Source organism: Aptenodytes patagonicus, chromosome 2 (assembly GCF_965638725.1).
Source record: "Aptenodytes patagonicus chromosome 2, bAptPat1.pri.cur, whole genome shotgun sequence".
Classification (NCBI taxonomy): domain Eukaryota; kingdom Metazoa; phylum Chordata; class Aves; order Sphenisciformes; family Spheniscidae; genus Aptenodytes; species Aptenodytes patagonicus.
Genome location: NC_134950.1, coordinates 117,062,294 through 117,292,865, shown reverse-complemented (window position 1 = coordinate 117,292,865; position 230,572 = coordinate 117,062,294). Strand labels below are relative to the sequence as shown.

General features: G+C 42.1%; 2 protein-coding genes across 4 annotated transcripts; one reads left to right on the top strand and one right to left on the bottom strand.

Annotated features, from left to right (window-relative positions):
• Nucleotides 1-65,787: 65,787 nt before the first annotated feature.
• On the top strand, nucleotides 65,788-66,404 carry FANCD2OS (FANCD2 opposite strand). The gene is given in 3 exon segments (XM_076332105.1): nucleotides 65,788-65,868; nucleotides 65,870-66,063; nucleotides 66,065-66,404. Coding segments are annotated over 3 exon segments (615 nt in total).
• Nucleotides 66,405-75,231: 8,827 nt separating this feature from the next.
• BMPER (BMP binding endothelial regulator) lies at nucleotides 75,232-229,526 on the bottom strand. 3 transcript variants are annotated; one of them, XM_076330850.1, is made up of 15 exons: nucleotides 229,412-229,526; nucleotides 228,450-228,535; nucleotides 204,807-204,906; nucleotides 193,480-193,562; nucleotides 191,862-191,952; nucleotides 190,968-191,050; nucleotides 154,433-154,532; nucleotides 150,985-151,094; nucleotides 150,209-150,349; nucleotides 147,838-147,942; nucleotides 142,266-142,311; nucleotides 133,040-133,369; nucleotides 126,854-127,190; nucleotides 89,019-89,149; nucleotides 75,232-82,766 (listed from the first exon to the last, which is right to left on the bottom strand). In XM_076330850.1, exons 1-15 carry the CDS (start codon nucleotides 229,524-229,526, stop codon nucleotides 82,585-82,587), a joined length of 2,040 nt encoding a protein of 679 aa, XP_076186965.1. In that variant the 3' UTR covers nucleotides 75,232-82,584. The 3 variants fall into 3 exon arrangements, with proteins under 3 accessions (XP_076186965.1, XP_076186967.1, XP_076186966.1); XM_076330852.1 differs by lacking the exons at nucleotides 142,266-142,311; nucleotides 229,412-229,526 and having other exon boundaries at nucleotides 133,040-133,241; nucleotides 228,450-228,518; XM_076330851.1 differs by lacking the exons at nucleotides 204,807-204,906; nucleotides 228,450-228,535; nucleotides 229,412-229,526 and adding an exon at nucleotides 197,475-197,504.
• Nucleotides 229,527-230,572: the final 1,046 nt, after the last annotated feature.

Sequence of the window (230,572 nt, the reverse complement as noted above, 5' to 3'; positions counted from 1 at the left end):
TGTGCTTACGCATGTGCAAGCACGGATGGCCATGTGGGAGCTCAGGAGGCATTCAGCTCCTCGCTTGGGCCAGCACAGCACAACCTCTACCCAGCTGCTGGAGCAGGGGTCTCCACAACGTGCCCACAGCATCCACGCCCGCAGTCCAGGTGGGGCTGTGCCCACCCCCGCCTACATGAGCAGCAAGAGAGGGGTGGCTGCAGGGCCCTCCGGCTCCCAGAGCCAGTAATAGCAGTGGATGGGGACACAAGCAGTGAAATTCAGGACTAGGTTTTGACTCTGAACCCTCCCGAGCTGGGACATGTCTGGATCTGGGGTTTTGGACCAGGCTGTTCTAGGGACTGGAGAAACCTCTGAGTGTCTGAGCAATATTCAGATCTCTCCAGGAGATGCTGGAGTCATTCAGAGGAGGGAATCGGTCCAGGCCCATACAGACAATTAGTACCAGTCATGATGAGAAAGGATCAACACTGATCCATATGCACTGGTGATCAATATTTAACAGCAGCGAATGATGCATAGGTTGGAATGCGATCAGTTAAAAAGAAATGTCCCAGAACCACTATGTTTTGCTGAAAACCATTGGAAAAATGCTCATTAATATATTACCCAAAAAAGAGGAGGAAATATTTTTGAAATTTTTTCCGACTGATCGTACAGGTTGACTCTGAACCTCTGCTATGAAGTATTTAGGTAGCATCCAAGCTTCCTGAAAGCATCCTAACAGTTTTTTTTTTTCTCTTCTTCCTTCTTCTTACCTCGCTTTCTTATATTTACAGAATTTTCTTTCTTAGAGTTAAAAATTATTACACTGAATGGGTTGGGTTTTTTTTTGGCACTCTCATTCCTACAGAGCTGTTATGCTCGAGCATATTACAGGCACTAAGAGGCTTTTCAGCAGTTAAATCGCACTCCAGATCATGCACAGCTCTCAGGACTAACCAAGAGTGAGTTCCCTTGTGGCTTTGCCAGCTACTTGCTCTAATTAGTGCTTATGGTGCTATAAAAGGCTATACCGTGCCCTGCTCCAGCACTTTCCAGTCTACAGAGGGCTAATTCACGTCTTCCATTACTATTAGCTTTTCTGTCTTTGAGTACTTCTCAGCCACTCTCACTGCCCTGGTTTGTTGATGGCTGGTTTTGCTGAAATGCTGTTTTCTTTCCACTTAGTCACAGAACTTGAAGCCACGGGCTGCCTATGGTACCACATCTAGAATTAACCGAATTCTCTAGGATACAACACTTTGTTTTCAAACCTCTACAAAGTCATGCCAGCTCTCTGAAATTTGGCGTTTGGGGTTTGTTCCCCTCCAACCCCACCACTCCTCACTCTGAGGTTAAGCAAACTGTTTGAATACCTCTGCAATGAATGGAGAAATAAAAGACTTCAATGATTGAATCTCAAAAGCCTATAAAAGGCAAGATCAAATCCTAGCAATTCCTGTGTGGAGAAGGAATAGCTGACTGATTCCTACAACTGACTTTGTTGTTTTCCTCAGCCGGGACACTGAAAAGTCTCTGAGAACTTTCAGTGCTTGAAGAGATTTAGACAGTTTTACAGAGAGAGAAATGGAGTCTTCCCTCTGTTTTAATATAAAATGCTCTCAAATTATTATTCAAAACCAAAATTTTTCTAATGTATAAAAAAATGTGATACTGCTTTCTTAACCTTTTTGAATGGCTTTTTTTTAAGTCATACTTTAGCATTATACCACAGGAAAGATTAAGCAATTTTGAAAATAATCTTCAAAGAGAGTGGATTATTTGGAAGAAGAATAGAGAGGACTTGTCTCAGAGGCCAATTCATAGGCCATTCTTATCTTGATCTCAAAAGCTACACAAATTCACTTTTCTTAAATATAGCCGTGAACCAAAGGATCGGAAAACCTAAGAGCATAAATGGCTCCCGTGAAAGCTGAAGTGAATACTCTGCAGTTGCAGTGTATAACAACACTGATATCCTCCATGTGCAGACACATGGGGGGACGCTTGCAACACATATCTTGTATCTCCCCCACAGTGGCATGATTTTCCTTACTGGCAAGAGAAGGAAACCTTGCACAACTGCAGAAAGTGAAATCCAGAGATGGATACGATGGGACAAAGGCAGGTGCCTCTCGAAAAAAAAGACACAATGAGTCAAAGTTTTTAAAGACCAGTTACAAAATAGTGATTTTGATTATTTAAGCCAGAAATTCCTCATGCAGAGACTCTGGTCTCTTCTGCACAGCAGCTGTGAAACACATAATGGAGATTGGTCATTTTGTGCACCACAGTGTGGGCACTCCATGCCAGGCAGAGGTGCTGCCGCAGCCACAATGGACATTGCTCTCCAAAACCCAGCAGCAGTAGGAGGGGGAGGGGACTATGCAGGAATATGTAGTTCCTCCTATGCTATGCATTTCCCTATTTTGTCTTCCCTGACAGAAACTGTTGTGTGGCAGTATTTGTTGTGCATGGTGTTGATAATTTGCCAAAAGTCAGCCAATCTAACTGTTCCGATGTGTCCAATTGTTTAAAAAATTAGGCATGTCTGAAGTGGACAGAAAATAACATCTGCTCAAGTCTGTATTACTTTTTACATAGAATTTATAGTAGATTTCTCTATGCTGTATTTAGGCAGTATTGGGAGTAAATTGAAAAAATATTTGGATTTTTGCTGTTTGGAGTTTCCTGCACCCTGCAGTAGTTGGACGTAATAATATTAAATGCAAAGAAGAAATAATGCTATCAGACTGCAGGAAGAAACAGAATGAGATATTTCTTGCTTCTGAAAGAACAGCGAGTTAATTGCTTTTCTGTAAAAAAACCATGCTTATCCAAATCTGTATGTGCTGGCCTTGGAAGAGGAAGGTCAGCCTGCTCTTCCCAATGCACAGCCCTTCTCTCCAGCAGCCAAACATCCAGGGCAGCACAGAGGGGCTCAGCTGCCGACTCTGGCAGCGTAGAACCACTGGAGAGCTGTGTTCCCACATCCCCGCTGCACAGGAGAGGAGCAGAAATTACGTGTTAGTGACACAATTCCTGTTGTCTGACATAAGCTCATTTTCCTTTGGCTTACAAGCTGCTTAGCATGTACGTTATTTTCTGTTGGCGCTGGGCCTCCAGAGGAGTGCAGATCTGTTCCTCGTGGGTAGGAGATACCCAAACAGGCTGAAGTGCTGCCCTCAGAGCCTGGACTGACCAAGGCTGCAAGTGTCCCCGCAGCCTGGGCTGTGGCTGGGAAGGGATGCCTGTGTTTCTGGACTCTTGGAGGTCAGTGCTGTGTGCGAAGCAAGGGAGCTCCATATGTGCCTTAGCTAGGATGTAGCTATTCCCTTTGCATTTGCACTCACATTTTTACACTTGTTTTAGCCCCTCCAGGTGTAGATGACATCAAGTTTCTAAATCTTCAAAGGCTTGAAATAGTCTTTTATGATCTTTTATGAGTTAAATATACAGTTACTGGGTTTTCTTGATGGACACCTCTAACTCCCATTCTCCACGCTTCTGAATGAAACAGCTGTACCTTAGGATTTGAAGATTCTGGGGACACAGCAAGATTTCAGAAGCTGGTTTCAACCTCACTCCCAAGCATTTTATTTCGGGATCCGTGATGCCTGGGAGCCTGGCAGCAGCATGCTGACATTGCCAATCTATCTCAGCCATTCCCAAGCTGCCCGTTGCAAGCGTGTGAATCTCAGCTACCAACCGCAGACACTCCTGAGTTGTGACTCTGTCCCAGCTGCACCACACGGGTCATCTCAGGCCATGGGGCCGACAGCCCGCTGTGTTCACCGGTTCCCCACATTTCTGAGTTCTGGAGTTAGAGGCTGGCAGCTGGAGCTGAAGAGCCTTTCCCTTTTATGGAGAAGTTTGTGTTTGATTTTCATCCAGAATCTGAACAAATTCAATTTTGAAATATTAAAAGCCTTCACAGAATGAGATGACTGCTCTCTGCTGGGCTCCAGCCTGGTCTCTGACCTGTCGGTGTCTATCCAGCTTTGAATCAGATGCCCAAACTGCCAGCAAGTGGATTCTTCCTATTGATTTAAGTTTTGGATCAGATCTTTTGCAAAAGTCTAGATTTTACCCGTAGTAAAGTACTGGAGTCATAGCAATCACAGAGCATTTTTAGAATACTAATGATAAAATATGAGCACAGTTTATCTTCCATAGATAACTTAAATTTAAAAGGGAGGAGGTTTTTTCACACCTTCATTACCATTTGTAGTCTTAATTCAGATTGGTGCATTTTACAAAAAGAATACACAGCCATTTATCTGTTTTTGCTAAGAAACTCTTGCAGAAGAATAAGCAATCCTTAAGGAATGATCTTTGAAAAGAAGCAAGCAGATGAAGAAAACATCTAGAAGAATGCCATTAAATATGAATATCGTGTTAGTGGAACTGTCAGACACCCTGAAATGTCAAGTCCCTTTGCTCTGTTCCCCTCAATATAACCATCAAGAAAATCATATCTTTCGCAAGGGCCTGATTCTCCATTCATTCAGTCTGCTGTAGAGCAGGATTGCTTCCTGTTCAGTGACTGGAATTGCAAGTAGCTTTAGTGAAAAATGAGCCAAGCCCCACGAACTGAAACAGAACGCCTGATAAATGCGCATTCCTATAAAATATTAAGGCAGTCAACACAGTCACTTGGAGTATTCCTACTTCTAAGGAGCTAAGCAGGTAGCCAACATGTATTGCATCCATCAGGTCCTGGCAAGTAGTTATGCGTAGGGATGCCGGTAGGTCGGTAGAATAAATTCACAACTCACGTTGTCACCAGAAAGATTTTTCCTTCAAAATCTTCTGCTTCCAATTGCCAAGGCACTGTCTGCCCTTCTCAAAGCGCTGGCGTGCCTGCTGCAGCTGGAAATGGAAAGCAGCTCAGAAATAAAACTGCGCTGCCAAACGGAAAAGGCGGCTTCAGGTGAGCCCTGGCCGGCTCCCAGCACGCCCGGCAGGCGCGCAGCCAGCCTGCCCGACCGCATCGCCCGGCAGACCGTATGCTCATTAACAGGGCGACCGCAGAGAACAAAACGCCAGCCATATGGATGTCGTGTCCTCCTCCTCCCTCCGCTTAAGGTCCCAGTTAACTACAGTGAGCAGTAATGCGCATTGAGAGGGGGGCAGAGAGGCTGTGCAGACACAGGTGCTAGCTCCCATTTTGTCTAAAACTGGCATTAGCAGCTCGTTGTGCATTTATAGTCTTCTGAGCTACGAGCCAGAGCCTCAGCAGGGCCAGAGCTCTGTTTCATGCAGTACAGGAAGGCCATTGGAAGAAAATGAAGTTCAAGGTTTCCACAAGCCAACTTCTGGCAGTGTTTTAAACAGCCACAACAGACACCTATTGCCTTTAACATATATAAACAGGAATTATTTTCAATACAGTTTCCATATTGTTGCTTAAAAGCATTTTTTTTCCCTTTGCCCATGTTTAATTGAACTAAAACCAATTTAACAGGCAGTTGGACTAGATGATCATTGCAGGTCCCTTCCAACTGAAAATTATTCTATTCTATTCTATGCGATTCGATTCGATTCGATTAGATTCTAACCAATTCTTAGTCCATCTTAGACTGCAGCATACGGATATCACATCATATCTGCTTTGGGAGAGAAATGCTTCTCTCCTCCCACTCCTTACCCACCCTGTCTGCTACCTCTGCTGGTTGCACACCAGATGATGTTTCCATTATTTCCATTCAAGCCTGCACTGATTTAGGAGTTGCTCCCACGTTAGAGTGCAGAGGATGCCTGGAGCTGATAAACCTCTCTTTTCCTCTGCAGCGGATAAAGAATAATCCAACAGCTAAGACACAGGCTTGGAGTTCAGGGAAGATATAAGTTCCTTGCTCCTCTGCAAATTCCCATTCTGACCTTGGCCAAGCGACCTCCTTTCCCGTAGGCAAGAGCTTTGTAAAGTGAAGGTGTGACACAAAATCACACCCTTCTGGCTGCCACTCCTCATCCACCTGGACTCTGCTGTCTGTGTAGTTATCCCCGACTCTGTGGGGACACAGAGCACTTGGAGTATCCACCTGCGTGTGCAACTATAATTTTTGACAGAGCCTCTATAAACAGGGATCTAATCCTCTGTTTAAAGAAGGGTGCACCCTTGCAGTGCCATGGTCCTTGAGTGCCAAATGGGAACCAATGAAATCAGCAGTGAGCTAAAATTGTGCTGAGCCTCCTTTGCAAAGCAGGGGCAGGCAAACCCACGCAGTAAGTGAGCTGTTCGTTTCAGTGCAAACTGAACTTTTGCTATGAATTTCTGTTGGGCAGGAGATTTTAAAAAATACAATTCTAGGAAAAGTTTAAAATTAAAGTTCAAAACATGGCAAAAAGCAGTAATTAATACATTAGAACATGCTTTAAGACTATATTGCCAGCATTAGTCTCCAATCAAATAGCACTACAGATGCTAGAGAGAGAGAGAATAGGGTGATCTTGAGAAATTAGTCTAATCCATCAACACTAAAAGCTTGGGAAAAGACCAGCACAAACCATAACGTAGGTCAAAAAAATGGAGGAACTTTGTGCCCACAGGGAGGTAGGAGAATAAAAGAAAGTGTGGGAAGAAAGAATTTAAAATGCCTGCATCACAGTTCTCCTTTCTGTGGAAGAAGTTGCATCTGAAATAATGAATACACTCTGTCTTTTGGCGATGAGCAGCAGAGTGGAAGTACAGATTTACGATGGAGGTGGAAAGCTGTTAGATGAATTGCAGGACTTTTTATTGCCAATTACAATTTCATGGCAGGGTTATTATTTATTAAATATAGAAGCAGCCAGTTGAATTCTAACAGCTCTTAGGCTTAATTCCACTTATAAAAAGGTTGAAGAAATTATACAGAGCTAGAGGAAAAATCCTTTGCAGTAGCAGACATGCATCTGACTGCCTGCACAGGAACAAACACACACACACACAGAGAAATAAAAAAAGCCACTGTATGGAAGGGGAACAAGTTACTCCCTTTAATAAAGCCTAAGGTAGAGTAAAATAAATGTATCGCACTGCTACCACTAACAGGCACCTGAAGAACAGTTTGAACAGTGTAACTTCCTCAATTATTAAAGATCAGTTTTTGAGGATCTCCAGAAAAAGATACACTTCATCCACTGCTCTCCCCTCCAAAAGCAGTCAGAAAAAAATGTGTTAGCAGGTGAAATCTGTCCCAGGTCAGAACTGGTATGTGGGGGGTCAGAAGATAATATTGGCAACATATTGCCAATAATAATATGGCAATAGAATAATATTACAATATATGCAATTGCGTCCCAAGTCATTTCCCTAAAGGAGGATGATGTGTATTTTCAGGCAGCAAGAGGGATGAGTTATTCAAATCCCCCTAGCTTTGTGCCAGCACTTGTTTTGAATTCACTAGATTGCAGAGCAGGGGAAAGGGAGAGGGACCAGACAGAAGTGAAGGAATACTCACCAAAGAAACTGTCTCGGCTTCATCAGAGAGCTCGTGTGCATAAAGTCTTTATTCCTTTGTTCTTGCTGATATGTCACTGCATATTGCCATGAGCAGTGTGTTTAGTAACATACATTGGCCAGAACAGCAATCCAGATCTGGTTAACACTATACAACATTTTTTTTAGTGTAAGACAAATAACACAGAAAAAAGTCTTCTGCAAGCCAGCTCTTCCTAGACTGGAATATAGATCTAAATTACTCAGTCTTTTGTGATTCAAAATTTCATTTCCAAAATACCACAGTCTTTTGCTAATACATTTTTCAGGCATACTTCTTTGGATATTGTCTGGAATGTTTAGAATATCAAAGGCAGTACCTTAATGTTCCCGATCACATTATGAAACATAGTTTCATTAAAAAATGGGGAAATGGACTGCTATCATTTCCATTTCTGAACAAAGAAAACCATTTGATTACACTTCCGATCCAATGAAGAAAGAGGAGTAAAACAGGACTGCTCCACGCGCTGACTTGGAAGCAGAAAGGACAGTTCAAAGAAACAAAGCCGTCTAAAGAATATTCAAAATTTAGCAACCGACATAAGGTTTTGGATATACTTGATGTAAGTATTCACATCACCTACTCACCGAACATGCAGCAAGTTGTAACTAGGCAAATCGACTCAGTCCAGTATTTTTACGTCCTCACATTTGAATAGACTTTTGTAGCTCTTAGACCACCGGCATTTCAATAAGATGTGCACAGTGACTTGGGTATCTTATGCTAATGATTCTTTGTTCACCATTGTGAATGTCAGTATTATGATACAAATGCTCAGAGAAATGTAAAACTGTTGTTTTCAGAATGGGTATAATTACGCAACCGATCACATTACACCTAGGCAGCCTTTGCTAGCCAGGGACGACCGCTCTATTTGCAGTAAGTGACGGACAGGTGGTGCCAGACCTTCATGGAAATTAATGGGCTCAAATCTCTGCAGCTCACAGGTTGTGCCCACGTATGTGAGCTGACGACCTGGCTTGCTGACTCCGCCTGGGAGTAGGTTATTGATTGCTTCATATGTATAAGTAGAGCTGATTTACTGTTTATACAGACAAAACAACATCTCCATTACTTACGCAAGAAATTTCCAGTCCTTGCCCAAACATACCTCTGAAACAAGTCATATTGTTCTTGTAATAAAGCTATACAGGATAAAATAGTAAGTATCATCTAGGAAACAGGAGTGCAAAATGTTTCCAGTGCATAACAGTGGTGTGGGCGGAATACATAAAATAGCAAATACAATACCTAATTTGTTAAAGTCATTAGAAACAAACCTGAAATCAATGTGGGAGATATTTGGTGCTCCTTCTGCCCAGAGCCAAGTTTTCAGAACTTTTAAAAAGACCAAAATTGTTGAAGAGTTCCTTAGTTTTTCTCTTTGGAACAGAAAGAAAATTTGAAGGAAAAAAAATTATTGTTATGCATCCACGTGTGTATCAAATCAGGGAGAGATTAAACGAAGGAAAAACAAAACATCTCCGCACTTGAAGCATTCATAGTTTTTGTAGCACAATTTGCTTTAGGAGAAAACAACGTTTTCTGTGGTTATGAACATGCAAAATGACTCTAGACTTTATATGAACTGCTGCTTGGGGATTAGATGAGGATTTAATATCTTTCTCAGAGAAAGGATTAATTAAAGTTTCTCTTCTCTGTGAAGGTGATGAGCAAAACAAATTCATATGTATAGAGCTTTTAATTTATTTCTCTACAGAAATAAAACTTGTATGATGATTTCCCATTTCCTATCTTTTTCTTTAAAAAAAGCAGTAATTTTAGAATTTTTTCATAGAAGATGCTGAAGGGATTTTAACATGCTTTCGAAATGTCAAAAGAAACTGAATCACAGGAGTCTCCTTTAGAAAACTTTGAAAATCTACTGTTAGGAGCTAAGCAAATACTGCTTAAACGTCACTAAGAATCTGTCCTTTTGTTTCATTTTTTCCCGTGATTAACAGTGAAATTGGTTAGGAAGTCTACTGGCTAGTTGACAGACCTAAGTGCATTTCCCATTTCCATGATTGTCTCGTGAAAAGTTTTGTTACTCTTTCATGAAAAGCCTCGATTGTCATCAAAAAGCTGAAGAGTGCACACACACAATCTTTTTTTGTTGGTAAAAACTTCCAGGTTTGACTTTTGTGATGTAATTTTTTTCCAATGTAAGTAGACATTTACCATGAAAAATATGTGTTTTAAAAAAAATTCCAGTGCTACATCAAAGTAATTTTCAGTAGGTTTTTTCTTTTGCCCATCTTTACTTGCTAATTCTAGGAATCTGCTGTTGGATTCTTTCAGACTCAAGTGCAATTTGGATTGTTTCATCGTTAATGCACAGCTGTTATCACCAGATCAGATTATTTAGCGAATCGGATAAGAATGATGATATAAGAACAATGTGATGGTTTTGGACGTGGCTGTGATTTCATTTCACCTGTAATAATGTGTGGGATGAACAATGTCCTATATTTAATAAAGTCTGGAACAAGATTAGTGCCTAATTTTATTTAACTCATTTATGTGCCCTGCATCTTTATTGTCTCTTCAGCAAACTGAAGACAACAGAAGCTCCTTGATATTTGAACTGTAACATTTGCCAAAAAAATAATGAAACTTTTATGCAAATGCAGGTACATTATTAGTGTCTGCTTTAAAGCATGTCTCACAGGTGAATTGTTATCTCCCTTGTTTGACAGTTCAAGTTTTTGTGCTTATTTTTTAAGCAAACACCCTGGAAGGATCATTCAAAGTCAGACATTCTAGGTAGCCAGAGCTCATTTTCTGATGCTCAGATTTGGTCCATGTATTGATATTCAACTGTGATGACAACGTTATTTACCATCAGTCAAAGCCCTGAGCAATTACAAGAAGCGTACCCACCTCTCATTTTCACAGTAGGATTTGCCTTAGCAAAGTACTGTTTACACACTCTCTCTAGCTGAATTACATCCCCATTTGCAGGTTAACTGGAACATTTTTATATGAATTGCTGTGGCTGCTCTGAATGCACAGCTGCAATGTGCAAGTGTCCAATATGTTTCAGTTAACCGAAGGCACGTGCAAAGGATGCTTATCCTGAAATACTTACAGTTTAAGGGAACGCAAAAAGTAGGGATAGGCTACTGAGAGGAGGTGCTTACTAATTTGCACTGATTTCTAGCATTTGGTGACTGTTCTTGTGGCACTCATGGAAGAAAAAAGCAAGACTTTATTTCTGTGTCTACTCGTTGCCCCTCTGTGCAGAGTTTCAGCTGCCCACACTGCTGCTGTTTAAATGACTGAATGAAAGAAAATCAGTCTTTTTAGTAATAATAGGGAAATAATATGGAAAAACTTCTTTCCTTAACCTGCTTTTTCCATTCCAAAAATCTTAATACATGGTTTTCTAAGATGCATTTCCTGTTATCAGTCATCTTTCTATCAATCATCTGTCACCACAGCTAGCAGCAGGCACTACAAATAGTGTCTGAACTTTAGTGAAATCTGTTCAGGTAAAATGCCTTTCACCAACTTCTGTTTAATTTACACAAAGATGTGAATCTGAGAATCTATGCTAAGACACAGAAGAGTATGAAATTACATTTGCAGACCTTAGCAGCTGATGTTTTAGAGAACTCAGATGAAAATCCAGCTAATTTGGCCCTGCCACAGGGTCTGAAAGTCTGGAAATGGCTTTCACCACCTTGTGTCAGGAATGACACAAATTAGAGCATCTCATGGGAAACCTGCGGGTGCCTGGCTCCCTCCATTCTCTCTCTCCACAAAGCAGCAATCCCTGACAGTTGCTGTGGGGAAAAAAAAAAGAAAGAATTAAAAATCATCCATTATTTGTTTCATGATAAAAATGCCAGCAGACATGTCTGAATTCCCTCCAGCACTGATATGAAAGTCTAAAAGAAATAGATATTTTACTGAACAAATGGCATTTTAAAAAAACCTTAAAATATCCGTTTTAAACCATCGAGACAAAAAATTCCAATTCTTAACCTTTTTGTCAAAATTATTTGACCTCAAACTAATTATTTTACTCAAACCAAACAAGCATTTTTGTGAAAGCTATTTTACAGGAATAATTTTTTATTATGCTTGTAAATATTATTCTTTTTTATTACTCTTGTAACATCTTCCCTTTTATGAGGAGTTCAACACCAGCAATCCTTAAACTGTACCCATTTTTTTGATGAAATATCTGGCAAATTTTATACATAAATTTATATTATGCATATATATATATATAAAATGAGTAGATATTTAAATGGCTCAGGCCAAATTTCAGAGCTTCCTGCATATTCATTTGACACCCAAGAAATGGATATGGGAAAGCAGAGTTAGTTTACAAAAAAAAAAAAGTCTGTGCAATCGATGCATATCCCGTACCAGAAGGGTAAGAAGTGATGAATAGCAAACTGAGAGTAAGATCTAAAGAAGCAACCAAGAACGAAGGCTCTAATGAAGCACTTTACAAACTTTCCTGTACAGCTTCTCCCTGTAAAAGCCCGGGACCTCAGTTGGATCTTCATGCCTTGCATCTGGCTCATTTCTTCAATCCCAAAATGCAAGATGTCTAAGGCAAAGGCTTGTCAACTTCTGCTACCCTTTTTGATGAGCATCTCTGTCCCTTGCTCAGGTGGCCGAGATCTCTGTCCTGCAGCATAGCACAGGTAAGAACAAAAAAAGCAGTCAATATTCCTGCTGATGAGCACACCCGAGGAATTACCAAATAGTCAGCACACCAGGGACCAACATCTCTTAGACGGAGTGGAGCACAGTATTGGATGATCTGGTCTGCTGATTGAAACACCGCTCAACTTCGAGGAGCATTTATAAGGCAATCTTAGCCCATAATTTTATTATAGATCTTTTCCAAGGAGTTCAAGAAAGGATCGATGGCCTGCAATTTTACAGTCACTGCCATGGTCCTGTAAGATAAATATGGATTAACTGTCCCGGATTAAATATTTAATGTAATGAAATGCTTTTTTACAGGTATGGAAGTGTGACTCGGTCATGCATTTTAATTATACTTAAAAAAAGTCATGTCAGCATCTAACTTGTTCTATTCAAATCCTAACATGCTCCAAAGATAAATCTCTTCTGTTTTAAGAAGGTTAAGATAGTCAAGGGAGCAGATCAAATAATTAGGAATAGGTGAATTTAAAATCACTGTTCCAGGCTGTCAAATAGATTAGAGTTCAAAGACTGAACAGTAAATTATATATATGTATAATATATTTGTACAATTTCTCATTCCATTTTTGTAATTGGAAAAAAAAAAAAGCATGTATGTTTTATTAATTCATCCCAGACTCTCTAGATACTCAGTCTTAGGTCAGCAATTACATTAAATAAGTTACAGTGAAATCTTTGGAGTACCTGTACAAAATTAACATGAGACTGTATCACATCATAGTGTACCCATAGCTTAGCCTAGCTGAGACTGGGTACGCGTATCACCTTTTATACCTCTTCTCCTACACTACTTTTTGGAACTATGCTAATAAACGATGAGGAGAGGAGGTGTGAGCTCCCCTTTCAGTGAAATGAAAATTGAAAATGTCAGCTTTGTTGCTTCAGGTCAGGTAACTGTTTTTTTAGATTAATTAAGCGTAGATGAAGCTATGTTTGAAGAATTGCAAAAGGAAGAAAATGAAATATTCCATGGGGAAAGTGCTGAAGTTGTAATTTCTCTGAACTTTTATTTTAGCTGAAACTCTCTGCTAAGTTGAATGCTACTTGTGAAGGCAAAAAGCCATAAGGCTCCACCGCGCTGGCCTCTTACTCATTCTTAGTCATTTGCCTGCAGTCGAACCCAGATCTTAGCTGCGTGACACCGTTTAGGAGCACCACCCTTCAGCTCAGGACAGGGGCAGACTGTTTTTCCTCCTCCCCTCTGTTCCTGGTATCATCCGAGCTGGTGGGTAAGAAGAGCTGGGTAACGGAGAGGGGAGCATCCTCCCGCCTTCCTCCCCTGGGCTCGGCTCCTTTGCTCACAGTGTAAAAGGGCTCACCTCCAGTCCTGGGTGTCCCCCGACAGGTTCAAGTTTTCCAGCTTAAGGGACACAGTTGTGTAGGGTTAGGGACGTGGTTTGAGTGGCAGGTAGGTGAAGGCTTTGACCACCACCTGCGGCGTAAACATAGTGCCTGGGTTTTTAAATGCTTTTTTACAGCAGAGGCCATTAAACCACATTGGAATGTCCCTCCTGAATGCTATAAAGTGGATAAATAATGTGTTGGGCTATCTGTGGTTTCTGCACCTTTATCGCTGCCTTTCAAATGGAAGAGTTAACCCGACAATTTAGCACCAATTAAAATGAAAGAGGTGAGCAACGGTTAATTTCACAGCATGGAGCACCCTGAAGGCCACCCAAGGTAATATGTGCTAGAGCAGCCAGCTTACGAAGTGACAGGACTGCCCGAGAGGCTATGTGCTGATGATGTACTTACCTCCATAACGACACCTCATTAATGAACGCATTGCGTTTGATTGCTGCTGACAGGGTTTCAGCTGCAGCAGGGCAGACTCTCTGGGGAGGGGGAACTTGCTTGTGGGTCCGAGCAAACCAAATCCGCTTGTGGAGGTGAATTGCCAGGCTCGCCCTGGTGTATCCCGTGTATCTGTGCAGTGGGGAAAAGGCAGCACTGTGTGACTTTAAAATGAAGCATCGCACCCCTTGACACCTAGCCTTCTTCTGGATGCCAAAGCGAATGTGAATTTTTTCCCAGCTCACAGTGAAAGCTCAGTTTGATTCCCCAGCCTGAAGAGACAAGACTAAATTTCATTTGCACGCAATCGTTGTCTCATAACTATATTAAAAAAACCAATAGCACAGCTGTTCTGTTGCGTGCCTTTTTCATAAGGTACATTGATGCTACCAAAACCAGTGACCTTCCCAGGAGCATACGGCCACAGTCAGGTGTAAGAAACCTTGAAATGGCAGCTTGCAAGCGGCTGATCAGATTCTAGCCTTTTGCAGTATCGTGACACTTTTTTTCCCCAAATAGCTTTTCAAAGACCACTTTAACTCCACGTGTTCTCTAAAAATAAAGCACACAGTACAGGGCCTAGACTTTAAAAGGCAGGAATCAGCTGCTGCCTATGTGTGAGGCATCATGCTTGTTTCCAAACTCAGGTGGAAGTTTGAGGACAAAGTCAGCATTTAAAACACAGCTAAACTTTTATGGCTTGCCTTGCAAAGTTAATAGGGGCTTGACAGAGCACCAGTGACAGTAGGGAGGATCTTGAGGAAGAGCTAGTACTCCATGACTCTTACCGCAGGAACCCGTGAAAAAGAGAAATGAAAACTAACTATGCTGATGTTTAAAAGTCAGCAGCAGCACTCATCTAGCCAGACCCCAGCATCCCCAGCAGGAGCTCCACGCGCTGCCCATTGGAACCAGCAGAAAACTCCTTATAGATGCAGGAGGCAGCAGGAGGGGTTTCTCAAGGTGATTACAGGTGACTGCCACACCAGTCCTGCACACACGGTTCCAGCAAGAAGTTGGAGGAAGGACACAACTGACAAATTACATAAAGATCACCAGAGTATTAGTCACACTACTGCACAGTTCTCCCATATCACTGAATTTCCTGCTGTCTCATATCCATGAACATACCTACACCTTCAAGTATTCCCAGCTGCTGCACAAACACATTTTGTTATCCTACCTTGAAATGGAGTAAGTTAAAAAGCAGGCTTTCTAGCTCATGGAAAGTTTCTTCCCTTCACTCCCACAATCCCTATTCTTCCACTTTGCTCTTCCAAACTTTTGTACAAATTGACAAGGCAAAGGTCTGAAAGGGCTCTTCTCTGAGTGGCTGGCTGTTGAGAGCCAAAAAATTCATGAGCTTTCAGTTTCCTAAACTCAGAGACTCTGCAAGCTCTGGTGTGGTTCTGCAGGAACTGCCTGGGATTCAGAAAAAAACACACCGAGCCTGATGTGTGTGAGATCCAGTACTTCAAATAAATCACTGCCTTTTGATAAAAGAAAATCCTGCCTCCTACTTTACCAGCAGCTGTTTTATCAAGTTCTGCCTCTCAGTCAGTAATGATTCTTTTTACTGTCCATAATATGTCAATGCCATACAAGGCAATGTCTCCTAAATCAGGGGTTCACTGGTAACATCTGCTTATCTATAGATCCTACTCAGTGCAGCGATAAACCAACTTTGTGGGTGCAATTATGAATTCACAAGAGGACTTAAGCTTTGCACCTCTATTCTCCACCACCCTGTATGACACCCAGGCAGGTAGGCTCCACATATAGCCAGAAGAGTTAGGTGCTTAGAGCAAAGATGCTAAAAGTCAACAAGCAGAATGAGGGAACACTTGAGCTAACTAAGAGGAAACACAGTGTTGCTTAAACCCTAGCTACATTTACAAATTCAGTATTCGCAGCTGCAAGAAACTTAAAATTTATAGCCCCTCCTTTAGCTGTAGGTAGCCGTCACAGCATTTCCACATAGCAAGATGAGTTCTCCATCCAGTGAAGCTATGTAATAGACAGGAGCAAAGCAAGACAAGCCCATCATCTCTTCAGTAAAAGATCCAAACTTTAAAAGTCTGAAGCGTTTGCAGCTATAAAGCAACTGCCCTCTTCAGTGTTTTCAAATAGCTGTTGCAGCCATTCTTATTCAATAACACCTCTTCCCTCAGCAAAAGAGGAAAAAATAATGCCAGTGAATAGAAGATATATGATATATAATGTGAACATTATTAAGTACCTTATTTAAGCATTAATCTTTAACCTTCACAAACGTAGTGACAACATACAATGATATTTGCTGGAGGCAACTGTTCTTTCATACTCATACAAAGGCATTATTTATAGCAGCAGTGAGCATCTGAACAACAAAGGACCATGAAAGGTACCGATGAAAGATGCATTGTAACAAGCAATAAATCAGACAGCACTGACTTGTTGAATGCTAAAGAAAAGGAAGCTACCTGAAAATAACATCGTGATTTAGCAAAAAACCTTTAAAATGTGCTTAAGCATTAAGCACGTACTTGTTTCTTACTGAAGCCAGTGAAATTTAAGCTTTTATTCAGAATTTAGTATGTTCTTAACTGCTCTGCTTAGTCAGGATCTAAAAGAGGATGAAATTTATGATGATTTCCATCCAAGCCTACAGGACAAACAATGTTTTCAGGGAAATTCATAAAGCCATCAAACACATAGGCGCATCTCAGTTGATAACAACAAATATCACTGACAGAATAAACTCTATTAGCCTTCATTTCAGATTGAATTAGTGGCATTCCTGTAAGTGTTCATTTTTCACCTTCCACTAAAGTGCTTTTGCTCATGAAAAACTGCTTCAGGCGGCGTAAATACATCTAGGAGTCGTTACAGGTAAACGTTTCTCCTTTACCCATCATTTTTATGCAGCACTAGGGCAACAATTCAAGAAACTCAGAAACAAAACAATGAATTCTTATCTTTGTCCTCTATCCTTACAGACTGCCTATGATTTTCATACATGTAAAAATGATCTGTGCTTGGCAGTCCTAACAGGATTGAAATTATCAGTGAAGTGACACTGTGCTCAGGATTGACCTTCCTGGAAGTAGGGCATGCCTGATGCATCCTGATTTTAATTTAAGAAACAGTGTTTTCTTTTCAGTAGGAAAAATGTTATAATAATTTTCTCCAGCTATATCTCAGGATACATTTTATATGTGGTGCCATTTTATTTAAATGTCACAACCTATGTACGTATTTGAGTTTTGTCACCCAGAAGCTGCACAGAAATATTAGAGATTGTTATAGAAGTATTTCACTTTTAGAGGGAATGTTGTTGATAGCAAAAATATGATGGGCTACTAATCCTTATTTATTGAATTGCTCTGTCTTGCACTGAAGGGGATGTGCTTTCCTAACCCCTCTTCCCTCTTTAGGGATTCACTTCAAATTTACTCAATTTAGAGCTTTTTCATTCACATATTGGGTTGGAATCTAAATGGAACAAACCTCCTGGTTCATATCCAAGCCATAAATTCTACTTTTAAATCCCCCGTCTTTCAATCTGTGTTTTATGCTACAGCAAGTCACCTTAATAACCACTTCCTTTCCTCCTTTTCAAAAAAAGCTATTTTAATCCGTGGCACCATCTAGGTCTTTTCTGTTTAAGTAAACTGCCCTATCCTTCTTCTGCGTCTTTTCATGGGTAGGGTTTGGGCTTTTTCTTGCTCTTCCTTATCTACACCTTGTGGGATATCTAGAATAAAAACATGAATTATCTTCTAACAACAAAAAAATTTAAAGGGCCTGCTGAAATCTATGGAAAATCTCCCACCAAATTGTAGGGTGACAATTTCATCCTCCAAAGAACAGCAGTTTTTCTAGTACTGGTTGGTATCCATGAACAGTCCAGGTTTTAGACATACATATCCTTCTTCATGTCACCATGTTGTTGTGGTTTAACCCCAGCCGGCAACTAAGTCCCACACAGCCGCTCACTCACTCCCCCCCAGTGGGATGGGGGAGAGAATCGGAAGGCTAAAAGTGAGAAAACTCATGGGTTGAGATAGAGGCAGTTTAATAGGTAAAGCAAAAGCTGCGCACACAAGCAAAGCAAAACAAGGAATTCATTCACTACTTCCCATCGGCAGGCAGGTGTTCAGCCATCTCCAGGAAAGCAGGGCTCCATCACGCGTAACGGTTACTTGGGAAGACAAACGCCATCACTCTGAACGTCCCCCCCCCTTCCTTCTTCTTCCCCCAGCTTTATATGCTGAGCATGATGTCACATGGTATGGAATGTCCCTTTGGCCAGTTTGGCTGTGCCTCCTCCCAACTTCTTGTGCACCTCCAGCCTTCTCAGTCGGTAGAGCATGGGAAGCTGAAAAGTCCTTGACTAGTGTAAGCATTACCTAGCAACAACTAAAACATCGTGGTTATCAACTTTGTTCTCATCCTAAATCCAAAACACAGCACTGTACCAGCTGCTAGGAAGGAAATTAACTCTATCCCTGCCGAAACCAGGACACATGTACATATTATTTTAACTTAAAACAGTAACAGGCGCTGGTCAGAGAAATATTAAATTCCCAGAATTTGCCAGAAACCAAACAAAATCCACCATTAAAATATTTGGAAGCACCATTTAATAGTAGTTAATGTACTGTTTACAGCAACGACTGTGTATGTCACAGCTTCCCTCTTCTACCTCCACCTGGTACAGTTACTGCACAGTAATAACATAACGCCTTCTCTGATGATACAGGGAATCCCTTCTTTCTGTACTTGGACAGCTGTAAAAGGCATCCTTATTGACTGACCTGCTACCTCACCTTTTTTTTGTAAAGGTGATCACGTACTCTGGAGCCCCTTAAAGACCTTTATACACTGCTGCACTGGCATCCATTATCCGTAGTGTGGGCACATCCCACACTGAAACATCTTGGCATAGACATCAGAAAGTCCTAAATTCTAACCCTTGCCCTGCCATAATGCCATTATTATACAGTTGCCAGTGGCCAAAGACAGTTTTCCACAAGCGCAGTACAAGTAGGCCGGTACAGGTTTTTGACTGGGGAAAGACAACTTCGGTAGCATTTTGGTTTCCCCAGAACTCACATCAATTGTATAAGCTGCAGAGCCCTTCATCAAAGACCTTTCATTTGCCATGAAACCCAGTAACAACGCTGTTACATCACCAGTATATTGTGCAGTCTTCTCTTGGTGTGCAATAGTAAGCAATCATCCAATTGCAAAGTATCACATACCGGCAATTAAAAAAAAAAAAAAAGAAAAAAGTTTGAGTATTTTTATAGCATTTCTTAAATTGTTTTTATTTTGCAATAGATTTTTGCACATTCCTGACAATTTTTCTCTGCCTATCTTTGTAGCCAATGTATAACTTTTCACACTTACCTTTCCCAAAGAACAATATGTACTGTTTTTCAGCTTCCATTTTCCTATTTTGTTCTCCTTTCCTTTCTGAAAAGTCAGAAAGTAAGAAAGAGCACAACGAAAACAGTATTGACAGAAAAAGGCACTGTATTTTTAAAATAGAACTGCATTTCTGCCATTAATTTAAAAGCTACCTAGTCATAATTTTAAAATTGAATCTAAATCTAACAACACGAAGCACCATCTTTTCAGTATTCTTCCTGACCAGTTAATGAGTTTTAATGAGTTTCTTCAGAAGTTTGGAACTGGAAAGCAATTTTAAGGGAAACCTATATAACAATACCCTCCTGCAGCAAAGAAACAAAAAATACCCACATGGATTCTGTCTAATCACATTATATTGTCAGTATTTTTTCAAACAAAGGCTTGTTCCACCAGCTGTGTTGGGTTAAGAACATATTCAAGAAGCACCTTTTACTGTCAGGTTTTTACTGTTACATTAGTTTTGGAGGCATTTTATTTTCCCATTCTTTTCTCTTTCTCACTATATTCCTGGTTCACTTAGAGGGGGAAAACCCATGGGTTTTTTTAACTAGTGTTTCACAGGAATTGTCCTATTCCTACTATTTTATTTACTGACCATCTTCATAAAGTCAAGCACCCAGAAGTTAATTGCAAATATTTATTCTTTGTTTAAAAAAAAAAAGTCAATTTTCTAAGTTAAACTGACATACCCAACTTACCTTGGGGTAAACCAAGCAAAACTCAGGAAATTCTGAGACTTCAGTCCCTCAGATTGAATCATCAGATTTCTGGTTTCTTAAGTGCTTTGCTCAGTCCTGCTTCTAATGAAAGGCAATGCTTTTTAATGAATGAGTAACAGGAATGCCATTCAGAAAACTTCAACTGAGTAGCCTTGGCATTGTAACTTTGGCTCAGTGTAACTGTAGAGCTTTAAACCTTAGCTGCTTAAAAGTTGATCTTCTCATGAAATGTTTAAGGCATACACAGAGCATTCAAGTTGCACTTTGTATTGTCATGCAAATTTAGCTTAGTTAATTATAACTGAAACAATGTTTTATTAAACTGTTACATAGTTTTCTCGTTTTGTAAACCAAATGCTAAATAAATGTTCTGTCATTATTCTCTCCTTTTCCATTTCCTCTAATTTCACTGATATAAGCTAATCAGTCAGTAGGTAGTTTATTTATATGTTCATGCAATGGCACGAGAGAGAGAAATGTTAACGCTCTGCACTCCTTGCTACATTTCAACTTCAGTTCTCCTCGTCTTTTAGCTTGCAAGTCTACTGAATAGTTTTCAAATGTTTTCAAATGAGGATTGCTTGAGAGGCAAGGTACCCCTTCTCTTGCCCTCGTGGAAGCTTTTTGGGTATTTATTTCCTCTGCCCACTTGTTTTATACTTCTGACATGGACACCATCAGCCGCTGAAACTGTCACTGCTTAAAGTTCCTGAATTTTATTTCCTATTTGTTCAAGGGGACATGTTTTAATACAGCTCTAAATGCCACACTGAACCAATCTGAAGTGACAGATGTAACTCATTTGTCCTTTCAAGCAGCACATTCCCACCAACAGGAGAGAGAGACAGAAGGGCGCATCGTTCCAACAGCTTTCCCAGGACTGTTTCTAAATACTTTGCTCAGAGAGTATTCTGGCAGGACTTGCAGCCCATGGAGGACCCACCACACTGGAGCAGTCCATTCCTGAAGAACTGGACCCTGTGGAAAGGATCCATGCTGGAGCAGTTCTTGAAGAACTGCAGCTCCTACATTGGAGCAGTTTGTGAAGGACTGTCTCCTGTGGGTGGGACCCCACGCTGGAGCAGAGGAAACATGTGAGGAGAAAGGAGCAGCAGAGAGAAGGGTTATTAACTGACCACAACCCCATTCCCCATCCCCATGTGCCGCCTGGGGAGTTGTGGGGAGGTGGAAGAGTCAGGAGTGATGTTGACCCTGGGAAGAATGGGGTGGGGAGGGGGGGAAGGTGGTTGTAGTTTATTTCTCACTATCCTCCTCTGTCATTAACTGGCAATAAATTAAATTACTATTCCCCAAGCCGAGTCTGTTTTACCCGTGACAGTGATTGGTAAATGATCTCCTTGTCCTTATCTCAACCCATGAGAAAATACAACCCATTGTATTTTCTCCTGTTCTGCTGAGGATGGGGAATAAGCAAGCGGCTTGGTGGGCATCTGGCAGCCAGCCAAGGTCAACCCACCCCAGGTAGAGAGAGGAGTGGAGGGGTGGTGGAGGTGTCCTGCTTTACCTGGAGAGTCATCTAGAGACGCATGGGGCTCCTTTTCTCCTTTTTGCTTTGAGCAGTCCCTGGTAGAGCTGCAAATGTGCCGGTGGGTCTTTTAAAACATAGCTTGCTTGCTTGCTGTTCGTTTCTTTAGACAGCAAATTAAAAAGATATAATCTAAGCAAATTGGTCTGAAACAAAAATGGGCACGTTCATTGAACAAACCTGTTGAACAAACTGGTAAAGATCAGCTATTCCTAGTTAGCATTCTTTATTTTTCTTTTTTGTGACTTTCTTTATACATACACGAGTGTCCCTTAACACTAAGAGAAACAGTTGGCTCCCCACCTGAGATAGAAAGGACAAATTCCTGGAAGGCAGCAAAGGCACATCAAACCCCAGCTCCATCCTGAGAGAGTCTGTGTAACACAGTGCCTTGTGCCCTGCAGAGAGGCATAATAAAAACAGACGTGCTAAACATTTCATGGCCTTGAAAGAGAAGCAAGGGTCCTCCCTGTGTTATGACAAGTATTTTTGGAAAAGAAATATAGTTAAAACAACTTTTCATTTTGTGAGAAGCAGCTGCACTTAAATTTTACAAGGAATTTGGTAGAGGCCACAGATACGACCTCTGCCTTGCACATTCGTCTGCATGATTGAAGAGATGCAGGCTGGACCAGCCGGGAGGTGTGCTGCACTCTTAATGTGTGTTACCATTGCCAAGTAACATAAATTCAGTGCAATAGTCAAATACTTCCATAAGTCAACAGCTCCCCTCCAGCTAGCCATCAATCTTGAAATAAGTTACTGAGATGCAAACACAACCTTTTCATCATTTCTCTACAATGGAATATTGCTTTACTCCTATTTTCCTCTATTTCTTTCTTCTCCCACCCTACTATGGGCAAAAGAGTGTGACAAAAATGTTTGCTGGTCTGTCACCATTTCTTTAACACCAAGTGGTCTGTCATCGTTTCTTTAACACTAAGCCAACAGCTACTACGCTCAGTCCAATGTTTTGGCATGTTGCTCCCTAATCAGCTGGAAGAACCTGGAGTCAGGCCTTCCAAGAGTTCCCTTCCCTCTCCTGCCACAGTCTACTAAACTAGTTGTGCTTACATGATCCCGGGCTGTGCAAGTTTTGAGTCACTCGTCTCAGGTGTTCAGAGGGAAAATGTCTCTATGCTCCCTAATGTACAATGAAGTTGGAAGGAAGAGGACAGGATGTCCTCCTGGACTGCAGAGCTCTGCAGCTTTCCAACATAAGGGCCATAAGGAAGCCCAGATTTAAAAAAATAAAAATTAAAAAATGGAAAAACAAAACCCTTCCACACACAGGGGTTTTGGATACGATCGAGCAAAGAACTTACATGCATGGAATCTCAAAATACACAAAGTCCCATTGGCTTCAATGAAAATGCAAAGACATGTTTATGCACCCCGACAGGTCAAGGCCTTTGTGAAAGTTATACTTATGCACTACGTAAGTGCAGGCCGCAGGAGACGTCTTACCCCTACTGAAGTCAATGACGCAAACAGTTTCCACTAGAAAGCGACAGATGTCAGGATGTCTTGAGCCAGGATATCCAGAGGCTGGGCTTATAAAATATAGCTTAGCCTCTCAGAAGGGGGGAAAGAGTTCAATCATTATTTATTTAGGTCCACTCAGGCTTTAGTTCATTCATATTTAATGGATTCAGGTTCAGTCCCCATTCAACCCACCAACAAAGAGAGACAGAATTTAAAATGGAAATATTAGAGGTCTTTTGACTATTTTTAAATTTCACAAGTTACAAGACTTTTGCAACTAAAAATGTATTTGAGAAATTCATAATTAAGTAGCCTGACACAACACATTTTTTTATTTGCTCAGTTGTTTGAGACCTCAGAAAGACTGATAACACTAGACACCAGCAACATGTACTTACATAGCTGGACTAGACAGAACAATTTTTGCTAGTTGATAAAGGTGAGTCATGTCATTTCAGTGATGGCCCCAGAGAATTACTGTGGTTTCTTGTTTATTGAGACTTGGTCCATCTGCAATGCATCGGTCGTATTCTTCTTCAGAGCGTTCCTCCATCCAGATCTCTGTAGAGTTCATGAAATCTTAAAATTTGAAGAAAGAAATTCCAGTTCTTCATCTGTACTTTCAAGGTCAGGTATGTTTAACATTGATTCTGTGATGTCATTATTTTTGTTTTCTGAGCAAAGGATGTCTCTCTTCATTTATGTGTGTGTTAGACAAAACTTTATGCTACCATTGCCCAAATTTGAGAGTAGGACTACTATCTGTGACCACTAAACACATCTGATGAAATGCGTATGTTCATACAGTGTTTGCTCTTCATCTTTTTTTCAATGACATTTATAAAGCTTCAGGAGAAGAAACAACCCAATGGTTATAGCTAAACTTTTAATAAAATATCATGAGGTTCCCCATAGCACTGTTCACATTGGAGAGTCTTTGTTGTTGTCTTAGCAGGTTTCAGCACTATCATCATTCCTTCAGTGACATCCCATGCTCATTTCTGTTTCAGGATAAGTACTTCAGGTCATTTTATGCGGCAGTCAGGTGTTTTATATGGCAGCAGAAATCCACGGGCTCAAAGAGTTGCTTAAACATACTTTAATTTGAATGTCATTTGGTAGGACAAACTAAGAGGGCTTTTAGCCTGCTTTTCTAAAAAACCAAAACCTATGTAATCACACTGGCTATCTTTACAATTCCCCTTAACTTTTGAGTCTGCTGGCAACCTGCAGTCACACGTGGCAGAGCACTGGATGCGTCCAAGACAGTAAGATCCTACAACTTCATGAACATCAGCTGTAGAATGCACTGGTGTCACTACAGAGGACCCACAAAGGAGAATGCTTTTTTTCTGCTGGAATGATTTTCCATTTTCCTGGGCAACAACAGGCCACCCAATATATACAGGCATGCACACACAGAAGCCACCAAAATGCATGGTACAGCCACCAAAATGCATGAACAATCTATCGCACATGGTTGCTTCTGCCCAGCCAAAGGTGCACAAAGACAGAAGGGAACATAGGATGCCACTGTAGCGAGTACAGTATGGTATTTCACAATTATTTTTTTAAGGATGCATACATATCATGCCTTAAGAATTATAGGAGGGATTGCACTAATTTTAACTTTGAAAAATAAAGGAAAAACAACTCCATCTTATTTTAAATGCATCATTTTTAATGCCCAGAGAACATTCTGTCCTGCAACAACACATTTATTCCTTCTGGTCTTAAGGCAAAATGCTCAGTCAGTAAAATTTGTCCTCCCTTAATTTTGGTTGATGGTAATGACCCTTGTCACTATTCTTATACACCTCAAGTCTTAGTAATTTTCAGCATTTAAAGTTTCAAGTCCTAACAGTATAGGGTCAATTATTTTGCAGGATACTGATCTGTAAACAGAGTGACTGAATCTAGGAGAGGACACAGGAGGACATTTGCTGCACATTTTGTAGTAGTGACTATGAAAAACAAAGAAGCAACCATGAAATACAAAGCTTGTGTTGCCTCCTTGGATATGGATTTAACCAAGAATGTGTTGATGAAGGAAGAAGTTTATTGCTGAAGAATTTGAAAGAAAGACAAGTGCAGCAGATTTCTCAGGTTGATGTATTTGAGCGAGTCTTCATACTGGCAGACTGCGGCTCTGGTTCCCTCAGTTGACCACTGAATTTGTTTCTTGACTTTAGCACTGTCATATCTCAAAGAACATTCCTGGGGAATTTTTTTTTCCATTCTCTCCCTGACTGCAGCTCAACTGTTGCTGTAACATACGCTGCAAGTATCATTTTATGAATTAACCAGAGGCAGGAGAGATGTCTGCTTACATTTTCACAGAATTGAATTAAGGATAGCAATGTGTTTTTTGAAAAGTAACAGTAAGAGGTCTGAGATGCTGCACAGTGGTCTTGATCTGCGTGTGGTCCTTCCACTTCAAAATCCAGTGCTGTACACAAGATTTCTCCTACCCTTGCATGGCCAAGGAAGTGGATTGAGTGAAAAATGCCCTCCCCGCTGTCCCCAAATGGCAAAGGGTGGCCATGTGCTTTTCTACATCACCTCCATTCCATTTGTCACTCCTAGCATAGCTGTATAAAGCACTCTTTACTAGATGTTATTAAAGAAAACAAACAAACAACAACAAAAAACCCACTAAAAACCACTTTCAAGCATAAAGTTTTGAGGGGTTTTTTTTAATGTATCTGAGAGGTTCTTCCCTACACACACACACACTGTTTCTTTCTGGTTTGGGTTTGGTAGACCTGCCGTGGTTCAAACAAAAGCATGCGTTCCCACTGATTTTCTGCTTTAACCCCTTGCTGGATAGTAAGCTCAAGAGCATTTGATAATGACTTCTAATGCCATGACTCACTGAGCCCTGGATAAAGGGTTGGTCTTTAATTTCAGCAGCCTTACCAAGGTTATCTCAGGTGAGCAATTGCCTCCTCCCCAGGCATGTGGGAGCCCTGCAGGCAACTTGCTCAGTGCCACATTAAACTGCGGCACTCCAAACTCACCACTTACTAAGCCATGCAGCATCCTACCTGCTATGCTGATAGTATATATGGAGGTTTGCTGCCTAAACAGCCCTCATTTTCACCTTCCTCAAAGGACAGCCTAGAATCACTCCAGCAGCCTGCTCACAGGCGTGTCTGTAGCTCTACAGCACAGCAATTCCCAAAGGGACCTGGGGTCCCATGAACACACAGGATGGCAAGAGAGGGAGCACTCCACTTTTGCCCTGCTGAGGACCCACAAACACTCACCCTCATCTGTCCCCGTGTCCTTGGCAAGCCTGCACGCCCTTTGCAGTTGGGGCAGCTCGCAGAAGCCTCCCCAGCCAATGCACTTGACAGCTCTGCTGCAATGTTCCTTGTGGCCCAGAGGCTCTTGGCACAGCCCGACCTGTTCCCAGCTGGATTTTTCTCCAGCTGTTCTCTCCTCTCTCCGGCTCCTCCAGCAACCTTCTGGGAATACACGCCCTCAGGGGACTTCTGCCCCCCTGCCTCAGGGAACGTCCCCCAGACACAAGACCACTGCAATATAATACTAATATTGTCAAAGTCCAACAGCTGCATTGGCCCTACTGGGACAATGCCAGCACATTCAAACTTGTACCTGTTGAGGTCCTGCACTACATTCATCTGAAACCAATACTGGATAAAAGCTTTGCATCTTTTTGTTTGCTTTTTACAAGCCATGCTGCCCATTAAAATTTCCACATGATCACTTTACTGAGCAATTTTAATCAAAGGAGTGCTTTCATTAACAAGTTTACTGAGTTGGTTTGTGCTGTGCTTAAATCATTCAAATCTCATCTGTGAGCTATGTAACATGCTAGACTGTATTTCCTCTAGTGTCAGATGTAAAGGCTATTATCCTGCTTCAAATAGTTACTTTTTAACTCTTTCCATGGTACTGATCATGGAAAGACCTCTCCAATATAGATTAATATTGTACAACCTTCTCTGCACTGTACATGTGTTTTGAGTTACTCTTCCCTTAAGACACTAAGAGCGCAAGACACTGCAGATATCTTGGGGGCAAGGAAAGCCATCTTTTACAGTAATCTACTCTTATTAAACTAAATGTGTATTAAGTTCTCCTTTGTAATGTATATGTCTCTTCCACAGTGTCTCTTGGTGCTCTGGAGTCCCTGGAGCCACAGAAGCTGCATAACAGGGGCTGTTCCACAAGTGCTTACCCACTAGCCACAATTAGTAGACTAATTATCTGTCTCTCTCTCACTGACAAGGGATCCTACATCCTCAGTCCCTTTTAACCACAGTTTTCCCTCAAGACCATCTTCACCTGTAAGACCTTGTCTGAACAACATCTAGCCTGTTTGGTTGATCAAACAGCATCTAGGAGGGTCCAGCTGCAGCTACCCAGGAGAGAAGCCAGATCATAGCTGCTGTCTGCGCATATTTAATCAAATCTTCAAACACTGCATCCTGTACTTTCCTGTTAGTTAAAATGCTTCATTTCATTAAGCACACAGTCGAGTCTCAGTCATTACCAGCAGCATGTGTTCAACTTAAACCATGTGTCTTCAATTGCTGTATTTAGCCATTTCCAGCCTTCACATCCCGAGCACACAACACTGCAGGCATCTCACGTAGAACTCTTGGTTTTCTGACAGGCTACAAAATCTCGGTTGTTAGTCTGTTATCTGCCTGTTCACCAGTCGCACCCCTGACAGTCATGCTCCATTACCTCATCCATATTGCTATAATAATTAGCCTTCCTGTTTACAGGCACGCGTAGCATTGCTACAGCATGTACATATCTCAAGCAAAATTCCAGGCAAGTAAAAATGGGTGCAATATATCCAAACGTAATGCACAGGCAAGAACATAATCATCATTTGACCTCTGGATTGGATAATGCACTTCTATCAGTAAAGAATACAACACTGCCTTTACTTTGATGGTATTTGACATTTAGAACATGATCCTAAGGAAGAAATAAAACGTGTTTACTTACTTATAAAAATATCTGCTTTTACATAGTTGAATTTTTCCTTTTATATTTATTAGTGTCTTCCAACAGCTCTGTATCAGAACACAGAAGTTGAAGGGTCATTAAATCCTGTCCTCTCCTCTTGCAGGCACATCATACTATTCCTTTCACAAAACATTGTCCAGCTCTGTCTTAGACATGGGTTTTTTTGCCCCCACTACCGTCAGAAAGCCAGTTGAGAACCTCACACTTCTGATGGTTGGGAATCCAATTTGCATGTTAAGTTTATTCATGGCTTTTTACTACCCATTTGTTCTTGTGCCACTGTTGTCATTTCACTTAGATTTGTCCTTCTGACTGGCAAGTTAGCGCTGTCGAGTATTTACAGCCATCATGGTCCACCAAGTTTTTATTTCATTTGGCTAACCAAACCATGCTCTTTTAATGTCCTCTACAAGGACATTAGGCTCCCTGCTCCCCTCATCACCGCTCTGTGACTGTCCCAGTCTGACTTTGTCTTTCAAGAGGAAAGACTGGAGGTTTACACAGTTGTCCAGATAAGGTCTTACAGCGTATCGTCCCATGACCCAAGCTACTTCCCTGTCTTTGTTGAAAAGCCATTCCTGAAACTAGGTTAATTATCTCAGTTGCTTTTTTTCCCAGCTACCTTCACCTTTTTCAAGTCACCACAGGGTGACTGAACCATCCAAATTTTCCACATGAGATCCTGGCTTTACAGATGTCATTAGCAAAACCCTGCTAAACTTCCAGCAAGGAAACAATGTCACATTCTGAATCCTGATCGGTGGCTTCAGCTTCCTCCCACCATCCCGACCATAACACACAAGGAACACAACTTCTGTAATCATGCACAAAACTCCAGCAAGCTCAGCACAAAAACATTCATTCTCCCTTGCATCCCATTCACCTCCCCCAGCTCTTACACATTTGAAAGACTGTTCTTCACATCTATTCACCTTCAGCTGGGGGAAAAAAAAAACAGTATAAAACAGATGAAAGCTTCAGTCAAGAAATGCTGGTAGGTTTTGAGCTTGTGCTTCTCCTCCACAGGAAAACACAATTAAAGCTGATCCATTTGCTTCTGGATCACAGTTCTATAAGACCCCGTTGGCAATTTCATTGCAGAAACAGCACCACAGAAAACATAAGCCATAATTTCTTCCTCTGGCAAATTTCATTAAATGCAGATTCTCTTCCCTGTGTGTATTAAGAAATTCCTTCAGTTTTCACATGCCCTTAATGATACCTGAATAAAACCAGTAAGTTTGCTTTCAAGCAACCCATCTGTGTGGGCTGCTAGACTGCAGCAAATTGGCCTTTTTAAAAACCCCAACACACACAATGGGTTTTATCACCAGTCCAATAAACTACTTAAGCCATAACTGGACGTTTAGCTTCAGAAAAATATTACCTTTGCCAGCACCGTGATAAGAAATAAATGTGAGACCTCTGTAGAGCTTTCAGATTTATGGAGAAGCTTCCTAAACTACTTACTAGAAATCCAGGACAGACTGGGAAAGATTACAGGTGCGTCTATGTTAGCCTTTTAGTTCAGATCAAGACTGCCCTTGTGAAGTGAACGTCCCGATTGTCCCCACTTACCATGTTTTGGTTCACATGGCTGAGCAGTCTTGCAGAACACAAACTGGATGTCTTTTAAATGAAACTTATCTGGAAGCAGCTTTCCATGACTGCCCCTATGGCACTCCAGTCACTGACGGACGTGCACTCCACAGGACCAGACTAGACTAATCCAAAGTAAATGTCCCTGAAATGTGTGTATCTTGGATGTCAGGTTTTCCGTGCCGGCTGTTTTGCTCTACAGATCCACTCCTACTGGTCCACTGTACTTACTGACGCAGGCGGACAACCCAGGTCAACCCAAACGCTGGGCTTCTCAGGCACCTCCTTCTACTGCTTAGTTTCATTGCTGTGAAATTTCAGAAGTTTCAGGGCTGGAATTCAGCTATGCCTCGAAACATTAGGATATTTCTTCAAACGCATCTGTGCCTCTTAAGGCAGCAAAACACAGCTAAAAATAATGTATGTATTTACTCACTTGCCAGAAATGTAACATAATGCAGACTCTTCTGCAGTTTGAGCAATTCTTCTTCTTCCACGCCTGGCTGGAAACCTGTGAGGAAAAGGAATAAACACAAAGCAATAAAACAGAAATAACTAAACTAACATCCCTCAATCAACTAAAACGTGACTCTCTGGCTAGAATGAATCATAATACACAGTGAAGTTAGAGATGCATAAGCCTGCTCGTGTTCTGGCCCCAGCTGAAAAACACATGGCCATGAACTACTAAAGATCAGCCTGAAGTCTTCAAACGCTGAGAATACTGTCTGTGTAAGTCAGCCAATTCACTTATGGACAACTCTGAGCATCCTTTTGGGTTGTGCTGTGTCACTTTTTGGACCACAAGGCTCAGAGGGATGAATGTACAGTCTGGCGGGTGTAACACCGTGGCAGGGACACTTCTATCAGAGATCGACGTGCAGCAGTTTCCGGGGTGAAGCAGTACAGCAGCTCGGTAGTGTACAGCAAAAAGCAACAGCTGGAAGCAAGCAGTACAGCCTGATAATCCTTAGAAGAAAGACTCAGAAAGGCAGCTTTATAAGGCACTTTTAATATCACCAATGTGCCAAATTCAAAGCAAAAGTAAGGGCTTATTCATTTAAGCAAGGGAATACAAATATAACCACATATAAGCAGCTCACTGCTATTATTTCATCCTGTCCTGTCATACACACAGACTACGGCTACATGCATCTATCCCCTGCCAAGAATGGTCTCCAAGGAGAGATTACCATGTGCAATCATCCTGAAATGCATTAATTTGATCAAGGGTAGTTACTAATAGTGGCCAACTTCTTCAGCAAATTTCAACCTTGTTTACTGCCACTATGTTACCCACAAACATCCATAAATCCAAAACTATTGATGGCTCTGTGAGTCTTGCTAACATTAGAGCTGCTGCCAGGGCCTTGAGGGCAAGAACAGCCCTTTGTGTCCCTGCCTGACCTCTCCTGGGGACACCTCTACCCCTGCCTAAGGCCCAGGACCCCATTTTACCCCATGTTCCAGTGTGCAGCAGTGCCAGTCTCCAGCTCCCCGCAGCCCTGCCCTGCCTGGCCATGGGACCTGCTGATCCTGTCCCCCACCCGTGGGCTGATGTCGCAGCCTGGCCTCAGCCCATCCCCATCCCCACGGAGGTGCCCGATGCCCCAGGCTGGAGCCCACCGTGATCCCCCAGCCCCCGCCACAGCCAGCAGCTGCCCTGGCAGCACATTGGGACCACTGCTGCATCCAGCATTCGTCACTCACAGTCAGGGACTCGCTCCAGATGGTTCATACGGATGACTTCTGCTCCCTGGCACAGCTCTCAGGGTCCTCCATGAATACTGCTGGTATAAATGCATTTGCTAGTACATCTTTGCAAGATTACTTGCACAGCGGGGCCATGTGTCCCTTTGTGCAGCATGTGATAAACTTACTTAAAAGAGCTGCGCTAAAAATAAATGCATAGATTGATTTACAAAACGTTGAAATTGCAAATAAAAACACAACAAGTCAAATTCAAGGCACTGGGTCCAACCAAGTATCATCCAGCTGAAAACAAGTATCCAAAAGACTGAAAAAATAAAAACGTCTCTTTCACATCTCAGAAGCCACTGTATAAGGACAAGGGAGAGAGGAAAGCTTTCCACAAACGAAATTTGGATGTCAGTCTGAGAAACCTGTAGGAAACTGGATACTTCTGTTTTCCCTGATCAGCCTGAGCTACCTGGGAACAGTCTAATTCTCCAAGAAGCGCTGCCAAATGTTGAGAATTAGGTCCTTTTAAAATGTCATCCTAAATGCAACCCACATCATTCAGAAAGCACTCATCAGTTCTGAAAATCCTCATTTTTATCTGTGAACTTAACAACAGTAACACATAGGGGACACAAGCAAAGTTACCCTCTGGATGGCAGAACCATTAATTTAGTGAATTTTTTTTATGGATGCCTAATCTTTTTTCAACTAATAACATGAGAGTGGCCATGCGTAATTCCAGGACTTGGTGAGACACAGGTAGGGTCACTGAGTAACACTACTAAAATGGTGGCTCAGTAGAGGTTGTCCATTTGTATTTATTTTGAATAAAAGGAAGGTCTGCCAGAATGCTGCACATGAGCTTTGCCACAAACCAAAGCTTTCTACAAAGTCTGCAGTAGGATGCGCTCCAAGAAAACATATAGCTTAGGATCAAATTATGATGTTCGGTAAGTGGTGAAACAGATGAACACATTAAAAGACTTTTTGGGAATCAAAGTCCAGCTAACCTGTATTTAATTCTCTCTCAAAATTTATATTTAGTCAATGCTCTTCACAATTCTGCTGTCATAATTAGTGTATGTAATCAGGAAAAAAAATATTATAGGTAGGTCTTTACAAGAAGACATTTCTAAACTGCTGAGTATCAAAGCAATGGTGGTTGGGTGAAAGAAACAAGGGGACTTTTCACATGCCAAGTCTGCAACCTCGGTGCAGAGATAGCCAAATGCCCATGGACAGCTAGGATCTGTTGGAGGCACCGCCTTTGACATGTCACATGGCTTTCTCCTCCACCCCCCCCAAGCCCCCCTGCTTTTCTCAGGGAGTTTGTAGCAGTATCCCCAAAGGATATATCCATCAGCCTGTTCTGAAGGCAAGAAAATAAGCTGTCCTTTGAACTGCCAGTATCTGGCAGGATTATAGTAGCTGAAAAGAAGTCTTTAAATGGAAAGAGGAGAAACATTTAATGAAAGAGTTGTCTCCAAATTAATAATGTCTGCACTAAAAAGCATACAAGAAAGAGAGAAAGTCAGCTTAAACCAGAACCATATCCTGGGGAAAGCATGCCAGTCTCTGCTTTAACAACCCCGTGCAGCTCCCATGAAGCCATTCCCAACTGGATAATGACCAGACAGGCGACTGGAGAAAAATTTCTTTTCCCACATCCCTCTTCATCCCTGTCCAACCTCCAAGCCAACCCACAGGAGTGCAGTACAGTACCCACCAGACTGGCCCTCTCCCATCCTGGGGATGAGGAGGGAACAGGGTCGCACCAGTGCCCTCTTCCCCTTGCCTTCTCTTTGGCAGCGAGTACCGATGCTCTCGTGCTCTCGAGACGTGGGAGGCAAGAGGCTCCCGAAGCGCAGTGCCAGACAGCACTGCCCTTCCTATGGGGCCTGTTCTGCAGGCTCTAGGTGCTGGCAAGGTGTGCAAACGTGCTCGGGGAGGAGTACATCAGTCCAGCAAGAAGAATACTGTCCCTATGGCATTCAGTGCATTCACATTCACATCAAATTTTACAAATAATTCAGAGTTTACAGAAGGTGAAACCACTCAGCCAAAGTAGGATACCACAGACTCCATACCTAAGCTTTGGATCAAGTAGTGGAAAGAAACAGTTTCTCAGGGATTACCAATCAGACTCTCTCTGTGTTTTGTTCATTATTTTTTAAACCCACTTTGAGGAGAGCTTTTAAAAGTATATATCTCGGTCTTTGTCACAAGCCCCTGCGATGAACATGACAAGAGAGTATTTCCTCTTCCTATACAAAGTGGCATTAACAGTGAAGTAAAATCTGCAAAGGTTTAGTGTGCCAAACACAACATACTCTGTCCAAGAACAGACTTGTGTAAGAATCTAAAAATTAACCATGATGTTACCTTGGGCAACAATTGTAACTAAGATACTTTATAGAGAGCGATACAATCGTCCAGTTTATGTTCTCTGCATGCAAGGATGAATTACGTTTGCAGAAGTTACATGAACAGGGGTATACATGGAAGTATACAACTTCCTTGTTCATATTTTCCATAATCACTCGTTCCCCTCTCATAACTAAGTCCATAAAGTTAATAAACTGAAAGAAAGGAGGACTGATTTAGCATAATATAATTTTGCAATCAACCAACAATGTACTGCACTCAGGATTCATTTTCATTGGAAGTGGCGGTCCTTCCACAATGAAGCTAGATTAAGCAAAATATAAAATGTTATTCCTTCAGGCTTGTCTTCACTGTTGTATTAACACCAGGAACAATCCTGCCATTAAGAAACTCTAACTCCTGCCCATGCACCAAGATCTCAAATCTCCATTTAAACCCTGCCTCGCAAATCCTTCAGACAGGTGGAGGAAAAGCACGCTGATAAACTTGCAGGGCTAGAGGCACAGGCCATGGCTTGTGTTAGACTAATTAATCAGCTGCTAATACAAGTATTCTGTCTTTCAAATATTCCTTCAAAACGTAGCCCTTCTTTCTCAAGTCAGAGCACCTCAAGTACAGTAAGTGCAGGATCAGGTCCTGATCACCGCAGTCAGACGAGCCCTGTTCTGCACCTCTCCAAATGTAGGGACTGCAACCAAAACTCACCTTGAATGAGATGAACAACCATCAAAAAGGTTACCCATTCCTAGTCCAAGCTCTGGTAAATGTACCCAACTAGAAGGCAGATAATCAGTTTCTATGTTAGTCTTTCTGTTAAAAGACAGCATTTCTAAGCTAATAAGCAAGATTTAAAGACAAATCTTTAGGCTTACAGCACCAAGGAAAGAAAAGTCAATATATGCAAATGCAGGATTTAAATCTGCCATATTAACTCAAGCCTTTAAGTATTAATCTACCTATCTCAGTGTAGGTTTCACTAGTACAATAGTCGTCTTTATCCCCAAATCAGTATTTATGAGTCAGTAGGTAACCAAGGGATACCATCCAAAGGAATCTGTTTCAAGGAGGTGAATGCATTGTTGGTTCCTAATCTTGATTACCAGTGATGTGCTTCTGCGAGACTGCATTCATACACGGGAGCAACCGCTGGTTTGCTCTCCTCTGGGTAGTTTCGCCTGTTTGCCTAAAGGTAGGTTAAACACTCTGTAGAAGATTAAAAGTGATACAGATGAATGCAAAGATATTATAAGGGTAAAGGAAAGCTTCATGCAGGGATGATCTTCCTATACCACCCCCTCAGCCAGCCAGGAAACAGGGACAGAAGGCTAAGCCTACATCTGCAATAGCAAGTAATGTGAACCGTGGGGGCGGACCTGTAGAGTGAAACACTTGGTGCTGAGGACCTAATTTCCAGACTGTACTGTGCTTGTTTTTATTTTCAGACTATTCCTAGTCTGGCCTCCAGTCTGGACGCCCATTTGCGGCTGAAGTGCTGCACTCCAGCACATCTTCCACCTTAATTTCCTCTTAAAACAACGCAGCTCTGAGACCACTCCATGGTACAAACCAAAGCGCAGTAAGTGTGGGCAACCAGGAGGTTCACTTCAAACCTGCACTCTGATCCAAACAAAAACATTAATCTAAGCGCACCCTCAGTGTTTAACTGATGTTACCAAAATGCAGTCCATGCATTTAGTCCATGATAGACAGCATGACGGGGGAGAAATGGTAGAGGAGAGAGAGGATGGAAAAGAGGAATCCACTTAGAAGTCTGGCCAACTTGAAAATCTTTCTGCCAAGAAATGAAGAACTAATCAAACAGGTTGTAATGGTACCATATATCTTTTCTTCCACTGAGCTGTCCAACATTTTTTTCTTGTCATTTATTACATTGACTATTGGTTGTGCTTTATATAGAAACATCACACCTGATGTCAAGCATTTGAAGACTGTCGGAGCACAACTGGGAGGGAATAAGATTACTTTCAGTAATCGCACTGGAGGAAAGGGGGATCTAATTCTCCACCAGAAAGAAGAGCTTTTAAAGTAAAAGATGACATTGGAACAGGAGCAAAAGGACACAAAATGGCAGCAAGTAAACAGAGTCTGGAAAAACAAGAGATCTACAATCATCGGGGAATTGGAAATGTGGAACTAGTTTCCAGCAGAAGCCAGGAGACAGATTTTCAGGTGAAATTCAATCATTTTCTAGAGGAAATTGCTAGACGTCACTGCCTACAATGCTGGACTACCACCAGAGAGTCCCTCCCAGTTCCATAAGGACCACATCAAATCCCAAAGTCGGTAAAGGCCACAAGGGACCATTCACCCCCGTGCAGAAGGAAGCGAACTTTCTGCTCTCACAGCAGAAAGGTGGTGGGTTTGCATCCTGTCTGGATGAGCATTAAGGACACTCAAAGCAGCAGCATTAGACAGAAGTAAGGCTCCACATCTCAAAAGTCATTGCCTGCACCCTCCTTTGGCAAATAGACAGATGATCATGGGCTCAACTCTAATTTTGGATATACATCTCTTACTACGCAGTTTATTGCTCCGGCTTGTCAAGCAGCAGAGATTACTGTGTTTGAGAATGACTTCATTATCCTGTGAACATGCAAATGCATTTCCTTATAAACTGTAAACTACCACATATCTGTTAAGTTTTAGACCAGCCTCCCGGTAATATAAGTACATACCAGATCAGTGATCTGCACTATCTCACAGTGTGTTCAAGCAATACTGCCTGAAGATTGACTCATCTCCAGTGTCCTACTTGTTTTCAAATGCCCAGATTCTCAGATTTTAACTATATGGAAAGCTACTATCCACTGCATATGTATATGTAAGAAAAACAACTTTTCATTAATGATTTGTTGCAGTGTTCCTTTGGAAATGGAAAGACATCTGCCCTTGTTTTTGGAGTTAAAGAGATGCACCGGACCGTTGTTACGGAAATGTTTTGCACTTCTTGTAAATGGCAATTATATGAAAACAAAAAGCAAGTTGAAAAAGTAGAAAATTATTTGCTGCATTGTAGTATTTCAAAGGGATATATTGACAGCCCCTGTGAGATAACAGACAAAAAGAGCAAACCAGGAATAGCTAATTGCTAGGTTTGGTCTGTAGTAAATGTCAAAAAGGAATCAAAACACAAAAGGCATCAGCTAAAACATCACAAGCTTCTACTCTTGCTATCTTCCTTTTCAAAACTGCTCCTCTTTATTACCTTGGTTTAATTCAGCTATTGCATATACACACACACTGGCACACAGAGCCCCGATTTCTGAGCTTTGGTCAAGACAGAAAATTGTAAAAAATTTATTAATATTAGTTATATTTTGTTTTATACAAAACCGAAATGTTTCACTAATGACGGGGGGATCTGGTTTTGGGGGGAGGACGTTGGACCGTCAAAGAGGAGTAGGGTACCTGCGGTCTTGTGCCAGCTCAGGTGCTCGGGCAGAAGCCTGGTTCTCCTCGTGCCAAGCCCCATGCTCCGTGTGCTGGGCCACGTTACCCAGTGTTACCTTCAGGCCACTGAGAGGACACTCTTCAAACCCGAAGTCCACTTCTCCTCTGACAGTAGCACGAAAGCACAGGCGCTCCCTGCAGCAGTCTCAGAACAAACTCTGGTGTTTTAAGCTACGATATGCACGTCCCTTCCTCCTCCCTCACACTTTTGCAGTTGCACAATTCCAGCCCATATCTGTAACATATAATTATTCTTCTGATGAACTAGAAAACGCTTTTTTTTCCAGATTGGCTACTCAATGTTGAATGCCATAAGCCCATAAAAGGTCAAAGGCATCAATACAATCTACGGATCATTTTAGTGTCAAATCAGTCTTGTAATGCTTAAATAATGAAGTCTCATTTTCAATAGTGACAACGTAGCAGATTTGTAAAGGCCCTCCAATGCTTTAGCCCTCGCATATGTTCCTATCAGGCATCTTTGAAATAAGGAGGCACATAAGTCTCATTAAAAATAATTGGAGCTGAGCATATAGCTAGTTTGGAAAAATCTTCCAAGTACCTACCTGTATCTTTAACCACCTAAATACCTTTAAAATCTGGGCTGAAGTGAACACAAGTCATTCACATTTCCTGCCAAGCACTGGTTTTATTTTTTAATTAAAGTGATGCTATTTCTGTTGATCCCGTCAGTCCTTTCAGTGATCAAATGTCAGGAACAGCAAATTCTAAATTAGTGCTGTGAAGGTGGGATGGAGCAGCACCAAAACTTGCCTAATGAAAGCTGCCCCAGCCCAACGCCCTCGAGGCACGCTGCACTCAGCAAAGAAGGCAGAGAGATCAGTCCGTTCCCCCTGCCTCATTATCCTACCCATCGCAGCCCTGCAATACTCTGAGGTGTCATCTGAACCCTAACCCATGGTCCAGAGTTTTATTACCTGCTGGTGGTCTACTTCTAATGTTTGAAGTGGAGCAGATTGCCTGGACTCCACTGATAGTCTTATTAATTGTGCCTGTGTATCTAATTATCAGCACTAACACATACCTTCAGGTTTTTGGATGAAGTTACAGACGGATGATTTGAGAAAGGCAGTTTACTTCTAATTTGCCTATGCTCAATTAAACCAGCATATAGCCTTGACAAAGGAAGAGGAAAATCTTTTTCGGTGGGCAGAATTGCATTTATTTCTAATGAACAACAAACACCTTGCTGCAAGAAGGTTTCAGAGGGGTTGCTTGTAACACCTAAGTGTTGGTAACACACCTTGTCCACAGGGCTATACTGATTTCTAGAGGCTCGTCTTTCCAGGTTGACCCAGAAGCACACAAATAGTGCACAATGCTCATACTACCTCATTTTAAAAGACCCTGAGTACAAATTCATTAAGAGAAAGAAATACTAATAGGTTGTTTGAAGCTGATAGGCTAATCACATTGTTCAGGAAGGAAAGAGAAGAAAGTTTTAATCTTTAAGAAAGAGCTGACAGCTCAGCTTGCAGATGTCTGCTGCCCATAGCAGCTACTGCTCTGAGAGCACGCTGTACTGCTTCTGCACAGCAACTCCAGCTATACCATAATGACCTATAAGCAACTGTAATTTTTTTAGGCAGTTGGTCTTGGAAAACATCAGCTTACCTTCCTGAGCTGTTGCCAAAAAGTCATTACTCTCCTCCCTGCTCCTGACATCAAGAGAACACTACCATTTATCATAAGCAAAGAGTTCAGCACTAAACAATTCCTTGTGGCTCAAAAACTTGGCAAATGCAAGAACAGCTCACACAAATGGCCACAATATTCTTACTTCAGAACAGTTACCAACAATATACTGCTATGGTGGTTAGATGCACATATCCAGGTTAAAGCTTAGCTTTCTCACTGCAGAACTGTTGAGGATAGTCTAGCTGGGAAGGGATCAGCCCAGTGAGTCCTGCCTAGAAGAATTAAGTGTCCCCAATGTTTGCACAGCTCTACTAGCTAACAAAGATCTTTGAGGACGGACTCTTAAAAGAAACACTTATTTCAGCCTTTAGAAGTGGATTTGCTAATAAGTAGGTTCAGATTTGTTCTCTGAACTTCCTGATCAACTTAATCTTCTTGCAGTGAGATAAATTTAAAACTAACCTGGTTTTAAATCCCCTTCATCCTAGTTTTCTTACCTTTGCTGCAAATATCCTTCCCTGGTTAGGTAATGAATTTTGCAGGCTCAGCTTCCTGTAATCAGTAAAGCACATGCCACAGTGTAAGCTGCAATGCAAAACAAAGCATGAATTCACCATATTCAGAAAAACAAATACATAAAGTGAACATATGTTTCCTATCAGAGACTTAGCAGCTTACTTGACTACCTCTGCATTTACCTTGGCTTTTCAAAACCATCCATCCGAGACATTCCAGTGCACATAGCTCACAGCCTTTAGCGAGTCCAAACTCACACCTCTTGGAGGGATGTATAAACTATCTCCCTTTCACAAGTGGGAGACCAACATATAGACAGATTAAGTATTCTTGTGCTGCACAATAGAAATGTGCAGCGTATCGGAACCAAATGAAAACCTTCATTGTGCCATGCAGCTACTCGTTACATTATGGCACATCTGCACCTCTGCTTGTACAGATCTCCTGCTTGTACAGATCTATGCTTAAAAACTCTTAGCCTCTTCTTTTACCCCACTGGCCTCGAGACTTCCCCTCTTCCACTGCTAACGCTCCTGCTTTACACCAGTGCCATGTATGTCTGCAGCTCTCCTGCCATAAGTAAATTATTCCCAAAGCAACTTCTCATATAATACTTTAGCTTGAAATTTGTGGCTTTGAGAGTAAAAGAAAGGCTTGTGTGCCCAAAAGTCCCTTCCACTTTTATTTCTCTTCACCTATTCATACAAACCTTTCTTAGGACCTTCATGACTGCAATGCAACCACTAATCGCTACAGTGTCTTCTACTGGGAGAAAAAGTTTGACCTGAAACCAAATGTTGAGATCCAAAAAGTGAACCGCAGAAAGAAAACTAAGTATAGAGTTGAACTCGGCATTTGTCCCTTCACCTCTGAGGCGGCCTGGACCCAAACCTCCACTATGAAAGCACATGGGGAGAGCACCATTTAGCTGCCAGAGACATGAGGGCTAAATAAGCACTCTTTCCATGTTAGTTCTGTATTTTAAATCCATCCCTGTTTTCCGGTCTCATAGCCCTGCATCATCATGTGGAAGTCTGCTGATTTGACTGAACTACTCATTTTTGTGTCTTCACAGCCAAGGCCTTCGTGTGTCAGGATGAAATTATCTCCAGAGTTCTGTAAAGCAGCCTATCTGATTTACTATTTTCAGTTTTTATGTATTGTTGTTTAATATTTTCTCAGCCTCAAACAATCTACTTTCTTGCAGGTATCCCAGTCAGGAAATCCAATCCTTACACCATACTGAAGTAGCACTTTAACGTATCAATATTGCCTGAAACTGTTTTTATTGTACAGTAAGAAAACTTCTGGAAAAAAAGAAAATCTTGCCCAGCGGATTTCTCATCTCTAGTAGTCTGTGTTTGAAAGTACAAGTGTTGTTGAAGTGTATCAACGCCAAAAAATAGTGGTAATAATTGAATACCAATACCTCCATTTAGATAAGGAGAGGGCAAGGCTAAGAGCATTGAGCTGCAGGGATTTTTGTGATGCTGATGAGTTTACACAAACTTCTATTTTGATTGCACTGATGAAGGTGGTGGTGCAAGTTCAAGAGAAACCTAAACTGAAAATCATAGACATTCCTTAGTTCTATCACTCTTTGATGTAATACTTGTTTTTCCACTAATGAGGTAAATGAATTAGTTTCACTTGTTTCTCTTTTGGTTTCGGCTAGGACAGATCTAGCCTAACAAGGCTTCACTTGAGGACTGAAGGAACTGAACATTTCCATTTCCAGGATATGCTGGCTCCTGAGCAGAACTAACATTTATCCTGCTTAATTCTAGCCTGATAAGAAATGAAACCTCTAGACTAAGAAAACCAGTCATTCAACTGGTTTTCAGTAAAGAGAAAGAAAGTTTTATAGAAAATTTTTCCCCCTCTTCTAGGATGTATTTGATCACCCTTGAAATTGCCTTTCTCTGCCTAGCCAAGGGAGAGAGTCTAGATGACAACTCCAACTGGACATCTAGCTTTTAAATGCTAAGCTGAAGAAGATTAGTCTGTTCCTTGGATTCACAGCAACTCGTTCTTGCCAGGACAGCTAAAGAAAGGAATAGCTACTGGGCATATCTCCGAGCTGCAGTGCTGGAAAAAACAGGAGTGAAACTACCTACTAGAAGGAAGGCCACTTGACAGCTTGGCTACTTTCTTCTTTCCTGTTTATTCCATGACAATATTGATAGAAGGAGAGGAAAGAAAAATACTGTGGTCTGCTAAGCCAGAGAAAGAGCAGATACTTCACTGTTGTCAAAAGGAGAGCATGAAATAAAAAGAGAGAGTGCTGAAATAAAGAGGGGAATCTGATGACAGACACCATGCAAGGAGGGTTCATAAAAAAATACACATGTTAAAAACTTTAAAATTAAATCTAAACATTAAATATGTGCACATTGCTGTTAATCTTTTCTTTTGCCTGCAACGATGCAGCTGTACCACTGAAGCAAATCATCTGCCAAAGGAAACGGGCTGTGAAAACCCTCTCCAAAAAGGCAGATTTAAAATCAGAAAAAAAGAGCTGATGTCTAGCTGAAGTCTCTGATTAGGGGTCCGCTTCCCCAGTCTGAAGCAGCCATGGAGATCCAAGCGCTAAGCCCAGACACTACGGGTGCCCATGAAGGCTGTCGGCATCCCCTAACTGCTTTAACAGCACGACTCCTTTCCTTCCACACATACAGCAAGAACAACTGCCACCAGAGGAGAGCTCTGCCAAAAAAATACTGGGCTGTCTGGCTCGCTTACCTCCTCCTGTGATTTTAATCTCACGTTTTTGCAAATTAAGCAGAATCAATCCTCTTGATTTCAGCAGGGACCAGATGAACCCCATTCGAGAGAACAGTATCTGAGTGTAAAACATCTGCCTTTCCCAAGTTAGCTTGATAAAATATAAAAGAGCGTATGGGCCATTTATTCAAGTAAAGAGTGTTTCTTTGGTTATAGATGTTGCAGCTGCCTCGAGACTACCTAGAAATTAACTGTTCAGAATTTGGATGACCTTAATTAGCTCTCCAGAAAGGAAATGTGTAATCTACCACCATGACCATGAATGGGAAACTTCAAGAAACAGCAATTTACACAGGGCTGCAGCTGCAAACATAAAAGCATGAGCGTATGTACAACACATGAATTCTTCCTACAACAAACATTTGGGGTTTATATTTTAAGCCTTTGAACCTTGTGAAGACACACAAGAAGCAGAGAGAGACATCAAAACACCTTAGATAGCTCAAATTGTTGCAGCTACTTAAATTGATTTCAAGTGTCTGTTAAATTTGTTCTGAAATTACCTAATAATACACTGCATACTTAAAAATCACAGCTGAAGATGGGTCATCTCCTTCTCCTGATGTACATGGAGCCACTCAGGGGCACTGAGCTATTTTTAAAAGCCCCCATGGACTTTCAGAAGAGCCTTGTGGCAGGCAGAGACAGGGGAGAGAAGAACAGGAGTTCCCAGGGACCATGACACAGGCGGGCCATGGACAGGCTTGTTCCACAGTTTTGTTTCCTTTTGGATGTTCAGTGTTTCTGAGCTTTTTGTCAGGCGGACATTTTAGTGAAATTATCTTTGTACCATAATAAACAGAGCAAGGGTGGGGAGCACGACCCTACATATGTTTGGGAGCCAGAACTCTGCCCACTGTGATTTGGGTGAGATAAAATCAGTAGTACCACTAAACTCTCATTATTTTTCAAGACTCATCATGACTTTTTTTGACATAAAATTTCATAGAGCTCTGGAAAGTGGGAACATTTGGAAACGGTAAAATCTAGGAAAGGAGTGCAGTTGTTAGTCTCTGGTTCAGTGAATGATTTTAGGTCCTGGTCTCATTTTCAGACTTGAAACTTTATGATAATTTTAAAAATTGGCATTTGACTTAATCTATAATGGTAATTTTCATGTAATAACATGAATCCAGCTGCTAGAACTTTAAAAATAACATCAAGAAATACTACACCCAATACCATAAGACTAAAGATTTTAAAAAAGAGACCCAAGTCAGTTCGTCATACGCCACATTGGTTGGGTTCCTGAGGCAGCACTGTACACAGCACTGCTACTGTATCAGGAGACCCCTCTGCCCTTCAGTCCCCAATCCTGGCCAAGAGGAGAGGTTTCTTGGTAATAATGTGCCAGATGAAATTTCCTCTTCAAAAGAGATGTCTCTGCTGGATATGAGCAACTTTTTCATGACATTCACCAGGAAAATCTGTTTAATTAAGTTCCTGTGCCAAATTCTGACTTGTTATCTAGTTCAGGAAGGACATTAAGATTACGTTATAATGAGCTGTCACAAAATCCTTTTTTCTGAACTCAGAAACTCCTGGCAGTTCTAGATCTTAAATCTAGTTTTAAAAAAGAGTTTCAGAACATCTATATTTGAGTTAGACTGTTCAACACACAAAATCCCTACCACGGGCATTTCAAACAAATTTAATGTAAAAATTAATGAAATGTGGCACCTTTATCTCGTTCATATAGCAACCAAGTCAAGGAAGGTATTTAAATCAGCATGAATACAAGTCAGTTTAGGACTGATCCTTCCCATTATGTTATTATTGCATCTATGCACTGTTGGACTTCAGCAGAGTTAAATTAGTCTGTGACTGATAACGCAGATTCCTTTCCAGAAGCTCCTAACATAAACAGTCTGGTGTCTGCCTTCCTATTCTCTACAGGTCTGGGTCATTCCTTACCAAGGATTGCTACCCTGAATTGCTTTACTGCAAGGATTCAAGGTCCAAAGCAGTTAACGCTGAGCACAGGCAGATATTCAAAGCAGGTAAAATCCACCTGGGAGCTGAGCGTTCAACTCCTGTTAGTTCTTTTGCTTCCTCAAACATTCAGGGCTGCATTTCCTTCTTTTCAGAGTTCCAAGGCAGAAGTTAACTTAGTAAGAAATCAAGGCATCACATTATCTACCTGCTACAAGCTAGAGTGGTCCCAGGGCGCTCTGATTTGCACCAGGGGCAAGGGCCGCCAGCCATCCCTAGCAGCAGGGAGCTTGTCGAAGGTGCCGAGAGCCGCTTCTGCATCGCTGCCCATCACGTGCAACATGTGCGTGCTGGCGTGTCTCGTCACACTCCCCCGGGTGATCCTCCAGTGATTATTGCTCACTCAGATGCTAAAGTTTCTCATGCCACGTTTTCAGTTGAAGATCATTCAGGAGGAGGGGGCCTCATTCCTGCAGTGTATTTCCCTGCGAGGTAGCAAAGGCTGTCTGCACTTTCGTGCCATCTGGAAAAGGCTTCTGGAGACTGAGCATGACCTCGTACACTAATGATGGTTTGTAAGAACACTGAGCTGTGAAGTGTAAAAAGCAAACACACACATGCATGCAAAACCATGCCTGCACTTCAGGCTTCAAAAAGATGGAGAGCATTTAACGATTAATAGAGGAAACTTCTAAGATTAAACTGCATTTCTTTAAAGAATTACCAAAAGAAGGAAATAACAGATAATAAGTAGTGAAATAATTCCAACTGTCCGATTGGTCTCCAGCATCCTCTCCTTGCACGACATTGTACAACCCGATATTTGCAAGCACTTCCAAAAACCTGGAGACACAGTCTCTTTGGGGCAGCAAACCTGGAAATACTAACAAACACTGTTTACCTCCTCCTTTCCCCCTAGTTCATTCTGATCAATTTTCTGATTACCAAACCCATATTTGGGGTTTGATGCATTTTGCATGCACAGAAAGTCTCGCTGGACGTTGAAGCATGTTCACTTAATTGAATCTGCCTGACAGTGAGATAATGAATATGCAGTTGACAGACGTCTATGCTATGTACATACACATATTAGGAACCAGGGACACAGATTTCCTGCTACAGAAAACAGAGAGAGTTGGAGTTGAGCTCAGAGTTGTTGCAGATCTGTTATATTTAAAATAATGACATAGTCTGAGCCTAGGGAGAATTTCCAAAGTTCCAGAGCACCAGCTGAATGAATTAACGCCGTTAGATACTCACTGCCACTGGAAAGGGCTTTCGTTTCCCACTTGGGCCACACAGCCCTCCTATCTGCCTTGCAGGGGGCTCAGGCACTTGCTGCACCCCTCCACGCCAAGGCTCAGCAGGCAGCGGAGCCAGGGCAGGGGCTCCCTGCTGCCAAAAGGGAACGATGCTGTGTCCCCTTTACTGCGCTCTGGCTCATCACCTCCTGTGCCTGCCCATACGGTCCTGCTTCCTCCCCAGCCTCAGCTCTGCCACTCCTCAGGCCCTTCCAGGAGCAAAGTCAGGTCTTTACAACGGTATGCTTTACAATGGAAAAGGAATTGAATACGCCAGTCTGGCTGCAAACAGCAGCGATCATTTTATCACTCTTATTCTGTGCCAGTGAGCACTCATGGGGTGTTCCGCAATTAACACCAGAGACAACAGAACAGCACAAAGAGGGACTGACATGGGTTGTCATTACAGGTGATGGTGGCAATGGGATTTTGACTGGCAAGTGTTGCAAACCCAGCAATCCAGTGCCACATATCGTTGCGCAAACTCAAGTGCCATAGGAACCAGGCTCAGGCAAGGACTGCAGATGAAGGTAGTATTTTAAACATCACCTACAACATGGTAGGGCCCCCACTAATTTCATACAAATTTAAAAGCTTAGATGAAAACCGCCAAAGGGAGTATAATTATCACCGTACCTGGTAATGACTTCCCCACCTGATTTCTAAACAGTGGCATTTTGATTCTTGCTGTGCAAAAATTATGTCCACAGACTGGCAGTCCATACATCCTTTGGCTGTGTGCCAGTCCAGAATTTCCTCTGGGACTCTTCGCAGGATTCAGAGCCTACACCAGTTTATTGTGCCAATGCCAAAGGCATGAGAAACTTGGAGCTTCCCCTGAAGCGCTGATTTTCAACTGAAATTGGAAACTAGTAGGAAATTCAAAGTGGAAAAAAAAATTCAGGTCTGCATCTGCAGCAATCAAAGCTGAAGATTATGTGAACAGAGGCTGTGATGGGCTGGTCTCTTTCCCATATGCTTCATGAAGTGGATCTGACTTGATGCCACCCATATCTCAGTACTCCCAAGTGCTCACAGTGTCCATCAGCCTCATGAGGATCAGAAGGCGCTCGGCACCTTGCAGGACTGCACAGCCCCTGTCTGAGAAGAGACTGGAGAAAATGGGTGACATGTTTCCTTTCATCCCAGATTGGATGCTTGCCATGTGCCTTGCAGAAGCCACGCAGAAAGCACGGGAGATTCTGGGGCCATCTGCCATGTGGTTGGAAGTCCCCTGGCAGTGAAGGCAGTGAGGTGTAATGCAGTCATGGAATAGCAAAACTGGGACTTCAGGGACTTCTTGTGAGTCATATAACCGACTCTACCACATGCAGGGAGGTAGCTGTGTTTCTCAAATAATAAAAACCAGGCACATAGTTCCGTGAGGATATATAAATCCCCCTAAACCAAGCAAATAAACAAAAGAGCAAAAGCAAGAGAAGAACATAATCTCCTTTTTTTAAGATGGGAAACTGCAGCAGAGAAGTATTAGACCTGTACCAGGCCTTTTCATGTTCAAAACTAAATCCGTATCTCAGCCTCCTGCACAATCCAATCCTTCCTCACACCTGTCTGTTTTGGAAGCCGTGAATCCCAAGGAAAACCAACACTAACCAAAGAAGAGAGCTGTCAGTGGGTGAGCAAAAGGTACAGCAGGAGTCCATGGATTTTACTGCTTTCCCCATGTGGAGTGCAAATGGAGGTTGCTATTACATGGACCCATGAGACGCAGGTGAGAAAAGCAACCTGTCCCTGATAACCTTGCTTCCACCTGGTGTCTATGTCTTTTTGTCCTTTTGCATCTGTGGGTTAGAGGGAGACATTGCTTTGTGGGTTTATGGTCTTAGAAGATCCCGCTCTGTGGAACATTCCTGCGGGACTTCATGTTATCTGAAGGACCCACGCTAACTAGGCATGGAGAAGTGTGCACTTACTTCATGGTACCATAATAGGAACACAAGAGTTAACATCAGGACAAGGTACTGAGATACCTATATCTGTACCTGTATCTACACTTATACACAGGCATATACATACATGTATACCTACACAGACAGACATATTTCTATTACAAAATTGGCCTAAACCCTTAATGTTTGTAAATTAATTCTGAATCTCGGTCATAATTTGAATCATGGATTATCAATTATTCAGTCATTAACACCTTCAGCTGCCAACTTTTTTCTACAGTTTTCTAGTTGAAGCCAATACAAAAAGCTAATACAAAAGATCGATCAAAGTTTAGTCATGTTTGATAAAAATGGTTCTGTGTCAAGTTCAAGCTTTGTCAAGCCTATGCAAGACACGGTTCTGATGCATGTTTCTGTCCAGAATGTTAGAATCATAGAATCATAGAATCATTGAGGTTGGAAAAGACCTCTAAGATCATCGAGTCCAACCGTCGACCCAACACCACCATGTCCATTAAACCATGTCCCTAAGCGCCTCATCTACTCGTCTTTTAAATACCTCCAGGGATGGGGACTCAACCACTTCCCTGGGCAGACTGTTCCAATGTTTAACCACTCTTTCAGTAAAGAAATTTTTCCTTACATCCAATCTAAACCTCCCCTGCCGCAACTTGAGGCCATTTCCTCTCGTCCTATCGCTTGTTACTTGGGAGAAGAGACCGACACCCATCTCGCTACAACCTCCTTTCAGGGAGTTGTAGAGAGCGATGAGGTCTCCCCTCAGCCTCCTTTTCTCCAGGCTAAACAACCCCAGTTCCCTCAGCCGCTCCTCGTAAGACTTGTTCTCCAGACCCCTCACCAGCCTCGTTGCCCTTCTCTGCACACACTCCAGCACCTCAACATCCTTCTTGTAGTGAGGGGCCCAAAACTGAACACAGTATTCGAGGTGCGGCCTCACCAGTGCTGAGTACAGGGGCACCATCACTTCCCTACTCCTGCTGGCCACACTATTTCTGATACAGGCCAGGATGCCATTGGCCTTCTTGGCCACCTGGGCACACTGCTGGCTCATGTTCAGCCGGCTGTCGACCAACACCCCCAGGTCCTTCTCTGCTGGGCAGCTTTCCAGCCACTCTTCCCCAAGCCTGTAGCGCTGCATGGGGTTGTTGTGGCCGAAGTGCAGGACCCGGCACTTGGCCTTGTTGAACCTCATACAGTTGGCCTGGGCCCATCGATCCAGCCTGTCCAGGTCCCTCTGCAGAGCCTTCCTACCCTCGAGCAGATCAACACTCCCACCCAACTTGGTGTCGTCTGCAAACTTACTGAGGGTGCACTCAATCCCCTCATCCAGATCATCGATAAAGATATTAAACAAGACCGGCCCCAGTACTGAGCCCTGGGGAACACCGCTCGTGACCGGCCGCCAACTGGATGTAACTCCATTCACCACAACTCTCTGGGCCCGGCCGTCCAGCCAGTTTTTGACCCAGCGCAGAGTACACCTGTCTAAGCCGTGAGCCGCCAGCTTCTCTAGGAGAATGCTGTGGGAGACAGTGTCAAAGGCCTTACTGAAGTCCAGGTAGACCACATCCACAGCCTTTCCCTCATCCACTAGGCGGGTCACCTGGTCATAGAAGGAGATCAGGTTGGTCAAGCAGGACCTGCCTCTCATGAATCCGTGCTGGCTGGGCCGGATCCCCTGGTTGTCTTGCACATGCCTTGTGAGCGCCCTCAAGATGAACCGCTCCATAATCTTCCCCGGCACTGAGGTCAGGCTGACAGGCCTGTAGTTCCCCGGATCCTCCTTCCGGCCCTTCTTGTAGATGGGCGTCACATTGGCAAGCCTAATGTTGTACTGGACCATTAAGGAAATTAAAATGGTACAGCTACATAAAATGAAATAGAAGCTCAAGCAAACTGGCACACTCAGTTCAAATCAAAGAAATGCTGAATTACACAAGCCCAGATCTACTTATCGAATGGCTGCACAGCATCACTTTGTGTTGTTTAATGATAGCATCACAGAGTGATTTCATGAAGGTCAAGGAGTTCCCCATCCATCCCCAAAAATCTCAGTTTGGCATGTCGGGCACTTGAACACTGTAAATACGAGTAAGGCAATAATGACAGTAAAATGCACAGACCCTGACTGTAGTAGTTAAGCAACGTTTGCATACATAACTGTCATCTAAAATGTTTTTGGATGTGTTCTGAGATTAGTAGGATGGAAAGATATAAACTTGCACTTCATGTAATTGTTTTCAAAGCTTGGTAGCATCAGGAATTAACGTTCTGCAAAACTGCATGTTATTAACAGTTTCTCAAGTTAAAATTTGATGGTGAAACAATACTACATGTTAAAATGTAGATACCATAAAAAAACCATACATGGGCCTTCCTTGTTGCATTTCTAGAAGGGACTTCAATCATGTTGCTGTATTTGCAGTATGTAGGGTTTTTTTAATTTGCCAAGGACCATAAGAATAATTTTTATGAACAAAGGATTTGCACAAAACAGTTCTAATTAAATGTTTGGTGAATGTGTGCACTGTTAGAATAGTCACTGAGTATTAATAGCCCTATAATTAGGATTTTGCAGGTGATAAGCAGACATGCCTTGGGGCTTTCTGGAAAAGTCAAATGATAGCAAAGTATAGATAGACTACATTTTCTCTCTCAGAACTGACCCATTCCGACAAGAACCTGAGTCTTAAAAAGGGTTAGCCTAACTCATCTCCTGTTGAATTTGACAGGCAATAGGCAATCAAGACACCACCACAGAGAAGAAAAAAGTGAAATGGGCAGTAGCCAGACTTGCAAACAGCGAGATGCCACCCAGAAGTTGCTTGTAGTGGCTAGCAGTAAATAATGAGTGGGCTCAGAGACATTTGTTTCCAAAAGCGCATGTGCTCATCTGTTTTTGCACATGCAGCACTGTAACAGCAGGTACCTTCCAGCTGCATTTCTTGGCAACCATTCAACTTGTCAACTGGAGGCTGTCACCTGGTGATAGAAGATCAATTAAAAATGCCGGCATGCTGTCAACTGCCAAATTTCTGTTGTCAGTTGTGAAAAATCCACCCAACGCAATTGTTTTTTTCTATTTACAATTCTATACATTTTTAAAAAAACTACAGTAGCAGCGGATGGAAGGGAAGGAAATGTAGTTCAACAGCTACAGCATCCTTCCTCCGCTCCCAATGACTGCCTCTCCAATAGGCACAGACTTTCTACAGTTTAGGGTTTCTTATATTTCAGATGAAATATCCAATTACAAAAATCACAGATCTACGAAAGCAATAATTATCGTTACAGTTTTGCTACTCAGAGTACACGTTTATATGCGCTGATCATCCACTTCATAGATAATAATATAAAGCACTCAAGTAGTTGATTGAAGGACACTACTTCTATATGAGCCAGATGCTGCTGGGCTTGCTGCTCCCACAGCCTGGGAGATGCTTCGAAGCAGCTGCCTATTTCATCTACACTGAATGGCCTCATGTATTTGTGGACACACAGTGAAATGACCTTGCTAATCATCTTTGGCACAGTACCCTTTCAGTACCCTGTGTTAGACCTTTGGCATGTAACACCACAGGTATGACAGATCTCATTTCTATGTCCCAGAACCAACAGAGGAAGGAATATACGCATTTTTGGTGATGGCATGAGAGTTTAGCCAAGATTATGGATGAGAGGAAAAGCCAGAAAAAGGAATTTTATACAAAGTTCTCACAATAAGGAGAGCAGTAAGTAGAAATGCTCTTGCTGTAAAAATGCTACAGCTCTGAGAAGCAGTATTTTCTCACCTAAAAAGATCACAGTATCTATTCATTCAATGCATACGTCCTTTTTGCCTGGATATTATTGTTTCTTTCTTTCTCTCAGATAACTTCCAGGTTGCACAAAAACAAGAAGACATGGAAAATACGTAGACAAACTTTCACATCATACATTGCTCCAAAGAACATCAGTCAGGCATACGAGTCTATGCCTGACTTGTATAGGCAGACTAGAAGTAATTCTAGGCAGACTAGAAGTAATTACCACCTTAACTGCCAATTAATAATCATCCACATGGTATTTTCATCATGAAGACACCCTACAATCTATTTAATCCTCGCAAATACCAGAAAAGATAAAACACACACAAAAAAAGTTTGCTTGAAGAGTGAGGAAATTGCAGGAACAATAAAGAATTCACTCAAAAGTCAGAAGGAAATCCATGTAAAGTTTCTTGTAAGTGCCCTCTATTAAATTGATTTCTGGATATGGGATCTGAAAGAGGCTTAAACAGATCAGTATTTCAGAACATTTATATTTCCCCTTTCAACAAATCTCTTTTAGCTGGTGAATGAAAACCAGAAATAAAAAGTATATGCTACAATGATTCGCAAGGGTACAAGAAGGTCACCTGATTCACATCTCTTGTCTGCAGAAGCACCAAATGAAGCCTTGGCACCAAATTCAAGGACAAAAATAGTGAAAAAGATCGAGGGCAAAAGCAGCCAGTCTTCACTTTTCTTCAGAATTTTTATGTGTCAAATCACGTGCATAATCTCTATTAATAAAAAAAAAAAATTCAACATCTGTTCATGAAGAGAAATGTTAATGCTTAACCCTGCGAAACCAGCTGTCAGTGAATGGGACAACAAACCCCTGCAACTCACTGGTAGCAAAACTATTTCCTGATAAGATATATCTTTTACCCAAATACTGCAATATTTTGGAAGCCACAACACAGCATTTCAATAAGCTACTTGAGGGGAGGAAGCAATTCCCTAAAGACTGCAGTGCAGGTATAATGTCAGAACAAAGAAATGAGCAACAGAACATGGACTGGTTTGTGGTTAGAAATAGCATGTCTTGAAGCATTTCTTATGTGTAAGAGAAAAAAACTTAATGGATTATAATGTCATGAAAATTTACGTTATGGTTTATTCATATTGCTTAATAATAATAATAATAATAACCGTTGTTCTTATTCTTATTATCCAAGAAAAAAGTGAACACACATTTGGCTCCAACATCTTGTCAGAAGAGATGCTTGCCTCTTCCCAGAAGGTCTGCAAAATCCAGTGAAGCCTGTGGTGTTGCACAAGGAAAACCGGCAGAAAGTCAGCTCTTTTCTCTTTTCAAATATTATTAGATCAAATGTGCACAGGAGCACCCTCTGGCAATAAGGTCAAATAACGCAGAGCAGTCTGCGTTTATACTCCTGATCTCTCCTACCCTCCAAAGCAAGGTAGCCCCATCTAACCTGCCTACTGAGAGTGGCTCCTGGCCCAAGCTAGCCTCTGGGCCTTGCTCAGGAATTGTTTGGGAGAGCACCACTTGCCACCAATAGCTGTCAAGGACCTTCCTAAGAATTTAACAGTACCGCAGTCAACCTACAGTGCCCAGGACTAATCCCTGGCGCTATGCACTGGTAACCATCCTCCTTCCTGCGTAATCAGTGTCTGATTATGAAATATATCTGCAACTTCTGGGTTAGACGGTATTTATCTTAGAAGAGATGACCAGTTTTAGAAGTATTAGTATAGACTCTACCACAGCTTTAAATAAAAGTCTCTTTCAGTTAATTTATGTCTCCAAAAATCATGTTCATGATGCCTTTGAATAGAGGGTAAAAAGTCTTCTGTGGGCATTTTATCAATGTTTTATAAAATAGACTTTACCTTATTTTTTCAATAAGATTTGATAATATAGATCAAGTTTCAGCCCCTCTCCTTAGAGCAAGTTTTCCTGATCTGCTTTGTTAATAAGGAATCAGCTAAGTTGACAGGAAATTCATACCTTGCTCTGGAGAGGCGTTCTCCTATGGTTTGATGGCCAAGTTGAGCCCCTCCGATGGAGGGGGCTATCCAACCTGTCAACGCCTTTAAAAGTCCCCATCACAATACCATTTACTCCTTCCTAATGTAAATCTCGGATGTTAGTAGCTACAAAGCCCTTAGATAGTAGATGGCTCTCACACTGAGAACTCTCTTTCCATGTTCAGCAGGTCTCATCCTCTCTGATACCCATCCAATTTTCTACAGCTGTGTTCCCATACAGCAGGACACAGTGCCTCTTCCATATGCCATTTAACAGACATGTAACAGGAACCCCAACTTCAGCGCACAGGGGAGAGAGGAGTAAGTCTGGGGCATGTCTTCACCTTCTATGAAAGGAGGTATGTCACTCCTTTAATTGCTAAAGGTCCATATTAAAATAAATCATCCTCTGATCTACTTAACTGTTAACATCTCCTCAAACGTGTCTTAACAGAAAACAGGAGATATAGTACTGTAATCTTTTTTTTTTTCCTCCTTTAATAGTGATTTCTTTTATTCAAGATACTATTAGGGGAAGATGACAATAATGGATGACTTCAGTGAACACAGACAAGATTTTTATGTTTCCAATCAGTATATGGCAATACCCCAGTTTAACTGTAGGTAGCCTATTTAGTCTCTGGTAAGCCATTTAGTGTTCTGGACACACTCCAGCATTCCTCTGCACTTAACGTCTAAAACTGCATAAATAAAAAACCCCTTCATTTTCTGTCCCCTCTTAGTCTGAGCTCATTAACAACCTTGTAGGATCGAGCTATCTCTGATCCCGTGCTGAACCAGTGCAGTCCTAACAAAATGATAAACTACGCACGCTCCACATCTGGAATAAGCTGATCCAGCCCCAAGTACAGCCAGCAAACTCCTCCTAGGTAACTGAATTTGGTTTTGCAGCCAAGTTATCAATCATAAACTAAACGTACGAGCTGGGGGAGGTGTTGTGCAGCACAATTCAATAGTGCTTTCTTATGCTCTCTGTGCTAACTGTACCACAAGTCCTCACAAGCGGTGAGCTTGAGCCAGACATGCTGGTGCTATGGACAAAACCCTTTCCAAGTGCAATGCAGAAAGCCAGACAGTCTGCTTCCACTTACTTCTACTTGCATACAAGTTTATACTACTAGCTCATAGAAACTCTTGAGCAAGAACTATTGTATTAGCTATCCTCTAATTAACACTCACACATGTCAAGAGTAACCACCGAAACCACTTAAGTTGCAACTGCACAAACTTTGCGTTAGGCAAAGGTAAGTGTTCTTGTTCAGCTTTTGAAATTGTGTGGTGATACCAAGTTGTGGAGCATGTGGCCTGCAACATCCTCTATTAAAATCCTATTTGTACACGTAAAAAAGTCAAGTGACCTTTTTCCTTTCAGCCTGGTTATTTATACTGCCTTTCAGGTGCTTTGCCGGCCTACTACTCTCCCCAAAAGAAAAAAAAACCCAAACATCTAGACCTGGTCAGATAGACATCCAGTTTATAAGGCACTTCCTTTATTCTGGTAATGTTCTACAAAGCAGCAGGGACTGAGCTATAGCCAGTAAACACAAGAGGAAAGCTGCATGTCTCCCCTGTGTCAGATATTATTCTCATTGCAAGAGTATCAGGCAGTAAAGAAAGACTGTAGTACACCTAATCTTCATCTCATTGGTGTTAAATCTACATGAGTAAAGAAAAAAAGAAAATTGCAATTACAAATGACATTATTACCTCTTGCGATTGGGAATTTGAGAATATAAATGCATGATCATTAAAGCCTTTCTGGTAGAAAAAACATTCTTCTGCATAAACATTTTCTTTATATTAGGGCTGAGAGATTAGACTACTTTTTCTCTCGTTGTGCAAGAATACCCTTCCCAGTGTTGCTCAGGACATGCCAGTCACCTGTGAAAGTTGCAGTACTGTGCAAGACTTACAAACCCAGCGCAGGCAACCCTGCCATCACCCTCTTCCTCCACCAGAAACAGGGGAAAACAACCCAAAACTGCTTGAAAAGCAGCGTGAATGTGCGCTTGAGAAGCGTGCTCTTTCAGCATACCTGTTCATATCCTTCAGGGTTATCTTCTTAGAGCCGAAGTCAGACAGGAAATGTTATTCAGAAGCAACATAAATCGGGAGTCTTAAGCCTGAGATTTCTCCTTTCAGTATGAAAGGCAATGGTAATTTGACAGATCTGTAGATTTTTTTAGTACTCCTCTGGGAAAATTCATTTTTGTCACTTTGTTACCATTATTTAAAGTACTGTTGGAGACAAAAGGAGATAGAGAAAAAGATCTAATATGTATCTAAGATATATTCACCGCCCCGTCTCATCACCACACACAGCACAGTTTATGCCTTTCACTACTGCCTATGGGGTATTTTACTATGCCTTAAAAAATGGTCTATTCTTAAATTAAGACAGCTGATAAATGTCAGCTGGTATTTGGCAGAATTTTACTGTTGCATTCTATAAACGCAGAACTCCAGTCTCATGGCATAACAGATAGATATCAGTGGCCTTAAGAGGTTTATTTTAAACGTATTAGCTCATATGAGGTGCGAAGCAGGCCTCTCGGGTTCCTCTAGAAAGAAACTGCAGCATCAGGGAAGACATATTTTTGTGCTAAAGACAAACACGTTATGCTCGTTCCCAAGCGGAGATGCCACAGTGCACCTGTGCTGCATAGGTCCTCCGGCTGGGCAGGAGGCTGCCCGGGCAGGAAGGCTTTGGAAAGTCTTTACAAAAATCCAGCCAAGGGAGAGAAGCATTATCAAGGGCTAGAGAGAAATCTGGGGGGAGAAAAAAGAGCAGTCACTTGCGTGCCTATGAGGATGAAAGAAGAAAATTTTGCAAGCTGCTGGACTATTCGAACATTCACTAATACACTCAATAATTCAGACTGCATTTTTTCTTCATCATTACATTTAGCAAGAGTTTTTCATCCCATACCAGCTTCAAATCCATTTTTATTCAAAAGCATTCAAAACCTCAAGGAGACCATGACTAACAAATTATTGTTAGAACAGCAAGCCTCTCAAAGCAACCAAAAACCTTTAAAACATTCCTCCAGAAGGAGAAGTGGAAAACAGCAATGAAATCTGCCGGGAAAGAAGAAAGCAACAACAGCAGGAATTTTTAGTTTAAGCACAAAGCATCAGTGTCAAACATTTGATAAGTCTCATGGTTTTGTTCTGAAAATAGATGAGAGGGAGTGTTTTCGTGCATGACTAGTCCCACAGCAAATAAATTCATGCTTTAAAATATAGCTTATGCACAGATGGCTGCAGAACAATTACTACATATTAGTGTTTCTCATTCCGTATTAAACTTCTGACGTACTAGGAACTCCTCCTTCTCCTACTCCGAAGATTTCTCAGAGAGATTTTACTGCATCATTAGTTCAATAATTATGCCATGGTTGTACTGTACTTAACCTTGTTTTATTTCTCCAAATACATAATAATTCTCTTTCTTTTTAACCAGTTTCTTTCATCTAACAAAGTTACACTCTTCTTGTACTGATAAGAAACTAGGGAGTCGGATGCCATCTGGCAATACAACAGCCTGCTTGCTGTCCACACACATCATCCAGACTAAAAAAAAAAATAAATTGAGAATAGCCAGGCTATTTATCTGCAATTTAAACGGTAGATATTTCAAGATGCCGTACATTAACAGCAGCCTGTGTTTTTGGTACATGTACCATTCATTCAGCTTGACAAGGTATGCTCAGCCTGTAATGAGGACACACCAGATACGCTCCAAAAAGAATTCCACTTCTGAAAACAGATCCAGTAATTCTGACAAAACACAGAGCTGACACTCAGATTACAGTCCCTTCAGCTCAGATTGGGTTTACAATCAGGGAACAATTACTGACACAAGCAGGCTTGAATATGTAGACTCATTTTCTCTTGCTCCCTTCTAGAACTGTGTGAAAAGTAACACTTTTAATGCTATTATGCCATTTAATTCTAGAATGCTTCACTTTTAGTGTCAAAATTTAGATTTAGTTGCAAAAACATATGTTCAGTTATGGGATCCTTTTTTAAATTCAGTTTTCACTTATCAGGACTGTTCTGGGCACACAATCAATTTATGTCAGTGACTTTTTTCCCACGTCTTCAAATTATAACTATGCCTAAGCGCTGGTTTCCCCACCTATCATGGTCTTACCTTTTATAAGTCTTTCACATAGCAATGATGTTATGTACATTTACAAAGGCACCTGGAAAAGGCATACATTCGTACTTTTTTTGAAAGCTACACTAATACAGTTTATTCTCCATGACAGCATTATCAAATAGTGTTTTGGTTTTGTAAAATTGAGCCATTTTAGATCAGATTTGAAAATAAAATATCTATTTGGCTACTTATACCTCCATCACAATGCTGTCTTCCTTCTCCCATTTCTCATGGAAGTTGAGCATTAAACTCACACTTGAGTACCATCTGATACAGCTCGTTTGACCCAACTGAGTATTGCCTGTTCACTCAGGCAAATGAACCTTTACCTGTGAGCAACCCAGACACTCTCCTGCCAGGGTATATATTCATATACCAGACTATGACATGCAACGCGTACATTGCAAAGTGCACAAACGACACCACGCTGGGAGAGGAGGCAGATCTGCCGGAGGAAAGAGCCACCTCATAGAGACACCTCGACAGCCTGAAAGAGCAGGCCAACAAGACCTGCGCGAGGTTTAACAAAGATAAATGTTAAAACCTGCACCTGGGATGCACTAATCCCACACAGCAATAGAGGGGATGTCTGATTGCCCAGGGCGCAGCCTGGGGGGTCCTGATGGATGGCAACCTGAATGCGTTCCAGCAGTGCGCCCTTGCAGCAATGAAGGCAAACCTTGTCATGAGCTGCATCAACAAGAGTACAGCCAGCTCACCAAGGGCTGTGATTATTCCAGTCCATTTAGCACTTGTTAGGGCATACCTCTAATACCGGGTCTAGGTTTGGTCTCCCCAGTTCAAGGGAGACACTATAAAATTGGAGAGGGTCCACTGAAGGGCCACCAAGATGATGAGAGGGTTGGAGAACTTGACAGATGAAGAAAGATTGAAGGAACTGGGTGTGTTCAGCCTAGAGAAGGCTCGGGGGGAATCTAATCACGCTTCTCCAATACCGAAAATGTAATTACAGAGGAGAGGCAGGAACTCCCTTTGCAAGGATGCACAGTGACAGAAAAGAAGCAATGGGTGCAAACGGCTTTAGAAGAAATTCCATCTGGATAAGGAAAAAATCTGCACCATGAGAAAAATAACATTGGAATAGGTTGCCATATGGGATCTCCCTTGCTGGAAATACCAAGACTTGACAGGGACCTGGAAAACTCAATTTAAGGCCCTGCTTTCAACAAAAGGTTAGACCATACAATCTCCAGAGGTCCCTGCCAACCTGGACTTTTATATGGTTCTGCAATGCTATGCAGATCTGCTGACTGGTCCATGTTCAACCCTGACAGAAGTAAACCTGAGGGATTAAAATTCTGCAAAGAAACCAGTGTCAAAAGCAAGATATTGCTGCTCCCATCTCTAACCAGGAAGGTGAAGCTCCCCGGTATGAAGAAATACTTATTGTTGCTATGTACAGCATTCAGTACCAGTAACTTGTGATACAGGGTTAGAAATAGACCAGTAACTATGTAAAAGTTGCCCCATATCTTAGAATAAAACATTTTATGAATTTAGGTACAAAAAATGTTAGGACAAGCACTTTCGCACTTTCCCCCTTTCACTGCCTGTGAAAAACTGCGTCATGTCTACTTCTACTTTCGTGACTGCCATCTTCAAATTTCAGGGGTGAAACCAGTGTGGGGTAGAGCGTTTGGGGCCCCATCTCCAAGTGCGACAGAATGGCCACCCTGTCTGCCAGGCTGAGCATTGCGTGAGTAGCACCACATCCCCTTCACCCTGCCTGCACGCCGCCAGAGACAGAAATCCTAAGAGAGAAAGAGAAGCTGGGGAGAGGGGAAGGGAAATCACTTAAACAGGTTAAAGAGAGAGTTCCGTACTGGTAAATCGCTACTTACACAGTTCCCCCTGTCTGCTAGCTGTAGAAGAGCGGCCAAAAAAAGTATAAAAGTCTGTCCTGTGAAATCATTTATTGCTATTACTCAGGCTCAGCATTATACTAATAAAATCATATTTCAGAGGGTTGGGATTATAAAAAGAGAGAAAAAGAACAGAAAACACTCAAATTGGCATTATAGCTGTGGGTATGTAAGATTCACACTTCACACAACTACCAAAAGATGGAGGGAGGCGAAAGAAGCGGAGGAGTGAAATAAAAATTGGTTCGCAAAAATAACTCTTCCCAAAGATGTTTACTAAGAGGTTTTCGACCAAGTGAAAAAAGAAGTATCGTGACAGCTACTCACATGCCTTCCCACCAGCACTGCCCAGATGACTACCTGTACTAAGCGGTTCCTATTCAGTGCCCGAATTTTTACAGATCCTGTTTGGATGCGTCACTTCTTCCCCTAACTGTATATAGAGTGTAGGTACCCCACACGGGATTTTCAGTTTTACCACAGGGCTGGATGCACACATAACCATTGCAAATACTCAGGCATTGCAACGCCTAAGTCCCCTCATCAGTCTAGGCACTCTTCGGAAGCTGCCTAGCTTTTTCATCAACAGCATAGTAATATTTAGCTGTTTGCTAAAAAAAAAATAAATAAATTCAAAAGAAAAGAAATATTTCACCTGAGATATTTTCTCCCTTCCAACTACAAATTATTTCAACCATGGAAAGAAAAAATAAATATCTAACTGCCAACATAATTTTTAATTTTAAGTTCAGCTTAAAAAAAAAACTGCTTGTGAAGATCAGAAGGACACTTTTACATATGAATCTTACCCATGAAGAAAAAAACCCCTTACATTCCATCCCTAAGTCATTCCTGAGAGCAACTAAAGCTCATTTTGTCATTGAAAACGCTCTTCAGTACAGTCTTTCAACAATGCAGTTATGTAAGTTAGAAAGGAAACATCAGTCTTTCTTCAAAGCCATTTTATCCAGTATTTCCAGAGCACTGAGAAACCCTCTGATTCCTCATTTAGTACGTAATAGGGCTTTCAGGAGAGGCAGGAACCCAAATCTTTCCTCAGTGCCCCAGATTTACATGAATGCTACTAATGCAATTTGTTTAGCGTCTTCAACGTTGAAACATTATCTCTACTCCCTCTAGTGGGTGTCCTAAATGAAGCAAATATTCCCTGCTGACTTCCGAAGAAAGTATTTTAGTATCAATAAAGTTACTCTGAAATTAAGCATGTAAGCTTTTGCAGCTGTCGGAAAACAGGGTGTTACCGAGTATCTCGGGACTTTTCGTTTCCTTAGAAGTTGCAGGGGGCCAGCAACAACCAGTACTAGACTTTTCCTGGAACTGGTAGGAGCAAGCCAGATACAGAAAAACATTGTTCCACAAGAAGCAGAACTCGCAGAGGCCAGTTTCCTTTGGATGTGCATCCTGCAGCCCTGCAGAGCCCTTCACAAAGCCACCAGTGCTCCCCTCCCTCATGCGCGCGTGCGCGCACACACGCTCCTCCCTGCCCTGGTCCCTCCCAAACACCGGAGGCTGGGCCGGAGGAAGCACGTGCTTCGGCTTGCCTTTTGGTTTATTTTCTGGCATAACGTGAAAAACAAAGAGAAGGATGGAAAACATTAGAAGATCCCCAGTGTCAAAATCTGAAGGTGGGAGATTTTAGGGGAAAAAAAGAAAAATCACCTTCTCCCACCCCCCCAGATGAGTAGCAGGCACTATTCTTTGTCCAGATTTACTGCCCGTGGATGAAATTCTGACTGGTTTAACTGACCAAAGTAAGTAACAAAACTCTTGCTGAAATCTTTATTTTCTCATTAAGAGCAAAAGATGAGGAAAGTGATGCACAATTAGAACCGCTAATTGGACACACAGTATTGATTTGTGTGATCATTTTATACACTTCCCGAGTCAAAATTTAGCTTCTTTTTCCTCCGTTAATAGGAAAAGAATTAGAAAAGCACACCACAGAGAGAGGCCTTCTGCATGTACATCACTACCAGATGAAGCAATGGCAGCAGTTATTTATGAATACATTGCATTGTTCCCATGTTTCGTAAAACTATGGCTTAGACCAATGTTCTGCTGAAAATATCTTTCCAGCTGATTGAATAGTTTGAAATGTCATCCCTAGAAGATGCTCAGTTTAAGAGGGTTTAATACATGCTTTTAGAATAGGAAAAATTATAGGCTACTTTTAAAAAATAGCTGTATGAAGAACATACTCATGTTCTTCTACATTTCAGGGCTAGCACGGCATTATCTCATCATAGAAAAGCCACTTAAAACTAAAGCAGCGTGTTCAAGAAGCTTACATTGTTTGTGTGATCTTAGTATCTTCAGACCCCTTTCAAAATTTTGGGGAAAAAAATCTCTCTAAATTTATTGATCAGTGAACAGTCTTGTTTTCTCTGGGCTGCTACTAGTCTCTTTTTTGCTTACCTTGCACCCATCCGCTCACCTTTAAGAACTCTGTATTTAACAGTATTGTTTGCACAGCCATAGGCCCATTACAGATAAGACCCTAGGCGGGCACTGATACTGGAACCTCCCTCAAACTTCCTTTTTCTAAAAATGAGATTGCAAAACTCCAAATACAGATATTATCTTCATTCCAGGTGAGCTGCTAACGCGGCTGCCTCAGCCACAGTTTCAAATATAAATGTAATCTCTCTCTCTTCCGGTGATCCCTAAGGAAAAAACAGCAGTTTATCTGACCATGTAAAATGGGAGGACACCAAAATTGAAAGGTAAAACCAAAAAACTTTGCTTTAGAAAGCTGATGAGCCTACACAGCAAATAGTCAGGCATACAAGAGGAAGGAAGATCTACCATGAATTGTTGAAGAAAACTGCTGTTTGTTTATATTATATATAAACTGTAGGTAAAACAGCAAAACAGGAGATTAAAACCTTTAAGAGAGAAACTGAGTAAGTAAACAGAAGAAAAAAAAATCATAGGAATAAATTATTTTGAATGTGAATGATTTCTAAAATCAAATCCAGAGTCTTTCACTCTTTAATTATCCTAATTATCTATGCATTTATCCTTCATTAGCCATCAGACCATTACCATAATACCTAGATCTTTTTTTTTTATTACTTTTCAAGAACTACAGTTTGATACTGAAAGACATGAAAACTATTACCCTTTTGTACTGGTGCTTCTCAAATTCTGCTAAACAGGTACCTGCGTATGTTGAGCTAGGAACAAGAAAATTGATGGTTTTGAAAACCAGACTTTTTAATTCTGGCGTGGTTCTCCCTCCCCAGAGGCTACAGGGCCTGCTGCACCTCTCACCTGCAAGAAGGCACTGCTGTGTCCATGTCCAAAACTGGAGAGAAGAATTGATCTGATCGCTGTCATGGAGTTCCGGCAACTGCGACACCAGAAGAGGGATACATTTAAACTTCCGATCAAAGTGACTAAAAAAGCCCCAGTAACCTAATAACAAAGAAAATGTTATAGAACATTGAGAATCTTTTTCTAAACCGCGTTTGTCCAAGCTATGAAAAGGTATTTGCCATTTAGGCTGCACAGTCGAGATGTTAAGTTAGTGAAATATTGTAAAACACATGTCAGCACGCTAACAAGTCTGAATGTCAAGAATCAAGTAAAAATAGAACCATTTCACAAGCAAAGCGGCGACATTTATAGCACATCTCATTAATTACAGGCCATGGGACTCTTTCATGAAGCTAAGTGTGGGAAATGCTAAGATGAATTTGAGGCCTTCAGTCAGGGAAAACAAACTAAACAATCAGAAAGATGTAAAGAAAAGTGATACAGCCTTAAATATAGCTTTTTACCTTTCCAAATGGCCATTTTCTGACCTTTTTAAAGACACCTATGCAGTTAAGACAGATTCAAGACTGAAAAAAATAATTAAACAGACAAAACAGAAACAGGGCACGGTCTCCATCAGGTCTTTGAATTATTTTTCTTTATTCTTCTTCATGATCCAGGAATTCACAGCGAGGTACAATTTGACTATATGCTGACATCTGAAAAAAGATGACCTGGAAGGGTTTCCCAGCAAACAGGACAAAAGGACTGCTGGAGATCAAGAACTGTGAGACAATGTGTGGGTATCCAGGTCTCTGAAGCCCACAAGAAACAAATCACAGTCACTCAGAATTAACTGCACCAAAATGTGAAGACACCATTAATTTCCTATTCCGACTGTAACTGAGCAAAACTCTCAGTGAAATCAGTAGGAAATTGTCCTAAATGGAAGGGCTATGTAGTAAACGCAGGATTGAAAACCTGATTCACTAAAGGAAAGAATATTATGATCTGCCACTTACACAGACTAGGTAGAAAATACATATGTATATATATGCATACATACATGTATATACACTCACTTATACTTTTAGCACTGGATGGAGACACTCCGGTGTAACCAGCATATATGCATGTATTGTGAAGGAATTATCCAGTTTAATAACAGGCAAAATTAAACCCTTTAAACTGGTATTTCTAAATACTTTGTGCATTTTGCTGTAAAAGCTAGACTACTGTGGGTTAAAAAAAAAGTTTCACGATTAGGGATTTTTTTTAAAATAAAAGATAATTCCCTTTATCAAAACAGAGCATTTAATTTTGAAGAGATCTGCTTTTGGGAAGAGTATGCCGTTACAATGCTTTGCGTATATTAATGCAAATCACAGATGACAGAGAATTAAAAAACCTATTCCCAGAGAGATTAACCCAAAATGAAAATTTATTCTGCACTAAGTTAAATAGGCCATATTGGGTCCTTCTTTGCTGATTGCAAATAAAATAAACTGTAATTCCAGATTGTGAATTTCTTGCGTTCTTTTAACAGCAACGAATGGTTTAATATTTAGGCGCTCTAGTACTAATTTCTAGGGAACACTTTTTATGCTTTCCTATGTACTACATATGTACACACCCACTGTACATATTCCAACAGCCTTCTATCAAACAGGAGCAATTTATAAGGAATGTTTTGTTTAAAATGGTGAGCACGCCAGCCAAGACTTGAAAGACCAAGCTAACTACATACAGCAAAGTTTAGCTCGTTACTACTGACAAGTTCTTTTAGTTATTCTTCATGAGCTTAGTTGCCACTTAAGGCTGTAGTTTCTGTGATACCACTTTTCTCCACTGGTGGGGAGGGTCGTCATGCTGCTAAACTAGAGAAAACCTAAGCTAGCTTTGTAGGAGACTTTGGCGCAAGCATCATTACAGCTGAAGAAAAAAATGTGTAGCAAGGCGGTAAGAAATCATTACTGGAACATGGTTTAGAGAAGCCATCCTTAACACAGTCCCTTGACACTATCTTTATGCACATGCATTTGCCAAAATAAATAAAATACATAAAAATAAATGCATACATGGTAACCGTTTCATTCTGGAAACCATTTTTTTCTTCTACTTCAGTCATTTTGCTGTTCATAGTAGCCCACCCTGCTGGAGGCTTTTGACTGAAAATAAAATCGGTCACATTAAATGCTGTAACATCCCTCCACCTCTACGGAAGCACTTGCGCAAAAGTTGTTCATCTGTGTAACACCACCTTTCCTTTTCCCCCTTAAGGAGAAGAACATTCAGCAACTCACATCATGATATGTATTCACAGTGACCCCGAGCTGAAAGAAAATGAACATGTGCTGTAGCTGGTAGATTTACAACCGCTGGTCAAAACACTCCAGAACTAAAATTGCAAGTATATTGTCTGTCTAGAACGAGGCTCAGTCTTCTCCCCTGTGAGGTGTCTGCTCAAGCTCCAAACTTCCAAACCTTACCAGCAGCAGAAACCTGCAAAGACAGCTGGAAAAGCAGACCGTGAGGCCTCTGAATACATGGGGAAATAAAATCTTATCGACCAAGAGAGAAGACTGAGTTTTATTCAGCATAATCAGAATTTTTAAAATCTTCACTCCAGCTGAAAATTTGGGTACAGGAGGCTTTGCTAATTTCTTGCCAGGGCCTTCAAATAAAAACGGTTGAGCCCCATATGACAGAGGAATCCTAAGCAAGCTGGGAGAAACCGCTTGTATTTTCAGACCAGCAGGTGAAGATGAGGCCGGTAATTGTTTTGCACACCCTGATGGAAATCGCAGCAAAGCAGATCGCAGTAATCAAGAGAAAAGATGATGAATTTTCGCTCCGAGGACAGGTGGGGAGAAAAAAGAACAGCGTTAGCACAGCAGGAAGAAGCAGTTCTGTATGAGGAGACAGTGGAAACGCAAACTGCTTTGTATGGAGATGCCGGCAAAAGCAGCCCCCTTTGTTTCTCTGGGTGGATGTTTCTGCCCGCCTCGCTGGCTGCCGCCCCAGAGCCCCCCGCGCACCCCGCCCGCGCCGCCGCCCGCTGAGGCGAAGGGAGGCCGCCGCCTCCCTGGCGCAACCAGCAGTCCCCCGACGGCCGCGGCCTGGCGGGCCCCGACCGCCGCGGCCCCGCGGGCGGCGTGAGGGCTCGTTGCCCGACACCCCGCGCTGGGAAGATGCCCCGTCCCGTCCCGCGCCGCGGCCGCCGGCCGCCATGGCGGACGGTGACCAGCTGCGGGCGCCCCGCTCGCCCCTCGACGAGTCGGCGTGGTGGCTGCGGGGCGCGGCGCCGCCGGCCGCCGCCTCCGCCCGCTCCTTCCGCGGCGGCGGCGCTCCCCGCGCGCCAGGCGGCGCTGAGCCGGCCGGAGGCCGTCAGGCTGCGCGGCCTCGACGCCGTCTTCGGGCGGCTGGTGGCGCCGCAGCCGCCGCGCCGGAGCGGCTCCCGGCGGGTGTCGGAGCACTCGGCCTTCTGCCGGGTGGTGGGGCCGCGGCAGCGGCGGGCTGCGGGAGGCGCAGGCTCGCCTGGCCGCCGCCATGTGCCGGCAGATGCTGCGCGGCGCCCTGCTGCTCTGTGCCACCTACAAGTGCGCCTTCGCCCTGCAGCACTCCCGCCGAGCCGGCGCCCTCCCTGAGGCGGGCCCGGGCCTCGCACCGCCGTGGAGGGAAGGCCGTGCCCGGAAGGCCGTGCCCGTGGCGTGCGGCTGGACGTCGCCACCGGTTACATCTAACCGGGGAGACGCGGACGCCTCGGCTGGCATCGCGGGGATGCAAACGCCCCGGTCCACAACAGGCGCCTCCGCTGACAACCCCTACCTTAAAGAGCACGGATGAGGAGGGCGTTTCTGACTTACTGTGCTGCCTGTAGCATCCAGCATCCCTTCAGCAGGCTTGGCATGCTGCGTGCAGCATCCCTTCGTCTGCTGGAAGAAATCCCTGAAGGGAAATGCGCGCCGAACTGAGAGCTGCTGCTTCTTGAGCCCTGGCCATCTTTGCCCAACAGTCCTCAAAAAAATAAAACTTACAGACTTGGTGTATAGCTGAGGATACAAACTTCGAAACAGATTCCCTCAGCTTACTACCTTCAAAGCAAAATCCTTTTATGTATTCATCTCTTGTGAATGAAGACATTCACCAAAAAAACCCACAAGAGTTAGGCCTTAATCTGTTAGTAGGTATTACAGTTTTCCCCCTGGACCGTTACAACTTGTTGAGAACTAATTGGTTTAGGAAGAATTTAAATTGCCTTTTAGTATTCAGAGCAAAATCTCTGGTCGTTTACAGCTAATAAAGGCAGTTTGCATTGATACAGTCTTAAAAGTTACCCATCTAAAATTTTATTTCTGTTGTTTTTTTTATCTAATGAGCAGAGGAATCCTTAAAACCAAATTAATGTAGGAACTGTGTTCTAAAAATGCACTTTCACCCTACTCTAGTCAAACTTTCTGTACAATTAAATGCATGGGTATGAAATTCTATGTGGCTTGTTTATAGCTAATGAAAACAATTTGCAAAGACTAATTTGCAAAGTTGTTACTTGTCTTCAAAATAAGCAAAAAAAAATTAATTTTTTGTTTTAAATGCCATAAACAATGTATATAGCTTTTTAGAAATGCAGTATTGGTGTCTTATGGTCCAACTAAAAATTGTTCTAGTTTATTTCTTGCTGGTATAGGCAATTTATTAAAAGTTCCATAGAGCATGGTTACAAATTCTTATGAAAAATGTAGTTGCTGTGTAGAGTTTCAGTTAAATTTGCCCATGCGACTACAGGAGGAAATACATTTATAAGGTGTTTATAGTCAATATTTCACATCACTCTGATAACAAATTATTCATTCCACTATGGAGATGAACATTCAGCGTTGTCTTAGTTTTTAGTCATTGCTTGTAATAAACCTCAGAAATCTCTTCTCATGGATTTACCCCAAATTGTGAAAAGCCTTTTGTCCCTTCTTTCAGTAGGGGCTGATTTTCTAGACCATCTAGAACTAGACTTTCTAGACTATGGAACAGGCTCAAGAGTTACAATAGCCGAGTGTGGCTGCTGCAATACTGTGTACTGCAATACAAGAATGAACGAACTTGCTGTAGAATATATTTTTTATGGCAGTAAGTTAATATTTTTAATAAAGAGCTCAGCTTTAAGAAGAATCCGAGGTTTATGCTTTGCTTGTCTGTGGTATAGCAGCAGGTATTAAAAAGCAAATGGACGCATTAAGAGAGTGGCTTTGGAGCTGGGTCTAAACTTCCTGATTCTGATTCAGAGCTGCCTATAGAAACTGTATGGAGTCAGTCCCACAGCAGCGTAAGCTGGATTTTTCCATTCAGTTCTCATCAGAACAGTGTCCAGATCTGGCTCAGTTGTTTGAGCTACTTTAAAGACAAATTCGTATCTGCTTTCCATCCGAATGGAATGCTGCTCCTTAAACTAGGAAATGTCAGGAGTAGTCAATACTGCTTCAAGACTAGTCAATACTGCTTTACAGAAGTTATACTGATTTATGCAAATAGATTATTTGACTAATACGCTGATTTTTCCAAAAACTGGAGGCCTTTTCTTTTTGAAAAGTAGAGATTTTCGTTTCTATCCTGTTGATTGCCCTGCTGATAAATAATCACGAAGGAAGGGTCTGGAAAAGTTTCTTCACAGTCTTTTCAGAAAGTACTGATACAAAGCTGTCATGTCTACCTCACAGTGGATGCTACCATAGCATTGATGTGAGGCAGAACTGTGAGCTAGCTAGCTAATCTTCCATCTTCCTCCTCTCAAACTGAGTCACAGCCAGTAAACCCAAAACAAAGTCACAGCCGTGGGAGTGGATGAGAGACTGTGCAAAAGAAGGTGACGGGTTAGGGCCTGTGAAAGGAAACCCTGTGCTTGGGAGGGTTGCAGGAGACACATGCGGAACATCAGAGCTCTGAAACTGTTGTTCTTCTAATGATTCCTCATCATAATATACCCCTTGCAGGGAGATGATCAGTGTTTTGACAGGTCAGGTGTATTTATGAGATGCAGACAAGGGCCCTAGATGGTTTGCTGGTCAATAATGAAAGGAGCTGAAGGACTACGTCAGCTGATAGAGGCTGGTCGGGTTTCTAGTATTTCACTGGAGCTATGCTAGAAATAGATTATGTGAACTTATGCTACTAAGCATCTAGTCTAAACACCTGCTTTTTTTTATTTTAAGTATAAGTCCTTAAACAGTTAGCTGCAACAAGAAGCTTTGCTTCTTAGAAATTGGTTGTGTAGGTCACATTTGGCTGGAGTGAGGAGTTACTGTTTTCAATACTGTAGTCTTGATTACACAAAAAGACAGCAGAAAGTAGTTTTTCTAAACACAATTCAGCATGGATAAAGTCTTCCAAGAAGTCCTTGAGCACCACAAGCTTTTCTTAACCCCTCTTCAGTCTCACTCTCACACTGCTTTCGCTTGCTGTTCACTCACTTTTGGATTCCTGTCGCACACAACCGCAATGAAACCAGCTGCCAGTTTGCAAGGACCCACGGCAGAGTTCCTGCTCGGACCTTAATTGTGCCGCTCCATGCCTTGGGATGGTGGTTTCTGTTGATCCAATTGACATTAAACAAGGACGAGTAATTGCCTTTCCGTTTCCTCCAAATGAGAAGTACGTGGCGCACCCATTAGTGTCAGTGAGAGCCGAGCTTGGATGCAGATTGAATGGCAACCACCCACAGCCTTACAGGACACCTCAAGAGCCAGTTCAGTGTTCAAAGTAGTAGATGTAAGAATTTATTTCTGTATTATGTCTCAAAGCCAGCTGGAGCTTACACTTGCTTAACTTCACTGATGTAAGTAAGTCGCTTTCTTTCAGTTTGATTGGTGCAGTTCACAGTGGTAGAGTTAAACCCAAAGATAAGAAACAGCAACTCTCAAGTCTTTAAATGATACAGCACAATACCTTCTGCTCCTAGGGACACCCTTATTGTACCCAACTCCAAGTTACCATTTTCACTTTTGAGAAAGTAGGGTAAACTTGTGAAGTCTAGCTCTATTTAGGGAAGCATAATAGAGACCTACCTTCTAAATAACAAAACTCCTTTTATACCTCCTTTCTAAATTTCACCTGCAGCCAAGCGGTTTCCCCTCTCACAGTGTCTGAACATACCTTTCCCTGGCTAAGGGGACAAGTTTTAGACTAGAAGTGACACTGCAATCTAGCTTGGTTTAATTTTCAATTTTTCATTTTTTTCACTGGAAACTGTGGCACTGAATACACCTCCCTTTAGATGGGTGGCAGCTTTGAAATTTCCTAAATGAAATTTTAGAGCAGAAGTTCTGATCAGGTACTGGTAGATACAGCAGTAAAATTTGCTCCTTTCAGCTTCATCAGGGATTTGCTCAGTGTTTCTTCTAATGTTATTTTTGTCTTAACCATCCCCTGAAGCAGGTCTGTGGAAGGCCAGGTCTACATTTCTGTCCAGCTCGCAGTAAGACATTACTGACTGTGGTAGGGACAGAAGTAGGCAGGAGGACTTTGGCTCAAGGTGCGACTCTCTCCTGATTACCTTGGGAAGACTCAGGGTGAAGAAACACCGTCATTCGCCATACCAGAAAGGGATATTCTGATTTTGGAAGGAAAGGAGAAATTGCCTTCACCATTAAAATGGACAATGCATTCTGCATCATATGATAACAGTCACAGCGATCCTACTCCTTCTGTGCCTTCCCCCCATCACACCCGCATACACACATGCAACACACATGCCACACACATGCACGCACACACTTGGGCTGATCTGATGCCATGCCCGAGAGCACACCCTTTTCAGGACTGGGTAAATCGTGCTTTCTTACTGCAGCCCATAAAAGGTTTTTTTGCAGTCTGCTTTGGCGTTTGCCCAGTACTCTGCAAAATGGGGCGGTTGAAAGGGGAGTAGATGCTATACATTTGTGACAGATTAATATATCAGTGAATCTTTTTCCTACATCGTTATAATTGTAATGAAGTTGCAACTTAAAAAACACAGTCTATTGCCCAAGTTTGTTTTAAAATACTTCGAGATTAAACTTGGCGTTCTCAGTGGCGAGCGAGTTAAAATGAGAGCAGTATTGATTATTGCCTCAGCAGCGCTGTGATCTGCTCGCAGAGGCCTGTGGAGAATAGAAATTTAAACAAAGGGAGAAGGTGGGCCAACAGCTGCAGATGGTGGTTAAACAGACACTCAGTTGCACACAAGCTTGTAATGATCTTGGCTGTAATCGCTTACTCCTCAAAATGTTCTCAGGATCATTAAACAGAGGCTCCTTTAATTGTCTGTTGTTATAATGGTTTCAGAGAGAATTCGGCCATTTCTGTTTGGCTACACCTCAGATAAATTCACATCATTTCCCATTGCCCGTAAACAATCATGCCGTCATATGCCAGAGAGATGCGTTCTCATTCCCTCTTCAGCTCCAGAGCAAGGAACAAGGGCCTCTTCACACAGCTTGCACATGTCAGGTCCTGGTAGCTCTTCAGCCTCTTTTCTGAATTGGTGGCGGTTTTTCCACTCAGGTCTCGGGGGCTCTGTATCATTAATGGACCGCTCACCTTTGCTCTAAAACCTGGACTCTGGCTTGATTTAACCAGCAAAGCCGATGTTTTTTTTTCCCTCTCTGGACTAGTAGGTATGATTCATAACATCTCATGGCACTATGTATTTTCAAAGTTAATCTGGTCAGGCCCATATTTGAAATCACTCTGTTTTTGAATCCTAGTAAATCTACTGCAGATGTGAGACTTCTATATCCAAGTCCAACTGGCAGGTCATCATGTGTATCCCTATGCAGATGTGGTGGAAAAGCATCCAATTCATGTGTTCAAGCTCTTAAAGGAGTCCTAACACCGGCACTAGGCCCGCAGCTGGATTAACTTGACTTAAAGGCTGGCTTGCCTTTAAAACTGCTGCAGGCAGGGATGAGGGCTGCATCCCCCACAGCTGCCCATAAGATGTATGGGCTCCCCATCCCATTCCATGGGTGGCCAATTTTCTCAGTTCTCATAGGGAATCGAGTTTTGACTCTAAATTAGAGAAATTGGGGCAGCACTGTGGCATGACTGGCTACTTAGCAGGCAAGCAGAGCATCTAAAAATGCTCCATTCTTTTACATCAGTGCAACTCCAGAGATTTTAGGCCAATTATGTGGGCATGAACGGTCTTAATGGGTTTTGCATGGCCGTTGCTACAGCTTACAGTCTGCAGCTAAGTACCCATCAGGGTTAAGATCCAACAAGGTTGGGGTTAATGCACCACCACTGAAGACTGGTGTAAATGTTTGTATTCCTGCTGTTTCTACCTTATCAAAGTTTGTGCAGGAGGAATTTCCCTCTCTGAGATGTTCACTGTGAGCCCTTTCATCAGTAATGAAAAAAATGCACTTTTATGTAAAAAGGAATGATGCTTTTTGGAAGAAAACAGGCCTCAAAAAGAGTAAAGCTTAGTTAAAACTTTACTAAGCATGCCAGTAAACTCTCTTTAGCTTTCTGACTCATCACCCCCCTTCGTATTATTCCCTTGGCTCACAGTAGCTTATGCTTCTATATAATGACAGCTGCCTTATTAGAGATAAATCTTGAGTTTTTGACACTGCAGAATGTAAATAGCACCTCGGAGTCACAGCACCTTTCTTATCTTGCTAATAAGATACCAAGAGGGAAACAGTGACGCAAGTTCTGGTTTAGTCCTGAGACAGGTCCCACTCACGCTGGGAAAGGGTCGCCCGGAGCCACAGCACAGGCTCATTTGTTGGTGCCAGCGGAAAAAAAAAAAATCTTCTTTCACTGACAGGTATACGAATGGGAGTTCAGGAACATCAGACTAGGTGTCATCACATCATTTTCTTCATATTCTTTTGTCCATGTGGAAAGTAGTACTTGGGACCTTGGACCTTTCCCATTAGTTATGTAAACTGTGATGAGGCTGGAGGGAAAGGGCAACAATCAAGAGAGAAACAATCGAGCTATTGCCTAACTGCTTTCCAAATGTATAGTTCCTTATAGCACTCAAGAGGCTGTTTTGGAAGAACTGTTGTATCCCCATCCTTCACACATTGTGCACATTGTGTATATTGAAGTAAGTCCATCCTGTTGGGCGCCTTCCATTCAAATTGCTGTTTTTTCAATTAGAAAAGACGAGGAAGCATGATTAAAATTCAAATTGCCAGGCTTCGCTGTTTTCAGACATTGGTTGTAAAGCATATTTGTTAAGCACCATCTGCTGTACGTTCAGAAAACAGCAACCAAAACTGCTATTCTCTTTCCAGCTTTTAAATCAAATTAAAATTATTTAAATTCTGCCTACTATCAAATACATTATTTCAGCTCTGGAATGTTAAAACTGTATATAGTCCTCCGATTGCATTATCTGTCTATGTACAGTTACATATAGACCGCAGACTGGGACAGACACTTGGGGGAGAAACTGCGTTACAAAACACCATGTCCTAGAACAGGACAGTGGAAGGAGATGGGGAAATAATAGCGATGTTGAGCCTGATTTCCAGATGTACTAAATAAAACAAGATGAATACAACTGAAGACAAAGCATTGTCTTTCAAGGGCAAATGTGATGTGTGGTAACCACAGGACGCAATGATAAAAACAGAAGCTATGCATCAGTTGAAGCTCCTAAATGGGCATTATTAGCTTTTCAGTATGGTTTAATTAGCAGAACAATTATTACCAATACTCCGAAACATCACAACTCTATTGATGGTGAACTGTAAGTGATGAAGAAAAGTACTCCAATTATTAGCCTGAATTAAGTGAATAGGCTGAAAGGCGTAAATAAACCTGGAGATTGTTTAAATGAAAAACAGCCACCAGACTTTTTTCTCAGCCTCCCTGTAAGGCCTTTCTGCCATATGTTTCTTAAAGATTTTTCTCTTTGAGCATTTTAATGAAAAAAAAGTGTCAGAAGCTGTCCAGCTCAGAACGGGTCACACAGGAGCAGGGAGGGAAGGATTGCTGCTGTGATGTGCAAGGCACAGGCTGCCCAGACAAACAGAGGCAGCAGAGGTGGAGGAGCCTGAGCCTCAGAGGTGCTCTGCTGGAGCTCCTTGTCCTCTTTTCCTACCCTTCCTGTCCCCTTCCTCATTGCCCTTGCAGCTGGTCTGCCCGTCATGCCTTAAGAGAGTTTCTCATTTTGTACCTCTGCTTCCATCTGAGGGCATTTATTGCCCAGCTGGATCTACCCAGCAGTGAATGTGAGCCTCGTAGGTCGGAGGCTGTCATTGGCAGGACCCATAAACCACATGTTGGAGAGGGCAGTGGGTGAGGCAGGGACGGCAGGAGGTGGCGTCTCGGTGGTCGAGGCTGAACGCCATCTTGAAGCTGTGGATTGTAGCCTGGTCTTTTCTAGGGGTTTCCTATGTAAAGCTGGACATCTTTGGTACTGTGTCATAGACAGTGGGGGTCAGACCACTTGTAGCTGTGAGAGGTGCCCATGGGACCTCTACTCTGCCCCCACGGACAGTGCAAGCGCTCTGAAAAAGGTCAGTCTGTAAGGCCCTCATGTTGGGCAGACAAAACGTTGACTGTTTTTGAGCTTAATTACACCAAGGGCCAAGTTAAGTCTGGCAAGAGAGAAGTGAGGATAAAGTCTGTGACTGCACACCACTTGGGAGGAAAATTAGTATCGCAGCATTCTTGGTGAGGAGGCTGCATCCAAAATGGGTAGGAAGAATAATACGGAGTAACCGTTACCACTGAGTGGTAATTTGGGGTAAAAGTTACATGTGACCATGTAAGTAGTCATCTGGTACGCTAGCATGCAGGGCCAGATCACCCAGCCTTTGAACTACAGACCTTGCCACCTCTGCCATGCCCTCACATCCCAGTAATGGAACAAAGACTGGTGAGACGAGCCTGCCCTCCCCAGGATGAACGTTCAGTGTCTCACGATACTGAAGCAGCCTGTCACTGAGGACTTCACATCAATATACTTAGTACAGACCAAGCAAGGAGTCCCACAGCTACAGAACATGCGGCACCAGTAGTCCTATGAATTTAAAGCAATCCAAGACGCGAATCTCTTACCTTCTATGCTCTCCTCATCTCAGTCCAGGAGGGAGAAATCCACCAAAGAAGGTCCTCTTCTCGCTCAGCGCAGAGCAAAGCCTGCTCTCGGCCCTGGCCTTTTGGGTTCATGATCTAATTACCCTTTCAGAAGTAGGGCAGGTTCCTCTTTGAAGAAAAAATAAAAATACTTGGCAATTGTGACACCTGATCTGGAGCCCAACGGACATTAACAGGAGCCTTGCCCAAACACAGATCAGTGGATTTATAACAAATTCATTCTTCCTAAAGTTTCTGGTTTTTTTGTAAAGCATTACCATTTCTGTTCCACCAGTGGGAAAACTAAGTCAAATAGCAGTGAAGTAAATTGGCCAAGTGATACCACATAAACGAGTCACCAGCTGAACAAAGTATCCCAAAATCCCAGCTCCCACATCACAGGTAAAAGTCAAGGAAAACAGTCTGCATGGCTCCTCCCTCCCCTCTCAAGAAATAACAGTATTTAACATCAGTTCTTAGGAGGACACAGTATCAATCACGGTGTGGGAGACATTGCTTTTCTGAGTCAGACCTTGCAAATCAGAACAGCAGTTTTCGCTGGTAGGTATGAAATAATCAGGCATCAATATTTATCTGCATAAAGATAATAAATATTAAGTTTATAAGGGAATAAATAATGTCTTTACAAACATACTCATCACAATCCTACTTTTACAAAATTATATTAGTACAGTATTCTTGCAAAAACTGTATAGACACTCAAAGACAAGCCATGTCAAAGTTACTGCACAGTTTTGCAGTTTTGTAAGTTACATTAAACTACATAATCATTTTAAATTCAACAAAGGTATAAACTGAGACATACTGAAGACAGAAATTTAGTAAAATTTTAAATAGATTTCATATTTACATGAATGCATCTCAGGTGAAATCTGGTAAAAATTTAGCATGAGTAAGCAAAGCAGTTCTAAATACTAAAATGTAAACATTCTGCAGTGATGCTCTTGACACTACAGAGCATTCGCCACAAATTGCATATAAAATATTTCAAGTAACCCATCCATACATTAATGGCTTCAAACATCTAATGTATGTGATATACACTGTAATTTTCCCTGCAGCTTCTCTTCCCCTTGATCATTTGCAAGGTAACAGTTAATTATAATGAACAAGAAATGAAGGAAAAAAAAAAAAGTACATCTTGTCTTTAAAATAAGTATTATTCTATGGGTTCCTCTAGAGTTATTCTTGATGCACACCGATATGAAGAAAGTCAGGGCTGTACATCAGGGGTTCAAACACCTGCATATTTATATCCCAAACTAGCAAACATTCAGGTGCCTAAGATAGGAGAAATAATTTCCTCCAAACTCTACTCATTTATTTCACCCCCTTGAAGACACGGTGCCATTTTAACTGGAGAACTGCATCAGTACATATCCACTTCTGGGTTTTGATCCATATTCTGTAGAACCCGATCAAGTTTTTTTAATGGGTTTGAATGCCACTCAACGATACTCATTGAAGAAGTTGAATACTTGAACTAAATATTAAAAAAACCCTTTCGTTTCAAAATTCTCTTTTCTTCATCAGTTTCTATAGTCACTCTTCCTTTTTCCTTATCAATACTGTTTATCAAAGTTTTTATGAAAGTAAAAGTACAACAAATTACTTTTCCCCCCCCTTCATTTATAAACTGTGATCTCTTGTAGCAAATTATTTATACTGATTTGGGCTGCAGACGCTTTTATTCTAATACAGTGTTACCAGAGATTTATATTGAACTATAGCTAGAAGCAATCAGAAGCAATTAGAAGTCTAATAATTGAGGGCAGCCACACCAGGATTGTGGATTACTTCCACACCTATAAAGCCAGGATGGTGCTAGTATGAGCTCAAACCAGTTGAAAACTAGTGTAGCTAGCAACAGTTAACTCACTGAAATTGCTTCCTGCTTTTACCAGTGCAAAAGAAAAAATCAAGTCCAGTATGTCCCTTTCTTTTAACAATAACAAGAAATAAAATAGGGTAGGAAATTACAATGTAATGTAAGAAATTGCTATGTTGACATCAAAAATCAATAGGAAAAAAAAGTCTCCAATCTTCTTAAGTCTTATAAAAAAGGCTTCAAAAAGCCTTGACTTCTATGATGTTCTAGCAGTAGATAGCAGCATGATCATAAAATAGATCTATGTATAGAAATCATGAAGAAATAAGAAATACCATGCTATGAGGTTTATACGTGATCCTGCCAGATGCTGAAGTCTCTGGCCCTGACCCAGCAAACCATTTAAGCATGTGGTTAGAAGTCAGCATGCATGGTGCCCCACTGAAGCAAACGAGGTTATTCAAAGTTTGAGCACATAGTTAAGTGCTTTGAACGATTGGGTCATTAAAGTACCAACCACTTACTGCCAGAGTATAAGGCTAAATTACCGCTATGAACAGGTTGTTGCATAGCTGTCCATTATGAGGCTTACATACTGCTCTTTGAAGCATTTCTTCACCACTGGATAAGAAAAAAATACGGGTCTGTCTGGGCAGGAAATTCCTACATTCCCATCATTTCTCTTCCATGTGCAAAACTAAATTATATTGATGCCCAGGTATAAGCATCACTTAGGGAAATACAAAGCGCTATCGATGATAATGGTAATTATACAATGCCACCCCTCTCCCACCACACATACACACTCCATTAGAGCCAACTTCCTCCTGTATGCAGGGCTAGCGTTAACTCGTAACTCGCAATGAAAAGGGTAAAGTCATGCAAATAGCAGATGCTATGTGTCACATTTAACATTGCTTAGAGTTTCTAAGATGCTGCTTGATGCTGAGCAACGTTGCTGCCTGGTAAAAGCAGTGTTGTCAAGAAGAAAACTTGTGCCCTCTGCGTAGTAAGTAGAACTTGCAATTTTATCTCAAAGCCAGGAACAAGACTAGGTAGAAAAGGGCATTTGTAGCCTTTGTTCTGACAGTTGTAGATTGGGAAATGATGTGTGTTCACTAAAACACGTATCCTGGAGGAAACCAAAACAGGTTTGTTGTGCTAGTGGAAGCACAAGGACCGAATTCTGCAGATGTTTGCCTCATGTCAGCTCAGGAAATAAGATCCTTTTCCTTAACTTTGGTGACGACTTCTACTGTGATTTAAGGGTTGTGAGAAAAGTAGGAATAGAAGCTCATAACTTTATTTTAATTATGGATTTCTATACCTACCAATATACACCTGTTCTATTCAGATCTCAGCATATGATTCCGCTGTGGTTGGTTTGGGTTTTCTGGGTGGGTGGTGGGGTTTTTTTGCTCAGGGCGTATGGATGTACTTTGCCTTTGTCAGAAAACACTTTCAGTTTAGTTCTTACCACTTAGAGGGAAAATACCCACGTAGAAAAAAAATCCTATTACCGCTTTCTCCTTTCTCATTTGCCTCTTACCCTTATTCTGCCATCCTGCCTCTTTATTGCCTCACATTATTGTACCATCTTAATTCAAACACAATGCCATGGCCATCTGAGGGATCAAGAGCTACCTCGTGTTCATAGGAGAACCTTATTTTGTTGTTACAGACTCTGTTTGGTGTTCAGGTGTCATGGTGATTATTGCAGTAGAAATACTAATCTGTGCAACAACCTTTACACAGAGAGAGAAGGAATTCTGCAATGGTAGCACAGTTGGGTCTTTGTCCTGAAAAATTTGCAGTCATAGACTAGACATGTTTCTGTAAGGAAGCAGAAACATCTCTCTCGCCACAGGGCTTTCTAAAATGGTAGTATCAGGGATAGCAGAACAAGCATTTGATCAGTGTTATGTAATGTAAAGTTCCTGTTTGTCAAATACTGAGACCTTGGCATAATGCCCCCTTCGTCAGGACTGTTCCTGAAATACCTGAAACATCTCACCACTTCAGTGCTAAATGCTGTTGACTGCCTCTCTTTCCAGCCTGTCCAGCTGCAAATGCATGGGCTGTTATTCTCATATCTGTTAGCTCTGATATAACCTTGTCCACTTCGGATGAAGGCAAAAAAAAAAGTACCCCTGTACAGTCACTCAAGATCAGTCCAGCTATGGCAAATGTCAGGTTCCGTCAGTGGGAAGCCAAGCCGTGTCAAACTGTATTTGAATCCTGTGTTCAAAAAAAGCAGGAAAGCCTCTGATGAGAAGAACTTACTTTTAGGTTATCTACTGGAAACCACTTACGTGTTGCAAGGATGGGGTCATATTTGGGTAGGATATTAAGACTCCCTTCATTTTTTGCTCCAAGTGCATACCTTACTCTATAGAAGAAAGGTGTTCTTGGAAGATGTGGGAGTACCTACAGAGTCTTGGGCTACAACTCAAATTGCTCTGCTCAGCTATGGCTTGTCTCCATGGTTTATAAAACTCAATATATATGACAAAAATAGACACAACTGAGAGTAAATGAGGGGGAAGTAAATGTATTTGACCTCCACACATGCCAACTAAAAGCTGACTTTGAAGGGATGACGATATGGGAGATACGGGACAATCTGATGCAAAGCAGACCTGAGTAGATTGGTAAAATACCAGCTGACATTCCCTTGGTGACGTATGGCTTTTTAGAACATTTTCTATCCATAAACTTAAAAAAGATGCATAAACCCGGAGCCTAATTTCCCCAATGAAGTACAGAATATTAAATGACTTGCCAGGGAACACATAGCAGGTTAATGGCGAAGCTATCGATCCAAGTCTTTCCTTGATTCCATCCATTGGATTACAGAGCTGTTTCTCAGACTTTCCTTTTGGATCATTCTTTGGTTTGAACCTCTGCTCCTTCAAATATATTTCACCTTACAAATTGGCACAAAGTTATATGCACAGATTGACATAAGCATAATCAAGACCAAAACTTACACAACCATCAGTTTTGCATGGTGAATATACCACACGGATTATCAACCTTATGCTATTATTAAAAACACATTATTGCATACTAAACACATTTAGCATACTAAAATTGGATTATCAGTGAATTTTGTCAAAAATAAATCCCCAGCAATACGCAGGAAGTTTCCAGCTCTAGTATCCTAGGGGTAATATTTCATGAGCCCTAGCATCCTACGGGTAATATTTCATGAGCCAAGACAGCAGAATTAGAAAGAATGCTGCACTAAGGAGGAAGATGGGCTGCAACCCAAACTCTATGAGGCCAGTTGGTAATGCTGTTACTGATGTTATTGGGCTAGACTTTCAACTTTTGAAAAGCCTGGAAGAAGAGAGGCAAACAGGAGAGCGGAGTGAGACAGCCCCAGCTGGGACTGATCTGGTCTGAATAGCTCAGTTGGGCACAGGGTAGCTACAGATATGGATATAAAACCTCTGCCAGGTTGAAACTTGGGGGCAATTTCTAGAAAAGCAGAACTCCTTTACCTTAGGCTGTACATGTGAACTGAGCAGATGATAGCCCTTACTGTTGCCTTGCAAACTGCCGAGTTTGGAGGACAAAGCTCTACAGCACCATAAGGGCACAATCAGACAGCTTAGAGGTAAAACCACATTCCTGTCTTCCTCAGTATACATCACTAAAGCAAAAAGCAGGGGGCTACCCTTAATTAGGCAGATGTGAAAAAGCTAAACCGAGGAATGAGTCCTCGTTTTGAGGGGACCTGTAGGTCAGGTTTTGAACTGAACCATTTTAAGATTTAAAAATAGAGTTCATCCTACAGATAGACTGAGTCACCTCTTCACCTGGCGTCAATTAAGTGTTGCTTGAATGCGATCAGTGGACTGAGAGAGCTGGAGGGCTCTCCCTTCACCTTTCACTCACCTTCATCAGTCAGGAGAAGAAAAGGGAAGGACAGTTCTATACACCGTTCATGTATGCAATTCACTTTGTGTGTATTTTTATTTTGGAAACACTGAGCAGTAAGTAATGAAAATCTATCCTAAACTACAGCTGGGCAAATAACCTTTTTAATGGCTTAGACTCCATATCTCAGCATCGAAAGCTCACAAGCTGAAATATTCTTCAGTCTAACTGATGCTTTAAATTATTTTAATGACTGCCATTTTATGTTTTAACTCCTTGGACCAATTGCAGTTGTTCTAAATTTCAGCTTTGCCATTCAATTATCACATGAGCCACATAAAACTCTTCTAGTTTCCTGCTCTGATGGGATCTGCCCATTTGCAATTCTGCTTCCCAGTATGTGGCTTCAAAACCCTCTCTGCCAGTACAACCAAATTATTTGATTGTTCCGAGAAAACGAATACAAAGGGGACATAAAAAGATGAAGCTGAGTTTATTTAAGATTTGGATAAACATCCATGGAACGATCCTGGCATGATTTACCCAGCTCTTTTTAACACTGGTGGTGCAGCATTTTGGATAGTGTGGTGCCTAAGCTCAGGCTCACTGAGCATCTTCCTCCCGGATGGGATCGCAGACAGGTTGTATAACCCAAGTGTGTTGCACCCACTCACTCACTGTAAACTCAGACCCTGCGAAACTTCCTGGAGAGTGAAGAATTAAAGGAGAAAATTGTTCAAAGCATTACAATGTGCCATTTCAATGCAAGGCATAATGGAAGTAGCTGTGTGGGAGGATATTACTTCATTATAAACCTAAATCAGATGCCCAAAGATTTCTGTCATCTCCAGAGACTGTTCCATCAGGCTCTACAAGAGGTTTTCCAGTGGAAGAAAAATAGCCCCCCCCTCCCTTTGGGCTTGAGAAAGTTGTATGGCTTTTTTAACAGTTTCTAATGAAATCCCATATTATTGCTTCTCCCCTGGGAGACTTCAAAAGTCATGCAAACTTCACAGAGCCCACATGTTCGTAAACCTCAAGCAAAAGACCAGTAAGGAAATAAATTCCAGTTCTCCAATTAGCATTTGACATTCTCTACTGTTTTTTTGGTGGCGGGAATTTATCTTTCTTCTAAACCATGCTGATAAATTAAATGAGTTACTAAACCCGGCATTATTTCATGTTTGAAGGCACACTGAAATCAAACACTCCAATTCACAGTGGGATTTGCTTTCTGCATAATATTTGGGGGAAATATGAAACAAACCCAGCAGTTTCAAACATGTTAAAGGGGCTAATATGTACATGAATATTTTCTTGAAGCTCCTTATTGTGTATTCACAGCTACTGCCAAACACAACAACAGAGACGGGGCATTAGGATATGAAATGGGAAGTGGTCGAATTTTCAAAGCGAGCTGCTGGGTGCTGAACACTTTTGAAAATCTGGCCCCTGACTCTTTGGTGCCGTTCCAGAAAGAAATATCTCTATGCTGGCAGTTGGCCAACCAGCTTTGGAAATCCTTTTGCACAGTTATTTCAGTAAAGCATAAAAGCCGATCCCCAGCTTTCTCTGCCTGATTAAGCACTGTCACCAATCACTATGCAGCTCTAAGGTACGCATGAAATATTCCTAGATAAATCCTCCATCTCCAGAGAAATGTGTTTCCTGTACAACTGTAAATCCAGGTTCTGTGCTGAAGCTAATCCAGTCTGGCAGTGCTATGGCCCTAGAAAAGTTTCCCTGGAAACGACAAACTTATGCAATGGCAAGGTCATCCAATCTTTTCATGCCACTATATTATATTAAAAACACCTGGTTTATTTATACAATGACTTACAGATCAGGGTCCTAGAAATAATAATACATAAACTTTATAGCAAAAAATATACATATAATAATTCATCCTCTAGGATATATAGAAATGATGTATATTGGTGTGTGGACATATATAAATATATGGGTTGTACTTACGTTTAGGGCACTTGTGTATAGATACGTGTATCTACATACACACAGTATACATTTATATATCTTTCTAGGTGCCATGTGTGTATACATAAATACACATAAATACACACACAGGAGCATATTTACACTCTGTGAGTAGACATGTACTTTGCAGAATCTGCACACAAATAGCTGGAGTCCTTCACTGGCTGTGAGCATCAAAGGGATCAGTGACCACCCGCATTAGTGTCCACAGAAAGAGAAGCGATGTCATCGCTGTGGGCACAGGACTGGCTTGATGCATCTTCCTTTGTGAAGAACTAAATTTGCCGGACAGTGGCACCCTGCAACGCAGGGCTTGTTGCATGGGCCAATCTCGTTCCAGTTGTCACATGTTTTGACACATCCCGGACCACAGGTATCATAAACTGCACCGTGTTTACACTGGGTTGCTGAAAGACAGTTAAATGGAATAAAATACGCGTATTCAACAGAGTCCCACAAGGAAAGTTACATATCTGTTTGCTTGGTTTCTACTGCAAGAATCAAAAAGCACATTTTGGTATGACAATCATCTAGAGGAAAAAATTACTTGTAAAGAGATTCCACTATATTAAATGCAACACTACTTTACATCACAAATATAAAGGTAGCAAAATTCCTAATCAAAAAGGTATCAAGTTCCTAGCAGTCTTGAACTGTCTGAGAATTTTAACACAGCTGACGGTATATAAAGCTTTGGCAAGGTTTCCATCTATAAGCAGATCTATGCTTTATATTTAAGGCTTAACATTGTTTATTTATTTGTTACAATGCCTTTTATCAAGGATTCCTGAAACAATTACAAGGACAGTTATTATCAGTCCCACTCCTACAGAAAGAAGAAGAGAAGGGAGAGTCATTCACCACATCAGACTTTCTATTCCTAAGATTATACTTTCAATATTGCATATTGCAGCAATGCAAAACAATGCTGTTAATTCAGCAGCACCACTTCTAAAACAAAAAAAATTTAAAAAAAATGTATTATTTCCATGCTTTATGCTATTTTACCAAGGGATCACTGAGAATTAGGATTCTTGTACTTAATGATTCCAGTATCTATTCATTGATTTATGTAGTTGACAGTTCAATGCATTTCCAACATAAGAGACCACTGAGGGCTCAGCTAAAAGCACTATACCCCCTCCAGATCAATATTTAAACTCTTAACATTTTATATCCTGCCTTTTTACTATGGAGAATAATACATGGTTCAATAGCGAATAAAAGCCTGTTATTCTTTTCTAACAACGGCTGTGCTGATGGCAAAAACAAGTACTGATAAAATAGCTTATAGATGATAAGGGACTCTCAAGCATCCAGAATCATCTCTTGCTATTTACAGAGCGGTGGTTGCATTAAGAAGGTTTCTTCCATTTTGAGAGAGCTTGAAGGTCCAGATTTTTTAAAGAACAGTTCTGTTATGGACAGAAAAATGCTGTTTTATTGTGAGAATTGGCCTTAGAGTGCCATTACAGTACTGTTAGTATTCATAAAGAGAAAATAGGCAGAAATAAATTGATTAAATATGTATGAGTGTATCACAGACGATGGAAGTCTTAGCACTAAGCCATCATAAATTTAAGGGGTTCCCCTTCACCAGTAACAAAGTGATCTTCAAAACAGCATCAGCTTCTTGCAAGTCTTACTTCTTATGCATTTTATGGCATTTACACATATGTGAAAAGCAGAAGAAGGAATTTTGGCAAGAATGCATACAAATTTCTCAGGGCATAGATATTAAATAAGCAAACAAAAAATTGGTAAAATGTGATAGTACAGCAGAAGATGACCCTGGAGTTACAGAGAATCAACAGCTGAATATTAGATAGATATTAGATACTAGGTAGATATTAGGAAAAAAAAGCTTTCTAGCTTTAAGCATGAGAAAGCACTGGAGCAAGCTACCTAAAAACTCTGTGAGACATCTTTTATTGAACATCATTTTAGAATAGGTTGGAAAAAACAATTTTCAGCAATGTTCAAGATAGGCTTATTCTGCTTGTGGGCATAGATCTTTGAGAACTTTTTTCCAGCTTTACATTTCCATCTTGCGCTGCATGATAACTTTCATGCACATTGAAGAAGGAACAAACAAAAGGAATAACTAAAATGAAATTTAAAGGAAACAGGAAATTTAGAAGGTGCGAAAAACATGCAAGCAATACTGAGAGTACAGTAAAATGTTAGATTCACAACAATCTCTGCATTTACATAGTGTGTTAAGAATAGAGACTGAATCTCTATAAGAGGGGAAACGAAAATGTGCGGAGCTCCCAGGAGCTTTGCAAACAATGTATTAACTGTCTAGAAAAGTAGACCAAGATGTACAAAGACAGATAGCGATTGTCCACATACAACGTGAATTATCTTAAGGGGGCTGTTTACTAGAAGCTTTTGTCCCTCCTCTCTGAAAATGAGTTTCCCTTCAAAGGATCTGTAATTGACCAACCACAAACTGAAACATTTGGCTTCGGTACATGCAGTTTCCATACAGAAAGGTCTGTGAGCTTCAGTTTTTAGGCTGCAAAGGTTTCATCCCACAAAGCTTTACCACAGTAACAGCTGGCCTGTTTGTTCCAACCTGAGCCGTTTGGTGCCTCAGCTGGTGGATTTGAGGAAAGTTAGCCAAGGTCTCCTTTCCACTTCCTCATCTCTGCCCCAGAGCAAATGAGAATATATTACAGGCTGCCCTCAGCAGCTGTGGCATCTGTAAGTACTCCCCAGCTCTGTTCTGCCACATGGATGTGGTATGTCAAAACACCTCCTTCTCCTTCAGATGATGCCATGTAGAAGATATGACGACTTTATTTTCTGCTGTTGGCAGTCTATAATGGCATTATTAACTTGCTGTCAAGGGAAAAATCAGAAAAGTACAATGGCTGCTGTTTAAGTTCCCTGGATGGCTTTTATTGTTGAGTGCTTCAGTTGTTAACATGTGGTGTGATTGATCCAGAACATTCCACTTCATCAACAGTTTAAAAAATAAAAATAAAGACATTCTGCAGTAGGCTTCCCAGGGACTGCTGAAATGAATCAGTACCATGTAAACATGGAAAACAGAAGTGATGCCTTTGCACCCGTCTTTCAAGGCAAATTCCTCTCTTAAAGAACTGAGCTCTGTTAGTAATAACTTCCTTAGTGCACTAGCAAAAAAAATCAAAAACCCAACCCCAAAGTACAAAAGTTACTAATAATACTGCATTTTGCAACATTACCAGTCCCAACAGGATTTTTCCACTCTTCTTCTAGAACATGTGTTTGGCATGACAGATGTGAGCTTCCTCAGACCGCTTTCTGAACTGGCGGGATGATAGCCAGCTCCAGTCCAGAAGCCATATAGTCACATAAATACAGCGCTGTGCCTGAGCTAATAAACCCTGCCTAATAAGGCTAAACAGTTTTCAGACCAGAGCTGGTTTATTCCAGCCAGTTTGGCAGTTTCACAGAGAAGGCTTGTATCTGTCTGCGCCTGTCTTTGTAGACATGGCCATAATTATTTAGGAGGAATTCTTGTTACCCAACACAAAAGCCAAAATACCTAGCATGGAACTGCTGAAGGATTCCCTTGGTGGATGATATCTGGTAAATCTGATTCCACAGAAATTTCTGAGCTAATATTTCTGCATCAATGAATCATCCTGCTTCTTCTGCTGGTGTTGCACAGTTTGGGCTTTTGAGGTGTTTTGTAGGACTTTGAAATTGAATGTCACTCGTGGTGCTTGCAATTCACAACATCTCCTAACATAGTAGAAGGCAATAGATCTGGGCACTGACCTTCTAATGATACACTTGTGTTAATCTTTTCAACTTTCAGTTTTTAATGAGTTTCCACTGGAGTCAGAATAGCCTTCTGATACATATTCACATGGAATAAAGCGATTAAAGGAAAGCAACATATAACAGGCAAAAAGAGTGACTTTGGCCAGAAAATTCCACAGCAGAGAGGACGGGACCCGGGAGAGAAGAGTCAAAAATCAGATATACACTCATCCTCCTCTACTTCAACCAATCACATAGGAAAAAGAGAAAATTGTTCCGTTTTTATGAGGCTGTTGGAGCATGTCAGCACATCATTGCTACCATGTGCACTTTGCACTTTATTATAGTCCATATCTGCTTTTTTCTTCTTGCTTGTGTAGTCATGCCCATGGCAGGGAGTTATTGCCACCTGCCATTCTTGGAGTCTTCTTTCTCTCAGTGCCCTCAGAAATTCAGTGTTAAATTACTCTGGCCCAAGGCCTTTCACCACTTCAGTTTACTTAATTGCACTTTATAAACTGCTTGCTTAGCCTTTCTTGGGCTAAAAAAAAATCTTTTTTCTATCTCCTTTCCTTTTTAAACCTCTTCCTTCCGTTTGTAGCCTTTCTTTTCCCTCACGCATGTATCGCTTTCTCTTATTTCTTCTTTCCCTCATGCTGGCTCTCCTGGTTTTTTTTCTTCTCCTTCACACATCGTATTTCTTCCTGTGCCCATCCTAACAGGTCTCACTCCCCACTACTTCACATGGAAACCCATATTCCTTTCCAAACCCTCTCAGTTCCTGTGCTGATCTCACCAACCCTTTCCTACCCTAACCATTTTCCTTACTCATTAGCTTCTTCTCTTCACCCCTCCGGTTAAATGACAGCTGTCATTCCCCTTACCAAGCCAACCTCAAAGGACAGCAAACCTTGAGCAGCAGTATTTCGTGGAGGACTTAGAGGAGGATATGCTGCTGCACTGGGGGAGGAGGAAGAGCATGTAGGGAACAGGACAGGTAATTCAGCCTCCTGAGCATCCTGTTTGGCTGGCCCTCCAGACAACACAAACTTTCTAAAGATTATAAAAATGAGCTAAGAGTACAGCAGTCAGGGTAGAGGAACTGGCAACCACACAAGATCTGGTTTTATAACACAGAAAAGAATAATTAAAACCTGACTTTACTAATAAGTATACTCCATTTTCATCAGAACACAGCTCTTCCAAGTATCCCACCAGCTATGAAATGTCAAGCAGGAAATGAAAGTCAGAATGCTAAAGTTTTATTATGGATATATTGTTTCATACCCAGGAACGTTTATCCATAATTAGGACACAATAATTGTAACTACAAGCTTTGGGGAGAAAAAAGTAAGTTAAAGATTAAAATCTTGATGTTGGCCACTGGTAACATATGGAGTGCACTGGATGCACTTTAATGCTTACCGTATGATTTACTGTAGAAGATGGTGCTCCTTGTTTGACATTGGATGCTTAAGTAAGTGTCTTGAGGGTACTTGACCACATACAGCTTATCTATATTTTCTGCTTAACAAGATTTCCCCTTTCCCTCTAGAAGTCTGCGCTGAGATTAAAAAACTCTGGTGGATTTAAACACTTCTTTCATTAGGTTTAATGGAATATGTGTGTTTAAATTCCTTCATAATGTTCTCTCAATAACTGTTTTTGCCTTAGAAACTTTTCTTGTCTTTGGTAAAATGCCAGAAAAACTGTGAAAAGAAGCCTCAATTAGTTAAGTTGTGATATGCTAACACTTGTATAAACTCCTTAAGGCAGGGACTGGAGTTTTTATTCTTTTTACGGCATCTGCCCTAGTGAGGTCTTGGTCTGAAGTGCTTTGGTCAAAAAAAAAAAAAAAAAAAAAGTCAGAATGCTTGTTTCAGGTTCTGCCTGGATCTGCTACCAGATCAACAGATTAAAATTACATACCTTATTAGTGCTGTCTGAGACCACATCCTTGAACAGGGCTTTCACTTAGTGATACCCTGTTTGGATTGTTCTGTTCCTTTGTAAGAAAAAAAAAACCCGAGCCTTTCAGGAACAGTCAATCAAATGTAATTTGCTCTGTCACTCACCCATCCCTGCTATCGTGCCTTCAACAGAAAAGGAAATTGCAGTTGAGAGAGTAGACCCTGAGCCACACACAATTACCAAAATGGACCACAGAGTAATAGCTCTTTGACCAGCACTGAGTATCCTTCTCTCATTTTTTTTCCAACTACTGTCAATTGCTTTACATAAATCTGAATACATTTCCAGACAATCCAATGCCATTATAGAATGTCCTAAATTAATGAGACCATCATCAGGGGAAATACTCATCTACAACATTGCGTTTTACTCCAAATGCCCATGACCACAGGCCACCACTTCTCATGGAAACAATTACTCACAATTACTTGCAATTAATGCAGTCCTAATCACACAGGGAATCTGGTCCAAGTACCAAAAGTAATGCAGGTTTGCATTTTAATATTCCCATTAAATACATTCTCTCTTCTTCCCTTGTTGAACCTACTGTAATCATAGATGCATGTTGTCTCTGGAAATATAACTATGCTTTAACAGGAGGTCAAAGGAGTTTAAACATTATCTGTAATCAACTGTTTACAAGTTATCCTGAAAGAAAAAGGCATGTACTTCTTCCTGAAAGTACATAAAATTAAGATAGGAGGCATTAGAGGTGAAAAGTTTTGGAGCGAAATAAACATTTCTAATATTTGATGGTTGAAGATCTTTCCTGGTAAGGTCTTTCTCTGTAACTCAGAATGCAGCTTCGCTGCTGGTGCAATCCCAGTCCTTTCTAGCCGGTTCATTTTTGATCCTCCTCCACCAGTAAAAGGATAGTAGCCTATTAGCCTATATAGTGGCTTACAAAGAAGAAGTCCCAAAATGCTTACCTGCACAGTTCTGCTCCGGTACCCACTGGACTTTCAACCCTTCCCTCTGACAGGCTCGGGTGTATGCCAGGAATGACTCGCAGTAGCAGTTTTTATGGACAGGACACTCGCACATGTCTGTCACACAGGACCTGCAGAACAAAGCCCCAGAACAAATAAGCAAGGAAAGCTTTGGCAGATATCTGTCTGAGGTTTGGAGTTGTTTACTTTCCAGTCACATGGAGTTCAATGCCACAGCAACTTGTGCTAAACGGCAAGAAAGTTAAACGCATCTCTGCTGTTACATCCCGAGGGCTCATCTCTTTTTTGATGTGCTGCTCTGATGCAGAGAAGTCTCAAGAGCACCAGGGAGAGAATGACACAGAAACAGGGAGTTGAGAAGAAGACCCAAGAAATGTCAGGCAGAGATGACCGAGACCACAGTGGGAGAAGGCAAACTCCATTTTTACAATGATTTTATGTCAACACAAGATAAAGACCTCTTTCTTATTCCCTGGAAAGTAGTAATTTAATAATTTTACCAATAATAATAGCAGCAGTGTTAAGTGGATGACTTCTGCAGGTAATGAGCACATGCCCTTCCATGCAAAGGATGAGAAATGGTCCCTTCTCTCTAGGTTACCTCCAGCCTCTCCCTGCTTTGAAGGCCCCAAAATAGCTATATGCCTGTTTTCTCAGCAGCATCACTACTAAATGCCAGACTTTAAGAGACTCCAAAGGAGCAGCGGTGATGCAGCATAACTGAGCAGTTCTCATGCTAGGAAATCCCCCAGGCACTTGTTAATACCACTATCTTCTTCCATTGCATAAGATGGAATCACCACAAAACATGGCAGGGAGCAAAGCTGCTAACATGGCCCTAAGTGAAACTGCTACTGCATATGTCACCACTATATTTCAAGTTAGCTCATCCAGAATGTGTGCCCATTTGGCACAGGCCTAAAATATAACTGGCAAGAGCAAGTGGATTTGCAGTCGGCAGTTTCTGCATAAGCAAAATGCTTAGATGCTTCTGCAAATGCAGCAATGCAAATTCAGAAATGCCAAGCATCTACTGCTTCGAGTGGAATCATTAGAAGGCAGGGACAAGGTGCGGGGAAGACCTACTCGGCCCCCTGAAAATCATGCACTCAGTTCCTCTGTTTTCCACTGAGGGTGCTCTGTGCATGGGAGTCAATGGGCAAGAGCCCCTTGCTCCATGCACGTTCAGGGACTTCTCCGTTCCTGAGAGGACAAGGCAACGTTTGTGAGAGGCACAAATCCTCCAGAAAGACCAAGGGCTGAAGTAAAAAACAAACTCTCCATGTTAATTGCTCTTACTGTGGACCAAAAATTCAATTGTCTATAGGAAAAGGATGGCTATAGGCTTAATTTTCCAGAAACTTTCCCCATAGCTGAATAGGTAATAGCTGGGAAAAGGTGCAAGCACCTCAGTCAAAGTAATCAGGAGCCCTAATGCCCATACAATGCTTTAGAAACCCCTTATTCAAAACTAGGAGAGAGGATTGGTGGTCTTTCGAACACAGACAAGCTTGTTTCTGCATATCCAGCAGTGCCCCTTGAAGAGGAATATTTCCCCTTGCCAAAGTAGCTGGCTATTTCAGTGACCATTCATATGGTTAAACCTGACAGTTCTGCTTGACATTTCCATGAGATTTTAATTATCTTACTCTCAGTGGACCCCCAACATGGAATTACTTAAAAATTCACTGTGACAAATAAGCAACATAAGTGCTAATGTAAAAAGGTTACCTGTCCTGCATTTACCAATACATACATGCTGCGGGTAAACAGAATTGCTTTGGATCAAATATATAGACTCATAGAATCACAGAATTGTTTAGGTTGTAAAAGACCTTTAAGATCAAGTCCAACCATTAACCTAGCACTGCCAAGTCCACCATTAAACCATGTCCCTAAGCACCACATCTACAGGTCTTTTAAATACCTCCAGGGATGGGGACTCAGCCACTTCCCTGGGCAGCCTGTTCCAATGCTTGACAACCCTTTCGGTGAAGAATTTTTTCCTAATATCCAATCTAAACCTGAACTGGCACAACCTGAGGCCATTTCCTCTCGTCCTATCACTTGTTACTTGGGAGAAGAGACCGACACCCATCTCGCTACAACCTCCTTTCAGGTAGTTGTAGAGAGCGATGAGGTCTCCCCTCAGCCTCCTTTTCTCCAGGCTAAACAACCCCAGTTCCCTCAGCCGCTCCTCATAAGACTTGTTCTCCAGACCCCTCACCAGCTTCGTTGCCCTTCTCTGGACACGCTCCAGCACCTCAACGTCCTTCTTGTAGTGAGGGGCCCAAAACTGAACACAGTATTCGAGGTGCGGCCTCACCAGTGCCAAATACAGGGGGACAATCACTTCCTTAGTCCTGCTGGCGACACTATTTCTGATACAAGTCAGGATGCCATTGGCCTTCTTGGCCACCTGGGCACACTGCTGGCTCATATTCAGCCGGCTGTCGACCATGTTCGTATTTACAGACCAGTGGTTTTCATCTGAAATAACTTTACTTTCTAGGGACAATGTAATTTTATTTCACTTTAGTTCTGCAGTAGGTCCCTTTACATCTTTCCCAGTAACAGATGTTGCTGTATGGGTATCACAGCTGAGAGGCTGCAAGGAACAGATTAGCACAACATCCTTGGCATTGTTTGACGTTGTTAGCTGATAAAAGACCTTTTATATGCACAAAGGGTCACCTTTTTACGTGACACACTAAATAACTTTACACTGTTTCCTTTGGCCACAACATGTTTCTGATCTCTTGCTAGCATCCCTGCAGCAGGCACTGCTCCATATACCCCATGCCATTTAGGAGGTGTATGTCTCATTTAACAGTGAAGTAGATGCTTGTTTGCTACTGCAGCAAATTATTATCATAAAAGGAGTCTGTAATAATCTCCACAGATAGAGTCCATTATCAAGATACCATTTCATCACCTTTTTGTTTCTGTGCTAGCCTCCTTTATCAATCACATTTTACTGCTCTCCACTCAGATTTAGTTATTATTAATGCCCGCAATGTTTAGGGATGCTTGCCAGTGCCAGGTGGGCTACGTGTTCACCAACTTCCTGCCTTGGAAATTATAAAATCCTAAACCTGAGGTACTTCCTCTGCTTTTTAGAGCATAAATACATTTTTTTACCATTACTCAGAGGGGGATGCCACCTCCTGCACTGAGTCAACACACCTGCAGCTACCTCAGGTGCTTGCATCAGGTCAGGAAATCTCCAGGCTCACTGTCAATCACACAGTCTTTTTAATCATTAACACATTCATGGCAAGGCTAGCACTCACCCTGACAAAGCCTGGGCATGGTCTGGGGGATTAGGGAGGCGAGGGCACTGTTCCCAGTCTGCAGGAGGGCAGCCACACTCTTTGAGAGTGCAGAGAGTTTAGCCCCTACATGCACGTGAGCGACGCGACGCCATTAGCCCTTGGCATTGAAATGGCCTTGGGCATCCAGGCAGGCTCCAGAGTGAAACATCTCCACTTTGGCTGGGATCAGCACTGTTTGCTACAGTGTTCAGCACCGGTGTCCACTAAGGAAGGTAGCATGCCACATGCAACACAAACAATCCTCTGATTCATTACACGCCTAATTGCTTGTGTAATTTTTATTTTCCTGAAGTGTTTAATACTGGTGACAGTTGCTGGGCTCAAGCTCTAGGCTTGGCTGAGGAGCAATCATCAGATTGCAGCGGTTTTATTAATGAATTACAATTGCTAATTATTTGTAAGGTTAAATTAATTAATTAATTAAGGTTAAATGAAAAATGAGAGTAAAGGAAAATATATCCACACCTGCCAAGCCTAGTTAATCAAAAGAAAACCTTGGGGTTTTTTTCCTAATGAAATTCCTTGCTGGCAAGTTTAATGCATTAATATTAATTGCAGTTAGATGGATTGGCAGTCGGGGGTGAGTGGTCTTTCTATATCACTTCTGAAATCAGCAGGGAGCAGGTATGTGGTTGGTTTGATAGCCACCCCGAGAGTCAAAGGGCAGTTCTGAGAAAGGACATGGAAGCAAAAGATGTCAGTCCTCTAGGGGCTGGCTAGTGAGGGGGAGCTGGCGATGGCCCATGGGCAAGCTTTGACTTTGGGTCTGCATTTTTTTCAAAACGTGTTTACTTACATTTCTCACAGTTATTGTTGTTAGAGTTGTATTAGAGGGCTATTACGGGATGCTTCAGTAGGTAAAATTAAAAACTGATTCTTGTATGCTGTCCTAATCCTTTCCCTTTGCAAAAATCGTTGGTATACCCATAGCTTTTTTTTTACCCTCTCCAGAGATCGATACATTTCAAAAATTATTCTCTGCTACCCCAGATTCTGCCTCCTCTTCATTCCTCCTCTGAATCTGATAAATAAATTTGGTGACACTAACTGCATGACTGCAGAGGCTTATCTGTACTCTAATCTGACTGGACTGTTCAAACAACAGAAAAATGCACTTTTAGTAAAACTTTGGAATAGTGCCGATGATGAAGACATACTGACAAGTTACCATACTGTATACTAAGCGAGACTTTGGGTATTCCAAGGTATTGTGACTCTTTACGAAGACCAAAACATTTGCTTAAATAAAGTAAAATTGAGAATACGTATCAGAAGCTTAAACATCAAAACATTACAGTCATATAGAAATAATCCCACAGGAAGACTGCAGTGCAAGTTACTTGTAAAATGAAGCCATTTTACCAGCTATGGAAATACACACAAGATACTTCAGGCAGCCTTAGCTCTGCCCTTGGTGAAATCATATAGAGATGCAATGATGTCGTGGTCCAAAGGAAAATTACATTTCTTTTAAGGACATACTTACATTTCTAAAAAATATTCGGCCTGTGATGGTGCACTTTATCTGGAGTCCCTGCTCCAAATAAGCACCGGAGCACAGTCAACCTCTCAGTCCTCAGCTGGTACCAAGTGCCTCACTGTGATTCCTTTTGATGCTGTCTGTGCTGTCTGCAGGGTGTGTGTCAGAGATGGCGCTAATTGGGTTTGTATAATCACAAACTGTTGCAAGGGGAAATCCATGAAAGTGAAGGCATCCAGCAGCTGTGGGACACACCCTTGAAGGAGACAAACACACACACACACACTCTGCTGTCACATCTTCAAAGTGAACTGGATGAGTACACTCCTTCAGCAACAGCCCTTTTTCACATTAAACCATGGAAAGTCTCCACAAAGGGCAAAGAACGGAGTCCTGTGCTACACTTACTATTAAGAAGAAGAAAAGATCACAGCAACAAAGCCTACAGCCTTAGTCTGTGCCATGCGGGATTGAAATTGCAGATGTTCACTTGCTGAACATCAGCAGTTCCTTTTCCTTTGCAGTACACACAAATCCAAAACCAGAACCAGCCATTTTAGGAGGGTCTATTTCTTTATGCCTTTTTTTTTTCCCCCCCACATTTCACAACAGGAGTGTGATGCAGTGCATTTTTCAAACCTTTTGGTACCTTCAAGAAGTGGCTCTACACAGACAGAAAATGCTAACATCTTCCTCTTTCCACCAGTAGGTCTCAACAGAATTTACAAAAGCAATTAGAGATAGTGAATGACTACATAGATTTTTATGTATGTGAAGAGGCATCAGGCAGTGAAGTGGTTTGTCCTATATACCTGGGATAAGCTCTACACTTGCAAACTCCAAAGCCTGAAGGGTCATCTGCGTAGAGAGGAGGATTGATTTCCAGCCCCACCATCCTGTGAGACAGACTTCTTGGGATAACTTCTTACTGGGTATGCCAAATCGGAGTTTTAGTACAAGCTTAGCCTAATTTAGCACTGGTTATGAAAATAGCCATACTCTACATGACAGCCAGTTTGGATTCCCATAATCACACCAGAGTGCTAACAGTTCAGCAGCCACACTCGGGATTTATTTCTCCTGATCCAAAATTAGACCTCCTTTCTCTTCCTTTACAGGAAAAATAAAAGCCAATGGCTTCTGTCAGTAGTTATGTTGTTACAAGAAAGTTTGGGTTGCTTTTCCTACAAAGTTTCAATGAGTTGCCATTATTTATGGCCCCAGCTACAGAAGTCATTTCACAAGGTAAGAAGATGAGCCATATTCCAATGTACAATGGAAAGGCTCATGCTGTTGCTATCGCAAACTCTCTCATCTGTATGTGCATGTTTAATCTTACTGAAGTATTGAAGCATGGTATGTAGAGCTGGAGACTTTTTACGGCTTTGAAGCTTGAGATCAGAGGCTTGAGATTATTCTCTCTTTCTCCAGAATTTACTAATATTAATGCAAAAGCAGCAAATAACTCACGAGGAAGGTAATTTTGGAGGCTGCTGAAAACACAGAAGCCCTTGCATCTATTGAGTATTTGTTCAAAGCACTTGCATGACTGTTTCATGCAGCAAAGGCAGTCATTTTCAAGGATCGTTTCTTCCAAGACCAGGTAACTATATCTGCACTCCCTCTGTGCTTTTCCCACACATCATAACAATGGTAACATTGCCTTAAATTGGGGATCTGACAAAGGTGTCCATAACAAAGTTAAATCATCAGTGCCCTGACGTGTTTTTCCAGTAAGTGGGAAAGTGCCCAGAAAAAGTAGTAGGCAGCATACATGCGCTTTGTACTGGAGACTCCCCCATGGTACAAGAACTCCCACGCTGCTGAACTGGCTCCAAAAAACCCCTAAAATTGTGGGAGCAGAAAGGGAACTCGCAGCTCATCTTTGGTGAGCAGTGCATAGCAAATCTACTGCAGGCATATGCTTTCCATGGGGAAATCTCATTCCTATAAAGAGAGCATTGGCCATAATGCTTGAGAATATCAGAGTTATTTTTGGCAGATTGCAGAGGAGTTTGCAGCAGTAGGCATTTGAATCACGCGTTCAAATTTCATCCTGATCCCTGATTTTTGTGCAAGTTTGAGTCAACCCTGGACTGTATTGCCCCACGGAGCCAAGCAGAAAGAAATTACAAAATACACAACTCCACCAAAGGGCAAGAGCTGCATGTAATCTAAGATTTCTAGGGCATAGCAGTCATGTTACACACACATTGAAGAGTCCTAATTTAACTCTGAGTGCCGTTGTTCCTGCTCCAGATATAGACTTGGCATTCAGAGATAATTAAACAGAATCACACAAGATATCCACATCCATCCCTGCCTTGCCAAGGCACCCTTCCAAAGCAGTTATTTAGAGGAGTTCAGTCAACTTGGGAAAAGGACGCTTTAAATGCAAGTGGTAATTATTGTTGGTAATTTCCAACATAGCAGAGACAGACAGCAATTCAATTTTGATTTCTTTGCATATCCAGCTCCTTTAAAAAAGTCAGAACCCATACTTTCCTCACAAAGGGTAAGCAAAAATGGTATTTTCCAGACACTAAATAAATGAAGGTCCGTGTAGACCTCTGAAAAAGCATACTGTGTGCTGCACAATATCACCACAAGCCTACACTACATGCTGCTAAAAGTATTATCCAAAAGCTTTTGGAAAATGCCAAAAAGAGTGTTCTATGTGTATTTTTAACCTTTACATAAAAGGGCATGCTGTGCCAGAATTGCGTTTTATTGCCTTAACCAACATTACCCACAAGAATATGGTAAAACGAATGAAACGTTCTGGAACATTTTCTAAAACTGCATAAAATTGAAGTTCTCAGGACAGCACTAGCCTGACACCATATTTATAATCTCCTTGAATATGTAGTAGCAGTGGTAAAGGCACTTAAAAGGAGGGAAGGAGGAAGAACCAAATGAAGAACGAAACAGCACAGCAACCTTCCCTACTTTTTCTTTCACAATAGTTCTCCTACTAATGTGTCAAGTAGGCTTTTTCTATCTTGTGCTTGGATCCTTACAGGCATCTGTGGCTTTAAACGTTCTTTCTGGTCCTGAGAATGGAAAGGTTGGCTAAAATCCCTCTGTGGGGAAATAGCTGAACCATGACTGAGGAAGACAATGAAGTCTCACGCTGGGCTCTAAGAAGCATCTGGTATGACTCAGAATATTTCCTAGAGCTGAAGGTTACAGTACAGTTGAGCAGCTGACTTGCCACCTTTAGAGAGAGTGGATTTTTGCTCAAGAAACTCCAACAGAACATGGAAACGCCATCCACAGCCCTGGAAGAGCTGATCCCTTGCACTCCCACTCACTTTCAGAAAGTGGGAGAGAGTTTTCACCTTCTCTTCTGTTTCAGTAGTGCTAGGCCATGCAGAATTTAACCTTTAAAGTACTGGCATTTGAAATAAATATCTGCATGCGTGAGAACTCAAGTGGTTTGAGTTTGAGTCCATATGTAGCATATACCTTGAAGTGAAACAGTTAAAAACCACTTCTCTGTGCACATTCCATGCAACTTTGTATATGGAATTATTGGAATAAAGAGGACATACAGTGTAAGTTTCTTAACCCATTTCAAACAAGTGCCCAATATCAAACTGAAATGTGCCCATCAAAACCTGCTCTCTTTCACTTGCTTCCTTAGGCAGTATACATACATTTGTTCTACTTTCTTTGGTGAGATTACTGCAAAAAGGATTTGGCTGCCTGTATGCTGTATGATCTGTGGTTTGTATATCTGGCTGGAAAATACAGGAACCATAATAACTCTGCTCTAGAACAGACAGAGTTTGCAAACTCATTATAAAGAGGTGATTTGCAATAAAAAGTTTGGACCAACAAAAAGATACAGAGGCATATTTAGGACTATCACCTGGAGCCTGACACTGAAGGTTCAAAAGCTAGAACCTGTTTTCTGAAGACATGTATTTCTTCAGTTAACTAATATCCACAGTCATCCATTTGCAAATACCCATCACATAATTGGTAAAGATTACAGTAGTGGTATGTCTAATGCTACCTGATATCGCTTATCATGCATTTATGCAAAGCTTTCTGGTGAAAAAAACTCTAGGTGCTCTACAGGTTTAATGTTCAGAAAGAAAGTCACCTCCTAAGGAATTTTCTACCAAAAATCCCATCTTTCATAGGCCCAGTGGCCTAAGGTCTACAGCCTATGTGCTCATCACTGATTTCCTATGGCAGAGTGTTTTGGCCAAATTGACCTGCTTTGTGTCTCCAGAACCCCATCATTTCCCCTCAGAAGCCACAACCTAGAAAAATTCCTAAATTTCATAATTTCCTGTTTTGAATTTCTTAAGCCAGTAAGATTCTTTATTATAGATCCTGTTCTGACATAACGCAGCAGTATTCAAGCTACTTCACCACATCAGATGTGTATATCAAGTCTTTCTTATGAGAGGTAAAGAAACGGAGGATGTCTTAGTGGACCTTCTCAATATCCATACTAGTATTCTACATTTCCATTCACTGCGTGCACATGCTTAGCTTAGCACTTACACTGCTAATGTGAATTTGCCTTACGACAGAGACACCCCATCATAATGGAATTTTCAATGTTCTCTGGCATAGCTACCATGGAAAATCCATCATCGTTTTGGGCTTTTGCATTATGTAATTGACATAAAATTTTATCTTTTTCTCCATATCTAGACTTGATTTTTAAAGAAGAGTCCACCCAGTCTCCAGTTCTTCAGGCACAAGTGGAGACTGAACTGTCATATCTTATCTAGAGAGAGGAAAAACCAGTCATTTCAATTCAATTTCAAAAAGACAGTCATGTTTTAATATCTAACTTTATAGCATTCAAGTGGTACTTTCAATCAACAGTTAAACTTTGTTATTATGTTTCATACAGTGCAAATGAACATGGCATAGACTAAATGAATCTAATATGACTGCACCAACTTTCACTCTAGTAGACAGAGAGCCCATTAGTGTATTCTGTGTGACAGACCTCATCTGAGAAAAGCCAGAGGTTTTTCAGGAGCTTATAAACATCCTAGATAGAACCTCAGAAATTATTGAGAGGTTTTGAAGTCATGGCACTACAGAAATATAAACCATGTAGATATACCAATAGCATATTGCCACAGTCATGGGATAGACATATAAAATAACACAAGATTTAAATCTTCTAAAATAAAAATTCAAAACAGATCATCCCCTTCACTCTACTGACAAAATATATCGTGGCCGTGCTATGCTATCTGTCATAAAAATATGTCATATCCAATAACAAGCACAATGAGAACACGAAGCAGGAAATATTTCCAAAGTGTAAACATAAACTGAAGTTATCTTCAGCTTTTGATGATGATTCACTGTATATATTTCCAAGGAGGTCTTGTGATATAATAATAAACAGGCTGGTTAGTTTAGAAACTCACATTCTTAAACTTTGCAGACCCCACTCCCTGGCTTAACTCATATAAAATTAACTTCAATCAAGCATATTTTTCCTCTAGGTGGCTGCAGAGCATTTAAAAAGTTGCTGGCTCCAGATGGAATAAGAAAGAAAGAGAGCAAAGGAAAGAGCAGATAGGAGACCGCTACTTAGAAAACCGCTTTCCTCCTGATCTTGCTCCCTTTACAAACCAAGAGCCAAAAGCTTGTTTCAGCAAAGTCAGGCTCACAGTGAGCATGCCATCCTTCCAGCCTGTCACACACTCACAGTGCATTTTATCTCAGAGGTCTCCCTGTTTGCTCTTCATCAAAGAAAACTGCTAAAATAGGACTTGCAAGAAGTGGCGTAAGAGCCAGCTTACCTGAATTGAAACATTCAAAAAACCACTCTGTTCCTGGTTTTACGGCTTCCTGTGTGGTCCTGGTCCAGACCCATACAAAGATGTAGGCACATGAAGCATAATTTAGGCGGAGTTCAAACACCCAAATGCAAAACTGCGATCCGGGCTTGGTTGCCCTGACCCCGGGAAGGCTGACCTTCTTTATGCTGGAGACTTAGTTCCTGCTTTTACATTTCCTCAGGCACCTCTGCTTTTGCTTTGCATGCTCTCAAGACTGCGTGGGCATTGGCAGGCACAAGCCTGACTGGCATCCCGACAGTGAGGTCTTCCTACGCTTGGAGGAGGGTTGTCTTAAAACAGCGGCAGTGCTGCCGCAGTCCCATTCAAGATTCAGTAGACCAGAGGGAGAGCGTGAGCGTAACAGTTTGATAGCGATACAGGACTCAGCCAGGAGGCAGAGACCTGGTTTCTGGTCTCTGGTCAGTTTGACTTAGTCTGCTACTCCATATGCAGAAAGCTTTGGATAAGAGATGCTCTGCATACTGCCACAGTTCTTGAACCTTCCTGAATGCAAGATCTCAATTGCAAAACACCGTACAGAGCCTGAAAATACAGTGGATGAAATGCTGTCTCCAGTGAAATTGATGGGGATTTTCCCACTGACAACACAGGAGCCAAGACTCAGAAATATCATCAGCCTTTTTTTGCAGTTCTGTACTTCAAGGCTTTGAAGGATCCAGACTCTTTCAGGACACACCTAAACATTAAATTCAAGCTTCCTGAATTAAAATGCTGTGAATTAAAATTTCCTGTACTAGACATAGCGACTCCATGACATATCAGCCTGGCCTGGGAGCCACAGGAACCCACATGGATGTTATAAAGTCAGAATGACCTAATTCTGGGTGAGGTGGGATGAGATGATATGAGCAGATGGAGCCAAGGTTTGTTGTCCTTCATGACAAACTTACCTTTCAGTGTGTTGGTTTGGGCATGGTTTAGCCATGGTACTTGGCTAAATATAAAGACAGCTCTGATGTTAATCAGCAGTCTTTTAAAAGAGAAATGCCAGCCACAAGCATGAGCAAACCCTCCCTATCACAGAATGATCATGATCACGGGTTATTTTCCTGCTCATCTGTGGCTGATGCCCAATGGCAAAGATGCTAAGATAAATTCTGGGCTTCGTCTTGTACACAAAGTCCTAAACATCTGAATTAGACTTTGCCTTTTTTTGTTGGCTAGGCAGGGACTCTATGGAGCAGATCAGTGCCCAATGTTAGCCACCTTGAGTGTGCTGCCTGATGGAGCCACAAAGCAATTAATTCTCCCTCCATCACTTTTCACTCCATAAAATCTTCCCTGGCCTCCCCACAGAAGCGGCAGAGAGATCTCAGAGCTGTACGAGTTTGTTACGAAGCTTGCTGTCAAACTTGGCAGTGGTTGCAAGCTACTTTAAACCTTTCTCACCAGTGAAGTTTGCGGGCAGAAATTGTCAGCGTTGAGTGTGCCTTTCAGTCTTCGGAAAGAGGGAGGCGGCACAGCTGTGGCGAAGCAGCCCATGCAGCACGTCTCCTGAAGAAACCCAGCTGACAGGAGAGGGAAAGCCCAGAAGGCAATACGGAAGGAAAACCTGTTGCTGGAGGTTACACAGGATTCATAGTTTGTGTTCTCCATGGGTCCTCGGGAACCACAATGTTTACAGTCCATACCTCTGAGAGGCCACTGATTTCTTCCCTTTGAGGTGAGCATGTGGCACCCGCTCAGTAGTTTTTCTGCTCCCATGGATCTTTCCACAGGTGGGGAGCCTGAGGGCCCGTATGAAAGCATGAGCGGATTAGCTCTGTCAAAACAAAGATCCTGTTTTTGTGCCAGTAAGGAAAAAAAGGAGGGAGCAGGGAAAGCGTAAAATAGAGCGTATGATATGTAGAAAGAAAATTGTTTTTTAATAGAATCTTTTCAAAGTTTTCCATTAAACTTTGGTTGCTTGCAGTGCAAGTTTTGGAATGCAACTCCCTCATCCCCTTAGGATGGTCTGCGTTTTATTACGTTAGTAAGGAAGCCCAGCTTATTCCTAGCAGTGCTACTGTATGAAATGTTTCAATCTGGAGCCAAAGTGGCAGGAGTAAAAGCCCCTCCTGATTGATTTTCAGCCACTATTCTGGGGCCAGTGATTTAACACGATTTTTATCATGTGCAAAAGAAACTTTTGTTACCAAGCAATAAGTAAATCAAAAATGATCACATCATAACGAACGAGATGACATGCATCCAAATGTTACCCATATGATGACTAGATTTCAGCTGAGATACCTAACCATAATGAGCAAAGAAATGTATCAGAAGAGGGGAGGAGGTATTGGTCATGAATCAGGGGAGATGAACTGAGTAATAAGAGAACATTAGAAGCTCTTCCTTCCTTCCCTCCCTCTTTCCTCCCGCCCCTCCCTGCTCCCTCTCCTATTTCAGTGATGCAGGCCACATGAATATTAAGAGATAGCTAAAGAGAGGAATAGCTGAAAGAAGAGGAATAACTGCAGTACCAGCAGTCCAGGAGAAAAAGAGATGGGGGTCTGGACAAGAGGCAGTACCATACGTCTGTCCCCTTGGAGCAGGCAATGGTGGGGAAGTAAAGTGGAGTAAATCCTGTTACACATGTCTATAGCAGCTCTTACAGTTCAGAGACTTTAGGGAGGCAGAATGAAAGCTATGCCTACCAAGATGAACCCAGAGAAAGGATGAGACACTTCAGTAGGATCACAGGAGTGTAAAGAAACTTGTATGTATCTGCACAAGCCGTATCAGTTCTGCATATTAAAAGTAGCTATGGTGTCCAGGGATGCCATCTAGAAGATTTCATGAGCGCTGGCAAATTGTTACACACTTAAAAATCAGGGGAAATGACCAAGTCTTTGAGATGCAGTTCACCTCCCAACGTAGCCAAGGTCTAGTCTTCTCAAGGTGTCTCACCTTCAGATCGAACTTTCCTGGGTAAAGACTGAGCCTGCCTTCTGCTTTGATTCATGATGAATTCTGCAGAAAGTGCTACAGAAAGCGATGTGGTTTCTCCTTGCTCTCTGAAGTTATTTGTCTGGATGCAGTCAGCTTTAAGCCTCTGCTTTCTCACAGTCTCTCCCAGAGATATGTGGCCAGGACTTATTCCTCTGAGTTGCAGGACAGTGGCTCTTGAACATGCTGTCGAGAGAGATCTGTTCTTCAAAATACTTTAGAAGAAACACTCCAGTATATTGTACCAAATCCTCTCTGTCTTCCATGTGAATCTTGTAAATAAGATCTATGTTAACCAGAACGGGTACCATTCTGCTGTACTTTCCTCTTTCTCTGTGTGTGCGCGTGTGTGTATACAGATTTGCTCCTTTTCTACTCCTAGGTCAGTAATGCAATAGGCTATGTATTGCACTTCAGGTTAGACAAAAGTCTTGTTTACTCAGTTGCCCTTGTATTGCATTGGATATCTTGCCATTTGCTGGAATTACAGCAAAACAAGAGGAATATAAATTTTAACATTAGTTCGCTCACCAAACAGGTTGATGAAATCATATAGCACCTCAATGGAGATTTGCGCATGTTCAGTACACTCCACATGGATGTCAGCTGCAGTCAGACCTTACCTCTCTCCACTTATAAGGAAAGAATAGCACCTTACATGCAGAAATTAGAATTTCATCTTATCTTGAAATCTTCTCAGAGAGACTATATTATTGTGAATGGCAAGCCCAGCGGTTCTTAGAGATCCCTTTATGTAACAGTAGCAGCAGCCATGGAAAGAAAGAATCAAGAGGCAATGAAGTTCTTGATCCCATCTGGGCAAAGAGTACAAAGGGAATCATCACGTCTGCATGAATAGAGTGATGGTGATGGAGTATTAACAGAAGAGGCAGAGTCCCCAGAGTCAAACACTGTGGGAATGAGTAAAAGCCACAGAAGGAAATGGAGGCTAAAGAGAAAGACCCACAGTAAATATCTGCAGATGCTGTTGTTTGCAATGGGGGCTGAACCAACAAGGACGTAGTCACACACTCACGTAGCACCTACTAGCCTTAAAAAAAGAGAAAAGAAAACAGCCTCACCGGTGGAGGAATATTCTTTTCAAGATCAAAAGTCAAGCAGCAATAAAATCCGTGTCAAAAAACATAGGCGGAGGAGGTTGTGCATGCTCACTCGTGAACATCTGCACTAAGAAGCCACTTAAGTAACCATGCAACAGCATGGAAGAAACATCTGCAGTGTGTAGACCACCAGCTGTGCAGTAATAATACTTTGAATATCCAGAGTGCCTTTCATCTGAATACTGCAAAGCATTTTCCAAACAAATTAAGCTTCACAACACCACTGTGAGCTTCTTATTTAATGGTAGGATTATTTCATCCTGCACCAAAATGCCGTTGCCGCCAGCATGAAAAGTAACACCTGTTTATCATCTCACAGAAATGTTGTACAATTTTCATGACGGGAAGTGACAAAAAGGCTGTAGTTAAGTTAAAGTACAGGAAGACTTGAGGTGGTCAGAATTAAATGTTTAGACATGAAACTCAGAAAAACAGAGTATTACCCCCCTTTTACTTTTTATGCAAACTGTCACATTGATTTTTATGCCCACATGCTGTTACTCTTTGGTCTTTATTTCACATTGGGAAGAGAGAACTTCCTCGGGTATATACTTGTAGGGGTGTCTACAGATGTGCTCAGAAGTACAGAAAAATACCTTTCTTGGTTGTGTACACTCAATAAAATGTATTGCTGTGCATTGCAAATATCTTTCCTTTGTACTCCTTCAGATCTGTTTTTATAAAGCATCCTGATGATTATACTACAGCATTGCCTTCCAAGGCAGCGTGCCATCTAGTAAGTCCTAAAACAAACTTCTTGCTGTGTGCACTTTCAGCCCCACAGGGTACTCCATGTAAGCAGCAATCTGACCTGACTCTACTGAGCTAGTGAGATCTGACTGTACGTTTCTCAAGAGCAGGGAGAAAGGCTGGAGAACATGACACTTGAAGATAGGAAATATTACAGACACCCCATTATGATTTCCTCTCTCTGCCTCTTAATACACCCACTTTTTCAATCCCATTGAAATGTTAGTGGAGGTAGCAGTTCGATGGGGAAGCTGTAGCAGCGAAGCAGGCTGGTTCTTTATCAAATGAAGCTCAGTACTGGCAGAACAACGTATAATACTGTATGGGACAGACTGTCCTGAACTCTGCAAAGCTAGACAAACACACATCTTTAAAACTTAAACTTCTTGACAGCAGCAATGAGATTCTGATCTGTGCTTGACACTAGCACCCTAGGATCTTAACCTATGAGTAAGGCTTTTGATGTTATGGTTAAATAAAAAGAGTAGCTAGGACTTGGAAATGACTAATTGTATTTCTAAGAAATTGTTAAGCGTGTTTGGGTATTAAGCAAATAGCTCTAGCTTTGGCTACGGAGTATATTTTAAGCATTTCTACATTCACCATCTCTGAGCTGGTCCCAGCTGGGCGTGTGGTGGTTAACCTCAGGCCAACTTCTCCCTTCTCCCGAAAAGCTGGTTGCAGGAGGACATGGCCTGGCTTGAGAAAAGAAGGCTCTTTCATGGTTAAGATTTTCCAGAAACACTTGGTGCTGGTATAACTCCGTCCCTGTTGAAGCCCAGGGTAAAATTCTGTTTGTCTGTAATGCCAGGTATGGTTGGCCAGCACCAGCTGCTTTTGACATCTCGTCCTACACGACCAGCTCTGAAAAAGTTCTCTCATACTCACATACTGACTTTCTCCAGAAAAAGCTGTTTCTTTTCTCCATGGATGCAACCGAACACATGTGCCAAGTTGCTCACTATCCCGCCAGGACTGACTACTTCATTTCAAATAAACCATAAAATGGCATGAATTACTTGGGGAGAATAAAATGTTCCCTTTCAGTATGTACGTTCATTAGTTTTTCTCTTGTATGCTGGTTTTGTCTGTTTGTTTCATATAGGATTTTCCTTAGCCATATTTCAAAATACTGAATAGGAGGATTAAGTCTTAAAAACAAAAAGATACCATTTTCAGTTCTATCACACGTAAGATAAGCAGTTCATTTACTTTTTGATATATGATCTCGAGCTGCCCGCACGATCTGACCCATTTAGAACAACAGTAGTAAAGTGTGAGGGACTTTGAAAGGTTTCTGTCCATAGGAGTATCAACATTTGTTACCAACATCTATTTCCATTTTGGTTTTCTGAGATCATAACATTTGAATTGTATTTTGTGTTTCAGTTGGAATAAACCTCAGAGCTCAGAGGATAACAAAGCTGAGACCTAAGCCGCACACCAGCTCCAACTCGCCAGTTGAAATGATAGCATTGCATTGTTTCCACAGGACAAGGACAAGAACCAAAATCTCCAATTCCAGATCCGACATCTGTTCCAATTTAGTAACAAACTAAACTCATTCTCCATCCCCCATACGCATATCTGCACATACGCACAATGGAACACTCAATTTTAAGGACATTTGCCTCTGGATCTGGATCCATGTTGGGCCACTTCTAGTTTCCAGACACAACCATAAATCATTCCAGTTTCGCTAGAAAGAGCAGAGATTCACAGAGAGCCCCAGGCAAGGATCTCTACCCAACTTTCCTAGCCCCAAATCTGGCTCCTCAGTAATACATTATATTTGTTTTCAGCAGTGGAATAATATCACATATGATCATAGTCTCACCAGTGACAATTTATGAGATTGTTTCCCCTAACCCTCCTACATCTGGTCCTTCACAGAGTTTTTATCTATCTTCAGAAATCACATGAAAACCATATCTTTTCCCAATTCTGCTTCGAATCCCCTCCATTCAAGGCAGAAAATGAAATATGGTAGCAAGAGGAACAAGAAGAGCTGTGAAGGACAGCAAGGTGGAGCCTCTGCTCTGGGAACACTGGAGCCCATGAGCCTGCCTGACTGCATGGCCGGACTCAGTCCCTTGCTGCCCAGCTGTGGAACAGCATGGCCCAGCAGCACCAAGGAGCTGGGGTCAAAACATCTTCCAGCTAGGCAGCCAGTCAGTTGGTTTGGGAGCTCGGCAGGGAGCTGCGGTGGTCTCATAGTTAACTAACCTCAGGCCTTGACTTGACTGCTTTTGTGGTGATGCTAGATAAAGGAGTCCCCCCCTGCCCCCTTCTTGCCTCAGCTGCCCCTTCCCGCCTCAGAAAGTGCTCTTATGCCTTTTCTTTACATTCAAACAGAATCCAAAAGTTGAGGAAATCAGAAATACACTGCTGATGTGCTCCGAAGACTGCAAACTGCAAGGTGGGGAGAGAGCTGGTCACCCACAAACACGTTGCTATTTTACACCATGAACTCCATAAGGGTAACAGCGAACCTACCACTTGGTGTTTTTTATGCCAATCAGAAGCTGCAATGATAGCAAGCAGCCCTGAATGCCTGAGATCAGCAGGTAAGCCTCAGAAGCATTTCATTTTCCCATGGTCTGTTTTCATACTTCATTTCACATGCAAGTACATGGGCAATTTGGAGCCTCGAAAGTGAATGCATAGCACGAGTCAATGCACTGTAAAAAATATTTACAGCCCAAAAGCATAGCTACATTCATGCGCTAATACAGTAAATATTTTAAAAGTCAAAGTAGCTTGAAATGCCATTTTTCCCCATATGTTTCCTGCTAAGCTTATGCAGCTTGTGTGCTTTTTAACTTGTGAAAAATCCTAAATTTTGTGTTTACAAAACACTGGCAGGGTGAGAGACCTGGCATTAAAATCTCCTATTTAACGAGAAATGAAGTGAAGCAATGTATTTCCACAGAGTACTGACAATGATCCTGCTGTATAGATGGAGAAAGACTCCAGCATCTTTACATAGCTTCTGCTGAGGATACTGCTTTGCTGCTAATTATTTATGTAAATGTCTAATAAGAGAGGGAAGTCACCATGTCATTTAATGCAACTTGCATACCGCTCACTGAATGCAAACAGCTTTCAGCCCCAGGCTCGATTCAAACCAGAGGCAGTTGTTAAATTATTTGCATCGATGGTCAGATCTCACATCTGTGGGGAAGAGAGAAATGATTCTTTGCAAGTTCAAGGCAATGAGCAGATCCAACCAAGGAACCTCTACCTTCCCCTTAGGGACCCAGTTATGGGCAGGCATGGGAATGGCGACAATTTGGGAAGTGATTTGTCCCACATAACACTCAAGTCATGTCTTCAGCAGGGGGAGAATGGCAGAGCTGGCTCTGACCCATCTGCTGTCCTCCCCATCGCTCTGCCTCGCAAGGCGCTTCATCGCTATCAAGCCTATGCCTCAGACCGTCTCTGCATGGTAGGCAGAGCCTCTCTCTCATTTTTTATTTTTACTTCCAGTGCGTTCCTGAGGATGAACAAAATGTACAGATCACACCCTGTGACCACAGAGTGATATATAAATCGTGTTTCTGGGATACACATGCTTCCTAGGGCTTCCTCTGATGCTGCCTGGAGCACCGCAGACATGTGCTATCTGGCCTTTCCAAATCCCAACACTCTGCAAGGGCAAGTGTAGCACACAGCCTGCTGCATCTGACTTCCAAAAGCGGTGGGGAATATGCGCAGAGGTGGAAGATGCCCCTGCCTCGTCACTATTATCATATTACTTGTCCAGTATTTACCAGATTTTCTAGACATACGCTCTCCTGGCCAAAGGTCTTGGCTGCGTCATTTTAGATTAATCAGGCCTGAGCTATCCAGGTCAAAAATGAGGTCATGAGGAGTGACATTCAAAATGGAGAGTTTGTCTTGACAACAGAAGAAACAAGTGCTGTCCCATATTATAATTTGAAATAAAACAGCAGCAGTTTTCCAGCAACTTTGTGAAAAATCTGTTAAACTGACTAGACTCCATCAGTCATGATGACAATCCCAGCACATATTTTCTTTTTCCTGTTTTCTGTGCAATAAAGTGACCCAGAGATGTTTTTCCATTCATGAAACAAATAGGGAAATGTCAGGTTAAAGGCTAAAAAGAAGAACTTGGCTAGGAGCAACGCTTCTTTACTGTTATAATTCTTTATAATCATTGTTAATATCACTGTATTACCAAACGAAATAGCTCTATTGTTTTATGCAGCAGAAGTTGCAGGCCCTATGATTCATTGTGCGCAGTTGCACAGCACTCTAGGGTAGGCTTAAAACACACTTCTCTATTAATCCTAAATAGACATGTGAACCTGCACGTACAATTTCCTGGGGTGGCCTCAAGCAAATCATCTCACCTGCAGTGAGACAGATGAAAACTGTGCCATTAAGGTCTGACCCTGAGCTGATGTAAAGTGGAGGAGAGCTGCAGAAATTGCCATGCCACAGGCTTGTACTGAGAGCATCCCCTGGAGCCAGTAACAACCAGCCATACGTGGTCCTAGCTCTCTACATGTACTGCACCGCAAAGGGACAGTCCCTGTAAAGACATCCATTTACACAGCAACAGCCAAAATAAATTTCTCCATTTAGATATCCCATTTGCATTGTCAGTCACACTCACGGTCTTACCTCCAGGGAACTTCCAACCACTTCATATTCTGGTTGGAGTGCAAATTCCTACCACATGAAGCAAACACTTCTGGCCCCTGGAGCAGCCCTTTTCCCAGAAACCTACATAGGAAAACCCATGGCACTCTAAAAGACCACATGGCAGAACTGAACCTTTTCATTCTAAATCCACTTTTATTGCTGTTTCCAACCATCATGGGAATCACACAGCATGCGAGTCAGAAAATGCAGACACCAGAGATCAGCTAACTGGCAAATACCTTTCACTTGTGAGTTGCAGATCAAGCACCCAGCTGCTGCCCTCAGCACTGGACTCTCTCCCCAGCTCCTAGGGACTCTGAAATCTGGTGCTAACCTCACTGCTCCAGTCATCAAACTGAAAAAGGTGCCAAATCTAACCTCTACAGCCTGCCTCTCTGACTTGTCTTCCATAAAACACGCTCCCCAGCAATGCTGGCATAAGCTCAACAGAGAACATTGACGTTAGCAAAGCTGTTGGGTTCATTGGAGACCTAAACCCAGCAGAGCAAGCCCCTCCACAAGCGTATTTCTGCTCTCTGCCCACTAATTGGGCAACGAAGACAAAGTGAAAACCCCAGTGCTAAGCCAATGGATAAGCCGCCAGGAAATTTCAAACTGCTCCAAGCATGACGGCCAACGGAAACCATGACATAAAGTTCAGAAAAAGGTCACTGCTTCAAAATCTCTTTCTAAAGAGAAATTTTGTTATGATTTTTCTTTTGCAAGCATGCATCGATAGAGCTAGAGTACCAGAGAGAGACAGAGAAGAAGTATGGATGTATAAAAGAGATGCAAAATAAATTTTAAAGTACTTTTTGCTTGGGTGGTTCAGGTGCATGTTTTCAGCCTTTGGTACAATGTGTGCATCTGCAAAACTTTGCACTGATGGGCATGGAAGTGGTTTAAATGGCTGTCCACGTTCTGCACAGATGAAAACCCACCTGCACAATAAGGTCGGTGGAGTTGGACAGACTCTGCACTAGCACCTGACAACCATTTAGAGGGTTCTCTCTGAATTTGGAGGCTTTATCTTGCATACTCACATATTAAGACTTTGACTGAGGTATCCCTGGGCTGGTTCATACGTGACACAGGGCAGAGCTGGGACCAAGCCTCCACACCTCCCATTCACCCAGCTCCAAAACACCAGCCACCTCCTGAAGGTGTCAAAAAAATTTTATGCTTACTAAAAAACTTTGGAGATTCAGAATGAAAGCCCTTGGCCACCTGAAGAAAAGGGATCACTTCCTTGCAATGGGACTCTGGTCTTGTCCTGTGTCTAACTGGGCTACAGCTGAGTATATCACTGCACTGCTTGCAGGTTTTCTATTTAGTGTCATAATAACACAGATAAATACTACATTAAAGTGGGTACTGCTCTCCTTCATTAGGACTGGATCACCTTTGTATTAAACAAGGAAAAAAAAAACCAAACAACAAAAAAACTCTGGGTTTTCTGCCAAAAGCTGTGTGCTCTGCTTTGACTAAGGTCCTCTAGGAGCTCTGCACAAGCTAAGACAACAAATTTAAGGTATTTTATCTTGTGCAATTTAGATATAGACTTAGGTTTTTCGGAAGTAAAATAGAAACATGATACCAGTTCAGCCCCAGGTGTTTTCCTCTCTCCTCATGTTGTGTTTCATGGCAGCTTTCCGTATTTGAAGGCTATCACACATGGAAACCCATCTCTTATAACAACCCACAATCATTTATGTGACTCTCCAGATCAAGCCAACATAAGAACCGTGTGGACTCACAGAGACAGAAAGCAGGTTCAGAGATGATCCAAACAACCAGCATGGCTACACTGCTGAGAGAGCTGTCAGCCTGAAGGTCACTTCTAATCCCACTGGTTGTAAATACATAATCTGCTAACTGGCTGCTAAAGAGTTCTTGCTGGGCTGTCAAAATATTTGCCTATCATCTGTTGTGTAGTCCCCAGTAGGGTCCACTTCTCATGAGGTGATCACTTGAAGCTTCTCTAAAATACAGAGCAAAAACATGCCACTGTTTTCAGAAAAATCAACTCAAAATGGAAACCCAGGAGGAGAGACCAGCAGATCTTCTCTCCCTCGCACCCACCACATGTGCACCTCCAACGTGGAGTCCTCTGATAAAGAATTAAATGACTTGTGGGTAGGAAATGACAAAGGGCAATTAAAATTATATGAAACTTTCTCATGGCTTTTCTCTGGTGTTTTCTGCAACACAAATGTCAGAAGATTAATTTGTTTACTGTCCGCAGATGCAACGATAACCATAATTGCTTCCCGAGGAACATTCAGTACAGCAACACTCCAGGTCCCTCTCTGCCACCACAGCATTTTTCTATGGCATCTACTGGGGACTGCCACTGCTGAGAACGCCAGCATGCAGTCCTGAAAGCATGAGGCACCCTGCCTGAGCTCAGAGAGCCAGGCCTGCTAGCAGTAGGGGAGGAGAAAACCCATGCTATCCGCTAGAAAGAGACCAAGAGAGACATCACGCAACCGTGGGCTACAGTGCACCCTATGCAACTAACGGCAAAACTCTTGCTTCTCCAATTAAATCAGTATTAAACTCATAACACTATTCCTGACTTAAAAACATTATCAATGAAAGGAGAAGCAGGTTAACAAGATTAGCCATAGAGATGTTGCCACACACTGAACTACGTGACTGTGTCCTTACACGCATGCATAAAAACTCACACAAGGGTTTTCACTGAAGCCCATCAGCGACTATTCACCCAAGCAGCTGCCTATTGCTGAAGATAAAATGCTTATCACATCACAGCCTGGCCCACTGCATGTTAAGCACATTCAAGTGAGAAGGCGAGTGATTCATTTGGGCTACTGCCATTTTTGGGACACGACTTTGACCGCAGTCATTTGTCTGGGCTGTTCCCATTACGCTTCCCTTTTCTGAGTGACTGTCAAAGTTCTCAGAATAGCGGGAGGAAGATCTCCTCCTGGGCATCGCAGGAGCTTAGGATGTGTCAGATAAATGCATCAAAGAGGAGATTATTCCTGAACGTTAAAAACCCACTGGAAATATATATGACAGCCCCAAGGCAGTCTGACACTAGCATCCCTCAGCTGGGGCTGTTAGACAAACAGCTCATATTTTACTCAGAGTGAAAAAATCGCACACATTATGGTTCTCTGACACTCTTTAATCTTAACACAGCTGCAAGCTTCTTTCAGCAGAGAAACCTTCTGGGTGAATGTGACCTTTGGATAAATCCTTGCATGTTCTCTGTGGTGGTATTTATTCTTACAGTCAGGCTAATGATTCACTTTGTGAACAGCCCTGGGAGGGATCTTTTTTCCAGCAGCCCCACAGACCTGTAAACGTGTTCCTCCATCACTGTCACACCTGTACTGCAAAAGGGGAAAACAAAGGGTCAACCAAGAAAAAAAAGGTATTCTTTCACACTTTCATTTGGATTACTGCACAGAACGACCGCATTCATGTTTACACGATATATAAGGGAGCACTAAAAATTTTTAACATAGAGGCAACTGGCTTCTGGTAGACTCTGTGAGAAGCTATTACTGTTTTCTGGAAACACTAGCTACCAGGACATAATGCATTTTCCTGAGCCAAAAGGACAAGTAAGGCGTCACTGCGCTTGCAGAACATTCCCATTCAAAGCAGGCAGTGGACGCTAAAAGAGAGGAGGACAAAACCAATACAAGCCTTGAAAACTAAACCACGTGTCTCTCTGCCAGCTTTCAGAACTACCATTAATCTTAAGATAAAGCTGGTTTTCTTGCAGCTGACACTCAATATTACAAAAGTTGTTTCTGTTCCTCTTGCACATAAGCATAGTAATCCTCTCTTGGTCGTTCCACATTCAGCTCACAACACAATCCTTTTGCTGAGCCACCAAGAAACCTGAATTTGGTCTGACCGTGTAATTTGACAGGCTCCGAGCTGCCAAGGAAGGGAGGCGTCAAAAACTCCTGGGTAAACTACTTCTCTGGGTCTAACTGTTGAGTGGGTTATTGGGCTACTTCATGAAATACAATTCTGTCTAGAGCCCTGAGAGCTGAACTAGGCCCACTCTCGCCGCTGACAAAAGATGAATCAAAGAGTTGGTTCATGTCAAACTGGAAGGCCTTCTCACATCTGAATGGAAAGCAGACTTAAGAATTTTATTAGTACCTTAAGCTTGAAAATGAAGGATGCTGCCAGCCTCGAGCCAGCATCTGCAAGAGATTAATTTCACAGACTGTTAAAAAAATAGCAGTGTTCAGATCTTTAGCAATGTATATAATTCAGGCAACAGTCAGAAGCAGGCAAAAATACATATGCTGTATATGTAGGAGTGATAGTCACGTAATATGTTGGTTTATGAGATCAGGCTCTGATCTCTGACTTTCCTGGCTCAAACTCTCATCTTTCAGGCACCTGATGTTTTTAAATGATAAAACTTCTAACACAAAAGCAAGAGTAGTGGTGACCTGGAATGAGTTCAGCTGCATTTTCTTGCTTCCCAGGAAGGAGCAGTCCATGTCACAGAAGTCACTAGACTGTTTGCAGTAATTCTGAGACAGTCAAGGACTGGATAGATACAGGGATGATACCAACTGTGGACTTCAGCAAGCTGTGATGTCACAGCCCGAGACGGAAACATAACAGTAGGACACCACAAGAAGCTCCTGTTGCTGTTCTTCATATTGTACCCACTCAACACACAATGCTCCCTCCCTTAGGCTACCAATCCAGCATTTTCATGCACTCTACGTAACCCCAACAATCGTATGTCAAAGGGGCATATCCACAATTAAAAGGCTCTTTAAAGCAACACTCTAATGCTAATTCCTGTAAAGCATTGTAACAAACATTATAACAAACTTTGCAGTCATTCTGAAAGTCAAAGAAACAAGTTCCTGTCCTTGGAAAAGGTTGCTATTGGATGTCTATACCATGCAACCTTCTGTTTTCAGTCAACATCCAGACTTGGTAGGCCTTAGGGGAAAAATCAAGCTTAGTTTCCCCTCAGTCAATATTGGTTCTCAAGTCAATAAATCTTAATATTGACCACAACATAGAAACCAGTAACTGTTTAATATCTTCTTCTGGATTTTAATTATGAACACTGAGGAAATTTGTCAACTCCTGACTTCCTAGTCATATGGAAAAGCTTTTAAACATTCTGCATAGACCACTGTCAATCAGGCACATCACTGTTATGGAACTAAAAAATACTCCACCAACAATTCTCTGAGCATTTACACAGGATCTTTAACCTTGGCATGACTTTGAACCCAGTGCCTGCATCTGCTGCAAGGACGGTGAAGATAACAAATAGCATCTTTTTATGTCGCAAGAGTTATTATTTCCAGTGCCACAGTTAAATTTCCTCTGCCCATATAAAACTGTAACTTCCATAGATGGGGAATGTTGACAAAAATCCCTGTGGCATTCCATAACTAAAAAGTGTTCCTGGCCAAGTACTTTATCATTTGGAAAAAAATATGAACAGCACTGAGAGACAAAGAGAAATAAAAGAGACAGGTGAAGGAAATTCTGGGAGCTACGAGACAGCACACAGTTTGCATGCAGCTGATAAAGAGAACCACGCAGTGTGAATTCCTCACTTCAAAAACCAGATGGGAATCCTGGCCAGGGATATTGCCTGGCTACCCTGTAACACAGGCTATGGCTATGGAATAGATTATGTCAAGTCAGGCAGCAGTCTAGACATCTTGGGAGAAAGCGCAGGATCATAAGAGAATACCCTACCGGAGAAGTTTGTTCCCTCATTGCCTCTCTGCCACCGTGTTTTGTGTGATCTCGCCCGGCCGTGCAGAGTACGCGTTTCACAGGTGCCTGCTAACTGCGTTCTTCATCTGCAGGGGATGGATAGACACCAGTTTGAAATTACTATCTAGAGATCAAACTAACCAGAGAGACAAACTATCTGGAGATCTGTATAGGTGAGTTAAAGGACAGCTGGAAGATGAACCAAATATCCCTTACTAATGGGCTGCAATGTCTGTGTACTGTATTTCAATTTTGTGCTTGTGGGTATTTTTGAAATCAGATATTTGCTGTTAATGGTTGCAGTGAAGATCTGGGCCTTCTGTAAAGTAAGGAATTGTGATGCAGATAGTGGGAACTACATATTTCAGACGCTGACAAAACATAGCCTAATTAATGTACAGAATCTGAGGGCATGTTAACAACCTCAATGGCAGACAAAATAGCCACTTGTTTGTGGGATCTGCGTAGTTCTTCTCTGATTACAGAACAACCTTCAACCCCTTCAAGTGATATCTCGGTGATCCTTCTCTATATTGTCAGCAAATCATCTTTGCCTTTGGAAACAAGGCCAAGAAGTGTATTCCTCATGCCATGCAGCCTATAAACCTTTTTTGAAAAAGTTTTCTGTATCTACAGCAAATCTTGAAATCATTGAAAGTTTATGTCACCCTTTGAGGACATCTAGGACATCGATGATCTATGTCATCACCTTGCCACGATGAAAAATATCCCTCCAGGGAATATGAAGTTTTTTTTCATGAACTATGGGCTGAGAAATCAGTACAACAGAGAAGAACCACGTAGACAGACAGATGAGCAGAACGACAAAAATGGGCTTTTAAACCTCAGCCAAATCCTTGATATCTGAAAACAGAACATGGGGTTTTTCTTGCACATCGAATCCTCCTGCTCCAAAAGCAACTCCTTTATAGTCCATGCCTCAATCCATTACTAGGTTTTGACTTGTTTTAGGTTCTTACTTGCCAAAGACACATTGCTGCACGGAGTATTAATGAGGCTGTCATCTAACTGGGCCTTACAGGAACAGAAAAGATTTAGTACCTTCTTAAAAAGACTAGCAATGCTTTCTTCTGAAAGTTTGAGAAGAATTTGTGCTGTGACAAGAATAAGACAATACACTTCTTGTGCATGTGAAACCTCTTAAATCCCATCAGAAGGACTTGAGCTTGAGGCCAGGAACCAGGCACTTTCACATTTTAATCTCAAATCTGCTCTTGGCTTCCTGCAGAGCAAAGAACTCTTTCTTCATTTCAACAACTTTAAACCAGGGTGCAGTGAGAATTAAATGTTTACACTGCAATTTGAAAATGTAAAATGCTAAGAAGGAGCACTTAGGAAATGAACTTTGTAAACTTTTTCCTTGCTGCCATGGCATCCACCATCCCCAACAGCCTCTTACTTCATGTACTCATAGACTACATAACCTTAAGCACTCATTCTTTGTAAACTACATACCTCACTTGAGAGCTGATGTACAAAAATCAGCTGTCTGAATACCTTAACACTTACGACAGCTTCCTCTGGACTGATCATAAGAGAAATGACTTGTTATTAATTTTCACATGCTGGATTTATTTTAGCTTTTATGTTTCAGGAATATTATATAAACAGAATGTTAGTTGTAGGAGTACCCAGGAATGCAAGAAAACATATGGCTCCAACTCCCTTCAATATTCCCAGCACATTCCCCACCAATTTTAATTTCAACTGGCTTAAGTGGGGGAGTCAGGGAGAGACTTAAATGCTCTCATCCTCTGCATATCATGATGAAGAGATGAAATCACAGCACCTGCTCTCACATATGCAGAACCCTCCATTTGCGTGAAAATATAATCCTACTGCTCCTTTTGGGTGAGGAAGGGACTGTTTCTGGTGTATTTTGGATCTAGTGGCGTTTTAGTTCTACCCCTGCTCCAGGATGGCGCTGGCAATCTCCACTCTTGAGACCTCAGCATGTTAGCATAAGTCTATGCCCGCTCTGACGAGTCCACCAGAGACAGAGTTAATTACGAGAGCAGAGCCACACACGTGTGTTTCTAAGTGGTGTCTCAACAGTTTAAAGGGTGGGTGAACCTGACACACATGCCCATGCATCCAGCCTGTGCCGCGTACATTACCCAAGATTAGGTATTGTGATGGTAAGTATTTGAGATGGATAAATACATATTCCTGTATAAGCACAAGTACCTGCACCCGTTCTTGCCTTACTTCCCATGAGTCTGCTCTTTGCTCTGGTGTTGCAATGACCTAGGGTACAATAATCCTCAGGTGCCAAGAATTGCCATGGGGGGTCGCGAGCTTTTGCTGTCATGCCCCAAGCCCTCATCAGCACTGGCCCTGCCACATACGGCTGTGTAGGACCCATGTGCTCACAGTTAAACGAGGGCTGCGCCTGCCTCTCATCACACTGTTGGCACCTGGTGCTCGACCTGCTCTTGCTCTTGGTGCTCCGCTGCCCAGGAGTGAACATTTTTCAGGTTGAACGGCAGCAGCAGAGGCCTCCCAAAATGGCTTGTGCTGTACTTGTTTGCAGGGCTGCATAAATCACCAGTAATGTGAGGTGCTGATTCCTTCATATGCTGTGAAGACTGAAGGAAAAACGAGGCTTAAGTAATTAACAGAAGTTAATTGCTTTACACACTAGCACTTTGCACACTTGAGAGAGCAAGTGTGGAGTATGGGACCTTCACATGCCTATTGATACAGTGAGCCCTCACAGGACCGACAGGAGAGGAGCAGATTTGCTTTTACCCCAGATATTGCTACTTTGTACCACAGACAGCTACCAAAAAGCTGACATAACTCAAAGGTCCCCAGAGATCTCGAAGACTGGGAACACCCCAGATTTTTTGGATGTCATGTGAGATTTAGGCAACAACAGCAAAACTGAAGGAAAAACCTTCAGTTATTAAAAACACCCACAAGAAAGCTTTCAGTTAAATCTAACCCATATAAAGTCTCCAGAATGGACCCCTCGCATGCAGCAAGTCAGCTCTCCAAACAACAGAGAGAGCAAGCTCGGTAAGCTGCTCAGAGTTGTCAAAACCTTCCTAAGGCAAACCTTCTACAGAAAAGTTTTTTGTGCCGGTCACAGCTCATGTCCTGCTTTGTCTGGTTATCCTGCCAGAAGCATAAATGAACTCATAAGAATAACAGGAGGATTAGGTTAAGCTTATTTTTAAAACGTTTCCCACAAATTCGTCTCATTTGCCTGCTTATAAACACCCTCGTTCATCTTTGCTGTGTGTCTAATTAGGCAGGATATACTGCAGGTGGCTTAAAATAGGAGCTGAAATATAGTAGCTTTGCAGTTATGCATGTTAAAGGAAAGGTAATTAAAATTTCATGCTATGAGATGTAAACTGATCATCTCAGGGGCCTGAAAGGGATTTCTCCACCATATATGACATGGCACAGTTGGCCAGCTATAGTATGGGTGGGTTTCCTCTTCCTTACAACACTTACTAGCCGCTGCCCAAGGCAGAATATGAGATCCGATGGGTTGGTTTCTTGAATTATTTATTCACGGAAATAGACATATTACCATCAGCTAAGCATCTCTGGATTTTATTTAAAATCAATACTGCAATAAAGCTTAAAACATAAAAAGCTAAAAATAAATTAAAACAAACTAGCAAAGAAAGCCCTGCTGTGAACATGTCTTAGAGATTAATTAAAATGACATCGAACAGAGGTCTTGGATTTTGTAGGAGCTGTAGTTAAAATTCTGCGGTACCTGACAGAGACATAGGGTGGTTTCTTCTGATGATGCTGACAACTTCTCTGAAGAGCACCTCTCCAAAAAATGGGATTTATTTTCACAGCTAAAAAGAATACTTCAGCGTAGCAAGTATTTTTCCTTTGGCAATGGATCAACTTGCACCAAATGGCAGGTGGCGTTTTTTAAAACATTTCCACAAGGGAGGATATCACTCTGCTTTTCTACCAGTTCCTCCCCACACCTGCTCTCCTCTTCTTTTTAAAAATCATGCATTGTATTATATTACTGAAACATCAGGGGTGTTTTCCAGAATGTGAAAGGGCCCTTTCCAAAAATATTTATTAGTGTATGCAACAGGGATGTGCTTGTATTTTGCCATGATAGTCCTAGGGCACACTCATGCTTACTGTGAAATAGTGGCATTTTAAGATTGCAGCTTTAATAAGGATATTTGAGATGGGAAACTCTATATTAAGGAAGCTATAGCCTAGGGCATGTTTAAAAGCCTATCAGATAAGCTTTGAAAAATGTGAGGGACAGCAGACCTAGCATTGCAGGCTTTTTCTACAAACTTCTTACAGCCAAGAAGAAAGAACCATGAGTGAACTCAAGTTTGCGAAACACAGAAAGGATCTCTCAGTTGCCTGTGGCCAGACAAATTAGGTCTTCTGCTTTGGAAAGCCACCCCTTAGATTTCCCCTAGGAAAAAAGTGGCAAGCAGAGAGGATCTGGGAGCCCCTATCTGAATGCATTTCACTTTGTCTCCCCCAGATAAAGAATGGACCTGCTGTCTCTGAGCCAGTTGAAGCTTTTTTAAATTGTCTGTGGTACAGCAAATGGTGGGAAGGCTAACCAAGGATCACGGATGCAAGAGATTAGTGTAATAAACCTGCATGGGACAGGAACAGTGACAATGATGAAAACCCGTCACCCAAATATAGCAAAATTCCCATTGACTTCAATGAATTGGGATTTTATCCCATGACTCCAAGGCACTGTAGAAAAACAAACAAAACCACCCTACCAAACCTCTTTTAAAGGTAATCTAGGAACAAGTTCTGAGAATGCAGTCCATACTGACAAATGAGAAGGGCATTTATGGTACCCTGCTTTTCTGTTAGATGTCTCCCCCTCTCCTCCCTTCCTACCATCCTTCAGGATCATTTTTGTCTCAGTCAAACTGACCTTACATTTTCACATGCAGAGTCTCACATCTGTCAGACACTGGGCAATGAGGAAGACAGCATTTGGTTATGAAACACCTGACTTCAATTTCATTGAGCCAGGTAATAAACCAGAAAGAAATGAAGTTTTACTAGGCAAAAGCAGGTTTTTGTAATAAGTTGCTATATACTTGCATATGCATGATAATCACAAATATAGTTCTTTCCTGGAAAAGAGAGAAAAGAAGCCTCATATTGTACTTGCAACCAGTAGGAAATAACATCTCATTCAGTGTAAAAGGACAGCGTCAGGTACGGTTGTGATCATGTAATTAGGTAAGCAAAACAAACACATTCCAGACGTGCCATCCTTTGAAGGAAAGGAAACTTCCCTGGGTTTTAATCACAGAGTAGTACGCTGCTTCATCTGGTTTTCCTATTAAAAAAAAAAAATCTTTCCTTGTTAAAAAAAAAAAATCATTAACTTTCCATATAGGGAAGCACAAAGTGGGTCATGGGGGAAGCATGCGCTTCTCAGCTGGAAGCAAGCCATGGACAGTCCCAGGTGAATGGTGTCTGTCCAACACCATGGTCTTGTCAGATTTTGGAGACCTCTCCACCCTCATCCCCCCATTCCCAATACCTCAACAGGAAAGGAGACATCTGTGAATCCTCTGGCACTGCTTCAATGTTTTACAGCTGTAATAACCACTGACACAAAGAGAAGAAAGTTTTCTAGCCCCAAATTCCTGAGGTACTTTTCTAAACAGACACAAGTGGACGGGGCTTGGTTATCTGAAAAACACCCCACCAGGGGCAGGGGTGTGGGGAAAGAGGAAGAGGAATCATGATCTGCAGATAATTGAGCTCAGCTTGGCTTCAGATTTATCTTTTCTGACCACTCAACCTATTTGTCCAAATCCAAACTTCTAATCCTTAAATCTAAACAGTATTTTTCTGGCAGCTTGCACTCACTTTTGGCTACATCAGATGAAAAATACTTCAAGGAGGAGGCTTAAAACAGCGGTTATCTATAGACTTACATATATGCGGCATTTTTGCAGTACTCCTTACCATCAGCATATAGGTAGCAAAGTTTGATGCTTGCTGCTAGAAATCCCAAAGTACATCGGACACTACAAAGTCCATTTTCTCCCATCTGTTGGCACTGTCAGTCACCAGCGGCATAAGTCACAGTGCCTCTTACCCGTATGTCAGTGAGTTCATCACAGCCTTACACAAGATGCACACGCTGTCATTTAGAAGTGGTTTGGGGAATAATGTTGATTTGTATAGGGGCATAAAGTAAAGGCAGCAGGCAGCCTGGCCAGATATGCGTGGAGAATGGGTTCCCAAGCACCAGTGCTCTTGTAAGGGTTGGGAACACCGGCTCTCCCAGTGCCTAAGCCATTTAGGCTTAGACTTCTGCACATTTCTCCAATGCAGATCTGCAAAGGATCACCTTGTATAAGTAGAATGATACGAAGCAGAGTATTTCTGTACAGAAAGCCTGAATTATTAAGCACTTAACAATGCAAGCAACTAAAACTCCAGTGGTAACTTCAAATAGATGGAAGACTCAAAGATGCTGAACAGAGCAGACTGGAAAGTGGAGCATCTAGCTCATAGGAAACTCAAGTCCTGGTGCAGATTTGCTTAAAAAATACAATTATTATTTCAAATATTTTTAAATTCCCTTCTAACCAGAAGCTCCCTGGGTCGTACAGCTGCTCAGTGACAATTTGCCCAAGAAGTTGAGTAAATTGTTTCATCCTGAGCTCCTCTCTGTTGTGGTTACACTGCTGCTTGTACCCAGACTCAGGGCCAGCTTCAGACAGGCTGTCTGACAGGCACAGGAACATCTCTACCTTAGCACGAGGGCGAGTGGGAGCAACAGCCCCAGCTCTGTGCCGGGTCTGCGAGGGGACCAGCCACGGCTTCATGCCATCGGTCCTTTTCTCGAGCCAACACCACTGGCTTGTCTTGAAGCAGGGGACAGGCTAGCTCTGCCCTGAGGTGGGTGAAAAGACAGATGCGGAAGCTGGTGCAGGACCAGGAGCCGGGACAGGAGTCACCCTGGTGAGCAGTCAGAACTGCAGCTGCCCTTCAGTTACACCACAGATGAGCCCTGGAGCAGCCTGGCCTCAGCTGGAGCAGCGCAGGCAACTGCTGTGCCCACATGCATAGCCAGGACCAGAAAACCTTGCGGGAAGAATTTTGCAATACGCACCCTTGGCAGCAAACAGGGGGCTCCAGAGATCCCAGTTCCACCCACCCCTTTAACACTGGAAATGGGCTTTTCTGAAGTTATTCGTCAGCCTACATTTCTTTTGCACCATCCTGCTGAGTGAACATAGGGGCATAACCACATGAATTTTACAGCTGTAGGACATCATTGTTAACAGGGAAAAAAACCTTCAAACCTTCTGCTTCAAAGCCACAAACCCTTGGTCCCCATCTTTTAAATAGAGCTCGTAATTAACTTAGCAACGCTACAGCTCACATGCTCTCTGCAGCCATTCATGGCATATCTGTCAAGCTTAATAACAGGGAGCTGATGGACTACACAACATTGCAATTTATGCTCTAACTCTAAACAATAATATTTTCTCTAGTTAAGTGGAAATTTTTAGAAAAACTGCAAGACTGCAGCAGTTAACTGCATAAAGTTAATTGGTTAACTGAAATAGAAACTCATTAACTGATTAACTGAGAGCTAAGATGGAGTAAAGTCAGCACAGTCACAAGGAACATTTAAGACAAGAATTGCAATAAAGTAGATTTGCAATTCCTGAATGTATTTGATTAACAGATTCAAACAAATGAGGCTATTACTATGTTAATTACTGCTTGCCATAAAATACTGAATATGATTAAATTCAAGTGTTTAAGAGAAAAACATACCTCTTAGGACAATTACAAAAGAGAAAAAGAGTAACTAATTATTTGGTATGCTGTTGTCTGTTAAAAACGTATATAATAATAATAGCAACAACAACAAAAATATATAATAATAATAGGAAGATTAATAACAATAAAAAGACTTGTCTCAAGAGTTAGGAGCACAAATTTTCCAATCTCAAATGGGGAAATCTACTGCATGGCAAAAGCAAGACACTGAATATTTTTCCAAAGTTATGGCAGTAGTGAGAGTCTTGAGCAATGTCTAACTAGTCATTTATAAACTCAGCTGCTGTGTAGGTGTATTAGAGATGGGTGATATACTGATATCATGTTGATGTCACGTTCCAAATCTGTTGGTGATACCAAACTATTAAAAAAAAACTACTAGAAAGCTACGGATGCTAATGAGGGCAGGTGTTACTAGGAGTATTAGTCCTGTGCCTTCCTTTATGGTGTCTCCTGCAGCCCAACTTGTCCTTGTATCGAGCAGCGTTGCTGTGCCTCTCTCACTGCAGTCCCCGCACCCCTGTTTGGGGCTGCCTGCTCCTGTGCCTTCCAAGGAGGCTCCCAAGAGGCGTCAGCCATGGCCAAGCAAAGCAGGCATGGGGGAACACTGGCGACCTGCCCCCCACGCCACGTTGCTCCCTGGCCTCACCGGGGCTGTAGTCACCTCCAGGCCCCTGCCCCAGCACAGCTGGAAGATACACAATAAGATCAGCCATGGAGTAGGGCTTGGTGAGCACAGAAAGTCGTCTTCTCCTTCCTCAAGTCCCCTAAGCTCCCCAAATCCTCATCCAAGAGCTTAAATAGTACCATAGTATTTCTTGATAATGTGATAGAGCTTTTTCTGGTAACAGCAGCATGAGAAATTCAGATGGTATCACCTATTTTCAGTGCTGCTAATACTCAAGAGCAGCTTCAGGAGTCTGAGTGCAAGGCTTTATTGCATACATGGTCAAAGTATTCCCTCTAAAAACCTGCTACTGAGTAACCTTGGTAACTTTTTCTTTTTTTGGCAAGGACTGATCCAGGATGCTTAGCATTATTAAAATATCAAAATAGTCAAGTGGCAATGGTGATAACTGTCACTGCTAATCTCTTCTTCACCCAGACTTTACCAAAATCTCCTGGAAATTCAAAATCTTTTCCTTTTTTAATGAACTTGCCTCCGTAAAGTTCAACCCTAAGGATTATTTTTAGAGTATTACTCACGAGTACTGAAAAACTAGCAATGCATTAAAGACAAACAGAAAATACCAACCCAAAACTAAACAAAACAAACCACAATTAAAAGCCCATAAAACGTGTCTAGTTACAAAACAAAGAATTAAAAGAGTGGTATAAAATTAGATGCTAAAATTGTTAGTTTGCACTCTGGGCTATTTCAAAATCCTTTCTTGTGTGCTTACATTGTGCTTTCTTCTACCATGCGCTTTGCAGAGAAACAGAAGTCACCAAAGTCACAACATTAAAAAAAAGGGTTAAGGGCAAGGTACGCAACCATTTGTCACAGATTTATCAAGGTCAAGCTCAGGAGTTAGCTGTTCTTCACACCACAACCATGCAGCTAGATCTCTACTTTTTAGAACATTAACCATATCCTTTACACCTAAGAATCATGACAATCTTGCTGTATATGTTTTTTGGATGGCTGACAAAAGGAGAAACTACAGCTGTAAAAAGAATGAGGCTTAAAATGAATCTGAGCCATCTTCACAGAAATCTCCTCAGTAACACAATGTCAGACAAATGTTTGCAATGCATTGTTCACTGCCTTTTTCGGTATTTGGAGAAAACACACCCTAATTCATAATGTTCCTGCTGAGTTTATTTCTATTTCTGAGAATTCTTTTTAACAGCAGGTCACTACCAGAGCAGCATAATGAAAATGAGGCAATGTTAACAATATAGGCAAGAATGACCAAGAAAGGTTAACTCTTGAGAATGCAGTATTTCAAATGGAAAAATTCCATAATACATAATGTTGGACGGTAAAAACTGAGAAGCTATTCAATTCAAAGAGGAGATGAATAGAAAAATTCTGCCTCTTCACTTCTCTTACTGCTAGGAGCTTGTTCATAGTCAGAAAAGCAGAACTGGAAAAATTTTAGTTAAACTTAGCCTGAAATTAGAAAACATTGACTAAATATGCTTTTCTAAAAGACCTCAGTAAAAAGCCATAAATGTTAATTTAAATTTCTTTTAATGGTAATTTAAATTTTCTGTAAAAGTACATCACCAGCAATGGGTTCTTTGAAAAAAATTCACGAAAAATGCAAATCTCTTAAGTACTCATATTTATACTTACACACACACACACGTGTATTTATATATGCAAAGATTTATGTTAGAAAGGTTCCCAGAACTTTCCTGAATGGGTGTCCCATAATCATTACCTCCTTGCGGGAATTTCCTAGTACAAAAAATGGCCATGGTCATTGAATAAATTGCTTGCTACAACTTTGTCAGTTTCTAACAAGAAGTAGCATTCTACTAAATACCATTATTTAATTTTAATTTATGTTTTATCTTTGATTCCTGTATTGGGAGCTGAGCATTCTAACAGCTGGCAAAATCTAAATAGAAGCAAACAAACAGCTACTTCTGACAGAATTTGATGGTCATTTCAACATAAAGTTTCCTTAAGGAAAAACAGACTTTTCTACAAAAGGACATAATCAAATTAAATACTTGCTTGATTTCATTGTCTTTCCAGGACATATAGAAGACATCATTTTAACGGAACATAAAATGCTTTACGGTAATTCTTGTGTGCAAGCATGTAGAGATTTTTTTTCTGGCTGCTGTAGCCAAAATATAAATCATTTTCCACTGTGGTGTCAGGAAGTGTATTGCACTAAATTAATCACGAGCTACTTTAAAAAAGGGGAAAAAAATCCACTGCAAAATGAAACAAATCTCTCTCTGCCTGTTTTCCATTTGCATTGTCATCACTTACCTTTAGAGGACGATGGAAGTGAGATGGGAATGTTGCTGAAATGCATTCAACAGACCCTGTGTGTGTGTTAGCATCTCTAGTGCTCTCTGCTGTGCCTCCAGCCATTGGAAAAGATAAAGTATTATAACCTGCACACAATATAATCTTCACTCTTTGCCAGGCTCCTAGCACAGGGATACACTATAGCAAACTAAATGCAGAAGCACATAGACTACAAGCCAAGCTGTGTGTCTTCTAGCATTTCCCAGTCCCAGACATATTCTGCTGGGGTAGATAAAAGTCTCTCTGTCTCATTATAAAAGAAGAGGAAAGGCAATTCATAAGGGAAATGGAGTCATTTTAGAAAGCTTTTCCTAATAAGCCCAATAGTTCAGCAGATGTGCACAAGTGGGGAAAGCTGGGAGCGCAGAGATCAGGCAGCTCCATCCGCCATCATACAACTGTGACTTGGTTTGCTTTTATCTTTTATGTCAGGCAATCAAAAGAAAAGCCAATTTTATTTACGGAGTGAGGGGCAAATAAACTCATGCCAATTAAAAAACAGAAATTATGTCTCTGTGGTTTAGACTGGAAGCATTTTAAAGATAAAAAATCTTAAATAATTCACTCAGACAAGGCTTCTAGTCTGTCTTTCTTTTCTCCCAGGGCAGGATGGGCATGCACTGAACTTTTTGTTAACTCTCTCCTTTCAAACTCTCAACCCACAAACTACACCATCCAAGAGGCACTAGTATCCCTGCTTTAATAAAGTCATTTTCAAAATGCTTCTGGGAAGACGCACTTTTCTGGACCACAAGCAATAGCAATTAAAGTCACCCTGAACTTTACAGCTGACTTTGAAATCAGAAAGAGCTTACCAAAATGTTTTGAAGTCTCTTCCCCCTCTCTCGGTCTCCAAAAGTACTTTTTCTCTAGGTGATCACAAGCCTGCCTGCCTTTCTCACTGTTGGCTGCTCGGGTCTTTATTAGCTCAGGACCATCTTCTTCTGATTCCTGACTCAGAAAAGCTCACCATAATGTAACTCTAAGCCTGTATATTAATTCTTAGCAAAAGCAGCTCAAAGCATGTGCTCAAACGCTACTGAAATCGGGCCAACTGTGTGGTTTTTCTCCTCACACAGTAACTTACTATCTCGCTCTGCAGCAAGCCACACTTACCGGTAAAATGTGGTATAATCCACCGTTGAATGACAGCTCTGAAACTCCCATGCTTTGAGTTTCTGGCATTCCCGGTGAGCTCGGAGTTTCACCCTGACCGTCCCATGACAGAGTTCGGGCACAGGTTTTCTCTGCGGGCGGCTACAGAACTCGTTGGACTCCACGCGCCAGGATTCGGCAAAGTCGTCCACATCAAACTTAAAATTCCCGTCCCCCCCAATCAGGTCATCTCGCTTGTGCCCGTTGTAATTGCCACACAGACCACAGAGTTTGCCTTTCAGGTGCGGTGCAGCCATGACTTCCACAAAACTGTCTCCATCCCATGAGATTTCCAAGCCTAATAAAGAGATGAGACAAAAACACACACACAAAAAAAAGAGAAGAAGAAGAACTTGAGGATAACAAACTGTGCCTTATGTTTGTGAAACAGTGTTCATGGGAACCTAAACAAAGCCATTGGCTTCCTTCTGATAATGTTGTTAGATTTCTATATACCTCCCAGTAAGTACCTCTGGCAAGTGTAGTGTTTCTTAAATCACAGTCAATTACAATACACTCATGCCTGTCTGTTTATTTTTGTTCCTCCTTGTTAATGAATGGGGTTACCCTAAAAAACTGGAGCCAAGGCAGAACTACTCTCAACATTGAAAAAGGGCTCTTGCAAAATTCTGCAAATTGCATTTGCTAGGGCAAATTTCTAGCTGATATCGCAGGGAGCCCAGAATTTCAGCCATTGTCACCCATTGCACAGGTCATGGGCACGCAAAGGTGTCCATGCCCCATGAGACTCCACCACCTTATGGAAAACATCCTTTTCTTGCCTGCAAAGCTGACACTGATCACTCATTTGGGTGAATACAACTGTTCCAATACAAGCACCTTATTTTGTGTGGGTAAAGAGAGTTAAAAAGATGACCACAAAGATGTGTCAGATGGGTAAAACTGTTGTAAGAAGGCATTCTGAACTGGATTCAAACTGTTCATTCAAAAGGTGTTAATTACCAACCTTTTGAAGTTGTCTTCGTAGGTCAGCAACACTGAGGAATGATGGTAAACATCTAACCTTCATCTAGTGGCTGGGATGTAAGTGCTCTGCTACAATCTGTTTTACAGTAAGGTTTTGCACTTCTAGTACATTAAAATCAAAATTGCTTTCTGTGGGTGAAATCCATTTTATCTGTCTGTACCCATCTAAAAGCTAGGCATCTAGACTTAAGCCCAGCTGTCTGGGCCCTCTCTTTGATGGAGAGAAATAGGCAGCTCTGGGTCACAACATGGGTGTCTAATGCAGAGGGAATAAACCACCTTCTGAATGCCTTTCTGTTTCCAGTGATATTCTAGAGGGCCCAGAGATCAGGTGGAGGCTAAACCTCTAGTTTTTACCTGGGTGATTGTAAATTAAATTAATTCCATCCTTTGAAGAGTAATTATGTATCTCACAAGGCAAAACAATTTTGGTATCATATGGGATAAAAACACCACCAAGAATCACTGCTGCTTAACTTCTACCCAAAACTGGCCTTTCTTTTAATTATTTCCAATGTCTGATGAATGCTACCACTTCACATCTCTGCAGTAACCCCTGCATCTGAAGATCACAAATCATTTTGCTGATGTTAATGTATTCCCATAAAGTACCTGTGTGCAGCAGTTAGTTAAGGATAAACACAGGAACCTGCTTTTAAACAGGATAATCCAGATTTTACCCTCTTCTCCCTGCCTGGCCAAGAATACCAAACAGCATCACTCCGCAGTGCAGGAGCAGGGCTTCGCTCCAGCTTTCTACATTTGCTGTGTGGGCTGGCTTAGCACCACCCTTTCCTCTTGTAAATCAGTGCTTGTCACTATGCGATCCAAATCCTGCCCTATCCTCATGTAAGTAATTAACATACCAGTGACTCAGTTCAAAGCTGGAACCCTTCCTTTAGCAACACGTCCCATTGTCTCCTATGACAATTCTTACCCATGCTGCAGAGAAACAGGGTGAGGCTGAAACGGCAATTACGGCTATAGAAGGGGTGCTTTGCCATCAGTACATACTGTCCTGGCGCTTGTGTGGTTTACACTGTGTCACCAGGAGTTCGGGGAACAATTTACCCAGCGAAGTTGTGCAGATAATTCTGCATCACCGGTCACTACAGTCTACTGCATCATGTTTTCTTATCACTATAGGTTAGCAATGATAGCACAAATATGTCCTGAGCTGATTGCGCCTGAAAGCAGTTTCAAATTATCTAATAAACCCAGCATGGATAGGGCCCACTGTGTCCTCCTCCAAAGGCACTTTACACCCAGCCAACTGAGAAATTGTGCAAGACTACAGTTGTTAACGAGGCCAGCACAGTGGCAAGGGGGAAAGCTGCCTTTTAAGCTGCTTCATACATTATCATTGCTGGACAAATTCAAATTCCAGCTGTCTTTGCTTCTGACAACGCTGAACAAAACAGAACACAGCTTGATTTGCAGACACCAGATTAATACTGCCGTGCTGGCATTTAGAAAAACCCTGCCATTAACTTATAAACTAAGGTTTCTTCAGACTTGAGAATCATATAAACTTTCTCAAAGCTTGAAGCATCAAGATCCAAATTCTCAGACAGTTCTCTTCAGAACATAACTCCAGTTTTTAAGGCGGTGTTCAACTTCTTCCCCAAACAAGCTCCCTCAGAAGCTGCTGACTTTAAGCAGAGTCACAAGACTGGCTAATGATTCTATCTTAATTTTCCTTTTACAACTTTTCTCAAGTCAAGACTTACTGACTTTCAGTGAAACCACTCATGTTCATTACAAAAGGTTAACTCTAAAATTATCCTGAATATTTGTGTGTCTGTGAGAGTTAAGTTAATCTACTTGTTACATGTTGCTCTGTGAACTCTAGGTATGCAAACAAGAATAACAAAATTATGACTTTTCATCTCAGCATATAAAAATGCACATTTTTAAATCTAGAGAGTCCTGCTTTGATTACTGGATTTGATTCAAGAGACACTCAGTTTAACTACCACAAAAGGATGTACTCTCCTCTAGCTGGGTATTGTTTAATTACACTGCTGTAATTGCTCAGATGGAAGGGTAATTTCTAGCTTTGATGAACAGCCTAAAGGTTTCTGTCCATAACGGAGCTTATTCCCTTTTGGGGTAACGAGGAAGGTTATTTAGTCCTACACGCATGATAATTTTGTTGGAGCCTGATCGCACTATGCAGTGTGTGCCTTTTTGTTTGTTCACGAACAGAAAATTCAGTTGGTTTCTGTAAACCAACAAGAGCTGTGACAGACGGGATTAAGCTACAGAGCGATGTTTGAAATGGTCTCCTTGGCAGACAGAAATTGTTTGGAAGAGTTTCTTGGTGCCTATACCCCCCTTTCCTTCCCCCCCTCCCCCAAATGGATGAGTTTCCCATTCACTTGGACAAGGATCAGAATCCAAGAGATGTGAAGCCAAAGGATGCAGCATCTGTCCCATCTGGGGATGTACAGAAAGGGAGTATTCTCAGAGTTACTTTTTAGGGTTTTCCAATTTTCCCCTTTCTTTGAAGGATGCTTAACCAACTTGTTACTTGATTTCTTAACTTGGCACACCATGTGCTCTACTGCATTTAAAAAAAATCCTTCTGGATTTATGCACATCACACACTGAGTTCCCCACGCTGGGAACTCTCATCAATTGCTCTGCATGATTTTTCATGGTAAAGGCATCCTCGAGAACTGGCAGACCACTCTTCCCTAAGGATTTAGTGCCAATGTGGTACAGAAAGCCTCAGCAAAGCGGCTTCATGCAAAAGATCAGCACAGAAACAACAACAACAAAAAATGCTCCTGTACTAGAGGGACAGATAAGTAACACCAGCCCTGTGACCCCCTTCTGTCTCGTCTTTTTAACACACAAATTTTAGACAAGGACTCAACACCATCCCAACCACACCCATGACGAAGTACCTGCAAATGCAGGATGCCAGAATTGCTGCTGCATGGCATCCAGGGCTACAGCTGGTGAGGAACTTAGCAACAAAACAGGTTTTCACTGGAAAATGCCAATTCATCAGAACTGAAATGCTTCCGGGAGATATATCAGATTCAATGAACTTCCAACACAGCATAGGCAAGGCTCCAAGCTGGTTTCCTGCCAGCTCGCCTGGTGGGCTGCCTAGAAGCCTGGACTCTCAGGGTATGCAACTCCAGGACAGCCCTGCCATGCAGATTGCCCTGTAGCCTGCCCTGCAGGCTTCCTGAAGCTTTGGGCTCCCCTGTTTTATCCAGGGCTCAGCTCCCAGCTCTGCAAAAGGAAAACCAAAAGCCAGGGAATGCTGGCTGAGCTGTAAGCACCAGACCCTGCACTTCCCAGCCCAATTTTACTTTGAATTTTGCTTCTAGTGCAGTGGGTTTGCTTATTTTTCATTACTTCCTCCCTCCCCCTCTTTTTTCACCCTACACTGGGAAAGTATATATTTTTTTAAAAAATCCATGTTTCATTCTGAAACAGAGAAAATTCCCCAATTTTTTTTCCCCCGGCACTCGGAATTTCCTGTGGAACAAAAGGTTTGTCTTTAAACCAGTTCTACTCAGCACATTCCTCCTCTCTACAGCCTCTCTGCTGCTTGTCCTCTCCCAGCAAAATGGAGCCATGCCGTTCTGCTGCTTTCCAGGCCTTACGTGCTGAGGAAAGGAGGACTTGGCCCATCATGCTGGGTTCAGTGAGAGAAATCTGATCCTGCTCCGTTAAGGGGAGGAATTATTTAGGCTATAATTTGCAGTGATTACACACTGTTTGGTATGTTGTCATATGCCATGTTTGCACTCCCTCTGCCAACACATGGACAAGGATGTGTGTAGTCATTTATTAGGCTTGCACCAGAGACAAATAGAATAGCAGCAGGATTAGCTGTCATTCATCTTCGATTGAAAACCTTTCCTTGGCCTGTGGTTGGCTAATGAAATCCACATCGCCAGAATTCATAGCGTTCAGCTGGCTGCAAAGAGAAACCCTCAAGATGCTTTTAATTAGAAGTTGTGAATAATGGTCAACTTGTGTACATTTTACAGACAGCCACAAAAATCTGCATTGCCACTTTGAGGAATGAGCCCAGAGCTGGGATCCACATTATGCAGACTTACATTTCCAGGGGCTATATGAACAGGTGTCTAAATTCTCAGCTCAACAGTGGGTGCTAGTGTCCCCCTTGAAAAAAAATCATGCTAGATAATGAGTATAACTATGTGTCACGCCTGTGACCATATCACTCCATAAGAAAGATTGGTTTCACTGCTTTCACATGGCATTTAATTGAATTAACAGTAAATAGTATTCTCACTGAACAGTACTTCACTGTGTAAGTGAAATCTCTCAGGACTACATCAGTACCTAACACATGCTAATGAGAAAGTTTTAAACTTCCCCTCAGTATTTATCTATGCAAGGATACTATAGTTTCAGATCAGTTTATCAAAACACATGTAAGTCCTCTGGTTTAGCATTTTGACAATTAATGTATTTTCTAGGACTTAAAAGACCTGAGAGTCTGCTATCTCCTTTCCCTGTTTCTACAAATAAGGTACCAGATTCTCTGAAGTTTCTGATTTCCTTTTGCTTCTGGTGCTGAGGACTCTCTGTTCCTCACAGACAAACTCTTACTCGAGCATAAAGCAAGCCCAACAAGCCAAGCAATTAGGCCTTGGTTTTCACACCAGGACCTCCATTTTGCTGGGTAGCCCCAGTGAAATGTTACTGTAATTTGACAACTTAAACTCATTCCAGCCATTAGTAACTATGATTTTATATAATTGCTGACTTAGACTGTAAGGTATGTCGCTGCAGCTGGGAAAAAAAATGAATGTTATGTTTAAGAACTGATCTCCTCTCTGTTCTTATCTATCAAACGATGACCTTTGGTGGCATAAGCCACTCTTAAGTTACTGGAAGGAAAATCATGGCATATTCGTCTATGCAGGCCGTTAACTGTCAGCTGCAGAATGAAACATAGCTTAGCAAATGTTCTGCAAAGACTTCAAACTCATAGCTGGGACCTCTGTCTGCTTGTGGGCTGCAGGGATTTTGAAAGCACTTTGGGTTCCTCAGATCTCTAAAGAGTTATAACTACATTTATTACCGTTATCATGCTTTTTTACTGACTACTGTTCATGTTGCACGTGAGAAGTTCTTCAAGGAGAAGACACACACACGCCCTACCTGCTTTGGTTGTCACTTTCAGCAAATAACCATCCAAATCGATCTGAAATTGCGGTGTCTCGCAAGGTAGTGAGATGCGTGTCCCATTCCACTTCACTGTGAGGTGCTGCTGGAGGCTGATAGTGCTTCTGCCCAACACAAGGTCCACTGACTTTGTCCAGGAGAAAGAACGGGTCCGACGGGCATCGTTTTTTACCAGCACCTGAAAGGGCGAGGCAGAGGAGGAGCAGTCTTTCGTCAAAACGTACTGACATGTTCCCTGAAAGTTAAATGTCCGTCCATCAAAAGTGTTGTAGTGAGGGTCTCCAAATACAGTGCAAACTCCAGGCTCTGCAGGTGAGTGAGAAACAAAAGCGCCATATCAGGATCAATCAAAGTTTGAAAAAAGCAGTTGATAAGAACTTAGAAGACACCGCTCTCACCTAATCTATCTGCCCTACAGGGCAGATTTGGCTGATGCCCACCAAGAATATATATTTTTGAAAAACAGAAGCCTCATGGCTTTAGTAGAAGTCTTTCCCAAAGCGGGTGGGAAGCAAAGACTAATTGATCCTTGGGGCAGCATAGGAAGGCTAACCTGTAGCTAGGAACCAAAGACACATCTTCCAAACTATATGTTTGTCTCTTAAACATAATGCACCACCTGAACAGTTTAGGTTGTTACAATGCCTGTGATTTTTTTCAAATTATTTCATTTCCAGGAAATACAAGCCCCACTTATGATATCAGAGCAGGCAGAGCCCTGGGCTTGCAGAGCCCACGTCTCTGGAGATGTGTGATGGGAGCCTTCCCACCTAGCTTCAGCTTTCCAAACATGAAATGTCTAGTCTAAGCAATTCATCCAGTCTCCCTCTCACTGACAGAGCAAAACAGACATGACTAGAAAGTCTTTCATCTCACCAGTGTTAGACATCTCTTTTAATACGTGGGAATTACTCTCTGGAGGGGCCTGTCCCTCTGCTGCCAGCTCTGGGAGCGCAAACAAGTATCTAAGACTACAGGCATTCCTCTCAGACAGTTAAATTCACCTGGGATGAGCTCCCACCCTTAAGTTGTGTTGTGGGAGCAAAGCCTAATCCACTAACAGAAGCAGAATTCAAAACATCACATGTATATTTTTGAGGCTAATTTTAATGTCCCCCAGTTAGGCAGGGGTGATCCCCTGAAATTAAAAGCCATCAGACTACTTTAGCAGGTTCTGTTCGTATTTTACATAGACACACTTATAAATATTGTACATTTATAAACTAGGTATATTTACGGGTTTTTTCCCAAATTATCTGTAGAACCAGCATCTTTATTCAGTGTTACAAGCTATCATATATGTTGTTTATACACAACTGACTTGTAGTAGTTATTGTTATCATGCTACCAACTAAAAGTCTGTAGTACATGACTAACATGACGCAATGACTATTTAAGGGCATGGTATCTCTACCAATCATTTGCATCATTACAAATGGAGGGGGATTTCTTGTTGACGTTTGCAGCCATATGCTGGTTGGACAGGCTGCAGCTCAAAGGCAGAACGTTTCCACACTCATGTCAGTGATGCTGAGTTACCCTGCAGTTACCCAGCAATTGATTGAATTGCCTCGCAATCAAAGAGAGCAGCAAATTTATTTGCATTGCAGCCTTCTGGTATAACAACGGGTCCTAACCACATCTCATTGCTGCTGTTCCTGGAAGGAGGAGTCTCAAGGCAGAGAAATGCACACTGCTACTGCCAGCTGGATACCCATGGGCTGAGGCTGCTTTTGAAAGATGATGCCTGTTTTAGGGGCAGGGCTTGGTGCAGTAACAAAATTTGACTCAGTAATCAGAGTGCTGTGAAGAGCATCAATAAAAACCAAAACCAAAACCAAAACCAAAACAACCCAAAACCCAACAAAGGAGGGGAGAGTAACAAGAAATACAATTTATTCACGGAAAAAAAAATTATCCAACTAACAATGGTGCGCTTGAAAAGGCAGCTAAAAAAAGGCAAACTCAAACCTACAAAAAAGGAGACATGGATGTTACGGGGAAGAGGCAGGGAATTCCTTGAGTGGAGTGCAATGCAGCTCTGGCTACGCAATACACCTTCCTCAGCAGGGTTTTTCAGCCCAGGCAGAGTGCTATGCTAAAGCAGCTATAATATTTCTGGTGTTTTTCTAGCTGTAGTTAAAGAGTGTCCAAGGACACCTACATGGAGACACAGAAAACAGGGCTGAAGGGACCCCAGGAGACATTACCTTTTCCTTCTCCAGCTGTAATGCAGAATCACCTGTACCTATGTTATTCCTGACAGACATTTATCTAACCTGCTCTTAAAAAGCAGCAGTAACAGCAACTCTACAGCCGCCTCCAGCAACCTGTTGCAGTGCTCAGCTGTCCTTACTGCGAGTAAGGTCTTCCTAAAGTCTAACCTCAGTCTCCCTCACCGCATGGTGCAGTGCCATCACAGAGCTGGTACCTGGGAGATCTGTACTTTACAGCTAACTTGCCACATGCACGCTTCTTTAGCTAAGCCAGTAGAACAAAAGTTTCGATTTCTCAAGGACATCACGTTGACAGCTCCATTAGAAGTCAAAATGAACCACATTTGATCAACACCTCTGGAAATCAGGCCTGATGGACTTCAAGCAGAGCCTGAAAACCAAGACACTTATCTAAGAGAGTGCTTTTAAAACCGTGCACTTCTGCGAGTCTCATTTTCCTCATTGATACCAATGAGGATATCAATAACTGTTTTCCAAAGTCTATAAAAAGATTAATTGATTCTCCATAAATTGGCAGGAACCATATAGTTTTTAATCACCAACGTAATTTTTACCAATGGGAAAAAAAAACGTAGATTTTATATGGAGACCATCTGACTTTACCATTACTAAATCATACTAACATGTTTCTGATTTCCTTATGTACTCGTGTAATTATCTGCATGATGAATATTAAGATCATTTTATCACCTGCTCAGATTCTATTTCATTTTTTCAGGCTTTAATTTTTCTTTAAACATAATGACAACTTTTATGAAAACAAGGAAACTATCAACAAAAAAATCAGCCCAAACATCAGTGAAGATTTCAGAGGAGAGAACTGTTTTTTGTCTGTGTTTCTAGAGGCCAAGAACGTGGACATGTTATACATGTTATTAACTAACATATCGGGAGGGGGAGGCTGGTTCTTCACCTAAGCAAGTGGCTAAGAGGCAAGACATGAGGGGAACAAACATAATTTAGAGATGTGCAAGTAAAATTGATAGTACCAATGGGATCCAAAGGAAATATTTATTTTTAATTTCTAATGTGTTATGCAGAGTAATGTTGTTTTATGTTATGTTACATCGTGTCACGTCATATGTCAACTTGACGCAGTGCAGTTCAAATAAAAAAGAATGTATTTTGGACTGGATAGCTGAATGTCTGATCCAAATGTCACTGTTTTCTTTAATAACCAAGGAAATGGGGGAGGGAAAATCTACCTAAAAGCAGCCTGAATAATTGATTCTCTCATATCACTGTGTAAAACATTCTTGAAAGGTTTGCTAAAATTGTGGGTTTTAAAAAAAAATCCACACCCTGCAAGAGTGTGTGCGATAACTCAGACACTGCCAGTAAGAAGAACTGGTTGGCCTAGAAATAAACCTTAAATACCGGGTGTAACAAGACTGCAAAAGACAGGCAGCATGAAAAAGAGTTCCTGCCATTTTTAAGTTTTGGGTTGTTGTTTATTTCCTTTTGGGAGAGTTTCAATCACATCATGTTTTATGGTTTGCTGCTTTTTTTTTTTTCCTTTTTTTTTCCCCTTCTGAAACAAACCAGTCTTTCTGCTTGGCTGTTTTTGAAATCTGTTGGAAGCACTGGTTCTCTATTTAGGATCGTGTGTGACTTGCTCCTCTGTTGGGACATAATGGATGGAGAGGTGCTGCTGCATCACCAAAGCTACGTTCCCCAACACTGGAGTATGAATTTTGCTAGCTTGTGCTAACAAGGCATAGGGTCATGGGTGAAGATCCTTCCCTTTTTTCCCCACAGTAAATTGTTCACAGCTTATTGCGGATACTCCTTGTGCCTATCAGCTGTCTAGGGTAGAGTTAGAAAAGGGCAATTATCTACGATACTTCCCCCTAAGACTCTGCCAGCCTCCAACAATTTTCAGCTTAGGGACTTTCTGAGCTAGACATGGTTTCTCTTTATTTAGTAACATTTGACAGACTACTGTTCTGTGAATTTGTCCAGTCTCCCCTTGAACCCAAAAATGTTTTTAGCATCCACAACATCCTTGGGCAAAGTGCATGAAGAACCACTGCCTCTTGCTTATTTTGAACCTGGCATTCATGATCTTTGATGTCGTCTTTTGCTCATCTACACATGCACATGAAGGCAAATATACCCATTCCCTCTCTGTCCCTGAAAAACACAGATTTTTCAAAGGAGGGCCCCAGAGCTATGTTCAGGAGGCTGTGATTTTCAAAGCGCCTTAGGCACTCAACTCTGATTAAACGTTATTGGAAGCTGGCTGCAAACACCTCTAAACCTCTTTTGGAAATCCTACATTTAGGCTCCCAAATCAGTATTCAAAATTTCTGGCCTTCATAAAAGCTTCTAGGAGCTCGGCAGTTTTCACATTTGTTTTTTAAGCAACTAAATATGGACTTCACACTTTTACATTTGACAATCTTAAACTACATGTATGATTCATGCAGTTTGCTTAGCTCCCACCTAAGGCTCTACAGCTTACTTGCAAACTAATAATAATAGTATTTAGGTGCTAAAGTGAATACTATAGAACTCTTAGCATGCTTTCCTTGCATTTAAAATCATGCACCAAATTCATTAGAAAAGGTCATGGGGAAGGTAACTGTGGGCGAGGAGCGCCATTTTTGAAAACGCATTTATCTGTACAAAAAAGGAAGCTGAAAAAGCAACAGCAAGGAAAAGAACATTTTAGCATTCCCCGAGTTTTAACGTACTCTCATAAGGAAAGAAAAAAGTTTATGAAATCACAACCTGTTTGGGCCAATACAGAGGGATAAAAGTCTGAAAGACAACTCATTTCTAGTAAGTAGTACGCTGAGTAAAGTTAAGAACCACTTATTGAAATAACTGGTTGCCAAAAAGTACCTTTCTGCCTTCCATCCAATGCCCCCACCCCACCCCGACAGTATTTAGCCTTTCTAGAAAGGTGATATATATATATTGCTTGGTGGAGGCCAGACAGACAGTCAGCACACACATCCTGACCAGCCAGAGAGCACAAGCATATTGGCTGGGCAATTAGTGCACTTGTAGCTCCAGAGCAGCCACAGGATATATTGTCTCTAGCTGGGTTTATTATTTGTTGGGATATAAAGGAAATGGGACACAAATCCATAGGAAACCAGGCTCTGTTAGCTCTGGTGCTCATGGAATAGCTTTTTTTATTTTTTCAAGAGATCAGAGCAGTCAGTTGAAGTCCAAGATGTCCAGATGTCTGGTCACACTCTTCTGGGCTTGTCGCTAGTTAAGAGTGGCCAAGAAAAATATACTTTAAATTATAACTAAAATTGGTTTGGACACTTTCTAAGTAAGGAGAGGGAGGAAAAAATACAAGTTTACCAGTTAAAGGTGTTCTGGTTGCCCATCTATAATTCAAAAATATCTCAGCTTTTTAAAAATAAAATGAAACTTTGAATGCAATTAGCCCATATGCTGAATTAAGCCCTAAATCAAACAGAACACATTATTAACTTTTGAGAACTAGCTACAGAACACGCATAATAGAATTTCATTAGCTTTTCTTTAAAAAATGCATAGCCATAGAGTACTTTCCTCATAAATGCTGCATAGTGCAGCTTGATATAATACACATTACAAGGTGTGGTGTCAAAAACTCCACAGGAGTCTTTATGGTCTATTTCATAAATAAAATAGCTATTCCAATTTGTCCAAATACATATTTATACAGTAGACCATCACGGCTGAAACGGCTGAGGAGGTAAATCATGAACAGCATTCCAGCATGAATAAACAATTGCAGTCTTTTTGTTGATGTGTTTCTCCATGGCAAGGAAATAACACAAGAAACAGGACCAGCAGGGGCCTATGTGGTCCTTTAGTCCCACTCCCTGCTCTCACAGATACCTACCTTTTTTTTTTTCTTTGAAGAGTCATCTATTTTTTCAATATTTCTATAAAAACAAATAAAAAGGATGCAGGACCAGGTGAAAGTACCAACCTTTAACTCGTAAGGCTGGGTCCAAATGCCCTTGAGTTTGGCTCAGCTCCGCTGGTCATTTTGTCAATTAAAAAAGGCTGCAGAATGATTTGTGATGAATCAAATTTTCTGCCCGAAAAGAGGCCTTTACAGCAAAATTAATCATGTGTACTGCTAGACCTAGATGACTGCAGTCCACTTTGAAAAAACTTCATCCATAAAGCCTCACAATGACTTAGGTAAGACTGTGTTAGGATTATTGATCACGATTAAAATATATCTACATGGTTGCAGTAGGAAGCTTTCATACTGCATGCTGCAATTTCAGCAAGGGCTATCAATTCTTCTTTGTCAAGAACAAAGATTTAACCTCCACTGCAAACTCCCATCTTTGTGTGGAGTTGAGAGCAGTCTGTTAATGTTATTTGAACTCAGGTTTAGTGTTTTCTTTTTTTAATATGAAAATGACCTTGGTCTAACATAGGATTACTAATTTATGGAATTGACGTCAGTGGTGATTTTTCTAAATCAAGCCCAAAAGAGTACATTTCATTACATTTTTACAGCAGGATAAACTAAACTGTTGAATTTTCCACTGGTATGACCACTGTGTTTAATTAGTGATAACTGTACACCAGCCATGGAGCTTAAACAGCAACATGCCAAAACTAACCGTAGTTAACTTCGGCAACAGTAGACAAAAGAGACTCTCCAGCCCTTTAGGAGACGAGGTACTTTTTCTCTCTGCAACAAACTGCTTTGAAAAATTATCCTTTGATTATTTTTTTTTTTTCAGTTTAAAGTGTATCCTTTAACAACATGACTGTTTTTGACCCACTTCATAGCAATTGGCTGCATTTAAACTGTACTCAAAGCTCTCCTGTGTACAGTATGTTCTTGTACCTCCTATGTTGTTTTTACATTGGAAAATTAATATCTGCTGGACCGCCAGAAATGTCTGGTGTGTTAATATGTGGAGAGAGACTCAACATGAGTGGGTGGGTGAGGGAAAGGGCTGTGCATGTACATCTTATCTCATCAGAAACTGGATGAATTAGCAAAGTTTCTAATTACTATCTGAGATAGTGATCATCACCGAAATCCTTATGATTTTGCCTTTTGCCTGTCTTATGTCGTGATGAGATTTACAGCACTTCTGGTGCAAAGGTGGAATTAGTTCCTTGTAAATGGCAACTGTTAAAACACTAATGGCTACCACTGCTGTATGATAGTGGGTATTTAAGCTCTTTGATTACATTACCTGATAAAAGCTGGGAACAGCCTTTAATCATAAAAGCTTAGAATCAGCTCAGCATCATCTCTCCTCCAAATACTAAATGGGTCCATAGAGAGACACGTCTCCAAAAAAAGGTCCCCTCTGTTTCATGTGCAACAGAGGAGCATGCCACTGCGGGACACTGCAATGAGCCTCCCAGCCTCACGTACAGCCAGTGCAATGCAGACAGGACCCATAAGAAGAGGCTAAGGGAATAAGGTTGTTTATCCTGAAAGCTTCCGGGAGACCCAAGAGCTGTCTGCCAGTACCTAGAAAGAGGTTACTCGGAAGATGGAGCCAGGCTCTTTACAGAGCTGCATGGCAGGAAGACAAGCAACAATGGTCTGCCCTTAATTTCACGTCTTATAGTTGTGACCATTATATCATCAAGTTCTGACTTTTTAGGTAACCTAGTTCCTAGATGAGTTATTTTTACTTTGAAGAAATCTATTTTTTGCCTCCTTCTCCCATGAAACAATTATCACAAGTCGTCATTCTCTGGCAGCATTTCTGAAGGAGTCACTGTACTGTCTTCTTTTTAACCCCTTTTTTTTTTAACCCCTTACAGTAGAGGGTCTCCAGTGCTTTGAGGGAATGGCTGGCCCAGTTATTTTCCTCCCCTCTCATGTTACAAAAGAACACATGAGAAAGGTTAAATGAGACTGAAACATAAGAACAGAGGCAAAATAGAGATTGATAAATTCATGACACTAATGATGCTAATGCATGCTCAGTATTATTTCAAGTGTTTCTGAGGTTGCCACTTATATTTAATTTCATTTTGATACTGAAGACTTGCAAACTAGATTTATTTTATCACAAATTACATGTTTCAAAATAATTGAGCCGCAGAGTGGAAAAACAGGTATTTAGCATTTGGAATTTGTGCAATCCAAGAGCACACAGAATTGAGTTGATCACCAAAACCAATTTGATTTTAGACAAAAGAATAGGAAACACTCTCCTTAAAAACCTGTTCCTTTTTTCAGAAGCCTTCCTATAAATCATAAAACCCCATTTTAGCAGTCTGTCCCTATTTGGTAAAATACTTAAACATGTCCTAAAGGAAATACATAATTGTATCCTGTTAACTTCAGTGAAGACAGGTCTCCCTGTTGACTTAAATAGGACAAGCTTAAAGATAAGTATTCATGTAAGTGCTTTGCTGACTAGGAGAGAACACAAGTGATATCATAAGATGATTATTCCTGAAGTGAAGAGTAAAGGGATAAAAAGGTGATGGTTGAGCTAAACATCATACAGACAGAAGGATAGCTTTCTATTGTACTTTCCACTGCTGCCCCAGACTGTGTCTCAGATTTCTGCACACCTTTTTTTAACTCTCACAAATCATCTGCAAAGGTGTTGGATTATATATACACATAGCTGGGCTGTTATTTGTATATTTAAAATACTTTATATTTGTTATTTACAAATATAAAAGGTACCCAGTCCTAAAAGTAACAATTCTATTCGTTTGCTTATTTTATTACCTACAAATTTCACAGACCAACTATATCCTTCAAAAAGCAGCACCTCAGATTTGACAAAAATAGTGTCATTTGGAAAAAATAAAATAAAATAAAAATAAAATACCCAGGCATTTTATTTTAAATTTACAGATTCATAGGAGGCAAAATCTGTGGCCAGCAATAATCTCCTGCCCTTTAGCCACCTCTAAAAAGAAGGCAGAAAAGCAAACATACTTCTACTATATTTATTTTCTCTGAAAGAATAAAAAAATTCAAAGAATGTGAAGAAAGAACTTACTTTCAGTGCAAATAGGACAGCATCCTTTTCTGTTCAGGATTTTACCCTAATTGGGAGAAAGACAGGCTGATTTAATGAAAGAGGTTTTGGAGCAATGACTGTGTTATGTTGTAAGGCTGGATAAGCCTTTGAAAATAGTTCAAGTTGTGTTTGAACTCAATGCCCTGGTTACAGCTTCAAATATCAGGTGCTAAAAACAGACAGAACTATTCAAAGAGCTTCCTGGCAGTCTTATAAGAAATGAAATACTAAAAGGGTTCTCTGTTACCACTTTTCTCTTCAGACAGAGTGTGAGAGAGTTTTGGACTCTCGCATTCACGGATATCTAAAGCAGACTTAGTCATTGGGTTAACAAGATTGTTACCTTTTCCCCCACCTCCCAAAATACATACGATACATTTCCTATGCACACCCTTTTAGTTGCCACACAGAGGCAATCTGCCCCACCCCCACCCCCACGTTCCCCCCCAAATCATTCACTTTTCCTACAAAAATGAAGGAAGGAAGGAAGGAGGCACTGGTAGAGATCTAGTTTGGCCAGATTTCTTTCATGGCTAAATCTTGTGGTGTATCTCACCAAATCATATTACCAATCATGGACCAATCTCCCCAGTGAAGTAAATGGGCATGCATCCAAGGATGTGCAACATCTAAAAGCAAACAATTTGGTCTAGTCATAGTAATCTGGACAAAGTCATAGCAATATGGACAAACGGTTCAAGCCTTTATTTACCACTCTGCCCAGGTCAATTTTATTTATGGCTGTGTCTTATACAAGGCTAGCTAGAAGCAGGAGGCCTGCCTCTGTGTACATACATTCATGCTCTTTTTCAGTCTTCATTGAATTAAAAGATGTTCTATCTGATTTTACATGAATTCCCTAAAGCTAACTGTCAAGCTAGAGTATAAGCCTGGAAAAATTCAGACTAAACGATGTGTTTTTCCAAGTGAAAACTGGCGTGGGTTATAACAGAACTTATGGTGATACTGGAGCTCACCCGCATTCTCATACAGGGAAGGAAGAGGCATATGGAGCTGTACTGCTCCCCAGCACTGACCCTTTGCTCCAACAGTAGTTGAACACAGAGAAAGTCCCCTTTGTGGGACCACTGCTTCTGTTCCCTGCCAAGCAGGTGAGCAAGGAGAGGCCAGCTAGAGTGAGCAAATGGAGCTGTGCTATTCTGCCCATTCAACATACTCAACAGTGCAGAAAACCTCATGAAAACAGACAAGGAATAGGTGGCGGGTCTATGTAGAGAGCGGGGAAGTGGGCACAGGCAGCAAGCCCTATTGCTGTCTGCCTTGCTTTCTGCCTATAGCGCTGCCAAACTTTGACAACGTGCATGGGGAGAAATGAACTCCAAGTATCTGCTGGCAGACTGAAGTGGAGCATGCTCCACCCTGCTCATGCTTGATGTACCCAGATGGCATGAATGAGAGCTTGGTGATGACTGCGCTTGGGCTCATCATCCGCAGGGCATAAAAGTTCAGTGCAAGCTTGTCTTTGAATGTGCAACTGCACATGAACAGACCTGAGGCACATCTGGACTTGAGAAAAGGGCTGGATCAGTTTCACTGGCAGTGTGGGCAATGCTTAGATGTTTGTCTGACCACCAGGCCCCAGAGCAAAGAGAATAGCTGAGGACCAGGCTGCAACAGGGAGACCTACCAAGCACCTGCTAGGACAAAACCCCTTAAAGGAGGAACCGTTCAAACTGCACAGAAATAGGGAGCTGGGCAACACTTATTTGTATGAACGGAAGACGTGCAGCTGAATGCCACACACTGCACTGCACAGCTTTACCTCTCCATTTCAATAAAAGAGTTGAAATCATCAGCCGAGCTGGAAGTGGCAAGAATTCAAGTGAAATTGGAATCTCCAAGGCAGCCTGCTGAGGCTGGTTACTTGAGCCACCATGTTGGCCCGAGATCCTGTTTTTGTCTTGTAGAATAAGGAAACCCATTATTGCTAACATGTGCTGCAAGAGTTCGTTAGCATTGAGGGTTCCCTTAGGAGTGGGATAAGTGATGTGATCCCATTTTTCCCTATGAATATTTATAAGCAGACCACATTTGAGTCTATTTATTTTCTGGGATTTTTCTTCTTTTTTATGAGGTTTTCAATTTTATGTCTGAGGTTTTTATTTTCTATTTTTTTAAGGCAAGAGTAATTGCGGGGGGAAGGGGGTTGTTTGGTTGTGCAATAGCAACAGCTGTTGTTTTTTTGTGCCTCATTTGGCACTAGAGTAAAAACAGCAACTTTTTGTTTGTAATAATAACAGATGTGTATAACATTAAATGCAGTCTGTGCTAGACATGGGAGAACGTGTTCTGAATAAATTTTCAACTCACTTGAAGTTCACGGGTTCAAAATTTACCCACAGAATCGAACTCTGCAAATGTCTTCACATGCCATGAATTTAATTCTATTAACTTTTGCACAGCCTTGGAGCTCAGAAAAGGCTGTATGCTGTAAAATTCACCAGGCTGTCCTCTAGCAGTACAAAAAGAGACATGTCCATGACCACTGACCATTATCACAGGCTTACATTGTTAGTGGGGAATGCAAAGGCAAAACGAGAGGAGGCGAGATGGAAAATGATAAGGATGGGCAGTCGGAAAGGAGATGGCACAAGGCAAGAAAGAGGCTGGAGCAGGGCTAGGGCAAGTGAATAGCAAATTAGGTAAGAAAAGGTCTAAAGGATTTCTGAAACTCAGTCTTGCCAAGTTTTGAGATTACTCCCTTTCTATAAAGCATTTAAGCATGTGTTTAAGCACACATGGAGGACCTACTAACTTCAGCAGGACTGGACACATGCTTAATAGTTTTGCTGGATGGGGGCCAGCATGTACCACACCTTGCAGGCTGACACTCCAGGTAACTGAGAGAGGGAGTATCTATGTGGAGTCAGCGGTCAGAAAGTAAGAAACAGAAACCACAAGCCACAAGGCTCACTAGAAGCCCAAGGAGGACTGATTTTACTATAAATATGACAGGAGGGATTGAATTTGCGAGATGTATTGCCTCCCCTGCAGATGAAAAGAATCTAAGAAAGACACTTCCTGTAATTACTGATACAGGATTAAATGCTCCAAAAAGAAAGAATAAAAGAAAGAGAAAAATGTGCCTAACCTTATGAAGAAAATGAAAGAAATGGCAGAAACAGTCTTCAAAAATATGTCAGCTTGCCACCAACGCATTGAATAATACAAATGGTTGCACGGTATTGGAAAGTTCTGCGGAATTACCACTTTGAAACCCATTCTTTCAAGAAATAATTGGCCAAAATCTATGTTGATAAATTAAATAATATTCCATCACCAAAAAACCCCACAACATCATGCAAAGAGTATTAAGGCTGCATGGTAAAGCATTAAAGTCAAGGAATAATATTGTTAAGTTCTTTGTGAATCTTCAATCCTCTCACACTCAGTTGTGTGTACCATAACAGTTTTAATGAGATAATTTTATGTGGCCTGACACCCTAAGGGACAGTAAACAGCATTTTATTCCACAGCAGTCTTCAACAGTCAGTAGAGACTGCTTACAGCCAGAAATATTGTGAAGAGAGAAAAGAAATGGAGTTCACACTCCTACGGTTTGCAGAGACAGCAGCATAACTCTATGCATGATATCCAGACTTTCAGTATCAGAATCACTAATATATCTTTATCTTGAATAATGTGGTGTGTTTAATTAATGTTTATAGATTTGTGACAGAATATCTCATCAAAGAGAGTGGAGCACACATGAAAAGTAAAAGATTTAAATCCATTAGCATACATTATTTGCTTTAAAATTACTTGGTACCCACTTGGAATAGGAAAATAAATCTCACTCTAGAGTTTACATTCTTTCTCCTACTTGTCCTTCCAGTTTAGCTTTGAAGAGCAGAAATGTAATGTGTACCTGTGGAGGAGGGTGGGTTTGCATGCAACTTGCTGTAGACTCCAATTTAAGGCACAGAGCAGGCTGACTGGTTAGATACTGGAGGGAACGGTGCTGCAGGGTTACAAAGCTGGTCTTTTCAGTCCTAAGGAACTGGACCTTGTCTGAGGACTCAACTCGGAGGTCCAGGGCAGTTTAGGACTTCACATTAACCTTGGAGCAGATCGTGTAGCAGTGCTAAACGAATTTGTCAGTCATTCATTTATGCTGCCGGAGGACTGCGGATGGTAAATTTTTACCCACCACTATTTTCATTTTAGAAGCCACTTCAACTGATCATCTCAATGCTCAAATTTATATATCGGTACTGCTGAAGTGGTGTATTTCACTTAAGATCTATATTAAGCCAAATTAGTTATATGATCTCAGAAGCATCTTAAACGTTTGAAATGCATCAGCACAGGGAAAATATAAATGAGATGCAGTGTGTGCCAGGTTCTCGGCCAACAAAGAATTTGAAGAGACCTGAAGGGTCCAAGCTCTCACCTCCTGCTTATACTGTGAATGGCCTGAACAAACCTGATTGCCATGAGCCACATCAGGTTCCCAGAAGAGCAGCTCCATTTGTTCACACTTCCTAAGATGTATGCAACATCTCACATGAGGCCCATTAACAGGAGAACTGCCCTCGCAGTGAGTGCCAGAGTGACAGGAAAAGGATGTCCCCTCTACTAAGGATGCAAGCATCGCACTTGCAGCCCACTGGCACAGCAGAACAGGGAGCGCCAAGGTACAGGCTCTGTATTCTACCACCACTTCTGGCTGTCAAAAGTTCACACATATAAAATTTTACAAACTAGAGTTTGTCATTTAAAATTTTATACCTAGGTGTCTGTGACTCATATTTTCTCCACTGGCTTCCAGGATGGAGAAGGAAACACTGAGAAGGTGTAATGCTAACGACTTGGCTCTCTCTTCTGCAGTTCTGTTCAAAGATCTGCCCCTACATGAGGTGCTATTTAGAGCTCCCTCTTCTGAAAGCTTGAGCCATTAAAACAAAATAATTTGTCAGTGACAGAAATCCAGGAAACAAAGGCTGACTTTAGCTCAAGGTTTCAAGTTATGCTAATTTTTGAAGCAATTAAGTGAAGTTACAATTACACCACTCTGCGTTCACCTCAGACTTTCAAATAAAAAAATACTCAGGCTGCAACCTTAGAGAAAGCAGCATGGCTTGATTGAAATAATTTGCTTTGTTTTGTCTAATTCACATTTTCAAGCAAGTATTAAGCCTCATATGCACTGAGAAATGCAAGTACAACAACCTCCTGTGGCTTGCCTTAACAATATGCATGCTCTTGAAATATTAACATAGTCATCTCACCACTCTATAAAGCTATTAAATATACGTGAAAGATGTTCCAGTGCAGATACTTGGGACAGAGAAAGTTAAAGGGACAAAGAGAAAAGTAGCACAGAGTCTTCAGAACAAGGACAGAGGCGGGAAGCCCATATTCAGGGTAGCAGTAGCACACTTGGGGAACGCCAGCCTAAAATAACACGCCAGAGGATCCCTTCTTTCCAATCTGCATGCCCCACTGCCATGCACACACTTCCAAGAAACGCTGAAGATAATGGTGGAGGAAAAAAGAGAAGAAAGTTCTGTTCTTTTAAAAAACTCACATGAGGACAGCTGCTGACTGGAATGCACTGTTTCTTGCGACACTCTGTCTTGCCTTTCACACAAGCACAGATGGTGCAGTTCACAGAGGACCACATCTCTCCATCCTGCAAGAGGCAACATGATATAGTATCAGCTGGGGTGGCAACAGGAAGCTATTTCAGCAATGTATCATTGCACAAGAAAGGATGACTTTCCCTGTTGGCATTGTGTCATTGTTTAGTCTAAATTATTTTGAGGTGTCTGTCCATGTCCAGTCGGATTAAAGACAAAGATCAAATTCAGCAGGGTTTTCTTCCCTTTGGCCCTCTAGGTCAGAAATTCATTTTGCCAAGGCTAACAAATCACATTTGCATTTTTCACCAGTGTCCCGATTATTTGCATTGTTTTCTCTCCAGTATGTCTGAGATGTGATCACACCTACCACAAATTTTCGTTTAAGCTCGCATAATTAGAAAAACCTGATTCACTGGGTTGAGTGACATCTTTAAGTTGTTGCACGTGAAAGTATTTGATTAAGATGTCAGCATATAGTGAATTTATTCCCAGATGCAGCATCATTTTGACTTAGGGCAGGAATGGTCGAATAATGAATTCTAATTTAGATTACTTACAGCACTTTCACAGATACTTGATCTGCTAAACATCTGAAAATGTTTAGAAGAGATACAGTGCTAAACTTCTCAAATGCAAAGCAGGTAAGACAGTCTATGTATGGCTCTTAAAGTATTAGGTGCAGAGCAAAATATGCCTCATGGTCTTGTCCCCACTTACTTGGGAAGGATTGCTTGTGGAACTGCCCTGGCTCCTTTTTACATAGTGTTGCATTTGCCAAGTGTGGTTCCTAAAACATTCTGTCTCACCCACTTACAGTCTTGTGCTAGCCCACTTAGAGCCAAAATGTGCATGTTTTCTGTTTACAGGGCTGCTGTGAAGGAAGGGTGAGGATAGACCTGACAGGAACAGGCAGTCCAACCAGACAGCTGTGAACAATTATGTGCCCACCTCAACATGATGTTCTGACCAGAGAGAAAAACAGACTAAATCTGAAATGCCAAGGAGCCTAAATTATTCAGTGCAGCATGCTTGGTTAAAGGCTGTCTCTCCCCTATCTATTGTTTCCAGGCCATGTTACGATTGCCTGGTGTTCCTGATGCAGCACATGTTCTTGTGGGCCTCTAATGACCGCTCTCCAAGCATCTTCTAAGGTACCAGAATATATCACAGCTGACTGCATGCAGCTACCCTGATTTTTTGTCTCTCAGCTGTTTTTGCACAGGAGTGCAAAAACACATTCACTGTGCCCATTCTACCTGTGTAAGACCATTAACTTCAACAGAGCAATGCTGGATTTACCTTTTTGCACACGAGGCCAGAAATGGGTGTACTGTCTCGTTATTTTTTCTTACTCCATATAATACTTAGTAATATAATAAAATCTTCACAAGAAGCAGAATATTTTAGTTGGGTGCCTAAGAAGCAAGCATTTGTTCCTGAAGCACAATAGCACCAGTGTGAAAGTGCCAATCAGATGGAGTATAGTCTCAGCGTACAGTAGGTTCACATGTAATTTCCAGAATAAACACTTCAGCTATGTACACAAAAGATGGAATAAATGGGAAGCAATTCTGGCTGAGCAAACCAAGTATTCACAAAGGATTTAACATTTGATCTGATTCAAGGGTCTCTTAATTCACAGATGGCCCATTAGGTGACAGAATCTTTTTCTGACACAGTGTGAAAAAAGCCGCACCACTTGGAAAAACAAACAGGGTCTCAGCAATAGCAGAAGTGTTCTGCAGGGAATCCCTTGTGATTTGAAAACATTGGGTGAGAGTGCAGTAGGTACAGTTATTACATGGCTATCCCAATGTAAGATGTCAGGGGTGCTGTCCTTAGCAGAGATGTGAAATGTGGTAAATCAAGATGAGTAACTTTCAGTCAAGACGAACTTCGCACAGCTCCTGTTGGCTCAGCTATGGAAGAGACTCTTTGGCTCAGCAGATAAAGCCTACATACCACTCAGGGTATCTTCTCCATGAATATCAGTGTTTGTTTGGGAAAGCAGAGCATTACTATCTCTTACTAAATATGCATTATACTTGTCATGAAACAGCGGCTTGAATCTCCGCGGAGAGGGAGACGTCACATCAAGGAGGAACTAATCCTTAACTGCTGTGTATCAGCAGAATTTACACAAACTCAGAAAAAAATAGTAGATGGCAAATTTTGCAAAGCTTTGCCTCTGAGTTGTTCCATCATCAACCAGGATGGTGAGGATTCTGCTAAAAAACAAGCCACAATTTACAGTAAACTTATGCTGTTTCAGCTGTTACAATGGCATCTATTCTTGAGCCACACCTGGAACTTTACCTGGAAGATCTTATTGCCAAACTTGCACACTTTCACTTCCTCAGGAGAGATATATGAGACACACTCCTTGCAGCAGTGGTCTTTGTTTTTATCGCATTCACCAGGAAGAAAGCACCTCTTCCTACATATCACTGTTGAATCCTAGGTAAAAGAACAAAAGGAAATAATGAAATCATCACCAAGATGTTTGTGCTCCTGTGTGTCCTTACCATGACATTTCTGCTTGCTCAGTCATTGCATCCACCCAAGCTACAGCCCAACTGCTTTGAATAGGTAAGCTCAGAGAAAATAAAAATTATTTACTGGATTAAGGGAATCTTTCATGGTCTGTGAAGCTAAAGCCCAGCTTGTACTTCTGTGGGCCTGCAAAATCTTACTGATTCGGTGACACTTTCATTTTCTGTGCGTAGGTGCAAAAGTGCAAGTGCTCACAGTCATGTTAGAGGAACTAAAAAAAAACCACTGCCCTTCAGCAGACGTGTTAATTCACCATGTAGAAAATCCTCTTCCACTGTAACGCAAACTTAAAGAGGATCACATAATCTGAGTAACTTCATTTTGCATCACACAGAGTCAGGCATCATGTCTCAGCTGAGGCAGTCAGTAACTTTTTAAACTTTCCTAGCACAACTGCAAGTGCTCTTCAGATCAGATTCTCGGGGACCACACAAGATGCCAAAGAAGAACACTATCAGGGCTTACAGTTCCACAGCCCTACAAATTACTGCTAAGTCAGACAACCAGCAGCACACAATACCAAAGCACTGTGGACTTACCTTGCATGTACACATTGTGCAGTTGTCATAAATAAATGAGGACCCATTATCATACACGTTGCTGTGAAAGAGGCAGCTTCCAAATGGGAGGTCAAACACTTTCCTCTGTCCTGAATATAAATAAACAGTAATAGAAACAGAATGTGGTTGAAAAGATGCCATATTGTCAACAAAAATAGTAGGACTTATTGTCACCAGACCAAATTCATGTGCAATGTGTCATTTGCTATGTGTTTCCATTTTAGTGTGAAAAAAATACGTACTTTTAACAGTTCACTGTTCTTCTAGCACACATTCATCTGTACAAATTCTACCATGGGAGGGAATATAAATATGATTTATGGCATGTTTATATTGGAAAAATCTTTCTTCTCCTTCTCATCATGAAGTGCCCAGTGCAGCTAAAGGAATAAAAAGTAACCACTGCAAACTCCTAGGGTAGGTGCACTTAAACTAGTTTAAACAGTCTTTAACTTAATGCAATAACTTATCAAATAAAGCAGCCTTAACTGGTTTTAGCATATCTACCTCAGGGGTTCACAGCAGTCAAACTAAATCAACTCAGTGACACTGATGCAAAAAAACCATAGGTGTTGTCCGGTCTCATTAAGAAAGTTTGGTGTACCATGTTCACACAAGGTTGCAAGAAATACAGGCATTTGCATTGTTTATGAGCAGAATGAGGGCAACACAAGATATTTAGTTTCCATAACCCATAAAATATTTGGGTTTCATGAGAGTGAGTCAAGGTTTAGAGCACTATACAGGGAAGGCAGAGTCAGTATCAAATCCTTCCTGAAGTCCTGCAATCCTGCAAGCACTTTCAGATCCAAGTTGCAACACACTTTGCGGTTCTGCAAGCTTCTCTTATTCTTCAGCTTCTTTCCTAGTAGGTTATTTTAAACAAGTGACCATTATGATACATAAACATGAGCTCTTTACAAAAACTCACATGAAATCACTATCTTATCTTCCTGGTTTTGAATACCTTCCCCTGTCTACTTTTGGTGGCAGCCAACTAATAAGTTCTTTTATGAGTGGCTGCCAGTCTCCCAGCTTATAATTTCTGAGGTCTGATGTTAAATAGGCATCAATTCTGAGGTAGGGAATGGCCACTATAAGTATACACAAGAGGTTACTAAGTACTAGGCCAATACTTTAGCTCTCAAATCACCAGGTCTTGGCACACCATAATTCCTTCCCTTTTCAATAATTCTTGATAAATGTAGAACAGGTTAAAAGAAAAAGGTTCCATTTTCCTCTGAGATATAAGAGAACAAAAGGATAAGCACACAGCAAAATCCACTGGATTAGCCTTGAGTTTTTACAAAGCTAATGTTAAAATAACTATTAAACAAAAGTTAAGAAATAATTGCTATTGTTCCATTAGACACAATTTGAATGTCTCTCTCTTGCAAATTAGTTACCTTGGACTAATCTGTGCTTGCATAACCAGCCTTCCTTTTACTGAATGTGCGTCTTTCTGAAAATGCTTAATTTCTCTTGCAGGACTGACATACAAAATCAGCTGAGGATGCTCAGTAGCCCTAAAAGGAACTGCTCTACATCCATGCACCACTTATGGGCAAAGCCTAGCTATAGTCCCGCCTGTAACAACTCTTCTACTGCTCTATGTGGGGCCAGGACTTCAATCGCATAACTTACGTCAACAAGTGAACAAAAGTCTGGTTCTCTCTCACACCCTCTTTCCATGCCTTGCAAACCACCCAGCGCAATTCCGGGTGGCCAACCCAGTTCAGATAGTTGGTAAAAAACCACTGACAAAGGAGCTACCACTTTAAAAGATGTGGTGGTGAAGATATTGGCTTAATGGTCAGCTTTGCTGGCTCATAACCACTACTTAAACTAATAATTCAAGTCCCAGCAGAGTCCACTGCATTCTTCTAAGCTATATACGCTGAGTATCAGGAATTCAACTGCAGGGAGGTCCTCCACATGATACTTTAAAAACCATGCCTCAGCATCCCTGAAAACATTTCTCTTTCTCGACTGTCATGCAGTGTGCTACACATCCCTTGGCTCTACCTCCGCTCCAAAACTTTCAACACGTCCCTGCGAATAGACATTATCTATTCACAGGTATATGACATGCTTTAGAGCAAAGACCACATAAAATGAAAATCATTATTATTAGTGAACTCATTTACAGACATTTCTAAGGGGGAAAAAAGAATCTGTAGAAAAATCCCCATGCAGTCAAAAAATAAAGCTGGGTTTTGAATGCCTAGATCAAGGAGGGGAAGGTGCAGTTGGGAAAAGCATGGGGTGGAGAGGACAAGGGGAGTTTACAGAAGGAAGGGAAAAATGTCCTCAGCCAAAATAGAAGCTCTGCATTTGGACTGTTCTCCTCTCCATTTCATTCCTCTACTGTATTACTCTCTAGTACTGCGGTTAAATGTTCCAGGCAGATATTTATTTGTAGCACTTCTCAATTAGCGAATAAATAAATAAATAAACACAGGTTTGTTTCAAGCAGTCAAAATTGTTAAGTATTATGAGAAGCTGGAACTCTCTGTGGCTTGCTGCCTCCAAGGTCAGACCTCTCTGTACCCCTAACCTATCCCTGGAAACAGACTTTGGATAGTAGTAAAGATATGGTCAAAATGACAAAAAGTTTCTGTTGAAGAACTGGGAGTTATCAACTGAACATTTTCCAAACCTAGTTATAACCTCATAGACCAAATTAAAGCTAATTTACTTGGTAGGATGTAAGTGCTCCTTGTTCATGAAATAGAGGGACACATGCTGAGGAACGTTAACCTGTGGGATCTGTGGACATGGTAAGAGCAAAATAAGGACTCTCAAAAGTCACTGCCTTCCTTGGCATGACTTGGAAGAACTAGCCCTTCTTAGAGGCCTCTGACTTACTCCTTTAAAATGTGTTGGAAAGACGTAATTGAAAATATTCCTGGCTGGAACTGTGATTCCACCTTAAGGCAACCATGAGGCAGACTCCTGGGTCCCTGGCCTCTCTGACAACAGCTTCTAAGAATGCAATTTCAGTCCAGAAGTTTCCTCTGACCTGCATTTCCTCAAAATCAAGACTGCAAATGCACACTTGAATAAAAATATGAGAGGGTGAGGACTTTTTCTTGTGGCAAATTCCAGTGAAACATTTCCTCCCGCCTCAACCTCCTTTGTAAAACGTGTAATGAAGGTGGGAAACATCTCTATATTTGTCTCTCTAAGCAATCCAACTGGTCTATGCTCAAATGCTCTTCTGCAGCTGCTTGCTTAGTACCACCCACCACAACCCTACACACTGACCCTGAGTACCTGTTTAAACCTGTAGATTATAAACTCTACTGAGCAATACTGTCTCTTCCACTTCCCAGAATTTATCAGTATTGAGAAATACCAGTATAAAAGATGCTACGCAGAAACATATCATATTAATTACAAAATTCCCAGGAAAAAAACCACTCACCTAAGCATTTGGGGCAACACTGTCCAGCAGGAATGTGGCTGAGGTGCTGGGGACATGAGAGAATAGGGCAGACTTCTTGGATGCACTGTGTCCTGCCACCCTGAAGGAAAATAGGCTCAGTTAGAAAAAAAATAAAGCAAAATGTCAAGTAGACATGCACACACCCACACAGACTGGTAACAAGTCTTGAAAAGCCTTAGCCAAAGCAGTATTTGCCAACAGAAATTTCTGCTTGCATCAGGCAAACAAGGAACGTGTACAACTGTCCTTCAACACTTTCTATATTGCTTGCAGAGACCTTGGATTATTCATATTTTTTCATTCTCTCAAGCAATGAATGTAATAGTTGAAGAAACAGTGTCTCTCTATCTTATTTCTTAGTGTGGATGTGAGAAAACCAGGGAGAATAAAATCATTATCCATGAACCTTTACGGATGTTCAAAAAAGTTATTGAGCAATTTTTTACATTATTCTTCACCTCCTGTGCTGTGCCCTTCTAGGCTTGTCTGGGACAGGGATTAAGTGCTGAAGCAAGATGAGAGCAGGTGTTCTTCCACTATGTCTGTGACCTCAGAAACCAAATAAGCCAAAATCACTTAAGAAAGCACATTCTTGTTAGCCTCCAAGTCCAACTATGCAAACACAGAAGGTCTGCTTTCTTCAGAGGACTGAAAACCAAGAGGGTATATGAAATTTTGATAATGAATGTGGCAAAAAAAAAAGAAAAAAATAAGCGACCTGGACTGGGTATATTCTGGTATATCAACGAATATCAGAAACAGAGAGAGGCAAAAAGCACAGGAAAGACGAAAGCATAGAATATATGTCTAAGATTAAGTCAGTCAAAAGAGATCTTTGTTCTCATTCTGCTCTGTTGCCTGATTACTTCACTGTGCTTATACAATACTGTGGGACCCTCTACCAATATGTGCTCCATACTCTCATGAGAGGTCCAGGTTGTTAAACTTTAAAAATCAGTCCAGCTATGGCTTAGCAAGAGAAGTCAGCCCTTTTCATCTAACTGCCCTGCCTTATTTATCACTCAGAGCTGCAGGCTCATCCCAACAATAAGCTTTGTGTTCCTGGATGCTGTGATGGAAGACATATGAACAGTCTCCTCCCACCTACACGCCGGATGCCTCTCGGGGCTCCTTGGGGAAAGATGGAAAAAGCTGTTCATTTTGAAGTGCTCTGTGCCTGAAATGATGGTATGCCATTCCACTCCTAATGGCCTCAGTGAATCATGTAAAAAGCTTTTACATACGGGCAGACCCACATATACACTATTATGCAGAAAATAACGTACTGACTGTACCCCCATTCTATAATAAGTTTTCAGGCACTGAAGTCTACGTGTCCCATGGGGCCACCAAAGCATCCTGAATGCACATGGCTAACGACTGCTCGTAATTCTTTCACTGCAGCATGCAGGAACACAGAGTTTATTGTAGGCTGAGATGACTGCTCTAAATTAAGGGTCAGACCAGAAACTTGACAAAACGAAATGAATTCTTCACTGATGTTCCTTACGATGCTCAGGGAATAGCTCTGTGAGAAGAGACACAGGTGCAGAACGAAAGAGAAAATACCAAAGAAGGGCTCTCTGAAGCAGTGCTGTCATTCAGCCCAGGGAAAAAGGCTAAGAGAAGACAAAGTTCAAACTTTGGAGACAATTCAGCAAATGGGAAAATAGGGCATGGAGACTTCAGCCAGTCTGGTGACAGGATCAGGTGTACATCCATGGAAGATAAAGCAATGCTTCAACACATGGTGAGCACAGGTCCTTTCTTGCAACCTTGCTTCTGTATTTAATACTCACATATCCTATGCCTCTGCGGAACTGCTCTGGAATCTCGCTTCTCTGACAGATTGAATCAAAGCTCAGGCTTAGCATATTATTGAGACATTGCCTTTGCAGTCTGTTGCACAGAATTTTTTTTATATGAAATGCCATGGATAATATGAAATACTTCTTCATTTTGGCGTTTTTTTTATAGCTCCTTTTATACTTTTTGTATTGGCCCATCCTCTGCACAAAACTAAGTCCAGTTGCGTTTCTCTTTATACCCCACTGCTACTCCTGCTTCCAGCTGTAATGCTGCTTTTTAACATCAAACTGCTTCTAGCTCACTTCTGTCTCAGACAGGCTCTTCCAGGTTTGAATATCATGCTAGGGTGCAAGTTCAAAAACAGTCTGAAACAAATCAACCTGTACCATTTAAAGTAAGCATAATTCTACTTGCCCTACAGAGCTTAGAGAGAGAGCTCGTTGGGCACTACAAGGAAACGTCAAAACCTACACAATATTTCTATTTTCTTAAAAGCCTTAGTCAATGCAATTCAAAACTCACAAAGCATTCAGAATACCAGCTTTTAAAGCAGGATTAGCTAGCATTGCCAGTGCTTTAAATTGCATGGAATAGAACCGTGTAGAAAACACAGTGCAACAGAAGTTCAACAAAAAAAGCAAGGGGAAAAAAATAACTCTGGAGAGCAAAAAGGTTGGCTCTGGACAGCCTAAGCCAGGGTGGGAACTGTACAGTAAACACCTTGCCTCCTCCACCTCCCAATTACATCTACAGCTTTTAGCTCACATTTCACTGTTAAGTGTAACATCTCCCAGGCAGCCAGAATATTCCAGGTGCGAAGCAACACCTTCCAGTAAAACCAAACCTGAACTGGAAGCCAGTGCAGACCAATGAAGTACAAGTGACATCTGCTTCCTGTGAGAAATGCTATTCAAGAGCTAGGCAAATAAATCCTTGAGCGATAGTTACGTGAAGCCTTAATCAGGGGATGCTGCTGCAATCCACAGTCCTCTGGAGGTAACAGATTTTGTAAGAAATCTACAGTCTACAATGAAAAGATTCACTTTCCACCTCAGAGACAAACCAAACCACTCTAACTCCTGCTGCCACCGCTTATCTGCAAAACAAAGCAAGAGGCTCCCTGGCATCGGCTCAGAGGGTGGTATGGACTGAGGTATTGTCTCGTCTCAGCAGCTTTCTCAAGAGACAGAAGAGAGGGGAAGATGAAATAGCACTTTCTAACTCTCCCATGAGAGCTCCATCTTTGAGAAGGACAGACAATGAGTCTTTCCTAAAATGAAAACACGGAGCTAGTCTAGCTACCCATCCATCCACTTCTGCTGAGCTCCCACCTCAACTATGATACTTCACTGCTCAATAAAGGGACAAGAAACTTGGCAGAGTTGAGAGATACACCCATCCAGGCTGTGGCTGACTTTGCTGGAGACACTGGATGAAGGATAGAGCGCAGTTTCTGAGCAGGCTACCCACATGCCTAGTGCACAGCATGTACGCAGCCTGTGTGCTAGGACAAATGGAGAAAAAATGTCTGCAGAAAAAACTGCCTGTCTAAAAACTCCCCAAAGGTTGGGAGCCTGCTGCAATTAATCTCCAAGAGCTTTGGGCTCCATCTACCATGAGGGTGAGAACAGTGACCACCAACAGCAGAGCTGCCCTTGTCATAAGCAGATTTTGAAAGCATTCATGAAATCTCAGGAGGACAGAGGTTTCCATATTCCTAACTGGTTTCCTACTGATAATGAGCATGTCTAAACTTAATAATATTTTATATACATGTTATTTAATGTTAAAGGTTAACTTTAGTATTATCAAGAACCATGTTTCTTGTGGGCATCTCATTTTCCATTTCAATTTCAAGCTTTATCTCTGTGCTTTAGAGAAGCTATAAATCATCTAAAAAAGATTCCTCCCTAGTTTTGCCCTATGTTCACCTTGTGCTTGAAAGACTCTGCTAATCCTCCAACAGAAGTAAAATTTCCATTGATTTTGCAGAATATTTTGTCTAAGTGTTGGCATTAGGATTCAACCCACAGTGGATTGTAGGCATTTATTTTTAACTTTCATTCTAGAAGAAGTGTGAAAGGTTTCATTTGCTACCAGTGAGGCTATCCTTAAGGGAAAAAAAAAATATAAAGAAATATCAAAGCTACATTTCTCTCAACTCCAGGATATGTATTCCAGATATTTAGAGCAAGGTCAGACACACACTGTAGCCTCAGCAGGGGTTGCTGTAAGAACTAAGACAGATGTTCAAGGTTGTCTCCAACTATGAATGAAGATTTTATGCCACAAGCATGAAAAATACCTTTGAAAGTTCAACAGGGTCACTACTGAGCAAGTCTGCCCCATGCCAGTGGCAAGAGAAGCCAAATAAACACACAACTGTATGACTGTTTGACTTCAACCGCTCTAGCTCAGTGCAGGTGACTACAGCCACCATGAATATATTGAGACATTATCATTTTTGTGATAGCAATGGCATAAAGGCAATGAATAGAAATCTGCTGATAAAGAGATAGACATCTCATTTGAGATTCAGATAATGATGAGAATTACCATTCTGGGGGAAAAAAAAAAGATTAAGGCATACCAGGACTCTTATTTCACTATACCACATTCGCTGATGTGTGTAAGGCTTCCTACGTGAATTGGATAGCGTATTGGCTTGCATACACTTGTTGGTCACCAGGAGCTCTGTCTAACGTATTAACTACTGTGTGATAGTAAAAACTTCCACTACCTCCCAAACGTGTACTAAATACATAAAACAAGTTAGCAACATGTACTATGCAAACATCTTCAAGACACCCCTGGAATCACATGCTTGTAAACCCATACCTTGGGTTTACAATCAGATGTACAGTCCCTGATGTCATGTAAGTAGACTTCAGGCACAAAAGTGATAGGTGTTCTCTCCCATATCAGATGAAAGACACTCCGGTTCTTATAAGAATGATGGTGCAGTATGTGGCAGACAGCCTCTGGGAGTAACTTCGCCCTTACACAGTATTTCAGGGTCCCTGAAACAGCCGTGTCATGCACAGTGAGAGTTCCCTGGAAGGGTCACGGGAGGGAGAAGGTTTTCAGGAAATGCACAAAGTAGCAAAACAGTTCTCAGCATAAAAGCAAACAGCACATCAATCAGTTCAGCAAACAGACAGACAGACAAGCCAGAGCTTCCCACATCCCTGCAGCCTGATCTATTGTCTAGACTAGGATTTTAAAAATGCCTCTTTAGAAAGTATTGGATAAAATTCAGAATAGGGAGATCTTGAGCTTCAGTTCAAAACAACAGGTATTTATACTGTCCTGTGTGTGCTAGATTTTTAAGCTCTGGCTCTAGATCTCAAAACCTATTTGCTGAGATATCACTGCTATAGGAAGGCTTTAGAAAGTGGTCCTAGTGACAGTCTAAAGTGGTGTCCTAAGAACTGCATGTGCAGCAAATGCTCTAAAGAGCTCACCTTCATTTTAATACTAGATCATGCAGATCAGTGTGGATAAAAATTATTGTCTTAAATGTCTTAAAAATTACCTAAAATCTCTACAGATTCGAAATGGTAAGCTGAAAGATTCTTATGAATAAATTTCTAGAGCAAACTCTGGTGCAAAGTAAAGGCACAATTCTTAAACTATCCTTTCCCACTGTTTTCTCTCAGTCTGATGCAAAGGCATTCCTTCACACAGCCAAGAGAAGTCTAAAGAACTCCATCAATTTCTAGCAGGTAAGAGATCGACTTTACCACCTCTCTCTCCATGTGCACCCTTACGATACAAGTAGTTAGGTGTACTGTTTGTGTCATCAACAAGCTGTATTACTAAGAAAGTTCAATTAGTTGTCTCCAACTAATGTAAATTCATGTCCCTGAGCTCCTAGCAAATTGCAAGTGTGGTTGCAAAATGTCACAGAGTTAGAACATCTTGACCTAAAACCAGGAACTGAAAAGCCTCCCTCTTTTGGAAGTTAATCTGTATGTGGTTGTATCCAGCTGCTGAGGAATTAACTAAATTATCCATTAGTTAGTAATTTAGGGTAGGATGAAGCCTCTAAAAACTGTCATGCTTTCCATCAACCAAATACCATGTGTACAAAGTGACTTGTGTAAGTGCCAAGCCAATCCAGTCTTGCCATCTATTCCACTTCTCGAGAGCCACATTTCCTGGGATTGCTTAGATGAAGAAAGCAAATTTTCTCTTTTTCAGAGGGAAGTGGTGTACTGTGTTTGTTTGCTGAAATATCACAGCATCCTCCTAGAGAGTGAAGTATGCTGTTCTGGGGTACAGGTCTCCACTTTGAAATCGGACTGCTGGAGAGCTGCTGGTCCTGGTTCTTTCAAAACACGATTTGCACCAACTCTCCTGTGGGAGGAGGTGGAAGACCGGGGTATTTACTGCCTTGGGTGAAAGGGAACATTCTGGAAAATGAAATCTTGGGTTGCACGGTAGCTTTCTTCAAGTATGCACAGGCAGAGACACTGATCCTAAAATTTCACAGTTGCTGGAACTGCAGAAGGGCTCCTCGGGGAAGGTCACGCAGTGCTCTGCTCTCAGCTGAGGGACTCAGCACAACCAGCACTTGGTCATATTTCTCCAGTCTAACAGTGCTGTGTAGAAGTCTTGCTGGGATTATATTGCATCTGGCTTCACAATCCGGCTGAAATCAAATCGCTGGCTGACCCAACAGCCTAGCTGCAGAGTCTAGCAGCTGAACAGCCAGCAGCCCTCTCCCCTCCAGGGCTTACGCACTGAGCTCTTGGCTCTGTTGAAAGTGATGTTGTAAATAACCCCTCTTCACTTGGAAGCCTTGAAAAGTTTAATTGTGGTGTATACTTCTTCCCCTTTCAGGCTGATTTCCTACAGAAAGAAGGCTTATGCAGGCACAAACTGGGCACACCCGTAGCCTGTGAATCCCTGATCAGCTCCAGCCACAAATGATCAAGGGACTTCTCTGAAAAAGGTATATAGAGATAAAATACCAAAAATCAAAATGATATTAAGATCTCAAGGACATTAAGTTCCTACAAGTTTTGTCAAAACCAGACTGCTGCAGAGAGTAGGGAGCCCCCAATTTCTTTCCCAGAAGGGACACCAGAAAGCATCCCACAGTGTTAGGCAGCAGCTGGCTGTCCAGGCAGCATCTCCCAGACGTCCTGCCTTTTGCTTGGTGCTCGTGTCGTGGAGGTGCTGGAGGAAAGCTCAGATTATTGCAGTCAGGGCAGATAAAGGAGCAAGGGCCACACATCTATAGAAACAGAGCTTCGTTACTTCTGCTGCTCCTGGAAAAATATCTCTTTCCTAGGTTAGCAGGGGCAATGGGACATAAGACAGGTCTGTGTCCCATACCTATTGCACCATTCCCATGAGATGAGGCATTTTTCTTCCTGTCTTTCCTATGTTTTTTTTTCCCCAGTGCCTACACGGATTCATGATACCTGTGTTCCAGACTGGCCTGCAACTATCCTGATCACTGGATGCTTTCAGCTGGAGCCCACATACTTGTTCGGCTTTGGGAACTGTTATTTTATTGATCCTTCTCCTGGACAGTTCAACAACTCAGGCTTTTTCCAAGGGTAGATCTGTTTCTCTCAACAAATCTCTCCTGCAAGCAGAAATAACGTGTCCGACAAATTATTCTGTCTTTCATTAGGTACCCTTTAATGTCTCTAAAGTTACATGTAGAAGGCAGGGCTTTCAACTCTGTAATGTAACTGCTTATTCCTTCTTTTGCTAGTTGAGTGAGTTGAAAAAATCAACAGTACCTCTCTACAGCTCAGAGATGTCTGGATTCGTGCTGCACCTCAAACACCTTTGTGGGCTGTTTAATTATCCCAGGCACTATTCCCAGCAACGGAGCATCACTTACTTCTCAGAATTTTTTTCCCAGCAAGAGAGTATCTAAAAAGTTATCTTCATTTTCTCAACTTTACCGACAATGCTCAATGCTACATAGCAGGTTAGATCTTGCTTTCAGCATGGAGATGATTGGCCAGCATCTCAAATCCAGCTTTTCTTCTAGTCTGAATTCTTTCACATCACCTCCATCACTTGCTGCCATTTCACACACTTACTAATCAAGCTCTCTTCCTTGCTGCAGGTCTCGTTAAACTGATTGCTGCCACTGCGCCTTACATAGTCCATGCTGGGTAGTAGTATCAAAAGGCTTCAGACTTCTGAAATTAAAACTGGCTCTTTATTAATAGAGAGCTGCTTAACAGAAATGCCACAACCACAGGCACCACTGCACGTACCCTCCGCACGTGTCTTGGTGTTTCCTATAAACCAGACACCCTTCTATAGGCTATGCTTCCCCCTCTCATCTCCCTGCCAGTTGCTGCACAGGGCACACTCAAACAGTGCCAAGTCATCTCTCTGAATGCTGCTAGGGAAAACAGGGATAGGGATCTAGCGCCGTACAGCACTCACTATAGCACAATGCCTTTCTATAATGCTGGAGGTTAGAAGACATACACCTGGTGGAAGAGGTGGATTTTAAGGCGGGATGTAGGCAAGGACTGCATCAAAGGTCATACAAATCAGTGGGAGTCTTTCCATTGATTTCAGTCTACTTTGGAAGACAGCATTTTGAACAAAAGTCCCAGAAGTTGCACAGGGCAATGGTGAAAAATGAGCCAAGATAACCACTTAAGCAGGAATGCGCCAGGAGTGCAGCCCCACACTGCAGAAAGGGGCAGAGCTCTCCACCACCTTGCGGGTAAAGAGCAGCAGCTTCATGGGGACAGCAGAAGGGAAGCAAAGACATTGGCAAGGAAACAATTCTGGCATGCCACTGCAGGAAAGAGTTCAGCTATTCATGATTAATTTAGCTGTTACACCAGAGGCCTCCAGTGACTACGGAAGCTTTGCCGTGAGCCACATGATTATTTATTACTCTTCTAAAAAGAACTGTTTCTATGAAAAATTGCAATAAAACATGTTATGCTGGAAACTGTCTGTGGCCAGAAAAACTATTAAAAACCACTAACAAGCTTCTTCAGCTTATTCACGTCCCATCCCAGATAATAAGAAAGTTAGGGTTAAATCCAAGGGACTTTCCTAACTTCAGTTATTAGAAGCAGAGCAGTAGCTCTGTAAAGCAGGTCCTGGGTTCTTGCAGCCATGACTTTTTCCCTGAATCAGTTGGAGGCTGCTTTGTTTTCATTGGCATCAAGAACACATGAAGCACAGTCCAGTGGGCGTACAGTTGTGTATACACCAGTGCATTTGCATAATGTTTCAAAGTCCTAACCCGATGCTTGCAAAATGATAGTCACTGCCACAATGTATTTATATAAACGGCACTTGCTTTTCATAAGATAAACTTGCACAAAGGTTTTCCTTTTTTTTTTTCCTGCAGCATAAGCTTTGTGATACTACCTTACAAGCTTTTCTTGCCATGTCCTACAGTGAACGGTACTCCTATAAACCCCACACTTTGGCAGCTATCAGCGACTACCTTCACCCCCACTTCCAATTCCCACATTACAGCGCAGTACTGGCCTCCCTTCTGAGAACAGCTTTTCCTTCTGAACAGTCCATTCGTGAAGATACACAGTTATTAAATCCCTCCAGCGTCCCTAGCGTGTTTCTTGCACACGCAGAATACTAGTACCATTGTGGTCCTGAGAAAGGTGACAATTCTGACTCTCACTTCATCATCATTCTTTAAAATACTTGGTCACGACAAGAAACTCTACAGATGTATCCGCACAGCTTTGCCTTAGAGCATTAGTTTTAAATAATTCGCCTTAAGTTATCTGCAGGACTAAATTGCAAGACTCGAGTGAATTAAATCTCCAAATGCCCAAATTCTGACATCTGGCATTTAGATACAAAATAAAGGCTTTATTTTCAGCATTGCAGATACTTTCTTGTAGACAATATGAACTGCATTTCATCGCATGGTTTGAAGCTTCATTTTTTGGAGGTGCAAATGTATTAACAAGGTCATGAATAAAACCAACTAGGGTTGTTCTTGGAAGAGGAAAAAAGCACACAATTTAGAAAAAGGTGCCTACACACCTGAATTTGGAAAAGTTGTTACTAGGTCAAAACCTGCCAGAATAGCCCACACCAAGTCACTGTTCCATTCACAAGCAAAGAGAACAAATCTCCTTCAGTGATTCAGGGCAATGAGGAATGAGGTACTGGAGAGGTTGAGACTTAATCCTTCACCGGCTGTTTCTACAATTTATGGATGCCCTTGCCTGAAGGTTTGGTGATAAAGCACACTGATATCTGTAGAACATCCATGGTAAAATAAATCATACTGTTGTAGTAGTAGTAAGGACACTACTTCTAGCTTTTTACAAGACCTTTATACATGCGCATACCCTCCTTAAATGTTATGCTCCACGTATACTGCTGAGGTAACCTCAGGAAATATAGGATTACATACATACTGCTTCCTTAATGCATCCATCAAAGGTTTTCATTAACAGGAGATCCTGTTTGTCCTAAGCACTTAGCAAAGAGAGTTAAAAATACACTTTAAAGTGTTATGCAGACTTCAGCAAGAGAAAGTGCTAAACTGCAGCTCATTCAGAGGATTTATTGGAAATAAAGTTTTAGGAAAACTAGGCTGCCTTTATGAAACCAGTAGGTTACAAAACTGTTCCTACAGTGAAACAGTCACAGAGGTAGCCTCAGTCTACCTGAAGTGGTGTAGGATTAGACTCACTGTATGCCAACGGTACTTATCTATAGTAACATCCCTAATACCACAGTGCACAATTCCACCGCTTTGTACTACCTAGAGCTGTCCCTCCCCAGAGATACAGCTTGGCTTTACTCCAGGCTAGGGCACACTCCAGCTTGTGATCAAGGGAAAGTAACAGATTTTAGTCTCAAACACAAGCCTGGGCAAGGGGTGCTGAGGAATCTGCAGCTCTCCAGGAATAGCCTTGGGAAGCACTTTGATTAGGAATCATTTACAAGTCACAGTTCCTCTACCGCTTCCTCCTTCCTTCAGGGGTAATGACTTACAGAAGCATCAGCAGCAAATTCTGACACTTCCCAATCCTGGCTAGCAAGACTGATAGGGGAATCACAGTTTTTTCCCTCCTTCCTAGCTTGCAAACCATCTGCACATGCATGGGGAGAGGGTGGATGAAACCCCAAGAACTCCGTTCCTCCTTTACACCCCTGCATGGACCATGACATACACTCAGGTCTCCCCTGTCTTTTCTTCCAATTTTTTCCCAATGAAGTTCATATCCAGCTACTGCTGTTAATTTATTGGTGGGATCCTGTTGCTAATTACTGACTTCTCATTGGCAGCAATGCATCTGCAAAAGGCTGATGCCCAGATCTATAAAGATCATAGGTTCCTCAGGGACAGCTTAGGCATGATGTAGAACCTACAGAAATATGGGTTTAACCATTTAGGCACCTATAGCACACCAGGGCTGGCTGTATTTTGGCCAGGCCAGCTCTTCTGGCACCTGCCTAAAGGCCTGCTGCTGTTCTTGTTCTGGATCAGCACCATTGCAGCAAGCCAACCAGCTTGGCACTTATCTCTGAGCTAAGCTCACCTGACATTCACAAACTGGATAGTCTTATATCTAAATTCTTTGCGAGGCCATACACATAGGCCATGTTCAGGCCACAGCACATGGCCAACTTCATTCAAAAAGACTGCCAGAGAAATTGGAAACACTTGTGTCTACCTTTCCGATAACATCCTGCTAACCAAAGCACTTCAGAATAGAGGCGCAGCCTAAGGCAAAGGCACTCCGTTGTCCTCTTGATAAAGCAACACCACCAAGCAGTCAAAAATGAAAAGATCCATATGAAACCATAAAGGTCTAGAAAGAAGGATTATGTTTCTAGAGCCTAATGATGAGGGCCCATACCCCAAAGGAAGAATTTTTCACATTCTGGGACTTCTCACACAGGAAGATCTTTCTGCATTTTACATTTCAGAAAATACTTACATCATATTAAGACTAAGAATGGGGGTCACACCACATCCAATTGGAAATGCAAATTACAATGCATTCTTGTATTTGGCTTACTGCGTCATCATCAAAAGCCATTAGTAGTCCCTAAGAGAGACAATAAGCAAGCAAATAAAATTTGGTTTTGGTTGCAAGTGTAGGTCTCTCCTTCGCCCTGTTAAGTCTCCTTTGTACCCATCTAATGATGTAAAATGGTCTTAAAATCAGAGCAAAGTGACTCATTAAAGATTCCCGTAGGAAACAGAATCATACATTTTTATGCATAGGATTTGTTGAACTACTGGAAAGAAGTAAGTTAATTAGCAGAGCAAAGACATTTGAAAAAATGTGGATTATTTATATTGTAACGCTCATCCCATAGGCAGAGAACTTTGATAATTTACTTCTCCAAAAGTTCTTGTCTTTTTTTCCCTACTCTTCATTTTTTTTAACATGCTCCTGAGATTACACTCCAGAACTCTCTCCTCAGCAAGTTTCCAGCATTTGCAGTGTTCTCAGCTGCACGCACTTCCAGTTATTAACCTTCCCTCTACTCATGCTGGTCTTGCAGGGAGGCTCTCTGATAATGTGAGAAAGTGTCATTTGAAATTACTCTAAAGCAGAGAACAGCTACACACTCCAACCTATTATTGTAAGTTAACACTAATGGCAGCTATACCTTTCAAAATGATACAATATTTTTTACTATTTAAAAAACAAGCCCATCATATAAAACAGCTGCCATGTTTATTTAGATAAGTGCTCCTCTGCTCTTATAAGTGGAGGCTGATGACAGATGTATTTTTAAGGCAAAAATATTAACTCTAGAAATGTCAGCATCTGCTTCTTTTCAGCCTAGCCTTACAGATTCACACATCATTTTTCATCCACAAGGAGAGTTTCTTTTTTTCTTACAAAGAATCTAAAAACGGGTGTAAATTACTGATCCCGAGGCCTGACAGTTTTATTAGCATGTCACTGGTGCTACACATGTTAGGTCTGATTAGACATAGAGAGTGGCTGGTTTCCACGGCCCGCTCCTTGGAGGACGAGGAAGGCTTGCACTTCCCTGACAGGCATTTTCCACCTCACCGTTCCATTTCTGTGAATCGGTATTTGCTAAAGTTACAAGATGCCATACAAAAGCACTGTATGTAGTTCCTGGGGTTATTGGAGAGAGAGAGATTAAAAAAAAACACAAAGCAAAATTTTCTACTGAATTCAAGAAGGAGTCCAGCCTTCTGGCTCACACAGCTAGCATGCTATAATTCATTTTCATGTATTTAGTACATTAATTGTTGTTCTTTTAATCATGTACATAGTACTGTTAGTAGATACAGCAGATGAAGCCCTATACCTTGCTCACTACATACACGCAAAGAACACCTACTACATCTTTACCCTACATCACAGAGGAGCTCTGAGGTACTCACATTGCCTCCCAGAGAAATGCATGCCAAAAGAAAACATCACTCAAGGATAATTATGTACAATCAAACCCATGAACAGACGTATGAACAAACGGCAATTAGAAGGTGGCTGCTAATCATCAGCAATTCAGACAAACCATCTTCCAATTAGTGACCAGTTTAGAGCAAATTAGAGCTGTAAGAATGGACCACACTAGCTAAGAAGTCCCTCTGGGCAAAATTTGCATACACATCACTAGCCTGTGCCACCTGAGACCCAGTGACTATCCAAGACATTTCCATAGCACTGGCAGACATGATAAAGGATTTACCACTGGAGACCCATACCTTCCTGGCACAACAGCAAGCAGCCAGGTGCGCTACTCAACGGCACAAAAATGCCCATGTTAAATAACCAAAAGCTGTCCTACCCCGAATGGTAACTTCTCCACAGCTGGCTATCTTCGCTTCAGACTATGCTCAGGTTGTTACCCTAGACGTTTTAGTGACAGTAAGACCTCTCCAGCATGACTGCACAGAATGGTGCTGACAAATCTCTTTATTTCAACATTTTGAGCTGGCCAGAGATGAGAGATCGCTCCTGGCTTGCCAACAGGCCACAATGACCTCTTAGCATAGCACTGTACCTAGGTAATATGTCCCAGAAAAGGCAGACCATGACCTGAGAACTTGAAGCTGCCCACGTCTGTCATAGGTGCTTGTACGAAGCGCTATCGCTAAATGACTTAACAAAATTTTCCAAGTTTTCCTTGGAGTGGGGCAGTGCAGATCTTCTCCTGTAAGAGTAAGTAATGTATTTACATTGGTACAAACAATGTGCTGCGGGCTTTAAGCATAAACAAAAAAGCCAAAAGACCAAGTTCTTGCCTGAGCAGCTTTATGGTCTAAATAGGTAACACAAAGCCAGGGAACGAATGGGAAGTAGCTTAACAAAACTGCAACTGTGACTGTCCTGTAAGCTTTGTGATTTCTTTGTTTGCTTACATGCTTTCTGCAATTTATCCTGCCTTTGCTCCTTGGCAAAAACATATTTTTACAGATGGGGCTAAAAATAGCAATGGATGATAGAAACAGAGGACCGAAGATGGTAAGTGTTGCCAAGTGAGCCTGCATGAGGTCTCTGCAATTCTGTGTCCAAATTAAATTGGTACTGGAGTAGCCATTGCTAAGGGCTTTCTATTTTTCTCTTTTCTGTGGGTGACAAGCACTTCTGTTATTGGCTATGCTTAATACTCCCTAAACTCTTAATTTTTAGGATCAATCAAGCATTTAATTTAAAAAAAAAGTTATTTTGACTGATATTAGCTGGTATTTTTTTTAATAACACCAGGGAAGTCTGACTGGCAACTCCATTTTGTTTATAGTTCAAAGACTCTACAGGGACTTTATTTTCAAAATGATTTCATTATTTCTTTAGGAGAAAATGTTTTTTCTCTCCTGCATTTTCAGATTGCAGAAAAAGATAGGTTTGAATTTTTTGCAAGTGTAAGCATAACTCTGCCAAATCCTGTACACTTTTAAGTCCTGGTTAGGATTTGCAAAACATTGTATTTTGAGAAGATTAGATAAAAGGGTTATTTTCGACTTTGAGACTTCCATTTCTCCCAAGGCCTCTGTAAAAATCATGCAATAAGGTTGTCCAGATGGTAGCCTGCAAGTGCAAACTGTCTTCCCCAGCACTAATTAGGACTTATGCAAAGGGAAAAATAAACCAAATCTACTTAGAAGTCTACTTTGCCTTTCAAGGAAGGAAAGTTTAGCAGACATTTTCAGTGGTTGAGGATGGCCACCAAATTCCATATGCCAGACGTTCTCCAGGTGGGATTAGCAAAAGAGGTGCCCTAGGAGAGGCAGCATAGGGCTCTTGTTTTGGCACAGGCATGACATGGTTTCTTCCTCAGACATAAATGAAATAGAAGCAGCAAAATAAGGACGAAGAGAAATTGCTGCTGGGACCATCCCTCAAAATGCTGCCCACTCTTCCCACGACATTTAAGAAAGTGCGTGTACCAGAAGCAAGAGGAAGAAAATGCATCATGCTCTAGATAACAACACTATGATTTGTGTGTGTGTGTGAGACCTCCCCCCTCAACTCAATTCTGTTTTAACCAAAATAAATGTAAAGAAAAAGGGATTATTTTTGCAATTTCAGCCTCCTCCCAGCCCTCCTCCCAAATGTGAAACACTTGCTTAGGAAGGGTTCCTGTTCAAAGCTAAATGAAATCTTCTCTGTATTATCCCTTCCATCCATAGCCCTCTCAAACTTTCTTAATTAATTTTACTGCTGGTTTCAAAGAGTTCTCCAAGTTGGCTCAAATCCCTTTAGATCGCATATCAGCGTTAGCAACAGAAGATATATTACTACTCTCTCCTTTTCTTTTTATCCCCCTCTTTCTAAGAGGAAGCAAGGAAGGATGATCAGTCACGTTATCACTCTAGAGTATGAGGCAACTACTGTATCTGAGACAAACTCTGGACTCCTCATGTGTAATTTTTATACACACAACTAACTTGATAGATGCTATGTTTGGTTTTTCTTTTTTTCCTGTAGCTTTTTTTTTCCTCTTTTTTCTGGCAAATCCTAAAGGAATCAGTCTATTCCGTAATAATCTCATTAAGTCAAGACAGGTCTGAATTATGTTTCTTTTTTCTTCCTTCTTTCCAGCTTTACTGCAAAGCTCAAAAAAATTTAACTCAGATTTTCAAAAGCACCAGAACTCTTACGTAGATACAATGGACTCTGTGTAAGCAAGATTGTGGACAGGATATTTCCTAATGCAAGGATTTCTCAAGAAAGTTCCAGGAGCTTTCCAGAGTAGCCAGGTAAGGTTTTATGGCCAAATTCACACACAACATAAGGTAATGCCAGTCTAGTAAAGGCAATTTGAACACAGTGAAATACCAGCTGCTTATAACAAAGCTGAATTTGACAGAAGTTATTTTAATGGATTCTTTTTTTCTGAAGTAATTATTCACTCTTTATTCCTAAAAGAGTGAAAGAGAGGGAGGGAGAAAAAAACCTGTACAGATGTCAGACACTCATAAAGAAGGATTCTTCTATTTTGGTGTAAATTCTTTGCAGATTGCACCATGTGTTTGTCCCATTTGCAAATTCATTAAAAGAGAGAGAGAAAAAGCTCTTTTTTTTCCCCCAGAGTGAAACTTTTTAATTACAAGCAGGGTTTCAGAGTGGTATTAGAGTGACATATAATGAAACAGAAATCCAATATTTGCTGCTATTTTTAAATGCAGCAAAACAAGGAAAAAATTTTGCCTGCAGGATAAATTGAATAGAATTACTAAAGTCCCTCTCCATCAAAAATCAGAAGAACCAAGAGCACCATAAAATCAACAGCTAACACATTTTTAAAGCAACATTTTGCTTGTGAAATTTCAAAGGAAAAACAGCAGTTCCTCCCTTTTCTTGCTCCCACCAGTAATGCTCAAAAAGAAGTCTGCAACTTCCACTTCTCCACGTTTCTAATCCACCAAGACTGTTTAAAAAATAATTCTTTTATATGGAGCATTTCATCAGATAGAAGTGAAATAAATAGAATGGAAAGGATACCCCAAGTAAACTCGTCTCTAAATAACGTTTATTTGGACTTGAAATTTAAAAATGAAAAGAGTTAAATTGAGACACACTGTTGGGAATCTGTTGCGGAACAGCCTGTGTGGCACTTCCTTGTTAGGAATCTCCGGCACTGGCAAAAATTCCTCTCTGATTCATCCTTGTTGCTTTTCTCGTAGTTGAAAAGAGAATTTCTAATGAACCCTTTCATTTCTCTGATTCCTCTTGGAAATCCAAAGGCCATAAAGACCCCTCACCACTGTAAACCTGGAAAGAGAAATTTTGCCTCCCGTACACAGTCCTGAGAGCACGGCTCACAGAAACAGAGGAGCAACGCAAAGCTCACACAGGTCACATCTGCTGGTAAAGAACAACCACCCAAGCAGGAACACAGGGCTGCGCTAGCACTGCATGGACACTTAAAAGCTGAGATTCATCCAGATTACATGATTTCGACACCAACTACAATGCCGTGATTCTCTCCCTTTCCCTCTCTCGGTATCTGAGCCTTTTCTCTCCTTCTCCCCATCTTTGGGGACTTGGGTTTTCCACAGAAATATTTTTCTTCTGTAAATTGCCATTTTTATCTCATGTCACAGATCCGATCACCTTGCTTGGCTTGTCTTTCCCCCCACGCAGTTGCACTACAGACCCAATGAACCTGTTCATCCAGCAGTGAGTCCAAGCAACCTGCGGCAGCAGTGTGTCTTGCAGCAGTATCACCGCGGGGCTCTCGCCAGTGGGTTCCCAGGGAGCTTTCCTTGGCAAAAGGACAGCTGGGAATTGAGCTGTGCGCAGCTCCACAAGTCAGCCCCAGCCAAGTCCTCCCACCATAATGCCACACCAGACCTCTGTTTTCTTTCACTCAGCTCCCTGTTCCCCAGGAGCCGAATTAGGCAAGATGGCTTACACATCTTCACAGAGGTGGCTGAAATCTGTAGGTTTAATTAGAAAAACACAGGAGATTTTTGCTGGGAACCTCCAAACGCCTACAGTGATGAACCAGAATCTGGTAACCTTCTGCCCAATCTTTTCCAGGAGGCAGCTACCCACTCTGCTCAAGGGGAGGATGAGCACAGACGAGTTTGGATCACAAGCCAGTCAGGTGGAGAATTCACAACATCAAACACTGCAAGCAAAACCAGCCCCTCCAAGGCCCCATCACTACAGCAAGGTCCTCCACACTCAGTGCTGGGCCAGCTTAGGGTTTCCAAGCCAGGTCTGCTTTGAGTGCTGGAAGTAAGGAACAAACAAGAACCTAATTTTAATCTCACAGAGGGGCCTAACAAAGGGAGTAAGTTAGAGAAGCCCTGAGTGAGAGTTGTTACCTGAACAAGACCTCCAGCAATTCAAAAACATAAGGACCATAAAGATGGTTTAAAACAACATTTACCTCATTCCTGACCAACACAAGGGAAGGGATAAGCGTGAACAAGGGCAGTAGTTGTGACTCTAAGACCACCAGCTGATGGTTGCCTTCCAGATCTAAGCATTGCCAACTGGAGGCTATCCCACACTCAGAGGTTTGCCAAGAACAAGGGTTGCATGAGCTTCAGGCAAAGGCAGTCAGGTTATCTCAAGCCACCTACATCAGCTGCTTGAGCTTACGCAGCTGACTTTGCCTGAAGCCCATTTAGCAAGTGCTTCCTGGCTCCCTTCCACTGGCGGAGCTCAGGAGACAGGAACATATGCAAGATGGGAATATCGAACATCTGGGGATAGTAACATCTTAACCAGCACAGCTGCTGGCAAAGTGAACATCTATGTGTTGCCCAGGTCTCCTTTTGCAAAGGAAAATGCTCTCTCCCACAGGCTCATCTGTGGACAATACAAGTATCTGCTCCCTCACTAAGAAAGTACCTTGTCCATGGTTAAGTTTGTCTACAGTGTAAATTAGCCCATGCAACGGTCTGTGTTGCCACTGCTAGATTGCATTGGATATCAATGCTAAATTGAGTATACTGCAGCGTCAAGCACACCTAACTTTTTTGTTGCAAGTTTTAGTGTAAATGAGCCACAGTAAAACCAAGATGAAAAGAGCATATATGTTAGATAGTAACGATGCGATTCCCTCAGACTACTTTCTTTCTTAAAGAACATGACACATGGTTCGGTTCTTAATGTTTAAACTTTTTTCTGCCCTGTAATTAAATAAGTTGTCAAGCAGCTCTCCCATATGCAGGCAAAGCCATTGTTTATGAACTGTCTGGGGCCCGCTCTGAAGCACCGTTGAGGATTTGGCAAGCCTCTTAGACCCAGCTAACGGTGTCATATACACCCCATCTGCACTGACCCACGCATCATGCAGAAGGAAATGCTACCACAGTCGAAGGATGTTTGTTAAGACACAGAGAATTCCAGATTTAGGAAATTCAGAGCCCCAGAGCAGATCTTAAGTCTCATGCCAATCCTGCCCTAGAATGCAAACTGCATTACAGCATTGCTACGACGAGAGCAATGTCAGGCGGGCGAGAGCAATGTCAGGCGGGAGGGAAACACTTACCACCCAGCGTTTATCAGGAATCTTTCTGGTCTGGAAATATCCTGTTCTCATGCCTCCCAGGCACTGCTGGCTTCACCCAGCATGAAATCACCGCTAACACTGCCTGTCTCTCACAGTAGTTTATTTCACTCCAAGGTGCAATCAATTCTTGTTTCACTCCAACTCGCACATTCCTACTGGTGATGTCTTTAGGCTCCCCTATTCTCATGACATCAACGAGACTGTCTTGCTTTTACTAGCCAACAAAGTTTTCAAAGAACTGTGTCTGGAGAGGGAATTCCTGCCTGAGAACACAAGAAGCCACTTCTCTCTCTGGCTGCTTCACTACTACTTCCATCAAATCCTGTTCAGCTTCCCAAGCAAACGCACTTCTGCCTGTTCGCCTCCTGTCTCTTCTGCCTCCTCTCCAGCTCAGTACGGCATAGCTCAGGGCATCTCTAATTCCCTTTCCACTATTGCAAACTACACAGAAATTATGTGCTTTCTACCAACAGAGAAAGATACACACATTTGTCCTCTGTTTTTTTCCATGCTTGGCTAAATACATCTCTGCTATTGCTCCTGATGGTCTGTATTGCAGGAGGAGTAGCAGGGAAAAAAGTAACCATTCTTTTACCAAATTCCTCAGTATAATGACTCGTTCTTCTAATACATTTTCTGCGTTTTGAGAATTTTCCATGTTTTAGGGGAAGGTAAATAAATCCTGCAACTCACATGAGTGTTCTATTTTTGACAGTTCTCAAGGATATCAGATTAATGGACAACATTCAGTATCATGAAAATACCGTGCAAGAAAAGGGAAAAGCCACACTCCCTGGGAAAATGTGTAGAGATTTAAGTGTTCCAGCATGAAATGTATTTCGCTGCTCTCCTGCTGGCTCTTTGCCTGCCTTCATGTGGGGAGAAAGGATAAGGTGTGAAGCCAGATCAAGCTTCCTCTTCTGTCTCCAACAGGACAAGCCACAACCAAGGAAAGAGCACTGCAAATAAGCCCTGCATACAGATGCTTTTCAAGAAAGCAGGACAGGCAGTCCCAGTGGAAGGTGAGCTCATACTTAAGCTTGTTTGGCTACATGCCCATTTTCTCCAGAGAAGGTGTTACCAGTCCAGGGATATAGCTGTAGTTGAAGTCATATGGACCTTTCCCTACTTCCTAAAATTCTTCTTCATTAGGGCTATCACTAAAGTAACATGAAAACATTTATCTCATTTTTAACAGCTACAAGTAATGTGTTCCACCATCCACAGTTAAACTCAAGAAAATTCAGATGTAATTTTTAATCCTGTTCCTCTTTTGACTGGCATATCTGCTAGGACATTTTCTTCAACATGAGGCAATGCTCTGCTCACAGGATGCAAACTTCCAGAACCTGTCATGTTTGTCTAGTTTTCATTTGTAGCTATTTAATGCTAGCCCAACATCTGTACATCACATTCTCTCCTTAAAACCATAAGTGCATTTCAAAGCCTGCCATATGCCAGAGTTTTCTCAATTATTGCTAGTCACTGGAAAACATTTCTTCCTCTCCTAGTTTTTGGAACGTCATCCCTGTAAGTGACCCAAGAAGGTGCTGCAGAGGCAAACACTGCCATGCTTTGGCTACCCTGCAGTAGCTCATTGGAGAGCTGGCACTTACTGAGAGCATCCCATTATCCCAGTTAAAGGATTCCCCACTGTACAGTAAACATGTGCCACATCACTCAGAACCAGCCTTGTCAGCAAGAGAAACCAAAGGTTAGTAGAGTGTGTTTATGTAAGAGTACAGACTAGCAGTAGTAGAGTAAAGATCAAAAAAAATAACCCAAATGCATGATTAAGCTTTTAGTAAATAACAACTGATCCTCCTTCAGCTGCCCCAAAATCTCAGGCACCTTCCAATTCTCCCAAATTAAGCCAGTCCCCCTCTGCATCCTGAAGACAGACTCTGTAGCTTCTGCTGCCTGAGACGGCACTGGCCTCCACCCCTCCGCCTTCCACTGTGCCCTCCCAGAAGAGCAGGAAGGCCTAGAGCAAAACCCATGACTTCTTTTAACCACATCCAAAGCTAAAACTCCTTGGTCCCTCTGACTTCTTGTAACTGTGTGATGGGGCTGTACATAATGCTGCAGGGATTAAGTCAATCTGTCCTCCCCAAGGTTTTATAATTGATATTTCTACTATACTTTTTAATTAGCACAGTCCTGGCCTCAGCATCTCTTACAGTCTTCTGAAAAAATAGCGGTAAAACTATACATTGTATTAGGAGGAATATTAAATTAACATCTCCTTATAGCCACTACTGGAGACAAGCCACTTGCCCAGACGAACCTTTCTTCTGCCTCAGTCTGTGGATCCTTACGTCTGAACAAGCAGAGGATTCGGATACACAAAGCACTTGAACAGGTTAGTGCAACAACATGCACAATGGAAAGGCGTCCGTAACAGCCCTAGTGAACACAAAGACACTGGTTAAGTAGCCCAAGATATTCCTTTTTAAATAGTCAGTTGTGAGTGAATCAGTAATGACTCGAAGAAAACAACCTTCTTGCCTCTCTATGAGAAGTCAAGCACACAGCAGCCAGGGTTGCCCCAACAGGAACTCTGGCAGGTAGCTTCTTCCCAGGATTAGCAAGTCATTCTCTGCTAGAGGGAAAAGGAGAGAAAGGAAAGGGAGAAAGGAATAAAATGTCTACAGTTTATTCTACGTGTTTACTACACCATCCCCAGGCCCTTCCCTTCAGAGATGAGGGAAATAAAACGTGAATGGGAATTACTAGGGCATAGATCTTCTTCTAAATTATAACAGTACTTTGCACAGGCCCTCCTAATTATTTACTTCATGGGGTGGATCCTCCTGCTAGCTAGCCTAAAAGAACAAGGGGAGTAGATGAGTGCTGGCCCTGCTGCCCCTTAGGTCTAAAGGAGGAAGGCCCATCACCAGAGAATCTATTTTCTGTTTACCGGGGTGGTTACAAACCTCTCCAGTCCCTTACTTCCTTCTCAGCCTTGCAAAAGGGTAGGTGTTCACAAGTTTAAAGTTGCAGCTTAAATTAGTCCCCTACATGCTGTATTCAGTGGCGATACAAACACTGACTAGCTCAACCATGCAGGACCATGGTTACCAACCAGCCACCACCTCCTAAGCAAAGCACCCTACTCGGTAACTCCCTCGTCCCATGCTGTTGTCAACTTGCTTCACTGCGTGGGCACACCTTACACATCAAATTAGCTGAAGAGAAGGTAAGTTGAGTGTGGATAACCCTGCAGCAAAGCCACTGCAACCTGTTAACCGCTGCAAGGAGGCAGAGAGGCTGTGTTGAGCCGTGCTAGCTGCAGCAGCCGCTTGGGAGTCTGCTGTGTGTGCAAAGACATTTCAGAGCTCTTTACACATTATGAGCTAATGAGTGGTGATTTCATTTATCCTCATTCTGATAACAAATAACAACTCGAACTTAGCACTTGCAGCTGACTGGACTCCAACGCAATTTTTAACAATGCCTTTTTTAACTCCCCAGTGGAGCACAACTGTTTAGATTTCCTTCCTTTGTATTCTCCTATCATTTTAATTAGGCTGAAACACAAAAGCTATATATTAATGCCTGTCATTCCAGTATTGAAAATTTTTTATCAATCTATATATGCAAAAGTTTATTTCAAAAACTGCACTGCCACCGGAAATCAAATCCAACAGTTTTACCCTGCTGACTCAAGTTTCATTACCAGAGAAAGGATTATGGAGAGAGGCTAAAGCAGAGAAGAGGAGCACTATTAAAAGGCATCACTCAAGCACCTACATGGTAACACCACCAGCTAGGAAGTCAGCTCTAACACAGGAAACCGTCAAAGACTTTCAGGTTCTAGGAAACTGTATTTAAATTGGGTTTTTACTCTATGCAGAAATGGAGCTGATGGAATCTTCAAATATGGTTCCCATTAATGTCTGTTATTAACATTAATTGTCTGTTTAGTTTTTGGCCATTTCTCTGCTTAGGAGGTTCTGAACTTGGGGACAGCGCATCAGGCTGCTTGTAGCACTTCACAGCACCTTTCTACTGACACAGTTATCTCCACTTGGGGTAACTTCTCCTTTTGTACCACTCTGAACTAAATTTCACTTTCTGCAGCCCCATGTGCCACTGGAAACAGGCAAGCAAACACCCTTCGGCCAGGCTCGGTGGCAGGCAAGGCTGAACCTCTCCACTCCCCACACAGCCCAACGTTGCCCCGCGAGTGGCTCCATCAGGGCCGGGGGATAATTTGGCGGCTGTTTCCCCTGCCACTTGCCTGCCTGCTTTTTGACGACGGATCTTGTGCGCGCCTTGGTGTGACACGTCTCCTCATAAGGCCTGATTAGGGCTGAGCCCACCAAGGCACTGCTGAGGTAACCCTGCCAAATCCCGACGTTAAGAAGGACAGCCATTTTAACAATTCATTCTTCACTGAAGAAGCTTTAGCTCTCTGACTGCCTTCTCACTTTATGGCTCCAGGTCTTTTTAAAAAATCTGCAATTACAAACCTATTTCCATATCGTTTTGTAAGGTGACCGCTTAGAAAGGGCCGTGACGCCGGACTAGGCCGCCCTCACCCCCCCCCCCCCCGCGCCGCCCGCAGGAGCGCTGCCCGCCGCCGCCGCCAGGTGGCGCTGGGCAACAGCGCGGAGCTCCCGCCCGCCCGGCGGGGACGCGCCCGGCAGCGCCGCCCCGCGGCGGGGCGGGGGCGCGCACCCACCCAGCGAGGTACGTGGGGACAGGCGGGGACGGACACGCGGGGCCACGCAGTCAAGGACACCGAGAGACGCACAGACCTGAGCGCACGCACACAGAGGCACAAGCACGTAAGCACTCCTGCACACAAATACACGCACTCACACAAACACGCTCATACGTGTGCACACACCAGCGCACACACAAAACCCAAATACACGCATACACGCACGCATGTGCACATAGAGGTACCCACGCACACTCGACTTTTTCACTGGGGATGTTCCGGTTTAATTTAAAAAAAAAAAAAAAAAAAAAAAAAAGAGCCTTCTCTCCCCCCGCCCCATCATATTACTTTTTTTCAATATGGCAAAAAAATCCATTTAGAATAAATTTTCCATTCGCCCTCCAAGCCATTACGCAAGATGTTACTGTAAAGTTTGCCAGTATTTGCTCTTGAGTATCAAAACAGTAAGTTACAAATGCAGGACTCAATCTATTCCTGAGCTAACATCACTGAAATGAACCTAATTGAACCAGGAAATCATGGGTCGTGCGGGATTACACGAAAAACAACTTTGTTTTGCAAAATTTAGAGATAGCACATAGCGATCTCCAAAGACAGCAGCCTGCTGTTTTGACAGCGCTCTAGCAATAGGTGATAAAATTATGCAGTGGACATAATTAGTTTCTTATTTTTATACCACCCAACCCAGCTCCCGGATTCCACTCTTACAAAGAAAGTTATCTCAATTTTATCATAGAAAACCACATTTATTTTAATATTTGCAACCTTTTAAGTGCAGCATTGTTTAATTCGGATAAAAGGAGGAGACATCGAGTCTAAACGAAATCAGGTTTAAAAGGGCTAGAACAAACTTCTTCCCTAGGGCCAGGCTTTCAAAGCCAGTGCTAAGACTTTCTCACTCGAGTCTGAGGTGGTGGTATCAAGTCTGAGGTGGTGGTATTCAGCACTGTCTTATTCGAGGCCATTTAGATTTTGGAACCGAAAGCCAAAACTAAGAGCACACCCATAAGCTACCATGTTTGAAAATTTCCATCCTGTTTCTTTTCATTGCTTTCCTTTCTGTGCTGAAATGTTGAAACCCTGAGCCCTCAAAAAAAAAAACACCCCACACCAAAATTTCATTTCTGTCAACAGGCTGGAGAGAAAAATCTTGATAATATTTCATAGGGCTGACACGTCCTCATTCTGGTGTTCCAGCTGTTGAAGATGAATTGTCACACTCCTACACATTTTCAACATATTGATTCTGATTTATTAAACCGGTATTTTTGCAAGCTATTATAGAAGACTAAATTTTATCCAAATTACTGTTCAGCATTGGGGAAATGGGGAAACAGAATTTAATACACATGATATTATACACTACCCAGAGATTGTGTGCTTAAATGATTTTTAATTAATAATACTAAATTGTTACTTATTCTGTAGTTGAACCACAAATATGCTTGTTGGCATTCTAGATATGAATATTTCAGGCTATTCTGACTGGTGTGGTATGCTACATTTTATTTTAGTTTTCCTTCCATGGGCAAATGTCATCCCTAGGAAAAAATTTTCCATCTGATAAAAGTTGATATGAATTTCAAATGAGATTTTAGAAATCATTTTTGTGATACTGACTTAAAGCTCCTACTCCCAGTATGACTGGTTTACTTTGCTTGCAAGAGCACAAATACTGTATAAATCCTGTACATCAGAAATTATGAATTCTTTTTTGCCTTTGCTTTCATCTGCCCACCTCCAGGACACATCTTATGCGTCCTTCCCCACTTTAATAGACATAAGTATTTAGAAAAAGATACGAGTTCAAAATGAAGGAGAGATGAAGGAATTTGTGGGAAGCTGGAAATTGCAGATTTTTATCTCTGTACCATCTGGATACCCCTGGGTTTTCGTGGGCAAGCTGGTACCTTCCCTTGCTGTAGCCGTGCCAGGGTCCCAGTGAGTTTGAGCCCTGCTTGCTCCCCCCTTGGAGCACCGTGCACTTTACACGTTGTTTTGCAACCACCACCTCATCAAGGAAAAAAATATTCCCTAAGCATGACTTGGCTCCCCTCCGCTAAACCTTGTCACATCCTGAGAAGGGAACATCCTCTCTGTTTGAAAACCATTGCCCTACATGAAAAATCAGACAGGAATCAAAAATTTATTATAATCAAGTCAAAAGTATATGGGGCTACTCACTGAAGTCTTAAGAGCAGTATCAGGGAACAAGCAAGCGAAATCCAAGTCTACTTTGGGAATTTTGCCACCTTCTCTTTCCGTAAGTTTGAAGAAAGTCTGAGATAAAGGATTTCCCAGAGACTGACAGCAATAAGAGGCAGCCGGATAAGATATTTAGAAATAGAAACACATGCACTCATTATGAAAACTGCAAAAAGTACTTCTGGTGATTAGATGTATTAATAGTATCCTTATTAGCCTCTTATCTGCCTCAGAGAAATACTGCAAAAACAGTCTCAGGGGAACAATAGCAAACGTGCTACACAGGTCAACGATATTTCTGTTGATGTACAAGCATGTTTCTTCTCCCTCCATCCCCCTTGGCCCTCAAATTAGCCTGTAACTTACTCCTCATTTCATATAATTGCTTGCTGTTACCTCTGCTGCACTGAACACTCAGGAAGCGAGAACGTGTCCTCCAAACACCATAAACGCTAAAGCTTCAAGCGATGCCCATGTGAACACAGTGTAAAACCCCACAGCCCATACTTCAGGAGGCAGAGCTGTAACTGCTGACCACGAGGAATGTAACACCACCACAGGGAAAGAAAATGCCTCCCTGGCTTGGTTTCCATCAGGTGTCAACTTTTATGGGTCCTATTCCCATTTAGCTACTTTATAAAATGCTCACTGTGTTAGAATCAGGTTCACAGTCAAAAAGACAAAGTCATAGCAGCAGATGTTGTACAAGTACTACTGATAAGAGATTTTACATGTGCATGTCAACTACAAAGAGCAGTGGATAGTAGAAGATACAATAAACATAGGATTTTCCCTCCCTGCATGGTCCCAGACATGTACATACCCATACTTGCTTAAGTGCAGCACTAAAAAACCTAGATGGGGGAGGAATGGTAATTGCAGGAACCTTGGGGAATTAAAAAAACTGACCTCAAAAGACAGAGAGCAGGGCAGATCAGCTGGCTGATGAAAGAATAAATAGTGCATCAGCAACTGAGATTGCTAGGAAGAACTGCTATTCAGCTGCATCCAGGAGAAGGAAAGTTATGCTGCAACTAGGAGAGAGGGCAGACAACAGACTGAGTGCTGAAAAGCACAAAATCCTTAGACTTCTTGGAATTCATTATTTTCACATATATTGTCTCATTTTCAAATTTTTGTTCAGCATGTTGAATATTTGGGTGCAAGGCAGAGGATGGTAAAAGGAACAAGACTCTCCTCGTTGTTATGCTCTCAGAGCTGAGGCCAGCTCTGTTTTTTCCTGTGAAGATACTACTGGCAAGAGCACATTAGCTTCTGTCCTACTCTCAGAAAACTCCTGGTGCTGTGTTCTGGAGAAAGAAAAGAAAAAAGGGAAAAGAAACCTCACAAAGCATGCAAGCTACTCAAATCCTTTTGGGCTCAGACGCCTCCAACATCAGATCTGAGCCTGCTGGAAATCTGGACTTTGCACTTTCAATTGCATTGGCTCCGACACCCAAGTAGGGGTGAGAAAGAAATTTCCATTTCAATGATTTTAGCACAAAATATTGAGTAATGCCGCTAAACTCCAGTTTAAAAAGAAAAAAAAAACAAAAACAAAAACCAACACCCCACCCCCATCTGCTTTCCGTAGAAAATCTCAATGCTTCGTTACAAAGCTTCTGGCAGAGAGCTGAAAACTTCTTGGGTTTTCAATGAAGCTTGGGGTTGTCAAGTTTAATGGTGTTCTAGTCATGTTTGGGACAGAAGTTTAGGTACCGTGGGAGCGGGACTTCCTGGAAGAAAGTTAAGACGTCCAGGCAATTTCTATCACTAGAGTTAGAAAGCATTTTTAAGGACTCACCTTTCATATTTAAGCACCTACGGTGGAAGCTGGGGGCTTACGTCCCACTGCTGACTCTAACCCTGAGTTGCCCACAAGGATTTCTGCATCTTTCCTTCAGATTGATGTACCCACAGCAGAGTGGCAAAGATGTTATGATAGTTTGGCTCCTAGTCAAATTTTATTTCTGACAGGTTAAAGGCAGAATAAGTAAATCCCTGTCATGTCTCTAAGAACTTTCTTTTTCTTTTCTGTTTCCCATGTCTGTTTTGACAGCCTATCCTGCTCTCAGCCTAAAAGGATGAGTTGTATAAAAAAGTTACAGCCTGTCACAATCTTGAAAATAATTTGCTGGGTATCATTTTCCTCCCCTTGACTATCCAATGTGTTTGTCCCTCATCATTAAATAAGGCAACAAAAGTAATAAATATGTTCATTAACATTTAAAAAGTTGATGCAATCCAAGGAGTCTTTCTATATGACTGGTTTGTTGTAAGAAATGTTAATTTATCACATATCCTAGCTGGAGAATAGTTTATCAGGCAGGGTTGGAAACTTGCTCCCTTATCAACACAAAATGCTTCCAGGGCAGAAAACAAAAGCAATGCTGTAGGAGGCAGTGGAAGGAGCAAGGAGAATTTAGGCAGACTGATAGCAAGTCAAGATGGAATTTGGCAATCACACTAGATCTCAACAGCAGTTCAAACTTAATGATCCCAAGTTTCACTTTACGTCTTCTACAAAAGACATTAAATATGAACAAAGTCAATGGTTACAGCACGATTAAGTAAAAAAATATGGTACCCAAAGTGATGCAGAGGTCAGACTTGAGAGAGGGGAAAAAACTAAAACCCAAAGCCCCACATGTAGCAATGTATTGCCTTGCCTCCAATCTTTAATTTTTTTTCTTTTTTTTGCTTTTGAAAATCGGACAAAGGAAAACAAGTAGGTGTTACGCAGCTAATTAAGCCCTCTTGTGTAAATTCATTTAGCAGTATTGTGCATACTAAGACATCTTGTCTCAGGACACAGAGGGCTGTGTGCAAGTTTAAAATCATTAACTATTGTTATCCGATAACAACCTCCAAACCTGTGACATCCAAGTTTATTTAAACTGAAAGGGTTACAAACATGAAAGCCAAGCACTCCTACTCTTCTCAGCCTTTCCTTCATTGTAACACCAGGCAGAAGGGCCTTGGACTCTTCATAAAATGTTTGGCAAACAAAGGCCCTGTTAATTGACAAGCTATTGCTTTTACTGCTTCCTACCACAACTTGTGGGAATCTTTTAGACCCAAATCAATTCCGCACACAAGTGTTCCCACGAGATGCCACACGCATTCCCATTTGAAGCCACTTACAAGTGCTACAGCCGTCTCGCATAAAAACCTTTGTCTTCACCGGGCACTTCTTGAAACCACGTGCAACCCTTTCATCCCCTGCTGGCCAGCAGGTTCTTTTTTGTTTGTTTGTTTGCTTACTTTAACCAGGTTCTTTGTTTTCTGCCATCTTACTGCTTTGTTTTCCCTCCAAGATAGTTCCTTGCCTTTGCAAGGAGTGAGTTATAGCAGATATTTGCAGTCATCTTCATTGCAGCCCAATGCCAATAAAAAATAGTCCCCTCATCAGAGGCTGCCTGTTAACAGCTCTCCTTTATTGTTAAAGCTCTGTGTACTTAATTCTTCTTTGTCAATAAGAACAATCAATCTCAGCCTGTTAATTAGGAAAAGTTTAACGAGACGGGATAGACACCCGACAGCATCAGCTCTGTTCCTTTGCTCGCAAGAACTACAGCAACCTACACTCGAGGTATAAGCCTTTATTATCACCATTTAAAAGCGGTCAACCTGCATTATTTTTTTCTTTATATGCCTTAGGAGTGCAAAATCCATCCTGCTCTGTGCATTCATTTCCTTTAAATGATAAGATGTCCCGGACACTTCTTCTCTGTACTGCAAGAGGTTGTTCATGCAATGCACAGTTTGGGGGGGGGGGGGGGGGTGTTAATCAGCATTTACTTAGGCCCTTCAGGTACCCAGGAAGTTTTAAGTCTTCCATGGCTTCTAGTATCACTTAATTCATTAATTATCGCAATACCATCTTGGATCATCAAACTGGAAAGACAGTCTCTGTCTAAACAAGAGCCTTATAAAGGCAGAGCTCCTTCCTCCAACTCCTCAGCATTTCCACCCTTCTTTTCCAGCAAGAAAAATTTCCCACAGAAATCTGCCAGATCACCCTTTTATCTTTCTTCACATTCTTCTTCCGCACTCTCTTCTCTTGGGGAGAGGAATACATGTCCTTATGATAGAAAGCACAATGGGCACTCATCTTTGGTGGCCGTAGATGCCCTCTCAGAAATAACAACTTGGTAGTGCTACCTATGTAAAATGATGCAGAAGAAGGGAGAGCAACAGCTGGAGGTAACCCCTCTGACTGCACAGCCAGAGGAGCATGGACCATGCTGAAGTTTGTTTGAACTGGATCTTTGAACTTACATGAAGGTAAGTTTGAACTGGATCCTGAAGAGCAGGAGGGGTGAGAGCAAAGGGCTCTGAGGAAGGAAGGGATATGAGAAAGATGCTGCATGTTCCAGGCTTATGATCCTTAAAGAGTCACCTAGGTCTTCAGGAAGCTGCTCAATACCTCTGCTCCCCTAGAAATGTGCCCAAACTGGGCACAGTCTCTCGCTGCACAGAAAGACTCCTTCAATCCTCACCAAAATTAAAAGTATGACGAAGGGTTTCTGCAGCCTGAGCTGGGAACACGCTCGGACTAGGTGAGCTAGGAAGCTCTGCAGGTAGGAGAGGTGTAGGATGAAATTCAAATATCCACAGAGGGAGGAAATGAGACCTTGCCACAGAAAGTTGCTTTCTAAAGTCTGAGATTTGAAGTGCTGATGAATATGAATCATTTACACTGAATAATTACACTGTGTTACGCTCACTTGCATTGCTATTCCAGAGTTTACTTGTTTTTACTTGTATGATTAATTTTATTTTGAACTCTACTCCATGACTTTTATTAAAATTATTTTAAACTTTTTCTCAGACACATTTTTTGAGAAAATTTTTGCATTTTTTGAGAGAAAACAAAAGAAAGAGTAAAAATGGCTATGCATGTCAATGAGAGAAAAGAAAAAAACTCACATTGTTTTCTAACCAATTTTTTTTTAAAATGTCCAAACTTTTTTTTTTTTAACTTTGATATTTCCAAAATTGAAGGAATTTAATATTTCAGACATGGCACATGTTGTGTACAATCCCCATGGAAGTGGGTATACTTTTTGAAGTCTGAAGAAAATCAGATAAAGAAAGAAAGAATAACAGGACACTGTCTATATCTCTATGCTGCATTATTTTTCTTGCTGAAGTTCAGCACATGCCAAGTCCTTGCTCTTCCACACCTACCTGCACAGCCATACTTCTTCACCTACCTAGAAGATTGTGGTTTTATTAGGCTAGTCAGAAAACCAAACTTTCTAGCCTTGAAAAAAATCTGCAGACAAACTTACGGGTGGTTCCCAGAGAGACATGGTGAGCACGCCTCTGCATCCCATTTCTGAATGCTTACTGCTCTCCATTTGCATCCACCCGTAAGCCAACCACTTCTGCGTATGTCACTAACTTTGAGAAAGTGAACACTCCTCCTACCAAAAGACCAACTCTTTGCTTTTCCACCCCTGACTACAACTCTTCGTCTACGTTTCTTAGCCCCCAAAGTGGGGACAGACAGTGTCTGCTGGAGTTTGGAGCTGAATCAAAGCAGCTGGAGTACATGGAAATTTGGGAAGATCAGTGTTTGGCACTGCACTGAGGATGGAAATTTGAATTTGGACATAGCTTCTGCTATCAGCCTTCACTGAGGATACATTTAATTGCGTGTTCCCCTGAGTTTCCCACTAGACTGGAGTACATCCCCTGCAGTCTGTTGTGGTGGGAACGTATTTCAGCAGCTCCCAATATCTGTTAAAGCCAAGCCGTCAAAGCAGTATCAGGGTGCTTTATCACCCAGCTGACTGCAGGGGCAGGATCCATCTCAGCTATCTTTAGCCATCTCAGAGTCCAGGGAGCCGGGTAGGCTCCCCCTGTAGTTAGTGGAGGAAGATAGGCATCTGCAGAGAGTAATCCATCCCACATCTCCCTCTCTTTATTAACTGAAGAGCAGCCCAGATAAGTAGCTCAGACCAGACACATTACTTCTGAATAGTTGGAGCTAGACAAGATGAATTCCACCCTCAGTGTCCAAAACACTAACATATGTAGTTTCTCATTACTTATCACAGTTGCAACGCCTGTTACTCATTGTTTTATGAAAAGTTTTCCTCGGTGCGATTTCCTTTTCTTTGTGCAAAACTTTCATTATGCAGTTTTTGCACCCTAGCACTCAGGAACATAAGTGACAAGACATTTCCTGCACAGACCCACGCGTACACCTGCAGACCAGGAGCTGTGTGCGTCTTGAGTCCCTCTGAGCACACCTGAGCAGTGGTGTAAAAGCCCCTGATGATGCCAAGGAGATTGATGCTTTTAAATTCAGCTCTCCAAGGGCCCCAAACCCCCGTGCTCTGTGTCCAGCCATTTGTGTTTCACTTGCTTCAAATCATTTTGGAAGAGCAGCTAAGAAGCAAAATGATGCTGCTTGGGGACAAAACGTGCATGACCACCCTGCCAAAGGTCGTCCCCACGACATGCCTCCCTGCAGGACAGACAGACGGCGCGACCCTTCCCTCTCCCGGCCCTCAGCCATCCCAGCAATGCCGTAATCCAGCCTCCAACTGTTTCCCGAGCCGGTCTGCTCCCCTTCTCCCTGCGGGGGTGTGAAGGAAGACGGGTCCTGGGCTGCGTCATCTCCATAGTGCTGTGCGCTCTCAGCGTGGCGGTGCCTCGTACCGCCGCATGCCTCGCATGCCGAAACGTGCAGCGCCCATGGTCTGGGTAACAGCGGTGTGAGTCAAAAGGGTCTAGTTATAAGTTTGGATACTACCATTCAAAGATAAGCTTCTCCATGGTTACCACTCTCACGCAAGGTCACTTTCCTGCCAAACCTCCTCTCCTCCCTCCCTGGCTCTCTCTCCTTCCCTCTCCACTATTTTTTTTTTCCCAAATGTGCTGCATCAAAAGAGAAAATGAAAACATTTAAGATAATCATAGTCTGACTATTTTAATGCAGGCTGTAGGAAAGGAAACATGTAAGCCAAGTGCTCTTGCTGTGCAAGCAGAAACACACTCTCGACCTCATAAAAGTAGTATCTGAGAAATAACACTTGATTAAAGCAACCAGTCCTTCATTTAAGTAGGTGCTTATGGTAGGGAAAATATCCAAGGTTTCTCTAGAACAGGCCGCTGGCCTATCATGAAAAGCAGGAACAAGCCAGACAGATGAATTGTTGTGAGACAGCTGGGTTTCAGCCGGGGTGCAAGGAGATCCCTATTATCCCGTCCACCTTTCTTACACAAATGCCTCTCCCCAGAGAAACCGAGTCATTAAAAGCCAGCTCGTTCACTCCTGACAGGCAATATGCATTGAGTGAGAGGTGATTCATTTTCATTTTCAGCAAGAAATCTTAGTCGCCCCAAGGAGCGGCTCACTCAGGAGAGCGGTAATGGAATACAGGGCCTTTCATCTCTGCCTCACCACCACCATGAGCGCGGCCTGGCTCGGTAGCAACCCAAAAGTTATTAGTTAATGGGTTGTTTTGGTGACCTACATGAAATGAGTTTGGTGGGTTTGGTCCGGTTTTCAGAAGACAATAAATAGAACCACAAGTGGTGTTAAACAAACCATATTAACGAGTTGAACACATGATGGGTAAGGACTGAGTGAATTGTCCACACGTAGCTGTGCCATTGCTTTCCCTACCCTTCGGGGCTGAGGAGCACAAGGGAAGCCCCGCAATCGGCCAGTCTGCTCCGCCAAGACGGGGATCGCCAACTCCTAAGATCCCCACTTTGTTCTCATTTGCACAAGCAACGCGTGTTAAAAACAACAACAAAAAATCTTAACCACCATTTTGCATTCTTAAGGAGCTCCGCAGTATCTAGTAGGTACTACTTTGAACTGAAAATACTACTAACTTGAACTACCAAAGAGCTTTCCAAAGATTGGGCCCCATAGTCCAGGCCTGCTGACTTTTGAGTGCATCATTTTGCAACTGTAAAATTCCTTTTTTGTAAGTAATTCCTTATTTAAATACATTTAACGAGTGCGGGACAGCCCTACATCTCCCTTGGAAAACAAACCCCAGCCATCCCTCCTTACTTTCTTCCTGTCCAGTGCTTCCTGCAGTCCCAGCCTGAGTTACCCCTGGGACAGTGATGGCCTATGGAGTCCAGAATAATCCACTGTTAGAAAAGCTTGCTCCCAAGTAAAATGCAGAATTCACCCTGAAGTGAAGGTGTCTTGAATCCTCACACCACCACCCCCTCCAAAATACCTTGACAATAATTTGTGCCACTTCCTCTGCCATGTTTCCACAAAAGACTCACTAAATAGTTACAATTTCAAATCCCAGAAAAATCTAATTCGTGGTGAGGAGCTACCTTTCATCTATTAAAGCCTGCACAAGTTACAGCACATCACACACAAGCCTGTTCCCATCACATTGCATGACTAGATAGGTATCTTTAAAGAAGACATCCACCAACTGCTTAGATAAGAGATTCAGTGGGGACCCATTCCCCAAAGGGAATGGATGTAAAGCAGGTAGCAAACCACTATCACAGCCCTGAGGATGCCCCCATTATTTGCTTCCAATTTAAATTACATAGGAATTAGCATGGGCCCAAATTCTGAAGGAAATGGGCAAGAGGCAGTGAAAAAAAGGTATTGCAGAGAGAGGGAAGGAAGGTCAGGTGCAGCTTACGCACATATGGTGCTTCTTTTACTGTTGGTAAGATTCAGAATTAGAGCTGGACATTTTATACAGATGTCATTAACATCCAATGTTAAGACCGTCTTTCTTGGAAGGATCGTTGAGCCTCTTGCTTGAGGCTTTAAATCTCTTACTATCAGTAGCTGATGTGTTTCCTCTTCCAAGGTACCTGGGACTGGTAACTGCCAAGGAAAGACCCTCAGGTCCGACCTTATATACCCTGTATTTCTTTATCTTTTCTCCCCCAGATACACATACACACGCACACACACGTGGTCTTCTCAGCACAGTTGCTTTTGTTATTTAGGGAACAAAGGAAAGTTGATCAAGGAGATATTGGCACGCCAACAACTGGGCAATAGGCAGTATCTGTACAGTACTTAGGAAAGAGCAAAGCACAGCCCATAAAGACTCAAGCATGTCTCCACAGACTTCTCAACCATTCAGACCTGCCTTCCCCTGCCCCTGAGGAACATGACTAAGGAAAGCCAGAGTGCAAAGCTACTGCTTTACACCTGAAGTTGAAGTGAGAGGGGGACCCACTGAGTACAGAGGGAGCAATGTTCCTCAGCCTGGGACAAGAGGCATTCAGCAGAGCAGGAGCCCAGGGCATATATCACCGTGACATGTGTGACGGCATATTTTCATTATTACAGGATTAAAACTAAAAAAAAAAAACAAAAACAAAAACAAAACCAGCTGAGCAGCCTAATTCTCCACAGTGGCAGTAATGATTTAGCATAAATTAATTTTGCAGATTACCAGGATTTTTTCCTGCAAAACAGTCCAAGTTCTCTGCAGCATCTTCATTAAATGTGTGTGTGTGTCTGTGTATAAATACATATTAATTTTTTAATTCTATCCTTCTCGCCTCCCTTTTTTATTTTATTTTATTTTCATGATGCAGGACAGCTGTGTCTGGTACTGATGAAACTCTCGGCATTCTACTGAAATGTAAAGTTCCCCGGTCTTGCATTTTCTGCTGATAACCAGCCCATAGATTGCAACAAAAGCAGTGATTTGAACTTTGCATTTTACTGGTCTGTCAGATCACACCAATGCAGTCAAAGTTATCTGCCCCAATTCATACAGCATTATCTTTTAACTTAATGGAAGTGAAAGAGAAGCCTGTGCTCATTACCCAAAGGATGCAATTATTACTTCCTTTCTATATTGTTGCTAGTGAAGGATAAAATCCAGGATATGACCTTTTCATTAAGTGTCAAGCCAAAATCCACCTGGGACAGCCTAAAGAGGCTACCCTCATCCTTTCACTCAGTAATTCACAGCAAAGGCCCTTGCCACATACAGCTGAGAGGAATCTTTGAGAAAGATCAGTTTAAGGAAACATCTAATAAATGCTGATCAATAGGTGAAACACCAAAAGCTTTCTGTCTCCTCCTGCACGATCCCATCACAACAAAAAAAAGCAACATTAATTTAACACATCGAGCCTCTCCCAAATATCCTGCTCTATCTGCGCACGGTGTGAGGTCACAAGAAAAGACAATAAACAGAGAATATGAGTGATATAATGTATTAGTGCAGTAAAATCTTCAATAGAAACTTGAACTCCAAGAGAAGAATGCATAATAGTGTTGAATTCCTTATATTTTTTGCTTTGTTATGGCAATAAGAACATGCCTTTTGAAGTTCATACAGGGAGATACAATGCCAAAAGGCAAATACTTACAATACAAGAGCACTTGGTACATTTATTTCCTTCAGGCCTAAATTCTTCTCCTTCATTGTAATGTCTCCCTTCAAATATACAACCTGGAAAACAGCATTTGAATAAGTTTAGCTCAGGATAGCACACTGCCTTTTCCCTGTAACACACCTCACCATAGGACAATATGAAAAGTAAATTGTACCATCCTCTCTGATACAAATCACTTCAGAAGCCTTTACAAAGGCCTTGAGAACACCCAAATATCTTCTGGGGGAAAGAAAGCATCCTTCTACAGCAGACAAATTTGCACCAGTGAAGTTAAGGCTAAGTCAGGTCTTCCATTAAGTGGCTTTGAAACACTTTTCTAAGCTGTTTGCTTTTTACTACTCATACTTACTCCCTGAGTTTATATTAGATGTTGGCAGAAATTATAACAAATTAGAACATAATAAACTCATTATATCACAACTGGAGCAGTGCTTACCTACAAAATCTCTGTTAAAATTAAATTAGCCTATAAAACCAGGTTAATCTGCCACCGTGCTTCACAAACGCAACCCACTCCCTTTCAAAATGTGAGTCTCCTCTTTTAGGATTACTCTTATACTTCCCCTCCTAACAAAATCCCAGTCATCAGCCAGGCAAACCCAGCTGACAGACCCTCTGAAGAACAACGTAAATACATATGTGGCTATTGCCACAGGCTATTGCCTATGCATTCCCCAGTCTGCATGTCCTCTACTAAAAAATACAAAGCATGCTCTTGTGTCATTTAGTGCATGGCAAGCCACTGGCCCACATTTTAGTAACTTGTCAAGTACAACGGAGAAGTTAGAGGCAACCTCCCAGATAATGTTGGTTATCATTAGGAATACAGTTGCACATGTGGAACAGCATCTTCCCATGAAATCTCACCTGGACACACAGGACAACACATTCCCATGAGTTTGGAAGGGTTTTTGCAATGAACAACACACTGTACCTCTGACTCTACTATCACTCCTTCCTGAAAAAGAAGCAGATCAGACACGTTCATTGTTAGCGCTGTCGTTGCTTTAACAAGCAAAAATCCACAATTACCAGCGGTACAATTAAAGCACGGCACATGCTGCCAAGCACTGGATTTCAAAACCTCTTTTCTTTCTGTACCTGCTGCCTGGTATCAGGATTCAGGTTAATCCACAGTCAAAAGATCCACTTGAGCGTCCCTGACTCCACACACAGGATGTGCCTTAAAATGCATCAGGTAAGAAACCAAGCACCTTCTTAGGAAAAGGAATCCTGCTTTATCAGGAATCCTTAGCCTCAGTAATCTGCCATGCAGGTCTGGTGAAAACAGGCCAGACACAAGGCATTCTCATCCCTCTCCCCTTGGAAGAAAAAAGACTTAGAAAGCAGATAAAAGCATCTTGTTCTGTAGAGGGGAGACACTTATCTTTGATGCTTCGCCTGATAAGTATTAGTAAATTAACATTTCCTGTACTTCTTGGTCGAGAAGTCAAGAGTCCTCCTGAGCAAATCTGGGTGTGAGGATCTGTGCACAAAAGGCTGCTACTTTTTTCGCCGCTTGCAGCTTTGCATTTGGAGGCAAGGGAAACCTGTTTTTTAAATGTGTGGGTCTAGGGTAAACAGGATCAGCCAGTTTTACATTTAGACACTAAAACAGGCAATAAAGAATTGATCATTTCATGTAGCTAGTAGTGATCAAAGTACCTAAATTCAAGCTGTGAGTATCTTTTCATTAAGTGCAAGGATACAGAATACTGCTGCTCCAACTTCATTCTTCTCAGTGCACTTGTCTTTAAAAACATGGGTGAATTTAGTAGAGCAGAAGTATCACAGAAAAAGAGAAAAATCTTGAAACACTTTTCTCCTATTTGTAGAAGCTCTTCATACTCATTCATCTCTCTTCTTTCCAACAGTTGTGATTCTTAGTAGCTGCCTGAGTGTTATTATGAAAACTGGATCAAATTATCAGCAAAAATTGCAGATCTATTCACAGACAGAAACTAAAATTACCTACATAATTACTTGTTTTGTGCCTGAAAATGGACAATCTTGCAAATGTTACGGTTGCAGATAGGTAATCTACCAAAAATACCACTGTGTTAACAGCACAGGAGCCCAGGAAAAGAAGACTTGGTTGTGGGTTTCTCTTAAAGAACATCCCCGGTAAAACCCATGGACACATACACACAAAAGTGTCCAATTACTAAAATAATAATTTGTATCTCAGAAAAGGCTTAGCATGCTGAAAAATGAGGACTTATTTCAAAGTCAAGACAGCAAGAAATGGCAAGGCTGCGTACCTCTCCTTCAGCAACGTTTGGGTACTCAAGTCATAAAACCTATCCTTCTGAATGTTTGGTTATAGCTGGCCACATGAGAGTGGATTTAAACTACTTTGAATGCACATTCTGTATTGTGCTTTGGGTATAAAATATTTCAGGTTGTTTGGATTGGATAAAAAAGGCTCAGAATTTCATGGGAAAAGCTCACAACTCAATAACCACGATGCTGATGACATCCTTACCTGGCACTGGTATGTAACACAGGGATTGCTAGGGAGGTGCCATTTCATAGAGCTGTTGTACGTATTTCCTCCAAAACTGCAATCTAGAGGAAGAGAGAGAAGCACATCAGTTAAGGCTGAGCGCAATCATCCTGTGGGAGGCTGCTGATGAGGATCACAGAGCAGCATCCTAAATGCGACCCATCCTCTCCCCTGGGTTAACAGAAGAAGCAGAGCTGAGACTGACAAGAAGGATCGTGCTGGAAGCAACCCCCCCCACCTCAGATGTCTGCTCCTGGCGCATGACTGTCCAGACTCCTTACAAACTATGACCACTCAAGACAAACCAAAATCAGTGACAATTTACCTAAAAATGGATGTTGGTGGCTATTCTGCTGTCCATACAGGAGCGGCTCAGCCACCCATGCACTGGAGCGGGGACAGGGAGAAGAGAGGGTAAGAGAAGAGCTGGAAATGTTCCTCATCCAGCCTGGCCGAGCTATCCTCATCCATTAACCAAAACCCTCGGGAGAGCTCTTCAGCCAGCGCAGCTCAGCATGGATGCACTGACACCGGCAGAGCTACCCCTTCTTTATACCTGTTTCACTTTCATGACGGAAGGGATCAACATCCACATACACGACAAGCCATCAGGCTCTCTGTGGGTGGTGAATCTCTGAGTGGGGACATTTTGGAGTCCCACGGGGTTTGGCTTTATATGTCTTTGTGTGTTACTCAACAACTTTGTTAACAGAAAATAGGTCGGTTTGCCCATGCGCAGGATCAGCAAGCATTTTTTGTGCAAAATGAAGTTTCATTGAGCTGTTTGGAAAAAAACCCCACACGTTAATTTTCACATTTTTTATTACATGTTCCTACTAGTTTCCTTCCCACTCTTTCACTGTTTTCTGGTATTTTGCAAAAGGGAAAACCAAAAAGGAACACAAAGAAAAGAATAAAATATCTCACCAGAAAAGCAAAACTAGAAAAGACATATTAAGTGGAAATAAAATATTTGTTTTAAAAGAGTTAGTTTATTAATGCAGAATTGTTTCAATTAAAACTTAATTCTTTGGAGAGCCAAAGTGTTTCTGAAAAAAAATTTTTAAAAGCAACACATACCCTATTTTCTGCAGAAAAAAAGCCCATTCTCCATTTACTGCTCTGAGGGTTTTTTCCTAGTCTATTTTATTCAAAATAGACTTGATCAAAGTACCCGTGAAACCACCAGGAGTCCTGTCAGAGACTTTGAAACACAGACATATACATAGAGTCACCAAGCACAAAACTACAATCAGTCAAACGATGCCCACAGCACCATTCTCTTTCCACGCCCTACCTCAGCAGCTGCTCTAAGTCATTCTCTGCTGAGCAGGGTGCACTGTCCTGAACTGCTTTGGGCTACGTTTTATGCCCTTCTGAAAATAAAGGCAAGTTATCAGCCCTACACCAGTAAATCTTTGAGCCCACCGTGTAAGAAAACTTGAGGGTCACAGCTCCAAACTGCTGAGGAACTTAAAATACGCACAAAATCATTTTGTATTCAACCCCAAATTTAAAGAAAACCTGATATACAGGGATTATTTGCAAATGTGTTAACCACCTCCAGTTAAGATCTTAAACAACAGAAGACTTGTACTTCAGGATTTGCAGTACTCAGACATTTTTTCCAGGCTAAGTACAGAGCAACACAGGAGAAATCTGCAGATGCTGTGGCCATTTCACTTACCTAAGCTGAAACAGGTATGTTTTTAAAGTATTTGATCAGTAGTCTTAAGAGCTGGCTGTGATAATTTAATCTTTGACAAATATTGAAAGGTACAAAGTATACATCTGAATCTCTTTTTTTTTTAAGTAGCAAAGCCCCTATGAAGTGATTTCGAATAATAAAGAAGCATTCAGATTTTCAGCATATCAATAAAGTTCTGCGTGAGCTCTCATACACACAGGCCAACACATCAAAAGAGGAATGTGAAGCCCTATACTCCTCTCATGCATTTTGAAGTCCCATTCTGAAAAACACCAAGCTAATTTACTGCCCACTGCAAACCCTGATGAATAGCAGAGCCTGTTCAACGCATTTTAGTATCCTCAAGTTGCAGAAGTCCAAGCCATACTGGCATACTGGTCCCGGTCTGAGAAAGAGTTTACACGTGTGCTGGACACTCAAGATGGAACAAGCTGTGTTGTTAAATATCTGTGTGCGTGTTTTACCAGATGGGTCTGGTGTCTTCGGCACTGTGCAGAATCAAGGGCTAGGTTGGAAACTAACTGCAAAATACCTTGCATATTTGCTCACCAATTATGTTCTTTAATTTAAAATGTTTTCTCTGTAAGAAAGCTAATGACCCAGGGCTAATCTGCATGTACAGATGTATATATTAAATTTTCAGTTCAAGGATTAGTCTGGTCGAGAAAGCATGAAGGTGGTGCATCCATGCAGTCACCACTGCTCTCGCTTGAAGTGCATATCCAAGCTATGCTACAAAATCCTCTGCCCCACAGTGCCAGCGTTGTCCCTGTCGAAAGCAGCAAGGGGGGAGCCGAACTCCACCTGCCCGCGAGCCACTTCTGTCACTGATAGGTGGTGCTGGCAGCACGGGGGGATGGCACACCAGAAGTAACTATGGCAGGGAGAGCTTGCAGGCAGCAAAAGAGAAATTTAGAAATGGAGACCAGGATGGAAAATTCTGCAGAAGCATTGGAGATACTAAGACTGCTCCCGAGCTTTGGCACAGGCCAGCAGGTTGTATAAAGGAGTCAGAGCAGCATTGTGCGAGCACCAATGCAAGGCACGGTGGGAGCTGGAGTTCATCAGATGCTCCATTGAAGAAAACGGCACAAAGGAAGGGGAGAGTTAGCCAGTAACACGGGCAGGCTTGGCAAGAGCTGGGGGAAGGCTGAAGGTCAGGCAAACTGAAGACAGGGCAAGAAAGGAAGTGCTTTACAATCTACGGGTGAGATTTTAACCTGTCCCTGACCAGAGGTGTGCCCTGACACTCTGCCCTTTGTACGCCCCAGAGCTATACCCACCGCTCACTCTTCAAAAGGAAAAGGAAACAAAGCCCACATACCAGCTAGTTTTTCTGAACCTCACTTTCAATGTACAAATCTCTCAGCTGACACCTGCAAACGTATACCCGGACTTTCCTAGCCCACCTATTCATAGCATGGAAGTTTATGAGCCTCACCCAAATTCAGCTGAATTGAAACCCACCTGCCTCCATGCACCGACTCAGTTGAGTCATTCTAGCTCATCCATGGTCAAAGGTCCATCATACTTGGCTTGGAAAGTAGCAGTCACTGAATATCTCATGTCCAAAGGCATCAGCAAAGTCCCTGATGCCAATTTCTACAACTGAGTACGGCAGAACATACTTCAAGTTCCTAAAAGCCATTTTAATTCCCTTTGGAAATATTATTACATTAACTTAGTTTCTCCATCCACCATTTGAAAGGGAGAGCAGGAGAAAAGAATAAATTGAGAAAGATCAGAGCTTAGCACAATCACTTAAATGCCATCCACTTACTTCTGCCTGAATACATACTTAAAACAAAACTTTAAAAGAAAGAACTACAGAGGAGGTTTTCAAGAGGGGAACCCAAAAAGCCTGAGAATGAAAAGTAACAGGTTCGACATTAATAGGTAAATTTGATCCCATGACATATATCCCATAAGGAAAACCTTTAAGATTCCACATACGGAAGGCAGTTAAATATCAGTGGTCTATGTCAATTTGGTCTATGGTGATTCATATCAGTCAAGGAGTGTGTCCTAATTTTTTAGTCTTTCCTGCTTCTTTCTTTAAGAATAGCTGGTGTTTTATTAATGTAAAATATTAACTTTCGGTTAGTTGTAGGTTTTGTTCCTATTACCTACTTCAACCCAAATAGTTCAGATAAGTCCTGGATAAACATGCAAGCTGAAAGTTGCTTATCTGAATCAAACCAAACCACACCACTGAATACTTTGAAGTTGGTAAATTGTTGTATATGCGGTCTAAACTGCTAATTACCTTCTAGTCACCTCATAAAGGCAAAATCATCCTGTAGACTTGAGTCATTCCTGCACAAAAAATGACAATAAAATAGTTAAATCACTTCTAATTTACTAATTTAGCTACTTTGTTTCAATGTTGTGCATGCCTTACTTGAGCACCTTAGTTTCAAACATAATAAACGAACCTTTGGCTGATTTAATTTAAAAGAGAGCAATTTAATTCCAAAACAAGCATCCTCACACGGAATTGGACTGGAATAACAAAAGAGGCAAATTATAGCAGATTTTGTTATTGGCATGTGGACAAGTTGGCAATCAGGAAGCCATTTGTCTTTCCAAATCCAGTAACATTGTTAAATGACCCTTTTTTTTCTTCCCCAGATACCCCAGCAGAGAGCAGTATCATGAAGATAGGGAAACTGACTGTAAGAGACAGTTTCATAGTGCTAAAGCTCATCCAGTGTCCTCAGGAGTTCATTAAAAACAAGCCTTTATTACTCAATTTGACATTGCATAATAAGATTCCAGAAGACATTTTTGCTTATTTTAAGCTAATGAGAATTTTATAGACAAGTCATTTCTGTATTCTCCCAAGAAAAAGTGATAGATTGGTGCACAATAGACTGCCCCCCCCCATCCCTCATTTCTTCAGCATCTTTCTTCTCCTATTCAGTCTTTTTCTTGCTTTCCCTCCACTTTCTATTTAAAAAAGTAACCTCCTATTGGCATGGAAAATAAACATTAGGAAAAAGAAAACAGTCAGAAGACATGTTTTATTTAGCGTTTGATAAATTAATCCTCAGGGAGGTATCCAGGCATGCTAACACTAAATACCAGTTCTAGTAAAAAAAAAAAAAAAAAACAACAAACCAAACCAACAACAACCAAACAAAAAAAACCCAATAACTTGCACATTCTGCAGTATTTGCCTGGCATGAAATCTGTTGGCCAAAATACGAGAACTGTGAACCACACATGCACCTATTATAAAATGTATTTTCAATGTCTTAATGACGGTAAAGCCATTGACAGCTACTAGAAAATTAAACTTCCTATTGGGTAACCCTGGTCTTCATTTGTCAACACAGAAGCATGAAAATATATACAAAATCTCCCATGCTTATTGAGTCCAACTCTAAACAGTGAAAATCCAACTCTTTCCTCTGTAACTGAGTACAATCAAACCTATTTGCAGCTGAGCCATCACAATTACAATACCCAAGGGACGCAAGGCGCAGGGGCCATATGAAGGACATACAACACAGCAGAGTAAAGTTGGGGCCATGGGGGTGAGCTGTGCCAGGACTGCACCGTTCACAGGCATGTGATGCAAAGCAGCTCATATTTGCTGAGCAAATAGCGGCAGAAACAAAGACATCAACTCTTCCCGGTGCTGTTTTTGCCCCCTGCACCCCACTGGAACTGAATTTCATCTTCCGAAATGTCTTGTGTTTCACAAATATATATACGGGGGCGGGGGGGAAGTCACTCTGCAGGGTCCATAAGAACCTCGCAATCCAAAATGCCATATAGTTAGAGCTGCCGTTGAATCTTGAGCTGATAACGCAATGTGCTTGCCAAGCCTGGTAGCTGGAGAACTGTGACCTCTCATGGTTACGAGGGGTGTCATGAATGATGTTGTTTGGTGACACAATTACTCGTCATTTATACCCAATTTCCTCACACCAGCAAAATCATTCATGATCAGTACAGCTTACAGCTTCAAAGTTAAACAGTAAAAGAAATTCTTATTCCAGTATTAAGTGCCCTAAGATGTTTATCATGTTGTTCCAGAGAAACGTTACATGTGAATGTTGTGTGAAGCCTCCATCCTGGTCTTCAGTGTCCTTTTACTTTGCTGCACTGGACACAATGTCCACACACAAGGTACAAGTGCATCCACGTTTCACCATGGAGGTCTCATGCTATTTTCTAATACAAGCATCCTGAACAACTTCTCTGTGATTGTAAAAGTCTGGGTAACTGATGTTTGACTGCAAAAGTATTTATGACAACATGACAAGACAGGTCATTAAAAGCTTCTTACATAAATGGAAAATTATATTAAGCAAGGTAATAAGAAAATCTGAAATTTGAGGCGCTACTGAACACAATAGTATACACCAGATATTCAAGGGATATGAAATGTATGTGCTAAGACCTTTGTAAGAAGAGTTAACTCAAAAGAAGGACGGAGAGAGAGAGACCTTTTCTTAGACATAACCAGAAGAAATCAAAGCTGGCACCATGATGATACTGTCCTTAGTGGCTATATGTCACTGCTTCAAAATCCCTGCCTTTACTCGCAATACAAAGCTAGAAACTGAATGAACGTTGAGACAAACCTGCACCTCCAGCCTCAAGAAACAGGCCTCCTGGTTCAGAGCTGGAGCACATTACCAAGAGACTGAGAGACAGTGAGAAAGGCCAAGAGAAAAGTTAAGACCTGATTATGTCCTCAAACAATCTCTTTCTATAACCGGTCTCTGACAGATTCCAGGACTAGATTATTCAGATGAAGGTGAAAAAGGTTTTAGTAGGAAAATACATAATTATCTTCCCAGCCCATCCCCCTCCATCCATGTATTATGTTGCACCCTTGTCTCTGAAAGCTTGCCTTAGAGCATGTGAGGATGGGCTGCAAGTCATAGTGCCCCAACAGGGCCCCACACAAAGGCCCCCCGGGTCAGTCTTACAGCAGGGCACCAAACTGGTATCGGGTATCTCATACTAGGGGTGTTCACAGGCGAGCAAAGTGCCAAATGTATGCATGGCTCCTGCAGGGCATTAGTAGAGTAGCCAGAACACTGATAAACTCATAACCTCCCCTAACTTCCTTTACAAGCCAGCCCTAATAGTTCAAATTGGCTGCAATCCTCAACCATAATATTTGATATCCTTTCCAAGGAATGCACAATTAACTACGATGGCTTTGGATATTCAATATTCAGTGGAACTAATGCTGCTGTTGCCTGGGCTGTGATTCCATTTTCTGGTAGACTCCAGATCAATGGAGCACAGCATGTGAAACTCTAAGATCATTAATTTTTTTTTTTTTTTTAAAAACACAACAAAAAAACCTCACAGTAACTCTCAAAACTTAACAAGGGCGGAAAAAGCAAAATTGCACATGGGAAGTGAAAGAAACTTCAGAACAACAAATTGTATTTGTTATAACAAATACCCACCAATTTTGTCTTTGCACATCCAAATTCTTAGAATAAAAGAGTAGAATATGGTACACAATTTTAGAAATGCAAACTTTATGCGGCCCTGAGCCAGTAATACCACTTCTTCAGAGAGCAAATAACTTATTATTAGAGGTGTAGAGAGCTCTATATCCAAGTGACAGGTCTCCATCCAACTAAATAAGAAAATGCTGCCAAATCTATTTCTATAATCTCAATGATCTCATATGTTTTCATTAAACGTATTAAATAAAATGAGAGATGAAAAGTGGATTATTTATCCTATGCTAAAGTAATAAGAGGGCTTAATTTTTTAATATTTTCAAAATTAATAGTATGCTAGAGGTATATAGTATGTTTTATAAACTACAGTAAGTATCTGTCAGAAGAATAATCTCACTGAAAGTTTTCACTATTATACTTAGTTGTTTTCATTCTCCTCGCAGCAGGGAGCCATAATCACGGGCCTACATTTCTCTGCTCCAGACTTTGCACAAACACACAGCAAAAGAGAACCTTGCCCCACTGACTTTACTGTCCAAGGTCCTATGAGCCTAAAGTCAAGAATAGTGTTATACACATTGCTAGTCTGGAGGATTAAAAACTTAGGTAAAACCAAATCTACTAATATGTTTGGGATAACATGTTGTTTCCACCACAATGAATTTTCTGATTGCAAAAGCTATACTCGCTGCTGTTTCTTACTTTTTTGCTTATTAAGAAAAAGGAAAAAAGTGCTAGAAATTATCCAAGTAGCATACGAATATCCAAACAGAAGCAAGGGAGTTATGCTCAGCACACAACCATTTGCAGGAAAAATTCTCTACCAACAATTCAGTTTCTCCTGTATGCAAATCCCTAAACACGAGAGTTCAGCTGGATGCACCGCTGCGGGCATATAGTATTTCTTCGTTTCAGACTACTACTTTGCTATCGGAGATACTGGGCCTACATATCCAATCCTCATGCACTCCTCATAATAGAATAAAATATCCTGGCAGCGATGTCACAAATGACTCATGAGTGGTGGTTTCCTTCCTACACAAGCCAATTCTGGAAACATACCCTTTGGTCTTGATGTTATCCTCCTGATGTTGTACTCAAACGACAGAAGCCATTCATTCATTCATTCATTTCTTTACAAGGTAGGAAGACGTTAAGCTATCAAAGAGAGCTAGCAATAGCCCGTAAGGCCTGATTAAGCTTTTCTAGGCTTTGGGAATGAATCCAAGAAAAAAAGCCATCAGGTTCTGATGCCTTTTCTTCGTAACATTTTGTTGGGGTTTAGATGAAATGCAACCAGTAAAAAAAAAAACTTAAGAAAATCCCTGTTTCCCTTTTCCTGCTTGCATTCCCTATGGGCACTCTGGCAGCTTGACAAATAGTGACTGAGAACAAGCACTGCAGGGCCAAGTCCCAGCTGCAGCTGAGCTCCGCACAGGGAGTGCCGGGACACCAAAGGGAGTAGCTGAAGTGCTACGCAGCCAGGCTGGTGTTTGCACCCAAATACTCCCCATGGGACACTCATTTTGGGTTTTGCACAGAACAGAGCAGGAGCTTCAGCAGTGTTCAGAGCAGCAAGAGAACAAGCAGCTTCCCTGGGGATAGAAGTGGCTCCCATCAGCCTCTTCCCACGGCACCAGAACAACCTGGTGACAATCTGTGGTGTTGGAACTGCTGTAGTTATACAGGTGCATATTTAGCTTTACCTTTCAGAAAAAGCAGAAAAGCTTATTCAGAAATTCCACATTTACTTTGACAATTAAGCCCTCAAGAGCCTTTTTTTTTTTTTAATATTCTGACATTTAAAGCTGTTCTTGCATCTTAGGTACACAGGAACTGCCATCTTGGATCAGACCAAATGTCCTTCTAGCCAAAATTCGGTTTTCCCTTTGGAGAGCTACTGAGGGTTGAGCTGATCCTGCTACATAAATGTCTTTTATAATGCTGAGAAACAGTTGTTAATAGGTGATTGTCAGCTCAGAGCCCAGCATTACATTTGTACAGTTAGGACTGTTTTGTCCTGTGTGTACCCATTTATTCTGATCCACATTAATATCCTTTGCCATTTTGTCATCAGTTGTTCAATGTCCCAAGAACCTTCTGCAACTCCTCACAGGCAGCCCTCCTCCTTTACTACACTAAAGAGGTCAGGTCATCTAAACTTTGCGTCCCTCTTCACCCCTTTTCTAGATCATTTTTGAGAACACTGACAAGTTGAGATCTTTGCAATGATCTTCTGGTAACATTTTTCCATTACGAAAATAACCATTCATTGTCACCACCTGTTAGTTATTCATTGATGAGTTTCTCTACAAACTGCTTAGTTTCTTTAGTAGTTTTTGGTGAGGGATCTTGTTGGATGCCTATTAGAAATCCAGGAAGACAACACCAGTTGTATCTCTCTGTCCATATACTTACGATAAAATCAAATTACTAGCATTTTTGTAAGACATAACTCTTTCCCCTTATATTGCATTTATCCATGGGCCTCCTAATTCTATTTTTGAACAGTTTCTGTTAATTTTCCTATTAGAGATGTCAGGCATACCAATCTGCAGATGCCAGGCTCAAGCCTATTAATAATGTTCTATACGAACTCACCCCAATTCAGGATAAACAGCATATCTTACAAGGAGTCTGAATTAAAGTTTCCATCGAATGATAATAGCCCATACACACTAATATCTATATCCTCCACTTTGAAACATTAATCTTCTTCAGTGTAGAATCATTTTGTATGCATACGTGCACATATGCATATGTATATATATATATATATAAAATTTTCATGTAATTGGCCAACCACGCATCCCTTCATCGAAATGGAGAATCAACCTCCAGCCTAATCAAAACAATGTTTAGGAATCTTTTGCTATAAAGCTGACACTAAACACAATTTGACAAAAGAAATTAATTACATTTAATTTATGTAAAACTTGTAACTACAAATTCTTACTGTTTCAGTAATGTTTTAATTGTTTTTCCTAGTTCATTTCCTTTTAAGTGTCAGACTTTTAGACAAATCCTCGAATTGGGGCTTGCCAAACCTATTCCAAAGTCACACCACAGAAGCAAATCATGAGCACAGCAGCTAACCTGCTAACCAGCAGCTAACCTCTGCAACCATCCAGGAAAAACACATATCCATCATATGTCTCCTCCATCTGAATTTAAGTGTAATCTGCTTTCCTGTATTTGTATTTCCTCTGGGAAGGCAATAAACGCTTGCATTTCCCAACAATTTATCCTACCCTATCTCCCTCCCAAAGCCACTCTATCACCACTGGGGAATTAAACAACAGAGAAAAAATAAAGAAAAGTAAAGCTGTCTGAATCCGACATTCTCCACCTCATTGACTGCATCAGCAGTCCCTCAGCAAAATCAGTGTTTTAGAGCATATTGCTTAGTGCATTGATATGGAAAAAGACTAGTTTTCAACTTCATCTACTTGCACACTTTTCATGTGGATAAGCATGGTAGTTACATGCCATGCATGCTCACACAATTCATTTATTAATTTTTTATATTTCCTAATTAGCTCATTCTGAAGAGCTTGGAAGATACGCTGTTAGTCAATAAAAAAAATGTACAATGTTCAGACTGTTGCCCATTTTGGCTTTAATAAAAATGCCCACGATATTATTATTTGAATCAGGAAATATTTAGTAAAATGAATAGAATTTGGTTGGTTTGTTTCTAGCATAGGAAGAAATAAAAAGTCATGGATAATTACTCTGCTTTTTATTACTCAGAAGCATTATTCCTATTCTGTTCAACTACACAAATATTTTAAGGAATTCCTATTGACCGGTGGCTACTAGCAGATTGATTTTGACCTAAAATATTTGTGATAGATAAAGTTAGAACAGGAGGTATCTCTCAAAAGACTGACAACATACCAATGAAGTACAATAAAGATGTATTTCTAAAGGATTGTTGTTGTGCAAGAACTAATAATTACAGGACGAATACGTGAATTTATGCACCTCCACCAGCTTTGGAAACATTGATTTTAATTGTGGTTACTGCCCTTTTCAAGCCTCTGGTGATGGCCAAGTCCCAGCTGAGAAGCTCCCAACTTTGTCCTATGTCTGGCAATATAAACGTGAACTGGTAACATTTTAAAAGGAGGAAAACAACAGGAAGGGAACCGCACCTTTGCAACGCTCACAGCAAGCTCCTCTCTGCTTAATTACGAGAGCACAGTCCTTGGAGAGCATCGGACACTTCTCTCTCTTGCATGTCACTTCCTTATTCTGGGAAGAAAAAAAAAAAAAAAGACAAAAGCTATTGCAAGCAAACCAAATCCACCGCTCAGTTCCTTGCAACTCAGAAAATAAAACGCAAGGCTAGCAATTTGCTCTTTCACTTCAGGAGAGGTCCATGTGATTCAAAACACCTTTCTCCCCTTGAAGGAACGCAGTGGAAGACAGTCTCTGAATTATCCAGGAACTCAAGTAAATGGTGTTTAAACTCCACTTAGACAGTAATTCATAACCGCTACCCATCATAGTACAGAAAACGTGCCCCACTGAAGAAATCCACTTTACTTAAATGAACAACTAGCTACATGATGCGCTTGTTAAAATATCCTCGGGGTCTTGAGGTTCTGTGCCATGAATTGCACAGCTCAGAAGTGGTTTCTCACAGTGACAAAAGGACAGATAGCTGAGGAAGAGGTGGCAACCTCAGAGAAAACCAAACTCTGCCACTGCTGAAAGTCATTTTTAGCTGGCAGTATTACCTAGCTACCCAGAGGGTCTTCAAAAGAGCCTACTATATACTATACTAGAAAAGAGACTCCTGTAATTCATCTTTCTCCCCAAAACGCTAAAAATCGATAAAACAACACAAGCAGGCAGAATCACTGTACATTATAGTGTCATCTTTCTATGGCAAAAGTGACGGCCAAGGCCAAAGAGCACATTGACCGCATTAAGGAATGTCAATAGAGAATGTGCGACAGTGGGCAGGAGAAATATTCCATTTATAGCCAGGCTTGCCCCTGTGGCGTCAACACTTCTGGTTATCCCTGCCTTTAACCAAGGGCAGAAAACAAATACTTTGGGGGTTTCTTCCAGTAAAATTTTGCTACTTGAAATTCCTGACTGAAAGTAGCCCTCTGAAGTGACCTCCACCTATAGTAGCTCAGTTCATTAAGTGACACAGGTGGCCATTTACTAGATACAAGCACCCACCTCACCCAATCTTATGACTTAACTAGAGACCAAAAAAATCAAAGGGCTAGAAAAATGTAAATCATAAAACTAAAGGAAAAGAAACTGTGCTTTCCAGTCTTTTTCTTTTGCTCCCTGTGGCCTTATTCAAGGTGCCTGTGAAGGATAACACACAGCTTTTATTACACTCCAGCTCTTTGTCTAAAATCAGAGGTTTATTTTCTTCAAAGTCACTGCCTGATCTGATGGGAGCTATAAAGGCACTTCAGTCTTATCAGTGTTTAAATAAGGACTCACTCTCGCCAAGCCCGTGGGAAATCAGCAAATGAGAATCAGGCCCTAAAGCGCAGCTGCAGCGACACAAACGACTACTGTAAAAAGCCAGGTCACTGCTATGTGCTGGCTGCTCTGCATCACTCCAGCATTGGAGAGCAACCATAAACGCAATTTAACTGGCGAGTTAAGCTGAATTTATGTCAGGTCTGTAGCTCTGGACTGGCACAAAGCAGCCACAGCACAGCAGTGCAACTGGCTCAACAGCTCCTTTTTAGAGCGAAGGGTGAAATCTTGATTCCCTTTACATTAACGTAGTGCCCCCTGACTTTGCCTCCATAAAGCCTGTTGAAGGGCAGTACAATCAAGTTTACCAAATCGACTACACACCGTCTGTATTTTAAAGGGTTCTGCTAAGATCTGATTCTCTTTAATGAGAGTTTGCTCAAGGAAAGATGTAATAAGCCTAGCAGCCTCGTTACCTTTATCTGTGGGAAAATCTTCTGCATGGTGAAAGCGGGTTTGAAGGAAGGGAAAAATCCAGTTTCGAGTATGCTCCTTTGGAGAACAAGATTTACCCAGCTGCAGCATGCATCGTGGACCTCTGCGAGATGCACGGTGCCCTTCTGGGCCAACCTAGCTGGGTAGGACCCACATCAGGGGCCCAGCAGGCAGCTACCCATCGGACTCCCTCTTCAAAGGGAGAAATCATTATTGCGAATGGCAGGGAGAGGGACAAGACGTAGAACACAGCTCCGTATTTCTTTTTGTTCCCTGATGCCCAGGAGACTCCTGGGGCAAACGTCTCATGCAGCCCAGCTTCCCAGACAGCTTCTTGCCCTCTCCCCTGAGCACTGGCTGCCTCCCTCTGCCCTCAGGTACATCCCGACATGGTTGCTTCTTGTTGGCGATACAAAATGTTCCCAAGGATGACCCCGACACATGTATTTCAGACAGGAGCTACTCGCTAGTTACTGTTCCTAACTAGAAGTCTCCTGTTTGGCCCAGATCACTTCAGTCAGAAATCTTCTCTGCCAATGAAAAGTTTGGTACCATTGAGCCAACCCCGGGGAGCAGCCAAATTTGGATCTTACTCTTCTTCCCTTATCACCAGCAGCGCTGGTGGCTCAACCCCAAACTCAGGACCTGCATTACCGGTGCGGATGGAAGTAACTGGAAAGAGAAAGCAAAACTGAGCTGGGCTGTACAGCCTAGTGACTGGGAGGTTTCCTGGGAGGGAAGGTGATTCTGGAGTTCATGTCCCGGTGCCAAGGGCTGTTTTACATTAAGCAGCTGTTCCACGTAAAGTACATTAGTGGCCCATAGTGCAGTGATGGGAACTGAAGTGTCCTCCGCCCCTTGGAGGGTGTCTTAAACAGTAGGCTGCAGATTCCTATTTCCTTTCTTCAGCCTAGTAGACCTTGAACTACTTTCTGCTCAGTGGCCCAGCTTCAGCAGAAGAGGAGCTTGTTCCTCATGCTCCCAAAAGCCACCGGTCCTGACAGTGAGGATGCTTGTGCGGAAAGCAGGAGGAGAATCTTTGAATTGCCTCTGGAGGTGAAGGGCACCAAACCTGGATCACTGTCTCAAAGGTGTGTTGCTACAGCATGGTGCTAAAAGGTGGGCAGGAGGTGCCACACTCATCCCACACACACACTTTTTTTTTTTTCCTTTTTTTTCTTTTTTTAAAGAAAAGAGCAAGATCAGCTCTATCCCTTGGAGGAGAAGCTTCAGCCTCCTTCCTGCAGAGATAGGTCTGTGTATCCCAGATAAATAAAGACAATCTTTGCCACCACAAGAAGGGTGGCTAAGCCCTAAGCGAGGTGGGATTTGCAAAGCTGATATTCCTCCTCTCAAGCTGGTATTACAGGCAAGCCCTGCACAGCTCCGAAACTGGCTGTTTCAGATGCCACCCCGACGTGCCTAACTCCCTGACATCAGGGCTGGGCTGCCCTTCCAGGGTGCAAGGTACAGCACCGCTCAGGGCTGCAGCTCCCATGGCTCATTTTGGGGCTTTTTGCTGAACAAGCATACAACAGAGCCACAATTGCAACATACTGCCCCAACGTAGTCTTCACAGCAAAATCCCTGTTGTAGTACACAGAGATGAGCGTAGCTCCGGGGAAGCGCAGCCAAGTGCCTCTTGCTTCTTCTAGGACTGGATTTAACCCTGACATTCCTTCCGAAAATCCTGTTGTTTTATCTCAGTGCTGCATCTTGTGGATAACTAGGCCAGCAGATGTGGAGGAAAGGGTTAATGTACCATGCAGAACAATCATAGGACAGCAACAGATAAAACAGGGCTGGTAAATCATTGTTTAGTCTATTGCAGTCAGGCATTATCCAGTGCAGATCTCCTAGGCCCACTGGGTGTAAAAGTACAAAGATAAAACAAAGAGCAACTGTCACCAGGAGGGTTTTTTGTCCTTCACACTGTCGTCCAAAACACTGCTCTTTGTGTGTACTGTCCATCTCCTTGTTTCGATTTTGCTGCCTCCTTCCCTCCCATTTCACAAGGGCAAAGCAGAGGGCGAGAGCAAATGGACTTTAGAAACAAATCCTTTCCTTCCAAATACGTTCCCTCCTACCCCCGGTAATCATAACATTTCATTACTTGTCCCAACCATGCATTTAAAAAGTTGCTAAGTAGCTGCATGCAGGAGAGCTGTATTACCAAACCTCCATCTGTGTTGTCAACAGCGTCTCTGGAGTTGTTGAAAGCTCTCAGATACTTTGATTTTTGCTGTTCTTAAGAGAAAACTTCTTCGACAGCAACGTTCAGAAGCCAACAGTTATGGGAGGGTAGGGGATTTTTTTTTCCTTTTGTTTAAAGGACATGCACTCTGGCACCAAGAAGTGCAGAAGAGACACATGGCTCATAAATACATAAACTGTTTGCTAAATCAGAAACCTGGGAGTCAGTCAAAATCCATAATAGGATCCCAAGATTCATAATAAATAACTTTTAATTATAGTCCTGCACAATAGTTATTTTAAACAGATGGTTTATAGATTCACATCTGGGATATTTTTTTTTTTTTTAATTTAGTGCTCAGGCACACATACAGAAAGGGAGAGAACCTCAGCTAGGGTTTTTATTAGTGTTGGAAAAATACGTATTTTTTTAAAAGAGGTCAGGCTGATCCAGAACAATGCTGCCACAGCTGACGCAACTCCCCAGTCAGCACTCGGCTCGGCAAAGGGTTCGCACTGGAATCCCAGGCTCCTTCAGAAAGGAAAATGTAGGGAAGTGCCGAAGGATCACCCCAGACTCCTCTCCTGCGCTCACCAAGCCCGACTGCTGGAGAACTCACTTTTTAATGTGTTTGGGGAAAGATCAGAAAGTTTTGTTGGGTGCTCGCGTTTCTCCCCTCTCCCACACTTTGCCAGTGGGAACCAAGGGTCTCTTCTTTAACTTGGCATGCAAAGGTGATGTTAAATTCCCATACAGGAGAGATATACTAACCAGACCTAATACCAGTGTTACTGCTTCATGTTACCTTTACTACAACGTTCTCTCAACGCAATTTGTTCACCTTCCACATACACCTCGTATTTTTACCTTCCATCAAAGAACTCTGCACAAAATAGCCTATTCTGGTGACAAAATATATCAAACTAATGGCCTTAAACTCATGTGGTACAGTTAAATAAAATTCCAACATGAAAAGAAAAAGAAAAAAAAACACTAAAAAGAAATCTGAATATTTGGCAGAGGTCTTGGAGGGGACGTGTGCCAAACCACAGCTTGGAAGCCGCAGCCAACTTTCTACAGGGTTCCCCACTGGGCTCCTGCCGGCTCACAGCAGCCACCAGAAGGATGGCTCTTTTCAACCTGGATTTGGCTTGGAAGAGGGGTGGGAAAAAAAAAAAAAAAAAAAAAAAATCAGGAGTCCACTTCGTTTCTTCAGGGCTGTACCAAGGAGCACCTCCATCAGCGGTACCCTGAGCCCACTGTCGTGCTGTCACAGCTGGCTGCTGAAGACCTTGCAGATGTGGGTTCTCAGGGGGCTAGGTTTCCACTGTGAGAGACTGTTTTTTTCTTTTTTTCTTTTTTTTTTTCCTTTTTATGTATTGAAAATGCCTTTTAGGAGGCTCACACTGCATTTCTGATATCCTGAGGTTATTAGCTATTTATATTGAATAGGAAAAATGTTGCTTAAAATTTCATTTAACCATAAAAGGATGTGGAGAGAAAAATAAGAAAAGCAACAGGGACAGATTAGGTAGAAATATGAACTACCATTAATGGCTAATCCTGAAAACATTCATTTTTTACCATTATTCATCACAGCCCCACTAGTAAGTCTGATAGGACTCCTCACCAAGTCGGTCAGAGTGCCCTTAAATTTCTGCCAGGAGAAGCCTGTGGGATCATCCACCAAAACAACAACAATTTTCAAACAATGGCAAAAGTTACCCCCAGGGAATTTGGGATGCAGCTTTCAAACGTACATATATGACCTTGGGAAAAGAAAAGGCCATTTAAAATTAACGAAGCAAGCGCACTCAAGTCACTTAGGCAACATCTCTACCGCAAGGCGTAGGGCAGGCTCAAACACAAGTCAGAGCACGCCGCATGCCACGACGTGCACGTACTCCGGCCACGCTGCTGGCTCTCTGCCAGATGTTGCACATGGCCAGAGCATCCTCTCAAGTGTGCACAGAGCCACGCTCAGTCCACGCAGGCCTCAGGAGCAAAGGTTCGGGCCAGCGCCGGCCACAGGCTCTGTCCCTCGGCAAAGCTTGGGAGCACCAGGCTCCCAAGCGTGTGCCTGCACCTATGCTTACGTGCAGACAACCGCAATGCTGGGCCAACTTGAATTCGAGAACAGGCTCAGACACGTGTGTAACTCATGGTCTAGACAAATCCTGAGGCGCTTTCTGAAAATAGTACCCTTGCTCCTTTGGCACTCCTGCCTGGAACTCGCCGTCTCGGGTCCAATTTACAAACTTCCCTTTAATTGGTGGAGTTGATGCAAGCAAGCAATCCTTGCTAATACTGTGGGACTGCTCTCTTCCATGAGCACTTCTCTGCCTGAGCAAGAGCCACACACTTTGGCTTCAGGGAGGAGACACCACTACCCAAGGAGAGATGTCCACAGACATTTCGAACCGCTGTCAAGGGAGATGAGAAAAAAGGTCTCATTTCCCTTGTTCCCCCCTCCAATTATCTGTTGAGGTTTTTTCCTTGCAAAAACAAATTTTGTGGGTACAATAACAAAAATTGTTTAGCACACTAGGTGTGTTTTTAAATTCAAGGTGGAAAAAATATTTCCCTATGAAACAATGTGTGTTCTCTGCAAAATTACAGTTCTCTCTGCTTACCCACATAAACCTACAAACACCAAGGCATATGCTTCATCCCACAGAGAGAAAAGTCCTGTTATTTTAAGCGTGTCTTCAATTTCAATGGGACAACTCACAGGACTGAAGCCAAACATATGCTTCAGTACTTTCAGCATTAGGTCCTTGTCCATGGCACAACATGACCGTGCTTTCAGCATGAATTGCATTAGATGCAAATGATGGTATTTCGTCAGGAACAAAATACGCCAGTTCAGTTCACCGAGTCTCTTTTTCCTTTTTTGAGCAGAGCGCACGGTAGCCTCCCGATTTATCCCCTCATCCCTGTAATCTCTTTAGTTTATCTGGCCTCTCTGAGGGCAAGCAGGGAGGAGGCTGCAGCTCTCCCTGCTGTGGTGCTCAGCCAGCATCAACCACCCCCTTCATAATTCGAGCTCTCCCCACTCCCTAGGAAAGATGATTAAAACAAAGGCCCTGCTGAAAGATGACACCGAATTTCACTGCAAATGGGTATTCCCCACCGCTGTGAGGAAGGCATGAGTATATGCAAGTCATTCAGGACACATCACTCACAACCCCTTATAGACTGAGAAGATTTATTTTTTTTTTTCACTGCGTTTAACGATGTTCACCAGCATGAGGAAAGTGACCTCGGTGGCCTGCTGCAATCCCGACACTCCCTGACAGCAGCCTGCTGCACTACTACGTGGTGAAAAGAAAGCGCTTTCTTCCTCTTACATTTGTTTGCGTTAATGCAACTGCTGAGGCTGCAGCTGGGATCAGGGTCCCATTACATCAGACATCGCATAAGCACATTGTAGGACTCCATCCCTGCTCCAGTGAGCTTATCGACAAAGACACAGCCAGACGAAATGACCATAACTGCAGATTAAGTCAGCGAGAAAACCAGAGCAAGATCCAGACCGCTTAGCTCTCAATCTCCCTGCCTCCACCTCAACCTCTAAGTGCCATTTCAGACGAGAGTTCTTCAGCTGTAAAGTTAAAGGCAAAACTCTTTACCTGTCAACAGAATAGCATGATGGTTTTTTAGCAATAAGAGACACGGTCTTCAGAGGTTCCCAGCAGTTCGTAACATAGTCTGAAAAACTACCTATAGTAACCCAGGAACCAGGTTTCAGGGAAGGGGTACGCACTGGGGTTCTTGTGGGAGACCACACCTTTGCATTTCATGAGATGCATGCATTTAACATTCACAGCTTTTTCCGTGAATTTTAAATGTGTTTTTAAACAAACAAAAAACAAATTAATGGTTTTTCTACTTTGTCAATAAAGAATTCGTCTTAATTATCAGTCACCTAAATCTGATGCCAATACCTGAGAAAACAGTAGTCACAGGCCATACCTGTCGATCTGAAGCTCAGGGTACAAACCTGCTGGAAAAGGTTACAGCTCACTGACCCAACACTATGAGCTTACGATCTACCCCTTGCTGGATGTTCCCAGTCACTCAGATCAGCCAGCAAAACTTTTCGGATGATCACTGCCTAACTCATTTTGAGCAAAATGAGCGATCTTGAAAGCGTGGTCCAGCCTAACCTGGTTTACCCTGACTGAAGCCGATGGGTCAGAATTCATTCTCCCAGGGAAGGGACAGGCGGCTGAGGGCCATAAAACCTTCCACTACCTTACCTTGATCCAGAAGACACCCACACACAGCTGGAGTCAGCAGATATGGAACAGCATCGCTGCCCTGGGTGTACTAGCTCCCGGAGCATGCTGCTCTGCTGACCCCCCTTAAGTGCCATAGGATGGCTTGGAGAAGAAGGAGTTTGCTCATACCATCCCCGAGCCAAACTGGTCTGAAAACACTTTAAATAAATCCTAGCCCAAAAAGTTGTTGAAGATGGCACTGATGAATTATCAAGCTGATTTCATAGAGAGTAAAGCAGATTGTGCCAAAGGTTTAAAATAAATGATTAAATCATTTGAATTCAACAAATTTTAGATCAAGCCACGGTGTCATGTTCTGTCCCATCTAAAAGATTAATTCAGTCCCATCAAAAGTGTCCTAACAATACTCTACTTTTGTTTCTTAACTACTGCCATCCTAGTCCTACCGCCTGTGTGCAGCTTATTTTCCAGCAGACATTGCCAATGAGAGAAAAACAAAACCATAAATACCATAAAAAAAAAAAAGTACATCAAAATCTGAGTCCATCAGTTCAGAATTCCTGGTTTTGGATGTGGTAACTATATCTTCTATTACAGACTGAATACTCACCGATAGTAATTTTTCTTCCACTGATGTGAATTAAAACTTCATTTGACGTCTATTTAAAAGAGATGCATAGACTGTTTTTTTATAAATATCATTTCATCACATTTTGATGGGCTAAATCTACAAATATATTATCCAAACAATAGTTACCTGTCACTGCATCTTTATTGCCTTCTCTGTCTGAAGTCTGCTTACTCGACCCTTACACTAAAGATTTAGGCAGTGGCAAATACTCCAGTTTTGGGCTTTAGCCTGTTCTAAAAAACTTTGAACAAAGCAGCCCTTGAGGCTGCGTACTTCTTAAAGAGTTTAAAAAGCCCAATGGGCCTCCTAACTTACTCTGCAACAAGTCATATCCCATGAAGAAACTCACTTCTGTGCAACACAAAAACAGGTCTAGATTAAAGAAAAGGGAAGAAAAAAAAGCAAGATCCCCTGCTGCTCTGTCTGGCCAGAATCATGTCTTTTACTGCCCATATCCTCTAAAGAAACGATGCTCTCATGATATATTACCCTAATACATCACCAAGTGACAGTTTTCTCATGATACTGTATCCTCAAAGATGTGATGCATGCCAGAAGCAGCAACAGGAGATCTCGGCTGGGGGAGGGAAGGGGGAGGGGTTTTTATTTTCTTCCAAATTTTTAATCTACAAGTTGTTTTCTAATGTTATTTTGTCAGGAAAATCCCTGTCAATCCCAACTTCATAATCCTGAGGACTCCTAGAAGTTTCGCAGTAGTAGCACAGCTTTTAAACTGGAAAGCACAAAAAAAAAAAAAAAAACCCTTCACTTACTTGAAGCAAGTTTTGAAATAGGACCAAAACGCTTGAGGAACAACAACCAAATAAAAATAGTAGCCCAAAAGAAAGCAACAAGAGTCTGTTTTCTATTATAAAATTATTTAGGCGAGAGGCCTCCAGACACTGCTGTTTTAATGAACTTGCAAGTAAACTAAGCGCTGACCCCGCATTTGTTTTCTTACATGATCTTGCCTGGGCTGCACAGTGGTATTAGAAAAAAAGAGGAGGTTATTCACAGCGGTCTGCAGAGAGAAGGGGCAGCCCCCAGCTTGTCAGTCTGTATAGAGAAGAGCGGGAAGAAACAAGGACCAAGAGCATTTCAGCCAGGACTCCTTGAAGGGGGCAAGAGCTTTCGGGGTCTTTTAATGCTGCCTTCAACTCACAGGGGCTTACTCCTTTTTGCTGCAACTGCTCCGCACTAGTAACGTCTCAGAGGGGCAGCTGGAAATCCTAACTCACGGACAGCTCGCGGCAGCAGTCATCCTCAAGCAGGCTTCATCCGGTTGGTGCCAGAGAGAGAAGGCTCAAGGCCACAGGAGAATTTAGTCAGAAAAACTTACGCCACAATGATGTGTTATTTGACACATCTCATTTCTGTTTCTACTTCATATCTACTCAAACTTCTGACGGAGGTAAAGTTTCCATCAGATGCAAAGAGGGAAGGCGGAATAAGCTTCCCTTTGTTGTGATCAACCGCATTGACAAATTAAGTTTAGATTTTGACTTTCAAAACTTCAGCCAACGCTGTAGCTACTAGGAGAAAAAGCGTATTTTTGACTTGTGAACTAAGCAAAAGCGATATGGAAGTCATTGAGAGGAAACTAAAAGCCAAAGCTGTCAAAGTCACTTTCACAGTCCTTGAGCTGACTTCGACCATATTTTGTGGCCTGGCCCTCGCTGCTTTTGGGTGAGATGTAGCAGCCCTCATTCACAGCAGTGATCACTTAGCCACATGACAATACCATTGCAGTCAATGAAACCACCCACACGAGTTCAGAGGTTTGAGGCGAGCTCTTCAGCGCAGACACATGCACAATGCCCTATGTACTGGGTAGACCCAGTTAATTAAACAGTTATTTTTAAATGTTGCTCTGGAAAGAAGTTTGCTGTCCAAAATAAGAAACTAATATTGCACAACCACTTTCTGCTTGAAAAATCCAGTGGTTAAAACGTTTTTGCATAATCGTAGCCCTGCAGGGACAGTTCTCGCTTCTGAAAAGCAAATTCCCTTCTTTCTGTTTTGCACATGTACAAACAAACAGATTCTGGTATGTCCAAAGCTTGCGAATCTCAACTATAATAATACATTGAATAGAAGCCATACAAGCAGACTTTTCCTCAGCCTGTGTTCCCTTCACTCCTTCCTTTCCCCTGCCCCACTTGCACTGCTGGAAGTAAAAAAAATACCTGTTTCTGACAAGTAAATGGAGCTGACATTAGAGTGAAACTGTAAGGTGAATGGGGTATGTGCAAGCCATTTGTCATCTTGACAAAGTGATTTTCGGTCACCAGTGGGACACTTTAAAGACATCTGAACAGTTGGCCTTGACCACCAGCATTTCTTACGGCTTATAAAGGGACCCATGGGACCGAGAACAAAACCTGCTTTTGGAAGTGACTCCTGCAGTGGTACCTCTTGATAGATGTAAAGGCAGTGTGATGTATCAGGTGCCATTAAGATCTTTGCTAGCAGGTTATATTTACATAAGTATGGAGCGCAGATAGCATCTTGTTAACCCAATTAATGAGACTCAAATGTCAGGAAGGGCATTATGCCTGGCTGGAAGTCCACAGCGCTCGCAAGGCAGCCAGAGATGATTTCATTGTGTGAGACAGCACTGTGCTCTTTGAAGAGCAAGAACTCAGGCAGCAACGCTACTAACCGGGCAGCCAGGGGAAGCCACAGGGGAGTCAGAAAGATGGTCTGAAATCCAAAGGTTTCACACCTTTAGCATAAGAAGGGCTCCTTATGATGAGAGACTCAAGTGCCGTGTAAAAATGGGAACCTGGGGCTGAACCAAAGAAAACGAAGAAGTATCTACCCGAGGTCTGAGAAACTTTCTTTTTTATGAACTGTACCTTCCTCTGCAATAAGAGAAGGCTCTCATTGCCAAGTCACAGCCCGATCTGGGTTGGAAGAGGAACAACGTTTCACCCAGCCTGTCCACGCGGCTGCATTTTGCACGGGCAATTGAAAAGCACTTCTCTAGCCTAGAGAAGAGAAGGATGAGATCACTAATTTCTGCATCAATGACTCTTGATGTACTTTACAATAAACTGCTTTTCTCCCACAGCCTCCAACTACTAAGCTGTATGCATAAGAGGAGATGCTCCTGTCACTCAGGTCAGAGCAGTGAACCCTGAAGGGCACAGAATGAGGTACTTGGCCCCAAAATAGAGAGAGAGGTTTAGGGTACAAACTTGTACTCAGCAACTCCTGCCACCTCTCTGCTCGGCATGTCAGCTGTAAGAAATCCCTGTTCCGAGTTGTCTTCTCAATGGAGGAGACAAGATGGTTATAGCATGGGCTGCTTGAGCCAACAGCCCAACCTAAGCACTATCCAGTGGGTTAACCTAAATCCTTTGATGGTAACAGTACCTTATGGCCACAGTCACAAGTTGTCCACAAATACACAAATACATGGTAGTAATATTGTCTCCAGAAGATGCTTAAAATGCTTTTAGACCTCTGGTTCCAGAGTCATACGTAGCTTTCCTGGAGCCACTTCACATCCATGTTCTCTCAACTAAAGCTCTGTCTCACCAGTAGTTTTTGTGCTGTCTTGTATGTAAGAGGTAATGCCCAGCGAACACGCTGGAGCTGCCTACCCATCTCTCCAGATGGATGCCTTCCAGTGAACCCCCCTTTTGTTGTAGGTGATTTGCTTTCTTTTTCCCTTTTTGGCTCCCACCTTTGTATGTTTCCATATGTGGACTGGTTTAATTATGCCAGGAAACCTGATGACATCAAAGATACTCACTTTATACTAAAATGATTACATATAGTTTTACGCACCGAATACGTACCCTTCTTGTAACAACAAGTACATAAACCCACTCCAATTTCTTGCTACCATGGCCTAGAGTTCTAGATATTTTTTAAATTTCCACTACAGATGGATTTTTGGGTCAAATCGGTTTTGCTTGAGGATTGGAAACCTTGCCAAGTTAAATCAGACATGTACAAACATTTTTCCAGAAGCTATACAAATTGCACTCTTCTAGTTCCTCCGTGTTTTCATGTTAAACAAGCTCTGGTTCAGTATGAGTGCATTACGCTGCATCCTAAATATCCACATCAGCAAGTTTCTCCAGAAATGCTTAATGTGTTTAAACCATAGACAAACTACGCCTCAAGCATACTTCTGTTAAAAAGGTTTCTTACACTACCGCACCATCAACATTTTAATGTATAATGATTTTAATCGTCCAGCATTTTTTATCCAATGCTTTTACAAACAACCCATCCACCAACCCTTGGTTTACAGACTAGAAAGCTTGCATGCTTTGCATTCTGCCTGCCAACATAATTTTATTCATTTATTTTAATCAAAAGCATTTCCCAGATTGAATCACCAATCCACCTAACCAAGTCAACTGTATTTGGGTGGGGGGAGTGAAGTGCTAAACATGAAAACGATCAGCTGTGCACTGCCATATACAGAAAAAAATATTCTCTGTCACAAGCAAACGATCAACAGTCTCCCTCTAGTAGGAGAGCCAGCTGCTCTTATCAGTATATTGGGTCCCACAGGCAATCCTTCAGCTAATGGCCTTATCTCAAACCCAGCCACCCTGCCCAGCTCCTTCCTGCCCCAATGATTTCCAAGCGGCACAACCTGGAGGTGTTTCATTAACTGGCACAATCAGATCATAACTACTACGCAGCCTTAGAGCAGTCGTTTATCAGCTCTTCTCCCTCTCTCCCAAACTATGCCTCAACTGCACATCACCACCCAGACAGAAAAAAGGAGGAGACAACCTCAGGACAATCAAGGTCTGTTATTCTTCAGCCACTAATAAATCATAAGACAAACCAGAAAAACAGATGCAAATGTATGACTGTGTCTGGCCATCAGAATACGCTTTGATGGTTCCAAACCTTGGGGTAGATCCAATTCCCATTGAAGCCACTTAATATAATTGAATATAAAGATGTCAGGAACCGCTAAAAAACAAAACAAGAAAACAAAACCCAAAACACACAACTTTTAGCCTATGAGCTGTCAGAAATCTGATTTTCCTGGCCAGGGTTCTAGGACACATCGGTTTGCATCCCCCCGGGTGAAGAGGAGTGTGGAGCTGCTGCTTCCATGCCTCAGGCGAGATCTTTAGCCACAAAAGAAGAGGTGACCCACACCGTGTATCGTGCCATATGGAGAAAGGGGCAAACAAGGGAGCCTGGGGTTACACTGAGCACCTTAACAGCCTGGGACTGAGTGATACGTGGTTTCTGGTTTTCATCGTGAAGTGGAAATGGTAGTCTTCAACTTCTCAAGTCCAGCACAGCTCTGGACATCAAAGTCAACACAGTGCTCAGCACAGAGAAATTTAGAACTGAAATGGAAGCGTCGATGTGGTTGAGGAATTTGCACTAAATATCCGATGAGCAAGACGTTTCATTGCTGCAGGTTGGGGCACACACAAGGCGGTGTCGCTACCACGCAACTGACTGCAGATGGCCTATGTGAACTAGACCTGCTCTGGAGCAAAATGCAGTGTAACCATGTAAGCACAGCTCTAAGGCAGAGTTAAAGAAGACCTGATTCAATCTCCAACATTGAAGCTTTGCGAAAAGGTTTACTTAAAACACGAACTCAGAAAAACTGGGGCCTCAGTTTGTCAGGGAAGAATATCAGATGTTTCGCATCATTTTTCTAAATGACATTTTATCACACGTCCATCCTTTGTGCTCACAAGAACAAACAGATCTCCAACTCTAATGCTATTTAATAGCACTGCGTTTTGCCGTAGCACTTTATAGCACAAACATATAATGCTTCCCTCTCTGAAAAATCTAAGATACAATACAGAAGATGAAAACTACAGCCAGGAGGTTGATGGAAAACAAGTAAAGAGGATGCAAATCATAGATGATGCGTGAAGACGTGTTATTTTTTCAGTGTGGCAGTCCTAGTTTAACAGCCCATTTTGAACCGCTATCTAGAGCAAGTGGATTCCAGGCACAGGGGGGAAATGGAACCAAAAAAAGCAGGAAAAAAGTCTAATAAATAAATGGGAGAGACAGGGGAAAAAAAAATAATGTGAAATCCTGGTCTCAGAGAGCACACAAGGTCAGCTCCTGGGGATGACAAGAAGAGATGGGGTCCATGCTGTACTCAGACCCAGAGCTCAGCACTTGATTCAGCTGGATGCAAAACGGTGCACAGAGCTCAATCTGACAAATGGTCAGACTAGGAATTTTTTAGCTGCAGCTTAATGCATCAGATGAAGAGGCCAAGAGGCCTCAGAGGAAGTAATTACAGCAGTTATTAGGTACAATATGAGCAAGTACCGGTACGATACTCATTTTAATAGTAGTATTACAGGTAAAAGCTTTTATATAATATTGTTTTTTCTTCACAATGGCCTTTTATTTGACCATAAGCTCAATATAAAAAGGTTGCATTTTCATTTGATTTTTTGGTTGTTGCTTAATATTTTTCTTCCCTCAAAAATTTCTATTAAAACATGATGGGGAAATAAAACCAGATATTTGGTGGGGAAAAATATCTATTTTTATGTAGCAGCACAAAGCAGAACAGCAGAAGTCCTGACACCGTGAACCATTCACTTACAGGACCATAATTCTTAAAAAGACTGTTAACAACTCAATGGAAGAAACTTGAAAGCTAGTAAAAACTATATACAGGTAACTGTATACTTTTAAAATGCCATTTTGATATTGGACCAGCTCTTTAATAATGTTTTTCTTATTGGCAATAAAAAAGCGCCTTAACTTATACTGATCCATTTTGCACTTATTGTGGGTACATTCCAAAGACATTTGCAACTTGTATTACATTTTTCCATTTAGTTTATGGCATTTTCATGCCCTTCGTATTTTTCCACATATTATTTATACATTTTAAATATGTTCTTTTGTATTTGAGTTCTCTGATCCTTTAATTATGCCAAAGAGAATCACATTTCCATACTTGATGGATTGGATCTTCATCATTGTTACAGTGACATATCACCAGCTCTCTTCCAGGAGGGTTTTGCCAAGACCTATAATCAGTTCAGCATTGTGTGCATATGTACGTTTGCTCAATGCAGCTGACTCTATGCTGGAAATGTGCAAGTAGTGAACTCTTCACTATCCCATCTGGTCTGAGAACAACATGAAATAGCTTCTTCAGGCCTGCAGATTTCCAGAAAGGCTTCACCATAAGCTGTCACATATGACTGTGCACCATGTCTCCAAACTAAATGTCACGGTAAAGCATAAGCGAACTGAAGGCAGACATACCTGCGTAGGGATGCGTCACACTCTGAGGCAGCTCTGGGATGTGAAGCAAAGTGCAGAAAGTGGACTTCAAAAGGTCCACAGATGGCACAGACACAACGCCCAGCTATAGAATCCATAGTCATTCCTCAGAGGAGAAAATTAGATGAGATGTTGCACATGGGACTACTTGGCCAGGGTGGCCATATCTGTATACGGGACTAAACTGACTTGAACATCGCCTCAACACTGCTGTTGGAAACACAGAGAATCAAGCTAGAGCAACCATCTTCTGCCACAGATAGTGTGTGTTTCATTCTCAGGCCAAAGTCTTGTCTTACAGGTGTTGCATGAATTAAGAACAAGTACAACTGAACGTACCTGAATCCTCCTTCAGGAGAGCCTACCAAAAGCAATCACCTCCACAACAGGTAATTAACCAGCTCTGGGCTCTTGATTCAATTCACTTCTCACTTGCAAAACCATCTTCATTCATATATATATATATATATATCTATATATCTATACACGCACGTTGTTCTTTGGTCTCCACGACAAAGGACATATGGGACACCCAGCTGCACCAGACATGGAGTTATGACTGTTTTTTGTTTTCGGGGTTTGTTTTTGGGGTGTGGGGTGTTAGTTTTTGTCATTTAAGAGATGGCATATACATCTGTATCTTTTTTAAATTGGATAAAAACTAATAAAGCTTTCATCATGTTGGAGCATGTTTGTGTTCCAGGAATCCTTCATACATCGATCAAAACAACATTCTCTTTTGCAGTAATATGGGGGTGAAAACTACCAGTACACTACTGTATCTATCATAGGCCTTTTTGTCTCTTTGTTTGTTATTTTTGTGGGTGAAGAGAAAGCTGATTATATTATACAGTAATAAAGACCAAGAATATTTAAATTGAAAGAAGATGCAGTCTTGGTAGATTCTGTAGTTGATGTATGTAAACTATTGAAATTAAATTAAATAGAATAGGTATGAAAGAATTGTTTGATGGTTGTTTTTTTTTTTTTTAATATGCACTACTCCACTAAAAGTCATCTGGGCTGCATTATACCTTGACGCAACAACAATTGAATCCTGATGTACTAAAACACTGCCATCTTCACTGAACATGTGTCAAACACTTGCTCTCAGGCTAGCTACGCACTTTCAACTTGCGTATTGTGCCACAGAAATCAGTTACGCTATAGGTAAAGAACCCCAGCAAATCTAGTAGTTTTCTTGCTTTAGCCTACAATGAGGAGATGGGGGGTTTTTGGGGGGTGGGGGTGTGCAGGGAGGACCAAGAGTAGAGGTTATTTCTTCCATTTTTTGGTTTGCTTGCACTTAGTTTCACTACTCCGTCGGTTCAAGCTAGGTAGAACACTAGGTCTTCTAACGACTAATTTAACATAATTTTTTATGAGCACAGGTCAAATTCTACATTGCACATTTGGATTTAAAAGCGGAAATTTAAACTACAGAATGATGTTTCATGCTGAATAAAACTTATGCCAAACAAAGCTCTGATTTCTAGTTTCCTGACCTCCTGTCTCCAAACTTTTCTCAGGTTTCCAACACTTGGTTACACTTTCTGGCTCACATTTATTTCCTTCTGTTCTGGATTTGGGTGATAAAAGGTTGAGACACATGATTACCACTCCTCAGGTGCAGTTGGCAAGTTTGAGGCACAGGCATGAGGGAAGTGGGGAGGAAAAAGGTGAGGGAAATGGCACTGGTTTAGATGTGGTTTGTCAAGATCACTACTGGCTTTTATCAGCTGTTTCTTGACACAACTCACTTTGTTCTAAAGTATTTTGGAAAAATAAAAAAAATAATAAAAGACCTTTTCTCCCCACAAAGAACACACTGAAAATAAAACCCTTCATTCCCTTGAAAAAAAATGAAAAAAAGCTCTTGCAATGTGAAGGCCACCGTTAGCTGAAGTATACTTATCTATTTCCTTGCAGTACCTGGCTTCTCACCTGTCCCTTTCAGCTGGCATTTTTGGACCATTCATTTTAAAACTACATTCACCACTGGCCAACGGATAGGTTACCCTTGGATCTCTGCTTGCTGCTGGCAAGGTGTTCGGGGTCCATGCAGATGATGATAAATGAGCATGAAATGACATGGCTCTCCTCACCACCACTGGCACCAACACCTGTCATCGTTGTCACTGCTGTGCTCATCTCACCTTCAAGGAACTCAGCACTCAGAAGTTTAATTCAGGCGAAGTTAATTCTGTGAGGGTTTCACATTCTCGTCCTATAATTATGCACAGGTTCTCATTTCACCTATTTCTGATGGACTGTAGCATTTTTATGTCTTTTCCACGCGTATGTTGAAATATCTATTTCTTGAAAGCAAATGCCATAATATCAGGTGTGAGCCTACTTCTATTTTGAGTTTTAGATACCTTTCAGCCAAAAAGCTGTACCAACAAAAACTCTTGCTGCACTTGATCATTTACCGTATTTGTACCAGAGTTGAACTTGAATATTCCATGCCTATTTTATATGCTGACATCCATAGAAAAGAAATCTAACCAAAAGTTCTGCCAATATTCTCTTAATAGCATTTTCCCCCTAACATTTCAAAATCCTCAATATATATCTGCGCTACAAAAAGTCCAAAACTTTTTGTATGTACTAAGTTTTCGCTTTTATGAAGTTTTGTTTCTACTAACAGAAATTCACCCATGCCTCCACTACCCTCAGCCTAAAACTTTCACATCTGAAATACAAAGATCTGAATCTATCATACATGATATGTATGGGTTCCTCAAACTGCACAAGGTGTGCGAAATGCTCCTGTGGATTGAAATAAATTTGTTTTTCCACAGATGTGGGAGAATATTTTTAGAAGAGAATTTTTGCATTAGGTAGCGTAGTTATAATCGCTTGCGGTCTTAAAGCATTTAATAACTGGAATAAAAGAATCCATTTCTCAATGGAATTATATTGATTCAGTTTATGAATACCATCAAGATTATATATTTTTACCTATAATCATCATTGCCAATTCAGACAAGTTCTTTAAAACCCAAAATTTTTACAGTCAACTTCATAACCCACAGTTGCAGTACTTTGATTTTCAGAAACCAGCAGGACATGAGATTTTTGTACTATTGACCACTAAGTATAAAATTTGACAATCATATGTTCTCTAATTTTTTTTGGTACTGTCAAGGGCCACATCATTATCTGAAATAACAGTTTCCCTTTTTTTGACGACAGTATTTTTTCTTTAGAGAATTGGTTGACTTAGTCCTTGCTACTGCCCGTCACATCCAGCATTTCCTTTCAGTTAGTTGTGCACCTTCCTCTGATACAGAACTTGCTGCAGCTTGGAGCATTTGCCATCCTTTCATCAGAGAAGTCTTTAGCTATAAACACGGTTGCAATGGGACGCTCAGCCGTGGCACTTCACAAGTAGGCCGTCCCGCACTTTTCACGTGACCTAGCTTCAAGAAAAACAATATTCCAGTGCAACTTCTGCATATCTGTTTTAACCATTAGCTCTACATACTAAGGATGCCAGTGCTTTCTCCAGTTCCTGTGTTTAACAGCATGTAAGGTGAATGCACGAGAAAGCACGTACTTTCAGTTGCCTTCAGCCTGTTTTGCACTCTTCCAGTACCTCAAACCCTATGGAAAGCCAGGTGGCGTGCTAGCTTTCCAGAGATAGTGTATCTCCTTGGAGATGCGGAAGAACCACAGGCATTCGAAGTGGAAGTGGGCAGAAGACCAAAGCACACAGCTCTAACAGCATTTCGCAGATAGCAACAGCAAGTCATAAATTACAGTTCTCAAAACCTCCGGATCGTGAAGTCAGCTTTAATTTGCCTTTGCCCATCCATGCCTCAGAACAAGCTCAGGAGAGCAGACACACCAAAAACCTGGCATCTGTGCAGCCTGCCCGTTGTCAGAGAGACAAAAAAGAAAATGAGTGTGTTCATACTATGACTATACCACCCACATCCACTTGTAAAGTGAAAGTGCATGAAGTGAGAAGGGATGGCTTTGTAGTCAAACCATTAGACCAGGAGTTATGAGACCTGAGCTTTCATCACAGTCCTACAAGAAATTCCTTGTGGATAAACCACAATCTTTCTTTGACTTTGATGTTTTTCTCTAAAAAAAAAAAAAATAAAAAATGGCCACTTCTTGCAGTGAGCTGTAATTAATTACCGGTTCTTTGGAGATCAAATTCATCCATGTTTATTAAGTGCTTGGAGATGATTAGTTGGACAGCAATATATCATTGCTAAAGTGTTGTAGTTGTAAAAGCTCACATTGAAACTGTTGTCTTACAGATGTTAAAAATGACGATTTTTATGGGCATTATTAAGACCATAAAGTAGAGATGTATAAATTACAAATTAGGGAACTCTAGATTTTAGCCATAGTGGCTTGTTCAGCTGGTAGTTCTTGCATACAGAGCTACAGTGTACATTTACACGCACACACACTCTTAGTTTTATCCATTTCCTTATATTAAGGTCAAGCATCAGTGCTGTTCCGTGCACTCCACCACATTTCATTTCGAACAAGTAGGGAAGTCCAAAAGAGAGTTATCTCATAGTGGGTGCAGTGCCTTTTTATTAGAAAACCATTACCTATACTTCAGAAATGAGTTATTTACTATGTACTGTACACGAAATCTCCAGCACATGTCCCCCAGTCTGAATCCCTGTATCACCACGACTTCTCTTTCCACGTTACAGCAGATGCTTAAGAATGAACTCATCTAGTTTGGTAGTTAGACTTGGCTGCCTCCAGGGGACCCCCACCAGTGCCCCTTTTGTATTCAAGACTCAGGGTTCTGTGCTACCAGTAGCTCTAAAACAGGAGCTAGAGGCTTTCTTAAAGCAGCACCCCCAGAAGCCAGTGTCTGCTCTGCCTGCCTTGTTCCCGTTCATGTTGCTATCATGAAAATCAGTCCGCCCTGCCTCAGCTAATCAATGAGAAAAGACAACTTTTGGGTTTGGTCTTCCTACCAGCTCTTCTCAGTGGTGTATAAGGAATTGCATTTGTAATTGCTCTTTGCAGTCTTTGTTGCATTACTGCAACTTACCCACAACCTGTGAGTTTCCAGTTTTCACCACATTTGCTCTTAGAGTACTACCCCTTGCTTTGCCCTCCCAACTAATTTAGCCTGTTAAGAGAAAGCTGGAGACTGCTTTGCTTATGCCACCTGCCTCTTTCTCCCTTGCTAGGATGCATCCCCGTGCTCTGCAGGACACAACCTGCAAAGTCAGTTCTGTCAAACACTTGATGATTAGGTTCCAGCACTTCCGTTCTGTCCCCTCTCACTTGCGAGATGGGAAAGTCCTGGAAGGGCGTTATTTAGATATTCCTGTTCTTTCCAGAGCCATTCAGATTTCTATAACTTGTGCAGTTATTTATGGCAGCTTGCAGTCATGGAAATGTATCACCGCTAGGGGAGACCTGCCATAATCCAATCCAGTATTTCAGTTACTCGCTTTACTGGTGTTTTTAACACAAGTGCCCTCTGTCAAATTTTCTGTCCTCTCCTGGACACCAATTGCTTCCTTCCTGGAACAGCTGATTAAGCTCTCTTCTTCGTTGCTCACTTCTTATGGTATGAACATCCATCAGGTTTGCCCTTGAAGATTATGATCAGTCTTCCAGAGAAAGTTCCTCACTGAATCGCTATTAAACAATCAGTATTTCTAGTTGGATGTAAGGAAACCTGGTTCTCTCTTCCCTCCTGGTCACAAATCATCACATTGCTTCTTTCATTTCTGCTCTCCCCAGACCTCTTAAAATTGATCTTTTCCCTCGTGGCAGGCCTGAACAAAGATTTCAGCAACCGGCTGTCCATAAGTCATTGCTTTGGACGCTGCACAGCGCTAAAGTCAGTATCTCCAGGCTGGTTTCCTCCTCCTCTACCAGGTCTCCCAACTTCCAACTCAAGAAACAGATCGCATTTATCCTTTGGCAGAAATAAAACAGAGCGTATCTGGTGCAGGTAACTGTGGTAACACACTAGGCATCTGTATTCTTAATAAAACGTAGTGTCCTCCTTGCATAGAAGGGAGCCAAATGCTCTCAGTTGCCGTTTCACTAAAGTATGCCCTACAAACCACATAGATTTAGAGTTCTTACATCCAATGTCTTCTGCAGTTCTTCACTTTCATGCACTAAAAGGGTGCTCATTGATTTAGTAAAGCCAAGGTCTAGAGAGATCTATAAATACTTGTATTTTACCCTGATGCATTATTGCCCTGATGCCCAGGACTGAACTTCTGCTCCTTCACAGATAAATTGCTTCCTCGCTGGTTAACACCAGCTTCCATTAGCAAGAGTGGTGGCAGACATATTTGGGAAGGTGATCCATGATAAAACACAGCTTCGTCTCTTTTTTTGTTTTCCCTTTGATTTCTTTACTCACCACATCCCATGCTCCTCCTTCCCCCATCCCCCTCTACTCAGAAGAATCAATAACTTATGCTTTATCACTATTAGCTAAAAAGTTATCACTGAGTCTCACTTAAAATCTGTTGAACTCAGTGCAGCGATATCCATCAGCCTCGGGGTGCTCAGGATCAGGTTCCTACAGTTGCCAAAACTGCCTTCTAAAAGACAGTCTGAAACAATTCTTTAAGTCTTTTATAGACTTATAATAATGCCGGCTAACGCTAATAATATTAATGGCAATAATAGAAGAGGGAGAGAGGGTGTCTTGATATTTCAGTCCTGAAGTAGAACACATTCTGTATGTTCAGCTACTCTAACTTCCAAAATGTAAAACATAGTGCTTTCTGGTCTATACTTTTCTTTGCATTCAACAGCAAATTAAGGTTTATGGCTTTCTTTTAAATATATTGTACGAAGTTTTATTTAGAACAACTGCTTTCCAATATCTCCTAAAGCCTTGGCTTGTTCAGCTGAATTGCTCCCAAAAATGCTTAACTCCAAAGCAGAGTTACAAGGAAAGGGAATGTTGCTCCCCAAAATGTGTATCAGCTAGCGACATTTTTAACCACTGAATTCCCAGCGCAGCAGGCAGTGCCATCCTTGGAACAAAGCGCTTTAGTGAAAGCATCGCTTGTGCTTTCACTGTTGTCTTATTACAGCGTATATAGTCACGTTGCAGCCTTCACCTTGCACCCTTGTGCAGCTCCTCAGCCACTGGCGTGTGAAACTAAGCACGTGGGAGCTCGAAGCGGCAGCGTTTCCAAACCTTACCTTTCGCTCTCTTTGCTGAGCTACGCTCAAAGACTTTTGTGTGCACCCCTGACTTTGTGAAAACAATTCTCCCTCCAAATTCACGTGGTAAATGTGGTTTCACAATGTCATATTAAAGTCATGTACAGCTTTGCGCCCGAGAGTTTTAAAGTCAAAGAAATGATTGCCAGATCATGGATTGGATTACTTTCCATTAGCTCAGCTCTGAGATAACCTTGTGTTACATAAAGGCGACAGAGGGACCCAAGATTCGATTACGTGAAATGTTCCCCTCTCTGTGCAGCTACTTTTAGTACAGGCCTGAACATTCTTACTATCTGAAATCCAAACTTACCAGGCAAACACACATTATACAAGGGTTGTCTGTGATAAATGGTATCTGCAGAATTTCCCCTTCATTTTCACATTTTGCAACGGATCCTGAAATAGAAATAAAAATTTTAAAATACTGACATATTTCAATTCCCCCAGCTGGTTTTGGAAACTGTCCTCGTCACACTCACGTTTAACCCCTGCTCTATTCCTAGCCTTCGATTTTAAATCTTGCCTTAATTTGCCTGTTTTCAGCAAGCAAGGACGTTCAGCATTTCTGTAAGACTCCAAAGGGAACTGGGAAATGACTGGCCTTTTATTGCCGCACAAACCTAGACTTTCTTTGTGCCCCAGTTATAGCAAAGAAGGACGCTTTTTCTCTTCTCAGATGACGTGTGGAGAATAATGAGTACTCCATGCAAAGCAGGATACTTCTGTAACGACAGATCCAGAGCTCACTGAAATCAGCAGAAAGCTGTCCATTACACTCCGAGGACTTGGACCAGGAGCACAGCACGAGCCCTAAACCGAGCATCCTTTTAATGCATGACAGCCAATTGGCAAATAAGTCAAAATTAGCAGGCTGACTGTCAAACGGAATCAAATTAGAAATCCCTTTATGGCCCTAGCGCTGATTAGCCGGTATTGAGTCATGCTGGAATCGCTTCTCGAAATCTAATGGCTTCTCGCTTGCACTAGAAATTGATTCAGCGTTTCCCTCCGTGCCCCAGATATCAGGAAAATATAACCCTCGAGGGGAAGCGGGAAAAACGGGGGGTGGGGGGTGGGGGGGGTGGTAAAAAAGGGGGAGGGGAAGCATAGTTCCTGTGTTCACCTGCCCCAAACCACGCGGTGACACCTACAGCTGTCCGCCCTGCCCGCGCTCCTGCGAAATGCCAGGCACCCCCGCGCCCGACGGCGGCTCCCGGCGGCAGGTGGGCACCGCGCAGCCTGCGCGCCCGCGGCCGCTCCGCGCCCCCTTACCTGTGAGCAGGGAGGAGGCCAGCGCCCCGGGGAGGCAGAGGGCGCCCAGGAGGAAGGCGGCGGCGGCCGGGACGAGGCGCGGCGCCGCCGGCCAGCCCCCGCCGAGCCGGGGCATCGTCCCGGGGGTGCCGCTGCCCGCCGGCTGCGGGGCAGCGTGCGGGACGCGCCGTCGGGTGGCGGAGCCCGGCCGCCCCCGGCGCGCCCGCCCCAGCGCCGACCCCCGGCGCCGGGCAGCAGCGGGGGGGTGGGGAGCAGGACGGGAGACAGGGGCCCGCCGGGGAGTCCCACCCCACGGCGGCACCGGGGGAGGGGACTGTGGGTGCGGGGAAAGCAGCTGTCAGCGCCTGCCCCTCGGCCCCGCACCCCCTCTTTCCATCACCCCCCTCCCCTGCCCGCATCCCTTCTTATACCTTCCTCTCCCCATAGTCCCTCCTCCGGCACCCCCCGGCCCCCATGCCTCCCTCCCCCCCGGCGCACACACGCACAGACAGGCTGCCAGCCCCAGACCCCGTTTCCCTGCCGGGAGATGCCCGGCCACTCCCTCCCCCGGCCCCGCCGAGCACCGCCCGGGCCGGCCGCGGCGTCGGGGGGCTGCGCCCGCTGCCGCTCGGCGGGTGGGGCGGGGGGAAAGGGAGAGGATCGAGGAGAAGAGGAGGAAAGAAGAAGAGGAGGAGGAAAAGGTAAAAGAGGAGCAGGAGGGGAAGAAACGTGGATCCTCGGACAGGTCCGGTGCGGCGCAAACCCCGGTACCTGGGCGGAGAGCGGCGGCGCCGGCTGCCTCCGGCGGGCTCGTCCCCGACTCCGCAGCCCGGCTTGTGTCAGTGCCGTTCGTGCTTGCGGGCAGGTTTCACCGGCCGTCAGCGAGCGGGGAGAGGGAAGGAGGGAAGAGCGGGAGGCTGCCCGCGGGGAACGCCGCGGCGGGGCTCCGCTCCCCGGCTGCCCGCCCGGCCGGGGCCGCCGAGATCCCCTCCCGCCTCCCCTCCGTCCCCCGTGCTGCCCCCTCTCTCGCGGCAGCCGCGGCGCAAAGTCCCGCAGCCGGAGCCGGCCGCTTCCCGGGGCCGCTGCTCCCCGAAGGGGCTTTCTCCGGCCCTCCCCGCCCAGCCCCGGGGCTGCCTCTCCCCACCGGGGCAGCCCGGGGCTCGGCGGGGTTTGGGCTCACCC

Coding starts and splice junctions, on each gene's coding strand:
- BMPER (XM_076330850.1), bottom strand. CDS start 229,526: ATGCCCCGGCTCGGCGGGGGCTGGCCGGCGGCGCCGCGCCTCGTCCCG. Junction 151,095..154,432: donor GTGTTGCCCCAAATGCTTAG/GTGAGTGGTTTT, acceptor ATTTATATTCAG/GACAGAGGAAAGTGTTTGAC. Junction 82,767..89,018: donor ACCGGAGCAGAACTGTGCAG/GTAAGCATTTTG, acceptor ACTGTCTTTCAG/CAACCCAGTGTAAACACGGT.